The sequence below is a fragment of the Macaca fascicularis genome, chromosome 15 (assembly GCF_037993035.2).
Source record: "Macaca fascicularis isolate 582-1 chromosome 15, T2T-MFA8v1.1".
Lineage (NCBI taxonomy): Eukaryota > Metazoa > Chordata > Mammalia > Primates > Cercopithecidae > Macaca > Macaca fascicularis.
Window position 1 is genome coordinate 112,186,733 of NC_088389.1, and position 288,358 is coordinate 112,475,090.

A 288,358-nucleotide genomic window follows, 5' to 3' on the forward strand; every position below is an offset into this window, starting at 1 on the left:
CACATGCTATGAAGTTGTACACACCAATTCTGGCCAGAACTTAGTCACACGGCCACGCTTAGCTATGAAGGATGCTGGAAAATATAGTCTTTATTATAAGTTCCAAGGTTCTATTCATGAAAAGAAACTGAAGAATGAATTTTGAGGGTGGGGAGTGGGAGTAAGCTCTGCCTTGATCTTCAAATCCTGAGACAACTCCCAAAGAGAGAATTAAGGTAATACTTTCTCCTTGGACATCTTTTTGTTTGGTTTTTTGAAATTTATTGTGGAATAAATCAGTTTTGTTTCCTTTCAACTTTTCATTTAAAAAGTATAAAAATATATATTTGAAATTGAGAATCAATTTGTTAAATAATAGGAAAAAGGAAAGAAGAATCCAGGAGCAAGAAATTACATAAAGTGCAATTAAGTTGAAGTTAAAGTTCTACGTCTAGGGGAACTTTCAGTGCCTAGGGTAGACAAAGCCAATCAGAACTGAAGCAGCCTTACTATTTCTTCTCTGTTTCCTTCATTTTGCTTCTCATAACACAAGTTTCCTCAAAAGAGTGTAATGGTAAAACCCCCTGCAAAGCTAGAAAAACAGAGAAGTAACTGGTTTCCTTTTAATGGAATGTTGTTTTTTGTTCTTTTTTGTTTTTTTAGGTGTCTGACCAAAGCATAGGAAATTGCAAAGTTAAACTTTTTAAACTTTTTAAAAGGGATATTTTCTACAATAAGATAACATCTTTTAAAAACAGGCACACAAGCTGGGCAAAGTGGTGTATGTCTATAGTCCTAGCTACTCAGGAGGTTAGGATGAGGAATCACTGAGTCCAGGAGCTTGAGACCAGCCTGGGTAACACAGTGAGACCCCATATCTAAGAAAGTCATAATTTTTATTTTAATAAAATTAAGTTTAAACTTATTTAATTCATTCAAAAAATAAAAGCACATACAGATAGCTAATGCTCTAAATGTCTTGGTGGAAGGCGATTGTAAGTTTCTCTTTATAGGATTAGCTGTACACTATTAAAAAAAAAAATCAGAGCACTAAATCTGAAAGTCCACTAGAAGGCCATATGTAACTTCTCAGAAATAAGGAAAGTATTTTATTTTTGTGTAGTGCTTCCACTAATCTACAAAAAAAAAAACTTAAAACTTGCTGTTGGGCAATTATCAAAATGACAATTACTGGCGGGAATGATTGTCCTGGGTAAGGAAAGAGTGGACTAAATTACTGGCTGATTTGGGGTGCAAAGAGGAAACTTCTCCTGTTGAAGCCTCTCAGACATTCACACAATTCTTGCACACTTGTACATACACCCATAGACATACACCTGAATGTGAGTCACTACAACCCACTACATGAGCACAAAAGATTGCTGAATGATTCAGCCCTATTATCTGAAACCTCAGATTTCAGATCTATACTTAGTCCATGAAAATGGACAGCAATAAATCTTTAGTTATTTATTTATTTATTTTTTGAGATGGAGTCTCGCTCTGTCGCCCAGGCTGGAGTGCAGTGGCGCCATCTCGGCTCACTGCAAGCTCCACCTCCTGGGTTCATGGCATTCTCCTGCCCCAGCCTCCCAAGTAGCTGGGACTACAGGCACGTGCCACCACACCCGGCTGATTTTTGTATTTTTAGTAGAGATGGGGTTTCACCGTGTTGAGGTCAGTCTCAATCTCCTGACCTCGTGATCCACCCGCTTCAGCCTCCCAAAGTGCTGGGATTACAGGCGTGAGCCACCGCGCCCGGCCATGGACAGCAATACATCTATCACAATATAGTACTGGAAGAGGGAAGAAAGCAAACAAGAAAGGCTTTGCTAGAAATGGGCTGCATTTTGAAGGGTAGATATGATCAATATATTTTTAAGTGCATTTTAAGTGAATCGAGATTTCTTTAAGTTTATTCTTTGGAGCAGATCCTGCAGCGATCCTCTGCACTCCAGTCATCTTTCCTTTTCCTCTATTTTTGAGACTCCCTGGATCTGTGATAGTAAGGTAACAAAATGTAGAATTTATCCAATGGGTTTAACTTTCTGAAGGATTGGGATTATGAAAAATATTAAAGATATTTCACTAAGTCATGACTTGATATGGGTATATTTTTCAGGATTGTTTTCCATTCAATTTATAGATCCATATAAAAAGGCTTTAACCAAATAGGATTTTATTGTTCTTATGTAACAAGTCCAAGAGTAGGCCATCTTTTTTTTTTTTTTTTTTTTTTTTTTTTGAGACAGAGTTTCACTGTTGTTCCCCAGGCTGGAGTGCAATGGTGCAATCTCGGCTCACCACAACCTCCGCCTCCCAAGTTCAAGCCATTCTCCTGCCTCAGCCGCCCGAGTAGCTTGGATTACAGGCATGCGCCACCATGCCTGGCTAATTTTGTATTTTTAGTAGAGACGGGTTTCTCCATGTTGATCAGGCTGGTCTCGAACTCCTGACCTCAGGAGATCCGCCCCCTTCGGCCTCCCAAAGTGCTGGGGTTACAGGCATGAGCCACCACACTTGCCCTAAGCCATTTTATTCTACTTCTATCTTTTTCGTCTGCCTTTTTGAGCATTTTGCTATCATCCTCAGGGTCTCATGATAGTAGCTATTCCTCTGGGCATGGCGTCCACATTCCAGGCAGGAAGAAGAAAAAAGTGACAAAGAGGAAAAGTGTGTGCCAATATCAGGAAAGCAACACTTCCCTAGATATCCCTGTAGAACTCAACTTATGCCCCACTGGCCAGAAGTGAGAGAAAAGCTGCAGGGAAGGCTGGGAAATGGGCTGTATTTAGTAGACGCACTGTTACCTCAAACAAATCAAGGTCTTGATACCAATGATAAGAATGAATAGCATGAAATTTAATGCCAAAATTCTAGAATTTCAATCCATGGGGACAGTAATTTGGCTTCTCAGAGAAAGGTGTAATATCGTATTTACTTTTTGCTCTCCATGAGCTGACACACAGTATGCAGTCTTTCAAAAACTATTTATTGAGCTCCTATTATGTCCTGCGTGCTATTTTAGATGCTTACAATATCTCCAGATAAAAATTCTTGTCCCCTTAGATCTTCTATTCTAGCAAGCAGAGACAGATTATAAACTATAGTCACAATAAATAAATAAAGTCTACAGTTTGTTCAGAGTTGATAAAGTCTATGGAAATAAGTAAAAATATAGCTGAATAAGAAGAATTAGTAGTGGTGGGTGGAAGGAATGGGTTGTAATAAAAACAACACAGGAATTATGTATTAATCTGTTCTTTCATTCCTTGAACCCTTCTAATTTCTGGAGAGCACAGTGTGTTTTATCTTGGAAAAAAACATAGTTCATTATTTTTTCAACTCCCATTCTTGGAAGCGCTGAATCCACTGCTGTTATTTACACAAGAAATGTCAAGGATTGTTTCAGGCAGTTTGGTAGGCTAGACAGCGCTTCACACAGGGGGAACTGTTGGCAATTTACTTAAAGGGTCTAATTCCATAAGGAAGAGTAAAATTCAGTGGGAAAAAAGGAGCAATCAACAAAGAGAAAATGTTCTCTTGACCTTGAGCCTTTTGAGTGTCAGAAGCACGGCCTTTCTGAGGAATGTGGCTTTTCAATAGGCATAATGCTATCGGATTAACTCTTCTCTGCTTTAAATCATAAAAGTAAGAACTGTACACACACACACACACGTACACACACACGTGCCCATACACACACACGTGCAGAGTTACAGTTTAGATTTTTTTTTTTAATTCCAAAATCAACAACTCCCAAGGGATTGGGATTTGACTGATTTTATTTAAAGTCTGGGTGGGTTTCTGACCACTAAATATTTGCTTAATTATCCCAGCAATGAAGAGTGATGCTCTCATTAGCAAGGGTTAGAAGCCCATCTGTGTTCTCTGGCGGTTTTTTGTACAGGACTGTAAACCTGCAAATTGCATGTACAGTTGGGGAATCGGAAAACTGTAATTGCCGCTCTGATACTCATTATCTCATGAGTTTGGGCAAAATAATTTTTACCCCCTGGGTCTTGGCCTACCTGTGCATAAATTGTAGTTAATATTTTATGGTAAGCCAAAAAGCCTTGCCTTGGGTACTTCTCATTGGCAAAAAGCGATGCCCTAACAGATCCTGAAGCTGAAGTTATTACAGAGAACCAAAGAAATTGCCACACAATTGGAAAGCACGAGGCATCTTGTCACTTTGGAATTTGTAAACACAGAGATCACAACACGCCTGTCCATGTCCCTAAGGAAAACCAAAAGGGAATTCTTCTCCAGGAAGAAACACTGTGAGCTAAATTTCATGGGTGTTTAGGGAGATGAACTAACACAAATCATTTGATAGTTATTCCCAGCGGGAGCAAATCTAGATTTTGTGAGGTCTGAAGTATTTACATTTTTGTGAGGGAAAGGTGAGTACTCTTTAGTAAAAGGATTACTTAATAACTATGTCTTTAGAATGAGAAAAGTCACATTCTAAATTTTTAAAATATTAATAGCACAAATGGTACAAAATGCAAAAACACTTACATTTGTAACTGTCTGATACCCCTCTATATTATTTTTTCTACATTTTTGGGTCTGCATTCTTGACAACTGCTTCACAGAACAATAATTTTGAAAAAGTGTTTCCAGAAGTGGATTTACCATCAAACTTGAGCTTCAGGACCTCTCACTCCCATGGGTCCCTTGCAAGGCCCTATACCAATCTTCTATTTTCCTCAATTCTCATTTAAAAAGAAAACAAGATGGTGTTTTTATAATTGTACATGTTGCACTATCCGGTTGTATTCCTGAGAAGAAAGACCTTCCATTTACTAGGCTTCCGTGAGAAACAAATATTCTACTTAGAGATGACAATTGGATGAATTTTCCATGTTAGCTACTGACTATTCGTTTCCCTCCATCACTTACTCACTTACAATGCCGGGCTCTAAAAGACATGTTCATAGTGCAAGAAAATTCTTCCCCATATCTTCATGGCACGATACTGGGTTAATTAACACAACAGGCAATAGGAGTATTTCTAGAAGCCATTCCCACATGAGGATACCCATCCTAATTATCATTCTAAATAAACATTCACTACATACTTCCAGAAAGTGACTGTGAACCACATAAACATATCCTGTTAACCTCAAACTACCCGCATTCCCAACTCAACTTCCTCTTACTTGGATTCCCAACACTCATGGCCATTCCAATGCCATCCTATATGAGAGAAAGAGTAGTAAAAGGGAAGTTGGAATGGAAAGAGACTGTGATCTTAAACAATATGTCATACTTTTGCAAACTTTACAGAAACATATGACTTTGCAAATGAGTGGCCCTAAATGGTTTGTTTGTTTGTTTGTTTTCTTTTTTGAGACGGAGTCTCACTCTGTCGCCCAGGCTAGAGTGCAGTAGTACGACCTTGGCTCACTGCAAGCTCCACCTCCCAGGTTCAAGCCATTCTCCTGCCTCAGCCTCCCAAGTAGCTGGGACTACAGGTGCCTGCCACCATGCCCGGCTAATTTTTTGTGTTTTTAGTAGAGACGGAGTTTCACTGTGTTAGCCAGGATGGTCTCCATCTCCTGACCTTATGATCTGCCCACCTTGGCCTCCCAAAGAGCTGGGATTACAGGTGTGAGCCACCGTGCCCAGCCAGGTGGCCCTAAAATTTAACCATCATTCATTCCATGATAAACCTTCCTATGATCCTGAGTCTTTATGTCTCCACACCTGCTCCCATGATGGAGGTGATGCCTTTGAGGAAATAGACTGCTATTAAGGTGTCCAATAGGGTGAGCTTCAGGAGTAGCATTTTGGCATTTCTAGCTCCCAAGAATATTGTGATATAGCTACTGTTACAGACTTCAGAGAACACAAATTATTCATTTAGCTGTGGTTCACTCATATATCTATCAAGTTACCCCCAAAATACTCACTAAACCCTACCATCATTAAAAGACTATGCCAAGAGTTGTGGCTGATTGAAAAATAAGTAAGCCACAGTCCCTGCCCTCAAGGAACCTAGACTAGTAAAGGAGACAAAACATACATAACTCATAGTGCAAGGTAGACTGCACTGGAAGAGCAAAGGAAGTAGATGTCTAAGTTGGAGTTCAAATAACCAAACTGTGGGCTTATTCCTGTGAATAATTTTATAGCCTCTGATTCTCAGTTTCCTCATCTATAAAATCCGAGTAGTAATACTCATCTCACAAGACTCATATAAGGATTAAAGGAGATAAAATTAAGCAAAATTGACTAAACACAAGGTTTTCTGTAAATATAATTCCTAGAGGTAAAAACAGTCTTATTCTTTTGTATATCTATTTATATTCTATTGCCTAATAAACCTCTGTTAAAAGTGGAATTATGAAAAACAGGTGAATGAGATAAAAAAGTTAAAAAAAAAAAAATGATGCAAGGGCTTCCCAGAGAACATCTGCCCTTACCCAAAACTTCAAAGAATATATTGGACCTGGAAAAAAAAAAAAAAAAGAGGAAATGATTGGCTCATGAAACTAAGAAATCTAAGGGCAACTTTAGCTCTAGGTGGACAGAGTCTTGGGATGTGAACAAGATTCCCAGAACCAGTCTCTCTCCTTTGCTTGGCTCTGCTTTTCTTTGTGTTGGCTTTATTCCCAGGCAGCCTCTTCCCACACCATGGCAAAAGGTCACCTGCACCTTCAGGTGTAGTGAGCCCAAATCTGCAATCTATGGTAGAAAGAGTCTCAGATTTGGAATATGTAAATGAGCTCGCCCCTGGAGATAGCTGGAAGGGTGGCACGCAAATGGGGGAGGCATTTAGCTTAACTGTCGTCATGGGGACTGAGAATGGAAAAGGAGTAGATCCCTACAAAAAAAAGTACCTCGGCAGCTAAGCCGAAGGAGGGAAAGAACTGCTGTGGAATTCTACAAAGCACACTTCAGGTAGAGAAGAAAACAAGCAAAAGCGCAAATGTTTACTGGGCACATACACCCTGGTGTCTGGGAGAATAAGATTTGATTCTGGCCTCAAGCAGGGGAGGTAAAGCTTCTCTGAAAAATAAACAACCATAATCCAAGGTAGGAAGTTAGTAAAGCCCTAAAAGGGTCGATAAATGCCATTCATTCAGAGAAGGCTGAGATCTCTCTGAGCTGGAAGGATTGGAAACTTTTCAGAAAAGACGTAGCAACTGAATTGGATTTTGAAGGAACTGGTAGGGAAAATAGCATTCATAAATCACCTGAAAATTAAAATATCTCAAAACCAGCCCTAGCCTTGGGCTTTGAAGCTGTAGAGTTATTTAAGGGTCTGCAGAATCAAAACATCCAGTCATTTCTCACATCATCCTCATGGTCAAAGATTAAAGTGGAAACAGAGGCAGATAAGAAAGGTCACGGGGGTGGTTTGTGGCAAGAGCTACACTGCCTAGGCTAAAGTTCCCATTTTAAATGTGAAGTAATTATATCTCCTTACATTTGTTCATTTATCAATTTAACTAGATCTCCTTCTTTTATTGAGGTAAAATTCAGATAACATAAAATTAACTATTTTTAAAGGGTACAATTCAGTGGCATTTATAGTACATTAACACTGTTGTTCAATCATCACCTTTATCTAGTTCCAAAACATTGTCACCTCTCCAAAAGGAAACAGTACCACTAAGCAGTCACTCCCTGCTACTCCATCCGCAACACCCCCAGCCTCTGGCAACCACTGACCTATTTTGTATTTCTGTGGATTTACCTGTTCTGGATATTTCACATATATGGAATCACATAATGTATGATTTTTTTGTGTCTGGCTTTTTTTACTTAGTATATGTTCTTGAGGTTAACCAGAACTCTTTCGATGTTCCTTTTCATATTGTGTAATATGGAGCTATAAAGACCAACTCTATACCTAAATTCCATACCCCAGCAGCCCCCTTGTGATGGGCCTTCTACACCCAATGTCCACTGACCCTTGACAGTCCATGTTTCGAGGGGTTATTTCTTAAGAATTCCTTAGGGTTCTTCTGTAGTTATAAGGAAGTAGTTTACTTGATATATAATGACTGGTAAATTAGCTGGTTGACTGTTGAGTGCTTGTAGAATCCAAGGTAGATTCTTTGACCAAACAGAACTCTTTCCCCAAGAACAGTCAGTCAAGCATAAGAAGTAGGCAGGCAGCAGGGTAAGGGAGCCTGACTTAGGACCAGCTCAGCCTTCCATCCTACCACAGCTTCTTACCCGTTACCATGGAATTTAATATCTGGAAGGGTTCTTGGAGAACATTCATTTTTTAGATAATGAAACTGAGGCTCTAAGAAGTTTTTTTTTTTTAAATTATCCAAGATCACACAGTGAGAGCACCAGAGCCCATATAAGAGCTCAGAAATTCTCAGGCGGTATTCAGCACTCTGTGATACAATACGGTGTCCGGTAGTTTTCTCTCTAGAAATAAGAATGAAATGTAAGAAAGCAGCAGGTTGAAAGAATGCCTCTGGCCAGGTGCAGCGGTGCACTCCTCAGTCCCAGCTACTCGGGAGGCTGAGGCAGAAGGATCACTTGAGCCCAGGAATTCAAGACTGCACTCTAACCTGAGTGACAGAGTGAGACCTTGTGCCAAAAAAAAAAAAAAAGAAAGGAAGGAGGTAGGAAAGGAGGGAAAGGGAGGAAGGCAGGGAGGGAGGGAGGGAGGGAGAAAGGAAGGAAGGGAGGGAGGGAGGGAGGGAGGGAGGGAGGGAGGGAGGGAGGGAGGGAGGGAAAGAAAGAAAGAAAGAAAACAAACGTCAGACCTCTCTGGACTTTAGAAAAGCTGAGAGGAGTCCTGTTCAGCAATTTTTCAATCTGTACAAATAATAAAAGGGGTGACATCACTGCACTTCACAAGGAAAGAGAAACTGGTATATCATAACTGAGAGCAATTTTGATCTTAAATTACGAGCATATGAATGAATGGGCAATGCTTTCTATCATGCATAAATTTGGAGCTTTCATTGGAGCTATTTTTCCCTGAGTGGGGTGCCTTCTTGTCAACATGGTCTATATCTTACTGCTTTATAGAAATGATGATCTGCATCCGACCATCTCATTTCAGACTTGTTCCCAAGAGTACTGAAAGTAAATGACCCAGTAATGGGAGGGGGGTGAGGCTGGTGCCGAGGGGACAATATTTAGGATATAGCAGCACTGAGGGCATCCCACCCATTCATAGCTACTAAACTGCTCTTCTCCCTCTTCAAAAATACTGCTTGTAAATGGGAGCTCAGATCCTTCTAGGGAGAAATGCAAGCCTGTAAATACCATGTCAGGGTCTTTATTTTTTGTAACATAAAGTTAATGATGCTTAAAATATGCACAATATGTACCCCTGTGGAACACTGAATTATCTTGATGTCTGAACTTCTGGGGATGGCCTATAAAGAAAATGATTCAGAAGTGAGTAGAAATAGACAGAATTGTAGAATTGTAAAACGCAATCGGGGATTGCGGGGGAAGCCCCAGATGTATGTGCCACGGAACAGAGGGGAAGAAAAACAATGCTCAAATGCCCTCATCTTTGTTTTTTAATCTCGTCTTTAAAAGACTGACTTCCTGGATTTTTGCCTTAGAGAGTCATGAGCATTTCCTTGACATAATTTAGTTTTTCTTTTTAACTCGGGGAAAAAGGTGCTTTCAAAAACAAGCCAACTGGACAGTTTTCTCCCTGCAGAGGTACAACATTCAAACCCTCTCCAGCTAAAACAAACCAACCAACCAAAAAAAAAAGAGAAGAAGGAAAAAAAAATCGTCTAACTAATATTTAAGCTTTCAAAAGCAGGTTGGCTGCGAGCCTCTCTAGGATAATCATTTGCACCCTCCTTCAGCCACATATAATACAGTCTTTATTCAGCAAATAGCAAAGTCGTTTCCCAGAAAGTCAAAGGTCAGTTTTTGCTGTATTAATAGCTGCTCTGGGAGGGTCAGTGTTGTGCTATCCTACATTTTTTCCAGGGCCTGGAGATGCAATTTCCTACAATCTGCAGGCAATTTCCCACCAATTTTCTTGGGGAGCTAATAGGCTGTGACAGGAGATGGAGCTAGCAAGCAGCAGGCGGCTTCAGAAAAGACAAATTGCATCTCTGCCACCTAACTGGGCAATCTAGATGGACAGAGTTTATAGCTTTGTAGTGTTATCGGGCCTCATGCTAACAGCAAATCATTCACGCTGCTCGCTGAATTTCATATTCCCTTCCTTCTGAATTTCTTATTGCCACATATCACTTCGTAGCACTTTCCCTGGAAATGGCAGTAAAAAGGGGATCACATATATATTAGTGACTTCAATGTCTCTTAAATGGCTTACCAGAAATTATTAGCATTCAATAATTTCTGTTTATAGAGTTAGGGCTAAGCTGGCAATTTGTAAGTCACGGGGTGGGAATGTTGGAAGGAAGAGCCAACATGGAAGGAAGAAGGCACCATGTAACAGGTTGCAACTCTCTGGCTAGCAAATACAGACCTGTGTTTTTTGGAGACAGAGTCTCGCTCAGTCAACCAGGCTGGAGTGCAGTGGCATGGTCTCTGATCACTGCAAGCTCCTCCTCCCGGGTTCATGCCATTCTCCTGCCTCAGCCTCCCGAGTAGCTGGGACTACAGGCACCCGCCACCACGCCTGGCTAATTTTTTCTATTTTTAGTAAAGACGGGGTTTCACCGTGTTATCCAGGATGGTCTCGATCTCCTGACCTCATGATCCACCTGCCTTGGCCTCCCAAATTGCTGGGATTACAGGCATGAGCCACCGCGCCCAGTCGAGATTCTTTCTTATATCTCCTCTGACCATGTCCTTGTGTACAGTGAAATGCATTTCAAAAAAATAACAGAAACATTTGCAAAACATGCTTGCGACACTGATTTACGCTTTGCCTAGATTGTTTCTTGAAAGCTAACAGTGTAATATAACGATGGAAATGTTTTCATAGAACGAACTAGAAACATCTTTATTTTGTATTTAAATCTTCTCTCATATTACATAAATAATACATGTTCAACCTAAAAGATTTAGAAAGGATAGATAAGGGAAGGGGGGAAAGTCTGATTAAAGAAAAAATATAATCATTGTACCAACTCAGGCATTTTTTAAAAACCTAACTTATAAAAGACCTACTCTGTGCCAGGCCTGGCATGTCCTGAGGTTTACAAAGATTAATAAGACAGGATCCCTGCTGCTGGGGATCTCACAGCCTAGTGGAGAAGACCAGCATATAAACAGATAAATTGCAAGATGTTGTGGCCACAGTTACCTGGATGCTTCTTTTGAAGAAAGGAGGAACAAACTGCCTACAAAAGTAAACTAAGGTGAGAAACAGAACAACTCAGATGGAATTAAACAGTGCAAGTAAATAAACAGCAGAGATTCAGTCAGCTCAGCTATCCTCATGTGGTTCTATCTGAAGGGACGATGGAAGGGTATGGAAATGGTAACCAATGTACTCTGTGGTTATCTGCATCTAGGGACTGTCACTGGAAAAGCAGATCAACAGGAATGTTTTGGACAACCTGATCTATGCTCTAAATTGCTCTCACATTAGGATAATTGCACACTCGTGCCCTGGCATAAGGAGGCTGGAGTAGTCTCAAGGTTACAGGAGCCTACAAGAAGGGGTTAAGAGCAGAGTATGTGGCTGGGTGTAGTGGCTCACGCCTGTAATCCCAGCACTTTGGGAGGCCAAGGTGGGCGGATCACCTGAGGTTGGGAGTTTGAGACCAGCCTGACCAACATGGAGAAACCCCGTCTCTACTAAAAGTACAAAAGTAGCCAGGCACGGCGGCGCATGCCTGTAATCCCAGCTGCTCAGGAGGCTGAGGCAGGAGAATCGGTTGAACCAGGGAGGCGGAAGTTGCAGTGAGCTGAGATTGCATCATTGCACTCCAGCCTGAGATTGCATCATTGCACTCCTGACAAGAGCAAAACTCCACCTCAAAAAAAAAAAAAAAAAAAAAAAAGAGCACAGTATGTGCCAGAGAGGAATGCAGAACCCCTTGCTAATCTTGTGAACCCCATTTCTGAATAATATCTATCTTCAAAGAACTTAAAGAAGGCTGAATTTTTTTAAAGCAAGAAAGAAAATAAAAACTAAAACCGTCACTTCCTAAAGATTAGGAAGTACCTAATCTTCACAGGTTAATAAACACTGAGGCAGAAACACCTCTCATCTCTCTGAACTGGATTAGCCTCTGGAAAGAGTAGGTAGCCTCTGCTCTATTTGCTGATATTGCTGATACCTCTATAAAAGTAGTATTATGGTGCTTTATTTTTGGCTCATTATCATACCAGTATGCGTAGCGGTACACCAAAAAAGATCACCTCAAAGAGAAAAGGGAACAAGTTTTGGCATGGAAATTTTCAAACCTTGAGATTTGCAGGGTTGATTTAAGCAGATTACCCTGGCTTGCTGGTGTGGAGGATAGACAGGGGAGGTTTGCCCAAGCAATACAAAAGTAGTGAGGTCTCGGCTCCAGACCATCTCTTCCACTCGCCGATTGTGGGATCTGAAGCTTCATCATCCATACTTATTCCTACCCCGAAAAGTTATTTTGATGATCTTGAGTCTTGAAGACAGAATGTTTTTAATCTCAAACAAAGTGTCCAGAGCTAGACCCCTAATAATCCTCCAAAAACACTGATTGACTAAGTGGAATGAAGAGGCCCTGAGCTAAAGTGCTGATACTTTTTGGTATAAACCAGTCACTATCCATTTGCCCCCCACATTTGAGGAGGTTCCAACTGAATAGGTCTCAGGAAAGACTCCTGGTGGATTCTGCCACACAGCTAGGTTGAAAACCCCTGGGATAGGTATGGGGTGAGATGAATGGAACGGGACACCAAATGTATACCTCATAATGAATCTCTAAGAATGGCAATGACACACTGTAGAAAAAGCATAGGAATGAACCCTCAATTTAAAGCCCCACTTTAAATCTTACCAGCTATGGGCATTTAGCCAAGTGAACTAGTTGTGACTTTGTTTCCTTATCTGTTACAGTGTAGGTGGATTACAGGAGGTAGTGCTCATGAAGCACTATGGAAGCAGTGCTGATGAAGAGGGCAGTGCTTACTCACCTCAGCCATTATGACCAGCACTGGCAGAGCACCTTATACAGAGTACACTTACAGAAAGCCCCTCCTTCCTCTCCTTCTTCTACTCTTCCTCTTCCTCCTCCTCTTCCTATTCTGTTCATCCTCCTCCTCCTCCATCTCCCAGGTTGGCAACAGATGTTCTGCTCCCCCTGCTTAAGCCACCCCCTAATATATGAAGTGCAAAGCTTCCCCCAGGTCTCAGGTATCACACGGAATCTGCCTAAGCACGAAGGTATAGTGTTTTCTCTTTGTTCTCCCTCTTCCCTTTCTCTGGCATTGCATGCCTCTTGGGCATAACTTCCAAATGGGTGAGCCATTATAGAAGATTCTTGCTCCATGAATGGAGGCACTCAGTTCCTTCTTGTCATTTCTAGATAAAATGGTTTTCAATCAGATTCTGTACTACGCCTTATATGCTACATTCACTTCTCTTTCCATAAGTAGCAGAAAAGTGAACCCTATAGTTAATACCATTGGAAATAATACACAAAATGGCACCCTTTGGGCTTGAAAGAGTCAAGGGGCTTCTGTGAGTGTTTTACTTGTTACTTCAAGAGCAGGAATTAGGTCAGGGAGAGAATTTGGCTCATTAAATTTCCTTCAAAGATAAAGACAAGTGAAGGACTTGTCCAAGGTCACATAGCATCTCATATATTCCTCAATCTCAAAATTAAAAGAAAAACTTATGGGCACATTTTCATGACCTTCATAAACTTAGATAACAAGAAGTGCAGATTCTAAAACTTTTCTGAGGGCACATAAGAACTAGGAATGAACGGCCGGGCACGGTGGCTCCCGCCTGTAATCCCTGCACTTTGGGAGGCCCAGCACTTTTGGAGGATCGTGAGGTCAGGAGATTGAGGCTATCCTGACTAACACAGTGAAACCCCGTCTCTACTAAAAAATACAAAAAATTAGCTGGGCGTGGTGGAAGGCGCCTGTAGTCCCAGCTATTCAGGAGACTGAGGCAGGAGAATGACGTGAACCCAGGAGGCGGAGCTTGCAGTGAGCTGAGATTGCATCACTGCATTCCAGCCTGGGTGACAGAGCGAGACTCCGTCTCAAAAAAATAAAAAATAAAAACAAAAATAAATACGATAAAATAAAAGAACTAGGAATGAACATGTAGAGGTCATGATGAGACCAAAAAAAAAAAAAAAAAAGCTTTCAGATATGCTTACCCTTTGATACTAAATGCATATCAGTTACTAAATCTAAGACTATTTAGAAAGAAATGATGTTGAATAAAATTAGCAAGGTTTGCAATTTTTCATGATATGAATAAGTGAGATAGAATTAAAAATATTTCCTACTTAAATTAACACTGTCCAGTGGGAAAGAAAATTAGTTTATGCTTAGTATAAGGATACATAAAATTTTACTATAATTCAGCCCTAAGGAATTTTTTAATTACCTCAGTAATGAAAAATGTAAAATTACTATAAGCGTGTGTGCTGGGATCTTTCAACACCCACTCCTCAGCTTAAATCACTTGCCATTTTAATATCCAATTTCATAAATACAATATTTCCAAAATGTCTGGCCCTTCAGAACAAGGCAGGAGTGAATACATAATAACATCTAGCCATAACTTGCACTCAACAAGAAAAAAAAAAAAGGCAAAATTCATGGATTGTACAACTCCAACTGTGTTTAAATGCCAGCCAGTCATTTCTTCATCAGGAGCAGTGACAAAATCACAAATTCCATTGCTGCTCTGTCTTCAGAATTGGGTCCAACAAATCAAAAATAACAACCTCCACTTGTTTGTGTGGTCTGGCAAAAGATTAAGCCAAAAAAATTAAATATTTTCCCAATCAGCAAATGTTCCTGTGAATGGATTGGCCAACAACCCCAAGTGCATTTCTTTGAATTATATCATGCATGCAATCCCATTTTTTCCAGTGATCCATTAGTTAACCAGAAATACTGTACATATTTTAATGGGTTAGGAGACCTTAAGGGAATTGATGCATCTCAAATGAATGCCTCAGGGGACTCTGGTTTATTACATAGAAGATAATTCTTTCCTGAAAAGGAGCAAGCTTCATTTGAAATTAAGATTTGGAGATCATAAATGGAATCAATTGAGCCAAGAAGTCTTTTGTAATGTATGGCCCATGGGAGACAAAGTAAGCCTTTGCGGCAGGTTATTCGAGTAGTGAGAGGAAGGGCTAGAGAGTGACACATGCCTCTTCTCCTACCTGCTTCTCGTCAGAGCCTGTAAACACGATATTTTGTGAAGGAGACTTAAAGGATTTCCCTGGTCAATGTGCTGCACTAAGAAGTTCTTTCTTCAAAGGGGCAGAGAGGGAGAGACAGAGACTGAGAGAGAGAGAGAGAGAGAGAGAGAGAGAGAGAATGAATGTTGGTTGTGTTCCAGAATATCTTGATGCAGTTAACCACAAAATAAGTTATTAGCTTATTGTAAGTGCAGCCAGTTTTAAAGTAATGGAGTAATCCACTGTGGATTGCAGCAAGGAAGTGGAACAAAGGGTGTGAAATGAACAGATGGATTTGATTTTAAACAAATTAGACCCATGACAAGCGATGTAACAAGTCATTTTTTAGTTTTCCATGCTATGGGTTAACTTTGCTTTGTGACCTTTCCAGCCTGTGAGCTCATTATTCCTCTACCAGGAACTCAGACCTTTCTGGGAGAGCAGCTTTCATGCTCTGCAGTTGTAAACTACTGTCTCTTGCTTCTACTAAACTGATCAAACGAGGCACTACGGGGACTGCCACGACAGAATGCATGATTACTTAATCTTCAAACTATTTGTTCTCTTAATCTCGTACTCATTCTTGGACATGTTGATAAATACAAGAACAAATGTTCCGGAGGTGTCACACCTGTAACCCTGGGTTCTGAGAGCACTTGACAATCCCCTACTGGCATATCCATTCATGTGACTGACACCTACTCCAGGCAGACTTATGACACGGGCCATCTGTGTCCTTTTCACTCTTTCTTCAGTCCCCCACGTGCCTCCCTGTCCCAACTTCATGTGTTCAGTCACAGAAAACCACTGGAGACAGCTCTTCTGCAGGGAGGCATATCCCTCCACCGAACCTGAACTCCCTCACAGCATCCACTGCCTCAAAACGTCCTATTGTCTTCTCACTGCCCCAGTAATACCCTCTCTTCTTACTGCCAATGCCATCTAGAGCTTTGGACAGAACTGATGGGTGTATAGGAATTCATACTAAGAGGTGAATGATTGGCCCCTTGACCTGAATTACGAATCTCTTGACTCATCCCTCTGCACAGAACCACTAGGGTGAACGGTCTAAAATGATGATTCCCTGTGACGCACAGAAAATGTTGAAGTTCCCAACTTTACTCCTCCTGGATCCTCACCCTATTCAACCCATCTCCGCCCAGACATCAACCCTGCTTCTCCCTCTTCTTGTCCCAGAACCCAGACTGACACGATTACCTTTCTTCCAAACATTCTTAATCTAGAACACACTTGCTCAGTCACTACTGTTTAGCAACATCTGAGGCAAAATCTTAGTTCAAGCATTACCTCCTCTAGAAACTTCCCTGACTCACACCTACCCAGGCAAAGGTCGTGGCTTACTTTTGGTGTCAAAATCTTACCTAGTTCATGACAGCAACTCTCAGCAACATTCACTTGATTTCTGCAAATTCAGCCCTACCCAAATTGTTCCCTTCATGACCTCTAAAATGTGACTGACATGACGCTTTTGTATGAACAGAAAAACAAGGTAATTCAGTGTGTGCGTAAATGTTATGCAATGAGAGTGTGTGGTAGAGAGACGCCAACACAAAGAGGAGGCTTGCGATTTGTTCCTTTTCCCAGAATGAGGAATCCTGAAGCTGTATCCTTCAGTCTCGTCCCACAGTTAGATGCCAGGAGAAAGGCCTAAAGGGACTGAGGTGGAGGAGATGCTACGGGGATCCGGAGATTACATCAACCCTGACAGCCAGATGGACTGGCGAGGACTGCCGGCCATTCACTTCTCCCAGATGTGCCCTCCAGATCCCTCTCCTCCCTACAGAGAAGGCTTTGTCAGCCTAGCTCTGAGTTTGTGGTCATGCAGAATCCAGAAAATGTGTGGCAGGAAGAGTATGAGAGAGGCAACAGGAATGTGGAATGATAACTGCTTGCGGGATTGGTTCTCAGTCTCTCATTTCTGTGAAGAGAAGCAGCAGGGCAGAAAGAGCAAAACAAGAAGGTGAATGAGTCACAGGGAGTGAGGAGGGGGAGGGAAACTGAAAAGGTACAGGAGTCAGGTCTAAGAGATTCTTTAAGTTTAGCATGGGAGAGGCTTTGAGGCCCTTCAGGGGAGAAAAAACCGAGCAACAGAGAAAGGGTTTGTTGGGAAGTGTTGCTGTGGATTTCACAAGAACATAAAAGTTGACTTCATTCAAAATGGTGGTTGCCCTGGGGTGTGGGCATTGATTGACTGAGAAGGGGCACAAAGGAGCCCTCTGTGGTTCTGGAAATGTTCTCTATCTTGATCTGGGAGGTGTAGGCGCGCCAGATAAAATACAGGATGCCCAGTTAAATATTTGGAACACACTGATACAAAAAATTATTTGTTGTTTATCTGACATCAAATATAACTGACCATCTTGTATTTTTATTTGCTAAATCTGGCAACCTGAGGGTAGTGGTTTCATGGTATAGACCAGGGCTTCTCAACTGGGGGTGATTTTACCCCTGCAGACATTTGGCAATGTCTGAAGATATTTTTGGTTGTCACAACTGGGTGGGCATGCTGCTGGTACCCAGAGGGTGGAGGCCAGGGAGGCTGCTAAACATCCTGTATTGCACAGGACAGTCTGCCACAACAAAGAATTATCCAGCCCACACATCGATAGTGTATACCTACGTAAAAACCCAGCAAGAAGGCACTCGTTCAAAGCACACTTGCTCTTTTTACTGTGTGTATATTATAATAAATAAATTGGTGACAAAAATAATTTTAAACCAACAAAACTATTTACAGTATCAGAGACCTTAAAATGGGTTAAAAAAATTTATTAGATAATGGGATAATGAATCTAAATAACATCAGAGAAAAATGGACCTCATTTTTAACATTTGTTCATTGGAATGCACTTTAATAAATTTGCGTCCCTGAGGAGACTGAGCAATATATGCTTGATGTGGTTTGGCTGTGTGTCCCCACCCAAATCTCATCTTGAATTATACTCCCATAATTCCCACATGTTGTGGGAGGGACCCAGTGGGAGGTAATTGAATCATGGGGGCAGTTTTCCACATACTGTTCTCATGGAAGTGAGCAGGTCTCACGAGATCTGTTGGTTTTATCAGGGGTTTCCACTTTTGCATCTTCCTCATTCCTTCTTTGCCTGCTGCCATCCATGTAAGAGGGGCCTTGCTCCTCCTTGCATTCTGCCATGATTGTAAAGCTTCCCCAGCCACGTGGAACTGTGAGTCCAGCTAAACCTCTTTCTTTTATAAATTGCCCAGTCTCAGGTATGTCTTTATCAGCAGCGAGAAAACGGACTAATGCACAGCTCCAGGATTTTTTGAGTTGCATGTTTTTTCAGTACTTACATAAGACCTCCTGGTTCCCTGTGGCTCCCCAGCAAACTCATACAGATGCCATGAGATATTTTAAATTCTCAAGAGAAACACAGAGGTACTTAACAACTGCCAGACACTGTACAAACTGTACAAACTGCTAGCCTCAACTAGTTCAACTTTAACATGAGACCACAAAATTCAACAAGAAACAGAAAGTGAGGGATGGTGGTGCTTCCATAATTTGAGAAGCTGTAAAGTTCTCAACCAGTGTACACAATCTCATTAGTAAGTATGGTCATCTAAAAATTTTTTTTCTTCCAATTTATGTGTATGTATTTAAATGTTTACTAAGTAATATATACGGCACAGGTATTATAAAGTTGTTTTAACCTAACTACTTAATAAGCAGAACTGGGCCAGGCATGGTGGCTCACACCTGTAATCCTAGCACTTTGGGAGGTCGAGAGAGAAGAATCACTGAGTCCAGGAGTTTGATACCAGCCTGGCCAACATGGTGAAACCCCGTCTCTACCAAAAACACAAAAATTAGCTGGATGTGGTGCCGTGCACCTGTAGTCCCAGTTAGGAGGCTGAGGCAGGAGAATCGCTTGAACCCAAGAGGCAGAGGTTGCAGTGAGCTGAGATCACACCACTGCACTCCAGCCTGGGTGACAGAGCGAGACTCTGTCTCTCTGTCTCAAAAAAAAAAAAAAAAAAAAAAAAGCAGAACTGTAGATATTTTCTTTAGGCTTGGAGTGCCATCAAAACATCACTGGGTACCGTGAACAGAGAAAGTTTGGGAACCTCTGTCTAAGAGAACTGAATGATTGTATAAATTTAGCAGTATTTATATAATACATAGCACGCTAATTTGCAGCTTTTGAAAATAAGCGTGTTTCCTCCCCCTTGAAGAAAGGCATTGTCTTAATCATCTTTGTCTGTCCAAAGATAGAGAATGTTTGCTGAATGGCAGTTGAATGAAAGGGGGAGAATTAGCAGCCTGTTATACCCGGAAGAGCATGGTTAACATGTGATTTCAATTGACGGGGTAAGTTTTGAAAACCCACAAAAATAGAGAAGAAAGCAAGGAAATTTTTATCCCTATCTAAAAATGTGAGGAATGGAGCTTTCCCTGTGTCCTGACATGACAGAGCAGACACAATGGCCTCCTCTGTCCCTGGGAGTGGCCTGGCCTTCATGTGAACACAAAAGGCATAAGATAAAATTCCTTGGGCTGAACATTAGAGCAGTTGATGTCACCATATCTAGCTCATAATCACCAGTGGAAAACAGCCCATTCGCCTTGAGCAAGCATAGAATTTTTCAGTTGTGTTCAAAGCATTTCCATAGCCATGTTCATTTTGTCACCTGCTTCTTACTTAGTGAAATGCATGAACATCACTGGACTCCTGCGCCTGGCCCGGGTTCAAATGTCCTGGCTTTCCAAAAGGCATGCAGGCCTCTCTGCTTTTGCACAAGGCAGTAGCCCCTTGACCTTTTGCAGTTTTCCACAGTTGTGTCATATCCAGTCACTCACAGGCAAGCACAATTAGTGGTACTGCCAAGTGCCGGTGGAGAAATGCCAAGCCAGTGAGGAAGTGAATCAAAATGAATTGAAATTACCTGCAGAGAACTGATGAGGAGGACTCAGTCTGCCGCAAAAATCAATGAGTTCTAAAACAAAACAAAACAAAAGGTCTGCCTGAGAAAATCAATGAAACCCAAATGGGGTGACCATCGAGAAAAGTTCTCACATACACACAAGTCATACCTGACCTCAGTTGTGTCCAGCAAATCCAGCTCTTGCCCAGCTTGCTAAAGGGAGCGTAACCCATCTACCCTCTGCAGCAGGATTTCTCAAGCTTCCCCGTGTACATGAGTCACCTGGGGACCTTGTTAACTTGCAGAATCTGATTCAGTAGGCATGAGGTGGGGCCTGAGAGTCAACATGTCTAACAAGGTTCCAGGAGACATTTCTGCTGCTGGTGTGTGAACCACACTGAGTGGCTGGCATCTAGAGGAGTGTGGTTTCTCAAAGGGTAACCCTTGCACCAGCATCATCAGTATCATCTGGGAGCTTGTTGCAAATGCACATTCTTGGACCTCCACCCCAGTCCAACTGAATCAGAAACTTGGAATAGGGTCCAGAAATCTGAGTTTTAAGCTCTCCAGGTGTTCCGATGCGTTCTAAAGTTTGAGAACTGCAAACATTCTAGATCTACGTTTTCGTGTAGGTCCATGTCCATCTCTACAATAAAAATGTTTTATGCTAACCAAACCCTGAGGTCTCTTGCCTTCCTCTGAAATTATCATCCTGTAAATTTCTATTTTATGTTGTTAACTTTTCACACGGTCATAGTTATCTCCCAAATAGCTATTGTCTGGTCTTAGAAATGATATCGAGCTGCTTGAGAGCAGGGGCCATACTTTGTGTAGCTCTGGATTTCCGGCTTAGCACAGTGTTTGCCACATGGCATGTGTTCAACAAATACTTCTTGATAGGCTGACGGGTATTATGTGGATTCATGTTGAAGTCAAATATGAAGTGACATGCAGAAATTCATTTTCTAGTCTGAGCATCCTTTTCAACTGAATGTAAGCATATCTGTGAATATCTAATGCTGCATAACAAACCACCAAAAAACTTAATGGCTTAAAGCGAAAATACTCATGTATTATCTCTCATGGTTTGTGTGGATAAGGAATTCAGGACACATGTGGCTGGCAGTTCTGGCGTGGCTTGGGGTCTTGATGAGGTTGCAGCCAGATATTGGCAGGCTAAAGTCAAGCAAAGGCTTGAGTTCCTCTCCACTGATGGCTGCTTGAGTGACCTCACAAAATGGCAACGGGCTTCCCCAAAAGGAAGCAATCCAAGAGGCCAAGGCAGAAGGTCTGAGACTGTCACTTTGTTTAGTATTCTGTTGCTCACACAGGTTAGCCCCAGTGCAAGGTAGGAAGGGACTGCACGAGAGCATGCATAGCAGGAGGCAAGGATAACTGGAGGTCAGTTTGGAGGCTGGCTGCTGTAGTGGGTATCTTCAGGTAGCCACAGACATTGCTTTTGCTCTCAAGGGGTTTGCATTCCTGAGAAAGACAACAAACAGTAAGCAAGTCCACAAATAGGGATTTAAGACAGAAATACATGTATGAAAAAAATAAAACAAGCCGGCAACGGGGTGGGGTGGGGGTGTGACTTCAGATAATGAAGCCAGGGACTCTATGAGGTCATGATATTTGAGCTGAACGATGCGAAAGAATCTCCACGTGGCAACCAGACAGAGGGAACAGCTTGTGCAAAGGCACTGGGCAGGAGGCACAAGCTTGGCATGCTTCAGAAACAGAAAGCAGGCAAGTGCAGCTGGAGATTAGTAACGAAACAGGAGAGTGCCAGTGAGGAGAAGCCAGAATCCAGGGAGGCGGGAAGGGAGCTGGAAGGCTTTGGTGTCTCCAAAGCCAAGAAAAGAGAGCGTTTTTAGAAGGACAGAGTCATCCACTGTTCTAAATGCTGCTGAGAGGTTGAACAAGAAGAACATAAAGAATTGGCCAACGGATTTGGCAAGGAGTGCTTTGCAGACCTTGTCAAGAGCAGTTTCCATGGCGTGCTTGGGATTAAAAGCCTGATGAGTGTGTTGAATTGAAGCCGGGAAACGAAGACATGGAGGCAAGCAGTGTGGAATAATTCTGAAAAGAACTGATGTCATGAGAAAACAAATGGGGCGGTACCTGGGGATGGGGAGGGGAGGCGGACGTGGAGTTAAGAAAACTTTGTTTTGATTTGGTTTTGGTTTGGGGCTTTGGGTTTTACGTTTTGGTTTTTGGTTTTAAGGTGGGAGATGGGACAGCTACATGGGTTGAAATATGCTGAAGAGAATGAGGTAGGATGAGGAAGTCTCTGGAACACAGCAGTCACTCGATACATGGGGTTCACATCATTACCCATGTGACTAAATTGTACTTTGACCCAACTAGCTCGAGATGGCAGACGTGGCAATTTGGGAGACTTCTGTTTACTTGGGAATTGTAGTTGTTTTGTTAACTCTTCTCATTTAACCTATGAAATTGCTACTTATACCTTAGTGTCTAACTTGTAAAGTTTATGGAAGTAGTAAAGCAATCTTTTGTTTCTAAAATATACAACTTTAAATTACCATCGATTTAGACTTGTCTGCTTCCTTTCACTCTTCTGCTTATTCCTACTGAGTTTTTTTGTGGTTAAATATGATTGGGTGCAGAGACTCACCCCTGGCTGTGCTCTGCCTAGGGTGTTCCCAGTGATTTCAAGGGGTATTGAATTTTTCCTACATTTTATTGAAACTGTCAACTTTCATTTACTCTAATTAAATATATAAGTTACAAAGAAGGGCTTTTTTTTTTTTTTTTTTAACAAATATACAAAACATCCCATTGTTGCCTCGAGGCACCCTGGGGAAACCATAAGATCCCCTCAGTGATCCATAGTACTGGCAGCCTCTGTCTTCCTTGTTGTGTTTTATGAATATTTTCCTTTTCTGTAAGGGCCATGAACTGCAGAAAACTGGGAAATCTGATTTTAAAACTCGGGGTGGAAGTCACAAGTGACACAAGGCTTTCTTGCTTTTGCCTGGCTCCTCCGTCGTGGGACCCCAGCACACTCCCATCCTCTACCACCAACTCTGCTTGTCTCTCTTGGAGACTCCCTATCCTCTTTCCATTCACCAGCCTTGTATAGGACCATGTTACACTTACCTTTGAGGCTGCTGCCTGGAGAAAGGGAGGAAACAAAGAAAATCAGTGATCCACACGTATGTGCTAGTTAATGTCAATCTCCTCGGTTGCTGTGAGTTAGCACAAGCCCTACTCAGGAATCCCCACTCTAGGGGCAGATAATTAGGAACTGAGGAATCCTAAACAAGAGTCCATTCTCCAGATGCTGCAAATACTCCAAACAGCATCCTCTAAATCAGCACCAGAAGGCTCCTAAATTAGCATATGGATGTTAGATTTAGGCTTTTCATTGCGAAAATGTTTTCAAGGTGTATAGTTGGCTAAAATGATTACGCATGCACCACCGCCCTGCAGTCCAACACCTTCAAAGCAGTACCCCAGTTACAGAACTCCACGTGGTCCTGAATGGCCCCATTCACAGAGGACTCTGCTGCCTGATCCAGCTGGAAGACTTGCTGTTCCTTCCCCGCAGGGGGCTGTTCCGAACGCCCAAGAAGACAGAGAACAGGGGCTACACCAAGCCTGGAGAAAAGGTTGTATGATGCTTTTGAACCTGTTTTCTTACAAGTCTCTACATGTGAAAGAATTCTGTCTGAGACCAGCTTCCATTTTTAACCTGTTTCACTTATCTGCTGCTATTGACCACCCCCAAACCCAATGTCTTGAAGCGATAATTTAGTGTGTTTCATGATTCTGTTGGTTGGCAATCTGGGTCTTTTTTTTCTTTTCCTTCAGGGATGGAGCCTCGCCCTGTGCAGGTTGGAGTGCAATGGCATGATCTCAGCTCACTGCAGCCTCTGCCTCCCAGGTTCAAACGATTCTCCTGCCTCAGCCTCCCGAGTAGCTGGGATTATAGGCACGCACCATCACACTCAGCTAATTTTTGTAATTTTAGTAGAGATGGGGTTTCACCATGTTGGCCAAGCTGGTCTTGAACTCCTGACCTCGTGATTCGCCTGCCTTGGCCTCCCGAAGTGCTGGGACTGTCCTGAATCCCATGTCTGGCTGTTGGTGCCAGCTGTCGATGGGGGCACCTCTGTTAATGCTTCCCCAGGAGACAATGCTAAGCTTTGTTACAGCGTGATGATCTCAGGCTTCCAAGGGCATGAGAGTAGAAGCTAAATAGCCTCTAGAGGACTAGCTCAACATCACTTCTGACATATGCCATTGGTCAAAGTGGGTTACAGGCCAGCCAAGATTCAAGGGGGGCAGAGAAATAGACTCTGTCACTTGATAGGACTAGCAGCAACATCACATTGCAAAGAGGCATGGCCACAGGAAAGAATGACCCATGAAAGCCATTATTACATTGATCAATTCCCTCATCTGGTAGTGAGATGGTGGCAGAGGAGGCAAAGAATTCCTACCCACCGCTGACCATTCAACTGAAGAATCCAACAAATTAGGTTGATGTACATCCTTTGTCAGAATAGATGTAACCCCTTTTTTTACAAACCGTCTTCTTGATAATTTTGAATTTTGCTTCAGGAAAAACTTGTCAGGCCTAATGAAAACCTCACTTTTTTTGAACCTCATAATTTGGCTGATGAAGAGTTTCAAGTATTCCAAATGGGAAAAGTGTCAGCATAGGCATTTTTGATTGCCTTATGTTTGCATGATTAGTATTATTCATCCTCCAGCTCCATCGCTAGAGGGTTTCTAAGCCACCTATACAATTGGTAAGCGTTGCTTAAAATTGGGGAAGCTAATACAGAAATCTGCTTTACCTGAACATGAAATCTGCAACACATCATAATTTGCTAATAGAACACTGTCAACCCCTCTTCACTGTCCCTGCCATCCCTCGAGATACCTTGTGAACTGAATGTGACATGTGTTCTGCTGACATATGGATCAGGTAGGGGATATGTCATCAAACCCGCTATTAAATAGTAGTAAGCCTTATTTTATTATTTATTATAGATTTTATATAACTATATATTTATATTTTATAATACATATTATATATTAATTATATATATATATATATATAAAAATACCGTTTTTTCTTCCTATGCCTCCAGGGATCATGTTTCACATGTCTTTGGAGACTATAAAAGTTACCTTCATGCAATGCATAATTTATTACCTTATTTTATAATTAATCGTGTGTGTGACATCTACTATACTCAGGACCAGGACTAGGATCAGGGGAATAAGGCATTTGCCATGTGCACAAAATCTAAGGAAACGCCAGAAAACCCTGTAATCAAAATAAGTACTATTTTAATGTAATATTTTAAACATCAAAATAAATGCAAAAAAAAATCCATGATGAACACAGTATGAAAGTTTTAAGTAAAGACAGCCTCCAATGGGGCCAAGATTAGCATTAGGCGAGTGAGGCTGTGTGCAAGTTCAGAGTTGCTTCGCCTATTGGTTCCTCCCTCTCCCCTAAGCCCTGGCAACCACGGACCTTTTTACTGTCTCTGTAGTTTTTCCTTTTCCAGTATGTCTATAGCTGGAATCATGCAACATGTATCCTTTTCAGATTGGCTTCTTAGGCTAGTAAGATATAAATTTCCTCCATGTCTTTTTGTGACTTGACAGCTTGTTTCTTTTTAGTACTGAATAATATAACTTTGTCTAGATGTTCCAGTTTATCCACTATATTTGTCTGGGTCCTCCAATAGGATACACACACACACACACACACACACACACACACACACGTGTATATATGTGTGTGTATGTACATATATATGTATATATGTAGGTACAGAGGGTATGGGGAAATGGACTGATGATAAGGAATTGGCTCATGCAGTTATAGAAGCTGAGAAATCTGAAGGTCTGAGGTTGGCAAACTGAAACCCAGGAGGTCTGATGGTAGAGATCCAGTCCAAGTCCAGAAGCCTGAGAATCCAGAGAGCCCATGGTGTTAAGTTCCAGTCTGAGACCAAGTCCAAAGGCAGAAGAGACTTATGTTTCAACTCAATGATAGACAAAGCAAATTCTCTCCTAGCCTTTTTGTTCTATTCGGGCCATCAACAGTTTGGATGAAGTCCACCCACACTAGGGAGGACAATCTACTTTGCTCAGTCTACCAAATAAAATGTTCTTCACATCCAGAAGCACCTTCACAGACACAGCCAGAATAATCAAATATCTGGACACCCTATGGCCCAGTCAAGTTGACACACAAAATAAACCATCGCATCTACTCACTTACTGTAGGATATCTTGGTAGTTTCCAAGTTTGGGCAATTATAGTAAATCTGCTATAAACATCCGTGTGTAGGTTTTGGTGTGAACATAAGTTTTCAGTTCATTTGGGTAAACACCAAGGAGCGAGATTGCTGGATCCTCTGGTAAGAGTTTGTTTAGTTGTAAGAAACCAACAAACTGTCTTCCAAAGTGGCTGTATTTTGCATTCTCACCAGCAAAAAATGAGAGTTCCCATTACTCCATATCCCCATACATATTTTGAACTAATTTTCATTATTTTTAATATTGCAGTAAAATATACTGATCACTGCATTTTTTGGCACCACTTTACATTTTGAGCCTAAGGCCAATGCCTTCCTCACCTCACTCTAATCCTGGCTCTTGAGTTAGCTCCTTCAGGGCAGAAACCATTTCTTCTGATTTTTGAAAATATCTCAAGTAAAGTACTTAGTAAAGTACCTGACATATAGTAAGTACTGGAAAAATGTTAATCATAGTAATTACTATTCTGAAATAGTGCCTACCAGAGTTATTTGTACATACTAAATGTTCAATGATGTAACTGCTTTTTATATAATTGAAATATCCTTTTACCTTTTACCTATTTTATTAATAAAAGCACATTGTTGCCTATTTTGTCCAGCTCAGCAAATTTGTTATTTGGGGCCTGTCCACATCTTTATATTCACCTCTAACATTTCAAAGGTTGCATTTTTAAAAGTCAAGCCTTGTGCTTTCAGGTAGAGCAAATGCTTCCACTGAATCCTGGATGGAGAAAAGATTTTCTACTTAGGCTAGAAAAAAAAGCAGTTTTCCTTGCTTTCCTTGTTATGGAGTGCAGTGAGGATACGCATTTGCTCTGAGATTCTACTGGTGATTAAAATAACATTATAATTCAATAAAAAGTGCACCAGGCAGCCTCTCTTCCAGATGATTACATGTCACTGTGGTTGTTTTCTATTTAAAGTTCAATAAAATAAAGTATAACTCAGTACTGACTTTAGGATTTGCTCCAATGTTTTTATCAACTGTAGTTTTATGTACAGCATTTATTTCTTCTGATTTTCCTCACATTCTAGAATCATTGAAGAGCTGGTCCAAATGACTTTAACGATTTCAATTGCTGAGGCAGGAGGATCGCTTGAGTTCAAGACCACAGTGAGCTATAATTGCACCACTGCACTCCAGCCTGGGCAACACAGTAAGACCCTGTCTCAAAAAAAAAAAATTTCAATTACTAGCAAATTACATAATTGTAATTCTTAAAGTAGAAATAGCCATAAACCAGAATTCTCAATGTAAACAATAATGACAATTGAATCTTGTGAAAACAGCCTATGGAAAGGCTGGGAGAAAAATTTCCCATTTTGGCAGGATAGTCACTGATATTTTTCTGACTATGTCAAGAAGCTATCCCCAAAGTTCTCACAATTACGTAAGGCAAGCCACTTAATAACTTGCTTTTGAACAGCTGTCAGTTGCCAACATAAAGAATCATATTTACCACAACACAACAAAATTTCTGTTCAAATCAAATCAAAGGTTTATTTCCACACATTTGTGTATCTCCCCACCAAACTTAAAGAAATCACACATGCATCATGGACTTCAGTCAATCCTAACCCCGTTCCCAGTCAATTTGGGTAAAGACAGAAACAGAGGGGAAAGGAAAAGGGGAAAGTGATCGGTTTACTATTTTTTTAGCTTGTGATGATATTAGCTCACTGGTGATTTATCTTAATGTTTTCCTGCTCCCAGGAGTGGAGAGAAAGATCAGCAACAAAATCCTTTCAGTACTTTTCCTTTTTTCTTGGAAATGGAGTTTCGCTCTTGTTGCCCAGGCTGGAGTGCAATGGTGCAATCCCAGCTCACTGCAACCTCTGCCTCCCGGGTTCAAGCGATTCTCCTTCCTCAGCCTCCCGAGCAGCTGGGATTACAGACATGCACCACCACGCTCAGCTAATTTTGTATTTTTAGTAGAGACGGGGTTTCTCCATGTTGGTCAGGCTGGTCTCGAACTCCCAACCTCAGGTGATCCACCTGCCTCAGCCTACCAAAGTGCTGGGATTACAGATGTGAGCCACCACGCCCAGCCCATTCACTATTTTTCTTATGTGAGCCATTCAACCAAGCACCTCACTCTCAGAAATGTGTTCAGTTGTGGCTACCAGGAACGCTTCCTTTAGCTGCTGATGGTAAGAGGAATGTGCCTGGCAAGGACAGTACGGCCATGGTGCTGAGCTCCTCATATCTGTGTGTTGCCTTAGATTTCTCTTACCACACAGGCAGGTCTGTGCTAAAAAAAGTATAATTTATATATTCTGTACCACCATTAATAGGTAGCAATTGATATTTACTAAGTGCAAATCATCCATCGAGGTTTAAAACTTAAAGCAGAAAACTTCTAATAGATTTACTTCAAATGATTTAACTCTAATGTCAGTAGAGGAGGCCATAGTAGAGAGCATTCTGAATTGTATTCACTTTAGCAAAAGATGGCTGGAAAGGCTAAAACTCATCTAAAATTCATGTGAGTGATCTAGCATCTCTACATGGGAAAGGCCCAGGCTGGAGTGCAGTGGCTATTCACAGGAATGATCAACGCACACCACAGCCTCGAACTCCTGGTCTCAAGGGATCCTTCTGCCTCAGCCTCCTGAGTAGCTGAGACTACAGGCGTGTGCCACTGCACTCAGCTTCTTTTCCTTCGTTGAGTCCTTTCTGCTACGAATGTGTCCACGTTACTAAGAAATCATCATCCTTTGTTGAAATGCTCAATTGAATTATGGCTGTGATGAGACATTAGTATCTCACTTACCTGTGGAGGATTCTGCTCCACAGATGCGAGCAACAGCATAGAGTTTTTAATTATTTAGATGTGTACATTAGAAATTTCTAAACATTACATACTAAAAATCCATGTTGTCTAAAAGTGAAAACATCTAAAATGGATACAAGCCGGGCACAGTGGCTCACACCTGTAATCCCAACAGTTTGGGAGGCCAAGGCGGGAGGATCGCTTGAATGCAGGAGTTCAAGACCAGGCTGGGCAACATAATGAGACCCTGTCTCTAAAAAAATAGAAAATATTAGTCGGGCGTGGTGGTGTGTGCCTGCATTCTCAGCTACTCGAAAGGCCAAGATGGGAAGATTGCTTGAGCCCAGGAGCTCGAGGCTGCAGTGAGCTGTGACTGCATCACTGTACTCCAGCCTGAGTGACAGAGTGAGACCCTGTCTAAAGTAAAATAAAATAACAAAATAAAATGAAATGTATATAAATTAGTAGACAAGATGACCAAGTTTTTAGGCACTAACAGAGATTTTCAGAAAAAAAGACAACACGAATATTTATGTTCTGTAAACTGAAGGTACAGTAGGTCTGCATCTTCCAAATCTCTGAGTAGATGGTTACCATGCTGCTAAAGTACAGGTCCAGAAATGAGAAAGATAAACATGGTAGATGAGGAGTTTTGCACACTGACAAAGTGGATAGCACGAAAAGCAATAAAAAGCGCCTGGGCCATATTCCTGAATTATAATTTGTTTGATAAAATGCTAGAAGGACAGACATCTTGGCTAGGTGTATTCTATTTTATTCACTCTTCAAATAAAAGAGTCTTTCCAGCCCAGTGATATGTCATGGGATTGTACAAATTGGCATTTGCGGATATCAAAAGGATGCCTGCCACCTAGAGAGACACGGGAGTTTGCTGTCAGCTGCTGGCTGTCAGCGGCCTTTCTGATCTTGTTTCCATGGAAATTGACATTAGATCGGTGAGGGGGAGGGGAGAGTTATGGGTTGCATTTTTATTTCATTATTTCAAATAAGATGTTTGAATCCTTTACCTTCTTTGCACCCATCTGAAACCGGTTTCCCTGACAACGGCATCAGGGATGCTGCCCTCCCAAGAACTGAGAGCAAGAACTCTTACTTCGCTGGTCTCAGACGACAGCATTGAAGAGGACAATCAGCCCAGGCTGCAACTCCCTCAATCAGCAGAAGGGGGGGTCAAGAAGAAAAGGAATTGGAAGTGACCTGAAACTTTCTAAGAAGGTTAAAAGAAATACAAGGTTTCCTTTATTTCAAAAACTAGTCTTTCAAGTAAAACAAATACACAGGTAGCGAGGCCTGGCTCAGACCTTAAAAACTGCCATCATGCGGATAACTACCTAATCCAGCTGGTTCACACAGCTCCTCTCTCTGTGGCTTGGACCACTTGATTGTGTGCTGTCTAAGACATCATGTTCGCTTTTCTTAGATAGAAAAAAGAAAGGAAAATTCCAGACAAGGGCTCATCAGGTCATTTTCTTTCCCCACCAATCAATGTTCTTCACACTGAGGGATTTGCTTTCCAGGAACTACGGTTGTTTTTCAAGGATTTTCACTGCAGAGGGTATGCTAAATGCAGAATGTGGTGGCACTACAATGGCTGTCTGCTTAAAAAAATAATACTATACAAGAAACCATAAGGGAAAGAAAAGAGTGGCCATTAAAGTAAACTATTAAGAATGGTTGCACTCTACATTCCAAATGTGAAGTTATGTATCAGGGCTATTACAATGGCAGAGAGCTGTGCAGTGGATTCAGTAGAATGGCCATGTAAATTGAAAAGCAAACTAATGTCTCTTAAAGCCTGGAAACCACAGAAGGAATTTGCTCCCAAGTGGAAAACTCCAGGCAATCAACCAATGAATCACTCACGCAAAGAACAAGAGCTTTGTCTTTCTCGACTGTCTTTTATGCAGGACATGGGTCACTTCACACAACATCAGAAGAAATCTAGAAGGGCACAGGCTTTGGCATAGGCCGTACTTGGGTGTTGATGGTTTCTATAATGAAAAGGGAAACAGTTTGTTCCTTTTCTTTAATTTTGCCGTATAAAACATTCTTAGGAAAGGCTATACCAAAAATGCTTGATAAATAGAAAACTCTTGATTGAGATGCTTGTGTCAGGTAGAGGTAACAAATTTTACTTCTACGTAAGCCAACAACAGAAATGGAAAATAGGCTTATGATATAGTCACACTCAATGATGTAGCAAGCCCATTCTTGTGATTAAATGCAAGGTAATAGTTCAAGAGAATAAAAAGAAAGTCCTATATATGGAGACTTTAATACAGTATTAGTTATTAGAGTTAAAATAACCATGCAAGGCCAAGCACAGTGGCTCGCGCCTGTAATCCCAGCACTTTGGGAGGCCAAGATGGGTGGATGTCTTGAGCCCACGAGTTCAAGACCAGCTTGGCCAACATGGTAAAACCCTGTCTCTACTAAAAATACAAAAAACTTAGCCAGCCGTGATGGTGTGCACCTTATAGTCCCAGCTACCCAGGAGGCTGAGATGGGAGGATCACTTGAGCCTAGAAAGCTGAGGCTGCAATGAGCTGAGATTGTGCCACTGCACTCCAGCCTGGGTAACAGAGTGAGACCATCTCAAGGAAAAAACAAAACAAAACCATGCAAAATGGCAGTAGTCTAATAAATGGCATTGTATTATTTGATGGGGTCAATAAAAAGTACAGAAGACTATGCAGAAATAAAGGGGGAAATTTTGTGATAGCAAATGGAATGGGTGTTGTGCTTATATATGTATGCATGTATGAAGAAACAAATGTAAGGGAAATACACCAAAAATAGAAATACTAGGATGGAAGAGTTTTGTTTTTGTTTTTGTTTTGAAACAGGATCTCACTCTGTCAACCAGGCTGGAGTATGGTGGCGCAATCTTGGCTCACTGCAACTTCCAACTCCCAGGCACAAGCAATCCTCCCACCTCAGCCTCCTTAAGAGCTGGGACTACAGGTACCCACTACCACATCCAGCTAATTTTTGTAGAGATGGGGTTTCACCATGGTGCCCAGGCTGGTCTCAAACTCCTGAGTTCAAGCAATCCGCCCACCTTGGCCTCCCAAAATGCTGGGATTACAGGCATGAGCCAAAAGACTATGCAGAAATAAAGGGGCAAAAATTTGTGATAGCTAGTGAGAGCAGAACACAAAATGGTGGTGTGTTTACACATGTCTGCATGCATCTACAAATAAATGTAAGGGAAATGCACCAAAAATAGAGATTTTTTGCCTGGCAGTTTTGTTTTTTAATGCTTTGTAGCCTTTTCCTCCAACAATATATAAAATAAGGCAGTAAACTCAATGTTTGGGCCCTTCTTGCCTCACTTTTGCAAGTGGATTTGCACGTTGGCTGTTGTTTACTTCATCAGTTCGTGGCATGTAAGGTGGGTCATTACCCTGGTTACTTCTCTAACTAGACTTAGCGTAAGGAAAACAGGATAAATAGTAGCATATCCTATTCACAGCAAAGGAAATGACCACTTACATCAAGAAATTGCTGAAAACCTAACAATTAACAGGAACATACAACAGATGGAAACTGTGCAAGCCTTAATAGAGCTCACTCATTTTGAGGGAAATTAATATAAGTAAGTATAGCCTTTAAATTGCAAGAGATAAATGCCACTTACACTTTAAGGGGTATTGAAACATGCATTTTCGTTCTATGGAAAATGGTCTGAACAATCACTGTTCTAGGATAATGAGGGATACTCTCAAAACCTAGTAACTTACTAGGTAACCCATTTAATCACACCATCAGCATCTTTTTTTAGAGTTGAGAGAAGCTATCCACAGATTGGGCAAACATAAGTTGATCATATCAGGACTCACACAAATGGGCTGTAGCCCTACAATCCAGGCATGCTGCAAAGCATTACAAGTTTCTTCAAACATCACCTTTTCCGAAGGTAACATTTGAATTTGGTTTTTTCCAGGAAAAGACACCAGTTCAGAAGGTCCTGGGTATCGAGGCCTGACTTCCCAGTCACCACCCATGCCCTTAAACAAACTAAACAAGAGTTGCTGACTGTGTTAGTTACGCTTTGTACAAGCTTTTGTTAAAGTCTACCCATTTATTCACCACTCAAGGCAGTCCCAAGTAACAACTAGCTGGGGAGGTCCAGTGGCCAGTCAAACTGGGCCCAATGTAGCAACTTCTCAAGGAAATACATGACTAGCCCCCATGTTAAATTCTCAAAATGCAGTACCTTGTTTAATTCTGTTAACAGCTCTGTGAGGTATACACTTTTATTCCAATCTTGCAGCTGAAGATCCTGAGAAGGGCTGAGGAAGTCGCTCAAGGATATACAAAAAAGGTAACTACGTATCACACCTGCCATCTGTGCCTGGTCTGGAGTTGATTACAAATGCAGTGTCCTTCTTAACACACCACAGTGCCCATGGCATATTACTCAGACAACTACAGAAGATCTTTTTAAATAATACTAATGCAGGAGTAGGTTATAGATCCCCGCTCTTAACTTATTAAGGTTTATCATCATGAGGGTTTCTAAATTACCCCTTTGCAGCAAGCAAATGGTAACAATGAAAAATAATTACCATGATCCTGGAAAACTACAGATTCTTAATATTGAAAATAGAACACACAAGTATATACGATAGAAACCGATCAAGAAAACTAGGCATTCACATTGTCTAAAAGAAGCTATCAAGAGTCTATGAAAGCTTTTCTAGGAATTGTTAACAGGACAGACATCCACTGTTCTTAAGGATGGTGTTAGACAGCCTATGAACTGACTTCAGGATCCTTTAGAAAATAACGAATGGAAGCGAAAACAAAACTAGATGGGAACATGAGATATTTATTGCCTATTGTTAGGAAATACTTTCTTAGAGTAAGAACATTAATGAGGTTGACCTGAGAAAAGCAGCCATTGCCATGCTTTACTAGAGACAGTATACACAAGCCCAATATTTCTGGAAAGCAATTTGGCAGTTTATAATAACAAAGATCTGAAATATCTTATCTTTTGATGTGGTAATTCAACTTCTTAGGATTAATTCCAAGGAAAGGAGCAGAAATTAGAAGAGAAAATTATATATGAACATTTTCTTTATAAGGATTATAATATCTTAATGTTTAAAATGGCCTACATACCTAACAAATGAGAAATAGGCAAATTATAATATACCCAACACTGTAAATTTTAAGTAATAAAAAAAAAGTGAGAAGCAGGTTATAAAACCTCATGGACAAGACGGTAGAACAGAATTTAAACTTTGGAGTCTGAACATCTGAGTTAAAATGTGATGCCACAATCTGCTGTGTGATCTCAATCAAGTTAATCTCTGTGCCTTGGTTTCCTCATCTGTTAAATAAGCATGAACCCAGTAACGACCTCACTGGGCTTTTGTGAAGGTTCAGTGAGATAACACAAAGTGCTTACCTGTCCTTTGGTAAGTAGCAAACACATTATTAATCATCTGTATTATATTTGGCATGACTGGCATAAAAAAGAGTACTTCCAGCCGGGCGTGGTGGCTTACGCCTGTAATCCCAGTGCTTTGGGAGGCCAAGGTGGGTGGATCACTTGAGGTCAGGAGTTTGAGATCAGCCCGGCCAATATAGCGAAACCCCGTCTCTACTAAAAATACAAAAATTAGCTGGGTGTGGTGGCACACTCCTGTAATCCCAGCTACTGGAAAGGCTGAGGCACGAGAATCACTTGAACCTGGGAGGCGGAGATTGCAGTGAGCCTAGATCATGCCACTGCAGTCTAGCCTGGGAGACAGAGTAAGACTTTGTCACAAAAAAAAAAAAAAAAAAAAAAAAACAGCCAGGCGCAGTGGCTCGTGCCCCTAATCCCCGCACTTTGGGAGGCCGAGGCAGGCGGATCACGAGGTCAGGAGATGAACATACTGGCTAACACGGTGAAACCCCGTCTCTACTAAAAACACACACACACACAAAATTAGCCGGGCGTGGTGGCGGGCCCCTGTAGTCCCAGCGATTCGGGAGACTGAGGCAGGAGAATGGCATGAACCTGGGAGTCGGAGCTTGCAGTGAGTCGAGATCGCACCACTGCACTCCAGCCTGGGCGACAGAGCGAGACTCTCTCAAAAAAAAAAAAAACCAGAACAGTTTCTAGGTGAAACAATTACAGTGGGTTTTAATTTTCTTCTTTTCCAGATTATCAGGTGTGTGAACTTTTTGATTTTCTTAAAAGTATCAATAAAAACAAAGCGTACTGTTTTTTATTATGTATATGAGCACATTCAGTAATTACATGCAAGAACATCTGGAAGCTCTTGGCACATCGCCTGGCATACAATAGTGCTTCCACTTGTTGGAATAGCACCATTGGGTGTTCTAACCAAGGGTCAGCAATGCCAAAGTGTAATTCACAACCAAGACTGCTGAGAGCTGCCTGCCCATCATTCCTGTTGGTTTCCTTAGGGCCATGCCTCACCACATCCCCTCTATCACCATCAGCAGATTCTTCCCCAGCTTCCCTCTTTGGAATAACTCCATCTTAGTCACCAGCCCAGTGACCACCCTGCTGAAGTCAAATGGTTGACTGAATCTAATATATGTTGAAGGACAACACTCTGTAAAGTCAGCAGCTTACTGTTTTACACAGTTATGTATTCCAGTTTTCAAGGAATGATTTCTAACTCTGCATCACCACTCCAGTTAAACACCATGTACATTCTTGTGGCCTCCACATTGGGTCCTTGCGAAACGTCTTTCAAACCTTTGCAGACTCACACTGATTTATGTCTAAGCAAGAAGCAATATTTTTAAGAGCTCAGTTATTGTAGGGTTATTACAGTACTCTGCTTCAAAAGTTAGTTTTGGGCAAAGATACTAATCAAGAAAGAACTCAAAGAACAGATGTCAAGCAACTTCAAAACAGTAAGCCTTCCACTTTATTGCCATCTTCCTTTTAATCTTCAGCCTCAAACTCTCAAATACTGCGAGGGCTCCAGTCTTTAGGAAATTATTAATATGCTCTCACAGTTTATTAAATTGATGGCTCTGTTGAAAAGATTATGCCAGATCAGTAGTTCTCAAAGTGTGGTCCCCAGTCCAGCAGTCTCAGGACCACCTGGGAACTCACTTTAGAAATGCAAATTCTCAGGTTCCAACATGGCCTACTGAATCAGAAACTCTGAGACCGGGGTCCAGAAATCTGAATTTTAACTAGTGATGGTGATGCAGACAAACGTTTGACGACTTCTCCAGAAACGTGAACCTGATTAAGAACAAAATATTTAACTGTTTATTAAGTGCTGGTTTAAAATATGCAGGCAAAAAAGTTTTGGATATCTGGATAGTAAACTCCCCAGGTTAGAAAAAGACCCTTATAGGCCGGGCGCGGTGGCTCAAGCCTGTAATCCCAGCACTTTGGGAGGCCGAGACGGGCGGATCACGAGGTCAGGAGATCGAGACCATCCTGGCTAACACGGTGAAACCCCGTCTCTACTAAAAAATACAAAAAACTAGCCGGGCGCGGTGGCGGGCGCCTGTAGTCCCAGCTACTCGGGAGGCTGAGGCAGGAGAATGGCGTGAACCCGGGAGGCGGAGCTTGCAGTGAGCTGAGATCCGGCCACTGCACTCCAGCCTGGGCGGCAGAGCGAGACTCCGTCACAAAAAAAAAAAAAAGAAAAAGAAAAAGACGCTTATATGAGCTTCATCTTGCTCAGGGAAGCCTGAAAGTGTGGTGATTTGATGATGTCACTGCCACGTGAAGAGCGGACATCCTTGAGACGTAAACAATCCACACACCCGAGCAGAGAGTATGAAATGTCACCACTCAACTTCCTCGCCATGGTGACAGAGGCAGCAGTCTCTTGATGGAATTAAACAACATGCTGAAATTAAGAATCTGATACCTTTCTCTGATCTGTTGGAAAATCTGGGTAAAGTCAAAACTATTAGCAAAAGTGCAATCAAAAAAATCCCCATATGGGCTGGGCATGGTGGCTCACTCCTGAAATCCCAGCACTTTGGGAGGCCAAGGGAGGAAGATTACCTTGGTCAGGAGTTCAAGACCAGCCTGGCCAACATGGTGAAACCCCACCTCTACAAAAAATATAATAAAAATAAAACTCCCTGTGTGAATGTTCTCAGCTTTGGGGCAGCTGCTATTTAGCAGTCATATCTTAAAAGAGGTGGTCCATCAAAATCCCATCAGCCACCACAAAAATTAGAATTTATGTCAAACCCCTACCCTACCACCTCACAAATAACAGAAACTTAATAAGTGGTAATTATATTGAGGCAATATTTTGTCCTTATTATAAAATAGGTGCTAGAAACATCTAGCTATGAAAAAAGTATTACAAAACCAATCTCACTAGGATTTTGATTTTTCAAGCCAATTCCATAGAAGAGTCACATGGTAGAAACGTACATGCAAGGTATGAGTAAAGACTGTGAGTGATTTTAAAAACCAAGATTAAATACATACGATTTGTTGGTAAAGAACGAGGAAAACAAATATTTGTACAAATTAGGTTATAAATTAGTGAACACAAACATATCTATACACCTAACATTACATAGGAGTTCTACTTAAGGGAACCGTGCAAATTATAAATCTTTAAAATGAAATGAGGAGGGAATTTGGAGAACTAGGGGGGAAAACAAAAGTCACAGCCCACTCAGCCGGGCGCGGCGGCTCACACTTGTAATCCCAGCACTTTGGGAGGCCGAGGCGGGCGGATCACAAGGTCAGGAGATAGAGACCATCCTGGCTAACACCATGAAACCCTGTCTCTACTAAAAAATACAAAAAAATTAGCCAGGCGTGGCAGTGGGCACCTGTAGTCCCAGCTACTCAGGAGGCTGAGGCAGGAGAATGGAGTGAACCCGGGAGGCAGCAGTGAGCCAAGATCACACCACCGCACTCCAGCCTGGGCGACACAGCAAGACTTCGTCTCAAAAAAAAAAAAAAATTCACAGCCCACTCTACAAAATGTGAAAGAACACAGACAAGGCTCAGGGCAGAACCTGCATTTGGTCTGCCCTGTGAGGCCATGGGGACACAGCTTCCCTGACCCTTGGTTATATGAGGATAATGGTAACCACCTTCTGACATTTTTCTATGCGAAATTGCCACATAGCTCTTGGCACATGGTGACCGAAGAATCTGAATTTGTTGAAACTTACTTTGTAACCCATATTCAGGGCAGAAGGTATATAAATATTTGGCTTACTGGGTCTCAACAATCACACGATTACAATCTCCTGAGGGACAGGAGTGGTGACTCCTACGGTCACAGCGTAGGAAGAAATTGCTCTCCCACTTGTACTCGCATTTGTGAGACAGTCGCCACTCACAACCCTGTTCTCATACCTACCGCCATCCTCCAGACCCTGAAAGGTAGACACAAGTTTTACTGCTCCCATTTTCCAAGTGGGAAACACTGAATTGTCCTGGCAATTTTCCTAAGACTCTAGCCCTTCTGCAGCTGGGCTTGCACGAGTCATCTCCAGGACTCTTGCCACCAACACAGTCGGAGTCTTTTCCAAAGTCAAATAGAAGTGGTTTCATCAGATTCAAGACGATCTATGAGTTGATAAAGTTTCAGAAAAATCCCATTACAGAAAGAATGTCAGAAGTTTGGGAACTATAAAGTATGAGGGAAAATGAAGGGAGAAAATCCACTAACACAAAACAGGAGTATCTCTTTAAGCCACACACATGCATCCCCCTTTTCCACAGGCATATGGCTGCAAAGCAAGACATCGCATTTCCAGTCTCCCTTGTGGCCACCAGGTGACAAACTCCCTGCCGATGGACTGGCAAATAAAAGTGATGGAACAAATTCTAGTCATCTGCTTAAAAGCACATCCCTCTCCCTGGACTTCTGCCCTTTCCCAGCCGCTGGCTGGAAGTGGTGGCAACTAGAGAGGCCTTACAGGTGCACAGCGGCATTGTGGCCTGGGTCCCTGGGTCGCAGGTGGGAGGGAGACAAACTCTTATGGTCTTTAAGCTACTTCATTGTTGGTATTAGAGAAAATAGGAAAGTAAGGTGGGGAGGGAGAGAGAACAGAAAAGATAAACAATCCATTAACAAGTCATCTGAGTCCATCAGACAGAAACCTATTTTGTTATACTAGGAAGGGATGATAGCAACATCAGCTTCAATAATTGGGGGTTTGCCATTCACTTAATGAGAAGTGAAAATATTTAACTCAGTACATAAACTTTTTTTTTTTTTTTGGCAAAAAGCAAACAAAGTAATGTTTTTGAATATATAAAGAACAAGGTCTTGGTAACAAATGGAAAATATTAAGACAAACTGCCAACAACTCGCTGGATCATAAGAAAACAAGAACATTAAAAATTCCTTAGGTGCTATTTTTAAACAGCCAGGAACGCTGCCTTAAAATTATTAGCTATTATTTTATAAAATAATAGAAAATAATAGTATATAAAAAATGAGCCGTGTAGCTTTTCCAGGAGGAAACGTGGATGGTAACTTATTAAAAGCCCAGGGTTACAGATTTCATCTAATCAAATTAGTAAAAGCATGTCCACAAAGATAAAGACCAAAGATTAATGACAGATAATAATGGCTAGAGCTACAGGGAGGGCCTTAATGAGAAGAATGGGGAGAAGTGCTGGGTATGGTTGGCTTAACTAAATTTGTATAATAGACCAAATAAGTACTAATGAAGACAAAACCAGCTGGCTTTCCACGTTTTACAGGTGAATGAACTCTGCAGCTTTCTATGTATCATCGATCATAACACAAAACCCAAGTGAAGCTTGTGAAGAGCGAGAATACAGATTTGAAACTATTGGGGCCGGCATGTAGTTGGTCACGCCTTTAACCTAGCACTTTGGGAGACCAAGGCAGGAGGATCACTTGAGGCCAGGAGGTCGAGACCAGCCTGGGCAACAAAGTGAGACTCTGCCTCTACAAAAAATGAAAATTAAAAAAAAAAAAAAAAAAAAATTAGCCCGGCTATTGAGGAGGCTGAAGTGGGAGGATTGCTTAAGCCCAGGAGCTCAAGGCTGCAGTGAGATGTGATCATGCACTCCAACCTGGGTAACAAACAGAGTGTGAACCCAAATCTTTAAACAAAAAAAGAGAGGGAGAGAACGAAAGAAAGAAAAAGAGAAAGGGAAAGAGAAAGGGAAAAGAAAGAAAAGATTGGGCCTTCCTAGAAAAAGGAATATTTTGCCTTCCAATGAATCACCAGAAAAAAGCGGAGTTTTAATTTGTGACCTTGAATCACAACAGTATCATAACAAAAGAACAAATCTTGATGAAGTAATTTTACCTTCCTAAAGAAAACTGTCATTAGTAAACCTTCAATGACTCACAATTCCTAGTCTTGAGCTCCCAGCAACTCAGGCTTGTGAAGGATTAGGTTCTAATGCAACGGGAGCCTACCACCAAATATATTTATAAAATAAGCAGTGCAATTCAAAACTTCCTCTACAAATGTATAATCTTTGCTTACAAAACCCACATTGATGATCCCAAAGCTGTAATAAAAAACAATAAAGAAAGAAAAGGAAAACCACTTATTGGTACTAAAGCCTTTACTGTAATAAACCAAATATATTTACAATTTATACAAATGTTTAACCTTCAACAAAAATACAAAAAAACATTTCACAAGATGCAAAACCAGGAAACAAGTTCATTGGAGACACCACTGCTCTACAAACGACAGAAAGTGAGGTGAACTGCAAGGAATAGGAAAGGTAATCTCACACTTGGGCAAGGCGTGATCCCCAGATCACCCAGAAAGAAAGAATGGGCTGTCACGTGAGTCGGCCGATTCCGTTCCTCAATCCCACAACCCATGGCCCCTCTGTCTGCTTGGCCTTGGTGCTCCATTTGGTCTATGTAGACAGGTGACTTTCTGCTGATGGACTTGTCGCCTCCTCTTTGTAGACTCAAAGTAGTTTCGTGTCAAGGTTTGGAAACAGGTGTTTGTATGTTTTTTTCTCTTTTAAAGTTACAACTTTTCTATTTCTACAAATTCGAAACATTTTGGCCCAATTCAACTATCAACGTTAAACCACATCATGTTTTCAGTAGATGACTTCATAGACTGTAGCCTTCTTGTCCCCTGAGCCAGTGACTATGTACTTATCATCCACAGAGATGTCACAGCTAAGCACTGACGAGGACTCTTTGGACTGGAAGAGAAAACAATGAACACGTGTTTAATGTGGAACAACGGTACTCAGAGGCCCCGCTCCCTCTGAGGCGCCTTCACTCCTGGTTTCAAAGGCAACACTGTGGTGAAATTGTGGATCTAGGTGAGGAGCACTTACTCACCTGGAATATGCTGGCTCCATAGGGGGTCCGCCAAGCATTGAGGAGGTTATCTTTTCCAGTACTTACAAACCATTTACCTAGAATTAGCAAAGGAATATCTCGTTTTCACAAGGTTAAAATTCCTACTTATACAATTAGCAACTGGGACTGAATCAAACTAAGAACATTTTTAATGTATGAACTATCATGCCCTAAGGGACTGGTCCGTGACATGAACAGTGGTTTTAAATCTGGGCTCCTCAGTGATTTATCAGTGTGATCTTGGGTATAATCTAAGAGGTGTCAGCCTCCTTAGTCACTGGATACAGGACTAGTAGCATCATATCCAACACACGGTAACCCTCAAATATAGAATCAATGAAGAATGTCTTCTATTTTAGTCAGTCTTCCCATGATAAAATGGGACTAGACAGGATTAAACATCTAACTTAAGTAAAATGCCAGTCACATCATATAGCACGAAGAAAAATGCTCAATAAGTGATAGGCATTCATCCATCCATCCATCCATCCATCCATCCATCCATCCATCCGTCCATCCGTCCGTCCGTCCGTCCGTCCACCTCTGCATCCTGTGAACAGGTATCTGCCCATCTGCAGTGCACAAGAAGGGTCTCCACATGAACTTCTTCCGTCTTCAACCTCACTGTAGAGTGTAACTAAGTGTCTGGGTACACCTAAATATCCGCTTCTCTGACCCTGGATTCTTCATCACGGACAGCTCATGACTTCCACTGCCCCTGCCCCATTCTTCAGTAAATTCCCACCCACCCCTCTACAAAGTGGAAACTCATTGTCATCTCCCAACCCCCACTGAAACAAACCTGTGTCCAAACCTTGTATTAGGCAATCACATCATTGCCTGCTGACTTTTCTCAAATTAGCAAAACAAACTGAAACAGACATTGCTGTGCTCTGAAGGGCATATTAAAACAATGGAATTATTGCATCCAGCTGCTCAAAGAACAACACTGTTTCCAGATATGATCTCTACCATATTTTTTTAAGAAGCATTTTCCATTTGGGCCATCAACGACCGCCAGTTTCCTTTCGGCTGAACTCACCACAGTAAGCAAATTTCAGGGACAGCACGCAGCTCTCGTGCAGGTGCAACTGGTACTTGTCGGGCTTGTTCACGTGCAGCACCTCCACGTTGCTGCTCTCCATGCCCACTGCCAGCCACTCCCCTGTGGGGCAGTAGCCCAGGGAGAAGATCTGCAAGGAGCAGGACAGGTTCACTCATGATTCCGCCTGATACACTTAGGAAGGGAAGACGCAATGTGAAAGCGGGGGAAAGAGCAAGAATAGGCGGAGGTAATCATCCGAGTCCAGACTGTGGGGAGGGCCACAGGGCAAGTGATCTAACGCAGATGAACCAAGTGTCAAAACCTTTAGGAAACTGGAAACATTTGAACCCCTCTGTCCTTTGGGATAAAATTAAGAAATGATTCCTAATAATAATGGCATTCATGTGTACATTTTAAAGCAGGCCTTACCTTTTCGAGACAGTAACTGAAATACAATCATATATCACCTATCGAGGCAGATGTGTTCTGAGAAATGTGTCGTTAGGTGACTTTATTTTGTTTTTTATTTATTTTTATTTTTTTATTTTTTTATTTTTTTCGAGATGGAGTTTTGCTCTGTCGCCCAGGCCAGAGTGCAGTGGCACGATCTCAGCTCACTGCAACCCCTGCCTCCTGGGTTCAAGTGATTCTCCTGCCTCAGCCTCCTGACTAGCTGGGACTCCAGGCATGAGCCACCACGCCTGGCTAATTTTTGTATTTTTAGTAGAGACGGGGTTTCACCATATTGGCCAGGCTGGTCTCGAACTCCTGACCCCTGGATCCAACTACCTCTGCCTCCCAGAGTGCTGGGATTACAGGCATGAGCCACTGCGCCCAGTCTTTTAATTTCTTTATTTTTTGAGACGGAGTCTCGCTCTGTCACCCAGACTGGAGTGCAGTGACGAGATCTCGGCTCACTACAAGCTCTGCCTCCCACGTTCACGCCATTCTCCTGCCTCAGCCTCCTGAGTTGCTGGGACTACAGGCGCCCGCCACCACGCCCGGCTAATTTTTTGTATTTTTAGTAGAGACAGAGTTTCACCATGTTAGCCAGGATGGTCTCGATCTCCTGACCTCGTGATCCGTCCGCCTCGGCCTCCCAAAGTGTTGGGATTATAGGCGTGAGCCACTGCGCCTGGCCTCATTAGGTTACTTTATTGTGTGAACCTCACAGAGTGCACTTACACACACCTAGATGGGGGAGCCTATCACTCGTAGGCTACAAGCCTGCACAGCATGCTACTGTACTGAGTACTGTAGGCAACTGTAGCATAATGGGAAGTATTTGTACACTCAGATATATCTAAACATTGAAAAGGTACAGAAAAATATGGTATTATAATCTTAAGGGATCACTGTCACATTTGAGGTCTGTCCTTGGCCAAAAGGTTATATGGTGCATGACTGTGCTTATGGATAAAATGATATGCTGTCTGGAATTTACTTTAAAATAATCCAGTGTTTGGGGATGGGGACAAGAGTTATCACACGGCCAAATAACTTAAAGCTGAGTGATGGGCATGTGGCGTTTATTGTACAATTCTCTGTACTCTCATAACTGCTTGGACATTTGCTGTACTCATATGTATTTGAGAATTTCTCTAAGAAGTTTAAAAAAAAACAAAAAAGGCAGACCAAAAATTGTATCCTACTTATGTTAGGAAAGAGGTAAAACAGCAAGACTCTAAGAAACTCAACAAAATGTTAACCAGAATATGAAATTTAGAAGTATATATGCTTGTTTTCTGTTTCTGTCCTAGTTTTCTGAGTAGAATTATTTTTATTACAAAACAAGGTAAAAAAAAAAAAAAATTGCCAAGTCATGATCAAAGCAACAATTCTACCACCAGAAAGCATTTAAAACGGCAAACACTGTTTTTTCCAAAACAAGTCTACACTCAGACACTGGACATCAAAATACTTTTCACAATCTACAAAGCTGCCATTTATATATTATTTCAAAAGTCTGCAAATCTAGTCAGCCACGAGTTCATTTTTTAAAGGATGAGGAATAAAATGCATATCACTGAGGTATTTCTGCATTTTTTTAAGCTCTCTGGTGCAGGGGAAATAAATGAACTTTCAGAGGGGCTGTGACTTCTCTCCACTCCTAGTGACATTCTGCAGATTTCTCAAGCTCTATTTATTTGGGAATCAAAAAAATCATCTCCTACTCCTACATTAGATGGTGAGAATACGTGCCACCGATCAAACACTGCTGAAGGAAAACTATATATTCCTCACCATACAAATCCCTTAAACAAACTCATATATAAATATAACAGCGAACACCCCTTAATCTACAGGATTCTAAAAACCACTCTAGGAGTTTTGGGGAAGGTAGTAGGGAGGGTCGTGAAGGAGGAGGTGGTGGTCGTTGTTTTTAAATTAGTTATCTCAAATTCGGCCCTGATCTGTTTGTCCAGCCACTAACATCCTAGGGTAAGCGGGGAGGGTATAAGGAGGAAGACACACCCCAGCACCTCCCAGACTCTGGGGCAAGCGGAAGTCACTCAGTCACCTGGGAGGTGAAGTCGTGCTGCTGCAGCTGCCGCCCTTCGCGCAGGTCCCAGGACCTGACCGTGTTGTCCAAACCACCCGTCCAGAGCTTGGTGCCATCATTAGAAATGTCAATACAGCTGGCTCCGTCTGTGTGGCCCTGGAATTGCCTGATAAAACAAACCAGATTGAATAATGATTTCCTGCCAGAGCTCAAGGTAAACACTGTTGTGTTGTTAGTTTTGGACCCTGTGTGTGCATGTGTGTGTGTCATCCCACCAGTGTCTGCTGATGTGCAAGATCAAACTAACCTTCCCCCGAGGAGGAGGGGACACAGCACCTGCTGATTGTTTTTCCTTTTTTTTCACGATCCAAGTGCTAAAGAAATGGAATATGCCAGTGCAGGTCACTACCCAGAAGTTAAATACACTACTCTGACAAATCCATCTGCAAGGTACAATTCTTGCCAGCTCTGGAAAAGTGTTGAATTGTTAAATAGAAAATAAAAGACAAACACACAAAATCCCAATTGTATTCCTTATGGAAAGATAAAGGTCTGTTCTTTAATCGTGCAGGCCTGAATCCATGAGAGAAAGAAACGGGGACGTTACAAGCAGAGTGGACAGAAGCATTGCTGTTTCCATGAGTGGATCAACACAGCAATGCTCTACGTGCCAACAGAGCATGAGCTCATGTATTTACTCAACCTTGCTTTCTGTTAGAAAGAGCCCTGCATTAGGAAATCTGGACTCCCAGAGACAAAGGGTCACGCATACCAGCCTCCTGACCTCAGAGGCATTGGGCAGAGACAGAGGTAATTGCCATGGGCACCTCAGAAAGACTCTGCCTCCAAGCTGAGCACAAGGTTGTTCTTTAAAGCAGAACCTTGTGCTTCATTCAAAAATCGCCACCAGAAACTATCAGCTAACAGGGATCTGCTGAGCACAGATGCTGTGCAAGGCAATGAGCAGAGCGGCTGAGGGGAGGTCATTGTAAGCCCCAGCAGGGATGGCGACCATCCTGGACTCAGTTCTGCATGCTGAGAGGGAGCTGGTGGGGGAGCAGCCAGAAAAGGTGAACAAAGTCTAGACCCACCCTCGGAACCAGGCGGGATCCAGTAAAGAACTGCGTGAGAATTTCAACACCGAGAGGAAAGTTTCCACGCTGCTTCTTCCTCCGGGATCCCCACACCTTATCATTCCCATAGAGCTCCAAACTTTTAACCTGAGCTTGGATTTTAAAGAGTGCAAGGGAAGGAAAAAGCACCACTACTGTCCTAAATTCTAAGCCAAGATGTGAACCATCACTTTAAACATCTTCTCTCTGCAAGCCATTCCCAACTTCTGCACTTTAGGATCCAGGCTTGGTCCTCTCTCCTCTACTGCGGCCGTGCAGGTGGACCTCAAGTGTTTCTGCTCGCTTCCCAGACATCCCCACAGAACACCCAGGCCTGGAGCAGTCGCTGCGTCTCTTGCTGAAAGTGTTGCTTTTCTTCCCTTCAAACCGCTCTGGAAATCCAGTGATCTCTTGACCCTCTGACTTCTTTGGACCTTTCTAACTCATTAAACGCTGTTCCCCCTTGACTGAAAACACGTTCCTCTGCTGACATATGGTACCTGACGGCTGCCTCCCATCCCGCTGCCCTCCCTCCATCCATATACTTCAGCATGACTCTCAGGCACATCCTATGACTGTTCAGAATGTGCTGGGTTACGATGGATACAAAGACATGCAATAGGCTGTGCATGGCCCTGTTACAGGCGGCAGCCACTAGCCACCTGTGGGCGGTCCAGAGAAAGATTTGTAAGATGCTACCCCATCCTATCCAACAGGTATTTACTCCCCAGGAGCCGGCATGGAGCAAGGGATCACAGCACAGAGAAGACAGCAGAATGCCTGGGCCCCAGCTTGACTCCACCACATCCGACTGTGCAACCTGAAGCCAGTAACTTACCCTCTCTGAGCCTCAGGCACTTCATCTATAAAATGGGACAAATAGCAGGACAGTGTCATTAGGACTAAGTGGAGGAATATCTGAAAAGTGCTTGGAATTGATATTTTGAAAGTCCTACTTAGGGAGTTTTAAAAAAAGAAAAAACAAGTCACTTTGCTAGGATAAAAGGTTGAGAGGGCGTTCGGCTCTGGCTCCATTATTCCGTTTTGCTCACCTACACTACTCAGCAAACGGAAGAGGAAAATAACTGCCGCACTGTCGCCCACACGCAGGGACCGGGCCCAGTTCAATGACACTTAATGGATTTCTACAGCAGAGGTCTGAAGAGAGTGAGCTGTCATGATGATTTCTGGAGCCCGTGCCTTCTCTGGGCAGCACAAGAGGGGACTTACCAAACAAGCCATGGACCCCAAACTGCACCATCCGCAGGGATGGCTTCCCAGTGAAGATGAAACAAGAGTAAAACACGTGCTTCATTTTACCTTTCATGTTTCATTCGTGCTTACTTTAAAAAGACTTTGTGAGAACAGTTCTGGTGTGAGCACTGACTTCTGAAGGGGGCATTTGGTGGGGGAGCTGAGGAGAGACACAAGGGTACCAGAACTGCAGCTGCTGCTAAGGGGACAGGGCCAATGCCAGGACGCGAGGTAAAACCCTGCGGGCTCCTGAGTGGAACCACCCCTGGGCAGGTCTCCTATTTCATTATTGAGATACTTTAAAACCATTTTGTGGGTGAAATTCATGGAATCTGCTCTTCTCATGTCTCCTTGTTGATTTTCTGTTATCTTTTATCAGTTGGCTCTTGTCTGCACCAAGTTCTAGCCAAAGCCCAAAACATCTAGTAGCAAGGGCCCTTTGTGCTGCCGTGTAATTCACATTAGGCCACCCCTTGGCAAAAGCCAGAAATATTTTTTGAACAAGTTTGGAGTCTGTATGCGGGCTGACATACAGACTATAGGATATACAGACTATCTATAAGGAGATAGAACGTCTCAGTGACCCCAGGCATGGTAGCAAGACTGTAAGCCCCCCAAAGGCAGCAACACGGTTGTCTTTGTTCCCCCATCATCTAACCCCATGCCTGGCATTCAAGAGGATCTTACTGTGCAGGCTGCGGGCAGCCAGAGAGAAGCAGAGGTAATAGGCCCAGCTGCTCAAGAAGGGAACCCCTCCTTAGACGACCATCTTTGCTCACCTCACTAGTGTCTGGTTGTGCAGATCCCACACAGCGATGTTGCCGTCGCTGCAGCATGAGAAGCAGACCTTGGAATCGGGGCTGATGGCCAGGGCGTAGCAGGCGGGGGCCGAGGATGTCAGCTCCGCCTTGATGCGTGGGGTCGGAGCTGCCAGGTCCCAAATGGACAAAGTACTGGCTTCCCCTCCCACTATGAGAGTGCAGCCATCAGGTAGCAATTTACAGGAACGGATATAATTGTCTCTGTTCTGTAAAATAAACAGAATTCATTGCTACAATGAATTACCGAGCAATCATAGCACCATGTTCTCTAATGGCTGTCTTGGTTTTTTGAGTTAAAGAGTGACATTTCACGGACACTCTAACAGAGCAAGAGATCTCTAGTCAAGATTGGGGTCCAAGCACAACTGTCTCCTTCAAAACAGTAAACAAAACAAATTCACAGGAGCTTAGATAACTGTTTCTGGTGTCCTGCATCACAGAGCTGAAACTATCTAGGTATGAGGTCCAGGTGTACACACAGTTCCCCGAGAAGAAACCACTTTTCCAAGCTCGTTTATACATCTGCCTCATCACCCTGCATCATTTACTGCTTGGACACTGCAGGCCCCCGTCTATGTTTTGGTCTTCGTTATGCTGAGCACATTACTTCATTAGTCAGAGGGATTCTTGCTAATAACTTACCAAAGCTGCTTTCTCAAGTTGTCATGTGGCTGCTATTATATCTAAGCCCCTCAATGCAAAGGCCAAAGAACCTGATAAAAGTAGGCACCTTGCCATCAAAACCAACACATATGAAGGGGGTGGGGGTGGGGGGCCCTCATATGATCAACCCCTGAAAGATGCAGATATGGCTAAAGTTCGCTTAAGTGCTTTTCACGATGGACTGTCTTTCAAAGATTAAAGAAACCTTAGACACGTGACTTCAACAAAGGATATTCCCACTGCTATAGAATGTTGGGCCATATTTAAATATAAGTTTCATGAATGAAGACATTTTGAAGTTATTTGTTTTTTTAAAAAAGGCACTAATAACTACTCTAAACACAAGTCTGTGTTTCAAAAACACTGCCACTCAGCTTTCTGGAAACACTCTCTCCGGAATCCTTACAATTTTCCAGGCAGGCAGTGGTACACCGCACCATCTGCAACCGCAGAGCACAGGCAGACCCCATGCCAGGGCATGGCAGGGCAGGGCAGTTCGGAGTCTGCTTAAGGCCAGCGGTATGTGCTCTGTAAATCCTGGGGTTATGGTTTAGAGACTGGAACATGTCCCAACATGTTTTATGTCCCTGAAAAATGCAAAATGGTATTCTCAGGCTCTGAGCGGACATGGCTTAGGAACTCTGGGAACGCATTCTCACCGCTCTATTTTGTTGATGGCTGCCCCCGGTCTTTGCAGTGACAGCCTTTAACCCTTTCCTGAAGTGAAGGTCATAAAACCTAACCAGCTCTCTCAGGTCTCCCTTAAAAACACAGACCTTACCCTGTTCAGAATGGTTTTTATGCCATGTTATCAAATATTTACTATTCGGCCGTGCGCGGTGGCTCAAGCCTGTAATCCCAGCACTTTGGGAGGCCGAGACGGGCGGATCACGAGGTCAGGAGATTTAGACCATCCTGGCTAACATGGTGAAACCCCGTCTCTACTAAAAAATACAAAAAATTAGCCGGGCGAGGCGGCGGGCGCCTGTAGTCCCAGCTACTCGGGAGGCTGAGGCAGGAGAATGGCGTGAACCCGGGAGGCGGAGCTTGCAGTGAGCTGAGATCCGGCCACTGCACTCCAGCCTGGGCGACAGAGCGAGACTCCGTCTCAAAAAAAAAAAAAAAAAATTTACTATTCTATATTTATCTAAAGGCTAAAGGGAAATTAAAAACTGAGTGGATGGCAGGGACCAGAGTCCAGGCCAAGTTGTGCTTTTGTCCATTAAATGGGAAACCCCCTTTTGTAATGTACATCCATACACAAGGAGAGCCTCTGTAAACCAGTGTAAAATATTTTATAAAAAGAAATCCATCAACTCTGGGATTTAGCCAGTGCAACAGCAACAAATGAAACCTTCGCATTTAAACGGGGGGCCGAGGGGGTTAAATACCCAACACAGGAAACAGAAGGGGCTTCTATTTCCTCATAATGGGAATAAAACCCAGGCCCACACAGCTATTTCCTTATTGAATCTCCAGGGAGAAATTGCCCTTGTGCACCAGTTCCTGTCCACTCACCAGACAGTCGAGCTGGGAGACAGGACTCTTATTGCCAGGGTGGCTGATGTCCCAGACCTTGACGCAGCCCTTCCCGCCTGTGTACACGTGTCTCGTGGGGTTGCTGATGGTCACCGCGCACACCACCTCCCCGTGGTTGAGGGTGTTGATCTGGCGAGCATGCCGGGGGATTCCGGGTCCGATGAGGGCGTCGGGGGGAAAAGGGACAGGCTGCATCTGACCGTCTGCGGTAACGTGGAAGGAGTACGCACTTTTGGAAAAACGAATGGAGAGAAGACAGAAAACACATTGACAGAGGAAGCAGTCATTACCTCGGCAACATGCTACGACTACGAAAACGATGAAAAAAAGGAAAGATTCTCTTGTATATTTTCCTTTCAAAACAATACAAGTTGAAGTATTTACTGATGGTGCAAATTTAAAATAATTAATAGCAGAAATCTAGCGTGTACCAAATGACATATACATAGAACTGTATTTAAAATTTTTTTAAGGTATTTAAATCGTTCTTATCCATTCTATAAAGCATTCCCTCAAATCTCCTTATAAAACACTTAACGCGCTTCCAAATGAACATAAAATACCTCCTTCCATGTATCTTGTGTAATTTTATGATTTCTTAGTATAATTTTAAATGATTATTTTCCCTGCTAAAGATGAAGCCCTTAAGAACTAATAATAATTAAACAGAGTAGATAGTGTATTTTAATAGCAAAAACAACCCCCCCACCCCAAAAAACAGCTTTCTAAAAATACCAGTTTATGGTTTGGACTTCAACTTTCTTTTGCTTAAGGAAGAGAAAATAAGAGATTATCTTATATGGCTTTAAACAGGATTTTAGGTTTCCTACTCAACAATCTTCCTTGCCTATGTTGGTCAGGAACGCCATTATATAAGGCAGCAAAGTGCCCAGCTAAAAAAACTACTCTTCCCCACTCTCCTTTAGCCCAGCGTGCCTCTGTTCTGACCAATAAGGTCTAAGAAGAAGCTGCTGGATGGCATTGAGGAAGTTCTGAACTTGAAAGAGAGGAGAGGGATGGGGAATATGGGAACTCTTCTGTAACTTTCCACTCTATTTTGCCTGGAACCCATAACTGCTCTAAAAAAATAAATAGGGAGGGAGCATACCTGCCCTCTTCTCTTCTTCCTTCCCACTGCCTGAGCTAAGAGGGATGACTGGTGCTCCTATGGCCCAGAGGTTGATTTCAAAGACAGAAATCAATTGCTGGATAGCAAAGATGTGGAACCAACCCAAATGCCCATCAATGATAGACTGGATAAAGAAAATGTTACACATATACACCATGGAATACTATACAGCCATTAAAAAAAAAAAAAGGATGAGTTCATGTCCTTTGCAGGGACATGGATGAAACTAGAAACCATCATTCTCAGCAAACTAACATAGGAACAGAAAACCAAACACCGTATGTTCTCACTCATAAGTGGGAGTTGAACAATGAGAACACATGGACACAGGGAGGGGAATATCACACACTGGGGCCTGTCAGGAGGTGGGGGGCTAGGGGAAGGATAGCATTAGGAGAAATACCTAACGTAGGTGATGGGTTGATGGGTGCAGCAAACCACTATGGCATGTGTATACCTATGTAACAAACTTGCACATTCTGCACATGTATCCCAGAACTTAAAATGGAAGGAAGGAAGGGAGGGATGGAGGGGGGGGAGGAAGGGAAGGGAAGGGAAGGGAAGGGAAGGGAAGGGAAGGGAAGGGAGGGAGGGAGGGAGGGAGGGAGGGAAGGAAGGAAGGAAGGAAGGAAGGAAGGAAGGAAGGAAGGAAGGAAGGAAGGAAGGAAGGAAGGAAGGAAGGAAGGAAGGAAGGAAGGAAGGAATTGCTGGGGGAGACAGAACAGAAAGACAGGATGCAGAGGCCCTGGTGACACTATGGGGCTGTCATACCTGCCCTGAGCCGCTGAGAGCCAGTGTCTTTTATGTGAGAGAGTAATAAACTTCCACATTATTTAAGCTACCATTTTCTTCCCCTGTTAAATACAAACAAACCTAATCCTGATTACCCACTTCTACTTCTACACCAAAATTCAAAGCATATTTTTTCTCCAACGAATTTAATTTAAACTCCAAGAGCTAAGATCCTAGGGACATGATAAAACATAAACAAAGAAAAGACACTTTAGAGGATAGAAGAAAGAGAAGTGCTAATGTTTTCACTCTATGTCAACTGATAAAATGATGCACATTCGGCTGGACGCGGCGGCTCACGCCTGTAATCCCAGCACTTTGGGAGGCAGAGGGGGGGCGGATCACAAGGTCAGGAGTTCAAGACCAGCCTGACCAACATGGTGAAATCCCGTCTCTACTAAAAATACAAAAAATAGCTGGGCGTGGTGGCACATGCCTGTAATCCCAGCTACTTGGGAGGCTGAGGCAGGAGAATCACTTGAACCTGGGAAATGGAGGTTGCAGTGAGCCAAGATCACGCCACTGCACTCCACCCTGGGAGACAAGAGCAAGACTCTGTCTAAAAAAAAAAACAAGTATGCACATTCTACTTTGAAGACCACTATTTCCACTTTCTTAACTTGAAATCACTAGAAGCGCTAAAAGTTCAAACCATCAACAATAAGTGAAGTAGGCACTGCTTCCTCCTGCCAATAACCCTTGAAAACGTGTGCCTTTCTGAAGCCTGTCATTGGCAGCTTTGTACACAATGTAAACACCATGAGTCCTAACACAGTGCTTAAATTTTCATTTTAATACAAACTCAAATTTTGTAAAGTAACTTAGCAAGCACAAAACTGAAAACGATTATGCCAGGTCTCTACCACCCTGCACTTAAAACCCACATACATTTGTTTGAAAATAAAATGCATGCTATTATCTTCCCTCCATAAAAGCAAAACATCAAACACATGAAGACTTTTAAACTTCCCCCCCACTCAACCACAGGACACAATCTCAATCTGTTACCTGCTGGCAAATTGGTACCAGTAACTAATAGTAAAATAGCTATTTGGCCCAAATCCTTAATGTTACTCTTAATTTTAATGAATAAGCACATATAATGGGAACCATGGAGACTGTCCTGGGAAATAAATACACGTATAAAAACAATATAGCTCTAGGGGCCGGGCGCGGTGGCTCAAGCCCGTAATCCCAGCACTTTGGGAGGCCGAGACGGGCGGATCACGAGGTCAGGAGATCGAGACCATCCTGGCTAACACGGTGAAACCCCGTCTCTACTAAAAAATACAAAAAACTAGCCAGGCAAGGTGGTGGGCGCCTGTAGTCCCAGCTACTGGGGAGGCTGAGGCAGGAGAATGGCGTAAACCCTGGAGGCGGAGCTTGCAGTGAGCTGAGATCCGGTCACTGCACTCCAGCCTGGGCGACAGAGCGAGACTCCGTCTCAAAAAAAAAACAAAACAAACAAACAAACAAAAAAATATAGCTCTAAGCCCTCACATTACCAAACCACTCAATCTCATTTTTCATCCAACAGGATTATTTGGTGTCCTTAGCAATATATCGAGCCCACATCATAGTTAAACAGGAACCTATGCCGTTTATTATGGGATATTTGGATTAATAATCAAATAGCATTTTGTTGCCCTTAAAGATTGCCACAGAACTGTGAGAGTTTAAGTCTATTCATGTCCTACAAGAATTCTAGGCTTTGAAGAATGCTCAACGAACAACGTCCAGTAGCCAAGTTCTATGACTCAGAATCAGGCTCCATGCTCTGGGTCCAAAAACAACAACAAAAAAGCCAGGTGATACTGAAGAAATGACAAGTAAATTTCCATAAAATAAAACAACTGAGGTCTGGTGCTGTGGCTCGCTCTTGTAATCCCAGCACTTTGGGAGGCTGAGGCGGGCGGATCACGAGATCAGGAGATCAAGACCATCCTGGCTAACAGAGTGAAATCCCGTCTCTACTAAAAATACAAAAAAATTAGCTGAGTGTGGTGGCGGGCACCTGTAGTCCCAGCTACTCGGGAGGCTGAGGCAGGAGAATGGCGTGAACCCGGGAGGCGGAGCTTGCACTGAGCCAAGATCGCACCACGGCACTCCAGCCTGGGCAACAGAGCAAGACTCCATTTCAAAAAAAATAATAAAATAATAATTTAAAAAATAAAAATAAAAGTAAAACAATTGAGTTGCACATGATTTATAAGGATGGTGGTTAAGGTGGGGAAACTGCTTCTCAAAGATCTCGGTGCTATGAGAGAAATAACACGTAAGGATTAGTTTCTCTCTGTGTACCACAAATCAAGCTGGGCGCCTCGAGGTAAGGCCGGGTTTCCCTCAGGCACCCTTTCAGCAATCCCACATTTTTCAGCGAAAGGAAATTTTATCTTCCTTCAACCGGAAGCCTGCTTATCATAGAGTTAAATGTTCCCGATTAAATAGATGCACCGAGTAACAGACGGGAGATCTGTCTGATCTTTGGAAGACACCCACTTCTCTCCCAGGTGTCCTCTTCTTTAAAATGCACAGGAGGCCCGCGATCATCATACGGAGGCAATTTAAAATTGATTCACAATGCAGTGAGCTGCTGTCAGAAGCTGTGAACACTCATCCGTCCCAGGGGAAACCCATATGGATGTTAATACATCAGTCACAGGGGGCCCCGCAGGAAGCTGGTGCTGCCTGCTGGGCTGCGGAGCCAAATCAAATGAACACACCAGAGCAACGCAAAGGGCAGATGGGTCTTTAGGAGGGATCAACTGGAAGGAAAAAACCAGGGGAGGAAATTATTCACCTACAATAATAACAGAGCTTTTTCGATAAAAGGCCACACTGAGGGCTCATCGTGACAATGGTGAAGGGATCCCAGGAGGAAACTTAACTTTCTCTACTGGTTGAGGAACTAGAAAAGTAAAACCAATCAGAAAGAGGAATGTATAAACAGATAGTGAGTATTCATGAATATCGCTCACACCTGAATTCCGAATGCAGCCAGCTACAAAAGAACGGACATGGAAATGACTGCATTTCTAGAATTTCGAACACAGGCAAAATTTATCTGCAGTACTGAAAGTCAAGGTGGTAGTTAACCTTGGTGACTGCAAGGGGCATGGGACGGGTTTCTGGGCAATGATCCTGCTCTGTTCCTTGATCCAAGGGCTGGTTACACAGGTGGCTGCCTTTGGTGAAAAGTCGCTGAGCTAGACACATGGGATTCATGAACTTTCTGTATGTGTATGGTATTTCAATGTTTAAAGTTTAGATTCTTTTAGTTATTTAGAGGAAGTCGAGGGGAAGGCTCTTAACCAGTTAACACATTAGATTAGGTCCACAGCCAAATCAAGTGCCCAAACTTTGCTGTTAAATGAACCTCTCTCTGGGTCTCTGGCCACATCAACCGTGGTCTTGCCAATCAGCCAGCCTGCAGTCTAGAATGTGTCCGTTTCGTGATCCATAAGGCAGGAATAACAATAAAATATAGAGGTCGCAGGGGTTGCTGTAAGGATTAAAGTGGTAACAGCTGCAAAACACTTAACACCGCACTTGACCCCTGCAGTGAGTCTTCAGGAAATGACAGTATTGTTATCGAACCACCATGACTGAAAATGCCAAGTGAAGATACGTTGAATTGAGGGCTTTATCTCAACCAGTGGACAAGTATGTGGGTCAGGGAATGCGGAAAGGGAGGAAGACGCGGGGTGGGAAATCAGGAAAGCACAAGGGCAGTGACGAGGCAACGAAAAACACAAAATTCACAAATCATCCAAGGTGAGAGTGGAGGAAATGGCATTCAGCAAAGACTAGAACGAACGCCCAAAGAGTAGAGATGGACGTTTGGATAGAATTGTGGCAAACTGCAGGGCAGAAAGTCAGTCCTGGATCCCTCGCTAGGGGCCACACAGAGAAGCCCACCCGCATCTCAGAAAGCCTCAGAACTGAGCCCCAGCCCCCACCTAGCTTTCTGAATCAAGCTCCTACAGATTAGGATCGTGTCTGATTCTGAAGTCTGGTGTCAGAATCAAAAAGAATAAAGCCCACTCGACTTCACAGATTCAAAAATTGAATGAAATAAAAACCCATTAAGAGCGAGGGGCTTTTCATTTACTGGGCACACAGCAGAGGTGAAGGAACTAAAAGCAGAGAGTCCCCACTGGGCTCCTTCGCGGCCGCGGTGAACTGGAAAACAAGACTGTGTTCCAAGGGCGCAGGTTGTTTTTTCCTAGCAGACCAGGCTCCTCTTAATAAAACTACGCTGTGCTCTGTGGTCAAAGGAAAACAGGTGTTTACAGGGTTGTTGGTTTGCTGGAAATAGGAACTGCAGTGGCAGCATCAAGTAAACAATAGTGAAGAACCACAGACCCCAGAGATGACGGCTGTGGTCAAGCCCCGCTGCCTATGGATTCGGCACTCTGGATGTGACATTGTTAGCTATATTAACAAGGCTCAAAAATCCGATCGTGTCAAAAACCTTCATTCGCTCTTCAAGCTCTTTAGGGCTCATGAAGCCCTTTACAATTTAGTGTCAACAAGTCTTACTTCACGTGACCTTAAACTCCCAGCCACGTGGGACAACAGGCCAGTCCCCTAAAATATCACATGCTGTCACATCTCCAAGTTGCGCACAAACTTCCCTCCTGCTAGAACAGCACTGCCTCCCTCCCAAGTACACGCCGCTGCCTCCCTCCCTCTGACTGCCACAACCTCCCAAGTACACGCCGCTGCCTCCCTCCCTCTGACTGCCACAACCTCCCAAGTACACGCCGCTGCCTCCCTCCCTCTGACTGCCACAACCTCCCAAGTACACGCCGCTGCCTCCCTCCCTCCGACTGCCACGACCTCCCCAGCCTTGATGATTCTTTCCCAGGGTCCTAACCTTTCCTACTAACCTCTCTAAGAGTATTTCTCACACGGTGAACATTTCTGTCTTTCCCATTCCAGAGTTCTTCAGGGGTAGGCAGAGGATTTCACCGGCCGGCACTCTCCACGGATGAGAACACAAGTTGTCTACTGTTACCTAATCACTTATATATTGAGACAGGAAAAGTTGCCCTGGTAAGGAAAATCTGCTAAAACAAGGTGGGCATTCCTCTCTAAGGCCCTGGGTGATGCCAGCCAACTTTTCCAGGCAATGTCTAGCAATTATACCAAATGTCACTAAGAGATGGTAACAGTTTTCCTAAGGGGCAAAGGCAGTCCCTACAGAGCTGACTTAGACCACAAAAAAGACAATGAAAGCAATGACAATAATGAAGTGAAATCCACAGCTTTACCCTAAGTCAGCTAAATCCAGTGGACACTGGGCCCTTCCCAAGCAAGCTGTGGCAGAAGCAACCACAGGTCACATGGAACAAGCTCCATCCTGCCTCCAGGCCCTGGAAAGCAGGACCCACATGGTCAAGTGCAAGAAGTCAGGAGGCACAAGCAATTGCTCCAGTTTAATGACTAGTAACCTGTGGGCACCATGCCTAACTAACTTGAGCCTCATTTCCCCATTTTTACAAAGCGCCCTGACAAAACTTAGCCTATAAACAGGACCACTGAGGTGTGAAGTAATGAAGCCACATGGGAAAGTACTTCAAGAAAACTATGAAGCGCAATATAGTCAACCTTTGCTTGCCACATCACAGGAGGGGCTCACTATCCCTTACTGTTTAGAGATGAGGGAAGGTGGCACAGGAGACTCTAAGTAACTCGCCCATAACTACCCAGCTAGCAAGCGGTAGAGCCAACTCCAGCTCAGCCCAGCTGCAAAAGTGGAGCTGTTAATCTTTACCTTAGCTTCCACGTCAGCACTACCTGTGACGTTATCCCCTCAAGAGGGATAACGTGGGACCCACCAGGACAAAGACACTCACCCCACACGTTGTGAGCAACATGAGGCATGTCCACATTGTGAGCGTGACTGTGGGGGCTGCGGGAACCAGGCTCCTTAAGGATAGAATGGATGAGAATAATGTAATTTATGATTCCGGAGGATACTCTTAGCCTGAAAACTAATAAAGGTGGTGGCTGAGGGGAATAGTGACATGGAGCTCATAAGAAAATCAGAGTCTTATTATTCTAAGATTTTAGAAGAAAGTATAATTTACCTGCTATAGGTAAAACCTCCCTCTGTCAAATGTTTTTAAGGGTCTGCACATCTAACCCATAACATCTACAAAATTTTTCCAGTTTGGCCATTCGCGTATTCTTCCAAATAGAAAATATGCAGAACGGGTATAATTTCTACCTTACTTAGAAGACAGCATTTCTATGTTAACGGAGGGCTTTATTACCAACTAACTTGTAAGTAGCAAACTTCAAAGCATTAGGTTGGGAGACTCTTTGTTTCCTTGTTTAGATGCATACACTCGATTTTCATTTATTTTTTTAAAGGCAAATACAAAACTTCTTAAAATGGATATGTAAAAGATTACAAGCAAAGAAAACAAGAAACAGATGACCTAAGTTGATAAACAAGGAGGTATTCCAGCCAAAGTCAACATTTAAGATTCTGAGTTCTAGGACCTAACTTTCTCTATCAATTATACATTTCCAAACTTCTCAGTGTGCTGGAGCAGGAACAAGGCTCCTCAATAGGACAAAGATACAAATGGAGAAACTCTTGGATGAAAAGTAAAACAAAAAGAGGCTTAATATATCGCTATTTCAAAGCTAAACTAAAACATTCCAGCAAAGGAACTATCACTACAGACAAAAACGAGCATCATCCAAGCAAGAAATATACACACTATATTTATATCCCATAAACCAAACGTCATTTCTGACAAGGTGAAGAGGGAGAGAGAGAAGTCCAGTGAGGAATTATTGTAGCTCAACACAACTGACATCAAAAGGAAGGTCCTCCCAGCTACTCAGGAGACTGGGTCAGGAGGATCCCCTGAGCTCAGGAGTTTGAGGTCACCCTGGACATCCCCATCTCATTTTTCTTTTTAAAAAGGATGGGCCTCACCTCAACTTAATCTCAAAAAATTAAACTACATATTCCTATATTATCAGAAGGTAGAAAAACAGAAACTAAACTAATACCCACATGGCAAAAATAAGGAACAGAATGGGCATGTTATTTTTAGCATTTAATAGATCCAAAAAAAAAAAAAAAACCTACCCAAATATCACTGTGATGGTCAACTTTATATGTCAACTTGATTAAATTGACTAAGGGACACCAGAGTGGCTGATAAAACTTTATTTCTAGGTGCGTCTCTGAGGCCCAGTTCTAGAAGAAATTAGCATTTGAATAGGTAACCTGAGTAAAGAAGGTCCCCTCACCAATGCAGGTGGGCATCACTGAGGGCCTGGACAGGACAGAAAGTTAGAGGAGTAGCAAATGTGCCCTTTGCTTGAGCTGGAACATCTACCTGCTGCTGCTCTCGATCATCAGTGCTCCTGGTTCTCGAGCCTCAGCTTGGAGTAGAACTACACAGGCTTTCCCGGGCCTCCAGCTTGCAGACAATAAATCATGGGATTTCTCAGTCTACACAGTCATGTGAGTCAACCCCTCCAAATAACTCCTTCTCCATATCCATATCTATAGTTTATTCATTTTGTTTCTCTGGAGAACCCAGAGTAATACAACCCCGTCAAATAAAAAGAGGGCTGAATCAATGTTCAAGTCCACTAAATAAGCGAGCTGTGGAATCTAGACAAAAACAGAGAAACCAGAAGACCAGAAACAGAAAAAGTGGGGTGAAAGGGGGAAGCCCCTGGCCACTGAAACTTTTTCTTGGCGAAAAGCCTGGAAAGGGTCTCTAATCACTGCTGCAAATGTTTTCCTATGAGGCAATTTTACCCCAAATGTAGTTAAGATTTTTCTTTTCCCTTTAGGCTCTAAACCAAAAAGGTACTTTAAAGATTTATTTAAACACTAAACAAGTGGGTAGAAGATTTCTAAATTACATGTCTGGCATTAAAACACAGGGTGAAAGGACCCGTAACTACCCTAGACTCTTAAGCCAAACTATGATTAGCCTGAGTTATTACTGACCTCTAGGTGCTAATATATAAGGCAGGTAGAGCACAGCCCCCAGGTATTTTTAGGGAGAACAGCAGTGCTACAGTGCCAGAAAAAAAAAAAAAGTCTAACTGAACTTTGGAATTTCTCTTACCAATGATCTCCAAAGAGCTCAGGGGAATAAATGTCCTAAAACCAAAAATGAATTCAAGTTATGCTGAACTAAACAATACCAATTAAATCCAGCCTTGAGGGTGTGAAAACAAGCTCAGGGTTACCTCTTATAAACCAACACTACTTAATAATTCGAAAATGCGAACCAAGGATCTCCTTGAGAAAAGAATGAATCACAGGGTCTTACACAATCCTGGACCTGTCTCCCACCTATTCAAGGCAATGAACATTTGTTTCCTGGGTGTCTGTGCTCAAGGGACAAGACTTCGGGAGCTTCCATCCTCCTGGGGAGGAAGTAGTTAGAAACACGGTCTGTACATGATTATAAGATGTTTCATGGTGCAACTGGAGGGGGACCAGAGATGGGAAGGCATCCATGAAGGCTTCATGAAGGAGGCAGCAACTCAAGCGGGCTTTGAAGGACAGAAAATACTTCAACAGGAAGAGACCAGTGAGAAGGGAAGCTGCTCCAGGGAGCAGGGGCTGGAGTCATCAGGGAACAGAGACTCATCCCATTGGGTTAGCACAGGATATAAAGCACACAGGACATGACACCGGAAAAGCAGGCTGGGGCGATATTACCCACGGGCCTTGAATGGCATGTCGGTTTATACAGGTCGAACATCCCGTATCCAAAATGCTTCAGAACCAGAAGTGTTTCCAATCTTGGATTGTTTTCAGACTTCAGAATATTTACATAAACATAAATGAGTTATCTTGGGGATGGAACCCAATCTAAAAACAAGATTCATTTCTGTTTCATACAGACCTTATGCACATAGCCTGAAGGTGATTTTAGTTTTCCCTTGGGGATGCCAAATAAACTGTGTGTTGTGTGTTGTGTGTTGTGACTGCACCTTGTCACATGAGGTCAGGTGTGGAATTTTCCATGTGTGGCATCATGTCGGTACTCAAAAAGTTTCAGATTTTGAAGCATTTTGGATTTTGAATTTTTGAATTAAGATGCTGAATCTGTAACTTTTGAAGACCTCTGTGCAACACACGGCCCTGACAAGTGCTTTACAATAAAGAATAAACTGACAGCAATTTGGTGAGGAAGAAAGATAACCCTCATCTAGGACCTTACTGACAAAACGGGGCATGAGAAAGGTGAGAATTTTAACAAAGAATAAGACTGTTAAAAAAAAAAAGTTAAATAGGGAAGAATCTAACACTAAAATTTGGGCTCAGATGTCAGAGGGAATGGGTATGATGCTTTAACAAAAAGAAGTTAGGGGAGACTGGAATGGGTATGAGAGAGGAGGGAAGGTGACCAGGGTGGTTGGGAAACCCTACTGAGATCTTGTCATCTTAACACTGGAAACAGGAGTGTGGAATGCTAGCACTGCAAGTCATCTTGCTCTGTTCCACTCTCACTGACAACCATGTGAAGCCACAGGGCCTCTGCACATGCTGGTCTCTCCACCTAGAGGTTCAGCCCCTGCCCCTGTTGGGTTAGTGCAGCTCTGAAAACCCTTCGGCAGGGAATCCCTGCTTGACCCTCCCCAGTGGGATCAGTCCCCCATGCCCTGTCACAGGCTTTCTAGAACAGTGCTCCTCTGTGATAGCTCTGTGGTAGCCTGGGGGTCTACAATTCTGCCTCTGATTTTGTGATTATTTAACTCATGTTCCCCTTGAAGGAGTTCGGGATATGCCACAACCAAATATGCCCCTTTGGTATACTGGTTATTTTGAGCTGAAAACACTTGAGAAATGAGAGATCCAGGAGAGACTTCCCGACCGCTTTCTATACAAACACAGGCCATACAATTTCCCATGAGAAAGGTGCCCTCCCTCTACCAGAAACAGAAGAACAGCCTCATCACCAGAGTCTGGGAAGCAACACTAAAAGGGATGTGTACAAATCAACTTACCAAAACAACCTTTGTCTCCCACAAGTTTTCCGCCAATATATCTATCTCTTAGTTACCTAACCACAATTTACTGCCTCCATCCCAAAACTCTTTCTTGTCATGTCTTCACAAATTTGTCATTTCTTTGTATAAAAGTGATACAAGGCCAGGCGTGGTGGCTCATGCCTGTAATCCCAGCACTTTGGGAGGTCAAGGCAGGTGGATCACCTGAGGTTGGGAATTCAAGACCAGCTTGGCCAACATGGTGAAACCCCGCCTCTACCAAAAATACAAAAATTAGCCAGACATGGTAGTGTACGCTTGTAATTCCAGCTACTCGGGAGACTGAGGCAGGAGAATCGCTTGAACCTGGGAGGTAGAGGTTGAAGTGAGCCAAGATTGGGCCACTACACTCCAGTCTGACAAGTGATACAAGCTGCCTGCTCTGGACACTTCTTCGGGTCTTCATTTCCTTGTGAAGACTCCCATGTACACCAAAATCCTTAGTAAGACTTGCGTGCATTTCTCCTGTTAATCTATCTTATATCAGTTTGATTCTCAGGCCCAGCTGCAGACTCAGAGGGCAAAGGAGAATTTTTCCTTCCCTGCACCCCATCCAAGGCTGTGAGCTCCCAGTGGGGCCCCTTATGCCTATGCAGGAGGTCTCAATAAAATCCGTGAAAGTGTGGATGGAAAGGAAGTGACAGGGTCTGGATCTTAGTGAGCAGATGATGTGGGAACCCTAAATCACGGCCCACAAGAGAGGGCTGAAGCGCCAGACAAATTCTAGCCAGAAGAGAAGCCTCAGGGTGGTGTGGGGGTCTCTCAACACTGCAGAGCTGCCATGGGGATGACGGATTAGCAGTGTGCTGTGTGGTCTCGGGGGGTAGGAAAAAGCCAGAATTGATGGGTCAAAGTTCCAGGGAGACAGATTCAGCTCAAGGGCTAGAAGAGTTTCCACAGAGCCATGGAAAATGCATTGCTCTGGGCAGCAGCGGGTCCCCTGTCCTTGGACAAACGACACGCACGGTCAGAGGCATATAGTCACTGCACAGGTTATCTTAGCAGGCTTGAACCATGCATGAGCATTTATACTAAAGGGATGTTAAAGTCCCTCCTGCCCCAACTGAACTCTTTTGGCGGTAACAGTCAGGAGGCACTCATCCATCTGCAAGCTCTCTCTCTCATCCCTCAAGCTCTCTCTCTGTGCGCAACCCAGACTGTCCCTCCCCAGTTCCCTGGGAAACTTAATCCTTCCTGCACGTGCTTCAGCGTCAGCTTCATCCCACGGAAGTCTTTCTGACTCTAATTTTGGTCACTTATTTACATGTCTGCCTATCACCCACTGCTCTGCCTCAAGAGCACATATCACAAGTTAAACTAGGATATTTACTCTTCTTTTAATGACATCATCAAGCCCCCACGGGCAGAGAAGGCTGAGAGCAGCCTCTTTCCTGGAGCACGCCTGGCATCGCACATAAAGCCTGACAGTTCACACTCAGTCTATGAATGGCAACTGTGCCTTCTGTCTGCCTCACCCAAGCATTCTTTCCATGGGTATTTTTCAGAGAATTATTTGTATAACCTTTAACGCCTTGTTCACTCTACCCTGGACACACGAGTTTGTCCTCATTTCTCTTAAGTGCCTCAGACCAGCCCTACTCAACGTGTGGTCAGCAAACACTGGCTACTGTTTGCAGTGAGATGAGTGCAGTCATCAAGAGTGAGCACAGCAACCTGAGGACTTAGGGCTGTTGACTCTTGTAACAACAAAAAATGGACTTGGATTTTGTATCTTTTTCTTCCTATTCACTTGTATTGTAGGTTACAAATGTCTCCATCTTTGATTTACTCAGGAAAAAAACTGGTCACCATAAATGGTTTGAGCAGCACTGCCTCAGGCAATATTACCTTACTAAATAGTAAGAACAGCAAGTTCTCTCATACTAATTAATAGATAAATATGGGCAGTCATATGTAGAAAGCTGAAACTGAATCCCTTCCTTACACCTTATACAAAAATTAATTCAAGATGGATTAAAATTTGAAATGTTAGACCTAAAACCATAAAAACCCTAGAAGAAAACCTAGGCAATACCATTCAGGACACAGGCATGGGTAAGGACTTCATGACTAAAACACCAAAAGCAATGGCAACAAAAGCCAAAATAGACAAATGGGATCTAATTAAACTAAAGAGCTTCTGCACAGCAAAAGAAACTACCATCAGAGTGAACAGGCAACCTACAGAATGGGAGAAAAATTTTGCAATCTACTCATCTGACAAAGGACTAATATCCAGAACCTACAAAGAACTTAAATTTACAAGAAAAAAAAAACAACCCCATCAAAAAGTGGGCAAAGGATATGAAGAGACACTTCTAAAAAGAAGACATTTATGCAGCCAACAGACACATGAAAAAATGCTCATCATCACTGGTCATCAGAGAAATGCCAATCAAAACCATAATGAGATACCATCTCACACCAGTTAGAATGGAGATCATTAAAAAGTCAGGAAACAACAGATGCTGGAGAGTATGTGGAGAAATAGGAACGTTTTTACACTGTTGGTGGGAGTGTAAATTAGTTCAACCATTGTGCAAGAGAGTGTGGCAATTCCTCAAAGATCTAGAACTAGAAATACCATTTGACCCAACCATCCTATTACTGGGTATATACCCAAAGGATTATAAATCATGCTGCTATAAAGATACATGCACACATATGTTTATTGTAGCACTATTCACAATAGCAAAGACTTGGAACCAACCCAAATGTCCATCAGTGACAGACTGGATTAAGAAAATGTGGCACATATACACCATGGAATACTATGCAGCCATAAAAAAAGGATGAGTTCATGTTCCTTTGCAGGGACATGGATGAAGCTGGAAACCATCATTCTCAGCAAAGGACAGAAAACCAAACACCACATGTTTTCAATCATAGGTGGGAGCTGAACAATGAGAACACTTGGACACAGGGTGGGGAACATCACACACGGGGCCTGTCAGCAGGCTGGGGGCTGGGGGAGGGATAGCATTAGGAGAAATACCTACTGTAAATGATGAGTTGATGGGTGCAGCAAACCAACATGTCACATGTATACATATGTAACAAACCTGTACATTGTACACATATACCCTAGAACTTAAAGTATAATATATATGTTATATATATATAAATTATATATATATGTTATATATATAAAAATTATATATATATGTTATATATATATAAAAAATACATACACACATAGAGAGAGAAAGAGAGAAAGAGAGAGAGACACAGTAAGATTGTATATAGCCCAGACCCTGGCAACAATGGCAAAGCTCATTTTTCCTTCTGATATTAAGTCTATCTTCCTCACATAATATGGCTCAAACATGAAAGAGAATCCTAAAAAATGTATTTTAGGCCAGGCACGGTGGCTCATGGCTGTAGTCGCAGCACTTTGGGAGGCCATGGCAGGAGGATCATTTGAGCCCAGGAATTCGAAACCAGCCTAGGCAACCCAGGGAGACCTAGTGTCTCTAAAAAATAATAATAATAAAATAAAATAAATTAATAGAGAGAGAGATTTTAATTATTTTAGAGAGAGCAATGATTGCTCAGATCCAAAGGCCAATGGCCATTTTGACCAAGATGAGAAAAGTACCCTGACATAGTCTCATAACATTGGCCACTGTGTCCACTGTCCTCGTCCTTAGGCACATTGTGATTCTAGTTTGCACGGCTTTGAACACAAAGAAATGCAAGGTGCTCACAAGCCAAGGACATCAATACTTAACTCTAATAAGCACGATGCTACTTCTATCTTACAACTGATCCTGTTAACACACACACACACACACATAAGGAACAGGGTCCAATTTAACTGTGCCCACCTATCAGCCTTCCACCTTAGCATCACAGCTCACAGCTCTGCTCACCCGCCTTCCCTCACTGCATCTTCAGTTACACCCAAGGTGGGGGCTTAGCAGCTGAACACACACCCCGTACCTCTAACTCGTGAAGCTAACTTTCCCTAAGGGTCAGCTGAACTTGGCCTTATTTCCCTATTATTCCACCAAAGGTTCATCAGTTACTGGTATTACTGCTTCTCATCACAACTTTACCGGTTTGCCCTTTATCCACTCACCAATCGGTAGAACACAACAGCTACAACGCCGCTGGCAACCAGACAGGGAATGCTCACAAGTGCCCCAAGGACCTCCCAGGCTGGAAGCAGGGGGGCATTCCCAAATCCCCAAGAAAACACACCAGGTAGTAACTAGTCCATGGGTACTCAACTGGAAGAGAACTACCAGCTAAGTGAGCATTGAGCAATACTACCCCTCACTCCCTTCATTGGGCACAGATGTCATTTTAAATTCCTAACATCGCTACTTATTCCTAGTGTAGACAAAAACCTCATTTCATCGTGAATCAAATTATTGTGAAAGAGATATTAAAATACATGAAAAGTACTGCAATGGGAATCGCCTTTCCTAAAAAGCAGGTGACAGGTTAAGAAATTCAGTTTTATCTCATGCTGGTGGTTTATTTGAAACAAGGCTCTTATCAAAACCATACCAAGGATGACAGGGCAGCTGAGTGGACTGTTCAAAATAATTCATCATGCTGGGCGTGGTGGCTCATGCCTGTAATCCAAGCACTTTGGGAGGCCAAGGCAGGAGGACTGTGTGAGGCCAAGAGTTTGAGACCAGCCTGGGCAACACAGGGAGACCCTGTCACTACAAAAATAAATTTAAAAATTGGCCAGGTATGGTGACAGACACCTATAGTCTTAGCTACTCAGGAAGCCAAGGCAGGAGGATTGCTGGAGCCCAGGAGGTCGAGGTTGCAGTGAGCTGCGATTGTGCCACTGCATTCCAGCCTAGGCAACAGAGCAAGACCCTGTTTCTAAAAATAAAAAACTCACTAATGTGACATGCAAGTGACGTACTGATAAAAGCTGAAAGCAACCACGTGAAGGCAAGGGTATGACAAAAACAAACTGAAGGCCTAAGACATGTAGCACCCGTACCTTTATTGAAAAAAAAATCGGCTGGGCGCGGTGGCTCATGCCTGTAATCCCAGCACTTTGGGAGGTTGAGCCGGGTTCATCGCCTGAGGTCAGGAGTTCAAGACCAGCCTGACCAATATGATGAAATACCGTCTCTACTAAAAATACAAAAATGAGCCAGGCGTAGTGGCTTGCGCCTGTAATCCCAGCTGCTTGGGAGGCTGAGACAGGAGAACTGCTTGAACCCAGGAGGCAGAGGTTGCAGTGAGCAGAGATCACACCATTGCATTCCAGCCTGAGCAACAAGAGTGAAACTCCGTCTCAAAAAAGAAAAGAAAAGAAAAACAACTACATTTGTAAAGACCTGCCATTTTTTCTTTTCTTTTTGAGACAGAGTCTCCCTCTGTCGCCCAGGTTAGAGTGCAATGGCGTGATCTTCACTCACTGCAACCTCCGCCACCCAGGTTCAAGCGATTCTCCTGCCTCAGTCTCCCGAGCAGCTGGGATTACAGGCACATACCACCACACCCAGCTAATTTTTGTATTTTCAGTAGAGACGGGGTTTCGCTACGTTGGTCAGGCTGGTCTCGAAGCCCTGATCTCAGGTGATCCACCCACCTCAGCCTCCCAAAGTACTAGGATTACAGGCGTGGGCCACCGTGCCTGGCCTCTGCTATTTTCTATCTTAGAAGGCAGAGTTTTGCTGCAATTAAACAATTCTGCTGTTTAAAAAATTTGAGAACTTTAGGAATTCTTTGAAATCACACTTCTAATTACTAACATGATGAAAAGCAAGCAATTTTTAAAGTGACCCAGGAAGAATAGCCAACTGAGTTTTTTCAAATTCCAAAGCTTTTTGTGCACTGGACACAAAATGAACGTTAACTTTTCCTGCTTCCCCATGAAGCCACTTTGCTTTTTATAATTCTAGATCTCTCGGAGCACTCATCAAAACTCTACTTGGGAGTAAACCTGGGGTGCTGGCATGCAACACAACCTACCCTTCAAATAACTCTCGTTTCCACCAAAACAAGAAAAAGGTGGCACGGAGCTGGGTAAAGAGATGACACATTTTGAATGTCTAAGCCTGCAAGAGTTTGTGACAGCTGACTGCCCACAGCACAGCACAGCTGGGAATCTCCAGCAGCTGCCCTCTAACCAAATGGCAGAGCAGAGCAGTTTTCGGAGGGGTCAAGCGAAGAGGGCCAGTCACCTCCAGCGCTTTCCTCCCACCTCGTCCTCATCTCCAACAGTTTCTCTCTAGAAATAACTGAACTTAGGAGATCACCCCCAGGGAGAAGACAGAGGCATGACACCTACAAGTTGCCTATTTATAGAAAGTGTTAACACTCCTCAGGAAAAGATACCAGAAATCTCCTTGGAAACGCCCAAGCCTGTACTCCCTTTGGAATTCTAGTCTGCTAATACCAAAGACTGAGTAACCACCTTTAAAACAAAACCAAGGTCTTTGAGGTACTTACGGTTTCCCCCCTGGGATTCCTGCCAGGTTTGGAGGAATGGTAGGTACTCTCATGTGAGGGGGAGGATCAAACCCCACCTGGAAACAAAAATAAGGCATTGCAGACTCAGGTTATTGTAGCAGGCACTTTGTGAACATCAATACCTTTCATTAGAAACTCACAGATCCCCAAAGCAACTTCAATGGGAACAGTGACATGGCCTAGTGTTTTTCTTTTTAATTACTATGCAAGAGGTAATATAAGCACCTCTGAACGCCACAAGACCCACTTCCTTTTTGGGGGGTAGACAGGAGATATGATCTATTTGTGCACTGAGAACCACCTCCCCATGGTAAATACCTCCCTTAGACTTGCAAGCAAGTTCACAGAGCAATATGTTGTATTAGGATTTCTCAACCTCAGCACTATTGACATTTTGTGCCAAACAGTTCTTTTCTTTGTTGGGGGCCATCCTGCGCATTGCAGGATGTTGAACAGCATTCCTGGCCCCTACTGTTGATGTGCCAAGAGGAATCCACACCTGCCCCCTCCCACCCCCAGTTATGATAATCAAAAGTGTCTCCAGATATTATCAAATGTCCTCAAGGAAGAAAATCATCCCCAGTTGCGTACCACAGGTCTAATTTAATGCTTAAGCATTCATACATGGATTCCCTACTTTGTGCAGCACAAGGACAGCATCGAGTCTCTCAGCTGACCACCTTACTTTCAACACTTTTGCCCGCCACTGCACAGCCTCTCCTACAAGAGCAATATCAGGAAAAACCAATGAATCTTAACGTCAGCGCAAACTAGTGGAGGTAATGCTATGTGAAGAGGGGACAAGAGAGAAAGGTGCAGGGCATTTTCCAAACAGCCAAGAGAAATGATGGTGGGATTTTATACCCTTAATGCAATCAATGATCGCAGAGCCAATTCTACCCTTCAAATGCAGTTCTGTGTCTTCTTGGTCAAAAATTAGACCATTTGCACAGTGGCAAGAGGCAGGGCAAACAGGCCAGCCTGCCCCTGTGGTTCAGTCTGTCCAGAATTCTACCTGTTTACAGAGACCACTGCTTATACATCAATCAGGCGATTGGGTTTAAAGTGTAGCACAGGCATAGAAAGAGAGAGCAATGGCTTCCCAGACATTTTTTCCTAAGGTTTAACGAGGAAAAAAGAGTTCAAGAAAATGAATGAAAAGGCTTCTGTGAACCACTTGAATCATTTCATCGCCTTCAAATAAAAAAAATCGACTTTGGTGGGAGAAAACCAGATGTCCCCTGAACCACTGAAGGAGCTTCTAAACACTGCCTTTTTCATCCACAAAAACAGTAAAACAAAAAAACGTTTGGCTCTCACTTAATGAAGTAGCGTGCTGATGAAAGCTGACAAGAGGAAGGCGAGTGTGCGGCTGGGACACTGGGCGTCTTTGTCTCCGAGGTGTGTGGGGCTGGCTGCTCCTGCCCATGCAGCGCAGAGAGGCCTGGCCCCAAACCTGACAGCGCTAAATGGAGCATGCAGCATTCCTACCCCAACCAGAGCCCACCCGACAGCGGCCTACCATGGGGGAGCGCCCGTAGGCCACCACGGCGGCCGCGGCAGCTGCGGCGCTCATCTGGGGTGACATGTTGTGTAAACTGGCATAGGCAGCGCCTGGGCTGGTCAGCTCGCCGTTCATGCCAGCGTGGGGGACCATCCCAAAAGGAGCAGGGTATGGACCAGGAACTGCCAGGGGTGTCCTCAAGCCAGCTGCTGAAAAGAAACACAAGCCACACATCACTCAACTGACCCACTCCATCAAACCTGACCAGCAAGTCTGGCCTCGTCATTTGTTAGTGTCACTCACAGGGAGAGAGAAAGAGGGAAGGCTTCTGGGGGAGGGGGGGGAAATCACCTCCAATTTTTATACACTGGATCCCTCCTTCCCCAGAGTGGAATTCATCTCCAGGAAAGAGAAGACTCCAGGGGAGGCACAACCCACACATTTTCTTATTCGTGTAAGTAGCAGCACCGGAAGCCAGGGGAATTAAGCGTGTTACCATACCCAATTTACAGAGGGCAAACCAAGGCACAGACACCAAGTGTTTACCTGACTTAATCTCAAAAGAAGATTTTCTCGATAAAATCCAAGATTTCTCTTTCAGTCCGAACTTTCCATTCCCTGGTACCAATTCCAAATGAAAACCCAATCCTGGATTTACGTAAACCAAAGCACGGGTTTAGGAGGAAGATTCTGTTGCCTGTTTTCCTTTGGGCCCAGGCTGTTGCTTTTTTCCTTTCCCACCGGGGGATGTCAGGTTGCAAATTATGAGTTTTTTAAGGGCTGGAGTCACAGGGAAACCCTCCTAATTTCTACTGAAGGAAAGACCACTGATTCCTGAAGCCTCCCCTGGCAGAAAACCAACCAACTATAGTCTGCAAGGAGCGCGGTTGGGCCGGCCAAACCACTGTTTCAGCCAATATTAGCAAAGTCAGACGCACAATGCTAGTTAGGTAGGGAGGCTTGTGTTCAAAATAATTATCAGAAACTTTACTGAAGTCCCTAGGATTTGAATTATTTAAAAATAAAAGAAGGCTGGGCAAGGTGGCTCACGCCTGTAATCCCAGCACTTTGGGAGGCCGAGGCGGGCAGATCACCTGAGGTCAGGAGTTCGAGTCCAGCCTGGTCAACACGTTGAAACCCTGTCTCGGCCGGGCGCGGTGGCTCAAGCCTGTAATCCCAGCACTTTGGGAGGCCGAGACGGGCGGATCACGAGGTCAGGAGATCGAGACCATCCTGGCTAACACCGTGAAACCCCGTCTCTACTAAAAATACAAAAAACTAGCCGGGCGAGGTGGCGGGTGCCTGTAGTCCCAGCTACTCCGGAGGCTGAGGCAGAAGAATGGCGTAAACCCGGGAGGCGGAGCTTGCAGTGAGCTGAGATCCGGCCACTGCACTCCAGCCCGGGCTACAGAGCAAGACTCCGTCTCAAAAAAAAAGAAAAAAAAAAAAAAAGAAACCCTGTCTCTACTAAAAATACAAAAATTAGCCAGGCGTGGTGGCAGGCTAATTTTTAAGCCCAGCTCTTTGGGAGGCTGAAGCAAGAGAATCGCTTGAACCCAGGAGGCAGAGGTTGCAGTGAGCTGAGATCACCCCATTACACTCCAGCCTGGGGGAACAAGAGCGAGACTTCGTCTCAAAGAAAAAAAAAAAGAAAAGCTGAATGTAAACAGTTGGAGACTGAACAGAGTGCAGCTGCTGAAACCCAAGGACAAACATCTGTTTCTTATCATGGCTTTTTCAGAGATAGGAAGGAGGGTGGCCCTAAGTACATTTCATATTTGTAGGGCAATTGCATCACAACATTAACAGACAGCAAATCAAGCTGGGAATGGGAGAAACCAAACAAAGCACAACAAGAGGCGATGCTCTACCCGCTTGGTTAACGAGGGGGTCTATGGCTGGAGGCTTGCCGAGGCCTGGACGGAGGCCTGGAGTGGCGCTGGTGCCCGGCGTTGGCATGTCGCTCCGAGGCGTTGGTGTGCTGGATTTCAGAACAGGCGTGCTGGCTTTTTCATGCTGGTGTCATTAAACAAATTAAATGAGTATTATTTTTAATCCAAGCCATATTACACAATTTATCACAACAGCAGCTGGGACACTGGGCACCTTCTAGCTACTCCCTCAGCCAATTTTCATAAATCCACACAATGTTGACAGCATTAACTTGTGAGCGAGAAATGTTGACCTTTCCTCTTCCTGCCAGAATTAAAACTCAAGCTAGAGACACAGAACATGATCACACTTCTTCCTCCGCAGATTTTATTTTAAAAGTATTTTCCATCGGGCTGTGGACTTTGGGTCGACGCCAAGTTAGAAAGATGACCACCCAGAGAATCTTTCCCAGGCACTCAGAAACACATGCCCCGGCCGCCAAGAAAGTCCAAGGAAGACCCCTTTTTGAGTGTCCTTTTTAGGTAGCCCTGGGGTTGAGACACATGGTGAGAGAGAGTGGGGCCAATATCTCAGAGACAAAAGCCCCAGGGCGAGCCTTACCAATATGCCTAAAAAGAACAACGCTTTGGAGTTAAGTGCCACTGCCCACTTGCCTACATAACCGAAGTGGACCCATCAGTGCAGAGCAGAGACTGAACACCAGTAAGGGGCCTTTCAGAGTCCAGATGGTAACGGGGTTACAGGGCACCTTCTCTGGCTTTTCAACCTTTCATGTGCTTTACAACACAGTCCAAGAACCAATACAGTGTGGCAAAGAGCACAGGCTGAAGAGAGTCTTTCTGACCTTGGATCATGAGCCACAGCTGTGTGGCCTTAAGTTATTCATTCTCTGCAACCGGTAAAACGAGATAATGCCTACAGGGACCAGGTAAGGATTAACTGCAGGGTTGTTATGAAATGTTATTGTTAAAAGATGACGCAGTCTACCAAGTTTGATTGAATGAATGACCACCAGTGGGTTCTGATGCACCAGTTCCTGGCTTCTCCTGGGGCCTCCTTTGTGCATCACTGATCTGACGAGCTCCATAACATTGGGGCATGCTCTATGACATGCCCCGGTATGAGGGATCGGTCTACCAGGTAAATGGTCAGCCTAAGAAAAAATAAGACTTAAGAATCTCGGAAGTTTGAGGCCAGGTGTGGTGGCTCACACCTGTAATCCCAGCACTTTGGGAGGCCGAGGCAGGCAGATTGCCTGAGGTCAGGAGTTCAAGATGAGCATGGCCAACATGAAACCCTGTAACAAGCCGAGATTGCACCACCACTGCACTCCAGCCTGGGTGACAGAGTGAGACTCCATCTCAAAAAAAAAAGGAAGAAGAAGAAGAAGGCAATGAACATGGATGCGTGTACACCCTCTCTAATGCGTGGTGGTACCAGGCGTGGTGATGGGCACCTGTAATCCCAGCTACTGGGGAAGCTGAAGCAGGAGAATTGGTTGAACCTGGGAGGCGGAGGTTGCAGCGTGCCGAGATCACACCACCACACTCCAGCCCGGAAAACAGAGTGAGATTCTGTCTCGGAAAAAAAAAAAAAAAAAAAAAATCTCAGAAGTTTGAACCATTTGTCAACTGGGAAGTTTCAGAGAGCTGTGTGGCAAGGACATATCCCCCAAGTAAGAAGGCAATGAGGCTGGGAGTGGTGGCTCACCCGTGTAATCCCAGCACTTTGGGAGGCCCAAGTGGGTGGATCACCAGGTCAGGAGTTTGAAACTAGCCTGACCAAACGGCGAAACCCCATCTCTACTAAAAATACAAAAAAAAAAAAATAGCTGGGCATGGTGGCGCGTGCCTGTAATCCCAGCTACTCAGGAGGCTGAGGCAGGAGAATCGCTTGAACCCAGGAGGCAGGAGTTGCAGTGAGTCGAGATTGCACCACTGCACTCCAGCCTGGGTGACAGAGTGAGACTCTGTCTCAAAAAAGAAGCAGAAGGCGACAATGAACACGGATGCGTGTCCACCCTCCCTAATCGTGGTCAAAAAGAGATGACTGAGAGGGGAAAAAGTAAACCCTGAATGATGACAAAGAACAGAAGGATGAGTTTCACTAGTAAACTCTTCAAAATACAACCCTCAAACAGCAAAACCCCTACATTTCCAATACTTCAGGGTCCGCCAGTCCACAATGAAACATACACGGCCAAACAGGCAAGTGTCAGTTTTCTTTACCTACCAAGCTCATTTCTTTGGATTTCAAAGAAGTGGAACTTGCCGAGGAGGCCGTGGAAGCTGGGCTGCTAGAAGCATCCTTCTTTAGCAGGCGGTTTTTGTCGATTCCATTTTCCCGGGGCGAGTGGGCAGGGCTTGCTCGCGGAGAGGAAGGGTCCTCAACGAGCATAATCAAAAGTTTTCGTGATTTAGCTTGTAACAGACCGACCCTTCCCTTTCCACACTCATTCTCTAAATTTAAGGACAGTGCTGAAAGTCCTTCGGGTTGGGGGTGTACAAGGTGACCAACACCATGTTATAACGAGCAACATGGTCTCCACAAACATACCCGCAAACATGCCATAAAAAACAACCCCACAGTCATATCCCTCCTTGTGCCTCAGGCTTAAGAACTTTGCCTAGAGGGCATTGGAAGGAAAGGGGAGCCAGACATCCAACTTAGGCATTCAAAATATCTGCAGAAATATCTTTTTTTTAAAGGAAATAAAACTTTATGTCAGTTAGACCATTATTGCTCCATACATGAGCAACCATTAACTTCTTAATGCAAAAAGTTGCAAGAGGTCCCCCGCACTGAGGGGCTCTACTTCCTTCATTCACTGTTAGATTATTTTCATAACATTATTCAAATCATTCTGAAGACAAACTTTGATGAAAAGAATGGTTACCTCATTAGACACATCCACAACTAAGTTGTCATCGCTTTTGTCACCATCACTGTCCTGGAAGAAAGAAACATTAACGCCATTTACTAAAAGCTAAGAATGGGTTTGGGGCACAGTTAGATTTCTTTCTATAGTTCTTAGTAGCAGACAGACAAAAAAACTACCTGGGACAGGCCTGCAGGCTCTCTATCAGTTTGTCAGCCCTAGTATTTATTATCATCTTCCCCCTCTTCTCATCTGACCTGGGGCTATGCAAAGCTTCAGGCAGGAATTCTGTAGCAGTAGCAAACCAACTATCCAATCACAACTTGTTTACAGGTGATGGCAAGTTGCAAATACTTGGCAGGTTGTAAGTGCTCAGTAAATGGTTGCAACAGCTGAATTTCTCTTGAGGGCTGAAATCTCTAATTTAAAATATGCATACCCTTATATCAGAGTCTTTCCATATGATTTCAAGGTAAAGCATTTTCCCATGGGATTACTAGTTAATGCAAAAAAAAAAAAAAACAAAAAAAAACAAAACGAATCCAGCAAAGCTAGCCAGTGGATGGAATAAGCAAACAAAACCCAATCTTTTTCTCTTAAGTAACAAAAAATTAAAAATTAACCTTTTTTGCAATCAGCTTGAAGTATTTTTGGAAAGATAATAGATGGCAATATTTGAAAGGCACTGGCATTCTGCAGTAAGGCTCTCATTGTCCCTTCATAAAGCTACAGTATTTACTAATCAGGGGAAACTCCAAGGTAGCACTGGGTTTGGAAAATATTCGGAAAAGCTGTTCAGCCGGGCATGGCGGCTCACGCCTGTAATCCCAGCACTTTGGGAGGCCAATGCAGGCAGGCAGACCACTTGAGGCCAGGAGTTCAAGACCAGCCTGGCCAACATGGTGAAACCCTGTCTCTACTAAAAATACAAAAATTAGCCGGGCGTGGTGGCGCATGCCTGCAGTCACAGCTATTCAGGCGGCTGAGGCACAAGAATCGTTTGAACCCAGGAAGTGTAGGTTGCAGTGAGCTGAGATCATGCTGCTGCACTCTGGCCTGGCCAACAAAGCAAGACTGTCTCAAAAAAAAATAAATAAAATAAAGCCTGTTCAATTTAATGATGTGGGCCGGATGCAGTGGTTCATGCTTATAATCCCAGCACTTTGGGAGGCTGAGGCGGGTGGATCACAAGGTCAGGAGCTTGAGACCAGCCCGACCAACATGGTGAAACCCTGTCTCTACTAAAAACACAAAAATTAGCTGGGTGTAGTGGTGTGCACCTGTCATCTCAGCTACTCAGGAGGTTGAGGCAGGAGAAATCGCTTGAACCTGGGAGACGGAGGTTGCAGTGAGCCGAGACTGTGCCACTGCAGTCCAGCCTGGGTGACAAGAGCAAGACTCCATCTCAAAATAAAAAAAACAACAAAAAACAAAAAAACAATTCAATGATGCGATCACCCCCTCCATCAAGTTTGAGGCAGGCTGAAAAAGTCTACTTTCTTAGCCAAAATGTCTCATGTCCTTTAGAGCAGAGTAATACATTATACAATGTAGGTATATGGAAAAAGCAGGACATCTCAATGGGTTTGAATTCTTGGAAAGGAAGAGGTCCCGAATTTATGATCTAAACAATGCTTGTACTGATACTGTTGTCAATGAAGAATATAGAAATAATATCTGAAAAGTTATTAGTACAAACAAGTGCAAATATTATCCACATTGGCCTTCTGAAGTAGGCCCACAAATCTAGGCTGGAAAGTTTACCCTCAACTCTAAATTCAAGTCTTACATGATTTGTTTCCTAATCATACACAGAGCACTACATGTGGGAGACCCAATTTATTTTCTTCAATAGTGTGTTACAAGATACATTTTAGCCATGGTTACAGGGCACCATGCAATTCACCAGTAACAATTCAAATTACAACCAATGAGGAAGCCTGGGTAATCCTAAATAACAGTCTACTGAAATAAATATTTTCATACAATAAAGAACAAAACTAATACTAACGAAAATCTGTTTTCTCTTGGTAAAGCCCACAGCAAAGCACAAATGTTTCCAGGTATTAAGGGTGGTGGTGGTGAAAAAATATAAACTAAAAGAGTTTATCTTCTACAAAGAAAATTATAAAAATGGCTAATTTAGTACACAGACGGAACTAGCAAAAATAGCGAACAATTCCTTTATTACAATGGGACTCTGAAGTGAGTTTACTGTAATTTAAATCTTAGCTTTGTACTGGACCCTTCTGCAAAGGGTACTGCAAAGGACAGTACATGTCTGTCATCGGTGATCTAAGATCTGAGGACTTTGTCTCAGACTCTCCAACATACTCTCCACACACGGTCCCTAACCATTATCCAACCAGACAAACCTAGTACACGCAGGTTACAAAACTACCATGCCAAGCTTTATGGATTCTAGAGCACTCATTACTAAATAACTTACTATACACAACAGCCTCATGAAGGGCAATTCAGAATTCTACATCGGCAAATATCTGCATGTCATAAACCTTCCAACTTGCTTCGTAACATCAGAATTCTACCTTAGCAAATATCTGCATGTCATAAACCTTCCAACTTGCTTAGTAACACTGAATGTCACAATGAAAGTACATGCATGGGACATCGGCTCTGGGCAACAGACAAGGGGAGAATGATATGTGCTAAAAAGTGTTGGGTTAGGATGGGGAGAACCAACCGCTTTGTTTCTTAGTATGTTATTAAAGCATGGTGCAAAGTGCGAACCAAATAGAGGATCTCTGGTAAAATAATCGAATACTGGAGCTGGGTTTGGGCATCTTAGCATAGTGTCAAAGAGCAGAGATACTAGAGCTGGCTCCAGCAAATCACTGGGATGTTATAAGAGTTAAATGAAATAATCCATGTAAAAATCACAAGGTACCTGGCACTAACTCCAGGTGGTGCTCAAAAAGATGTTACCTATCGTCAGCTATAGGCTTGGGCAAGCCAGCAGCAGACACTATCGTCTATCTAGTGTTTAGAACTCCACATAGCCTGCACAGTTGACGCCTCTTCCTCCAAGGGCATCAGGGACGTAGCCCCAATTCAGCAACTCTGCTTTCATACTGTTCCTGAGAATGCATCCATCCTGAAACAGACACTCGGGGACACACAGGCAACTCCAAGTCATACATCGGCTGCAATGTTTATAACCCTGAGACCAGAGCCAATGGCCATCTGGCTCAGTTTGGTTTCCTTTTGAATGTGGTTTTAGCTGGATCTGTGACAAGAGTCCCCACTCCATCAACCAGTAGAGTGATCTCATCTACAGAGTTTAAACAAGATGCCTCTGGGATTTCTTCCATTTTCACCATGAACTTAGTTCACTAGGAACGCTCACTGTGGAAAACGTTGAGCTCTGTCTTGAGAAGTAGTATGAGCCTGTATCATCAGAACAGCATCCACAAAGCTTCTGTGACACTACAATTTTTACTCTATTTTAGCAGGAGTGGCTACTAAATTCACAGAGTCCAGGACAAAATGAAAAATGCAGAGACCTTATTCAAAAATTCAGAATGTAAAGATAGTGAGATCTGAGCACTACATCAAGAGAGGGCAGGGGCTGGGGGGACTCCTAAGAACAGCAGGGCCCTGAGCAACCACAGCGCACAAAGCCAGCCCTGCATTTTCATATTCCCTTTTGAGTAACAAAGGCAGGAAGTCCAAAGCGTAACACTGAGCCCGGCAGAAGCATAATTTACTGCCCCAAAGGGAAATAATATCCTACAATGTAAGAACCTCTCCTCTTTATGTTATTATTTTTAAGGACATGGAATTATCACTAAGATCTTAAGAGTATACTTGGATACTCACTTAGGTGAGCAGTAAGCAAACAAATGCTATTTCAAGTCCTTTAATTACTTACATAGTGGCTGGAGTCCTTATCATCCACCTTCCTTTTCTTGATGTCATTGGAAAATTCAGGCCCATTTCTGCGTTTATCTGTGCCTCTTAGACTGTCTGGGACCAGAAGGGAATTACTCTGCAAGACAAAAAAATTAATCAAAGATTTCTTCCCAAGCCTCTTTGTACACATGAAAACCCAACCTCGATGTGAGAACTATTTTTGAAAGGCGATACCTACACAGCCTTTCATTCCATTTAATTCATCTCATCTAAAGACTCTGATGGCAAACGTATCTACAGGTTTACACACTTAAAAAGGAGACCCTGACTTTGCAAATAAACCATCCAAAGCTAGGTGGATTCTTCAGGCCTCCTTGGAAATGTGCTTCTGTTCTATTTACTGTCGGAGAAATAGGAGCTTACTGTGTTGTATGTGGATGTGTTTTTATTCTTTCCCACTGCGACTTCCTGGTCAGGAATGCAAATGGCCTATGCGCAAATCTTGAGATTACTCTATTAGACATATTCTTTAACTGTAAGAGTCAATGTGTACCACTCTAAAAAGGCACAAAGGAAGCGGTGGGATTAACAGCATGGTTTCCTAAAAGGCAAATCACATTTTCCACAGCAACAATGAAGGAACTCTTTTGAATTCTTTTAATTTATTGTTGAAAATAAGACTTGGTGTTCCTCGCCAATAGCGCTGAAATTTAAGACCCAAGGGGGGAATTTCGGCCAGTGAATCTTCAATAGCAAGGCCAGCTCCCACACACAAAAGCAGGAACAAGGACTAATCTTTTCCACAAACCACACAGGATACTTTCATTCGCATATGCTGAGTAGGAACTGTTGACCCAAAGAAAACAGGCATTTTAGATATTTTGGGGTCACATGACATGATCTGACATCTCTTCAATTCCCATCTCCCCTCGGGCTAAAGCATCAGAACATGTTACAATGAGTTCTTTTAAGTGTGGGATTAGCATATGCAAGGGGGCAATTTGTTCAGTGATGTGTTACTGCCCTGAACAATGTTGAATGAGCTGTGCAAAAAACCTCCTTTCACAAAGCCCAGATAACCCCAATCTCTGAAAGATGTTTGAGAACTAAGAGGGCGGTGTCCAGGGCCAACAGACAATTATGTTACCTTTCTCTGCCACAATTTAAAACAGAACGGGCTGGGGGATGCCTTTAAGTTAGACCACATCTAATCGACAGTATACAACAGGAGCAAATACTTTATGGTACCTTTTTAAAAGCCGTGAGTTTCATTCCTAACCAGCCAGAGGTAGTCAGCCAGGTGGCCAGCCCTCAAAGCTCCCCCTGAAAACCATGGACCCCACCATGGGAGGGTTGTTCCCAGCTCAACCATATGCAGGAGGAAATCAAAACTGGGGACCAGAAGGCAATCCCAAGCCTCTTGGCCCTCCTCAGGGACCAACTCTAAAGGAGCTGGGCTCTTTTATTCATGACTGTTCAAGCTACACAAATGCCAGGAGGCTTAGATAAAAGCAGCTGGGAGGGACCAATGCAATTCAATATAGAGAAGCTCAAAGTAATATCTTTACCACAGTGTTTGGGGCTGAAAGGTGAGCCGGCTGGATCCCTGAACTAATTACCTAGATAAATGTCCGCTAAAAACTAACCCCTCCAACCCAGACCCACAGCCGACAGGGCTGCAGGAGACCTAACTCTTGCAAAGTGCTAACACGCCCTCTGAAAAGCTGGGCCGGAGCAGCAGCTGCTTGTTCACACATGGGAAACATGTTTAAATACACCTCTCTCTTCTAGTCTATTTCAGCCCCGAGGTCTCCTCCTCCAGACTCTGAGCAGCATCCAGGGCAGGGCTATGTCTTATTCAACTTTAAATCCGCCCAAGTGCCCAGCAAAATGGGGCATAGAGTCGGTGTGTGCTGACCAGTCTCTCCACAGTCTTCCAAGCGCTCCTGCTGTCATCAGCACTGCACGTCCAAGCCACAGGGCCATTCCAAGACAGCTTCTTAATGTCTTTTTTTTTTTTTTTTTTTAACGATGTCAAGTGGTACTGTGAACGTAAAAGTAAACTACACTTCTGTTAGAAACAATACAATTTCTGTTAGAAACAATAACCTTTCTATGACTGGACGTTTGAGACTGTCAAGCTTTGAGGCTTCTGTGTCTACGTGTTCAAAGTTACTACTGTAATTTCCGCTTGAGCAGCTTAAATGAAGCTTATAGTCTGAATAGGTTTTGAAAAGCTCTGAAAGTTCCTCCAAATGTGGTGGACAGGGCTAGTAATTAGCAGCACTGCTTATCTGAAATGGACCCCATTCAACAGCAGACTTCAACAAGTTACAAAACAAGATGCCTCATCATACCTTTGATGCTGTAAAATTGACTCAAAACAAGGCAGCAGAGAGTGTGGGCTGGAAAGGCACAGGAAAACCACACTCAGACCCAGGGATCCCTGGCCCATGCAGCTGCCGGACGCCCGGCCGGCTTTCTACCTAAAGGCTACCCCACCAAAAAGAGACCGCCTCCTTTTACTCTTGTTCCCGTGAACCCAGCTCTCTGTGTATAACTGCCCCTGACTTCTTCCAGCCCTGATGTTGCTTTCATTGTTGTTCTTGATATGAGCAAATAGTTCCAGCCTAATGAGATTCACTGGCAGCAACAGCAACCATTCTGGTTTTTAAACTACTGCCTGGGGGACCCTTACCTTCATGATTCCCTCACTTGTTCCCAGAAACCCAAAAGTGACTTGGTGGGTACTGCATTTTTTGAGGTATTTTTCCCTCACGCTGTGATTTCTCCTTGCACCCCCTGCTGTGTGTTGCTTCTGGCTCCAGGGTAGAACACAGTCATTTTGATGGCCATTAAGAGCCACTTTATACATATTTTGAGAATTCAGAGATTAAACCTGGGTACTGACTAAATTGTCATTTTGATCCTCCAAAATTTCGAATGCTATGTTGTCTGGGTCCTCATCTAACAAATCGAGGCAACATTTATGAGGATACCATTTGCAAAAGAATGAAACAGAGGTTGCTTTGCATTACGCTATTTAAAAATGGTTATGAGGCCGGGGCGGTGGCTCATGCCTGTAATCTCAGCAATTTGGGAGGCCAAGGCGGGCAGATTGCCTGAGGACAGGAGTTCGAGACCAGCCTGGCCAACATGGTGAAACCCCATCTGTACTAAAAAAAAAAAAATTAGCCGGGTGTGGTAGCACACACCTGTAATCCCAGCTACTTAGGAGGCTGCGGCATAAGAATCGCTTGAACCCAGTAGGTGGAGGTTGCAATGAGCAGAGATTGTGCCACTGCACTCCAGCCTGGGTGACAAAGTGAGACTCTACCTCAAAAAAATAATAAAATGAAAAATCAAAAAAAAAAAAATAGTCATGCATTCTAAACACAAAATAATTAGAAACAAACCTGAGAAGAGGCTAAAGCAACTGTCGAGACATTTTGTTCCTCCTCCTCCTCCTCCTGCTCCTTTAATCTGGAGGACTAGGATGTCCCAAGACAGAGGTAATTTGCCTGGGGCCAAGCGGCTCTGTCCACTACCTGCTGATTCCTATTACAGTCAAAGTGCCTCCTCTCTCAGAAGAGTGATTTTTAAACTCAAGTTTATATACATGGAACACTTGTACCCAAAAACTTATTTGAAATTCAGCCTGGCTCTTTAAACTACTGCACTTAACATTCTAATGTGACATAATACCTGACGCATGGTTTCTCTGACCCACCTCCTAACCAACAGAATGCTTTGCTTTAATCAGGTTAGATGGCTTCCATACCAAAAATAGAAATGTGTAATTTTTAAATGAACATTTTAAATTCTACTTTAAAATGAACTAGGAATAGTCCCAAATTCCTGCCGTGCCACTCAAAACCCAAAATTAACACTAAAAAAGGCCTCAGCAGAGAGTGACAAAGCAGCCCAGGTACACACAGGCTTCATGGGATGCCAATCACCGCGGGTAATCATCCTACAGACCTATTTGCCACTGTAGACACCTCTTCCTAAGTCTATATTTTGAAAGATTTTAATCTACCAAACAGGATTCATCAAGTAGAATTCATTTTTCAAATATTTATTTGCCAAATAAATATTTAATTGAGAATCAGCTTTTTGATCAACATGAGAACCAGTGTTACCATACTGACTGATACACTCTAATTCCAGCCAAGAAACCCAATGCTTTATTTCACCTTGCAGCTGGTAAAATTTAAATATCTGCCAGGATTTTTAAAGACTGTAAATGTTGGGCAGACTTCTATTACAAGTGTCCCAAGGACTGAGGTTTCTAGACTGCATGTAAGTTTTCCTTTATTTAAAAAAATTTTTTAAGAAATAAACAAAATCTCCTTATTTATGTCTTCTACAGAAACTCAAAATAGGAGTTATACAGCCCACGGAGGACATTACAAACCTGGGCAAATCAGTTGAAAACATACTGTTCAAAACAAACTAAAATTCTAAAACCAAATAATTTTCTGCACCTACGTGTGGCACACACTTACGGGTACAGGGTCAAGTAAAACATAAAGGGAGAAGCATATCTGAGAAGTCTAAAAGAAAAGATCCTCCTAGAATGCTCAGTATCAGATACATAAAGAGGGTTCAAAAATGGGCAGAACTGGCATAACTTTTATATAGAAAGTACATGACATGATTAGATGAGGTGCAAGAACAGAGAAACCATATACTCCACAAGAAGGGACTCTCTCTCTCTCTCTCTCTCTCTCTCTCTCTCACACGAAAATCTGGAATTCTGTGAGAATGCCAAATCTCAGAGGGCATCTTCACTGGCAACAAGCAAATTACTACTTATTAATATATGCTTCCTAAGGGTTACATCTAACTTGCACTAATAGGATGACAGAATAGAACGGCTATGACAGCAAAAGAGCTGGTCAGAAGAAATGAGGAATGGCAGATCTTCCGATATTACAGCTTGTGTGCATTCTGAGACAAATTCTGAGCACAATTTCCTAACTGTGGGAACCATGTTTTATTAAACACACACCAGGATCTTTCCCTGCGGTAGCTCCATGGCCTCAGGGTAACTAGATAATTGGCAAAGTGTTCGAATTTCCTGGATGCAAGAGGCCAACATATGCTCTTAAAATAAAGCAAAAATAAACATTCCAACACAATTATGAAACCATACCTTCATATAAGAACTTACAATGTAAGCAGATGGGTTGACTGAACCTCAGAGAGCACCCAGTGGCGTCAAAAGAACATGTTAAGACTGGAACTCTGTATTCCTTTATCCTGACCATTCAGCACAAGTGATGTGTCTATTTCATGCTCCAAACACCCATTCAAGACAAAGGTAGCAAAGACCCAGCCACTTCAAAAAGGATAAAAACCAGTCTTTATAGTCTTGTTCCAATAATCTGACTTTTCTTCAGCAATTTAACACTAACGGTTGTTCACATCTACTAACATGTTCTGAAAAGTAACCCCAGAAACTATGGGGGGGGGGGGAAGCAACTTTAATAAAACGCTGCCCTGTCAATGCTACCAAACACTAGTTACAGAGGCCTTCATGCATCCTAAGACCTCCAAGCAACTTCTCTGCCAACAAGTTCAAACCCTGAAACCACCAGCAGCAAAACTGAAAGGAAAACCCATTCATGCACACAGCAAAAGCAAGACAGGTTTCCCTAATGCAAAAATAAAGCACATTATTCAAATGGATTTCTTTAGCTGCCATGCTGATTCCCCTTGGGAACTTTCTCCTCCCCGCAGGAAAAGTGTTTGTGTCAGAGGTACAGATTGGAAACTCGTGACACCTCATTTATCCTCAGTTACACTAAGGCAGTAGGAACCTAATTTACTAGCACACTCCACACTGACAATTAACTTCTCGGTGAACATTAAAACAATTAGGTAACGACGCACCCCATCACATCTGTGTGCCTTCTCCATCTACACCTGGTATCAATTAAGCCATCACCCTGCGCCGTACTTTTTGCTACGGTCCAATTGGTCATTCACGTACTCTGCCCAAAACTTCAACTACTGCATTTTTAACCCATAAAACTAATGAGATCCCCACTTGTTAACAACATGACAAAGTTGAAAATCTGTCCACTGGCAATCACATCACATCTCACAACCCTGCCTGTGCAGCCCGTCTGAAGGGCACACATTGATGTTTCACACAGTTTAAATGCAAACTATGGGGAAGAACAAGTGCATTCCTGCACCTTGATTTTGCAACTCATCAAGTCAGGAGGACTCACAGAAAGGTAGCCATGCAGGTGACATACAGGGCCAGTTAATGTTGAGGATGGACAGGGTGCTAAAACCACGATGCCTTCGTCACCACCCTCTCATTTGTAGCTGGCCCTTCTACCCTCCTCCAGGCAAAGCAAAACAAACAAACTCTGTAGCAGACAATAAATACAATTATTTAAAATTAATTTTTAAATAACCTCATGACACTGCCATTCCCCATCTCAGGACCTAATCACAGCAAAACCAAAACCTCTATGTCAAAGCATTTTTGAAAGCATGGTTTCTAAGAGCTGCTTACCTGTTTCTGTGCCTCTTTGCTCTCTAGCCCCTGTTGAGATAATTGCTAATGCAAGAAATGGCCCTGAAACTACAAAGCCATTAGGTCAGGACTTGACTAAGTCATCTTGTATCTGACAGCACTTACATTTATACCTCCTTATCTCAAAGATAAGGACACAGAATTTGTTGTCCACCTATGTTCCAGTGAGGAAATGATAAAAATGATTATAGGGACAAAAACAATCGCAGGTTTTCTAATTACAGAGCACAAACTCAAAAAAGAGGTTTTGGAGGCAAAAATTGTTCTCTCGCTTTTTGTTTTTTTTTTTTTTTTTTTAAAGATGCTCTATTTTCACTGTAATCACAGTGAGATAAAACCTGAACATTAATCCAGTCCACCAACGCCCCGATATCTACCTGACTTATTGCATCCAGTCAACAGACGCCTCTACCTGGTACAGGCTCCTGACAATCTAGAAACCACCAGGGCTTTCAAGGGTTCACCCTACTCACAGCAGTGTTGCCAACATTCTCAGAGAGGATCTATCTTTTTTAAGCAGAGTTTTAAACTTGGCCAGAAGGGAAACCTGCCCAGGAGACTGCTTAAGAAAACTTAAGCGTTTTCCATTGTGCCCAAAAATTGAAATTTTACGTGACTCATCTCAGTTTTAGCCTTTATTTCCAGGCAATCTCTTAAAATGTCAGGTCAAGATGAATTCATAAGTATTTAGGCAAAAACAGCACCTCCAAGGCTGTGTCTACTTTTGAGAAATTTGATTATCAGGAAACTGATCAAGTTAATAAGCAGCTGAGATCAGTTTCATGGTGCTGACGTGCTGAGAACCAACAGTAACTGCCACATTGGCACGCGGATCCTTATTTCCATAACTGCCTGTGTAATATGTACTTTAAAAAGGGAGAGAAAACCAAGGCTGGGTGCAGAGGCTCACGCCTGTCATCTCAGCACTTCGGGAGGCCAAGGTGGGAGGATTACTTGAAGCCAAGAGTTTGAGACCAGCCTAGGCAACATACTGAGACTCTGAGTGTACAAAAATTAAAAGAAAAATTGTTTTAATTAAAAAAATAAATAGGAGAGAAACCCAGAAGTAACTGCATTGAAAGTCATGAATGATGCATTTACTGTTGTCTTGCTACTCTGCCAACGGCAGTGGGAGGAGGGCATTCCCTAAGCACCTTCCATGCTGTCTGCTATCCTCCCACCTGAGGCCTCCTAACCCCCTCCCTATGAGGCAACCACTACGATCACCTCTTATAGATGGGACTAGGAAGGCACAAAAGAACGAAAAAGCCTTGCCTGTGTAGCCAGAATTCCACTCAGGTCTGCCTTTGTACAAAACTCACGTTCATTCTACCACCTGGTGCCACCACGGTTCCCATGGGCCTCTGGGAGTGAAGGTGATTTTTTTTCCCCAGAAAAAGACCAACAGTATTCTTTTCCAAAGTCCCACATCTTAACTCCTCCTTGCCTTCCATAATGTTGTCATTTTGAGAAAAAGTGACGTATGGGTGGTCCTAACTAGGATTTGGTCCTGCCTCTGACAATTAACTAGTCAAGAACAGCTAGAGAAGAGTAACAAGAAAGAAAAGAAAGAAACCACCTTATGTAAAACAAGGTGATGTTTGTCGTAATTATCTCTAGGTAAGCTCTAAATACAAACTCCTGGTGATTTTAGAAGTCAATTACAGAGTGACAACATGGTCCTTCAGATTACTAACTCTCAATCTCTGTTAACTAAGTAACTATGTGACTGGATGCATCCAGCCTCCTTGATAAAGGAGGTTTTTTTATGCTGCTGTGCCATATGACCTGAAAGACAGATGAGTGGTGCTTAGACTGTTCTGAGTCAGGAACCCCTTTTTGAGAATTTGACGAGTTATAATCTCTCCCCAGAATTCTGCAAATGAACACAGACCCACCACAATCTGCACATACTTATACAGTCCATCCATGAACGCCACTGCGTAGGTCTACAAACTGTCTGCTCTGGAGTCTCCCCCAGAGTCTCCTCCCTTTTCCAAACAGTGATCACACTGGCTAAGTATTTCAGTGCCTTACATTCAACAAATGTTTAACTGTGACATAAAAGGGATCGCTGCAAAATGAGAGCAAGTATACGCAGTACCTCAAACAGTACTTGGCCACATAGTCAGGGCTCAACAAATATTTGTTAAATGACTCAAAGTATTTAAAAGCATGACCTATTATACATTTTTTTAAACCATACAACTTGTTGTCAATTCTCTCTTTCAAGCAGATAAAAATAGCATTCCCTTCAGCCAAAATTTAATGTAATTTATCTTTAAATTAATTAAAATATCTAAAGTTATGTTTTTATTACTATTGAATGCTACTAAGAAACAATGGCCTTTTTTAGGTCATTTCATATTTCTCTGCTCAAGAACTGCACTTATGTAAGAAAAAACAGATATCAAAATTTTAAAACAGCCAAAAAAAACCTTTAAACCAACGCAAAAACTCTATAAAGTTGCTAGCTTTATCATTCATCCCTTTCAGAAGTAAGAAACTTTAAGGTAGTTTCCATAAAAACTTTCACTCTTAGAACAGCCATGTGTCACTGAACAACAGGGATACTTTGTGAGAAAGGGATGTCAGGCAATTTCATCATTGTGCAAATATCAAATAGTGTGCTTACACAAACCTGGGTGGTACAGCCTACTACACACCTAAGCTACTGCTCCTAGACTACAAACCTGTACATGTTACTGTCCTGAATATTACAGGCAGCTACAACACAATGTAAGTATTTGTGTATCTAAACACACCTAAACATTGAAAAGGTACGGTGTTATGCTCTTACGGGACCACCATCATATATGCAATCCACTGTTGACGCAAGTGTTGTTATGCAGTGCACTGATTGCACTTCTGTTTTCTAGGCTTCACATTAAAACAGATTGCTTATTTAAGGCTCATTTGTTTTCCCACCATAAAATCTTTAACTAGCAAATTAATTTCTGCCACTAAAAATAAACTACCTACCAACCAGTTTTAGGCTCACAGATAAAAATTCATACACACCCACATTCCCTGTGGATCCCGTCAGTCTCTGATTTCTGCACTTGGTATAAATAATATGTTCAATATAGAAAGAATAAACAAGAAGAAAAAAAAAAAACCAACAGTAAGGAGTTAGTCTTACTTATGGCCAAGGTTCTTAGACTTTGGTCCAAGGATCCCTTAAGGGTCCCAGAGACCCTCGAAAATCTATGAGGGCAGATTTTCTTCCTAAACTTCAACTAAATACCACAAAAGAGCAAATGCAGAAGAATCCAGCTGTCCTCTTTAAAACTAAATAAATAACAGGACATTCAAGACAGTTGTAGACATACCTAACAATGCCACTCTTCCCACTATAATTTTTTTTTTGTTTCGGAAAAGTTATTTTTCACTAATAATGTTATTTGTATTAATACAATTTAAATTAAGTAGCTCTTCATCTGTTTAGGTGATTTAATTTTTTTTATTATTTCTTACCCAGTAAATATTGAAAATCAAAATATTAACCCAGTAAATATCAAAATATAACCCAGATAAAAAGTTATTCAGGGTCCTCAATAATTTTATTTCAAGGGTATCAAGATCATGAGGCCATAAGGCTTTGAAAATCACTGGCCTGTAGCAACTGCCCTTAACCTTTCACTGGATTAAAAAACAGCAGCAAACGGCAATTGGCTGACTTGATCTGCCAAGTAAAATTAGACTTTCTGATTCAAACCACTTTATTAAATAGATAAGTACTATAACATTTTAGGCACTAATAGTATGCATCATCTCATTATCCACTGCTTTTCATACTCATTTTTATACAAAGTTTGAAGAGCTATTTAATTTTACATAACTGTAGCAAAATCCCACTTATGTGGACAGTGAACAATTTAATGCCTCTCTATGGACTGAATTAAATGTTGAGGTTACAATTAGTGTAGTTTTCCCATTTTAATCATCATTGCCCAACAGTTTTCTGTAGTCATTAGGCAGGAAACACAGCATATATACTTGTTCTGAAAATATTCATTGAAATGATTAGAACTTGTCAAAAATTTGATATAAAAAAGGACACATGCCCAAAACACGTAAATCCACACTTGAACTAGAAAGTTGGTTGACTGCTAACCCTAACTTACAGACTTAAAAATAACCCACAATTGCCTGAAACTCAAGAACTGCTTCATACTTCTTGAAGGGGACAACCAAAAACCCTCCCTCCAGCCACTCCAATGAACCCATGAATTAAGCACTCGCATATATTTTTTCAGTCAAAAATACCAACAAGAGGTTATCAGACACATTCGGAAATTCAGAAAGACACAGAGGTATAACATACATCTCTACTAGCTTAAGCATACAAACCTCTGCCTATTCACAGCCCTGGCATTTCAGAGAGGCACATACCACGTGGCATCACTTCCACAATTCCGATACCAGTGAGTTACAGAACTTTTGCTGAACCTTTCTCCAGTCTTGCGTCTTTTGGTAACTGTGTCACTCCCTCCTCCTCAGTTCTCTGGGCAAGGGCTTTGCTGCGTGCCTACATACCCCGAATTACAGATACGTGTCCCATAGTGCCTTACGTATATGGTATGCACTCAATGAACACAGCCATTTAAGGTGAAACAGGAGGACCGAGGAAAACATGTTAAACTGAAGTCCCAAAGCCAGAATAAGTTCACTAGATTTAAAACATATAACAGCCTAAAGGGCATGGGCTCTCCGCAAATTTCTTCTGTGATTTCATCCAGGGTTAGGTTTTTAAATCTGATACTCTACTGAACAGACATAAAAGATGACTATCTCGCTGGGCATGGTGATTCAAGCCTGCAATCCCAGCACTTTGGGAGGCTGAGGCGGGCGGATCACCTGAGGTCGGGAGTTCCAGATCAGCCTTACCAACATGGGGAAACTCCGTCTCTACTAAAAAGACAAAATTAGCTGGGTGTGGTGGCACATGCCTGTAATCCCAGCTGAGGCGGAAAAATCGCTTGAACCCAGGAGGCGGAGGTTGCAGTGAGCTGAGATAGTGCTACTGCACTCCAGCCTGGGTGACAGAGCGATATTCCATCTCAAAAAAAAAAAAAAGGCTATCTTAGGAACCCTGGAATGGCAAAACAATAAGGCTTCCTCCATAAACCAGAGCCAGTTTACTTATCTGTACTTTGTGTGTAGAATATTTTATTTCCTACCTATAACTTTTTGTCCCCCCATCCCCTCCCAACATTTTCCGGAGAAACTTGTAGGACAAGAACTTTAAAACTAGCTACCCTTTCCTTCAACCATTCCCCACTCCTCCAAACACATCCAGATACATGAAATATACCAAGATCTGTCTCAAAGACAATTTTTAAAGTAGCTACTATTCTACACAGAACAGGGTTTAAAAAAAGAAAAGAAAAAAAAAAACCCTGAACTTTTATCCTTCCCCCAAAACTTAGACCAAAAAAGTTATCAGAATTATTTAAATGTTCAGTATCCCATTTTTTTTTTTTTTTTTTTTTTTTTTACCATATTAAACACAGTCAAAATACTGCTGTGTTCACAAAGAAGGAAAGGAGGCAAAACCTGCAGGATATCCCAGCTGAAAAGGGGCCGAATTCTCTCTATTTGCTACACAACATTTGAGGCGCACTTTAAGTACGGGTCTCCCCAGAGCTAACTGGCAGATGCATGTACGGATCACACATGCGCATGAAAAATGAGTGTGACTTAGACTGGTGAAAACACAAACTCTCTATGCACACAGCCCTGTCCGCTGAATTTCCTTCTTTTTAAGAGCTTACTGGTACGCTCAGTTCTTATGTCTAAAATAGATGTAAGATCAAGTTCACATTCCAAGGGCAATTATGCAAAGAAAACAAGATATGGAAACCTAGCAACTAAAATGCATTCGCAGAGGATAATGACTGGTTTAGGTAGAAATAGTATATTACTAACCAACTTCACAAAGGGATTGTGATCTCTTGCCTCTAAAACTGATTTAAGATATAAAAATGAATATTCTTTTAAACTACAGCCAACCCCAGACTTAGAATGCAACCATTAACACTTTTACAGTGAGGCGGAGGCATACATAGATCAAAGTATATTTCCAAGTAAGTAATCACAGCAAACAATGTTGCCTCCAAATTATGCCCCTCTCGTCTGATGCAAGGTTTATAAAAAGACAAGAGCAGAGCAAACAGTCATGTAAGAAAAAGAAATTTTAAAGGAAGAAAAAGTAGAAGAAAAAAGCCAGGTCACTGAGACAGGGAGAGTGTGCGTGTCTGTCTGTGCCCGTGTAGAGAAGTGTTGTCAGAAGGGGACAGTATGTGCATATGTGTGTGTGTGCAGCAGGCGTTTGAGTACTTACTGTGCCCGGCTCTCTGTCTGCTCCCGAGGTTACCAAGAAACGCACAGACATGCCCGTTCAGACACAGAGGCAAGAACAGAAATAAAAAAAAGGGGGGAATAATTAGAACACAAGCCCCAAACAGTTTTAAAAATGGCTTTTATTTATATAAGTCATTGCACATTCCTAATACAGTGATTTCCTGAAAATTACAGTATTTTGTAAACATAAGATTTACAGTTTAACCATACACAAAGCCTATTTTTTTATTTCTTGACAGAATAAATTACTTTTCTTCAAAAAATTAGTCAAGTGCAATTTTGCCCAATATTTAATGCATACTAGAATTAAAGCCTATGAAACTAAGTAGTAACAGATGCAATTATCAAACCTTTCATTTGAACACATTCACTTTCAAATTTAACTTCTTATTTCGCCCCATTTAACAACATTACTTTCTTTGAAAATTACCCAATTAAGCAGTTAACAGTTTTCCATAATATGGTACAGGCCACTGGCATTAACTAGGCAGTTGCCAAGATGTCAAGATGCCTGCAATCTAACGAGATCGAGACATCTACAGATGCCCACAGCAAACCCTGCAAACTTCCAGGGTGACCTGTGTTTCAGTGGAAAGCTTTGCGACAGTTCCTCTTATCTCATTGTTTGCTCTCTGTATAGGTTGGGGCTCTCTTTAGCGATGCACACAACTTTGCAGCACTGTAAGAGTATGAGGACAAAGTCCTAATCTGGCTTGCCCGGCCTCTCACCTCTGTGGTGCTCTGCATCGTGGTGCTTCTTGTCATCTTTTATTGCCAAGTGAGACTGCCCACTCAGAGCACTAGACAGCGCAAGAAGGCCGGCACTGCCCCCGAGGGGCGGGATTCCAGGAGGCTGAAGTCCCGAAGGGTGAGGCGTAAGGGGAACTGGGGGTCCGTGGCCATGAGAAAGATGCTGAGCTTGCAACTGCTGCTGCTGTTGGTGGTGGTGAGAGAGAAAAAGGAGGAGGAGGAGGTAGTGGTGACAGTGATGGCGATGGAGGCGGCATCCAGGGAAAAACAGACATGACAGGAGGGGAAGGAGGAAACAGAACAGGAGGTTCAACAAACACACAAAGGGAGCCAAGAAAGAGAGGGAGGAAAGGGGAAAAAATGCGATTAGTGCTTTCAGTTCATCAAAAGCTTTCACCTGCTCAATGACCTCTCCCACCTTCCCAAAATATAATCCTTACAACTACACTGTCACTTTCTGGTATCACTCACCCCAAGACAGGAGCTGTTTATTATTCAGCAAGGCTGGCTACATCAGTAAGTAAACAGGAGCTAGTTTTTTGTCTCTATGCGCCTCCAGGGAGGAGATCCAGCACGTCACTGAATCTAAGATGCCACAGATTTTCAGACTCATGCTGTTTTTGGAGAGTTTAAGATGGGGGTGGGGATGCATCCTACAATATAGTAGCCATACTCTCAACCTGTCACCAGGTAACTCCATTCCACCCTACGTCCTTGCATTGACTTACCACAGTAGTATGATGAGACAAACCAAAACACTATCACTAACGAACAGAATTTGGAAAGATGGGTGTCTCATGCACCACCCAGGCACTTGTGCCCCCTTATTCCATCAAGCCCTCTCAGTCCTGTGAGGAAGTATTGCAATTCCCATTTCCCAGAAGGAACAAAGTCTCAAAGGCATTCAGTAAATTGCTGAAACTCTCTCCCTAGGTGGGAGGGGACTGCAGTCAGTAGAGAAGCAACTCTTACAGCTGCTGTTTACCATAAGGCCACAGACAGGAGAAATCTCAGGGAGCCAGGCTTGTGGCCACTGGAAGAAACATTAGAGACGAAACTTTGTATATGCTTTCCTTCCTACCAAGCTCCACGCCTCAAACCCACTCTTTGTACTTGACTCATGAAAATACTCAGACCTAGAATGGGTAGGACCATGGATGAGGAAAGCACTTATGTGTGGGACTCCAGCCAGTGAGCCAAGCCCCTGTTCCCAAATGCCTTTTCCATGATTGCACTTTGCCCCCATTGTTTAACCCATTCCAGAAGTTCTAAGTCAGTTCTCATTACACAGTAGCATTGCTCTTACACATTATATTTAAAAGCACATTGTATGAAATGAAAAAGTATCCAAGAAATGGCCCCTGCACCATGAATCTGACCACATTTCAGCTGTCCAACATAAAACTTATTTTTGATGAGGCAGTAAAAACGATTAAGGCTCAATTTCTAAGGTGTAATGTTAGAAAATTCTCCAGATTCTGATTTGTGCTCACTTCCCTGGGACTCAATTACTCATTTTATTTATTATCCCCTTGCGTGCACTGAATATATTAAATCTTCATGCCAGATCTTCAGTCATTTCTACCCAGCCCACTGACTTTTAACGGAATCCCAAACACACTTCCCAACCTCAAAAGTTAGAGAAAACACCATCGTAAAGCCAGAAATCAGTGTCTGTGGAAATTTTACAATGAATTTTCCAGCACTCCAATCTTTCTAAAAATGTTTAGGGTCAGGCACGGTGGCTCACTATATTCCTATAATCCCAACACTTTGGAGGCCAAGGCAGGAAGATTACTGTAGCCCAAGAGTTTGAGACTGGACTGGGTGACATGGGGAGATTCCATCTCTATTTTAAAATAAATAAATAAAAACATCTAAGAGCCAGCCAACCATCTTTATAAACTTTCATTCTGTTCAAAGAGAGCACAGTTCTAATTAGAAGCAAAATGGGAAAGGGGGTGAGGTCAGAACAGGCAGCATTCATAGCATTCTTGGAAAGTATAAACTACTCATTCACCATTTGAGATCATAATAACAATTTCTTTATGCATAAAATCACCTTCCTGTCATTCCAAAGACACTAATTCTTGCTCTGTCACCTTTTAAGAGCTTGGCAATAGTGAGACATAAAACTGAAGAAGCTTGCAGTGGCATCACAGTCCACCAGGCATGCTCATTAGCACTTAATTAGGAACTAGACACCTGCCATAAGAAATGTGCTTGGAGAAGGATGAGGAACAGGTCTGCCCTACCAGCAATTACTATCATTACTTGGAGAGTAAGAGCTATGTCCGGCTTCTGGGGGAGAAATGCAATGATGCATACACAAGCAAGTGCAGCGGGTAATTAAGCACGGCACTAATTAAAAGAAGATGAGAGAGACTAAGCTGAGGGGAAGGAATCTAACCACAGGGTGGAGGACGCCACCCTCTCACCCTTCTCCCTGCTCCCCCTACTCCCCTAAAAATCTAGAATGCAGTCACCAGAAGATGACTTCAGAGCTGGGATTCTTACGTCAGACCAAACATACGCCGGTAATATTTAGATACTAAGAAAGTAAAGATTTCCGGCTAGGCACAGTGGCTCACCCCTGTAATCTCAATACTTTGGGAGCCCAAGGCGGGTGGATCACAAGGTCAGGAGCTCAAGACCAGCCTGGCCAAGATGCTGAAACCCTGTCTTTACTAAAAACACAAAAATTAGCCAGGCGTGGTGGCGGATGCCTGTAATTCCAGCTACTAGGGAGGCTGAGGCAGGAGAATCGCTTGAACCCAAGTGGCAGAGGTTGCAGTCAGCTGAGATCACACCACTGCACTCCAGCCTGGATGACAGAATGAGACTCCATCCCAAAAAAAAAAAAAAAAAAAAAAAAAAAAGATTTCCCCTCCCAAAATCCAAGCTAGCTTTCAGAAAGATGAACTGGGGAAGGTGGATCATGCCTGTAATCCCAGCGCTTTAGGAAGCTGAGACAGGTGGATCACTTGAGGTCAGGAGTTTTGAGACCAGCCTGACCAACATGGTGAAACCCTGTCTCTACTAAAAATATACAAATTAGCTGGGCGTGGTGGTGCATGCCTATAATCCCAGCTACCCGAAAGGCTGAGGTGGGAGAATCACTTGAACCTGGAAGGCGGAGGCTGTAGTGAGCTGAGATCATGCCACTGCACTCTAGCCTGGGTGACAAGAGTGAGACTCATTCTCCAAAAAAAAAAAAGATGAACTGGGAGCAGATTCTGATATCTTACTGTGAAGAGGTGTTGGCTTACATAATGGGGCTTTGCCACAGCTGTGAAGTAAACCTTTGTGGTTAAACCCAACAGTTTGACTAATATATAGCAACAGCAACATTCAACAGCCTAACTGGCCATGGGTAACTTCCACCTCTACCCTAATCTGACCTTCTAGGTCCCCTGAACGAACAGCTCACTGTCTATTATTAGAGGTAACTGGGTTCTTCTATCCATTGCTTGGCTACAATGAAAGCTGCTTTTTTTTTTTTTTTTTTTTTTAAGCAAAATCCTATCAAATTGAAAGGAGTACTAAGTAACAATCAAATGGATCACAACTGCTGAAGATGTCGTGATTCTAGGAAATGTGGACATTCCACTTCATATTCAACTTCTTGTTTCTGCAGGGCAGTGCTCCTAGATAATATTTAAGTGTCCATCGTCTGGCACAAGCTTAGAACGCATCTGAGGCAGTGAGGGTAGGTATCATGGTTCCCATTTCACAGATGATAACTGGCTCAAAGCCAACAGGCTTGCTACGGGGCTCAGAGCCAGAATGAGGGCTACAACCCTTTTGTTTCCTAGGACAACATTTCTCGTGTAACCCCAGCAGCTCAGTCATGTTCTCAAGAATAAGAAAGGGGGCAAAGTCGTTCTCTACTGAAGACTTCGCATTTCCCCCGCTGCTCAATTACCAGATGCTCTTGAGAACGTGCCATACTACGTACCCAGAGACAAATCCACCCTCACCAACAGGCCTAATGGCAGTGACGGGGGGAGTTTATGCTTAGACTGCATGAGTACCATCTCCTGTCCCCTCTTCTCAATACCTGTCATATATTTTCAAAAGGATGCTATCCCTTGCCCCCAGCTCTCTTCCAAAGAAGTATGTCAAGAACAATCAAGCCTAACAGTGGTGGCTCTGGCTTTTCTCAGAAGTAGATTCTTAACATTATAAATGCAAAGTATCATTTCTAAGATAAAATATTTATTTAAATGAGTAGAGGGGCCAAATCTACAAGAGTAAGGCAGCTATCTCCAAAAGGACAGCGCTCCTCGGTCCCATCTGTCTTTGGACGCCCATTTGCTCTCAACAAGGCTTACCTGAGACAGTGGTACTTACCGCCTTCAACAAAAGGAAAAAGCATGGATGCTACTTGAACATATTTTAGGAAAAAGTGATACTGATATTACTGTACAGCCAAAACCCAATAGCTCTGCCAATCAGGAGAATTTATGCACACTTTTTTTTTTTTTTTTTTTTGGACAGAGTCTTCACTGTCGCCCAGGCTGGAGTACAGTGGCGAAATCTCAGCTCCCTACAATCTCCTCCTTCTGGGCTCAAGCAATTCTCCTGCCTCAGCCACACAAGTACCTGGGATTCCAGGTACGCACCACCACGCCCAGCTAATTTTTGTATTTTTAGTAGAGATGAGGTTTCACCACATTGGCCAGGCTGATCTGGAACTCCTGACCTCAAGTGATCTGCCCACTTCGGCCCCCTAAAGTGCTGAGATTACAAGCGTGCGCCACCACACCCAGCCGATACATGCATGTTTTTTTAGGCAAAGTCTCACTCTGTCACTCAGGCTGGAGTGCAGCAGCACAATTATGGCTCACTGCAGCTCAAATGCCTGGGCTCAAGCAATCCTCCCACCTCAGCTTCCTAAGTACATACTTAGCTGGGACTACAAGTGTGCACCACTACACTTGGCTAATTTTTTTATAGAGATGGGGTCTCACCATGTTGCCCAGGCTGGTCTGGAACTCCTGTTTTCAAGCAATCCTCCCTCCTCAGCCTCCCAAAGTGCTGGGATTACAGGTGTGGGCCACTGTGCCCTGGCCACAGCTTGGCTAATTTTTTTATAGAGATGGGGTCTCACCATGTTGCCCAGGCTGGTCTAGAACTCCTGGCTTCAAGCAATCCTCCTGCCTTGGCCTTCCAAAGTGCTGGATTACAAGCGTAAGCTACCATAGCTGGCCTGCATCTGTCCTCTCTAACCAAAACCTGCCCCTATCATTTGGAAAACTGCAAGATGTTTTTTTCAACAAGACAGGAAGGATGAGGAAATTTATTCTTCTAAGCATTAGTTTATAGTAATTAGGAAATTTGTTTAAAAGTCAAAATGCTTGTAGATTTATACAACGTAGAACACACATGCAAAAGTTTGTAAAGTGATTAGAAAAAGGTTTTGTTTTGTTTTTTGTTTTTTTTTTTGAGACAGTCTCACTCTGTCGCCCAGGCTGGAGTATAGTGGTGTAATCTTGGCTCATTGCAACCTCCGCCTCCTGGGTTCAAGCTATTCTTGTGCCTCAGCCTCCGCAGTAGCTGGGATTACAGGTAAGCACCACCAAACCCAGCTAATTTTTGTATTTTTAGTAGAGATGGGGTTTTGCCATGTTGGCCAGGCTGGTCTCGAACTCCTGGCTTCGAGTGATCCACCCACCTCGGCCTCCCAAAGTGCTGGGATTACAGGCATGAACAACCAAGCCCAGCCGAGAAAAAGCATTTTTGATAATCAATGACAGTTTCTAGCAATATAGCTGGTTTTTCAGGCTATGATTCTAGACCACTGGTTCTCAAGCAGAACCAATTTTGACACCCCTCCCCTCCCTGCTTCAGGGACAGGTGGCCGTGTGTGGAGGTCACTGCGGGGAAGGGAAAAGGATGCTACTGGTGCATCTAGTGGGTGAAGACCAAGGATGCTGTGAACGTCCTACAATGCACAGGACAGCCCCCACCACAGAGAATTATCCTGCCCAAAATGTCAACAGTGCTAAGGTTCACTAACTTGAATTTAGACCTAAGCGGAGATTCTGTGCCATTAATGAGAATTCATGTTCTTGTATGCTAAGTGACTTGCCAAATTCTTGTTTAAAAAATAAAAATACTATTCAACATTCAATCACATTCACTGTCCCTTCATCGCCATCTGAGTACCCTGTCATAACACAAAAAAATGAACATCTGCTTTCTTAAGCTGATTCCACTAACGATTTCAAAAATTAAAGACAAAAAAAAAAAAAGGCCGGGCGCGGTGGCTCAAGCCTGTAATCCCAGCACTTTGGAAGGCTGAGGCGGGCGGATCACGAGGTCAGGAGATCGAGACCATCCTGGCTAACATGGTGAAACCCCGTCTCTACTAAAAATACAAAAAACTAGCCAGGCGAGGTGGTGGGCGCCTGTAGTCCCAGCTACTCGGGAGGCTGAGGCAGGAGAATGGCATAAACCTAGGAGGCGGAGCTTGCAGTGAGCCGAGATTGCGCCACTGCACTCCAGCCTGGGTGACAGAGCAAGACTCCGTCTCAAAAAAAAAAAAAAAAAAAAAAGTCCTTGTATTTTACAAAGCAATTTGAGAAAGGACTACACTGGGAAATTTTACATACTGGTGATCTGCGGCCCTAAAGGGAATGACAAATGTTCAGATTTGGGGATAAAGAGATCAATGCACTTGCTCTAACTAAAATCATTTGAATAGGCTGAGAGTGAGACAAATAAAACAAATGCCAAACCCTGAGTTAATGATACTGAAAACCCACAAGGAATAAAGCCATCTCATCCATGTCAAACAACAGCCACGCATTGAGAATTTTAATTCACATTTTACTTAGTGCAGCTTGGGTCAATTATATTACTATAATGAAACTGACTTTGCTGTTTACATTCAGAGTATTATTGTAATGGTATAGTTTCTACACACAGTCACAGCACATGGCTTATCACCATGTTGTTGTAGCCTCTAACAACTGGGAAGGACACCCAGTATGAAAACACAGGCCAATGCCCACCTTCTCCTCACCGGATCCTAAGCTCCTTACCACCAACCATGGAATCAACTTTAATTTCTGAAACTTCACCTGCTTATAACCCCAAGAAAAACTGTGTCATAAACATCACAGACTTAACCCAACCTAAACTAAAACCATGCCCCTAAATGGCACCTCTGATGCTAAGAGTGACAGTAAGTGGCATTTATAGCACTCGGTATTTAAACACTTTTTTTAAAGGGGAAAAAAACGTGAAAAGGAGTGTTTGTTGACAGTTCTCTCCAAATCACTCTTCCTTGATTTCTGCTATTTTCCTGTTCTTTAAAACACTCAAATCCTATCTTGGGAGACAGCAAAAATAAAGAAAGAAAGAAGAAGAAAACTGGTATGCTACATAAACAAGTGGGCAAGAGCCGTCTGGCAGCAGAAAACATCAAGGACACTACTGCAGGAGTTATCGCAATACCTCCCATTATGTGAATGGCCTCTCACGTAAAGAGGGGCAAGGGTGATAAACTGGGAGAAACTGCTTACAGGGCCAAGAATTCTCCAGCCACTCGAAGACAATAATAAAAACTAAAGTAACAATCCATTAAAGGCCCCATCTCAATGCAGGAGCACACAGAAAAGGATGCATGGGCAACCTAAGGAATGGGAGAAAATATTTGCAAACCATCCCTCAAATAAGAGGTTAACATCCAAAAAACTCAATAGTACGAAAATAAAAAAATAAGTATCCTAATTTAAAAATGGGCAAAGGACCTCCTAAACAGACATTTTTCAAAGAAGACATACAAATGGCCAACAGATAAACGAAAAAATGCTCAACATAATTAATCATGAAGGAAATGCAAATCAGAGCCACAATGAAATATCACCTCAGGCTGGGCGTAGTGGCTCACGCCTGTAAACCCAGCACTTTGGGAGGCCGAGGTGGGCAGATCACCTAAGGTGGGGAGTTCCAGACCAGCCCAACTAACATGGAGAAACCCAGTGTCTGTGAAAAATACAAAATTAGCTGGGCGTGGTGGCACATGCCTGCAATCCCAGCTACTCAGGAGGCTGAGGCAGGAGAATCGCTTGAACCTGGGAGGCGGAGGTTGCAGTGAGCAGAGATCACGCCATTGCACTCCAGCCTGGGCAACAAGAGCAAAGCTTCATCTCCAAAAAAAAAAAAAAAAAAAGAAAGAAATATCACCTCAAACCCATTGAGATGGCAGGTAACAGAAGACAAGATATGTGTTAGTGACGGTGTGGAGAAAAGGTAACCCTTGTACACTGTTCTTAGAATGTAAACTGGTACAGTCCTGATAGAAAACAACAGTATAGAAGTTTCTTAAAAAGTTAAAAATAGAACTACTTTCTCAAAAAGGTTAAGTATCCCTTTTCTGAAGTGCTTGGGACCAGCAATGTTTGGATTCTGGCTTTTTTTCAGATTTTTAAATATTTGCAATATTCTTACTGGCTGAGAATTAGAATTAGGGCTGCTCAATCTGTACATGATCCAGCAATCCCACTTCTGGGTATATATCTAAAGAAAATGAAATCAGGATCTATGTGCGGTGGCTTACACCTGCAATCCCAGCACTTTGGGAGGCCAAGGCGGGTGGATCATCTGAGGTCAGGAGTTCGAGACCAGCCTGGCCAACATGGTGAAACCACGTCTCTACTGAAAAAAAAAAAAAAAAAAAAAATTAGCCAGATGTGGTGGGCGCCTATAATCCCAGCTACTCAGGAGGCTGAGGCAGGAAAATTGCTTGAACCCAGGAGATGGAGGTTGCAGTGAGCCGACACAGTGCCACTGCACTCCAGCCTGGGTGACAGAGTGATTCTCCATCTAGAAAGAAAGAAAGAGAGAGAGAGAGAGAATGAAATCAGTATATCAGAGACAGAGAGAGAGAGAGAGATAGAGAGAATGAAATCAGACAGAGAGAGAGAGAGAAAGAGAATGAAATCAGTATACCATACATCTGCACACCATGACCACTGCAGCGCTATTCACGAGAGCCAAGATAATCAAACAACCCAAATGTCTGTTGATGGATGAACAGATAAAGAAAATGTGGTACATACAAACACAATGGAATACCATTCAGCCTTGAAAAAGAAGAAAATCCTACCACTTGTGACAACATGGGTAAATCTGCAGGACAGTAGGCTAAGCAAAATAGGCAGATTCAGAAAGACAAATAATGCATAATCTCCCTACTATGTGGAATCTAAGAGTACAACTCACAGAAGCAGAGAGTAGAATGGTGGCTGCCTGGAGGGGTAGGGGAAAATGAGGAGAGGTTGGTCAAAGGGTGCAAGGTTTCAGTTACCCAAGATAAAGAAGATCTGGATTTCCAAGGTACAGCACGGAGACTATAGTTAATAATACTGTATTGTATACTTGAAATTTGCTAAAATGGTACTTGGTGGGGTGTTTGTTGTTGTTGTTGTTGTTGTTGTTTTGAGACGGAGTTTCGCTCTTGTTGCCCAGGCTGGAGTGCAGTGGCGCTATCTCGGCTCACCGCAACCTCTGCCTCCTGGGTTCAAGCGATTCTCCTGCCTCAGCCTCCCGAGTAGCTGGGATTACAGGCATGTGCCACCAGGCCAGGTTAATTTTGTCTTTTTAGTAGAGACGGGGTTTCCCCATGTTGGTCAGGCTGGTCTAGAACTCCCAACCTCAGGTGATCCGCCCACCTCAGCCTCCCAAAGTGCTGGGATTATAGGCGTGAGCCACCATGCCTGGCCTGTCTTTATTCTTTCTCCATTTCAGCTAATCCACACAGGCCAACTCTTCCTGCACGACCACTGCCTTGCTCATCCCATTTCCCCGGAAGGCCATTAAGGCTATGACAAGCCATGTGATGGTAAATCCACTACAAAAACTACGCGGGTTTTGGTTGAAAAGATGCTCAACATCATTAGCCATCAGGAAAATGCAAATAAAAAACAGGAGATGCTGCTTCACACCCACTAGGATGCATAGAATAAAAAAGATGGACAGTAAATGGCAGAGATCATATAGAGAAATTGGAATTCTCATACGCTATTGTGAGAATGCAACATGATGCAGCCGCTTTGGAAAATAGTTTGGCTGTTGCTCAAAAAGTGAATAAAGTTACCACAGACCCAGTAATTCTACTCCCAGAGACAAATCCAAGAGAAAACATGCCCACACAAAAACATGTACACAAATGCTCACAGCAGCCTTATTCATAATAGACAATCAGTGGAAATCACCTAAATGTCCATCAACTTATGAATGAATAAGCAACTGTGGTATATTGATGAAATGTTAATTGTCAATAAAAAGGACTAAAATACTGGTGCATACTACAACATGGATAAACCTTGAAAACATGAAGAAGCCAGGCATACAACGCTACGTATTATATGATTCCATTCATATGAAATGTCCAGAACAGGCAAATTCATAGAGATGGATAAGCACATTGGTAGTTGCCAGAGGTTAGGGGAGGAGGCATGAAGAATAAATGGTAATGAATATGGAGTTTCTTTATAGGGTGACAAAAACGTCCTAGAAAAATTTTATAGTCGTGATGTTGTACAGCAATGTGAATATGCTAAAACCCACTTAAGTATATGCTTTTAAAACGGTGAATTTGGCCAGGTACAGTGACTCACGCCTGTAATCCCAGCACTTTGGGAGGCCGAGGCAGATGGATCACCTGAGATCAGGAGTTCAAGACCAGCCTGACCAACATGGAGAAACCCTGTCTATACTAAAAATACAAAATTAGCTGGGCATGGTGGTGCATGCCTGTAATCCCAGCTACTTGTGAGGGGAGGCTGAGGCAGAAGAATTGCTTGAACCCAGGAGGCAGAGGCTGTGGTGAGCCGAGATCCCAACATTGCACTCCAGCCTGGGAAACAAGAGAGAAACTCCGTCTCAAAAAAAAAAACAAAAAAACAAAAAAAAAACATAATAATTTAATTGTAATTTTAAAATAACTAAAAGAGTGTCATTAGATTGTAACACAAAAGATAAATGCTTGCCGGGCACAGGGGCTCACACCTATAATCCCAGCACTTTGAAAGGCCGAGGTGGGCAGATCACCTAAGGTCAGGAGTTCCAGACCAGCCTGGCCAACATGGAGAAACGCCGTCTCTACCAAAAATACAAAATTAGCCAGGCATGGTGGCACATGCCTGTAATCCCAGCTACTCGGGAGGCTGAGGCAGGAGAATCACTTGAACCCAGGAGGCAGAGGTTGCAGTGAGCCGAGATCGTGCCATTGCACTCCAGCCTGGGCAACAAGAGCAAAACTCCGTCTCAAAAAAAAAAAAAAAAAAAAAAAAGATAAATGCTTCAGGGGATAGATACCCTATTCTTTATGATGTGCTTATTAAACACTGTATGCCTGCATCAAAACATCTCCTGTACCTCATAAATATATACAGATAGTATGTACCCACAAAAATTAAAAATTTAAAAATACACAGCTGTAATTCCTATAATGGGGTACTCTATTTTCTATTCTGAAGCTTTTCTCCTCCTTCTGGAAAAAAGAAGAATATATAATGCTTTATTCCAGGGAATCAAGTAAAAATCACAGGAAACTATGTGGGTGGGTTGACAGGCGCAGCAATCACTGCACATGTTTACCTATGTAACAAACCTGCACATCCTGTGCATGTATCCCGAAACTTAAAATTAAATTAAAATTTTTTTAAAAAAAGGAAAGAAATACGTGGGGAAATTAAAAAGTAAATGCTTCAACACTTTTCTAATAACTACAAAGCGTGATGACGATAATCCGGACACTGAGGAAAAGTTCTGCATTTGTCAGGCACCTAGTTGTGCTCTCAGTAAAAACAGACAAACAAACTTAACCAAAGGAGAGATGGGCTGCGAAGACTTCTTTGCAATATTGTTCTTTCCCTGTGGAAATTTAATAAAAGCGCTAGATTGTTGTAATTTAAGTAGAGAGTACGTCACTAAATACAAGTTAGTAGAGCTAGAAGATCCATGTTTGTTGTAGCTATTTAGTCTTCTCTCGGTAGCAGGCTATGCATTATTCTCCTAGGGAGAATTTGTTTTATAAAGAAACTTACGGCTGGGTTATTGATGGCTTTCCAGGGATTAACCGCATACTCATAAGAATAAGAGGCTAACCTCATCCTCTTAAACTTCACACACTACAATCCCATAGATAGCTGACAGCTACAGCCAAAGGAGAAAAATAATCCAACATTTTACTAATCCTTAAACCAATCATCTCATGCAACAGTGGAGAGCCCTTTAGGTCTACAACTCAATCTCTTAGGGATGGACAAGCTCCTTCTACAAATGTTTTAGGAGTTTGAATTCACAGCCATCCCCTACACGAAAACATCTAGCCAGACATCACAAAATACCCTAGACTTATTTTTAATTTTATACTAAGTTGTTTTAAAATATACAGAATCAGGTATTTGCCTATGGAGGAGGAACATAGAAATCTGATCAATAAACAGATTCCCATATAAGCCCCATATGCCTTGACCAAGGTTATGTTCATGAAAAATAAGTCAGACTACATCCAAATAAGTGAGAAAGAAAAATCAGGTTGCCTAAACCCAAATTTCTTTTTTTCTTCTCTCTCTTGTACATAGGTTATATGTAAACAAACCCAAATTTCTTGATCTCCTAAAGTTCACAGGCATTACCACAGGAAACTGCTCAAATTGTCTTGCACCCAACTGTCCGCTTTGAGGCCACAAATAGAAACCTGTCATTTTGTGGAAGGGAAGGACAATCCCCACTGGTCATCCGGCCATCTCTTCTAACTCTCTTCCCTCCCAACTTTATCAGAATGATTCCTATAACCTCTCTGTGTCAACAATGGCACTGTCTGCCTTCTTCCTCATGTTAGGTAAGGAAGTCAATGATGTCTTCACATTTTTGCTCTCAATTCTGTCTCCATCTGTTCCCCAAACTTAACTTTTTTCTTGTGGTTTTGAACTTCTAAGTTTGTACATCAAAAGCTAAATGGCCGTCCTTTTTCACTATTGTGTCCCTGTCATTCATGCACAACAACTTAATGGCAGGAGCAGAGCATCTGGCTGGGTCCAATCTCAAACACCCACATCCCTGTAACCACTAAACAAGACAAAGGGGTGAACTGCTGCTTGGCACAACCACCCCCGACCAGGGCTTGACCAACTGGACCTACGGATCTGCTACAAGCACTTAGGAAAACCAGGCAGACAAAACTGCAGTTCAAGGGGTCAGGATCACATGTTCATTGAAGACTGCCAGCCAGGGTCTTATCCCCACAAAAGCAGGGAAGGTAGAGACGGTATTACCATCCACGGATGGGGGACATTGTAGAGGTTAACTGACTACATGAGGTCATAAAGCTAATAGATGGCAGCTAAGCATCCTCCCCAAGTCCATCTGATCCCAAGGCCCATGCTTTGTCCAAGGCAACACAGTGTAAATATTCTTATGTGGATTACCAAAAACACCATGAAATGGAACAACAGGTGGTTAGAAATAAAACATACAACTGTGCCATTGTTTACTATTAATATTTTTTAAAATGTAATTGACTGATTCTTTTTTAACTTTTCAGTTAAAAAAACCACCATCTTTATGGCCAGGTACGGTGGCCCATACCTGTAATCCCAACACTTTAGGAGGCTGAGGCAGGTGGATCACCTGAGTTTGGGAGTTCAAGACCAGCCTGGCCAACATGGTGAAACCCTGTCTCTACTAAAAATACAAAAATCAGCTGGGCTTGGCGGCGCATGCCTGTAATCCCAGCTACTCGGGAGGCTGAGGCAGAAGAATTGCTTGAACATGGGAGGCAGAGGTTGCAGTGAGCAGAGATCATGCCACTGCACTCCAGCCTGAGTTACAGAGTAAAACTCTGTCTCCAAAAAAAACCCCAACCATCTTTAGCTCTTCTTTCACATGCCAAAAGAAAGAAAGAAAGAAAAAAAAAGCAACTATCTTTCTTTAGGAGAAGGGGAAAAACTGATAAGAATAATGGAATCCACTGGGGTTCTGGAAACCACCCCTTTACTGTGGAATGTGGGTTACCGGGTATACATAGGTGTCAAAAATCAAGCTGTGCATTTCACTATATTACAATTAGACATCAACTGAAAAAAACAAATCTATGTGTGTACAGATATGTATCTCTCTATATTATCCCTCGATTATCTGTGATGTTAAGAGAACACTAATTATTTGAAATCCCAATCCCAACTGAAATCAATTATTCAGTACCTATCAGAGCAGGTAGAAGAGAGCTTTTAGTTGCAAACTCCCCAAATAATAAAGTGGAGAAGTGGTCTTGAAGAGTCTTTCTATCAATTCTCCCTGCATTCAGGCAGCCATTAGCCATTCCACAAATAAGATGTTACAACGTTTAATAACCAATTTTGTTTTGACCATTCTTAGTAGAAATTTTAAAAAACAAACAAAAATGTTGCTTATGGTTTAACAACGATCCTGATCTAAAAACTCAAGGTCTCAAATGAGTAAGTTCCCTTCTCACAATGCGACTTGTTTGCTAAGGCCTAAGTGAGCTATGTGTCAAACCAAATAAACCTTGTACAAATTTTGTACACCTTTGCACTATAAATTAGCCTTTTCATTGTGACAAGACTACAACACATTTAATAGCAAAAGAATTGGTAAGAAGCAAAATTCAAAAAGTAGGACCGTAGTTATTATTCTGCCAGTCACCAGATTTGCTGTCAAAGCTGTTTAAAAAAAAGGTCTACAGAAATATTTCAATAGTCTCTCCAGTATCAAATATCTAAGAAGCTTATTTTTCTTAAATACTGATACTCTATGTAAGTTGAAGGCAGGTGCTACGGTGAGAAAGAATTAAAATTCAGTATTTTCTGCCAGATAGGAGAACTACAATTTCTATGCTGGTGAGAAATGGGGACTCTGCTAATTCCCTCAACAAGCACAGACAAAATATAACCTCTCTCTGCCTCCTCAAAGAGCACCCGCAGGCCCAAGACACACCTCGAACTAACCTAGAAGGTGGATGTCCTTGAGAAGATTTACTTTTTCCAGGTTTGATAAGGAGAAGTATCTTTAGCCCTGTCAAGCAAGCAGTCAAGCTCCTTGATTGTACCTTAAAGGGAATGAGAATGTTTCGGCTCATTTGCATTTTAAAGGGTACTCTTTCATGATCTTTCACACTTGTAATAGATGTCTAAACCGTTAAATTACTATTTCTTTTCTTAGCCTGAAAGTGGATGCAGACTAAGAGCGTGGCCTCTCCCATTGTTCTTTACCCTAAGTCGGCCCCTGAACAATACTGACAGCTGCTATCAAACCAGGCTGCATTTACTCTGTGCAGCTGCTGCTTGTAGGAACAGACAGTCTCCCGGTACCTCCTCCCCTCTGGGGAGACAGGTTGACACACTGCATGTTCAATGAAGGGGTGCAAAGGTCCACTGAATTGTCAACCCAATTTTATGCTACTTCGATTTTCCAGGACGCACACAATTCCTTTCAAGCAAAAATCAAGCATATGCCACAGCATGAAACTTAAGGTGTGGGATAATTATTGATCACTACAAACTTGAAAAGAGCCTTCTGACATAAATTCATATACTAATCCAAAAATTACAATGATAAAAACCGCACATGCCAGTATGCCCAAGACACGCAATGGGCGTAAGTCTCGTTTGCATTGTGCCTGATTCACCACTTTGGTTTATTGTTGCCAAGGCACCCAGAGCTAACCTGCCTTTATAATAACCTCCACAACATTTTTCCTGGACTAAAGCCATTTGTAAAATTAGAAATTCATTTGCCCTTCGAAAAAGATCTGCTATTTTTATTCTCCGGTTCAGCTCAAACTGGGTATTACCTATGAACATCTGGTTAATACGATTTCCTCCTTCCTAAAGTGTAGGTGCGAAGGAGATTCACGAGAGCTGGGCGGTGCCTTTGAGAATGTAAACATCAGAGTTTTACCATCAAGAAATTATATGTCGAAATTTAGAGTCTATCAGAAAACAAACATGTTCCACAAAGTTTAACTGGGTACTTGAGAACTGCTTTGCATATGTTTTCCTTTAATCAAAACAGGCTTTTCCATCCTCATTCATTTGGGTGAAAAAATTCTGTGCTTGAGCTACAAGTACAATTCACTATTAGTCTTTGCTAATCAAACACAGTACATGCGAAAGTACCAGTGAATATTTGATTTGATCTCTGAAATAAAGCAATTCATTACACAAGAAAAGGGTACAGAAGGCAGCAGACAAATGCAGATGTAATTGTGTTTTTTGTTGAATGTGATTAGAGAGCCCACTAAGTAACAGTCAAAAATGTGATACTGAAGGAGGGGGAAGGCAGTGCCTGGATCTGGGGGGAAAAGGAGGGAGAATTGTTTATGCAGAGCTAAGCTGTCAAGTGTAATAAAGCAGCTTGAATAAAATTTAAGCTGAAAATCCACTGAAGCTCCCCATTTCAGGGAGGAAAAAGCTATTAAAAGGAAATGAAGGTCACCCTCCTAGTTTATTTCACCTAATTGACTGCCAATAGCTTACCACAGACAACCCAACTGCAGATCTGCAATTGAGAAACTGATGAAAGGAGAGTTTTCAAGCTGAGGCTCGTTCTTTAATCCTCCTTGGCTCTTATGTTTTTTCTCCATCTCCAGTTGGGATGTAATTTTAAGCTCTGATGGATTAACTGGTTCCATTGTCTGTGGCCGTCATTGGACTATGGCACTCTTAATCCGTACAGCAGCATGTCTAATTATCATTACAAAGTGTCTGAGGGAACTATAAAGACCAGCAGGGCATCATCTCACAAGCAATTAACATAAATTGATAAATGAGTGATTTGAATCTGCTCAAGGCACTCACATATGAATAAAATCAGAAGGGATGGTCCCTTGTTTCAGCTCCTTCTTTGGCTTAGTCTGGAAGGGGAAGAACACATGAGAACCGTCCCAGGTCCTGCAGTGGGGGGCGGGGGATGAACTCATGCAGGGGATGGAATGCACAGTTCACCAGATTCATTAATGCAGAGCAAATGACTTGTGATTGACAACCAGTGGCCAGCACGGAGCACTAACTGAACTCAACAGAGGAGAGCAGAACCCGGGTGAAAGGCCAGGGAGCACTAGGGCAGACAATTAACACTTCTTCCACAGCAAGAAAGCGCTCTTTTCATTGGTTTGTCACTTAAAAATCATGAAAGAGGCGCAAGAAAGAACAAGAGCCAACAGTTATGTAGGTTCGAATACCCCAGAAAGCAAAAGGCAAAAAGCAAGGATAACTAAATGAAACGATAATTCAGAGACCCATTTTGACCTCACTGTGATCTCACATTGTAAGAGAGAAATGAGGAAAGTATTTAAAATTCTAACCTAAAGCTTTTACTAGACTAATGAAGCAAGGGTGGTTTAGGTGTCACAGGATGAACTACATTTATTTTACCACTTAAAAGTAGATTTAAGGACGGGCAAGGGGGTGCCTGCCCTCGGACCCAGCTACTCAGGAGGCTAAGGCAGGAGGATCACTTGAGTTCCAGGCCAGACTAGACAAAATATCAAGACCCCAGTCTGTTTAAAACGAATGTTTTTAATTAATAGATTTATTTTTTGTCCCCTCCTAAAATGTTTCTTTCTCCTGTCATCTTCCTTATGCTAAGCCCTCTTCCTCCATATACCTTAGCACACCCCAAGTCTCTTCCTCCCACCCTTATCAAATAGGTCAACGTTAAGCTACACAAATATACACACACACACACACATATATATAAAGCCATCAAATTAATAAGAAATGAAAGCTGGTTATACACACTGTAGGAGGTAGACCTGGTAGGCCACGTACCCCGATGATGGCATTCAACTCTGCCATGGTCACCTGTTTGGCACGTTCGACAGCCTGGGCCACCTGTTGTTGATGCTTTGAAAACAAGGAGAAGAAAGGGCATTAGCAACAGCCAAGAACTTCATTGTATATTCTAACAACAAAAAGTCAAATGCTGTGCGCAATGCAGGCTGAAGTAGAGGGGTTTAAATGCGGAATTTCTCAACCACACATTATTTTCAGAGAACACAGGGAAAAACTGAGAATGGCAGTGCCCTTTATTTCTAAACAACACCAGTCACTACTTCTGGCTGCAAATTTTGGCTTGGAATGGTAGAAAACAAAAAAGGACATAAAGAATGATAACATAGGACCTTAAAAAATAAATAGAACAGAATTTGGAAGATCGTCCTTCTTCACAGAAGAGGTTCACCATGATAAGTTTGGCCATAAGTTTACAGCAATTTTAAAATACTCATTTTACAGCCAGGCGCAGTGGCTCATGCCTGTAATCCCAGCACTTTGGGAGGCCAAGACGGGGTGAGCCCAGGAGTTCAAGACCAGCGTGGGCAACATGGTGAAACCTCTATTTTTAAAATAAACAAATAAAATACCCATTTTAATACCTAAAACTTTAACATTAAATCTGTTGATCACTTATCTGATCAATCAACCTTGACCCCCCCCCCCCCCCGTCATTTTCAGAAACTCCTGGAATTCCTCTCACTCTTTTACAGCCTTTTGATTCTTCACCCTCCACAAGGCAAAGGAAGGACTCCAGCCTCAGTTCAGAGATGGAAACTCACCCCACACCTCCCAACTCCCAACTCCACCCACAAATAAAAACAAAGCCATACATTTACTTTGGGAGGCATGAGAATGTAACATAGAGCCCTGGATCACTAAAGTCTAACAACTACTAATACATTCAAACGGCAGACAAATCTACTGTCATATCAGACAGACAAAGGTTATACTGGAAAAGGCTGTTACAACAATAACGAGATGGTGACCATCCAGCATGGAGCAACAGATGCCAACCAGGATACCCAGTATTCCAACTCCCGGGCCAATAAGCTTTCCACCCTGTGTGAAGACGCATTCATCCCATGCACACTTAGAACACATTACAGCATTTAGTAGCTTATATCCAAAAGGAAGGTAAACTTTTCAAGGCAAAGCTAAAATACAATAGTCCTGAGTCAATTTCATAGATTACTCATATGAAGAGATTTCCCCCCTCAAAGAATGTTAAGATTAAACTTCTATGACTTTGTAACTAAACAAAATAGCTTACACATGCATATGACTCAGTAAGTTAATGTATTTTGGACTATTATCATCCGCCCCTTCAAGGACAGTATTAAGACAACTGCCTTGATACGTAAGTACAAAAGAACTACCTGCTTCCCTAGTAAAGTCTACCTTGATGGAACCATTTTTAAAAGTCAGTATGAGAACAGCTTTCTATTTAAAAGATAAAAAGGACACCTGAATTTTCAGTAGCTCTCAAGCTTATGCTACTTAAAGAAAGCAAAACTGGCCGGGCGCGGTGGCTCACGCCTGTAATCCCAGCACTTTGGGAGGCCGAGGCGGGCAGATCACGAGGTCAGGAAATCGAGACCATCCTGGCTAACACGGGGAAACCCCGTCTCTACTAAAAATACAAAAAACTAGCCGGGTGAGGTGGTGGGCGCCTGTAGTCCCAGCTACTCAGGAGGCTGAGGCAGGAGAATGGCATGAACCCGGGGGGCAGAGCTTGCAGTGAGCTGAGATCTGGCCACTGCACTCCAGCCTGGGCAACAGGGCGAGACTCCGTCTCAGAAAAAAAAAAAAAAGAAAGCAAAACTATACATTGGATAGTCATTTTGCAGTTTTCCAGAGGAAAAAAAAAATTAATTTGGAGGTTGAGCTATTGTCACCATTTCCACAGTGTGCCCTCAGATGTGCTGGATAGACTAGCAGGGGGTTTACACACTTCAGCTGTAACAGATGTTCTTCACACTTGTTCCTTGTGATAAAATTAACATCTTAAAACTAGCTAATTTGCAAACAGAGAAGCAACATAATTGCACTTTAACAGCTGAACGGTTTTACTTACTTCCTGAGACAGAAATGGGATGACTTGTGCACAAATCGTATTCAATCTCTTGGCGATTTCAGTCTATAAAGACAAAGCCATACAAATGTTTAGAATACTTCACAATCAGTTTAGAAAGGTAAAACTTCATACCTCTAATACTTTAGTCCTCCTCTCCCTCCCTTGCTCTGGAAAGGTGCATAAAAAGGTTTCCCCAGGTTATGTTACTAATACTTATCTTGAGATAAACAGTAGATATTAATCCCACTTGCAAAGTAAGCCACAACTGCACACTTTATTGGTCGCATAATAAGAGATAATGAGTAGTTTAATTTAATTGGAAAATCTAGGCGGTTTAAGGCTACATGATCATTTAATATGGTGACTATATATATATATAATTTTTTTTTTTTTTTGAGACGGAGTCTCACTCTGTCGCCCAGGCTGGAGTGCAGTAGTGTGATCTCGGCTCAATGCAAGCTCTGCCTCCTGGGTTACGCCATTCTCCTGCCTCAGCCTCCCAAGTAGCTGGGACTACAGGCGTCCACCACCACACCCGGCTAATTTTTTTTTTTTTTTTTGTATTTTTAGTAGAGACCAGGTTTCGCCATGTTAACCAGGATGGTCTTGATCTCCTGACCTCATGATCTGCCTGCCTCGGCCTCCCAACGTGCTGGGATTACAGGCGTGAGCCACTGAGCCTGGCCAAGTGTACTTTTTCAGTGACGGCACACCATGACACATTTATGTCATTATTGCAAGTTCATTCAAGCTGGTGTCAGAAGCCACGGCAGCCACAGCACTGTCAAAGCAGTCCAGCTTTCAAAGACAAGGCCTAAGGTGACAGAGCAGAAGAAAGATCTGCTGACCTCTTTCCCACTTGTCCCAGCTCATGTACAATTGAAACAGGATTTTATTGTTCACAGGCTTCCCTCAAACTTTCAACAAACCAAGAAAACATGACTAAAAACATTCCATTCTAGAGGGTGATGGTCAAGTCATGATATCCTGGGTGTTCTGAAAGTTTCGCCACAGTTCAGTGTCAAACTCAAAAGACTTCACCGACAGGGCCCAGGGGTCAGCTAAACAAAAAGGTGTCCTCAGTGTCTACAGCACAGGCTGGTTTAAAGAAGGCAGGAAAGGCCAGGTGCGGTGGCTCACGCCTGTAATCACAGCACTTTCAGAGGCCAAGGCAGGTGGATCACAAGGTCAGGAGTTCAACACCAGCCTGGCCAAGACGGTGAAACCCCATCTCTACTAAAAATACAAAAATTAGCCGGGCACGATGGCGGGCACCTGTAATCCCAGCTACTCGGGAGGCTGAGGTAGAGAACTGCTTGAACCCAGGAGGTGCAGGCTGCAGTAAGCTGAGATCACGCCACTGCACTCCAGCTTATGCGAGAGGGAGACTCCATCTCAAAAAATATAAAAGTAAAGAAGGCTGGAAAAGCCTTCGCTCCGCTCCACATCCACAGCAGTCCCTCTGCTACAAGGGACAAAAACTGGCAAGAGAGGGAACAGAGGGTACTCTACTTCTAGCCCGGGGAGGATCCACCTGCAGCACCTCCAACACCCTACAGCAATGCAAAAAGCAGTTCTGCTCTCCTCTCTTTGGGAAGAACCAGTTCTGCTTTTTTAAAAAAGAAAAAAAAAAACAAGTCATTTGTAAAGAGGCCCATCCTTGACCTTACTTATTTCATCATTTTGTCAATGTTTACTAAATGCCACCTATATTACTGAATTAAGCAATGAAAAGGATCACAAGAAAAAAATTTAAAAGCACACAGTCCATGACCTTGAGAAATAGAGAACGGAAAAAGACAAAGTAGAAACCCCAGGAACAAAGTTGAGCCTGCAGTGAGCTGAGATCGTGCCACTGTACTCCAGCCCAGGCGACACAGCAAGACCCTGTCTCAAAAAAAAAAGGAAACAAAATCCCAGGAACTTTACAATCAAGCGTATAAAAAACAGCAGCCTTGTATCTTCTAAGATGATCTGAATTAACTAAACAAAGTCTTTGGTTTTATAAGATTGGATTTAGGCTGACCCAACCCAATTCTACCTGACCACCAATGAGACAAGGTTACAGACAGACCATGCCTTGGACAAAATGTACTAGGAGGGGAAATGACTGGTAAAGAGAGGAAGCCCATGCATGACCTTGCTTTAGAGAGCGAGGCAGATATATGCAAAAAGGGTGCAGCTGTACCAGGTACAAAAACAGAACTGGGTCAGCCCCACCCAGTTCATTTGATCACAGCCACCCACTCAAGCTACCTCAAGGTCATGGCTCTCCTCGAAAGCATGGGCAAGGCTTTCCTCTCCTTTGCAACAGGGTTCTGCACTCATGTAAAGGAGTAGAGATGCCTTTAGTGGGTATCCTACATAGGTCCTTGCTCCCAACTCCCTACCTACCACATATTCCTGCAACATTCTGTACATTCCCCTTCTTGGAAATTCACACTTAAAGGTTTCCAATTTTAAAAATGATATATGCTCACTTTGAACTCATACACATGCACACAGATGTATATACAGAAATATAAAAGAAAGTCAAAATAACCCTGCGTTCATCATCCAAGGATAAGCATGGGTAACATATTGATGATTTTAGGGTACCATTATTCCAGGTTCTCACTTATGTGCACAGAAACCCACAGTGAGAGACACATTTTAATACCAAGGGGTTTCCGTTATATACCCTGCCTGTCTATAATTTGTTACTCAAACATGTGTCATGGACATCATCCCAGTCAATTTAGATTAACAAGTACCTTGAAATATTCCACCATATAAGCATAAAGATGTTTAAGTACTATTGACACCAGGGAATATTTGTTTCATTTAATTTTGCACAATTAACGACTCTGTGTCAAATAACCCTCCACACAGATCTCTAAAAGGAATCCCTAGATGTGAAACTGCTGGGTCAAAGTGTATGCATATTTTAAGTTGCAATGCATGCTGCCAAACTGCCCAGCAGAAAAGCTGTACCAGGCCGGGCGCGGTGGCTCATGCCTGTAATCCCAGCACTTTGGGAGGCTGAGACGGGTGGATCACAAGGTCAGGAGATCAAGATCATCCTGGCTAACACGGTGAAACCCTGTCTCTACTAAAAATACAAAAAAATTAGCCGGGCTTGGTGGTGGGCGCCTGTAGTCCCAGCTACTCGGGAGGCTGAGGCAGGAGAATGGTGTGAACCTAGGAGGCGGAGCTTGCAGTGAGCCGAGATTGTGCCACTGCACTCCAGTCTGGGAGTCACAGTGAGACTCTGTCTCAAAAAAAAAAAAAAAAAAAAAGCTGTACCAATTATTGCAAGTTCAGGAGGGTGCCTGCTCTCCCACCCAGTGTCAATATTGGGTTTTGTTGACCTTTCTTTAATCTTCATCCATCTAATGGATTAAAAAATGACCTCATTTTTATTTGCATTACTTGAATTCTTCCTCTAGTTAAACATCTTTTCATGTATTTATTGGTCCACTCTATGTTTCCCTTCTCCATTCTTCCATTGTTGTTTAATCATTTTTGTCTTTTGGTGGTGTTTCCTTGCATGAGACAAATATTAACCCTTTATCAGAGTTTGCTCAGCTTGCCACTTGTCTTTCAACCTTGCTTGATACGAATGTTTTGCTGTATAGAACTTTAAGTCTTTATGTTGTCAAACGAAAGCATTTTCTTCCTATGCTCCTGGCCTTTAGGTGAAGATTAGAACACACCAATATCATAAAAGCCATTCTTACTTTTCTTCTAGTGTGCTATGGCTGCATTTTTATACTTAACTATTTGATTTAGCTGGAATTTATTTTGGTTTAAGAAAAGATGCCCTCATCTTTATGATAATAACTATGTGTTACTACCTAGAATGGCGTCAAAGTAGACTTGAACATGGTCAGAGGACAGTTAAGATCGAGTCTGAATGAAATGAACTTGTAAACCTTAATATTAAAGTTATCAAAAATAAAATAAAGAAAAGAAATACATACGAAAGCAAAGGCAATGATACAGTGGTCTCTCGCTATCAGTGGGGGATTGGTTCAGAATCCTCCATGGAAACCAAAATTCAAGGATGCTTAAGTCCTTTCTATAAAATGGTATAGTATTTGCATATAAGCTATGCACATCTACCCATACACTTTATATCATCTCCAGATTACTTACCTAATACAGTGTAAATCCTAGGTAAATGGTTGTTGTATTATTTAGGAAATGACAAGAAAAAAGTCTGTACATGTTCACTACAGACGTGTTTTTTTTTTTTTTTTTTTGAGACAGAGTCTCGCTCTGTCGCCTAGGCTGGAGTGCAGTGGCACAATCTTGGCTCATTGCAACCTCCACCTCCCGGGTTCTAAGGAACTCTCCTGCCTCAGCCTCCCAAGTAGCTGGAATTACAGGCACCTGCAACCACACCCGGCTAATTTTTTGTATTTTTAGTAAAGACGGGGTTTCACCATGTTGAGCAGGCTGATTTTAAACTCCTGATCTCAAGTGATTCACCTGCCTCGGCCTCCCAAAGTGCTAGGATTTATAATCCTAGCATGAGCCACTGTGCCCGGCCGACGCAATGTTTTAAAAAAATATATATTTTCAAACGATAGTTAGTTGAATTCACAGACACGGAACCCACAGATACAAAGGGCCGACTGTACTATGTAAGTTGGGTTAGACTGGATAAGCCTGAAACAGGAGGAAGAAAAGTTAGAAATCAAAGCCCAACCTGATGAAAAACATCAAAAGCCATACCATATGTTCTGGAAATTCTACATAAATAGTCTGGAGAAGAAGCAAATAGGAGCAATAAAGGAGAGTGTTACCCGAGACTTCCCCTCCGTCTGCCAGGTCTCTAAACCCTGATCTTAAAACTATCCTGAGGAGCCAGCTTGACTTTTGAGTCAGAAAATCTAAATCCAAGTCTTGGACTGTTCTACTAACAAGCTGGTTTACCCCAGAAAATGCGCTGACGTCCTCTGAAATACCCTGGCTCCTCCACCTGCACAACCTACCTCCTGGCAGGTGAGGGTACAGAGCTTACCTGACAATGCTCTGTGAGTCCTAAAACATCACTAGCTCCCAAGAGGCTTCATGAACATCTTCCCTTCAAATAATCTGGATTGCAGTAGCATAAAAACTGGCAATAATTCTTGGTATTATCTCTTGCTTCAACAAGAGTATTCTGGTAAGATTCTTAATTTAGCACAAATTAACAAGTCTCGTAGTGACTTTATTTTAATGTATTTACTTACTTATTTTAGATGGAGTCTTGCTCTGTCACCAGGCTGGAGTGCAGTGGAGCCATCTCGGCTCACTGAAACCTCCGACTCCCTGGTTCAAGCAATTCTTCTGCCTCAGTCTCCCAAGTAGCTGGGATGACAGGCACGTGCCACCACGCCCGGCTAATTTTTCTGTTTTTAGTAGAGATGGTGTTTCACCATGTTGGTCAGGATGGTCTCGATCTCCTGACCTTGTGATCCGCCCGCCTCAGCCTCCCAAAGTGGTGAGATTACAGGCGTGAGCCACCGCACCCGGCCTCTCGTGACTCCTACCCATGCTATTACTGATCGGAGTGTGCCGGCAGATTAACCTGGGTATTTGACCATGCTGCCTTCCACCTCTTGCAAAGGCTAGACAGCTGCAGTGAAAAACTGAGGGCTAACTGTATTTCCCACCTAGAAATCATTTTCCTACCCAATGATGAAGACTTATTTGGTACCTGCTAAGTCATAATGCTTATAAACTTTCCCTGTGCCTAGATTTTTGATACTGTATAAGGTAACAACAATAAATCTGCATTCAAGAGCTATCCACAAACCAAATCTGCATGAAACCCTCCACCCAGAAATGTACGCAGCAGGATGAAGGCTCCAGCAACAAGCCTTTCTGCATGGATGGCCACCGCCTACTGAGGCAGCAGGAAGCAGGAGTCCAAATTACCTGTCTACAACAGTCTTTCATTCTCCTTACCCATGCCAGCTCTCCTCGCTGATTTGCATATGGTAATACATTTAGCCCTCAGCATCTAAAAATTGGTTTTTAGATGATGGCAATCTACTTGGCAAACTACTACGTAAGGTGTTCTATGTTAAGTCACTTAAACCACTGGGTCCCTCCCAGGTCTCTTACTTAACAGGATTACCACCACTCTGCTTCAGAGTTTCATCAAAATTGAGTGAGCTGATGAGCTGGTATGCAAGCTAAGGTATACTATTCCACAGTGCTATACAAACATGAGAGCTCTTCCCAATCCTTCAAGGCCCGCCTCAAATTCACTGAGAAGCTGCCTTTCCCCCATAACACCAATAAACACACTCTTCTCTAGGTCCTTCAAGATCCTCCACAGCACTTACTGTCATTTGGTAAACTAAACCTGTGTGCTTAAAAATCACCATGTCATACAAAGAAAGCTTCCATACAGTTTCTTAACGGCTTTCTACATAAAAGCCTTCTCAACACAACAAGATGGGAAGCATTAGGAGAACACGACTCCTACTAAATACTGTGACACATTTCTTCGCTGTACCTCCCCTACTAAAACTGATGTAAGGGTACATATTTAATATACATTCAGAGTCATGCCTCAATGAACTAAAACTTAAATCTCCATGCACCCCTAAATTCAATGGCCAAGGTGCACCCACATAAACAATTACTAAACAGTACTAGAGAAAGGCTGTTCACAAAAAAATAAAAACAAAATCATATGTTGGTAAGTATACAATTCATGTACATGTATGGTTTTATTTTTTTATTTTATTTTATGAGATGGAGTCTCTGTCGCCCAGGCTGGAGTGCAGTGGCGCCATCTCTGCTCACCGCAAGCTCCGCCTCCCGGGTTCACGCCATTCTCCTGCCTCAGCCTCCGGAGTAGCTGGGACCACATGCGTCCGCCACCAAGCCCAGCTAATTTTTTTGTATTTTTAATAGAGACAGGGTTTCACCGTGTTAGCCAGGATGGTCTTAATCTCCTGACCTCGTGATCCGCCCGTCTCGGCCTCCCAAAGCGCTGGGATTACAGGCGTGAGTCACCGCGCCCGGCCTTTTTTTTTTTTTTTTGAGACAGAGTTTCGCCCTTGTTGCCCAGGCTGGAGTGCAACGGCGCGATCTTGGCTCTCCGCACCCTCCGCCTCCCGGGTTCAAGGGATTTTCCTGCCTCAACCTCACGAGTAGCTGGGATTACAGGCGTGTGCCACCATGCCCGGTTAATTTTGTATTTTTAGTAGAGACGGGGTTTCTGCATGTTGGTCAGGCTGGTCTCAAACTCCCGACCTCAGGTGATCCGCCCGCCTCGGCCTCCCAAAGTGCTGGGATTACAGGCGTGAGCCACCATGCCCAGCTACATGTATGTTTTAACTGAGCTGAAATATGGCCAAGGACCTCAGAGACCAGCAATCAATCAAACTCTAGTGTATTCTGCAAGACTTTTAAATTCAATACATGGCCGGGCATGGTGGCTCACGCCTGTAATCCCAGTACTTTGGGAGGCCAAGGCAGGTGGATCAGGAGGTCAGGTCAAGACCATCCTGGCTAACACGGTGAAACCCCACCTCTACTAAAAATACAAAAAAAAAAAAAAAAAAAAAGGTTATCCTGGCGTGGTGGCACGCGCCTGTAGTCCCAACTAGGTTATCCTGGCGTGGTGGCACGCGCCTGTAGCCCCAACTACTCGGAAGGCTGAGACAGGAGAATTGCTTGAACCCGGGAGGCCGAGGTTGCAGTGAGCTGAGATGGCGCCACTGCACTCCAGCCTGGCAGAGTGAGATTTGGTCTCAAAAATAAATAAATAAATAAATAAATAAATAAATAAATAAATAAATAAATAAATAAATTCAAGATATGGTCTTCTAAATAGCTTAAGAGTTTAGGATTCTATAATTCCTAAAAGTCTCACCACCTTTTCCTACTTCTCACACTTTGTCTAATTGCAATGTGGAAGAGCCTACTCCTCAGCACCCGCACACTTCCCCACTACACATACAGTAGTGCAGCATAATGAGTGCTGTTTGAAGCTCAAAACAGGGCGAGGACTGCTTAAGAGTAATTGCCCATGGGCCTCAAAGCAATCCAATGGCACCTTGCCCAAAGTCAGCTTAGGGAGGGGAAACTCCACTAGCATTAAATTGCAAATTGATGGATCATAAAAAATGGTGCTTATGCTGAGGGCTGGCAAACTGATCTTCTGGTTTCTTTGAACCAAGCGGGAAGCCAAGATAAAAACACAGTGGAGTGTTGGTAAGAAGTGTCTGGCAACAGATACATGGGCAAGAACATGAAAACAAAGCACACAAAGGAAATAAACAGATAACCTCTAAATCCCTTCTGACTAGAAGTTTCTGAGTCTGTGAAATGACAACCTTAAATCCAAAAAAAAAAAAAAAAAGTACACAGAAACCTCACCGGCAACCAAACAAAAATGTAAATTTTGTTGTAAGTCAGGTAGGTCATTCAGAAACGGTTAAGGCAGTTTTTAAAAAATTAACAAAATTCAATGATGATGCATCCTCAGGGAAACTGGAACAATCCTACGTTACTGATGACATTAAATTGGTAGCGCTGTCTTGGAAAGCAACTGGGCAATGTGTTTCAAGAGCATGAAATTATTCAAACCCTTTGGTAAGGCTTCCCACAGCTAAGAATTTATCCTAAGGAAATAGTTCAAATGAAAAGCATTCCATGCATGAAGCTGTTCACTGCAGCACTAGTTTCAAAGGGAAAAGAGAAAAAGCCAGGTAAAGATGTAACAGCAATTCAACACATCACAACCATCTGCCCAGTTTTTGAGAAAGTTAACATTTGCCCTCCTAATAAATCAGTTGTCTAATACTAAGAGAACAGTTAAATACACTACACACAACCCACAGGCATGGCGAGTAGCCATTAAAGTCATATTTGTGATAATGATGCTAAAATGACCAAGACATTCACTAGATGACGCAGGAGGGGAAGAAACAAAGACACGGTGTTAGTATTAGTATGCCTGTTTTTTTTTTTTTTTTTTTTTTAAGGGCCAGGCGCTGTGGCTCACACCTGTAATCCCAACACTTTGGGGGGCCAAGGTGGGCAGATCACCTGAGGTCAGGAGTTTCAGACCATCCTGACCAACACAGTGAAACCCTGTCTCTACTAAAAATACAAAAAAATTAGCCGGGCGTGGTGGTGCATGCCTGTAATCCCAGCTACCCGAGGAGCTGAGGTGGGAGAATAGCTTGAACCCAGGAGCTGGAGGTCGCAATGAGCCGAGATAGCAACATTACACTCCAGCTTGGGCAACAAAAGTGAAACTCCGTAACAAAAAAAATAAATAAATAAATTAGGAATGTGGCCAAGCACCTTAAGTTGACATCCAAAATTAAAAGAGTAATTATGCTGAGGTGGTAGGGTTTTTAGTGACCTTTTTTTCCTCCCTCTAGTGACTTTGGAATCATTGCCCTTGACTTACTGTTTAAATGTTTGTTGTTGTTGTTGCTTTGAGTCAGGGTCTAATCCTGTTGCCCAGGCTGGAGTGCAGTGGCATGATCTCAGCTCACTGCAACCTCCGCCTCATGGGTTTAAGCAATTCTCTTGCCTCAGCTTCCCGAGTAGCTGGGACTACAGGCGTGCACCACCACATGCAGCTAATTTTTGCATTTTTAGTAGATGGGGGTTCACCATATTGGCCAGGCTGGTCTGGAACTCCTGACCTCAAATTATCCACACACCTCAGTCCCCCAAAGTGCTGGGATTACAGGCACAACAAGCCATTGCACCCGGCCAACTTACTGTTTACATTTATTACATCAGGAAGAGAGATAAGTACCGCCAGGCCCACCACGTTTGCGATCAACAGTGGCCCTGAGACACAACAATGCTGGCAAACCTGGAACCATTTGGGTACCCAGCCCTCTTAGAATCCTCAAATCACACGTGGAGAAACAGAGGTCTAAAGGAAATGATTTGTCCAAGATCATAAAACAAGATTAGAAGCCACATATTCCCTGCCTAGTTCTTTTTTTTTTTTTTTTTTTTGAGACGGAGTCTCACCTCTGTCGCCAGGCACAGAAGTTAGGAAGTGGGAAATACTCACAACAAGAAAGAGCTAATGAACTCGGCCCTGTCTGCAAAGCAATGCAGCTGCTGAAAGGCCATACAGTCCAAACAGGGCTGCAGCAGCACAAGGCCAAGTCGGCATGATCCCTCAGCCAACAAAGGGACTACAGAAAGTGCCTCTCATCTGTCAATGACAGGGTCACCGTGCCCTTGCTACCCTAGCAGAGATCTCTGCATAGAATAGACAGTTTATAAGGGACCTCAATTATGAATTGCAAACCTTAAGTAAATGAGTTGTAGCCAAACTCCACTTTAATATTCTCCTCCACAGGCAGAAAGAATGATCCATCAACCCTAACATCAGACCATCTGGCCCACCGGTAGAACAAAAGCCACAAACACATCTCTAGTTCCCGAAGATGACATCTTATTTTTATACCTAAAGAAAATTAGGAGCCAGGCATGGTGGCTCATGCCTATAATCCCACCATTTTGGGCGGGATGGATCACTTGAGGCCAGGAGTTTAAGACCAACTTGGGCAACACAGCAAGACAGTACCTCTACAAAAGAAAAAAAAAATTTAATTAGAGATGCATGCATAAAAACTGTGTGCCGAAAATGATACACACAAAACAGAGCAAATAATCTTCCAATACTCCCTTTCCCTTCATAGGAGAGGAAGAGTTCCTTTGCCAAGAGGCCTTCTTCAGGATATCTGCTACTCAAGAGTCAAGATTTCTCCCATCACAGTGCCTTGCTCACCAATAGCTCATGAAAAGGTAAATTCATCTTTAAATCTAATGTGTCTGAGTAGCTTTTGTTTAAAATGTAATTACGCCGATAAAATGACTAATCACATTTTCAGGAAATCCAAATTTTAAAAATGTGGGGAGGTCGGGCACAGTGGCTCACGCCTACAATCCCAGCACTTTTGGGGGGCCAAGGCAGGAGGATCCCTTGAGCCCAGGAGTTTGAGACCAGCCTGGGCAACATAGGGAAACTCAGTCTCTCTTTTAATTTAAAAAACAAAACAAACAAACAAAAAAAACCTTATAAAGGTTAGTGAGGCCATCAGTGGTTCCCAAACTCCAGCGTACACTAGGATGGCCTTGTGCTTGTGTCATACACACATGACTAGGCCCACCTGCACAGCTCCTGTTGTAGTCTAGGCCTGAGAATATTCATTTCTAACAAGTTCCCAGGTAATCCTGAGGCTCTTGGACTGGAGACCACACTTTGAGAAGCACTGCCATCTATTTCAACAGCATCTACTGCTCGGCACCTGCCAGGTGCTCTGATGCCCACTCTCTAATCTTCATGTGGTCACCAGGTGCCCCAGGAGAATAGGCTAAAAGGTTACAATAACTTGCCTAATGTCAGAACGAGACAGTGGAGAGGAGAGGTCAGGCCTGCCTCTCTCCAGAGCCTTGCAGCAATATGAGGGCTGCCCTCTCACACATTTTTACAAAACACTGAGGCAAGAACAGAAACCGGGGGTGTAGGAACACATTTGCCTTCTGTGGAAAACCTCATACAATATTCATTTAAGTTATTCCACCCATGGCAATGTAATCTCGCCCCTTCTTCAAGCCTGTGATTAAAACAAAACAAAGAGTACCAGACGACAGAAACCCTTTAGTGGCTCAACTAATCAGAACACAAGTCACCAATTACTAGCAGATAATAACTTTTATGTTCCATCTCCCCCTCACTTGGCAGCTCCTGCAACATTCTAAATCTGAGCTCTCTCCAACTGGGCCCAGATACTATCCTTTCACTCCCCATCTTTCACACTCGCAGCTTCTCTGAAAACAAGGAGGGGTTAAAAGAAAGGAAGGAAGGGGGAAAAAAAAAAAAAACACCATGCTGAAGGCTGCTCGGGCAGAGATAGCAACACTAATTGCTCCCATTCTCTAGCTCCTGGTGAGGCAGATTGCAGGGGCCTGCATCTCCGGAGAAAGCTCTCCTATCTTCGCAGCAGCTCTCAGCAGAGCAACTCAAGTGCCCTTAATTGTTTATGTTCTTAATGCAGAGCCTCTTGAATGCATTCATTTTTAATAGCAGGCTTGAGTGTGGGGCCCATCAAAGAATGACAAAGCAACTCTATTCATTGGTTCTCCTTCCTGCAATGATGGTCTTTTGATTTATTTGCAAATGACAAGCTTGCCAGGCCCCACTTGAGGGCTGCCGTCTTTTTTTTTTTTTTTTTTTAAGAATTCAGTTGCATTTTCCAAGATGAAGTTGAGTCTGCAATGCTGTTTGTGTAAATTTTTCCCCCTTCAGTTCCTTCTAATTAATGACTTAAATGTTTTGACCCAACTGTTGCCAAGCAGAGCATTTGGGCTTTAATTTGTCATTTTGGTAAAGATGCATCTTTGACAAAAGCATCACAGCTGTTTTAGTTCCTAAATAGCACATTTCCATTATTCAGAAACCCTTGTTATGGAGTTCAGAAAGGGCCTGTTCACAGGAAATTGTATTGACTTGTCCCAGGACGGAAAAAGGGCAGCTTTTGGTGGCCTTAAAGGAAAATGCACTCTGTGGTGGAGAAAGAAATCTTTCTCCAAACTCTGCAGAGTGAGTCACAGATCATCACCATGAAGTCATCACCTACCCTCCTGGGGAAGAAAAACAAGCCTCTTCCTGGGCCACACCCCAGCAAGCCTATACCTTTAACTCTCTTCACAGATCTCAGTCATTAGAGAGCTCATAAGAAATGAGATAATACAACAGCAGGATTAGTGGGAGGAAAAGCAGACTATATCATCATCATCATCATTGGATGAAGGTTAAAATGACAATTGTGAAACGAAAATATGCCTGTATAGCCAGGCACGGTGGGTCACGCATGTAATCCCAGCACTCTGGGAGGCCAAGGCAGGCGGATCATGAGGTCAGGAGTTTGAGACCAGCCTGACTAACATGGTGAAACCCCGTCTCTACTAAAAATACAAAAATTAGCCAGGCGTGGTGGTGCACGCCTGTAATCCCAGCTACTCAGGAGGCTGAGGCAGGAGAATCGCTTGAACCCGGGAGGCGGAGGTTGCAATGAGCCGAGATCACGCCACTGCACTCCAGCCTGGGCGACACAGCGAGACTGGTCTCAAAAAATAAATAAATAAATAAATAATAAAATAAAATAAAATATGCCTGTGTAAATAAAGACAAAAGCCTGAAGCACTGCTCACATCTGTCAGCACTTTTGAGAGCAAGGTAGGAGGCTTGCTGGAGACCAGGAGTTCAAGACCAGCCTGGGCAACATAGTAACACCTCATTTCTACATAAAAATTTAAAAAATTAGCTGGGTGTGGTGGTGTGGCCTATAGTCCTAGCTACTGGGGATGCTTAGGCAAAGGATCACTTGTTCGGAGTAATCCTTAGTTCAGAGTTTGGAGTTATGATTAAGCCACTGCACTCCAGCCTGGGCAACAGAGTGAGATAAAAATATGCAAAAATCAGGTAGGCACAGTGGCTCATACCTGTAATTCCTGCACTTTGGGAGGCCGAGGCAGGCAGATCACTTGCGGTCAGAAGGAGACCAGCCTGGCCAACATGGCTAAAAATACAAAAATTAGCTGGGTGTAGTGGTGCACACCAGAAATCCCAGCTACTCAGAAGGCTGAGGTACAAGAATGGCTTGAACCCTGAAGGCAGAAGTTGCAGTGAGCCGAGAGATCACTCCAGCCTGGGTGACAGAGAGAGACTGTCTCAAAAAAAAAAAAAAAAAAAGCAAAAATCAAGTTACCTCTGAATGTTTCCCTAACACATTGAAATCTTCAGCCAACCTGGATGGTAGAAAAGGAACTTTCTGCACAAGGTTTCCATGGGCCATGGCTACAGCTGAATGACACACATACATGAGTAACGGCTGCCCCTCTACTTCCTGAGCAACTTCTTAGGGAAAGCAGCTCTCTGCAAGGAGGTCTAGGCCCCCAATCCACATAATAGCTCCAAGTTTGATAGATGTATCAAAGCTATTCCTGGCCCCTCAAACTCAGTGCTGAAACTTCAGCTGGAAAGTCTCAGCCCCTAAGCTGTATTCCTGCTCCCCCAAGCTGAGCTGCTGGGGAGAGGTGGTCCTTTGGGAAGGAAGATAAGGTTGCTGCCTTCCCGGATGGAACCTGGAATTATGTTTTTAATCAATATCACATGCCAAAAAACCTGCAGTGCTCCACAACTTACTCTCAAAGTAGTGAGGATACTCAGACCAGGCATGGTGGCTTCACACCTGTAACCCCAGCATTTTGGGAGGCTGAGGTGGGTGGATTGCCTGAGGCCAGGAATTTGAGAACAGCCTGGCCAACATGGTGAAACCCTGTGTCTACTAAAATTACAAAAATTAGCCGGGCGTGGTGGCACATGCCTATAATCCCAGCTACATCAGGAGGCTGAGGCACAAGAATTGCTTGAACCCAGGAGGCGGAGGTCGCAATGAGCCAAGATTGTGCCACTGCACTCCAGCAGCCTGGGCGACAGAACCAAGATTGCATCTTGGAAAAAAAAAAAAGAAGGATGTGTAAAGGAAGCGGGAAGTTGTGGTGGGCAAGGGTAGGGTTTAAAATTTGGAGCCACTGAGGCAGAAAAATAACTTGTGAACAGTAAACAGTTAAGTTTTATTTTCTCAAAAGCATTATAGTCACGATTAAAATGAAATCTGAGATGCTGGCTAAATTTTTCAAAGCATAACCTTTGGAAAAGATTATTTTAAGTATTTAGAAGAGAGTAAGCAAAAGGATCCTAGATGACAGGTGCCATGGTATATGGATTCACAGAATATTGACTCAGCCATGCATGTGGAGGCAAACAGGAATAACATTTTAAATACAAATTACTTCTTTATCAAAAAAAAAAAAACCCAATCACTGCATCATTATACAATCCACAGAGGAATCTAAGAGAAAAATAATCACCATTCCTCCAAGATAACAATCAACCTACTTTCAGGATGGGAAAAAAAAGTGTCGTATGAGACAATCTATTCAGGGTTACAGGGACTGACCAAGAATATACATAATTAAAAGTATGCCAAAGAAAAAGCCCTTCATCCCCTTATGCTCAGTCATGTCAGTTTATAATTTTAAAATTATAAAGCCTTACAGTATTGTCTAAGACATACTAGGGAAGCATTAAGTAAGAAGGAGAGAGGAACTGAAGATAATGGAAGCAAGAACAATTTATAAACCAGGGGCCACCAGAAGTTACCACTCCTGTAATTCACAAGTTATTTTACAAGTGGACAAATCAATTTATGTGCTCCTGTGTGTTTTTAGAAAACATCCTAGATATTCTTCCATTAATTATGTGGGTTCCAGGACATGTCAATTCTCGTTTCCCAGAGCACCAGAAACCAAATTTAACCCACGTATTCTGTTACACTGGTCTGCACTTGTGTGGTTCCCACAGGGCTGGGCTGGCTCAATAATGCTGCGCTCCTTCTGGAAGAACAGAATAGACTTCCTGCCATTTGGACTGTGAAACACAGTAATCCACCAGGGAATAAAGGTCAATGTTGCACTTTTGGTCATTACTGAATCATTTGAGATGATCTGTGGTGAGGATGAGAGGAAAATCGAAGGCTGTGAGAACGCTGCAAATGGCTTGCCCTCAGACCAATTTTCATCTCCATCTGTCTAATAGACATGTGGATAAAAAGCCCTCCCTCCTTCTGGGCCACTCGGCTGTTTTCAAATCCGTGGCACAAGCCAGGAACCAGTTAAACAATATATTAATGAGGGGAAATAACCTTCTAAGCCACAGACTAATGCTTATTCAGGTTTTAGATCATCAGCTGAAGTTTGGAACGCAATTTTCCAGTCTGCAAGCAGTACTGCAAAGTAGAAATTTTAACTAATACAGAGAATCATCTGCAGTGTAGGGGCATGTGCCAAAATCTCCTTACTTGTACATGCAAATATATGCATGCTTACACCTCCACCCCCCCTTCACCAAAAGATATGCACACAAAGAGGAACGGCAGTTCCAAAAATTGCGTGTTGCTGCTAAATAAATCTTTTTTTTTTCCCCCAAGTGTCTAATTAAAGCTGCTTAATCATTATTAAGGCATTTCAATCCTTAGATACAAAATATTCTTGGGAACCCAGAGTCTAATCATCATTTAAGCTGTAGAATAAATAAATGTTAATATCCCCGACTTTATACCAATACTCCCCCTTTGCTGGTTTGGCTGAGCTACTTTTTAAACATAGCGTTGTGCCACATATAAGTTTAGGCCCCCACAGTATATCAATGTCAAACAACATCGTGTCAAGCTAAGATTCAATTCAGGTAAGTGCCACTGCCAAATTTTCTTGTTCCCAGACGGGCTTTAAGATTATTTTATTGCTTAAAATTTAATTTGTTCCAACTCGTGTCTCCATGACAACGTTGGCCAACCCTGCAAATCATTTGGGTAATTGGATATCTTATCTTTCTATTGCTCTCAAATCGAATGATTCTGCTAGAATTGTAACAGCCAATCAAATTTACAGTCCTCCTGAGTAATAGACTGGGAAAAGTGGCCACATTCATCTCCTCTTTACAGCCATATTAACCAGTATGCGACAAACAGTAGAATCTGGTCTTCAAACTACACTCCAAATTATAAATGGTGTCAATACCAATATTCTCACAATGCAAAGTCTACACAAAAGCCCCTTCCTTTTTTTTTTTGAGGCAGAGTATGGCTCTGTCACCCAGGCTGGAGTGCAGTGGTACAGTCTCGGCTCACTGCAACCTCCGCCTCCCGGGTTCAAGTGATTCTTCTGCCTCAGCCTCCCAAGTAGCTGGGGTAACTACAGGCGCCCACCACTATGCTCAGCTAATTTTTGCATTTTTAGTAGAGACGGGGTTTCACCATATTGGCCAGGCTGCTCTCGAACTCCTGACCCTCCTGACCTTGTGATTCGCCCACCTCAGCCTCCCAAAGTGCTGGGATTACAGGCATGAGCCACCTTTTATACTGCTTTAATTTGAGAAGCAACAATTGTTACTCATTCCTTATTAACTTTGAGCAATTTTAGCACTTTGAGAGTTCCAGAAGCTAATCACAAAAAAAAAAAAATTAAAAATAACAACAACAAAAATCATAGCTTTTCTTGGGTATTTGATCTTGTGATAAAAACGATAACCCAAACAGTGGCTGCATAAGGTCAGTGAGCACTGACATTGATCTGTCTGGGGCCCTTTTGGTAGATAAGCCATACTTAATAAATTAGTCAAGAAATAAGGATGGGCTGGGTGCGGTGGCTCATGCCGGCAATCCCAGCACTTTGGGACGCCAAGATAGATGGATCACCTGAGGTGAGGAGTTCGAGACCAGCCTGACCAACATGGCAAAACTCCATCTCTACTAAAAATCCAAAATTAGCTGGGCATGGTGGCGAGCACCTGTAATCCCAGCTACTTGGGAGGCTGAGACAAGAGAATAGCTTGATCCTGGGAGGCAATGACTGCAGTGAGCTGAGATCACACCATTGCACTCCAGCCTGGGCAACAAAGTGAGACTCTGTCTCAAAACAAAAAAGAAATAAGGATGAGTACAGATTTAACAACCAGTTCAAAACCAATGTATTCTTAGGCTGGGCATGGTGACTAATGCCTGTAATCCTAGCACTTTGGAAGGCTGAAGAGGGCAGATCACTTGAGCCCTGGAGTTCAAGACTAGCCTGGGCAACATGGCGAAACTCTGTCTCTATTTAAGAAAAATGAAAAAAAAAATCAACACTCAGAAAAATCCAGTCAGTATTTGAAACCTCCTTATGCTTCCATTTAATTCACAAATATCATAGCATCTAGGGTCGTCAATTATAAAACACAGATTTCTTACAAGATTCAAATGTCAGCAGCTCCCCTTCTAAGTTAGTGGTGTGACTTTGGCCTTTGGTCAGCTAAAAAGTACAGAAGTTGGATACATTTCAATGGTCCAATTCCAATCTCCTCAGTAGCTATGCAGAGACATTGGCTCTGAGAGAGCTCATGGCCCAGGCACTGTAAAAGAGCCAGCCCACTTACAAATGGAAAAGGTTCTGGGACCCAGGCCAACTGGCAGGCTAGGGGGTTGTCAAGAACCTAGTGCTTCCCCTACAGATCCTCAGGGTGTCAGGGCCACTTCTCAAGCTAAGCAGAAAGAGCCACGAACGCGGAGCTTCTCAGCACACCCAGATCAGAAAGCAGCCAACTTTGGAGCTTGTTTGAGAGCAGGTACTGGCACAACTTGTTTCAACTGTGCCCTGCTTTATCTCAAATACTTACAAAGACACACAAGAAGTTTCTATTGCATTGTGCTTGGGATGAAGAGTAAACAGTCTCAACTTCCAGTCTGACCAATCCCAATGGCTCTGCTTTTCTCCCTTGCAATAATTTTTTTTTTTTTTTTTTTTTTTTTGAGACAGAGTTTCACTCTTTTTGCCCAGGCTGGAGTGCGATGGAGCAATCTTAGCTCACTGCAACCTCCGCCTCCCAGGTTCAAGTGATTCTCCCGCCTCGGCCTCTCAACAATTTTTTTTCTTTTTCTTTTTTTTTTTTTTTGCTTCCCCAAATATGAGCACATAAGCAGCAGCTGTGAATGTTGACAGTCAACAAAAATCTCAAGGGCATGAAGTAGACAGAGAAAGATAGCACCACAACTACTCTACTCAAAACTTACACGCAGTACTTTACAGAGCAAAAAGAAAACTACATGCACACACTCCCCACAGGTGTACATACCCCTCATCAAAATGAAATTTTTCCTTTCTGTAACCAAGCAACAACTTGATCTTCTAATTCCATATACCCTGCTTGTTTTCAAAATGACAAATTCTCTAAGAGTTGGATTTTCCACGTTACATTAGAAAGAAAAACTCTGAAATATACCTCCTATTCCTTATTCTGCCAAAACTTGCTTTGATAGAATGAACCAAATCCTTTGTTGTTCTTCCATCCCTTTAAATGAAAAAACTCAACACAACTTTATTGTCACTGATAGTTATATTAATTACTTAAAGCTATTGTCTTTCAAGGACACATTCTGCTGTTTGGCCAAAGAAAGACATTTTACTTAGACAATAAAGACTGCCAACAAGGCCAGGCGCAGTGGCTCACGCCTGTAATCCCAGCACTTTGGGAGGCCGAGGCGGGCAGATCACTTGAGGTCAGGAGTTTGTGACCAGCCTGGCCAACATGATGAAACCCTGATTTTACTAAAAATTAAAAAATTAGCTGGGAGTGGTGGCACACACCTGTAATCCCAGCTACTTCGGAGGCAGGCAAGAGAATCGCTTGAACCTGGGAGGTGGAGGTTGCAGTGAACCAAGATTGTGCCATTGCCATTGCACTCCAGCCTGGGGGACAAGAGTGAGACTTCATCTCAAAAAAAAAAAAAGACTGCCAACAAGTTTTTTTTTTTCTCCTTTTGAGCCTCAAGATAAATGCTTATGATCTTAGAAAGAAACAAATAAAACACTGTAATGGGAAAATCAGTTCAGAGGTAGGAAGGAAGCTGGGTTTGCAAAAACAAATGGAAGTGTCGATGAAGCATGACCTAGAAGTCCAACAGCAGGGGTAGAGTTTTAAAGGGACTGCTATTTGGATCACAGCTATCCCTCAGAGTACCCCCATGCCAGGAAACTACGCAACTGCTTCTGCATATGGTAACTCACTTAATCTTGGTAACTACCCTGTGGGGCAGGTGTCATCCCCTAATCCTACTTGCCTGTTTTCTCTTTTTCAAGGTGGAATAATTAGTATCCACACAAAGGGAGACTGGGAAGGTTGACAGGGGGCTCCTGGAGGAACAATGCCTAGGGCACATGGGAGCTCCATGGATGAGGTTATGACAACTCTAATATTCTGGAAAAGCTTACTGTAATAATAAACGCAAAAAGTCGACTTCTGAAAGCCAAAGGGCTGAGAAAGACAACTATGTGAGAATGGAGTGTGCACCTGTAGCTGCAGACTGCCTGGGGACTGGATGCCCTTTCTCCATCCGGTGGTCCATCCTTTATTCTCTCCATACCAGACCAAGATGCAGATCAATGTTAAGACCCTCTTTCCTAAACCAAAAGCAACCTTTTTATTTTCACTCACTAATCCATAGACGCCTTTCAAATGGCACAAATAACGGCGGCTGCATTTTGTTCCCTAAATCAATTTTCTCCCCAGCCATCAACTAGATGTTCCCACACAGAGAAAGAACAGCCCTTCCCTTCTAATTCAAAAATCCATACTGCCATTGCCCTTGCAAACTGCTAAACAAGCAGTATCGGCAAGTCACTTGTGTTCTGTAATATATTTACTGCAAATCCCAATGGCTTGCCTCCTAATGCAGTTTTCTATTGTGTCTGTGCGTGTCAATACACTGGCCGGCCACCGTACTTATAAGGAGCTCCAACCCGCTGTTTGCTCAAGGCATCAAGAGGGCACCGAGAGGGAACAAAGGCTGTACTCCTGAGGAGCAACCTGAAGGCCACAGCCTTGGAGGGCCTGGCTCCACACACTGGGGTCCTCAATGGGGTTTTGTTTCTGGTCCTTTACACCCCTTTACCACCCAAGGCCGCTGAGGCCAACTGAAAATCTCCGTCAGGACAATTCCATACACACAAAGTTCAAAATCAGAGTCCTTCTGCAGAATTATATCTACTTTCCTACCTATCGATGCTAACGATATTTCCCCCAGCAAATACACTGCTTACATCTTAAAGGTAAAGTATAAGTCAAGTTTCATTAAAGGGGTCAGAAGGAACGAAGAGAGGAGGGGACTTGGTAAAGGGAGTCCAGCTTTTCTGTGTTAAATAAAATCTCAAGTGACAGTTGAGAAAGAAAGCACCTAAAAACCATGTAACGGTGGATCATCTAATACAACCACACCAAAAGCACAAAGGGCATGTCTAGGAGGAAAATCTTACAAAAACAGGTGAACTTGAGACCATCCTGGGCAACACAGTGAGACCTCATCTCTACTGAAATAAATAAATAAATTAATTAATTTTTTAAAAAGTACATGGAAATCCCTGCTTCATGTTATCAGTCTAAACCGAGGTCGGTAGCTAAAGAAAGGCCTGATCCTCTAGAGCAAGCCCTTCCAAGTTCACCATATTACTAATTTATTTATTGATGTTTGGGGAAGGAGGAGCCTATGGAAGCTATATGACAGGTAGATATTACAAAATTTTAATTTATAGACTCCAGGTATAATACAGGTGGGTATAATATGGGTATGCTGTGTATTTCTTTTATTCTGTAATTTGAAATTTTTCATAATAAAATGTTTGGGAGAATGGAAGATACTACGTAAAGACTTTAAGTAAATAATCAATGGTTATACTCATTATTACTAAGAAATCTGGTGACAAGTCAAGTTTAATGCCTTGAAAGAAGTTTGTAATGCAATTCGTCTACACTCTATTGGCAGCTGCAGTTCCAGCGACAGTAATGCCTGCAACATGCTCAATTCACACCAAACCTAGACCCCAGCAACATGCTAGTTTTGTTTATCTCTCTTTTTTAGTCCAAACCCAAACATATTACTATAATAAAACTCCTCCCTAAGAAGTCGCAGTGGTTATTGACTGCAGATCACTCTTCCCAAAGAAAAACTGAGCAAAATTGGTTAAATTAGGTTATTAGAACTGAACAGATTTCATTTTTAATTTTAGCATAAGCACTCACACTAGTTTTCTTCTTTTTTTTTTTTTTTGAGACGGAGTCTCGCACTGTCGCCAGGCTGGAGTACAGTTGGCGCAATCTCAGCTCACCACAACCTCCGACTCCCTGGTTCAAGTGATTTTCCTGCCTCAGCCTCCTAAGCACCTGGGATGACAGGTGCCCACCACCACGCCCAGCTAATTTTCATATTTTTAGTAGAGATGGAGTTTCACCATGTTGGCCAGGATGGTCTCGATCTCCTGACCTCGTGATCCGCCCGCCTCGGCCTCCCAAAGTGCTGGGATTACAGGCGTGAGCCACCACGCCAGGCGGACCCACACTAGTTTTCTTGATTTGAGTTTTTAATCTGAATTCCATGGACTTGCTGAAGGATCCTGAGATGCACACAAACAGCCAAAATTGTTGGGCAAAGCTATCCTGGGTATTTGTGTGTAAAAATGTGTGCAAACTTTTCTTGCGAAGTAGCTTTCACCTGATTTCCAAATGTTCAAGGTCCAAAACGGGTACAAGTACCAGTACACATAAGGAGTACCCAAAACACAATATAATCAATGCCTACTCCATATAACTCATTGGGAAGGGTAGATGGAAGTCTCTAACTCAGCTTCAAGCAGACTGCAGCCTAGTCGGAGTAAGCAAAGCAGCACGTGAAAAATCATTGTTAAAGGACACTGAGCAAAACAAGTGCTGTGACAGCCTGCCACTGGGCAGTCCCTGGCCGCCTTGAAGTAAACAGGTGGTGGTGTTTGAACTGGGACTTGAAGGAGACTGAGGAAGGCCATGTGAAGGTTGATACAAAGGCCTGGACTTTTTATAAAGAAAACAGGAAAACTCAAAACACACTTTCAGCAAGAAAAGACCTGTTTGGCAGGATAAAAGGAAATGCAGGAAGAGAAAGAGGCAGTGGCCAAGACGGGAAGGGAAAGTACTCAGGGGCAGACACAGCAGGCTGTGAGGCACAAAGAGGTCATCAGAGGGGAAAGTCAAAATTTAAAAGAACACACATGCAGGATAGGATGGATGTAATCCCAAGACCCTGAAGACAATTCGCATCTGCTATCTTTAAGATGCTCCCTTTCCAGGGCTGGAGTTCCCAGCGTGCAGCCAGGTTTGACATGTGGGCCAGCAGTCTCTGAGCAGTGGGGACATTGGGCAAGCCAATGGAATGTGCACTGAGAATAGGAACACTTCATTTTACCACTGTTTAAAATGTCCATTTATTTTAAATGTATACAATACTGTAATACAACAATGTATGTACATAACACAAATATGGCCAGGTGTGGTGGCTCACGCCTATAATCCCAACACTTTGGGAGGCTAAAGTGGGCAGATCACTTTGGAGGATCCTAGAAAGCCAGGAGTTCGAGACCAGCCTGGACAACATGGAGAAACCCGCCCCCCCGCCCCCACCAAAATATAACAATTGGCTGGGTGTGGTGGCGGGCTGCCTGTAGTCCCAGCTACTCGGGAGGCTGAGGTAGGAGAATAGCTTGAACCTGGGAGCAGAAGTTGTAGTGAGCGGAGATTGCACCACTGCACTCACAGCCTGGGAGACAGAACGAGACTCTTGTCCCCCCACCCGCCAAAAAAAAGAAAGACCTTACAAATATAAAGGAAACTACTCAGGCTGGACGTGGTGACTCACGCCTGTAATCCCAGCACTTTGGGAGGCCGAGGCGGGCGGACCATGAGGTCAGGAGATCGAGACCATCTTGGCTAACATGGTGAAACCCCGTCTCTACTAAAAACACAAAAAAATTAGCCAGCCTGGTGACAGGCGCCTATAGTCATAGCTACTGGGGAGGCTGAGGCAGGAGAATGGTGTGAACCCAGGAGGCGGAGCTTGCAGTGAGCCGACATGGCGCCACTGCACTCCAGCCTGGGCGACAGAGCGAGACTCCATCTCAAAAAAAAAAGTCAGCAACTCAGGTAAATGCACTCAAGCTTTTTACCAAGAGGTTGTACATATACCTAGACTAGTATCGTAGACTAGTAACCAACTTAGATCAGTCATGGTGCTAATACCAAACCCAGTCTCATGGTACATGTATTTCAGCAGTTTGACAAACTGCAAGATTTGGACGTGCAAGTTCAAACACACCTACATTCTCAAAGACTGATTCCACTTCATCTAATGGAAAACAAATATCCATCAGTACACTGGGAATAGATTTCAGGGATGATGAGCAAGCTATATCGACAACTCTATTCCTTCCAGTGTACAGTGGTGTACATCTAGCTCACTTACTAGTTTTCTCTCTATTTGGAAGATGAAAAAGTTAATTCAGAGGACAGAATTTTCAGAATTTGTTTTTTCCTCCCAGCTTTTTCCTTATACCAAAAGTGACTTGTATCCTACCCTTTTTCTGCTAACGTATTTTGTGGTCAAAGAATGACTAAGTAGCAAATACTACTACAACAGAAACCAAAAAAAAAAAAAAAAAATAGCTGTTTTTTATACCTACAATGAGAGCAGCTTACAGGGGAGGGGATAAATAATTGTGTTCACCATTATGATTTTTATATTGCTTCAAAGAAGGTAAATAGAATAAAATTTATTGTGTATTCTGAGATAGGGTCTTGCTTATGTCATCCAGTCTAGACTACAGAGGTGTGATCACAGCTCACTATAACCTCCCCACTCCTGGGATCAAAAGATCCTCCTGCCTCACTCAGCATTAGTACCAGCTAGTACTACAGGTCTGTACCACCAGGCCCAATTAATCTTGTTTTCAATCTTTTTCTGTAGAGAGAGGGTCTCGCTATGTTGGCCAGGCTGGTCTCTAACTCCTGGGCTCAAGTGATCCTCTTGAGCTGGGATTATAGGCATGAGCCATCGTGCCTGGCCTGCAACTTAGTAATTACTAAAAACTTAGGGGCTGGGAGCAGTGGCTCACGCCTGTTAATTCCAGCATTTGGGAGGCTGAGGCAGGTGGCTCACTTGAGACCACGAGTTCAAGACCAGCCTGGTCAACATGGCAAAACTCCGTCTATACTTAAAAAAAATACAAAAATTAGCTGGGTGTGGGGGCATGCGCCTGTAACCCCGGCTACTTGGAAGTCTGACACAGGGGAATCGCTTGAACCCACACACCTGTAATCCCGGCTACTCAGGGAGGTGGAGGTTGCAGTGAGCCGAGATCGAGTCACTGCACTCCAACCTGGACGACAGAGCAAGATCTCAAAGGGGAAAAAAAAAAATTAGGGGCTGGGACTGGTGTCTAACACCTGTAATTCCAACACTTTGGGAGGCTGAGGAAGGTGGATCACTTGAGGCCAGGAGTTTGAAACTAGCCTGGACAACATGGCGAAACCCCATCTCTACCAAAAAATAATTTTTTTTTTTTTTTTTTTTTTTTTTTGAGACGGAGTCTCACTCTGTCACCCAGGCTGGAGTGCAGTGGCCAGATCTCAGCTCACTGCAAGCTCCGCCTCCCGGGTTCACGCCATTCTCCTGCCTCAGCCTCCCGAGTAGCTGGGACTACAGGCGCCTGCCACCTCGCCCAGCTAAGTTTTTGTATTTTTAGTAGAGACGGGGTTTCACTGTGTTACCCAGGATGGTCTCGATCTCCTGACCTCGTGATCCGCCCGTCTCGGCCTCCCAAAGTGCTGGGATTACAGGCTTGAGCCACCGCGCCCGGCCCCAAAAAATAATTTTTAAAAAAATTAACCAGGTATGGTAATGTACGCCTGTAATCCCAGCTACTCCAGAGGCTGAGGCAGGAGAATCACTTGAACCCAGGAGGCAGAGGCTGCAGTGAACCGAGATCGTGCCACTGTACTCCAGTCTGGGTGACAGAGTAAGACTCTGTCTCCATTTAAAAAAAAAAAAAAAAGGAAAAAAACCTAAATGTTAAATAATGAAACATGTAATTTTGCTAAATCACAGGTTATTCAATAAAATCATGTATCAACACTTCCTGGATTTTCATTAAAAAATATTATGGTGACTGGGTAGTCAACAAACAGTAATTCAAAAAATTTTTCTTCCATGTTTTTCTTTTTTTTTTCCCTTGGGGACCCTGCTCAGGAAGAAATACAAGCAGCAATTCTGAAATCATTCCTTTGCAAACCATTTTAGAAATCATACTTGTGTTAAATCAAGTGAATGGCAATACATGAATATCTTAATTTATGTTAAAATTTCAGTGCAAATTTATCTCATTTTTCAGATCAAACCACACCTCAGGGGGGAAAAAAAAATCAGAGAACCTCTCTCCCCCTGCCCACACCTGTGCACACTAGCTCCACTTAAAACACCACACCGATTTCACAGAGCAATCCGCTGGTGAGGAGTACTTTGAAGGTACAAATGCCTAATTTTGTCAAATAAGCCCACCGACAAAAACAGCTGTCTGAAATTTACTTAAAAACCACTATACTAAAGACCCTGCAGTAAAGGTACTAGTTGTGAGAATTTCCATTTTTAAAAATCAGAGGCAACAATAAGCAACAGGGAGTAGGAAACTGAATCAATCAAAGCTTTGAGGAAAGCCAGTAAGTTTCTCAGTTTCCTCCCATTTAATCCACTTCTGGAGACCACAAAAGGTTTAATAATAAAACAGCAAAGACTCAGATCCATGGAAACTTAAAATGGTTCCATGAGCTAGTAACTGAATATATTTTTAGTTTAACTACCACTCAAGATGATTTATTTAAATATTTACTAAAGAAGCAGATTTTCTTTCTGTTTCTTAATAAACACTATTTGGGAGAACATCTTAAGCCCTCTGGCGAAGGACGCTCCTCAATTTGCACTCACGAGGTGCTGGGTTCTGCGGCTGTATGCTGGGATGGCTCCCACCATGTGAGGGAACAGACAGACTTCTGTCTAATCTAACCCTCATTACACAGAGAGGGGAACTGAAGCCAGGGAACATGTTCACGACTTGCCCAGTCCCTAATGGAAATCCCCAGTTAAATGACTTCAATGAACTACAACGGAACCAAGTCGGAGCCTACAGTTCATGGCCACTCCCCACAAGACAGGTAACCAAAGGCAGAAAGACGGGGAGGCAAGGGAGGCGCTGTGGCCCTGCAATGGCCTGACTCTACCTCCTTTCCTCATCCTACTCCCAACCCCCACTGTTGGATCCTGCTCTTACACAAAATTTGGATATTTTGTTCCTTGAAGATTTGGGGGGCATTCAGTTTGAATTTTCAAAATATTGATCATGATAACTGTTTTCTGATGGTGCCCTCTTAAAATCCATGCCCAGGGCCTCCCTTGCCTTACTCCAGTGCCAAGTCCAGGACAAAAACCAGCCGCTGCTGAAGGGTGGGGAAGCTGTTTGAGAGGTGAGAGATCAGTCCTGTTGGCTGATAAGAAACAAAGGCTTATCTTGCACCTCGGAATCTAGGCTCTAAATGCACAGAGAGCTTCATCTCTTTTAACTTATGCTTGCAAAGAACAGGCCTGGCTAATGAAGTTAGGGACCACTCCAATCTTGATGACAGCTACCCTCTTTGTATAACAAGGTTATTAACACCTGCTGGAGCTTAACTCTAAGTGTCTAGTCATTTCCCTGTGTGAGATGTTGACTTAGGGGGAAAAGAAATCTCAAAGTGAGAAACTATTAGACAAAAACACACGTGGTTTAAAAAAAAAAAAAAAAAACCACTAAGGTAAAATTTGCAAAGAGTAAAAGAATCACATCTAAGGAAATATCCCACAGTTGAGTCCCTAACAGTCCCATCTAAATACTTTTTTGAAAACCCACTAAAGAACAACGCATTATTCTAAGAGAAATTTTAAAGCACACATCAAAACTATAAAAGCAGTTTCACTCCAAAATTTACATGGCCTGAGACGTTGCTTACTGAAATATCACATGGAGCTCTTTCCCCTTCCCAAACCAGGATTGCAGAATATATCATCCTTTCTTCAAGAGCTAATCCTTTCATTTATTTCTAAATGCTTCACCATCAGACGGGCACAGTGGTTCACGCCTGTAATCTCAGTACTTTGCGAAGCCAAGGCGGGCGGATCACTTTGAGGTCAGGAGTTCGAAACCAGCCTAGCCAACATAGTGAAACCCGGTCTCTACTAAAAATACAAAAATTAGCCAGGTGTGATGGTGGACTCCTATAATCCCAACTACTCGTGAGGCTGAGGCAGGAGAATCGCTTGAACCTGGGAGGCGGAGGTTGCAGTGAGCCAAGATTGGGCTACCATACTCCAGCCTGGGCAACAGAGTAAGACTCTGTCTCAAAACAAAAACAAAAACAAACTTCACCATCCTGGAGAGCCCAATGCTCTCACTCTGCCCACTCTTCAGAACGCAGGCACAGAGTGACTGAGCAAACTCCCTCCCCATCACTGCGCCTCCACCAGGATTCCTGACTTGTTTCTTCTTCAACGTACTTTAACCCGAGGACAGTACTGCTCAGTAGGATACAACTTTTTACCTACCTATGGCCTGTAACCCTCCTCTCCCCGAAAAGACCAGTCAGCAGCACTGCTGATTTTCCTAACTTTTAGAACATACATCCAGCCCTGACATGTCTTATAAATCATGAAGTTGATCAGCACAAAGACTGAGAACTGAAGAGGCAGGCACTAGGGAGACATGGTCCACCTCATCTTGCCGATGGCAGCATGAGGGGACAGGAAGAAGCACAGACAGGCCACGTGTGGTGGCTTATGCCTATAATCCTAGCACTTTGGGAGGTCAAGGTGGGTGGATCACTTGAGGTCAGGAGTTCGAAACCAGCCTGGCCAACATGGTGAAACCCTCACTCTACTAAAAATAAAAAAATAAAAAATAAAAAAAGTTAGCCGGGCATGGTAGCGAGCACCTGTAATCCCAGCTACTTGGGAGGCTGAGGCACAAGAATCGCTTGAACCCAGGAAGCAAAAGTTGCAGTAAGCAGAGATCGCACCACTGCACTCCAGCCTGGGGGACAGAGCGAGACTCCGTCTCAAAAAAAAAAAGGAAGAAGCAGTACAGACAACCCTGGAGGAGGCAACCCAACTCAAGTTTCAATAGATGCTTGGCCTTGAGCAAGTCCCAGGCTTTGAACACATGCCCACAGCTGTGGGTAGAGCAAAACACCTGCCCAATCCACGCCGGAGGATGCCTATGGAGGTCACAGAAGACAAATCACATTGAAAACTGTTCATTACTGTGCAAATTAAAGCCACCAATGACAATTTATAGCATGGCTTCATCAGCATGCTGAAGAGATACACGAGTGGGCTAAAATAAGGCTTATGTGTGCATTTACAGTACATCTTGTTCCCAAAAATATCAAATGAGGTAATATCAAGCCATATGACAGATAAAAACATTTAAAGATCACGCCACCACACACACTAGGCATAGCTAAGCAAACCACCAGGCTCACAACAACTAGTTGTTTTTTAATGCACCCTAATACTCTGATGGTATCAGAACTGCCTCAATTTTTCAGGAGACACTGTCTACCTCTACTGTATAGCGATATCTAGAGTTTACCATCCACACAGATAAAGACAGGCAGGCAGGGATCTATAAAAGGCTCTAAGAAAAAAATATTCTTAGTGCTACCATAAAAGATTTAAGTATCTATTACCATTCCTGTTTCAGTGCCTTTTCGGTAACCCGCCACAAATGGGAGCAGAGAAAGTTAAGGGGAAGGCTTATCAGGAAGTGTTGACACAACGTAAACACGGGCTGTGGGCACCACACCAGGGAAGGAAACCACAATTATACCATTCTTGATTTGGATGCACTTTCACTTTAAAACTTCCAGACGGGAAAGTCAGCAGTGAGATTTGACAATGAAATCTCTAGAACTCACTCCTTCGACAAACCCGTTGAAAGGTGGGAAGGGAGAGCGATCGTCACACTGGAGACAAATCTTAACAGCATTAAAGCTCTCTGTACAGAAAGTTTCCCCTTCACTGCTTTTTTTTTTTTTTTCAGTAACAAAGATGTTGTCAGAAATGACAATTTTTTGTGTCCCCTGATGATGCCTCGCTAGCATTTGGTTATAAGCCATAAAGCAGGAATAATTTCAGCCTGTCAGGAGTCTCGCTAATGCCCAGTTTCCCCCTAGAGAGAATTCCTGTCAAATCTAATGAGAGCTCCAAAGGCCCTCTCTACAATATAATGAGCACTTAGGCCATGCTGGTGATCAGGCAGCAAAAAGCATCAATTTGAGCCTGGCTACACCCTGGGGGCCAGACGTCACCAGTTTTAATAAGAATTATGATTACTAGCTGCACCAAATGCCTCCTCAGAACTTATTATTAATGTGTGACATTCAGAAGGATGTTTTTCAAATGTAAGGCCACTTTAAACTGAATTATAGCACTACTTTGCACACCACTCGAGTTAAGGGTCTGTCAGCATTTCCAATATCAACTAAATTTCAGGGGGCTCAATACCCTACTATGAGGAACATGGTGTCTCTCAGCTTTTCACGTTTTTCAAATTGCTAAGCCAATTATACACAGCATATTATTAATGCATACAGGCTCACGGACGGACAGCATATACCCACAAATGCCTCACGCTGTATAGAAACTCATTAGAAAACTATTCTCACACCATGGTGCTTCTGACCCACTTCACCCCTTCTCCCTACACGATAAAGAAGAGGTCATCCCGCCACATAACCTACAGGAACCCAGAAGAATTACACACCTCTTTTAGCTCCTCCAATAAACCCAGCACCAGCATATAGCATCACACCGAGGGGGTGTTTCCTTATAAAAGAGTCAATGAGGTTATTAAATCCTTTGAGTTCACGGATTTAAGAAAAAGCTCAGTCTCCTCTTACTCTTCCATAATGTGTTATCCAAAAAAAAAGTGCCCTTCAGAGTAATTAAAAAAAAAAAATTAAACAGCCTAGGCCAAGTTTATTTGCATAATTCACTTAAATGATGATAGACGTTAGCCATAGATCTTCTAGCCCATTTACTATCAACAAGTTACAAGTGCCTGAATAAGGCACTAGCCATTGAGAAACACACAAAAACAAAGGCACAAACCCAACATAAAGTAGGCTACCAACTTTGCAAATCATAGTAAAATCTGCATTTTTAAAAGGCCCAATTACATTACTAATAAAAGGCCCTGAACATCACAATCTCTTTCCAAACACATATCTGAGAACAGATCTAATGTACACGATAACTTAACATTATGAAATCTATGATGAATTAAAAATCAAAGAGTGCAGAGTTACAAAAGCAGAATTCAACTCTGAAACACACTTGCTTAATGAAAGTCTTTGAATATAAGGAAGATCTGAAGGCTGAACTAATCAATTTCTCCACTGTGCCCCAGCCGGTCAGCCATGCTCTTTAATTTAATGAAACAAGGGTTTGAGATGAAATAGCACATATACATCAAGTAAGAATTGTATTGTTGCACTTTGAAATGTGTCCAACTGTGCAACTTCATCTGATGATAATTTTTTAAGAGGCAATCGATTTCTAAAAGACTTATTGTACCAGCGTCTTGATGAAAAAGTGAATGTCAGCATATCTCCAGAATACTTACACCCTGCCATTAATGCTTTCTTTGGCAGACAATGACTACTCAATCGAGGGTCCTTTGGGCTGAGCAATCATTTAGCTTTTCTTCTCTTATGAGGTCCTTAGTGCCTTGTTCCAGCTCAATACTCTTTTTATACACCATTATAGTAGCCATAAGTGTGAATTTTATGGGAACTTGCAAACTCATAGTCATTGCTAGAGCTTTCCAGTCACTAATCTTTTCATGCTTTTAAAACCACTAGGACTGAAGCAACTCCCAACATATGCTCTGGCCATAAAAAGATGCTTTTTTCACATCCAAACCTGCAACAACTGAGAAATTTTTCAAAAATTTGTTTGCTAATAAGCCACTAATCCTGACTGTTGCTTCGAGCAGACCCAAAGCATAAGGAATACTCCACAGATAGTCATATACTTTGTTTACTATGATTAAAGAAACTCCTGAATACCCTTCTTTCCCCCTACAGGTCCACACATCCTTGCAAAACAGCACAAAAACATTAACTATTCTAAACTTCAACAACTCTATAAGATACCCAGCCCTTTCAAGAGGATAAATCTATACAGGTGGAAAAGTCAACTCAAGTCTCAATTCCTATCTGCCATTAAACAGGCTAGTTTATATTTCCAAAACACCTCTCTTTCTCCTAGTCATTTAAACACTCGTAATTATCAGGAAGCAACTCTTGCTGCAGAATACTACCATCAATCCACAGGACAGGAAACCAAGGCAGAAAAATAGCATACAAACCCCCACTCCTAGAGCCCACTACTGAGAACAAAGCCAGTATTATAAAATCATACGAACTGATTTCTCATTTCAGCTTGAAGTTCAACTAAAGCTTACCTGTTTATGCATTTCAATGTTTAATCCATATGACATTTCGTAATACTGTAAAGAGAAAAAAGAATCAAGCATTTCATTAACTCACATTTTTTATACTCTGCTAACACGTTTGCTAATATCATACGAAAAGGGAAAAAGTCGACTCTTTGATACCTACCATCACATAGTGCCTCTGCATTTCTGTCTTTTCACTTGCCAGTTTCTCACATTCCAATTTAAGGCTATGAAAACAAAACAGGCAACTTAATGTAAACATTATGTCACTTGTTTTAACATCTGCCTCACATATTTGCACTTCAAGTAAAAACAGACCAATTTGGAAAAGCCATAAACTATCTAGGTAAACACCCAAAAGCTTTGTCCTTGCATTTAATAGGGAAAAGGAATAATGTGAACAATACGAGGTGTCCATTCAGCTACCATTCTTCTTGGTGCCTATCTGGTTAGATGACAAGAATGCAAAAAATCTGTCAGAACCTCTAACTGATTCCTCCTCATGGTCATCTGCTCCCTACCTTCCTGCATCAGTTTCTCTGGACTCCACCAAAATCCGGCCCTTGCACAATCTTCACTCTTACGCATAGACTGTGCCATCTTTGCCAACTCAAACGGTCTCTAGGTTTGAAAATCCTATCTGTTAAGTTACTCCTACAATTGCTAGTCCCTTTCAAAACCTTTGGTTTTTAAATCCCTGCCAAAATATGTCAAGTAGCTACTGCAATAAAGTGGGTTGAAGTTCTCCCTGCTGGGTAAACACGGTGTGTGCAAGTATGCCTCAAGCTGCAGAGATATTATCTACAAGTAGACAAAAGGTCAATAATCAGAAAGCCCCTGACAAAGTAAGAAAATTCACACCCAAGCCACTTCGCCTCATCTGTGTGCTTTTTCTCAAGCATGACAAAACCAAAAAATGTCAATACAGTTATTTCTGAGTTAGAATCAGGTAAAACTTCATAGGAGCAAGGGAAAGAAACTAACCTTTCTGGGAAGTTCACTATTGGCAGAGTATCTTACAAAAATGTATAAGTCCTTTGGAGGCAAGCCTCATTACTCAGAGAAACTGAGGCTGAGATGGATATAAATGTGACTCCACTCTCCCATCCTACCCAAACCAACCTGAAATGACGCCAAAGCAGGTGAGCTTTCTTCTGCACACTATTATACCCACCTCCCTCACCATCGCCAATGATGGGCAATGTTAAAAGCATCTAGCCTTCTTTAATGAACTTTGCCTCAAAAACCCAATTTTCTAGTATGGCAAACAGCGATTTCAACATGGCTTTGCTTCCCTGAACCCACACTCCAGGACTGAGACATCGATTGAACCAATGTTTCAACTCAGTCTGTTGAAAAATAAATACATGAAGCGCAAATATTGACGATTCTCATGCAACTTCTAAAGACACGAAAAAGGACTCCCTGGAACAGCAGCAAACCAGCAAAAGGGAAACAATGGGAGGAGGAGGAGACAAGAGAAGAGGCGGCCCGGGAAGAACCAGGAAAGGGGGTAACTTGAATGACAGGTCTTAACTGAGACTCCACACGCCACCGCCTGGACGCAAGAACTAAGTACAGGCGCCGCCGCCACCCGGCTGGGCGACAAGGGGCACGGGGACGCCCGCGACCACTCGCCTGGAGCGGCCAGACACGCACCTGTGATACTGCGCCTGCAGGAACTGGAATTCCTCTTTAATCCGGTCCAGGGACTCCGGGATAGTGAACTTGAAGGGCTGGCCTGCAGCCTGGTGCGGCGTCTGGGGGCGACCAGCGAGGGGGACCGAGGGACGGGAATGCGGGCGGATGAATAAAGCAGTAAGTCAGAGAAGGAAAGAACGGGTGGGACATAAACAAAAAATAAAGTTAGAAGTGGCTGAAAATGAGGCCCCAAACTCGAGTTTCCCCTTCACTTGGGGGAGGGGGAAAGTGGACCCTCCCCGGGCCCCGGCTTCTAAAGAGGCTCGGAAGCTCTTCCCAGTCTCCAGGGCGGATCGCGTTAAGTGCGCCCGGGTCACCAGGCCAAAGGGAAGGGGGCTCCCCGGCGGCCCGGTTAGACCAGGCCAGATTGTCGGTGTCGCCGCCCCTTCCCCCACGGGGGCGATAATGACCCGGAGGACCAGAAGAGAAAAACAACTCCTTTACGCTCCCCATTCCCAGAGTCGCCAGGGCCACCTCCAGACGCACCGGAACCGGGGCCGCATTGACATGTAAATAGGCGAGACGAGAAACAAAGGGGGGGCGCCCTGCCCCCCTTGGGGAAGGTTGGGGGGATATGGCTACAGGAGAGAAACCCCAGCCTTCCCCAGCGCCCCTATCCGCTCAGTATAGACGTCAAGTAGGAAGGAGCCCAAAGGGAGGGAGAAAATTCAGAGTTTCAGTCCACTCCCCACCCCAAGAGGAGAGGGCCCCAGACCTCCCCAGCCTTATGCCGCGGAGGGCGAGAGGGTCCGCCGGGCCGCCGAAGCCACCCGTCTCCCTACCGCCCGGGAGAAGCGCCTCCCCAACGCTCCTGCTCCCCCACCACCCAGCCGCGCCTCACCGGGTGCCGGCTCTGCGGGAACATCGCTCTGGCGGCGGCCGGGGCTCTGTTCCCCGGCAACTCAATTCTCCGGTCAATTTCCAACTTTAATCCCGCCGAGGAAAATTAAGCCGGGAAGCCAGGCAGAAGCGGGGAGCGCGCTGGCCACGCACGCAGGCGCGCTCGGCCGGGCGCACCGGCCACTCGGCGCCCCCAGCTGCTCCTGCTCCCGCTCCCGTCGGTGCGGGCTCCGGCCCTCAGGGCCACATTGGTGGGCGCCCCAGGCCCAGCTGCTTCGAGAACCTGCGCGGAGACGCCGGGCGCTCGGGGACTGTGCGCGGGGGCAGCGCTCCAACCCCCCGGCCTCAGCCGCCGGGGCGGGGAGGCGGGGGCGCGGTGACTCCGACCGCACTCCCCTCGGCGATCCGCGTGCGCGGCGCCAGTCCTGGGCAAACAAATCCAGACGGGCTGCTTTTCTTTGCTCTTCTCCTGGTCCGCCTCCTCTTCGGGTTTTCCCCGAGGCGGCGGCGGGCGAGATGCAGGTGGCGAGGCGGCCCCCGCTAACCCCACACAAACAAACCCGACGCTTTCGGGGCGACTCCCGCAAGACTCGGCTGCGCCTTCGGCCAGGTGCTCGCAGGCTCCCGGGACGGAAAGGGGAGCGAGGTTGAGGAAGCGGCGGAGGCTCCTGGCCGGGGAGCGAGGGATGACGAGGCGGGGAAAGTGCGGAGGGCGCGCCGGGAGGCGACTCGGCACGCCCCGTGCGACCAACACTCGGTGTTCTCCGCCGTTGCACAAACCCTCCGGGACCGACGGGGCTACTCCACCGAGAGCAGTCCAGCAACTGCCCGCTGCTCCTCGAGCCCGAGGAGCATCAGGGCGCCGCGCCTCGCGCGCACTAGCCCTGCACGGCCGGCTCGGCCGCTCTGGACCCTTCTTCCGAGCCCCTTCTTCCTCGGTCTTCTTTCTTTCCTTCCTTTACCTTCTTCTGCTTCTCCGCAAAGGGCGCTCCAGCCCGCTGCAAAGTTCTCTCACCACCCGAGGGACGACATCCACGAGATGGTGGGGAAAACAGCAGGAGTGCGCTCCGCCAATCGGCCACCCTCCCCGGCGGGCAAACTCTGCGGGCGAGTCCGGAGTAGTCACAGCGGTGGGGCTAGCGGGGGTTTTGGTCGCCGCGGGACGACGGAGGTCCGGGCTGGTGGCGCGGGTCCCGCCCGGCCGTGCGAGGGTGGGGTGGCGCAGTCGGCTGCCTCCGGGACGCGGGGCACAGAGTACCCGCCGCTGCTGCTGCTGCTGCTGCTCCTGCAGCCGCCGCTCCCACCGCCGCCGCCGCCGCCCGCGCCTCTCGCGCCGGTTACATTAACACGCGGTTTCACACTCCGGAGCTAACCAGCGCCGGCCCCGCCCAGCCCGCTCGGGCGGGGGGCGCGAGCTCCGAGCCGGCGGGGGACGTGGGCCCAGGAGGTGGGGGGGGGGGCAGGAGGCCCTCATCAGCCAATCGCGTGCGCTGCACCCAACGTGGGGCGCTGACGCGCGCCTCCCCGGAGCCTATGGCAGCGCAGCGCCGGACGGGCCGTTCTCCCTCCCCCGTCCTCTCGCTTCCTTCTCCGCGGTCTCCTCGGTCTCCCCTCCCACCCCGGCCCCTCCTCCGCCAGCCGCGTCCTCCCGGGCTTGGTGAGGAACTGTTCCTGGAGGAGCCGCGGGACGGCAAAACCATCCAATGGGAAGAGGCGATTCGCGGAGATTGGCACTGAAGATGGGAAGGTCGGTGGGAAGGAGAGCGGCGGGGCTGGGCTGTCAATCAAAGTAACGTGGGGCTGGCTAGAGAGCGCGCAGGAGCGCGCTAGCGGGAGGGACTGGCGAGCGTGCAGCCGAGGAAGCTGGGGGCTCGAGTTAGCAAAAATCCTGCCACTTGCTCACTTTTCCCTTTAATGAAAATCCTCAGATCTAAGTGAAAGTAACTCAAAGACTAGCTGCGTAGTTTCTTATTGGAGGCGGAGGGGGGGTTTTGGTAATTCGAGCAAATGTGTTTTTCAGTGCTGGACCCCCTTGTTTGATGCTACTCTGAAAGTGAGGCCACATTGAAAAATACATCTGACGTTTGTTTTTCCTTGAGCTGCCTTTTTACGGATGTACGAGAGGGAGTGGACTGTGCACTTAGTTGGAAATGCGTAAATGAGCAACGGCACGGTTGGCGTAGGTACACCAGCCGCAGAGACGACTATGATGTCCTCCCACCCCACCCACCTCCTTTGCACCCAAAGTGGTAGGATTTGGTTTTTATTGCAGGATTTCAAGCCACTTTTCAAAAAGATCGTCCTGCCCCGTTTGGCGGGAAGGATTCCCAGGGTGCTGCCAGAACAAGGCACGCGTGTCCGCAGATGAGACGCTTTGCCCGGGGCGTGAAATCCCAGGTCTTCGTCTTAAAAGTCCAGACTTCGCTGTTAGGAGAGGAGGGGAGCGGCTGAGGTTTTTAGGAGCCTCTCAGCTACAAGACCAAGAGTCTGTTTCCAATTCCTGGGAACAAAGAGAGACAATGTAATAAACCAGCACTGAGACTTGAAAAACCTGTCCCGCACACCCCACCCCCATAGTCTGGGTGGTACTCCTGAGCTGAGCTGTGTGAAGAGCTAAATGGGAAGAGTTAGGTAAATGACGTGGCTACGGTTCTTATGAAGTAGAACTTGAGTTAAAAGGGATTTTGAGATTGTAATAATCAAGACACGCTGTATAATTAATGCTGAGAGTCTTCGGTTTTTGTGTATGTCTCTAAATACACCCACAGCAGAAAACCGTCAGTATTGCTGCATTTATACTTTTGTTTGAAGAACAGTCCAATGGAGCTACTTCCACATGAGCAGTGAGTGAATAATGCTGGTTTAGCCAAACGGTGGTAACTTTTTCTATAAGGGCACATCTTGGACAAGTATTTATCTTATGTTGGAAAATAGTTAAGTTTTTGGTATTAATAACCCCCACGTTCCCATTATTTTACTTTCAAGAGACTTATGGGAAGGAGCTTATTTAAAGAGACATACATTTTATTTAAAGATGTGCTTTTACAGAGATCTTTTTCTTGAAATAGTTTTAGAAGTTGTTTTAGATAATACATTTCACTGTTGGAGTTGTTTTAAAATATGTATGGGCCGGGCGCGGTGGCTCAAGCCTGTAATCCCAGCACTTTGGGAGGCCGAGGCGGGTGGATCACGAGGTCAGAAGATCGAGACCATCCTGGCTAACATGGTGAAACCCTGTCTCTACTAAAAATACAAAAAACTAGCCGGGCGAGGTGGCGGGCGTCTGTAGTCCCAGCTACTTGGAGGCTGAGGCGGGAGAATGGCGTAAACCCGGGAGGTGGAGCTTGCAGTGAGCAGAGATCGCGCCACTGCACTCCAGCGTGGGCGACACAGCGAGACTCCGTCTCAAAAAAAAAAAATAAAATAAAATAAAATAAAAAATAAAATATGTATGATATTGATTTATCTATAATTGCATCACTCCCAAATATCAATTATAAATGAAAAATAAAAAAGCTATTTTAGCCTGTCTGTACGAAGCCATAGTAAATTCTTAAACAAGTTGGGCATTGTAGCTTTGTGGTGTTCTCATTAAGTACAGTTGGGAAGGCGGCTGTATTATTCATTTTGCTAACATGGAGAACAAAAAAGAAGAAAGCACTGCCTCACTTTCTTTGGTTAAATTTGGTGATGATGAGAGTTTTGCTCGACATACAGGACTTTTTGGAATCATAGGACCCCAGGCCTTTAGCAACCTGTTTTCCTTGAAATCATCTAATGTACGAGCCACATATTCCAGTCTGCAGCCAGTTCATCCCTTATCAGCTCCAGGACTGGATAGAAAGTGCTTGGATGCCACAAGTATGCTTGTATACATGCTGTGACAACTGGAGCAACTGATACTCCTCCGCAGCTTACCCAGGCTTTACGTGCCTGTATCTTGAATAACTGGCACACTCTCATTAAGTTTAAACAGAGCCACTAAAATATGCTTTGAGACGGGGCAAAAGTGTTGCTACTTCTCCTTTCCCCACCCGGCTGCCCTCAAAATCAGTTCTAAGGCATCTTTAAATGTTCTGTAATGTATCTACTCACAGACAATGTGTCTGCTCACCATATTCCCAGTTTGCCATGAGTAAACACTGGAAATTCTCTTTTAACTAGTCTTTCCTTGCCAATAGAGTTTGAAAACACCAGGCCTTCTGATTTCCTTATAATGTAGTATCTAGTATCTACAGATCATTATGAATTTAAAATTGGAAGGCCTTTAATTGTGCGCATAAAAATGGTTGGTTTTGGTTTTTGAAGCCTTTTCTTCCCATTTAGAGCATCGTCTGTCAGAGTGGGAGAAGGCTCTGCCCTTTTCAAGGTCATATTTTCTCCATGATTGTCATGCTGTAATAATTATACTACAAAACTCTCATCAAACTGCATTACAAATGATGGTGTTTAAACAGTCAAGTAGCTTTAATCTTATGTTTTAAATAAATAATATATGTGCAGATTGCCTACAGCCTGTTTAAAAGAAAATAGTCCTCCTTATGAAATCTATAATTTTGGTCTTCCATTTAAAGCCTGTTAACCGTAATCTTCTTTACCTTTAACATTCGTATGTCAATGATGTTTTTATGTGAAATGTATGATGCTTCCACTGGAAATTTTCTCTGAAAAACACGGTACCCTTTTTATGCTCTGCAGAGAAACACAAAGATTGTCAGCTTGTTCATTCTCTTTTGATGTATATGTGGGTATATTCCCATTCATTTGTTGCTTATTATCAAATTTTCAACTCAGCAATAGCCTAAGTAATTGCAAAAGCTAGATGTTATCTAGTACAGATACTACACAAAATAGGAAAAGTTATGGATGCTGATTGTAGCAACTAGACATCTTTTAAATCTATTACTTTTTTATTTGAAATCATAATTGTAATTTTTTTTTTTTTTTTTTGGAGACTGAGTCTCCCTCTGTCCCCCAGGCTGAAGTGCAATGGCGCCATCTCAGCTCACTGCAACCTCTGCCTCTTGGGTTCAAGATTCTCTTGCCTCAGCCTCCCCAGTAGCTGGGACTACAGGCATGTGCCACAACACCCGGCTATTTTTGTATTTTTAGTACAGACGGGGTTTTGCCATGTTGGCCAGGCTGGTCTCGAACTCCTGACCTCGTGATCTGCCCGCCTCAGCCTCCCAAAGTGCTGGGATTACAGGTGTGAGCCACCACGCCTGGCTAATAATTATAATTTTTAAAAGACCACTTTTGTTGTGTTCTCTTCATTTTAGCTGAGAATTATTGCTAATTTTCTCATTTCCTTTTTTTTTTTTTTTTTTTTTTTTGAGTCAGAGTCTCTCTCTGTCACCCAGGTTGGAGTGCAGTGGTTGTGATCTCAGCTCATTGCAACCTCCACCTCCCAGGTTCAAGCGATTCATGTGCCTCAGTCTTCTGAGCAGCTGGGATAACAGGCATGCACCACCATGCCCGGCTAATTTTTGTATTTTTAGTGGAGACAGTGTTTCACCATGTTGGCCAGTCTGGTCTCGAACTTCTAACATCAGGTGATCCGACTGCCTTGGCCTCCCAAAGTGCCAGGATTACAGGCATGAGCCACCCTGCCCCACGTTTTCTTTTTCTTTTTTTTTTTAATTGAGAGTTTTCTTAAACCTAAGAATGTAAGGTCCAGAAGAATTGTTCCCAGCATTGCTTTGTAATCTTTTTCTCCCCCACCCCTTTACCAAAGAAAAGGACAAGATGGACGTGGAGGTGGAGGGAAGAAGGCAGAGAAGGAAAAAAAAAAATCAGTAGCAGATCCATGCAGCAGTAAAACCTCAAATAAAATCACTTCCAAAGAATCTCTTGCGGTTTCACACAATATGGTAAAATTAGAGATTGCAGGAAACCAACTAAATTAAACTGGGAGCATTTGAAGAGAAATGAGCAGACTTTATGAAAATGACACATTGACTGACCAGTATGCTTTTTTATCAACAATTTCTTTGTTAAGACGAAGATCAAAGGAACCTGCATATGTTTTCATTTTGTTCTAACTAGAAAATTACATCCAGATGTTTAATAGGCATTTGGTTGGTTTTTCAGCATTGATTAGATATGTGGGTTCTGTTTGCTTACAAGTGCAGCCGGATCATTAGCTAATGCAAAGAAATGTTTGCTGTGAGTTGCTAATTAGGGCTTTTGGAAACCCTCCATGCTCAAGAACAATTTGTACAGTGGCCAGAAGAACTTGTGGGACTTGGGGAAGTTGTTCTCCCTTCTCTGTCAGAGTGGGGAGAAGCAGACAGTCCTATTCCCTAATCTCCCTTTGCCTAGGGGGATTGCGATGAGATCCCCAAGGATTGGAGTGCAAATAAATTAGGAAGAGACCACACAGGCACTCCCAAACACGGAGAGATAAATGTGCTCTTTCTGGAACCACCACTGTGCGGTCTTTTGAGGTGGGGGGAGCGAACATCTAAAACGCTGGATATTAACATGTGGAAGATGCTTGGTGCTAATGTTATCAAATACACAGCATTTTTAAGTATACTTTAGAGACAGATGGGAAAGCCCTTTATGATAAACGAGTGTACTTGAATTCATTACTGTAGTACTTATAATTAAAAATGTCTCCTTTGCAATTTCAGTACTTTCACAGGATACGAGAGACCAAGCTTGGGAACTAGAAGGCTGGGGAGAGCGAAAGGAGTGAGGGAGAGGAATTTTGGAAGCCAGGGTGAGCCTGGGAGGAAATGCAGTGTTTACTTTCACAGCCCACCCATTCGTTTACCTTGTTAAAGCCCCAGAACTTGTACAAGATTAGCTATTCACTCAGTATTCAAATAAACTGTTTGGGAATTTGAGGAACCAGGCGGATAAACTTCTTAGCCCACCAATCACGTTTTTAAAAATGCTTGACTGTGTCTGAGGCCTGCAGAAGAACACCACCTCAGCTGCGGCCGAACTTCTGTTTATTTAAGTCTATATTTCGAGAAAGATGTCAGTCTAAAATAGCATGTGTTTATAAGCAATCATAGGAGTGCAGATATAAATCCCATTGTACCACGTTCTTCTGCCTATTAATGCCCCTTCTACTCCTAAGTCTGTTTATATCTCTCCCCCGCCGCCCCCCCGCAACGGAGTCTTGCTCTGTCACCCAGGCTGGAGTGTAGTTGTGTGATCTCGGCTCACTGCAACCTCCGCCTCCCAAGTTCAAGCAATTCTTCTGCCTCAGCCTCCCGAGTAGCTGGGATTACAGGCACCCACCACCACACCCGGCTAATTTTTGTAGTTTTTGTAGAGACGAGGTTTCACCGTGTTGGCCAGGCTGATCTCGAACTCCTGACCTCGTGATCTGCCTGCCTTGGCCTCCCAAAGTGCTGGGATTACAGGCGTGAGCCACCACACCCGACCAAGTCTGTTTACAAGTAATGCACATGTACGGCACACTCCTATGTGTTAATGTTACCTGATTAATTTGGGATTTTCACACTAATAGGATATATTCATGATTAGTTTCTTTGAAGTAGTTCAAGCAGAGAGCCTTTCTGCCAGAGCTTTCCCTGTCTACAAGCGAGATGCCCCAGAAAAGCAAGAACAGTATTTTGGGGCTTGATGAAACACTGCCTGGAGTTCAGACCATAATAAAAGATCTCAGTGAAGTTTGCCCTCCCCCTCTTTTCTTTTCTTTTCTTTTCTTTTTTTTTTTTTTGTGACGGAGTCTAGCTCTATTGCCCAGGCTGGAGTGCAGTGGTGCAGTGGCGCCATCTCGGCTCACTGCAACCTCAGCCTCCTGGATTCACACCATTCTCCTGCCTCAGCCTCCCAAGTTGCTGGGATTACAGGCGCCCGCCACCACGACCGGCTAATTTTATGTATTTTTAGTAGAGATGGGGTTTCACCATGTTAGCCAGGATGGTCTCGATCTCCTGAGCTCGTGATCCGCCCACCTCAGCCTCCCAAAGTGTTGGGATTATAGGCATGAGCCACTGTGCCCAACCTCCTTTTTATTAACCCGTTCTAAAGTCTGAGAAAAGTTGGGATCATACGCTTTTTTTAATTCATTTAGTTTAGCATTTAGCTCGACTGAAGCTGAAGAGCATTTGGTAGACAAAAGAAAAAAGTAAAGGAAGCACCTTTGATGCTCCTTCCTACATATTCACATAACAAGAGCGGACCTGGGCCCCTTAACATTCTCTGCTGAGCCGCCTTTGCTGCAGGCCCAGGACTTGCTGGGAAATCAACTTTACACCGAGACATCTTTCCTTTCCTTTAAACGCTTTCACTTTGGCAGTATCATTTAAATAACTTTTCTTCCTGAAGCTAGCCATATCATTGAAGGGTTAAAACTTGAGTTCAACTAATTGATGATCTCTAGATGTTCTTCACAGCTGAGGGCAGGTGAACTCTGGGGATGGGAGGGGACTAGAGTGCAAGATATTCCAGATACCTTCACGTTTCCAGAACGGAAAGTTTAAGTCTAGATGAGCAAGTTAAATGGAATAAATACAGAATGCTGGGACATTCTACAAGACAGCTAGCCTGAGCTATTTAAAAAGTTAATGTCAAGAGAGACAGAGAGGAGAGAAGTGGGGAAGGACTATTCCTTAAAAACAAAGATATATAATGAAAATGCAATGTGTAAATCTTTATTGGCTCCTGGATTTAAAAAAAAAAAAAAAAACATGCAAGATGTCTTGGGCAACTTTAATTTGGACTGGATATTATAGATAGTATAGAATTAGGGTTGGCTTTTTTTGATGTTAGAGTATTGTGGTTATTTTGGAGGATGTTATTCTGAGAAGATAAATGGTGAAACATGCAACTTCAAATAACACCTACAACTGCAAATAAGAAGTGTATGTAGAGAGAGAAAAAGAAAGCGAATTTGGCAATGTGTTAACCATTACAGAATTTCAGGATAATGTCTATAGCTGTTCATTTTACTATTCTTTCAGTATTTCTATGTTTGAAAATTTTTCATGATGAAAAGTCTGGGAAAACAATTCTAGGTTCATTGTCTACATCTCTTTTTTTTTTTTTTTTCATGTATTATAATGGAATTCACTTCATAGTTAAAAGATTTACTTGTAATGTTTCTAGTTTAAAAAAAAAAAAAAAAAAAAGTATGAGGCAAGCCGCGGTACTCACGCCTGTAATCCCAGTACTTTGGGAGGCTGACGCTGGTGGATCACGAAGTCAGTTCAAGACCAGCCTCGCCAACATAGTGAAACCCTGTCACTACTAAAAATACAAAGAATTAGCCGGGTGTGGTGGCGGGTGCCTGTAATCCCAGCTACTCGGGAGGCTGAGGCAGGAGAATTGCTTGAACCCGGGAGGCAGAGGTTGCAGTGAACCAAGATTGTGCTACTGCACTCCAGCTTGGGTGACAGAGCGAGACTCCGTCTCAGGAAAAAAAACAAAAAACAAAAAACATATATATATATAAAAAACATATATATATCATATATATATATATATGAGAAAATGATTTTTTTCCCCGATCATGGGAGAACTGTCATACTAATAACCAAAGTATTACCAGTGTTTTTGCTCTGGATCTTTTAGTAGTTTTATTATTTATGCTATTTTATTTTTGTTTGGTTTTCTTCAGGAGTCCCAAATGTCCATTAGTTACCAATTAATATAAAATGAAAATCTTTAAATACATTAGGGCATTACATTAACAATCCTCTAAAGCATTGTTTTATGATCCATAAATCTCAAAATCACCAGAAAATCTGTTATAAAATAAAGAGGAAAACTGTTTTATGTTAAGAATAAGGCAATAGCAAATAAATTTTAATTCCTTTATTCCTTTTCTTCTTTCTTTTTTTTTTTTCTTTTTTTTGAGGCTGAGTTTCACTCTTGTTGCCCAGGCTGGAGTGCAATGGTGCAATCTTGGCTCACTACAACCTCCACCTCCTGGATTCAAGTGATTCTCCTGCCTCAGCCTCCCAAGTAGATGGGATTACAGGCATGCACCACCACACCCAGCTAGTTTTCTATTTTTAGTAGAGATGGGGTTTCACCATGTTGGTCAGGCTCGTCTTGAACTCCCAACCTCAGATGATCCACCCGTCTTGGCCTCCTAAAGTACTGGGATTACAGGCGTGAGCCACCATGCCCGGCCTTTCCTTTTTTTTTTTTTTTTTTTTTGAGATGGAGTTTTGCTCTTGTTGCCCAGGCTGGAGTGCAATGGCGCCATCTCAGCTCACTGCAACCTCCTCCTCCCAGGTTCAAGTGATTCTCCTGCCTCAGCCTCCCGAGTAGCTGGGATTACAGGCATGCAGCACCACACCGGACTACTTTTGTATTTTTAATAGAGACGGAGTTTCTCCATGTTGGTCAGACTGGTCTCGAACCCCCAACCTCAGGTGATCTGCCTGCCTCAGCCTCCCAAAGTGCTGGGATTACAGGCATGAGCCACCGCACCCAGCCCCTTTATTTCTATTATGAATAGTTGTTTTGCTAGCCTTTTCATCATTTGACCTAGCAGTGAAACTTATAAATTGTTAGATTTTTAAATTTCCTTAATATTTTGAAATGTAATGCTGATGCAGATTATTGCTGTGTACCAAGATTTAAATATTACTCATGAAAAGAAATGAAAATAGCACTAAATCTTGGACACTGAAGTTGCGCTCATGCAGAATCACAAGGGCACATATTTATGATGTGCTAATAAATAAATAGTTTTCCAGAAAAGTTGTGAAAACGACAAGGCATAATCTGAGAGGTGACAGTTGAGATATCCCGTCTATCAATTCTTTTTCCCTTTAATCATAGCTTTTTAGTATGTTGTGTTTTTCCTATCACCATTATGTTTATTGAAGGGAAAACTTTCTGTGACATTAGTAAACAGATTCTAGCAAGTGAACAGATTAAATCTTCAATTTGTGATGTAAAATTTGAGTGCCTAAAAGGAGAGGCAAATATGAAAATACTGGGAAACCAGGACTTTTCACACATGGTGATAAATCCATCCATCCAATACTTCGAGACACCATCCACATAGCTAATTATTATGTAAAACGAAACCATGAAAAGAACTGATGCTTCTCCATGACAGTAGATGCCCCAGGGGAACAGAATCCCATCCTGGTTTCCCCTATTTGCAGCCTCCACACTTCAGAGGAACTAGCAAGTTACAATTGGCACTTGAAAAAGTGTTACAAAACACTGACAAGTATTAGGGAAACGTTGATTAATGTAAACAGCCTGCCTCAAGGAATGATACCTTTCTTAAGAAAACCAGTTTTCAATTCGCATTTGTATGTGCAGGTAAATGCAGTGAGTGTTTGAAGAGAAGTGATTTTTGCCTTTGCTGGAGAGAAGAGAGGATTATCATATTTACATCTTAACTTTCTGAAAATTTGAAAAAAGAATTGACAGACTGAAAGTCAATAGGCCCAAAAAATGAAGGAAATTCTGACATATGCTACAACATGGATGAACCTTGAGGACGTTATGCTAAGTTAAATAAGCCCGTCACCAAAAAACAAATGCCAAATGCTGCCACTTACATGAGGGGCCTACAGTAGCACGTTCTTGGAGGCAACAGTGGAATGGTGGTTGCCCAAGGCTGGGAGTAGGGGGTAAAGGAGAGTTCTTATTTAATGGTTATGGAGCTTCAGCTTTGCAGGGTGAAACAGTTCTGTGGATGGATGGCAGTGATGGTTGCACAACAACATAAATGCACTCGGTGGCACCGAACTGTATGCTTGAAAATGGGTAAGATGGCCAGGTGCAGTGGCTCACACCTGTAATCCAGCAATTTGGGAGGCTGAGGCAGGTGGATCCCTTGAGACCAGGAGGTGGAGACCAGCCTGGCCAACATGGCGAAAACCCGTCTCTACAAAAAAACGCAAAAATTAGCTGGGCATGGTCCCAGCTACACGGGAAGGCTGAGATGGGAGAATCGCTCAAGCCCAGGAGGCAGAGGTTGCAGTGAGCCCAGATTGCACTGCTGCATTCCAGCCTGAATGATAAAATGAGATTCTGTCTTTAAAAAAAAAAATTAATAAGATGGTAAATTAGGCTGGGTGCAGTGGCTCCCACTTTGGGAGGCCGAGGTGGGTGGATTACAAGGTCAGGAGTTGTATACCAGCCTGGCCAACATAGTGAAACCCTGTCTCTACTAAAAATACAAATATTAGCCGGGCATGGTGGCACATGCCTGTAGTCTCAGCTACTCAGGAGAATGAGGCAGGAGAATCGCTTGAACCCAGGGGACAGAGGTTGCAGTGAGCTGATATCGCGCCATTGCTCTCCAGCCTGGGCAACAAAAGCAAAACTCCATCTCAAAAAAAAAAATTAAAAAAAAAAGTGAGATGGTAAATTTTATGTTATCTATATTTTACCACAATCTAAAAAAAAAAAAAAAAAAAAAAGTCAATGGGATTCCTTTTTCTCATGTACCAGTTTTATTTTAATTTGGATTCTCATCCTATTCATTTTCTATTTATTTATTTATTTTTGAGATGTAGCCTAGCTCTGTCACCCAGACTGTGCAGTGGCGCCATCTCGGCTCACTGCAACCTCCGCCTCCTGGGTTTAAGCAATTCTCCTGTCTCAGCCTCCTGAGTAGCTGGGATTACAGGCCCATGCCGCCACGCCCGGCTAATTTTTGTAGTTTTAGTAGAGACGGGATTTCACCATGTTTGCCAAGCTGGTCTCGAACCGCAGACAAGTGATCCACCCAACTCGGCCTCCCAAAGTGCTGGGATTACAGGCATGAGCCACCACGCCCGGCCTGCATGACATTTTTAAAAGATTTGTTTTGTTTTGTTTTGGTTTTGTAGAGATAGGGTTTCTCTAAATTACCCAGGCTGATCTGAAACTCCTGGCTTCAAGTGGTCCTCCTGCCTCAGCTTCCCAAAGTGCTAGGTTTACAGCATGAGCTATCATGCCCAGCCCCTAGCCTATAATTTTTTATTAGGCACTGACTATGTGCCAGACGCTGTTCTAAGTAGTTTACATGTTAATATGACCTAATTTACTGTACACATCATTTCTATTAGGTAGGCACTGTTATCATCCCTATTTCACTGAACAGGAATCTGGGGCCCAGTACTTTCCTAGAGTCACAAGCAGGAGAGCTGGGTGTCCCATCCTGGTGCTCTAGAGAGCTCACTAGCAGCCAGTAGCCACAGCTGACTTCTTAGCTATTCTTCCAGTGCCATTTCTTCCTCTGTTCTCACATTCCCCATGGATCTACTGATAGAAAAATGTATATATGTACTTTCCCCACAAGCTTGGTAGGATTTCTCTTGGTACTTTTGAGGTGAAGTAGATACTTTAAGAATTCATATTCCTGCAAATAGAACTAACAGCTGCCTCAGGGCTCTAGAACTGTGTCTGCCAGTGGAAAAACATGGCCACCTTCAGTTGTGTGCTTTCTGGCAACACCCAATTCATGCCCTAAATTCCAGTTCCACAAAGAAAGGAAGGCTGATTTACAACTTTGTAAATGCTACAATTAAGGGGGGGTTGGGGGGGAGAGCAGAAGATTATCTGTCATCTGTCCATGTATCTATTTATCTATCTATCTAAAGTTCTGCAATTAAAATGGTTTGGGATGATCTTGGTAATAGTAGACATGTAGTCTGAGTACTAGTGTCACATTTGGAAACATTTGGTCTGCTGAATGTCAATGGATGTGTTTCTAGCCTGCAATGCCCTCTTGAAATCAATAGCTTTAAAGATCTTTAACCATGAACTGTAGTAAGAAGTAAATTTTAGGCTGGCCGTGGTGGCTTACTCCTGTAATCCCAACACTTGGGGAGGCCGAGGCGGGCAGATCACCTGCGGTCAGGAGTTCAAGACCAGCCTGGCCAACATGGTGAAACCCTGTCTCTACAAAAAATACAAAAACTAGCCAGGCATGATGGCGGGTGCCTGTAATCCCAGATACTACGGAGGCTGAGGCAGGAAAATTGCTTGAACTGGGGAGGCGGGGGTTGCAGTGAGCCAAGATCACACCATTGCACTCCAGCCTGGGCGACAGAGCAAGACTCAGTCTCAGAAAAAAAAGAAGTACATTTTAAACATCTCAAATGAACCTTGTGCACATATACACACAAATACAGGTTGCAACACACAATTTTAAAACATTCCTTTAAATTACGCTATAGGATGTTTCAATTTGATTATTAACCCTCTAGCTTGGAAAGCTATTGTCCTCAAAACCAGGTTCTCATGGAAAATGGCAACATAGTCTGCTCAATAATGTCAGAACAGATTTTTCTTTCCTTTATCCCTTTTGCAATGAGAAGTCGTAATCCCTGCCTTTGGTGAAGTTACCCTTAAATTCCAAATCAATAGGATTCAAAGCTCTTCAGAGAATTTCTGAGTAACTCTGTAGTCGCTCCCTTCCCTGCTGGCTCTTTTCTGCCTTGAGGCCCCCACCTGCACCCCCAATCTCAGCACCCCTCTCCTGTCTGCCACATCTGATGGCATCTCTCAGCTGCCTCCGTGCCCATCTACTCACCCCAAGCCTAGAGTGGTCCAAAAAAAGAGAACCAGGCTCGGAGACAGAGGGTCCTGAAAAGGAATTCCTCCCTACCCCTTACTAGATTGACCTTGGGCAAACAACTGCTGCTCTCTGGGCCTCAGTTTCCTCACTTATAAAATAAGGATAATAACACAGTCTCTCAAGTGGTTTCTTGGACTGAAAGAGGAGAAGTGAGATATGGTAGTAAAGTAATTAACACAGTGTTTAACTTTGTGAACATTATTCCCTTTCCTTTTTTTGCCTGAGGCATGTTGAAGGCCCTGTCTGAGGTCAGCAGGTGCTGGGAAAATAACACCCTTACTAGAGATGCATCCTGGACAATCACAGGGCAGCATGGACTCCAAAAATAATGTTCTGTGAAACTTTAGTCCAATCACGGCCCAAAACTCCAGGGTCCAAGAAGGACATCATCATGGTATTTCTCGGGGGCAGGATAAATGGATCTCAGGGAAAGGCAGGAGCCAATGACCTTGAATACCCTCCCACCCCCTATCCATTCATAGACTGTTTCATACTCATGAAAAAACAGCACTAGAGGCTGGGCACGGTAGCTCATGCCTATAATCCCAGTACTTTGAGAGGCCGAGGTGGGTGGATCACTTGAGGTGAGGAGTTGGAGACCAGCCTGGCCAACAGGTGAAACCCTGCCTCTACTAAAAATACAAAAATTAGCTGAATGTGGTGGCGCATGCCTATAGTCCCAGCTACTTAGGAGGCTGAGGCCAGAGAACTGCTTGAACCCATGAGGTGGAGGTTGCAGTGAGCCAAGATCGCGCCACTGTACTCCAGCCAGGGCGACAAAGCCAAGACCTTGTCTCAAAAGAGAAAAGAAAAAAAAGAAATAAACTAGAAATGCAAACTTTCAAACTTTGGGTGAGAGGGCAAGGAAAACAAAGAATGAACAGTATACATCAGCTATTTTTGGTGACTACTGCCCTGAGTTGCCCATTTACATAATATAATAAGAACGAAATGGTGCTAATCTGAGAGGTTAATGGAATCAGATCTCACATATGCTCTCCTTGAATGTCATGCCATCTCACCCAATGAATATTAAGTTGTATGTTAGAAAGAGTTTGAGAAACACATATAGAAATTAGGAAGTGAATTAGATATCAGCTGGATTCTTTTTAGGAATATGATCTGGTCTAGTATTCGTTTTGAACTGGGAACTTTCCATTTTTCCTCCTGGAGATTTTCCTTTCACATCATCAATTTTATTAGTGATGGTTGAGGTCTCTCAAATCTGTGAATAAGGTTTAGTGAGAATTGATGAGCCCTGGTTAAATAAGAATTCTAATGGCTATGGGTTGCCTCTATGTGGTAGAAGTCAAACTCAATTATCTTTTCTTTTTTTTTTCTCTTTTTTTTTTTTTTTTTTTTTTTGAGATGAAGTCTATCTCTGTCACCTTGGCTGGAGTGCAGTGGCGGGATCTCAGCTCACTCCAGCCTCCGCCTCCCAATTCAAGCCATTCTCTTGCCTCAGCCCCTCAAGTACTTGTGATTACAGGCACGCACCACCACGCCCGGCTAATTTTTATATTTTTAGTAGAGATGGGTTTTCACCATGTTGGCCAGGCTGGTCTTGAACTCCTGGCCTCAAGTGATCCACCTGCCTCAGCCTCCCAAAGTGCTGGGATTATAGGTGTGAGCCACCACGCCTGGCCTAATCCAATTATCTTTTAATTCAACAATTCTCTGGGAGACTCCCTAGAACCTCTTCTATGTGTCTTTTTTCATTTGAAATCTTTCCTTTCAAATCAGGCCTACTTTAGAAAGACCAAAAAAAAAAAAAAAAAAAAAAAAAAAAAAAAAATCAAAATACAAAACCTTCATTTGTGAAAAATGAAAGAAAAGGAGAAGGGATTTTTCTCTCTAGATTTAGCTTTTTTCAGTAAGGAAATATTGGACCATCAGGTAATCAATCTTGGCTACACAGTTCAAGCAAAAAACAAAACAAACAAAGCCATCGTTTGCTTAGCATTGCTGTATCCCTAGACAAATTCTACCAGCTTTTACATTGCTATTCCTCTCCTTCCCCATTGCAGCCGTTTAAGAAAAGTTCTACTTGGGAAGATAGAACAAAGCCTATCTTTATGCTCTAAGCAGTGCCTAGCTCTCAGAGTTGGAGGAGGGAAGAGAAAGGAATAATGAACAAGGGGGAGGAGAAGGTGGTATTTAGTTTCTTCTTAAATTTCACTTACTAAGAATTCCCTCAGTGTCAAATGGGGAGGCATCTTTAGGATTTACAGTTTGTTAAATGTTATCCAATGTTTTCAGATACATTCTTTGGAATACATTCCTCTATTTTCAATATGCATATTCACATACTAATACATTAGCAGACATTAGAAACAGCATGGACTGGAAGGTCCATGATTATACCAGGCTAGAACTAGGAAACTTTATTTATTTATTTATTTTATTTATTTTTATTTTTATTTTTATTTTTATTTGAGACGGAGTCTCGCTCTGTCACCAGGCTGGAGTGCAGTGGCGTGATCTCAGCTCCACTGCAACCTCCACCTCCTGGGTTTAAGCAATTCTCCTGCCTGAGCCTCCTGAGTAGCTGGGATTACAGGCATGCACCACCATGCCCAGCCAATTTTTGTATTTTTAGTAGAGATGTCATTTCACCATGTTGGCCAGGATGGTCTCTATCTCTTGACCTTGTGATCTTCCCGCCTTGGCCTCCCAAAGTGCTGGGATTACAGACATGAACCACCACACCCAGCCTACTTTTTAAATACATATACAAGGTCTTGCTCTGTCACCCAGACTGGAGTGCAGTGGCACAGTCATAGCTCACTGCAGCCTCGACCTCCTGGGTTCAAGCGATCCTCCCACTTCAGCCTCCCAAGTAGCAGGACCACAGGTGTGTACCACCAGGCCTGACTAATTTTTGTATTTTTTTTTTTTTTTTTTTTTTTTTAGACAGAGTCTCACTCTGTAGCACAGGCCTGAGTGCAGTGGTACCATCTTGGCTCACTGCAACCTCCACCTCCCGGGTTCAAGCAATTCTCTTGCCTCAGCCTCCTGAGTAGCTGGGACTACAGGCATGTGCCACCACGCCTGGCTAATTTTTGTATTTTTAGTAGAGACGGGGTTTCACTATGTTGGCCAGGCTGGTCTTGAACTCCTGACCTTGTGATCTGCCCGCCTCAGCCTCCCAAAGTGCTGGGATCACAAGCGTGAGCCACCGCGCCCGGCTTAATTTTTGTATTTTTTGTAGAGACGGGGTTTCATCATGTTGCCAAGGCTGGTCTCAAACACCTGAGCTCAAGCAATCCACCTGCCTTGGCCTCTCAAAATGCTGAGATTACAGATGTAAGCCACCGTACCCGGCCTAATTTTTAAACTTTTTGGAGAGATGAAGTCTCACCATATTGCTCATGTTGGTCTTGAACTTCTGGGCTCAAGTGATCCTCGTCTTCAGCTTCCCAAAGTGGTGAGATTACCGATATGAGCCACTGCACCAGCCCTAGGAAGCTCTTTCATAAGGAGGGAATATTCTCTTCCCCATCATCCTTTTGGGTTGAAGATAGCAGCCAGGATGGTATTAGGGAAAGTTAGGAAGGTAGTGATGGTGGTGGTGGTGGCAGGTGGAAGGGATTAATGTTGAGAGTTGTTATTTGCGTTGCAAAAAGAGCCTGATGTTTTCCTTTTGTGAATACTATTATACTCATTTCTTGAAAAATATTCCGAAAGGATACTGCCTAGTTCTACAATCTCAACAGATAATTAATAAGAATCCCAAGTTGGAATTAGTTTCACTGAGTGTAGCTCAGAGGTCTGTATAGAAAAAAACAGTTCTTTCACAGGTAAAAGGAACGCTAGGGATGCAGCCTCTTAAGTTGGCTTTGGGACCCAGAAAAGTGCACATAGTTTGCAGTTGGCCAGTGGCTAGATGGCTTCCAGCAAGCCTTTAAAATAAATAGAATAAATAGGCCATACCATCCTGAATGTGCCCGATCTCATCATAAAATAAATAGAATTTCTTTGGTGAAGCATTTTCTCCCCAAAAGCTATGACAACTCTTTTAGGGGCTAATGACCTTCTCATCAAAGTCCAGCTGTACACCTCTCATGGTCCTCCTAGAATTCAAACTCCTGGGCTCTTGGTCCTTAGTTGGTGTACATTGTCTCATCCCTTACTTATCAAGATTTAGCTGCCCCATATCCACTTTCAAGGATGGGTGTGTGTGCGTTAATGGAAGTTAAAGTTTTCAAGCATAATCTGTTCCAGGTAACAAGTTATCAGCCAGTATTTATTTAGATCTACCAAAAATTACAGTTCTCTTCTAGGTATTGAGGACATAAGGAACTATTTACATAAATGTTACTTCTTATCTCAAAACATACAGGATAGCCAGAAATTCAAAACTCATACTTTAAATGATGAGTAATAGTAAAAGACTATCACAGAATATATGCTACGGGTCAAATAAGGGTTAGCTTCAGAGAGACCTGGATGAAGTGGTGGGGCCATGTGACTTGAAATGGTGTCATGAGTGTCACTGAGTCTTGACGCGGCGCTGTGCTCCTGGAAGAGCACAACCAGATGAAGACTAATTTACCTGGTGGAAAATGGCTGTCCTATCTATGCAGTCTAAAATAGAAACCACGGATACATCATCACGAAACATAATCTGGCTGCTGTGCTAGGCCTAACCAACTGTTTCTGAACTTTTCCAATAATACTTGTTTTCTACGTATTAATTCTTTCCAAACACGTATTAGCACTAAAGGTATAAAAACTTATGGCATGAAAATTTAAATTTAAAATTTCTATTTGTTATCCTAATTTGGGCCCGGTGAGGTCGCTCATACTTGTAATCCCAACATTTTGAGAGGCCGAGGCTGGAGGATCACTTGAGACCAGGAGTTCAAGACCAGCCTGGGCAATAATAGAGTGAGACATTCATCTCTACAAAAAGAAAAAGAAAAAAAAAAAAATTAGCTGAGAGTTTGGTGGCACACGCCTATATTTCTAGCTACTTGGGAGGCTAACACAGGAAGACGGCTTGAGCCCAGGAGTTCGAGGTTGCAGACAAAGTGAGACCCTGTCTCTAAAATTAAAGTATAAATAAATAAATAGAATACAAAGAGGTCAATCAGAAGATATTAGGATCTCTATGACGCAGGAGTACTAGAAAAGCCTAGGAAGGAAACTCTGTGTCTCTTGAGCTCACAGACAGTAGAAGCAACAGAGTATTAGCACATTTTAGATAAGTACAAGATTTGTCAAGTCAAACAATATATGGTCTGGTTCTTACCTAACATCTTTTTCTTCACTTCTAGTCCTTAAAGATGTTGAAACAGGCTCGGTGCGGTAGCTCACGCCGGTAACCCCAGCACTTTAGGAGGCCAAGGTGGGTAGACCACAAGGTGGGGAGGTCAAGACCAGCTTGGCCAAGGTGGTGAAACCCTGTTTCTAATAAAACAAAAATTAGCTGGGTGTGGTGGCGGCCACCTGTAATCCCAGCTAATCAGGAGGCTGAGGCAGAGAATTGTTTGAACCCTGGAGGTGGAGGTTGCGGTGAGCCAAGATCGTGCCACTGCACTCCAGCCTGGGCAACAGAGCTAGACTTCTTCTCAAAAAAAAAAAAAAAGATATTGAAACAGCTTGAAGCAAGACCTGTTCTTTCTAGGGCTCTCAGTCTCTTTGGAGTTAGTTTCGGTGGGCTTTACCACCAAAAGGGAGAGGTAAACATGGCTGGAGGGTATGCCTGGCAGTAGATTTGGGAGAGGGAATTTCTTCTCCTGCACATCTAAAATGGTTCTAGGAGAGCCCGCTTTGCCGTCATACTTCTGTCCCCTTTGTACCTTCCTCTTGACTACTCCCTCACCACCCTGCATTCCCCTCCGTATACTAACCTGGGCCACATTTATCAGCGTGTGTCATTACTGTTCATTGAAGTTCAGAAACCACATTCCATTTTATTCTTTCTTACCTCCTGCCACCCCAAAGGATCAGGCTAGCCTTCCTTGTACATTCTGATGCTGCTTAGACTCAGGAAAGAAACAGAAGTGGAATGCCCTGCTCAGGAGTTCCGGCCTTGGCCATGTCTTCCCCTAAAAATCAACCAGAGTTGGCCGGGTGCAGTGGCTCATGCCTGTAATCCCAGCAGTTAGGGAGGCCGAGGTGGGCGTATCACTAGGTCAGAAGTTCGAGACCAGCCTGGCCAACATGGTGAAACCCTGTTTCTACTAAAAATACAAAAATTAGCCAGGCGTGGTGGTGGGTACCTGTAATCTCAGTTACTCAGGAGGCTGAGGCAGGAGAATCACTTGAAACCGGAAGGCAGAGGTTGCAGTGAGCCTAGATCAGGCCACTGCACTCTAGCCTGGGTGACAGTGTGAGACTCCATCTCAACACACACACACACACACACACACACACAAAATTAACCAGAGCTGCACTAATTTGGGGATGAGGTAGAAGTCGAGCTGTTTATGCACTTACCCAGCTAGTTCTTTTTTTTTTTTTTTTTTTTGAGACGGAGTCTTGCTCTGTCACCCAAGCTAGAGTGCAGTGGCGCAATCCTGGCTCACTGCAAGCTCCGCCTCCCAGGTTCACGCCATTCTCCTGCCCCAGCCTCCTGAGTAGCTGGGACCACAGGCGCCCGCCACCTCGCCCGGCTCATTTTTTGTATTTTTAGTAGAGACAGGGTTTCACCGTGGTCTCGATCTCCTGACCTTGTGAGTCGCCCGCCTCGGCCTCCCAAAGTGCTGGGATTACAGGCGTGAGCCACCGCGCCCGGCCTCCAGCTAGTTCTTTATTCCCTCTCTGGCTCTAGTTCAGAATGTGTCTCTTCAGCAAAGATCCCCAGAGGACCAGAGAGGGGAATGACAGGAGCTGTGCGTCAGAACTGTTCTCTGAAGCTCTCACATTTGAGGACACTGTCAGCCAATGCTACTGCTTTAATATTAGCGACTGACACTAACAGGCGAAGGAGAGGCAAAGGAATACAGTCCTAACAGAGCCCAGCAGTGGACTGGCTGTACCTTTGTCAATATTGAATTAAGAGCCATAAAATATATCACCTTTCCTAATTTAGTAATCCCACTGTTGGAACTGCATTCTGAGAAAACAGTTCAAATTAAGACAAGAGAATTCGAATGATACCTAGTGCCAATATCTTAGTATCTGAATGTCATTACCCATGAGAATGTACCCAGAGCTCCCTGAAGACATGGCTGATTCAGATCTGGGGCAAGGAAACGTCGTGGTGTGTGTCAGAAAGAAAAATGATACTTAGAGGAGGAAGAGTTTTGAGTAGAGAGGTGTTGAATTCTGTTTTGGACTGAGCTGTAGGTACCTGGGAGATGTACAGCTGGAGATGATCCGTGGGTACTATACAGATGTGGATGTGGATGTATACCTATGTATCGAATCAGATAATCAATGTTGAAAATTTTCTTGTGCCACCTTGCAGAAGAATTCTCTCTGATGCTTGGTGAAAATGCAGATTTATGGGTCCCACCTCAGAGGATGAGGCAATTGCATTTTACTTTATTTTATTTTATTTTTTGAGACAGAGTCTCACACTCTCCTCCAGGTTGGAGTGCAGTGGCGCGATCTCTGCTCACTACAAGCTCCGTCTCCTGGGTTCACACCATTCTCCCACCTCAGCCTCCCGAGTAGCTGGGACTACAGGCATGCACCACCACACCCAGTTAATTTTTCTATTTTTCATAGACACAGGATTTTGCTGTGTTGCCCAAGCTGGTCTCAAACTCCTGGGCTCAAGTGATCCTCCTGTCTCAGCCTCCCAGAGTGTTGGTTTTACAGGTGTAAGCCACCACACCTGGCCCTATTTATTTATTTTTAATGTTTAAAATTTTTAATTTTTAAAATTTGAGATGGGGTCTTGCTATGTTGCCCAGCTGGTCTCGAACTCCTGGGTTCCAGCGATTCGCCAGCCTTGGCCTCCCAAAGTGCTGGATTACAGGCTTGAGCCACCATACCCAGCCAATACAGAATTTTGTAAGCTTAAAAGCAAAGGAAGAAAACAACGCATTTCCGGATTTGACTACATGAATGTTAAATACTTTGGCATGTCAAAAACACCATGAAAAAAATTAAAATGAAAAATTAGAGGGAAATCCTACAGCATATATGAGCAAGTAAAGTAGTATCATTAATACATGAAGTTTTTATAATCCATGCAAAAAACTACCGCTATTTCAGTAAAAAAAAAATGTGCAAACACATGAATACGCAATTCCCAAAGAAAAAACAATTTTCTCTCTCTCTATATAGAACATGAATATGAAATACTTATTAAAACAAAAATGGAATGTCATTTTTAGCTCCTCAAATTGGCAAATACTTGTACGAAAAAGTATGGTTCAGGGAATCAAGGAAATAAGCAAAATCATTCACTGTTAGTCGAAGTGAATTTCATATCACTTTTCTTTCATTGTTGAGACAGGTTCTCACTCCCAGGCTGGAGTGTACTCCCAGGCTGGAGTGTACTCCCAGGCTGGGATCTTGGCTCACTGCAGCCTGTGCCTCCCTGGGCCCAGGTGATTCTCCCAACTCAGCCTCCATAGCTAAGACTACAGGTGTGCACTACCACACCGAGCTAATTTTTTGTATTTTTAGTGGAGGTGGGGTTTCCCCATGTTGCCCAGCTGGTCTCGAACTCCTGGGTTCCAGCGATTCGCCAGCCTTGGCCTCCCAAAGTGCTGGGATTACAGGCATGAGTCACAGTACCTGGCCTAGTATCACTGTTCTGAAAGGCATGTGTAAGTAATACCAAAAATTTTAAAACATTCCTACCCTTTGAAAGCAATTCTGCTTCTGGGAGCTTATGTTTTACATTTATGTAAAAAAAAAAAATTGTTCCAGGCCGGTTGTGGTGGCACGCACCTCTAATCCCAGCTACTGGGGAGGCTGAGGCACAAGAATCACTTGAACCTGGGAGGCAGTGGTTGCAATGAGCCTAGATGGTGCCACTGCGCTCCAGCCTGGGTGAAAGAGCAAGACTCTGTCTCAAAATATACATATATATAAAGGCTCGCTGGCCTTTGGCGACCTTGCACTTATACCGGTGCCAAGAAGTATGTGGAAGTGCGAACCACTGAGAGTTTCGCTGTTCTACGTTTTGACAGAGTTTTATATCTTCTCATCTGTAGATGTGCACTTTAATACAGACAGCTACATGATGAGCAGGTAATACTGACTCAAGGCTCCAGCGGCTCTGTTAGTTGAAATAGTACACATCTGTACCCTCTACTTCAGTTGTTCAAATGTCCTTATAAAAATAGTTATGAAAAAGTGGCTGTTCTCACAGGTACACAGGCAATCTTAAACATCAATGAGTTGGCTATTTTCCCCTTAGCCTGAGAATGGCAGCCAGTCACACTTTGGAAGTTAGGCCAGCAAATCTGGGAATGCTAATAGATTCAGAAACCTGGAGTGCTTTTATTCCCTTCACAGACTCATCTAGCAAAATGGATTGCTTTGCAATTGTGAAGAGGGAAAGAAAAAGAATAAGGAAGAAAAAAAGAATGTGTTGGCTTTGTGAGCCCTGGTTTGAGTATAGGATTTTTTTTTTTTTTGGATGAAAAGTGGGATCTTAATGGACGCTCACAGTTGGCTCAGGCAGCCTCTCAAAGCTCCCCCTTGTCAAACAGCACCCTAGATAGAAGGACCCATTGTTTTCTAACACTAAAGTTACCACGCTTCCCTTTATCCTTTCTTTTGTACTTTTTAGCGTTTGCTTAATCAGAATCTTTTAATCCCTAATGTGGTGACTCGGTGTAATTTATCTCATTAAGCCTCTCCTCTTTTCTCCTGTTTACATGACTAATATTATTGTGTTTTATAGAGCTTATACCAACAAGCCACTCCTTTGTCCCATTGTTTCAGCTCCAGGCCAAAAACCAACAATGAAGTTTTATCTTTCCAATCTTGGAGCTCACCTACTTGTCATTCAGATTGTATAGATTGCATGAAGAGCATGTTCCTTTGAAAACAAAGCAAGGATTCATTTTTATGACCTAAAAACAAACAATTACCTTTCTCAAAGGTCCTGGTCATCTCTTTTTATGAGTATAGACTGGCAAAGACTCACCTTAGAAGAGGAAAGAAGTATATACTTCCTTGTGGGCTGAAAGCCCAAAGTCCCCTAGCAATAATGCCCTGCTCCCTAACTTATATTTCTTTCCTGGAGCATAGAATATCGAGAAGCAGAGAATCTGAGCAGTGGAGGGCATCTGGCGAGGTTATCTCGTCCGAACCCCTGCCCTTCAGCAAGACCACACCCAAGCCAGACAGAGGAGAATCGATCTTGTTTTTCAACGCTTACAAAGCAGAGCCTTCTTTGAAAGTCCCATATTTGAAATATCGTGTCAGAAAATTTCTTTTCTAAAAACCCAGCCTAGTAAAAGCTTTTCGTGTCATTTTCTCAGTTACTCTTTTTCTTTTCTAGGCTGAAAACAACCAGTTACCATCCTCAGGGAATCAACAATTTAATGAGCAATAACTTCTGGTGAGGCCGTGGTTCTCAAACATTCGCCTGCCTCAGTGTCACCTGGAGGGCTTATGAAAGCACACATCGCTGCACACCCCCGGTTTCTGATCTCAGAGGTCCAATGAGGGCTCTAGAATTTGCATTTCTAGAGAGTTCCCAGGTGATGCTGATGCTGTTGGACTGGGGACCCCACTTTGAGAAGTGCTGCTATCAGGCCTAGTGCTAGGAAATCTGAAGGATAGAAATATGCAGATGCCTAAGAGCTGGGAATAAGTGGAGTTAACAAGTCAGCGGGTTAACCTCCATATGAAAGTGCCAAACGCCCATCGCATAAGCCCTTTGCTAGCTCAGGGTACAGTGTGGGAGGCCGACATGAACTGTAGTTTAGGATGTTAGCCATTCACACCAAGAACCGTGTGGGCATTGAAGGGGAGCACAGCTTCCTGCAGAACTGGAAGCATCAGGAACCATTCCTGGGTGGATTTGGTTTTGTTTTTGTTTTTTTGTTTTGTTTTTGTTTTGATTTCAGTTTTGCTCTTGTCACCGAGACTGGAGTGCAGTGGCATGATCTTGGCTCACTGCAACCTCCACCTCCTGGGTTCAAGCAATTCTCCTGCCTCAGCCTCCCAAATAGCTGGGATTGCAGCACATGCCACCCACCTCTGCCTCCCGAAGTGCTGAGATTACAGCTGTAAGACACTGAGCCCGGCCTCCTAGGTGGATTCTTTTATTTATTTATTTATTTTGCTTTTGGAGATTCCTCTTTGAAGGTTTTTTGTTTTGTTTTGTTTTATTATATTATACTTTAAGTTCTGGGATACATGTTCAAAATGTACAGGTTTGTTACATAGGTATACATGTGCCGTGGTGGTTTGCTGCACCCATCAACCCGTCATCTACATGATGTATTTCTCCTAATGCTATCCCTCCCCTAGCCCCCCAACCCTCTGACAGGCCCCAGTGTGTGATGCTCCCCTCCCTGTGTCCATGTGTTATCATTGTTCAGCTCCCACTTAGGAGTGAGAACATGTGGTGTTTGGTTTTCTGTTCCAGTGTTAGTTTGCTGATAATGATGGTTTCCAGCTTCATCCATGTCCCTGCAAATTACATGAACTCATCCTTTTTTGTGACTGCATAGTATTCCATGGTGTCTATGTGCTACATTTTCGTGGATTCTTCAAGAAGAGAAGGTTTCCAGACAAAGGGGAAGGGCAAGGCATGTGCTCTTCCAGCAGCGGAACAGCGTGGAACTGAGGAGGGGACGTGGAGTGTTCACAGAGCAGCAAGCCATGCAAGTGTCCCCAAGGGGAGCGTGCAAGTAAGGCAGTGAGGACAGAGTGCAGAGGCAGGCAGGGCAAGATCCAGAGGGCCTGGCAATGCAGGGGGAGGAGTCTGGGCGATAATTCTGAAGGTTCCTTTGACATCAAGGACAGAGGAAGCTTTGCTAAGACTCATATAAGGGGTCATCAGAGAAAAAAGGAGAAGTAGGAGCACAGCTCTCCCCAGACCTGTAGGTCCTCCACAGTAGGACTTATCTGCCAGGTTCACTCTGGTTTCCCGCTGGTATCAGGGCTCTGCTAGCCTCCTAGCCTAGGTGCAGGACTCGGCTTTCTCTTTCCTTTTAATTTTGTTGAATGATTTGGGAATTTCACAGAGGAAAATTTGTAAAGACACTGGGCAAACAGAACCAAAATGAACACGAAGGGAATACGGAAGTTGGGTCTAGAGATAAGGCTTCTAGCTTCACCTTTTGCGGGCTACATGACCTTGAGCGTGTTACTTAACTCCCTGTGCAGCAGTCTCTGTATTTAAATAGGGACCTTATCCCCTAACAAGATCCACAAGACCTTACAGGGCTTAGCACTCCCTGCTGTTTTCAGTCTGAGCTCACACTCACTGACTTTTTCTGCCCCAACTATATAAACCTTTTAATTAATTAATTAATTAATTTATTTATATTTTGAGACAGAATCTCACTCTGTCACCCAGCCTGGAGTGCAGTGGCAAGATCTCAGCTCACTGCAACCTCTGCCTCCTGAGTTCAAGTAATTATCTGGCTCAGCCTTGCAAGTAGCTGGAATTACAGGCACCCGCCACCGCGCTCAGCTAATTTTTGTATTTTTAGTAGAGATGGGGTTTCACCATCTTTGCCAGGCTGGTCTTGAACTCCTGACCTTGTGATCCACCCGCCCTCGGCCTCCCAAAATGTTGGGATTACAGGCATGAGCCACCGCACCAGGCTTATAAACCTCTTTTTTTTTTTTTTTTTTTTTTGAGACGGAGTTTCGCTCCTGTTGCCCAGGCTGGAGTGCAATGGCACGACCTCGGCTCACCGCAACCTCCGCCTCCCAGGTTCAAGCGATTCTCCTGCTTCAGCCTCCCTAGTAGCTGGGATTGCAGGTATGTGCCACCACGCCCAGCTAATTTTGTATTTTTAGTAGAGACAGGGTTTCTCCACGTTGGTCTCAAACTCCCAACCTCAGGTAATCTGCCTGCCTCGGCCTCCCAAAGTGCTGGGATTATAGGCGTGAGCCACCTCGCGCTAGCCCTATAAACCTCTTTTAACTTGGGTTTACTATGCTTCTTTCTGGCCCAGGCCTTTGCACAAGCTGTTTCCTTTGTCTGCAATAGTCTTACTCTCACCTCACTAATTAACTGCTACATTAGATCTAAGACCTGCTCCCTCAGGGAAACCTCTGATCTCCCTGAATAGGTTAAATCTCTCTGATTATAGTGTTTTTTAGTATCAGGAACTTCTACCTGATGTCACTTAATGATTGCTTTTTGTGTAATTATTTACTTAATGTTTGTCTCCTACTAGAACAGGGGTCAGCAAACTGTAGCCGGCTTTGGCCTGAAGCCTATTTTCATAAAAAAGTTTTATTGGCACGCAGCCACACCTACTTTTTTACATATTGTGTGTGGTTGCTTTTGCACTGCAGTGGCAGAGTTGAGTAGTTGCAGCAGAGGCCTTATGGCCCACAAAACCTAAAATACTTACAATCTGGTCCTTTACGGAAAAAAAATTTGTCAATCCCTGTATAATCTCCATGAAAGCAGGCACAAGGTCTATTTTTGCTTACTTGCTTATCCTCAGCATCTAGCATAGTGTCTGCCACATAAAAGATGCACAATATTTATTTTAAAAAAATGAATGCAAGATTTTTTAAATGACTATTTTGCCAGAGTGTTGAAAGAGTTAAATAAGAGACAGTATTATTTTTTAAAAACCAGCAACATATGCCTAGAACACAATAGGTGTTTAATAAAAAAAAGTTAGCAGTTTTTTGTTGTTGTTGTTGTTATTCTTAGCCTTTCCTTAGTCAGTGCTTTTTTTTTTTTTTTTTGAGACAGAGTCTTGCTCTGTCACCTAGGCTGGAGTGCAGTGCCACGATCTCAGCTCACTGCACCTCTGCCTCCTGGGTTCAAGCAATTCTCGTGTCTCAGCCTCCCTCCCTAGTAGCTGGGATTACAGGCACATGCCACCATGCCTGGCTAATTTTTGTATTTCTAGTAGAGATGGGGTTTTGCCATGTTGGCCAGGCTGGTCTCGAACTCCCGACCTCAGGTGATCCACCCGCCTTGTCCTCTCAAAGTGCTGGGATTACAGGCATGAGCCACCGCGCCCGACTGTCAGTGCTTTTTAGTCCTCTCTGTGGTACTAGACCTAAACTGTCCTGTGACCCTGGTGCACTCCTGTCCTCCATATCTTGTCCTCTGGCCTTGGTCTCCTGCAGGAGAAAGGCATTTCCATTTCTGTCTCCAGGACTCCTTCCTTGGACCCAGATTGTTAGCAATGTCTTCTCCACCTTTCCTAGAGATTTCCTTTTATGATGTGCAGTCTATTTGAAGCGTATTATTTGCAAGGCTTGTCATAGTGTTTGCGTGATACCCCTTTAACCTGTCCTTGGGGCTTTGCTTCACCAGGGTCATCTAAATGATGGCAGTTCCATCTTTCTTTATGGCCACCTCCTGCAGGGACAGCAGACAGCAGCTTGTGGTTGGTCAGGAGATGCTGGAAGACTGGAGGAGAGCTCCTGATGGGGCAGCGATGAGCAGAGGCTTGTGGACTGGACCTGTGTGGTTTCATAGGTAAGAGAAGCGGGCAAAGGAGGGCAGGCTCAAAGCCCGACCTAGAAGCTGTTTAATCTGGAGTTGGCCCAGCTGGATGTAGAATCCAAAAGAAGGGAAGGTTTGGTAAAACTAGGGTCAGCGAACTGTCACCTGCAGGCCAAATCCAGCCTGCCTCCCATTTTTATATGACTTTTACGCTAAGCATGGTTTTTACCTTTTTATATGATTGGAGAAAAGAAGCAAAAGAAGAATAGTATTTTGTGACACATAAAAATTTTAGGAAATTCAAATGTCAGTGTCCATCAATAAAGCTTTATTGGAACACAGTCCTGCCCATTCACTTATGACTATGGCTACTTTCATGTTACAACAGCAGAGTTGAGCAGTTGGCTACAGAGACCATATGGCCCATAAAGCCTGAAATATTTACTGTCTGGCTCTTTACAGAAAAAATTTACCAACCCCCAAGTTATACTATTAGCCTGAGCTTTGACCCAAGCCCATCAGAACACCTTCCCTGTTCAGTGTTGCGTGACCTCTGCAAACCCCACCAGGTCCCACCCTAGCAGCAGGAGGGAGAGAACAGGTTAATTAGATGGGTTAATTTGAAGAACTGTTCTTTCAAGAGGTGAGAAGGGATGAGATGAGAGAGTGCAATGCAGTTAAGACCATAGGCTGTGATTCAAATGTGGGACAGCAGTGGGACTTTGAGCTAGTGTCTTAACCTCTCTGAGCAGCAGTTTCCATATAATAAAATGTGAATAATTATATGGTCAAAAATATAGTGTCGTTGTGAGGAGCAAATGAGCTACTGCATGCAACAATGTCTGGCATATGGTAGACACTCAATGCATATTCACTACTATTAATTGCTATGATTAGATGGAGTACAGCAGTGGAAGAGTTGGCCTGGGAGAGGAAGAAGCTGTCTTTCCTGGAGCAGCATGTGGAGTAGAGTAAAAACAATAGGCATTCGAGATAAACAGACCTGGGATCCATTCCCTTTGTTAGTGATGCTGTGTGACTTCAGTGAAGTTGATTAACTTCTGAGCCTCAGTTTTCCCCTCTCTACAGAACTCAGATGTCAACGGGTGGGGGTGGGGGGCCTTCCTGCTCTTGAATTTAGGAAATGTACTTCCTTTACAGGTCTGCCTGTCACCATCTCAGGTGACACACACGTGGCTTTGTTTCACCCTATGCCAGAAAGCACATTCAACAATTTTCTTTCAGCATTTCATGAGCTTAGTAAATTTACTTGAGATTTTAAGAGAGATGCTTTTGAGGGTAGGGGCATATTGTGCCACCCAAAGCCTTTCTCTAAAGCTCCTGCTCTTTTCTTGCCTCTGCCCCTCCCCTCTTCTTTCTGAGTGAGGAGCCCACTGTCCCCTCACCCTGCCCATTCCACACACCTTTCCTCATCTCTCTCCCCTCCCTCCACACTGTCCAAAGAGGCTGATAAAGGCATTTTCCCATGAAGATGATTCTCTCCTCAAGACAAATTCTTTTTTTTTTTTTTTTTTTTTTTGAGACAGAGTCTTGCTCTGCTTGCTCTGTCTCCAGGCTGGAGTGTGGACTGCAATTTCTACCTCCTGGCCTCAAGCTATTCTCATGGCTCAGCCTCTTGAGAAGCTGGGATTACAGGCGTGCACCACCACACCCGGCTAATTTTTTGTATTTTTAATAGAGACAGGGTTCCGCCATGTTGGCCAGGCTGGTCTCAAACTCTTGACCTCAAGTCATCCACCCTCCTTGGCCTCCCAAAGTGCTGGGATTACAGCCCCGAGCCACCACGCCTCGCCCCCAGGAGAAATTCTCATACCAGTTGCTAAAAGAATATTCCTCCATCCCCTAACAAGCAAAACAGGGATAATTATGCCTACCTCACAGGGTGTTTGTGGGAATTAAATGAGGTAATGTTTCTGCAAGCTGCTGGCACGCAGCAGGCAGTCAATAAATGTTAGCTCCCTCCTCCTTTGATTCTTCCTTTGTGACGTGAAGGAACAAAGAGAGATGTTGGGAGATATTTTGAGGTGGGGAGGAGGGTAGATAAAGCAGCCAGGAAGGTCATCTCCTTGACCATCACCCTCCGGTAAAGTGGAAGAGATTATTTGCCAAGAGCAACTGGAAGAGGTGGAGGGGCTCAGGGCGGAAGCTAGACAAGCCTGGTTTATCTTGGAGACCATCCAAAAGGGTTTAGTTACTAGAACAGCAGTTCCTCTACATAAATCCTTCAGGTTCTTGAAAAATGTTATTAAATCACTTCTGCATCATAAATAATCCTAATTTTATTACTCTGGCCTCTCAGGCCAAGGTGTGAGTCCTGCAAGGTCCCTCTCCTGCTGAGCTGCAGGCCCAGGCACACAGCTGAACGGGGCAGGAGCCCAGGCTCGGCTGAATAGGCTCCAGTGGCCTGGATCGTCTGCTGGCTTTCTCTGATGTTTTCCAAGCTGTTTCATTTTTTTTTTTTCTTTAAAAAAACTTTCTTAAAAAAATGTGGAATGCTTCACAGATTTGCATGTCATCCTTATGCAAGGGGCAGGTTAATATCCTCTGTATTGTTCCAGTTTTAGTATACGTGCTGCCAAAGTGAGCACTCCAAATTCTTCTTAGTAATCTTCCTTGACGTGTAGGACTCCAAATGGGAGGTTTATTAGCAAGGTCCTGCGTGCAGAGGCATGGGAATTTGGGAATTCTGTTACTTGTCTATTTAGATATGTCTCTTGTCCTGTTTGTTTGTGTTAGTTAGCTTTTCTTTTTTTAAAAAACCACGGATTTTTTTTTTTTTTTTTTTTTCCCCGAGACAGAGTCTCACCCTGTCGCCCAGCTGGAGTGCAATGGCGCAATCTTGGCCCACTGTAACCTCCTCCTCCTGGGTTCAAACAATTCTCCTGCCTCAGCCTCCTGAGTAGCTGGCATTACAGGTGCCCGCCACTACGCCTGGCTAATTTTTTTTTTTTTTTTTTTTTTTGGATTTTTAGTAGAGACAGGGTTTCACCGTATTGACCAGGCTGGTCTTCAACTCCTGACCTCATGATCTGCCCACCTTAGCCTCCCAAAGTGCTGGGATTACAGGTGTGAGCCACCGTGCCCAGCTAAACCACAGAATTTTTTTGAAAAAACTCCTTCCAAAAGAGTGGATGGATGGCTTTCGTCCATTCTGCTGTGGGCCAAGGATGTTTCTCCCCCATGTAAAAACAAATGGTTGTGATTATTCAATACCAAATTGTATCCTATACTTAAGAAGTCCCTGCTATTCTCCCCAGATGTCCTCATCTATATCTATATATCTTTTCTTTTCTTTCTTTCTTTCTTTTTTTTTTTTTTGAGAGGGAGTTTCGCTCTTGCTGCCCAGACTGGAGTGCAATCTGGGCAGCAAGAGCGATCTCAGCTCACTGCAACCTCCTTCTCCTGGATTCAAGTGATTCTCCTGCCTCAGCCTCCCAAGTAGCTGGGATTACAGGCTCATGCTACCACAGCCAGCTAATTTTGTATTTTTAGTAGAGACAGGGTTTCTCCATGTTGGTCAGACTGGTCTTGAACTCCTGACCTCGGGTGATCCACCTGCCTCATCCTCCCAAAGTGCTGGGATTACAGGCGTGAGCCACCGCACGCACATCCGGCCGTGTATCTTTTCATTTATCTTTTTTTTGTTTTATTTTGTTTTTGTTTTTGTTTTTTTTTGAGACGGAGTCTCGCTCTGTCGCCCAGGCTGGAGTGTAGTGGCCGGATCTCAGCTCACTGCAAGCTCCGCCTTATGCCATTCTCCTGCCTCAGCCTCCTGAGTAGCTGGGACTGCAGGCGCCCGCCACCTCGCCCGGCTAGTTTTTTGTATTTTTTAGTAGAGACGGGGTGTCACCGTGTTGGCCAGGATGGTCTCGATCTCCTGACCTCGTGATCCGCCTGTCTCGGCCTCCCAAAGTGCTGGGATTACAGGCATGAGCCACCACACCCGCATCCGGCCCTGTATCTTTTCATTTATCTTTTTTTTTTTTTTTTAAATGTTAGAGATGGGGTGTTGGCTGTATTGCCCAGGCTGGAGTGCAGTGGCTATACACAGACTCAATCATATCACTCTACAGCCTCAAACTCCTGGGCTCAAGCAATACTCCTGCCTTAGCCTCCTGAGGACTGCAGTTACTTGCTATTGCGCTGGGCTCTGTAATTTTTTAACCCAGAGATTTCACGTAGCTTTTCTTCCCAGAGCAAAGTAAGTTGAAAAGTAGCAACACCAGTCGGGCATGGTGGCTCACGCCTATAATCCCAACACTTTGGGAGGCCGAGGTGGGCGGATCATGAGGTCAGGAGTTTGAGAACAGCTTGGCCAACATGGACAAACCCCGTCTCTACTAAAGATACAAAAAATTAGCCGGGCATGGTGGTGCGCACCTGTAATCCCACTCTGAGACAGGAGAATTGCTTGAACCCAGGAGGCGGAGGTTGCAGTGAGCCAAGATCACGCCACTGCACTCCAACCTGGGCGACAAGGCGGGAGTGCGTCTCAAATAATAATAATAATAATTTATTTATTTATTTATTTATTTTTTCAAAAGTAACAACACCTGTCTCTATTATGTGGCATTCTGGGCTTTAAAACACCCAAATAACTAGAGGTTAGGAAACATGGGTTCAATTCCTAGTTCCTCTCAGTCCACTGTGTGTCTTCTGAAGGATTCTTTCTTTAAATGTTTTGGTTTTATGACTTAATGTTTTTCCCAAATATAAAAACTGTGTGTGTTCCTGTGTAAAACATGGAAGGCACCAAAAAATATAAAGAAAATGTAAACAAAAACCATACTTAAGTTCCACCCTCAGAAACTCCACTGTGAACATCTTGATACATTTCTCTAGGGTTTTGTTTTCTCTGCAAATGTGCTTACATAGTTACCAAATGTGATCCAATTGTAAACAGTTTTGAAGCCTGCTTTTCTACTTACGTTTATTTAATGAGCATTTCCTAGTCATTAAAAATTCTTCAAAAGCCTATTTCTGCACCATAACATATTTAATCATTCTCAGATTGTTCTACACTTAGGCCAGTTTTTCACTCCGTAAATAATACTGCAGTGATGCCCTTTGTACCTTGGATTTGCATATCTGAAAATTCCCTTAGAAGGTACTCCTAGAGGTAGGATTTCTAGTAAAATAGCATCCTGGACCTCACTTTAGTCATCACTGTTAAGTCAGCCCACAGTGTTTCATCTTGAGTCTGATAAAGTATGTAGTAACTAAAATAGAAAAAGGACTTGGTAATTTTTGCCTATATGGTGGTTTCATGGCATGCAGCTGGAGGACAAAATAATACAATGATGTTCATCGTAATTATGATTTGGAGCTAAAGGAGATAATAATAACAGCTAACATTTATTGGGTGGTTTATATGTGCTAAGCCCTGTTTTAACTGTTTTTCACATACTAACTCCTTTAATTTCATCACAACTCTAGAAGGCAGGTACTATTGTTATCCCCATTTTACAGATGGGGAAGCTGAGGCACAGAGAGACTAAATTACTTATGCAAGGTAAATGGCTGAGCCAGGACTCAAAGCCAAGCACTTTGGGTGCCAGCCCATGCTATTCACCATGCTGAATTCTGCCCAGAAACAATCAAGTGGGGAAGGATCCTTACCTCCCACATGCCGGGATACATGGCACAGGGCTGCTTAACCTGGGGGGAGACAGTCCCTCCCTGCGCACTGCGGAGTTCCTGCCTCCTCTACTCCTGCTCTTCCTTTTTTTTTTTTTTTTTGAGATGGAGTTTCGCTCTTGTTGCCCAGGCTGGAGTGCAATGGTGCGATCTCGGCTCACCGCAACCTCCTTCTCCTCAGTTCAAGTGATTCTCCTGCCTCAGCCTCCCGAGTGATTCTCCTGACTCAGCCTCCCGAGTAGCTGGGATTACAGGCATGCACCACCACGCCCAGCTAATTTTGTATTTTTTTTTTAGTAGAGACAGGGTTTCTCCATCTTGGTCAGGCTGGTCTTGAAACTCCTGACCTCAGGTGATCTGCCCGTCTCGGCCTCCCAAAGTGCTGGGATTACAGGTGTGAGCCACTGCACCCAGTCTCTTCTTCTTCTTTTACCAGCTTCTTCTTCTTTTGTCCATGTCCTGCCGGGTATGGACAGGACAGAAGCCCAGCTGCAGAGCACCCAATTCTCTATCTGGAAGGGAAGAGGAATGCATATCAGGCTGTTCTCCGTTAGCTGCTTATTCAGGAAGGAAGGATGGAGGGAGAAAATGAATGCAAAAACACTGCTTTAGGACTTCGGTGTTGTGTTTTCTTTTCAGTTTTGTTTTCCACAGTTGTGAGAACATTAGCCTTGCCTATTTAGCAGTAGTATTTCCTTCGCATTTTTCACAAGTTCCTTTTCAAGACGTTCTCAGCTCATCCATTGATGCAGTGCTAGATGTGAACAGTAAAAATAGGAGTTATTAAGGACAACGGTGACAGTGAATTCTGAAGGAGGTGACTGTCGTTTTCGATACTGTCCATAGCAGATTACCCTGGTTACAAATGACCTCCAAACAGTTGTTCAGCTTGGACGCTCCATGCCCCATTGTATATAGAGAGAGTTTGGGGCTTAAGTTCTAATTAATGGCCATTTTCTCTTGTCCCACCTCCTAATGTTGACTTAAAACAATACCAGTGTCACACAAGACTACACAGGTTGTTTCTGTTTAGGTCAAGTAGACTGGCACCCTGGTGAAACACAACACAATATTCACAACAAAAAATAAACACAGCCTTCATCCTGCTTCCTCTTTTTTACCTTGCCAGGTTCCTCTGATGAGAACCCCACCAGAGACAATTTGCCTGTGTTCACACACTGGCTCAAGACTGAAATTTGTAGAACTTCTAATAGCACCAGAAGTGAACTTGGGGAGAAATGAGCCACAGAACCTTTGGGAAATGCTACCAGCATAGAATCTTCCCAGGGGTTTAGGTCTCTGCAGTAGGGGACTCTGTACAGCCCGAAACATGCTTTAAGCATCCACTCTGCCCAGATTTGAGCATGGTGCCTGGCCCACAGAGATGCCCAATCAATGTAAACTGAATTGAAGTGAGTTCTGTTGAGTTGGAGTGGATGGGATAGTAAAAGGTAGAAAAAGGGATGCTCTCTTCTTTGATTTTTCAGATAGTCTAATAACAACAACAATAATAATAATATCTATGAAGTTTTTACTATGGGACAGACCTGTTTTCAAGCACTTTATAAGCATTATTTTTAAAATTTATACAACATTCCCATGAAGTAGTTATTTTTAATATTTCCATTTTAGATAAGAAAGCTGAAGTTAAATCACTTTCCCAAGGTCATAATACTAGCATGCAGGCTAGGCAGGGTGGCTCACATCTGTAATTCCAGCACTTTGGGAGGTGAAGGCAGGAGGATTGCTTTAACCTAGGAGTTCAAGACCAGCCTGACCAACATAGTGAAACCTTGTCTCTACTAAAAATACAAAAATTAGCTGGGCATGGTGGCAGTCTCCTGTAATCCCAGCTACTCGGGGGGCTGAGGCAGAATTGCTTGAACCCAGTGAGAGGTGAAGCCAGCTGGACTTCCTGGGTCAAGTGGGGACTTGGAGAACTTTTCTGTCTAGCAAGAGGATTGTAAAATGCACCAATCGGCGCTCTGTAGCTAGCAAGAGGATTGTAAAATGCACCAATCACCACTCTGTAAAATGCACCAATCAGCAGGATCCCAAAAGTAGCCAATCACAGGGAGGATTGAAAAAAGGGCATTCTGATAGGACAGAAACAGAACATGGGAGGAGACAAATAAGGGAAAAAAGCTGGCCACCCCAGCCAGCAGCAGCAACCCACTGGGGTGGTCTTCCATGCTGTGGAAGCTTTGTCCTTTTGCTCTTCACAATTAACCTTGCAACCGCTCACTCTCTGGGTCTGCGCCATCTTTAAGAGCTGTAACATTCACCCCAAAGGTCTGTGGCTCAGTTCTTGAATTCAGTGAGACCACGAACCCACCGGCCGGAACCAATTCCAGACACACCAGGAGGCGGAGGTTGCAGTGAGCCAGGATCACACCATTGCACTCCAGCCTGGGCTACAGAGCGAGACTCCATCTCAAAAAAAAAAAAGTTTGAGACCCTGTCTCAAAAACAAAACAAAGGTCAGGCACGGTGGCTCACACCTGTAATCCCAGCACTTTGGGAGGCTAAGGTGGGCAGATCACCTGAGGTCGGGAGTTCGATACCAGCCTGACCAACATGGAGAAACCCTGTCTCTACTGAAAATACAAAATTAGCTGGGCGTGATCGCGCCTGCCTGTAATCCCGCTACTTGGGAGGCTGAGGGAGGAGAATCATTTGAACCTGGGAGGCAGAGGTTGCAGTGAACCGAGATTGCCCTATTGCACTCCAGCCTGGGCAACAAGAGCAAAACTCCGTCTCAACAAAAAAAAAAAAAAAAAAAAAAAAAAAAAACCTAGCATGCAGTAGAATTGGAGCCCGAACAGTCTGACTCTAAAGCCATTCACTATTCCACTGTCACTCAAATGGAGTATTTTAGGGGCCTGAGTTTTCTGAGAGGTTAGTATATCTATACAGTATCCTGAAGAAATGTTACGATGGAGTTTACACCCTAACAAACATGTATGTATTTATAGAAGATGTTATTTGTACTGTTAAATCATATGTATATATACCATATATTTTATCTATATTTCTACAAACTGATCAGCAACATATGATAGTGACGCTGGTTTGAGCGATCTTTTATAATTAGTGAAGTATATTTAAACATGTATTGAAGGATAATATACCTACAGAAAAATGTACATATCATATGTGTATAGCTTCATGAGTTTTCACAAACTGGAATACACTCATTCATCCACCTCCCAGAAAAAGAAACAAAACATTCTCAGCACTCCAGAGATCCGGTCCAGTCTCTCCCTCCCCTGGGGGCAACCTCTATCCTGATTTCTGACACCACAGATTACTTAGCAATGGGAAATTCTAAAATCTTTTTCTTTTTTTCAGAGACTTGCTATGTTTCCCAGGCTGATCTTGAACTCTTGGCCTCAAGCCAGCCTCCTGCCTTGGCCTCCCAAAATGCTCGGATTACAGGCATAAGCCACCGTGCCCTGCCAGAAAATTTTTAGTGTGGGAAAATTGTCAAAGTTCATCAAGAAGCCTCAGTTTCGGCCGGGTGCGGTGGCTCACGCCTGTAATCCCAGCACTTCGGGAGGCTGAGGGGGGCAGATCACTTGATGCCAGGAGTTTGAGACCAGCCTGGCCAACATGGTGAAACGCCAACTCTACTAAAAATACAAAAATTAGCTGGGCATGGTGGCGCGCGTCTGTAATCCCAAGTACTCGGGAGGCTGAGGCAGGAGAATCGCTTGAACCCGGGAGACAGAGGTTGCAGTGAGCCGAGATTGTGCCACTGCACACCAGCCTGGGCGACAGAGACTCTGTCTAAGGAAGGGGAGGGGAGGGGAGGGGAGGGGAGGGGAGGGGAGGGGAGGAAAGGGAGGAAAGGGAGGAAAGGGAGGAAAGGAAGGAAGGCAACTTCACATTATAAGATAAACCTCAAACAATAAATATAAGAAAAACAAGCGTTGAGTTCCGTTCCTTGAGGTTACATCTTTCGGATCCACTGCCTTCTTGTGGAGTTCCAGAAGTGCCCTTTCAAATAACTGTGAGAATGGGCTGGGAATGAGGAGGGGGTTGGCATACACTTGTCTAAGCATATTTGTAAATAAAGCAAAAAGCAATTTAAAGGGGAGTCTGTGGTAGGGTTTTGTTTTGTTTTTTGAGACGGAGTTTCACTCTTGTTGCCCAGGCTGGAGTGCAAAGGCGCAATCTCAGCTCACAACCTCTGCCTCCCGGGTTCAAGTGATTCTCCTGCCTCAGCTTCCCGAGTAGATGGGATTACAGGCATGCGCCACCATACCCGGCTAATTTTGTATCTTTAGTAGAGATGGGGTTTCTCCATATTGGTCAGGCTGATCACCGACCTCAGGTGATCTGCCCGCCTCGGCCTCCCAAAGTGCTGGGATTACAGGTGTGAGCCACCGTGCCTGGCTGTGGTAGGTTTTTACACATGAATAAGACTATCCAAAATGCCTTCTAATATTCAAGCATTGGATGTATTGCTATGTTTGCAAGCCTCTGAGCCCCCTTCTAAGAATTTTCACAGGGAGCTGGGCAGCGGGAGTGGCAGCCATGTTGGTACAATGTGGCCTTGCCCCCAGTGTCATCTGATTGGACCAGAAAGAGACATCTGACTCAGGCTGGCCAATTAGATCCTCTCTCCCAAGAATTTTTCACTGGAGAGAAAGGATGCAAGTTAGTATAGGCTGGTCTCTTAAACTAAGAGCATCCCAACTGAAGAGCTTTGGCTTTGCGGCAGTCAAGAAGAAACACACAACACCAGACTGCAGAGAGAAGGAAGGAAGTAGACATGCTGAGAGGCAGAGAGGAGGGCCGCAAAATAAGAGACAGGAGAAGACCATGGAGGCACAGAGAGGAGGACACTGGAGCTAAGTAGCTGACTTGATTTTTGCTGCTCTTCTGGTTTAGGTTCTCGTCAAGCCATCATGAGATCCAGCTGTGCGTCTTATTTTTGGGCTCCTCAGATGATTCTAGACCTTCATCCTATAATCTTCTTCAACATTCTGCGGATGCTAGCTAGAAGGGCATCTGTTACTTGCTGTTTCAGAAACAAGGGCTGCAAAATTCAGTGGCTTAAAACAAGAGCAACACTTACTTTTCTTACAGATCTGTAATCTGAACAAGGCTTAGCATGGACAGCTCATTTCCATTCCAACTTGGTTTCAGCTGACAGCTTGAAGGCTGACACTCGCACATGCCTGATTCTTGGGTTGCAAAGACTCAAGCAGTTGTGGCTGGAAGAGTTGTGGCTGTATAGGAACCTCTCTGTTTCTCTGTGGTCTCTTTATCATGGTAGCTTCAGGATAGATGGACTTTCCCATGGAGGCTAAGGGCTCCGAATGCACAGGTCCCAAGGAGAGAGCCAAGTGGAAGCCACATTGCCTTTTAGTACCCAGCCTCTGAAGCCATGCAATGTCATTTGATCTCATTCTATTTGTGGAAGCAGTTACAAAAATCCACCTTAGTTGAGGGACCCCATCTCTCAGTGAAGGAATGTCAGCATCACATTTTTTTTTTTTTTTTTTTTTTTCATGAGACGGAGTTTCGCTCTTGTTGCCCAGGCTGGAGTGCAGTGGTGCGATCTCAGCTCACTGCAACCTCCGCCTCCCGGGTTCAAGCGATTCTCCTGCCTCAGGCCTCCCAAGTAGCTGGGATTATAGGTTCCTGCTACCATGCCCTGCTCATTTTTTGTATTTTTAGTAGAGACGGGGTTTCACCGTGTTAGCCAGGATGGTCTCTATCTCCTGACCTCATGAGACCCGCCTCGGCCTCCCAAAGTGCTGGGATTATAGGCGTGAGCCACCGCGCCCTGCCAGGTGCTACACACTTTTAAACAACTAGATCTCATGATAACTCACTATCACAAGAAAAGCCCCCAGGGGATGGTGCTAAAGCATTCATGAGAAACTGCTCCCATAATCCAATCACCTCCTACCAGGTCCCACCTCCAACACTGGGGATTACAGTTTGACATGAAATTTGGGCAGGGACACAGATTCAAACCTTATCAAAGCATACCATTTCTTGTTTGTATAAGAAACAAGAAATGAGGTTTCCCTCCAACTGGAGCCTTCTCAATCTCCTCATAAATAATCCAGCTTTTCAGGGTTCAAAATACTCCAGAGCTATAAAGTAGGGACTGCTGAAAGATGTATTAACTCCTCCAGGCCTCCAAGGTGCTATTTAAAATGTTATTGCTTCATATCCCGTAATAGATGCTGAAACCTTATTGATGGCCTTTCTCCTGATTGTTTGTATGTGGAGGTTGAAGGTTTGGAAATAAAGAGTTGGTGAACTAGAACAGGACACTGAATTAACTCTTTCAGCAAGGCTTAAAATAAAGGAGTTTAGTCATATAAACTCTAAAGCCTAAAAGATACTGAAGCTTCCAGAATGAATCAGTAGCTAAGGCAGTGTTATTAGATGCAATAATTACTGGAGGGGTGAAAACCTTGTTGATGCTGACTGAGAACAGGTACATTTAATACTTCTTTTATAGCAACATTTCCAGTACTGTACTAATACGAATATTAACCTAGTGTCTGTGTATTAAAATATGCACATTCTGGTTATATAGAAGAAACTTCAAACTGCCATCTTTTTTTTATTAATAAAAGGTTAATCAGGTTTATGTTAACATCTTCAATTCATAGATTGGTCTGTTTGCAATAGGGAAAGAAATGAGACCATCAGTGGCTAGTTTAAAAAATTCTACCTATAATAATAAACAAATGTGCATGAATATAGAGGCAACCTGAATAGTAGGTATATTTTGGATCTGGTGTAACTAGATACATGGGAAGAAAGCCCTGATTTGTAGCATTTGCCAAGCTATATGGTGCAAATATTTCTACCGTGGCTGACTTCTAGCTACCCACATGGCATCACAGAATGCAAAGTTGGGAGGAGGTACACCCAGTTGGTTCTGTGAGATGTATGAGCCAGTCCTACATCATTGTTTATAATTCTTGGAAAGCCAGTTGGGTGGTAGGTACTTGGATAAGCCGCCTTATAATACTATAGGAAACAAGGGCAAATTTTATTGGCAAGGTCCATGGCAGAGTCATGTAATGTGCATTGAATCTCCGTTTACTCCCTGACAATTCTCATTGGCCAATGGAATGGGAGCAGAGATGAAAACATTTAAAAGTTGGGTTGCAACCCCTCAGCCCTCTCTTCCCTTACTACTGCTATCAAAGAGGTCGCATTCCCAATGGTGCAGATACAAGATGGTGGAACCCATGTCAACCTGGTTCCATGAATGTCTGTGTGGAGCCCAGTGCCCATTCACCTACATTGGGTATGTATGATGCTTCAGATTGCTACTGCTGCCTAACAAGCCATCCCATACAAAATGGTTTAAAACAACAATTTGTTGTTACTTCTCCAATTTTGTGAGTTGGCTGGGCTCACCTGGGGAGTTCTTACTCACTTAGAGTCTGTCCTGTGGTTGTGGTCAGATGGTGACTGGGTCTGGGGTGCTTAGGAAGCTTGACTGGGATTGAACTAAAGATGCTTCTTTGCTTATGTCTGGCACTTTGGTGCTCCTCTGCATAGAGGTTCATTCTCTAGACATTTTATATCGTGAATGGCTCCAAATGCAATATCAGGAAGTGCCAGGATTTCTAAGGCACTGGGGAGAGCCACAGTGTCACTTCTGCCACACTTATTTCTGCACACTTCCTTGTTTAAAGTGAGTCATGGGATCATGCAGAGTCAGAGTAGGAGGTAACTTTCCAAGGGTGTGATTACCAGGAGGGAAGAGTCATTGGGAGCCCTTTTTGGAGACTAGCTACCACGTACCATGAGTAAGAAATAAACCTTTGTCATGTTAAACCACTTAGATTTCAGGGTTAATTTGTTCCCTTGGTAAAAACCTAGCCTAATCTGACTAATCCAAAAACTGGTACTGTATTAGTGATGTTAAGCTAGAAAAAACAAACCCCCAAATATCTGTGGCTTAACACATAGTCCTCTGGGGATCTGATGACTCTCTAGGACTGCGGCCTTCTAATGGTGACTCAGGGGTCCACGCTGCTTGTCTTTTGTTGGTTCACCGTCCAGAACATGTGACTTCTACCTACCTGGGGCAGAGGAAAGAAATCCTGGGAGACTCATAGCTCTTCAGTACCTGTGGACCAGAACTAGTCATGTGCCACCTCACTCCAGCTACAAGCAGGCTGAAAAATTGCGGGCAGCATGTGGGCATTTGGTGATTAGTAAATGTCTTAATCATAATATTATGTGGGATTCTTGGCCTCTTTTTTTCCTCCCTTCCCCTTATCTCATCCTCTGTAAGAAATTTAAAAGAAAGAAAGAGAGAGACAGAGAGAAGGAAGGAGGGAAAATAGGAGGGAGGGAGGAAGAAAGGAAGGAATGAAAGAGGCAGGAAGGGTGAAAAAATGGAAGGAAGAATACCAGAAGGAATTTGCTCTATAGGATGTAAAATGCAACCACTAAAACTACCAACAAAACAACACTATCAGCAGATACTGCTAAATAAAAACTATTAACAAAGAACTGTAATAGCAGAGGCTTTCACTGTGTTTTTAACCTGTTTCATTTTTCTTTTTAATCAGCGATGATAAGGAAACTAAACTGGATTAAGTGCTATCATCTTGGAGGTGCAAAGGCAAACAAGGAGAAAGAAGTGATTGAAGAGCACTTCAGAAAGCCTGGTACATTCAAATCAGCAGGGCTTGATTACTCGCATCCCAGGACACTTAAGGAATTGGCAAATATAATTGCAAGACCACCAGCCTTTATTTTAGAAAATGAAGGTTGGACAGAAGAAGGTCCTGACAAGTAGAATCAGCAGATGGAGTACCTGTTTTTTAAAACAGGGAAAAAGACAGCTGTAGTAATTATAGACTATTCAGCTTATCTTGGATACCTGGGAAGATACAAGAGCAAATCATCAAACAATCAATTTGCAACCACCTAGAAGAGCACAAGGTACTGGGTCGTAATCAACATGATTTTGTGAAGTGCAAATTATGCCACACCAATTTAATTTTATCTATGGTAGAGTGATGAGCCTGGCAGAAGAGGGCAAAGAAATATCTACAACCGGACTTCAATAAGGTTTTCTATTTTTATTTAAAATATTCCATTTCCTGGCATTTTCAGCATCAACCTTCTGAGAGGATGCTATCTGAACAGCAGTTGGGTAGGTATGACGCTGGGTAAAACACTCAAAATGGTAAAAACAAGGATTCTACTCCAGGCTGACATAGTTAGTAGTAGTAGTTATTATTATTTTAATCAATTGATGTAGACAAAAGTGACAGTAGCGTGGTGAAGATGGCATTCTCCATCACTGATGAGACATATGACAGAAAATAGGCGATGTAAAAACCCATTTAAGAGGTCCAACAGCTAAGTAATATGAGATCCAGAAGTGGAGAACAGACAAAATGGCATAAGGGACATTACTAGAGAAATTATATAAGAAAATTTGCGAGAAAAGGACACATTTTTACATTAGAATAACCCTCTAAGTGCCAACAGTGATAAATGGGGAAGATAACCCACTTGGACATAATTTTGTAAAATTTTTAGAACTCTAAGAATAAACAAAAGTTTTTGAAAGCTTCCAGAAGGAAGAATTAGGCCAGCTATAGAGGAATGAAAATTGAACAGCCAAATTCTCATTAACATCTCTGGCTGCTGGAAGATAATCGAGTAGTCCTTTTAGTTCTGGGGGAAATTAAATTTGAAACTAATTTACATATCCAGCCTACCTATCAATCAACTGTGAGGGTAGAATGTAGGTGTTTCATACCCTCCTTTGTAAAGGGCTTGTAAAGGACTCCTTTTTAAAGTTATTTGAGCATGTATTCCAGCAGGATGACGAAGTTATCCAAGAAAGATTAAGGCAAGGGATCTTTCTAACACAAGAAAGGAAAGTAGTGTGTGATTTAAAAAAAAATTATCCATTTTGAAGTAGGAGGACAAAGAGTTCCAAAGAGAAGGACTCTGGGGCAAAAGTATTGCATGCAGTCCATAGTGTTACTAGGAGAACAACAACAAAAGTTTTAGTATAGGCCTGGCGTGGTGGCTCACGCCTGTAATCCCAGCACTTTGGGAGGCTGAGACGGGCAGATCACGAGGTCAGGAGATCGAGACCATCCTGGCTAACATGGTGAAACCCCGTCTCTACTAAAAGTACAAAAAATTAACCGGGTGCTGTGGCAGGCACCTGTAGTCCCAGCTACACGGGAGGCTGAGGCAGGAGAATGGCGTGAACCCAGGAGGCGGAGCTTGCAGTGAGCCGAGATCGCCCCACTGCACTCCAGCCTGGGGGACAGAGAGAGAGTCTGTCTCAAAAAAAAAAAAAAGTTTTAGTATAAGATAAACTATATATTTAGTCAATAAAAAGATAGGAAATTAATAATTCCAGAAAAACCAAAAGCTAATTGAGTATGTTATGGCCCAATTTAGAAGAATAATGTATAATTTTCAGTAATTTAGGGAGTGTGAGAAAAAGACTAGTACATGGTGCTAAGACATTTTTCATTGAATATATGAAGGGTATGATAAACATATGAAGGGTATGATAAATATATGAAGGATTTGACACTGCCCTCATAGAGAGGAAAATTGCATTCCTACTATGCTACCTAGTTCAGCAGTGCACAATATTGATGTAGTCTTACTAATGTAATTACTTTTTGTTGTCGTTGTTGTCTTAACTACAGTCACCATCCTGTACATTAGATCTCTAGAATGTATTCATCTTCTAAGTTAAAGTTCATCCTTTACACTCAACTTAAGGACAAAGTAAGGAAGATCTTGGTTATGTTGCAAAAAAAGGCAAGCATTATTCTTCATAATATAAAAGTATAGGTAACAAAAGGTGGGAAATGGAAAGTTAAGGAAATATGAAGAGAAGGATAGTATCATAGATACCTGCAACTTCTATAATCTGAAGTCAGGATACTGACTCAAGTTTTTGGAATGAAAAATTGAGGGGTAACATACTATTTAAAGTTAAAGGGTAACCACAACAAAACTTAAAAATAATGACATAACTACCTAACACTGAAGGAATTGGAAGGAAGAAGAAAACATAAATGAGCTAGGTTCTTATCTTTTATACCTGCAGGCCATTAGATAACCAAGAAATTGGAAAGAAGAGTGATTTTTCCAAACACTTCATATATTCAAAGCATGCATAAGTCATGAGTAGTTTTTTTGTAGGCAGGTCTGTATGGTCATGGGGGTATAATCTCATAGCACAGGTGCAGACAATCTCTGTAGCATAGGGACACATTGTGTTAGGAATGATCTTGCAGCCATAGCAGTTTTTCCATTTCATTATCCATACCCAGTTATAAGATTGTATTTGCAAACTTAAAGTTGTATTTGCTTTAATACTCTCTCAAATTTTCCCGGAATTATCTTTGATATTTCACAGAGTACTGTCTCCAAAATTTAATAGCTTGGTACATGGCCATGTGGCTTTATCTAGTGTTTTATTGTCTCTGACTTCTGTTCCAAAAGAATATATTTTCAAGATTGGGTTATTGTTCTCACTGAATTAAATGCTCACTGGAACTTGCTCCTTAGATGACCTTGTTATAGAATAAAAACTATTTAAAAATTATAACTCTAAAAATTAAAATAATAGGCCAGGGGTGGTGGCTCATGCCTGTAATCCCAGTACTTTGAGAAGTTGAGGTAGGAAGATCACTAGAGCCCAGGAGCTTGACACCAGCCTGGGCAACAAAGTAAGACCTCCTTTCTACAAAATATTATTATATTTTTTTAATTTGATGAACTTTTTTTTTGAGACAAGTTTCGCTCTTGTTGCCCAGGCTGGAGCACAATGGCGCGATCTCGGCTCACTGCAACCTCCGCCTCCCAGGTTCAAGCGATTCTCCTGCCTCAGCCTCCTGAGTAGCTGCCATTACAGGCATGCGCCACCATGCCTGGCTAATTTTTGTATTTTTAGTAGAAACGGGGTTTCACCATGTCTGTCAGGATAGTCTTGAACTCCTGACATGGTGATCCACCTGCCTCGGTCTCCCAAAGTGCTGGGATTACAGGCGTGAGCCACCCCACCGGGCCTATTTATTTATTTTTTGAGATAGAGTCTCGCTCCTGTCACCCAGGCTGGAGTGCAGTGGTGCGATCTCGGCTCACTGCAACCTCTGCCTCCCAGGTTCAAGCATTTCTCCTGACTCAGCCTCCCAAGTAGCTAGAACTACAGGTGCCCACCACCACGCCTGGTTAATTTTTGTATTTTTAGTAGAAACAAGGTTTCACCATGTTGTCCAGGCTGGTCTTGAATTCCTGACCTCAGGTGATCCACCGGCCTCGGCCTCCCAAAGTGTTAGGATTACAGGCATGAGCCACTGCACCCAGCCTAAAAAATTACTCTTGACTGGAGTTAAATAATTTCAAATTTTGCACAAAACTGGGACTTTCTTATTTTTAAAACTTTATTTATTTATTTATTTATTGAGATAGAGTCTTGCTATGTCACCCAGGCTGGAGTGCAGTGGCATGATCTCGGCTCATTACAAACTCTGTCTCCTGGGTTCAAGCAATTCTCCTGCCACAGCCTCCCAAGTAACTGGGACTACAGGTATGTGCCACCACACCTGGCTAGTTTTTGTATTTTTAGTAAAGACGGGATTTCACCACGTTAGCCAGGCTGGTCTTGAAATACTGACCTCAGGTGATCTGCCCACCTCCACCTCCCAAAGTGCTGGGATTATAAGCATGAGCCACTGCGTCTGGCCAATTTTTTTTTTTTTTTTTGGACGGAGTCTCGCTCTGTTGCCAGGCTGGAGTGCAGTGGCATGATCTCAGCTCACTGCAACCTCTACCTCCCAGGTTCAAGAGATTCTCCTGCCTCAGCCTCCCAAGTAGCTGGGACTACAGGCACGCACCACTACGTCTGGCTAGTTTTTGTATTTTTAGTAGAGACGGGGTTTCACCATGTTGACGGGGTTTCACCATGTTGGCCAGGATGGTCTTGATCTCTTGACCTCGTGATCCGCCCGCCTTGGCCTCCCAAAGTGCTGGCATTACAGGTGTGTGCCACCGCAGCCGGCCCATGTTTTTAATTAAAAAAAAATTTTTTTCAGAGATGGGGTCTCACCATGTTGCCCAGGCTGGTCTTAAACACCTGGGCTCAAGTGACCCTCCCACCTCAGCCTCCCAAAGTATTAGGATTACAGGTGTAAGTCACTGTGCCTGCCAAAGCTGGGACTTTCTTAATAGGCCGGTTATACTATTTCAAATATTCATTATTCTTTGTTTGTTTTTGAGACAGGGTCTTGCTCTTTTGCCCAGGCTGAGTGCAAGTGGTACGATCAGGGCTCACTGCAGCCTTGACCTCCCAGGCTCAAGTGATCCTCCCACCTCAGCCTTCCAAGTAGCTGGGACTACAAGCACACACCACCACGCCTAGCTAATTTTGTTTGTTTGTTTGTTTGTTTTTTGTAGAGACAGTGTCCCTCTGTGTTGCCCAGGCTGGTCTCGAACTCCTGCAGTCAAGCTATGCTCCCACCTCAGCCTCCCAAAATGCTGGGATTACAGGCGTGAGTCATATCACTCTTGAGAGCCTTGTTACTCCAACTTATGTAAAATATGAGCATATCATAAAAGGGCAGTATTTATTTTAAAACTTTTGGGTGAGAGAGCCTCTTTACAACTAGAAAACTAAAAGCAGAAATATTTAACAGAGCCTGGGCGCAGTGGCTCATGCCTGTAATCTCAGCACTTTGGGAGGTCGAGGAGGGCAGATCACCTGAGGTTGAGAGTTCAAGACCAGCCTGGCCAACATGGTGAAGCCCTGTCTCTACTAAAAATACAAAAACTAGCCAGGTGTGGTCGTGGGCACCTGTAGTCCCAGCTACTTGGGAGGCTTAGGCAGGAGCATCACTTGAACCCAGGAGGCAGAGGTTGCAGTGAGCCGAGATGCACCACTACACTCCAGCCTGGGCGACGGAGCAAGACTCCATCCAAAGAAAAAAAAAAAAAAAAAAAAACAAGAAATGTTTAACAGAAAGTCTCACACAAACCCACAGCTAACATCATACTGTATGGGGAAAACTTGAAACGTTTTCCTCTAAGATCTGGATCAAAACAAGGATGTCCACTTTCATCACTTTTATTCAACATAGTCCTAGAACTGCTAGCCAAAGTAATTAGGAAAGAGAAAGAAATAAAAGACATCCAAATTGGAAAGGAGGAAGTCAAAGTGTCCCTGTTTGCAGTTGACATGATATTATGTGTAGAAAACCCTAATGACTCCACCAAAAAAACGGTTAGAACCGATAAACCAATTTAGTAAAGTTGCAGGATGCAAAATTAACATACGAAAATCAGTAGTGTTTTTTTATACCAATAATGAACTATCCAAAAAAGAAATCAAGAAAATCTCATTTATAATAACTAATATATATAAATATATATAATCTAGGAATACATTTAACCAAGGAGGTAAAATATCTCTACAATGGAAACTATAAAACACTGATGAAAGAAATTGAAGAGAATACAAATAAATGGAAAGATATTCTGTGTTCATGGACTGAAATAATTAATATTCTTAAAATGTACATACTACTCAAAATGATCTACAGATTCAGTGCAATCCCTGTCAAACTTTAAATGACATTCTTCACAAAAATAGAAAAAAATTAATTCTAAAATTTGTATGGAACCACAAAAGTTCCCAAATAGCCAAAGCATTCTTAAACAAAAAGAACAAAACTGGAGACATCACACTACCTGAGTTCAAAATATACTATACAAAGCTATGATAACCAAAATAGCATGGTATTGGCATAAAAATAGACACATAAGCTATAGACACACTATAAAAATGGCACTGAATAGGGAACACAGAAAGAAATCCACACACAGCCAGCTGATTTTCTGTGATGGTACTAAGAACATACATTGGAAAAAGGGCAGTATCTTCAATAAATGATGTGGGGAGAACTGAATGTCCATATGCAGAAGAATGAAACTAGACACCTACCTCTCACCATATACAAAAATCAACTCAAAATGGACTAAAGACTTAAATGTAAGATCTGAAACTATAAAACTACTGGAGAAAAAAAACATAAGGGAAATACTTCATGACATCGATCTGGGGAAAGATTTTTTGGATGAGAACTCAAAAGCACAGTCAGGCGCGGAGGCTCATGCCTGTAATCCCAGCACTCTGGGAGGCCAAGGCGGTGGATCACCTGAGGTCAGGAGTTCAAGACCAGCCTGGCCAACATGGCGAAACCCCATCTCTACTAAAAATACAAAATATTAGCCAGGCATGGTGGTGAGTGTCTGTAATCCCAGCTACTCGGGAGTCTGAGGCACAAGAATCGCTTGGATCCAGGAGGCAGAAGTTGCAGTTAGCCGAGATTGCACCATTGCACTCCAGCCTGGGCGACAGAGTGAGACTCAGAAAAAAAAAAAAAAAAAAAAAAGAAAGCACAAGCAACAAAAGTAAAAATGGACAAGTGGAATTACATCAAACCAAAAACCTTCTGCAGGGCAAAGGAAACAATCAACAGAGTGAAAAGACAACCCACAGAATGGGAGAAAATATTTACAAACTGCATCTGAGAAGGAGTTAATATCCAAAATAGATAAGGAATTTAACTCAATAGCAAAAAATAAATAATCCAATTTAAAAATGGGCAAAAGACCTTAATAGATGCTTTTCAAAAGAAGACACACAAATGGCCAATAGGAAAAGTGTAGGCCAGGCGTGGTGGCTCACGCCTGTAATCCCTGCACTTCAGTAGGCCAAGGCAGGCGGATCATGAGGTCAAGATACTAAAACAATCCTGGCCAACATGGTGAAACCCCATCTCTACTAAAAATACAAAAAGTTAGCCGGGTGTGGTGGCGGGCACCTGTAGTCCCAGCTACTCAGGAGGCTGAGGCAGGAGAATGGCCTGAACCCGGGAGGCGGAGCTTGCAGTGAGCGGAGATCGCACTACTTACACTTTAGCCTGGGCTCCATCTGGAAAAAAAAAAAAAAAAAATTAGCCGGGAGTGGTGGTGGGTGCCTGTAGTCCCTGCTACTCGGGAGGCTGAGGCAGGAGAATTGCTTGAACCCGGGAGGCAGAGGTTGCAGTCAGCCAAGATCACACCACTGCACTCCAGCCTGGTGACAGAACAAGACTCTGTCTCAAAAAAAAAAAAAAAAGAAGAAGGAAAGAAAGAGAGAGAGAGAGAGAGAGAAAGGAAAGAAGACTTCAAGGAAAATATTTGTTCTTGAGGAGCTAAGAAGATAACTAGATAAACATATGCAACTCTGTTTCTCTGTCTCTTGCATACCCTTCTATGTAAGGGAACAACAGTTCTTTTCAACATCCTTTAATGTATGCCACCTCTTGAACACACAATACCTAAGAAAATCTGTTCAGTTTTAAAATTCATGACAATGAGTGGTTTCTTAATTATGCAGGGAGAAACATTTTGAGGCTGTCTTTGTATCTTGTTTTGGTGGTGATCATTTTTTTTCATTCCCATGACTGCAGGAATATTGATCTCAGCGTTACTTTGACCATTAATGAATTATGATGGCAATAAGCAAAGATGCGCACCTCTAGCCTCCAGGGAGCTTAATCTTCTGCTACAACGTTTGCATTTGTAAGTCAGCACCTGTGTAATCTATATTCTATTTGTTATTCTCCTTTAATTACATATTGGTAGTGGTCCATTTGCAGGCTGGGAGCAACCAACTGGAGCATCAAAAAGATTATTAAAATATTGACTTTAAATTAAAAGGCCAAAAAGAAGCAAGACAGGGTTTGTTTCTACCCATTCCGTTATGATGGTTCAGGAACAATTATTTCCTTTCATCTCAAGTTTCAAGAATTGTGCAAGGAACTCCCAAATGCCCTTTACATTCATTCATTATATCTTGCCCCACTTGCTGTGTTTCTTTGTATTATCTATGTAATCCATAGTTCAAATGTAAATTCAGATTTTCTCAATTGTTTTTTTTGTTTTTTTTTTTTTTTTTGAGACGGAGTCTCGCTGTGTCACCCAGGGTGGAGTGCAGTGGCCGGATCTCAGCTCACTGCAAGCTCTGCCTCCCGGGTTTTTACGCCATTCTCCTGCCTCAGCCTCCCGAGTAGCCAGGACTACAGGCGCCCGCCACCTCGCCCGGCTAGTTTTTTGTATTTTTTAGTAGAGACGGGGTTTCACCGTGTTAGCCAGGATGGTCTCGAACTCCTGACCTCGTGATCCGCCCGTCTCGGCCTCCCAAAGTGCTGGGATTACAGGCTTGAGCCACCGCGCCCGGCCCTCAATTGTTAAAATGATGTCCCAATAATTAATTATAAACGAATTTTTTCCCCAGATTAGGATCCAGTGTAGGATCATGCCTTGTACTGAGTTCCCATGTCTCCTTTGTTCCTTTAATATGGAGAAATTTCTCTGCCTTTCTTAGTTTTCTTAATTTGATTTTTTTTTTTTTTCCTTTTGAGATGGAGTCTTGCTCTGTCGCTCAGGCTGGAGTGCAGTGGCGCAGTCTCGGCTCACTGCAACCTCCATCTCCTGAGTTCAAGCGATTCTCCTGCATCAGCTTCATGAAGAGCTGGGATTACAGGCATGCACCACCACACCCGGCTAATTTTTTGTATTTTTAGTAGAGATGGGGTTTCACCATCATAGTCAGGCTGGTCTTGAACTCCTGACTTCAGGTGATCCACCTGCCTTGCCCTCCCAAAGTGCTGGGATTACAGGCATGAGCCAAGATCATGCCATTGCACTCCAGCCTGGGCAACAAGAGCGAAACTCTGTCTCAAGAGAAAAAAAAAAAAAAAAATTGACCTGGATATTTTTTGCCTGGTCATGTATAGCTCTTTTTGGAATAAGAAAAGTCTTGCTATTTTATAAAAAATGAACTGTCTTTGGTTTGGTAGTGTGGCATAGAATATCTTAGAGGGGTAAGTTATTCATCATTCAGTTCTGGATATTTTCTAATTTCTTTTGTGATTTAGTCTTTATACCACAAAATATTTAAAACTGGGTCACTTAATTTGTGAATTTTTTTTTTTTTTTTTTTTTTTTTTTTTGAGATGGAGTTTTGCTCTTGTTGCCCAGGCTGGAGTGCAATGGTGTGATCTCAGCTCACTGCAACCTCCATCTCCCAGCTTCAAGCAATTCTCCTGTCTCAGCCTCCCAAGTAGCTGAAATTACAGGCTCATGCCACCACGCCCGGCTAATTTTGTATTTTTAATAGAGATGGGGTTTCATCATATTGGTCAGACTGGTCTCGAACTCCTGACCTTAGGTGATCTGCCCACCTCAGCCTCCCAAAGTGCTGGGATTACAGGCATGAGCCACCATGCCAGACCAACTTGTGAATTTTCTAGTTACCTTTTTCCTAATGGTATCTATATTTCTTTTTTTCTTTCTTTCTTTCTTTTTTTTTAGAGACAGGGTGTCTCTCTGCTGCTCAGGCTGGAGCGCAGTGGTGCGATCACAGCTCACTGCAGCCTCGACTTCCTGGGCTCCAGTGACCCTCTCGCCTGAAACCGTACTCCCCCTCAAGCAGCTGAGACTACAGGTATGTACCACCACACCCAGCTAATTTTTATTTTTTGTGGAGACGGGATCTTGCTTTGTTGCCCAGGCTGGTCTTGAATTCCTGGCCTCACACAACCCTCCCACCTCTGCCTCCCAATGCACTGGGAGCCACTGTGCCCAGCCCTGTATTTCTATTACAAGTGATGTTTTAGCATCATTCTGTGAAGCCCAGGGAACAGATTCTGTATGATTTCAGTCATGTGAAAGTTGTTCAGACTTGCTTTGTTGTCCAGCATACATGAGTTTTATAAATGTTCCAAATACACTTGAAAAGGAAATGTTTTCTGTGGTTGTTGGTGGGAGTGTTCCTCTTGTCAATTGTGTCAAGTTTATTAACCTTGTTCAAGCCTTCTGTATTGTTCATGATTTGCTTATTTTTTGCTTGTTTTGAGTGTTTGCTTATTCTATCATTTATTGAGAGAGGGGTGATAAAATCTCTCACTGAAAGTATGACTTCATTTCTTTCTTCAGTTTTTGCTGTATACATTTTGAGGCTAGGTTATTAGGGTGAATACAAATTTAGAATTCTTATATCTTCTGGTAAACTTAACCTTTATCTCATAATAAAGTTTTTCTATTTATCTCTAGCAATACTTTCTGCTTTAACCACTAATTTAATATTAATATAGCTACACCTTCTTTCTTCTGGTTAATACTTGCATCGATTTTGTTTGTTTGTTTGTTTTTGTTTTGTTTTTTTGAGACGGAGTCTCGCTCTGTCACCCAAGCTGGAGCGCAGTGGCGCCATCTCCGCTCACCACAACCTCCGCCCCCTGGGTTCCAGCGATTCTCCTGCCTCAACCTCCCCAGTAGCTGGAGCAGCTGGGATTACAGGCACTTGCCACCATGCCTGGCTAATTTTTGTATTTTTAGTAGAGACGGGGTTTCACCATGTTGGCCAGGCTGATCTTGAACTCCTAACCTCAGGTGATCCGCCTGCCTCGGCCTCCCAAAGTGCTGGGATTACAGGCATGAGGCACTGCGCCCGGCCCATCCTTATTTAACCCTTTGCCTTTTCCTAACCAATTACTTTCAATCATTTTGAACATTTTATATGGCTTTCCTTAATTTTTTAATATTTCCTTTACATATATTTTTGTTGATTTTAAAAAATTAAATTATAGACATTGTGACTATTCGAACCAATATATCTCAAAAAATAATTCCCTAATATCATCTAACACCGAGCGCACACTCAGCTAACTCCAGTTGTTTATAACGTGACTTTTAGAACTGTGTGTGTTGGCTGGGGGCGGTGGCTCCCGCCTGTAATCCCAGCACTTTGGGAGGCCGAGGTGGGCGGATCATGAGGTCAGGAGTTCAAGATCAGCCTGGCCAATATGGTGAAACTCCATCTCTACTAAAAATACAAAAATTAGCCAGGCATGGTGGTGCACGCCTGTAGTCCCAGCTATTCCGGAGGCTAAGGCGGAGAACTGCTTGAACCCGGGAAGTGGAGGTTGCAGTGAGCCAAGATCATACCACTACACTCCACCCTGGGCGACAGAGTGAGACTCCATCTCAAAAAAAGAAAGAAAGAAAGAAAAAAGAACTGTGTGTCATTGCATTTAACTGTATGGCTCTTAGTCTTTTAAAATATAAAATAAGCTAACTTAATTGATAAATTGTTATATCAGGAGTGACCATAGGAAATGAAACAGATATTTTAAAAATCACTTTTAAAAATATATAAGGAATATATTCAGTACATCCCCTTTAAAAGAAAAATCAGAAAGATACAGAAAGTGGAAATAAGAAAAGAAATTTTTTACGGCTTTTACCAATTGTGAGCATGACTACCCTACTGATGTATTTATCTGTCTAGCTCCTTATCTGTCAATACTTTTACATGGTAAGACCATTCTGTATGTAATTCTGCATTTATGTAGGCAGTTTTATATCTTGCTTTGTATCTTCAAAATTAATATGATTGTAATTTTTTTTTAAGAGACAGCATCTCACTTTGTTGCCCAAGCTAGGCTGGAGTGCTGTGACATGATCATAGTTCACTATAGCCTCGAACTCCTAGATTTAAGTGATTCTCCTGCTTCAGCCTTCCAAGTAGTTGGAACTATAGGTGCATACCACTGCACCCAGCTCATGAAAAAAAAAAAAAAAATTTATAGAATGGGATCATACCACTGCACCCAGCTCATGAAAAAAAAATTTTTTTATAGCATGGGATCACTTGCATTGTTGCCCAGGCTGGTCTCAAACTCCTGGCCTCAAGCTATCCTCCCACCTCAGCCTCCCAAAGCACTGGGATTACAGGCGTGAACATTTAGAGTTTTTTCCAATTGTAATAGTTAATAAAAATGAACATATTTTTGAAGAAATTTTAGTCTGCTTCACATTATAGCCTAATCCTAGACTCTGAAAAGTAGAATTTCTCCTTCCTTCCTCCCTTCCTTCCCCCCTTCCCCCCTTCCTCCCTTCCTTTCTCCCTTCCTTCCTTCCTTCCTTCCTTCCTTCCTTCCTTCCTTCCTTTTTCTTTCTTTTTGAGACAAAGTTTTGCTTTTGTTGCCCAGGCTGGAGTGCAATGGTGCAATCTTGGCTCACTGCCACCTCCGCCTCCCAGGTTCAAGCAATTTTCCTGCTTCAGCCTCCTGAGTAGCTGGGATTACAGGTGCCCGCCACCACGCCCAGCTGATTTTTGTATTTTTAGTAGAGATGGGGTTTCACCATGTTGGCCAGGCTGGTCTCCGACTCCTGACCTCAGGTGATCCACCAGCCTCGGTCTCCCAAAGTGCTGGGATTACAGACGTGATCCACTGTGCCCAGCAATGAAATTTCTTAAAGCAAAGGCTTAACCTCTTTTAAGGCTTTCCGGAAAATTGTTCCAAACTTTTAAAATTCCAGTGAGCTAAAGTTTACTACATTGAGATTGATGTCCTCGTCATAGCAGACACAGCCTGCGAGGCTTCACGGATACTTGTTTTGGACACCTGTCGTGGAAGCTGAAGATGTCAGATACTTTCCCAGGATCTCTTGAAGCAGGGGCACTGCCCTGCGACCTGGGATAGACCAGTCTAACTGGCTCCCTCCAGACTGCGGCAGAGGCTGTTTATACAAAGAAGCCCAGTAGAGAATCCCTTTGGGGGATGCCTGTAGTGGCAGGAGCTGAGGGGTGCTGCATCTGATGCACAGAGCTGAGGTGGTGGCCATGAGGTCCAGCACTCAGCACTTGTGGCAGTGGTGTCCTCACCAGTAAGGGCTTGGGCATGATTTTGGCTCTGGCTGTGGCTGATTCTAGTTTTTCTTCTTCTTGCCCATTTACTGAGCCTGGTTGTCTAGCCTTTCCTGATCTTCTTTCAAGTCCCAGTATCCTTCAATAAATTACTTTTCTATTAAAACTAGTCGGTTTGATTCTATTGCTTGCAAAGAAGAATGTGATGAATCTTCTATACAGGGATTCTTCTTCTGTGTAGCAAGGCCCATTTCAAATAGCAGGAGAACTGGCGTGCTGAGGGAGTGCCAGGGCGATCCAGAGAGCTCAGTGTGGTCACGTGTCAGGGCCGGGAGTTGGAAGAGCCCAGGTCAGTGAACTGGGACAATATTGGAATCTGAAGGTAAAAATAGCTTCTTAAGAAGTTAACATCAGCCAGGCGCAGTGGCTCATGCCTGTAATCCCAGCACTTTGGGAGGCCGAAGCCAGTGGATAACAAGGTCAGGAGATCGAGACCATTCTGGCTAACACGGTAAAACCCCATCTCTACTAAAAATACAAAAAATTAGCCAGGCATGATGGCATGCGCCTGTGGTCTCAGCTACTTGGGAGGCTGAGGCAAGAGAATCACTTGATCCCAAGAGGCAGAGGTTGCAGTGAGCTGAGATTGGACCACTGCACTCTAGCCTGGGCGACAGAGCAAGACTCCATCTCAAAAAAAAAAGAAGAAGAAGTTAACATCTATGGCCAGCCACGCCTCCACAACTTTGGGAGGCTGAGGCAGGTGGATCACTTGAGGCCAGGAGTTTGAGACCAGCCTAGCCAACATGGTAAAACCCTATCTCTACTAAGAAGGCAAAATTATCTGGGCATGGTAGTGCATGCCTGTAGAACCAGCTACTTGGGAGGCTGAGGTAGGAGAATCGCTTGGACCCAGGAGGTAGAGGATGCAGTCAGCTGAGGTTGTACCACAGCACTCCAACCTGGACAATAGAATGAGAGTCTATCTCAAAAAAAAAAAAAAAAAGTTTGATTCTTGGGCATGCAGTCTGTATGGTAACAGAGTGATTTGGGGGCTGATTCAGGAGTCCAGCTCTTGTAAATGTGTTACTAGAAACCAGGTCTGGTAAGGTGCCTAAACATTAAGCGTCTGAATGGACAAGAAGCCAGGCAGCCTAGGTTGGAGACGGGTGTTGGGTCTGAGACTATACATGGGGCGGGGGGCAGTGGTAGATGGAGCTGTGCAGACGTGGAGTGGAAGCTAACAACCACCAGGGAAGGCCATGGCAACCACTTAGGAATTTCTTTTTGGCCATTTCTTCAGAACCAGTTTCCAAGTAATATGACAAAAGCAGCCTCATAATGTAAGAGGTAAACTCTGTTTCTGACCAAAAACAGTATTACTCAGTTTGATATCTTTCCCGTAGGGATGGGCTTTGATAAATTTAGGTCATTTCAAAAATCCAGAAAACCAAGTGTGTAACCACTAGGGACATTTAAAAGAACATCGCCAGCTTTAAAGGCGATCTTTAGAATAGCTATTTATTTAGGCTTTATGTGTTTCCAAAGTTAACCAGTGTTTCACATCAGCTATCTTCTCTAACCCTCTCAACAACCTGAAAGGTAGGTATTAGTAACCCCATTTCATGGATGAAAGAACAGGCTGAGAAGTTAATTATCAGATTAGATTGTAAATGAGTGGTAAAGCAAGAATTCAAACCCAGATCTGCTTCACTTTTCTGTAGGCAGTGTTTAAGAAGGATCCAGAAATACTTCAAGCGATGCCAGTGGTAGTGTTGCCTCCTCAGAAGACTGCTTTCAGGGGAACAGTATACATCTGCCCTGTAAATTCTGGATGGTAAATGTGACAAAACTCTCTCCTTGACCCAGCTCTAGTGAGACTGCTCTAAGCCCTCTTCTCAACATGGCTCAAGCGTGGGCTTCAGTGTACATTTGGTTGGGCCTGCATTGCTCAGTTTTAGCAAGAGTCCGGTTAAGTTAAAGAGAATCTCACACCTTTGATATCAGATTCTTCCATATCTGATCAAATTCCTCATCCCCTATCTTCAATATCTGATCATTCTGCCCTGTCTGCACCAAGAATCTCCCCTCACCCTTGGTGTCTCCTTTTAGTAATTTTCCATCCACGAGTCTCTCCCCACTCTTCAAGCCTACTCTTTGCTGTAACTCCCTACCCCTCCTTGTCTTATTTGCAGCTGAACTCTGTTCTATACTGAGGTCTCTTTTTCCTGATTGCAATAGTTCCTGAATAAAATCTGTTTTTACTGCTTATACACTGGCTAGCTCTGGTTTTCTTTACCAGAAGTCACAGTTAACACATGTGAAAACCCATTTGCAAAACAAATCCACAGGACTCAGTCCATGTGCTGTGAAGTCTTTGATCAAGGACTTAAAAACAATGAAAAGTAATAAACAGATCTGAATACAATTCAGGTAATAAAACACTTTCATTGGTTTTCATACTCAGCAAAAGTATTTTTACTGATTAAAAGATAAACAATCCTCACTCTACTAACTCAATGACACATTGAAACATTAGCCTAACTTGTGCACCTTTCAGCGAAGCTACTCTCTTTGCGTAGGCACAGCTCTTTCAGTCAAGGTACAGGAGAGCAAACCCACGCATGAATTCCTTTCATCTCAGGGCATTTCTTTCTGTGGTGTCTTTGTGAAGGAATGCACACTCACAACAGCCGAAAATCTAACTCTCTAGATTTCATTTAGCTAACATTAGGCCAGTCTTTGGACTGAAGGTAATGCCTACATATAGGAGGAAGGGAGAGGAATCTCTGAATTGCAACCCTTTTAGACTTCCTCCATGATGAAGCAGAGAGGGGAGGACTATTGTTTGGGAGATGTGTGTGGGAGGTGAAGATTTCAGATTTTCTTTAAAATAATAGTTGGCTGCACAGGCAGCAGCAAAGCCGACCTGTACATTGCGGGATTGTCTCTGTGTTAAGAGGTCTGGCCAAGCTGGGGGGCCTCAGCAGGGGATTGCTCAGTTGATCAAGTCTTAATTTGTCTTTTCCACTCTGGGTGGTGCTGTCTGTCCCTTTCATCTCCCAATCACCGACATAGGGGGAGATGTTGAGGGCAGTGCTGTGTTATCTTAAGGTTTCCTTCAAGAAAGCAAAACCAAACAAACAAGCAAACATGTTTTGCTTCCCAACTGTGCACCCCTTGGGGAGATTCAAAGGCTCTTCTGAACCAGACAGGTGCTGATGTCTCTGCTGCCATTTGGATGTGGGTTTGGCGAGGGTGGCAGGAGTGAAGGGAAAGCAGAGGGATCTCGATTGCCATTTCTTCCTGTTGCAGTTGCTTCAGACGGTTCAGCTTCCAGCCAGACAGTTCCTAATGGACCTGCACAGCATGCAAAAAAACCCTTCTTTGTAAAAATAACTCCTTTGATTTCTCCCAGCCTTGGGCCCTGTTTAGTTAGGGGCAATGACCAGGAGGCAAGTCGTTCCGGGCCTTGCTGGTAGAGTAAGGGGGAGATCGCCCATGGCTTCCCCAGCTGCACTGCCTGTGGAGCAAAGGGTTCAGAAGCAGAGAATTTTTAAAAATATAATAATAATAAAAAGAATGAAAGAAAGAAGCCCTCTTTGAAAATCCTTACTGTTTCCCACTGTCTCCTACAGCGATTGCCCTTTCATTAGTGTGGAAATCCAACAATGTGGAAATCGAGTTTTGGTTTTTTTTTTTTTTTTGCTTTGATATCAGCCTAACCCTTGAGGCTAAACTTGTGGTAAGCCACCTGTCCACGTTAGCTAAAATAAAGTTGTAGCTGGAATCACCACCTAGTCCTTTAGCTGTTGTACATTTTCATGTTTATCCTTTGAGGCCTGAGACAATAACCACATATTGCTTTATTATTCAGGATCCCCTGGGTTGCTGGCAACCGAAACCCGAACTGAATTTGTTTAAGAATAAGGGAGGAATATATTGGGAGAATATTGGGATATTTTAAGTAACTGAAGGAGGGGTCAAGAGGTCAATCTATGAGAAAGACAAGGAACCAGGCAGAAATTTAACAATAAAATGAAATAAAACCGGAACCGGGGCACTGGAACCAGGCAGAAATTTAACAATAAAATGAAATAAAACCGGAACCGGGACTCCCAAGTGCCCCCTGGATTCCTTCTCTCTCTGTCTGCAGCTCTATCCCTCCTGGTATCCAGGGCTTTCTCTCTCATCGTAGATCTGAGTCTCACATACTGTGGGTTAAAACACCAAAGAGGGGCTGATTTTGTTTCTTTTTTTCTTTTCTCTTTTTTTTTGAGATGGAGTCTTGCTCTGTCGCCCAGGCTGGAGTGCAGTGGCGCCATCTCGGCTCACTGCAAGCTCCGCCTCCCGGGTTCACGCCATTCTCCTGCCTCAGTCTCCCGAGTAGCTGGGACTACAGGCGCCCACCACCGCGCCCCGCTAGTTTTTTGTATTTTTAGTAGACACGGGGTTTCACCGTGTTAGCCAGGACGGTCTCGATCTCCTGACCTTGTGATCCACCCGCCTCGGCTTCCCAAAGCCCTGGGATTACAGGCGTGAGCCACCGCGCCCGGCCCTGATTTTGTTTCTTAATTCTAGATAGAAAAGTCTTGGGGAAGGCTCTGACTGTGTGGGCCCCAGCCGGGTCCAGGCAACTCTAGTTTGGCGGAGGCGGGGTCATATAAGAACATGGCCACACTCCCCCCATCCCGTGAACCACTTGTTTATAGGGCGGAAAGGAGCTATTCCAGAAAGGGGGCTTCTTTCTTGGAAGGATGGGTTCTAATCAAAGCAAGCAGCAGCCATTTACTAAACATACATAACATACTTGCATATTGACCTGAGAAATGTTTCTTAGGGATTTTGGCCATCTTGGTAATAATCAGAGTCTTGGTAAAAGTCAGAAATCAAAACCCTAATCAGATGCATCTACATGGCAAAAACTATAAGATTCTTTTGGTTTGTTTTTAACTCAAAACTCCAAAGAGGACAGAATATACTGAGAATGACTGGACCCATGCTCTAAAGCAAACTAAATACATAGCGGTTACACTCGTATTTATATGTACCATAGTGCACGGGACTTCAGTGAGTTCTTATATTCACCTCTAGTTTCTCCTCCCTACGGAAGCAGTGACCACAGCAGACTGAAGCAGCTAAGGGGGTTTTCTAGACTTACTTGGATTGAATTCTCTTTTGCATGCTCACTGTTGTTTTTTTCTTGCTTGATTTGGTCTGAGCTGAGATGTCCACTCTTTAGGGGAGGACTGTTATTTTGGAGACTTGCCTCCGTCCAGCTAGCTCACTGGACGGGCTGTGCTCACTGTGGCCTCCTGACCTGGATGAGTCGGTCAGCACGCTGTCAAGGGGTCCCGTCTCTTTCTGCATGGGTGGCTGTCTTTGCAAGAGCTGTGATGGTGGGTAAAATGTTCAAAGCCCCATAGGCAGGATGAAACGCACCATTGTCTATTTACTTAACTCAGTGGTGTCTGACGTAAGACCACAGAACACACCTTCTTTCCATGACCCATCTTGCCTGACCCTACCTGCTGGCACTATGTTGCCAGCAACCTGGATATTACTGTTAATTAGTTCATGCCTAACATGCAGTGGCTTATACTTGGTATTACTGACTGTCTAAGAATAGGCACAGCCTGGAATTGAGAAGTGAAAACTGCAAAATGGCTGGGTGGAAAAAATGATGGGACAGAGAGCAGGCCTTTTGGTGTTTTCCCTGTAGTTATCTTTTACAGGTTAAATAAGATTAATATTCATGGTGAACCAAGAGCAATTAGCTACTTTGCATGTGTTACTGCTTCTTAGCCTATTCTAAACTCTGTTTTATGTATTTATTTTAAAGGACTTTGCCTTGATTAGGGCCAATCGTGTAAGACCTTGTACTTTGCATATTTGCAATCATGTTTGCATGTTTGCATTTCTAAAGTTTTGAATTTCAAATTAGGCAACGAGTTTCAGCAAATATACTTCAGGTACACATGACCATAATCAGGACATGAGACTATACTACAATAAAATCCCCAAATGGCCTCTAGGGATAAAATATTTTATGTTTTCTATTTATAATAAAAATTTGGGGTGAGGGTTGGCTTTATTTTAAAAACAGAATAATTCAGAATATAATTTAAATGCAAAATTGCAAACTAGTATTTTTTCTAATTATATTCAAAATCTGAACCCCCTGACAGGGGCAAGGGAAGGTTGGAATATTCTTATCCATAATGATGATGGAATAACAGGCCTTTCCCCTTTTCTTTCCTCTTCTTCCCTGGGACAGCAGTGCCCGCTGTCGTGCACCTATCACTTACGCTCATACTGTTTTCCAGGATACTTGGCCAAGGCATCTTCCAACATGTTCTAAGGTGGTTTCAGAAATAATTTTTATCAGATCATAGCTAATCTTTCTAACAGATCTATGAGGTAAACATCCCAGGCCCATTCGCTATAAATGTTAGTGCTCCGATTTTTATCCAGATTTTTTTGACTTTTAATCAAGGACCTTTTTCACTTCATTTATATTTCTCAAATTGAGAGCTGAAGATCCTTGAAAGTCTTCAGTCATATTCTCAAGGGGCCTTGAGTTCTCTATGAGAATTCAATTTTGTATTTTCATTTTGATGCTAATAATCAGGGACGATCAACATATTTTGGTTCATTTGGCTGATCAACTTAACAGAGAGCTTCCACATACTTTCGGGGCCTGCATTTTTATCTGTGTTTAAGATTTTCTTGGTGACAGGGAATGACAGTTTCTTTGTCAGAAAAATCATTGTAAATGATTAAAAACAAGACAAAATACACAGACATGTGAATGTTGTGTTCTCACCAAGTGAAGGCCCAATGACCTCATCACAGGATGTACAAAGGAAGGTTCTGCGTAACGTAAATAGAGACAAGCAGTGGAAGCATTGAGTCACTGCGAAGCATGAGGCCAGCGGGCTGAACTCAGGAGAGCCTGGGCAGGGAGCACCACTTTCACGCTGTTGAGGAGAGTGAGCATTCTGTATTTGTTCCATTAAATTAAAAGTATTCATTTGAATTGTATGGCTTTCCTACATTTGTTGACCTATAAGTTTGTTTTGGTTTTATTGTGGCATGATGTCTATACGCAAACATTCTTTATATCTAGTTTTAAGTTTACATATATTATAACGTTTTAATAAAAATCACTTAGGATGACATCAGAGGTCCATGAGAATGTCTTTCCCCTAAAGACAGTCACACATTATTCCATCAGCACTCCATCATAGGCTAAGTTTCCAAAGAAGTTTTAGGAAAGAGGAAAGTATATTTGAGGTTTTTGTTTGTTTGTTTGTTTGTTTGGTTTGGTTTGATTTTTTACAGAGTTTCACTCTTGTTGCCCAGGCTGGAGTGCAATGGCGCAATCTTGGCTCACTGCAGCCTCCGCCTACTGGGTTCAAGTGATTCTTCTGCCCCAGCCTCCCAAGTAGGTGAATTTGGCCAGGTGCAGTGACTCATGCCTGTAATCCCAGCACTTTAGGAGGCCGAGGCAGATGGATCACCTGAGATCAGGAGTTCAAGACCAGCCTGACCAATGGGCGTGGTGGTGGGCACCTATAGTCCCAGCTACTCAGGAGGCTGAGGCAGGAGAATGGCATGAACCTGGGAGGCAGAGTTTGCAGTGAGCCAAGATGGCACCACTGCACTCCAGCCTGGGCGACAGAGTGAGACTCAGTCTCAACAACAGCAGCTGGGCACGGTGGCTCATGCCTATAATCCCAGCACTTTGGGAGGCCGAGGTGGGTGGATCACCTGAGGTCAAGAGTTCAAGACCAGCCTGGCCAACACAGCAAAACCCTGTCTCTACTAAAAATACAAAAATTAGTCGGGTATGGTGGCACATGCCTGTAATCCTAGTTACTTGGGAGGCTGAGGCAGGAGAATTGCTTGAACCCAGGAGGCAGAGGTTGCAGTAAGCTGAGATCATGCCATTGCACTCCAGCCTGGGCAATAAGAGTGAAACTCTGTCTCAAAACAACAACAACAACAACAGCAAAAGTCTATGAAAATGTGCCATTCAAGGCCAGGTATTGTGGTTCATGCCTATAATTCCAGCACTTTGGGAGGCCAACGCAGGCGGATTGCTTGAGCCTGGGAGTTCAAGACCAGCATGGCCAACATAGTGAAACATCGTCTCTACTGAAAATACAAAAGTTAGCTGAGTATGGTGGTGAGTGTCTGTGGTTCTAACTACTGGGGAGGCTGAGGCATGAGAATCGCTTGAACCCAGGAGGCAGAGATTGCAATGACCCAAGATTGTGCTACCGCACTCCAGCCTGGGCAACAGAGCTAGACCCTGTCACACACAGGCATGCACGCCTGCGCGCGTGCACACACACACACACACACACACACACACACACACGCCATTCAAACAGCAAAATCTGAAAGATTTTAACCAATTTATTTATTTTTTTGAAACTTTGTTTCACTCTTTCACCCAGCCCGGAGTGAAGTGACACAATCTCGGCTCACTGCAACCTCTGGCACCTGGGTTCAGGCTATTCTCCTGCCTCAGCCTCCTGAATAGCTGGGATTATAGGCACCCACCACCACGCCTGACTAACTTTTGTGTTTTTAATAGAGACGGGTTTCGCCATGTTGGCCAGGCTGGTCTCACACTCCTGACGTCACGTGATCCACCTGCCTTGGCTTCCCAAAGTGCTGGGATTATAGGCCTGAGCCACCACACCTGGCCTTTTTTTTTTTTTTTTTTTTTTTTTACCAACTTTTAAAATGTACCTTTAACTGACATTTTTTTTTCAGACCTGCATTCTTGTGATGATAAAAGGGGCCAGAACCAACTGTGCATTCTTTTAGAACCTCTTCTCCAGCTACCCGGGTGGCCAAAGGTGGAGAAAAGGGGACAGGAAGAGTCAGGGCATATGGGCCCTGAGAATCTTTTGGTTTCTGGCTCCACTTCTCTTTGGTAGGGTCTGCTGAGGCTTTGCTAGGCCGAGAGAGATACAAGCAAGGGGTTGGGGCTATGGAGACTGGAATGGAATATAAATAAAAATCAATAATCATATGCCTAAAAGTGTTCCCTTCATGACCTTTCAGCCTTTGTCAAATCATTTTGGGGTTTTTGTTTGTTTGTTTGTTTTATATCTTTTATATTTTGTAGAGATGGGGTCTCCCTATGTTGCCCAGGCTGGTCTCAAACTCCTGGGCTTAAATGACCCTCCCACCTTGGCCTCCCAAAGTGCTGGGATTATAGGTGTGAGCCACGGTTCCTGACTGGTCAAGGCATTTTGTATTGAAGATTTCCCTCTTAGACATAGACTGAATAATACCTAACACTTACACATGTAAAAGGATGGACTTGGGCATTTAATGCTCCTTACATGGCCAGTGATATGGAAGTCTAAAGAATTGTCTACTCCAGCTGAGTGCAGCGGCTCATGCCTGTAATCCCAGCACTTTGGGAGGCTGAGGTGGGCAGATCACCCAAGGTCAGGAGTTCAAGACCAGCCTGGCCAACATGGTGAAACCCCGTGTCTACTAAAAATACAAAAAAATTAGCCGGGCATAGTGGCAGGTGCCTGTAATCCCAGTTACTTGGGAGGCTGAGGCAGGAGAATCACTTGAACCCAGGAGCCAGAAGTTGCAGTGAGCCAAGACTGTGCCATTGCACTCCAACCTGGGCAACAAGAACGAATCTCCGTCTCAAAAAAAGAGAAAAAAAAAAAAGAGAATTGTCTACTCCATTTAGTGATTAGTAATATTTCAGTGGAAAAGACCTCAACTAAGGATAATTGTTTGGATAAAAATATTTCAATTCCCATAGCAAAAAAAAAAAAAAAATTCAATTCCACATTATATTGCTTCCCCATTTAAATGAAAGTACGGAAATCCATTAATTCTGTAGCACATGCCCGAGAGCAGATAATAGTCCAAAGGGTGCCTTCTAAGGAAGAGTTGTTGGTTCTTTCATTCTTCGCATTATTGAGAAAACTGAAAAATGTTAGTCTGTAAGATGATTTTTTTTCCATTAGAAGAGAACGGAAGTAAATATCAGAAATGAGTAATATTTGTAGTCTCCAGAAAGGGGATGGCTTAGAAACTGGGATGAAGCAAGACTTACTCTTCATATCTGTACCTTTTGAATTTTGTAACAAGTAAATGCATTACTTACATAACAACGCATCTGTCAATAGAACAACAACGAAAGGTGCACCTTATGTCTCCTGACACTGACAAGAGGTCCTATCTCTATGGTCTTTGCTCTTCAACCAGCTGATCCCTTCAACCAGGTGATCCCTTCAACCAGCTGATCCCTTCAACCAGGTGATCCCTTCAACCAGCTGATCCCTTCAACCAGGTGAACACTACAAATCCCATTAATAGGGCTCTACAAAAAAACACAAAAATGAGCCAGGCATGGTGGCACATGCCTGTAATCCCAGCTACTTGGGAGGCTGAGCTGGGAAGACTGCTTGAACCTAGGAGGCAGAGGTTGCAGTGAGCTGAGATGGCACCACTGAACTCCAGCCTAGGTGACAGAGTGAATCCCTGTCACAAAAACAAACAAACAAACAAGCAAAAAACTAGTTTCACCTGTTTCTTTCTATTTGCATAATGTGACTACTAGAAAGCTTAAAATTATACAAGTGGCTCACAGTATATTTCTCTTGGACAGCACTGTCTGGAATTTACTGTGAGCCCAATGTGTCCAAGGACCTAAAGCTACTAGAGTGTAGTTAGAATGTGAAGGGCAAAGGGGTTGTGGCAAGGACAGGCCTGGATATAGGAAGTGATCGCAGCAGGCATGATTGCCCTTGGAGGTCATTTCAAGGGTTCAGACCTTCCTAAGAGCATAGGAAACTACTGGGGAGATTTCCTCAGGGCAGTGATAAGAACAGACCTGCATTTTAAAAAACACTTGGCTTTTGTAGGAAATTCATAGTAATGACTGCTGCAATCACCTATAGCTGTTCTGTGCACTTAGACGAAAATCCAAATTCCTCATCTCAGCCTACAAGGCTGTTTGCATTGGACTCCAGCGTCCTGCTGCCACCTCATCAAATGCCATGACCTCCTATTGTCTCTCTAAAACAGGGCAGAATCTTTTCCATCTCAGGACCTTCTAACTTGTAAATTCCCTTTGCCTGGAATGCTTTTCCTTGGTTCATCTCAGAACTGGCTCTTTGTAATCAGAGGTATTTTTTTTCCAGCTTCTGTGTCACCTCCTCAGAGAAGCCTTCTCTCACCCCCCTTCCTAAAATATCCTCCTCCAGTTAATTATTTCCTTCATTGCACTTATCACTGTCTGAAATTATCTTAGGATTTATTCGTTTGCTTGTTTATTGCCTGTGTTTGCATATTAGGATATAAACTTCTGGAGAGCAAAGGCCTTGCTAGTCTAAATTGCTCTTTTATATGACGATGGGTGCTTTGAGGATGGAAGGGGTACAAGGAAACCTGTAGACCAAGTGCAGCAGAAGGCCCAGGATAGAACTCTAAGGAGGGTAAGTGTGCAGGAGGTGAATGACGGAGGGAGAGCAGGCGCTAGAGACTGAAGGACCATCCGGGCAGAAAGAGCTGCGTCCTGCCACGGAGGGCCATGGAAGAAAGGGTTTCAGGAAGGAGCTCTTGGTCAATAGCAGAAAGTGATGCCTAGAGGATAAGTATAGTGTCCACTGTCTACAGCGAGTTGGGGGCATTGGTAGCCTTGGGAGAAGTGTGTTCTGTGGAGTGATGGGGTGGAAGGCAGATGGCAGTGGAGCACAAGGAGGAGGTGGTGAAATAGAGGGGGTAGATGTACACACCTCCACTCCTCCATGACATGTGACAGTGGGAGATCCAGGGATGGGGCTGGAGTTGGATATGGGGCCTTTGGAGGATTTTTTTTTTTTTTTAATCAAATGGGAGACAGTTGAGCTGTTGGGCTGAAGCTGGAAAAGTTAAAGGAAACGGAGAGATAGGAGATGATATGCAACCTCTGCTTCCTGGGTTCAAGTGATTCTCCTGCCTCAGCCTCCTGAGTAGCTGGGATTACAGGCGCATGCCATCACGCCCAGCTAATGTTTGTATTTTTAGCACAGACAGGGTTTCACCATGTTGGCCAGGCTGGTCTTGAACTCCTGACCTCAAGTGATCCACCCACCTGGGCCTCCCAAAGTACTAGGATTACAGGTGTGAGCCACTGCACCCGGCCAGGATATTTACTCAACACTTGTGATTGGCAGACAAGGAACATGGTCCCATCTCCAGGAGGCTGCAGTGTGGTTAGAGTGGCAAGACATGGCAACAAAGGAGAATAACTCAGTGTGTGATAAGCCTACAGGAAATGAGTGCTGTAGTATTTCAGAGGAGAGCAAGATTAACTCCTGATGCTGTGATCAAGGAAGTTTTCATGAGAAGTGGCATTTGATTTGGGACTTGAAAGCAGAGGAGCATTTTACTAGCTGGAAATCTAAGTGATAAAAGAAAATAAAGGAGAAGGAGAGTGCATTTCATGTAAAGGGACTGGCATGAACAAATAAAGGAAATAATGTATTTTAATCAGTTTATCCTTTTGGCAAAGAAACAGAGACAATTTTTTTTTTTTTTTTTTTTTTTTTTTGGTCTATACCCTAATAAAACACAGCAATTTAGAGTAAGAAAGAGACTTTAGAGATTGTCTTATCAAATGTCCTTGTTTTCCTAGGTATGAAAACTGAGGTGCAGAAAGAAATTACTATTGAAAGTCACAAACTGGTAAGTGAGAGAGTTGGGCTCTGGCTCACAAGTGTAGCTTCCACAATGACATAATTGTACAGGTTTTAAGCATAGAATATATTTAGTAAAACTACATCAAATTTTGTTGATTTATATCAGAAGTGCAAGGGAGTGAAGACTAGATGAATTTTTAGATTTTTTTTAAAAAAGAAATATAGTTGTAATCCCAGTACTTTGGGAGGCTGAGGCAGGAGGATCACTTGAGCCCAGGAGTTCAAGACTAGCCTGGGCAAAAAGTGAGACTTCCTGTTTACAAACAAGCAAAAAATTAGCCAGGTGTGGTGGTGCACCTGTCGTCCCAGCTGCTTGGAAGGCTGAGGTGGGCAGAGCCCACTTAAGCCCATGTGGTTGAAGCTGCAGTGAGCCATATTCATGCCACTTCAGTCTCAATAACCAAGCGAGAACTTGTGTCAAAAAAGAAATACAGTTATGTAGTCATAGTGATTACAATTCCAGCAAAGTTTTGCTACACAGACGTGTCATTGCAACCTACATGAATGGAGAGACAAGAATGATTTGTTATTGAGAGATTAACGGATGACTTCCTGCTATTCACCAGACTTATCCTGGTCTCCTATGTCTTGGCCAAATTAAACCCCAATTGGCCAAAAGTGAAATTGAAAAAAAATCCATGTTAACTCAAAGTATAAATTCACAAAAGAGTGGGAGAAAGATGATGAGAAGGTATTAGTTTCCTATGGCTGCTATAACAAGTTAGCACTTTGGGGGCTTCAAACAACACAGATTTATTATTTTATGGTTCTGAAGACCAGAAGTCCAACACAGGTCTCACTGGACTGAATCAAGTTTTGGCACAGTTGCATTCCTTTCTGGAGGCTGTAGAGGAGAATCTGTTTTCTGCCTTTTCTGACTTCTAAAGACTGCCCACTTTCCTTGGCTTGTGGCCAGTGACATTGCACCTCCCTCAGGGAACTTGATCACCCCCTGACCACAGCTGAAAAAGGTTCTCTGCTCTTAAGACTCATGCAATTAGACCGGGCGCAGTGGCTCACGTCTGTAATCCCAGCACTTTGGGGAACCGAGGCAGGCAGATCACTTGAGGCCAGGAGCTCAAGACCAGTCTGGCCAACATGGCAAAACCCCGTCTCTACTTTAAAAACTACAAAAATTAACCAGGCAGGCCCCTATAATCCCAGCTATTCGGGAGGCTGAGGCATGAGAATCGCTTGAGTCAGGAGGCGGAGGTTGCAGTGAGCTGAGATCATGCCACTGCACTCCAGCCTGGGCAACAGAGCAAGACTCCCGTCTGAAAAACAAAAAAAGACTCATGTAATTATGTAATTGGATTCAGTAATTGGGTAATTCAGGCTGCTCACCTTATATGAAAGTCCTTAGCCTTAAAATCTCATCCATAAGGTCCCTTTGTCACAGAAAGAACAATTTCACATGCTGGCATTAGGATATGGACATATTTGGGGATCCATTATTATTTTGCTTAATACAAAGAAGGAGGAGGAAAAGACATACTGTGAATTATTAGAGAGATGACTTATAAATAATTAGAAAAGAAAATAAGCATTGAGAGCCAGTGTAAATTCATTAAATCATAGCAGATATTTTCTTATGTAACAGAGTTACTAGGCAAATAGATTTGGGGGATGCCAGAGACAAATTGATCCTCCAGTTTTTCTCTTAGGATGTGCTTGTGGAAAGATAATAGCATTTGTGTAAGGTGTCAGTGCAGCAGGTCTATTCACAACTCATTAAACAACTGCTGAAAACTGGGAACAGGCATAAACCTGATGAAGGTCTCCTAGTGTGTCATGGGGCTGTCTGTCCTTGGTCTCTCTATTTGCAGCGTTATCAGTAACCAGGATGAAGACTTAAAGGTCGGGTGTATCCGATCTGCAGGTGACACAACAGTATTCAAATCTAAAGAAAATCTCAATACACTGGGAAGAGAAGATGAACACACATGAACTGTTACAATAACAAACGTGAAGTCTGAAATGTCAGGGAGAAAATCAGTTGAATAAAGGAAGGATGGGACTGAATTTGATGTCAGTTTCTGTGGAAAATTAAAAACAAGGCTGGGTGCGGTGGCTCACACCTGTAATCCCAGCACTTTGGGAGGCCGAAGTGGGCGGATCACCTGAGATCAGCAGTTCAAGACCAGCCTGGCCAACACACTGAAACACCGTCTCTACTAAAAAATACAAAAAAATTACCCGAGCATGGTGATGGGCACCTGTAGTCTCAGCTACTTGGGAGGCTGAGGCAGGAGAATCACTTGAACTCAGGAGGCAGAGGTTCCAGTGAGCCAAGATCGCACCATTGCACTCCAGCCTGGGCGACAAAGAGAGACACTGTTTCAAAAGAAAAGCAATTGCTGTGTCTGTGAAAATAAAAATGATATTAAGGGTACCAATTAGCAATTTTTTTTTCTTTTTGAGATGAAGTGCAGTGGCGCTATCTCTACTCACTTCAACCTTTGCCTTCCGGGTTCAAGAGATTCTCGTGCTTCAGTCTCCCTAGTAGCTAGGACTATAGGCATGCACCCCTACGCCTGGCTAATTTTTGTAGTTTTAGTAGAGATGGAGTTTCACCATGCTGGCCAGGCTGGTCTTGAACTCCTGACCTCAAGTGATCTGCCCACCTCAGCCTCCCAAGGTGCTGGATGTGAGCCAATGCGCCCAGCCCAATGGCAATTTTTTGAGCATCTACTATGTACCAAGTACTGTTCTAAGGGGCTTTACATGTCATATATTTTCACCCTTACCAAAAAATCTATAAGGAAATAATGATTATCTCTGTTTCACAGATGAAGTTAGGGTTCAGAGATGTGAAGCAACTTGTCCAAGATTACAAAATCATCTATCTATATGAACTTGGGTCTGACTCCAAAGACCATGCTCATATAGCAGAATGACAGAAGTGTTTTCAAAGGCCAAGGAATTGTGGTTGCATTAGAAAAAGTCAGTATCCAGCCGGGTGCAGTGGCTTACACCTGTAATCCCAGCACTTTGGGAGGCCAAGGTGGGCAGATCACCTGAGGTCAGGAGTTCAAGACCAGCCTGGCCAGCATGGTGAAACCCCATCTCTACTAAAAATACAAGATTAGCCAGGTATGGTGGTGTGTGCCTGTAATCCCAGCTACTCGGCAGGCTGAGGCAGGAGAATCACTTGAACCCAGGAGGCAGAGGTTGCAGTGAGCCGAGATCACACCATTGCATTCCAGCCTGGGCAACAAGAGTGAAACTCCGTCTAAGAGGGGAAAAAAAAAAAAAAAAGTCAGTAACCAGGTCATTCTAGAAAATAGAAATAGAAATGTGATACATTTTCTATTATCTCCTCACTTTAAGAGGGGCTTTGACAAACTTGAATGTGTTTAGAGGAGTGTGACCAGGGTTCTGAGCGTTTTAGATGCTAAATCATATGAGGAGTAATTGAGTGAACTTCGTATGTTTTGCCAAAAAATCTTGAGGTCAGGGTGGACAGCACAAAAACTTAATACTCCCTAAAAATATGTGAAGACAGAACCAAATTTTCTCTTCTGGAAGTAGTGCAGAGGCAATTTCAATTCAAGAGAACTTGATCATAATGATTTATGTCATGAAGTCACCATTCAAGGACAGGCTTAGTGTGAGTTTCTTGGAAGTAGCAACAAAAGTGCTTTCATCTTTGGAGTTAAATAAGTGGTGCTTGGCAAGAACAGGTGCTCAATTTGTGTCTGTTGAATGCATGAACAAGTGACTTTGTGGGGGACATCATACAAGATGTTAGCAAATGGAGAAGCAAGTTAGAAGAGGCGAACTTTAGAGTTATTTCGAAGTTCGGGATTTTTCTTTGATTTTAGATTGTTGACTTGAGATAAGTAGGGGAAACAAGCTCTACGTCTGCTGCCTTTTTTTTTTTTTTTTTTTTTTTTTTTTTTGCCTCATTGGTAAGTCAAAGCAAAATTCTAACGCCGTGATTGACACTGAGTTCTAATGACCTGAATATCAACATCAAAAGTATTTCATATTTGCATTACGAATAGGTCTCTTTCTAAACACGTTGACATTTTAATTGTTCCTTAAAAAATTTTTTGTTGGCTGGGCATGGTGGCTCACGCCTGTAATCCCAGCACTTTGGGAGGTTGAGGCGGGCGGATCACCAGGTCAGGAGATCGAGACCATCCTGGCTAACACAGTGAAACCCTGTCTCTACTAAAAATACAAAAAATTAGCCAGGCGTGGTGGCGGGCGCCTATAGTCCCAGCTACTCAGGAGGCTGAGGCAGGAGAATAGCATGAACCCAGGAGGTGGAGCTTGCAGTGAGCCAAGATCGCACCACTGCACTCTAGCCTGGGCAACAGAGCAAGACTCCGTCTCAAAAAACAAAAAAGAATTTTTTTTTAGAGACAGGGTCTCACTTTGTCACCCAGGCTAAAGTGCACTGGTACCATCAGAGCTCACTGCAGCCTCAAACTCCTGACCGCAATTGATCCTCCGGAATCACGAGATTACAGGCACAAGCTATTGTGCCCAGCTGACATTTTAATTGTTCTTGAGTTGCCCCCACTATTTTTTTTTCTACATTCTTGCAGGGTTGATAGGCTAAATCATAGAAAAACAAATTAAATTTGTAATCTAGCCAATTTCCGTAAACAAGCTGGCAGTATAAGGGTCCTGAGGGGTTGTAGCTACGACAACAGCTGCCTAGAATGAAGTAGAATCTGTTTAGAGGGCTCATGTAGGAAGGGAGTCAGACATTGTGGAGCAGTAAAGATGACCAGGAGGATACAGACAAGGAAGGGGATATCACAGAACTGGCCCAGAGTCAGCGTGACCTACATTTTACAATCTGAAGAACTCCAATAAAGGCCACTGTCCAGCTTGAATGTATTCAAAATAATGTTGAGGCCATATACATGTATGTCAAAATCCTATCTTTAATACAACCGAATATGTTAATATTACTTCTTTGTGGTTCCAATGGAGCAGACAGCTGAATTTCTCTTAATATTTTTGCATATCTTTTGTGCTATATTGATGCTCAGCTGTTGGACTCCATTAGTTGGATCCCATTAAGTTAGCAAGATTGCTATCCTTTTAGATCCCCACACACCAGTATTTTATACTCAGTTATTTGGAACCCCTGCTATTATTAACTCTTACAAAGTTTATTATAATATGAGACCATGTCACCACAGGCACTTAGAAGTGACTTATATGTAGAGTTATTTAGCCCTTTGGAATATGCCTCGTTGGAATTTAATCCTTAAGAATTTCCAAGTTGTTTGCCATTACATTCATTCTAGCTATCAACCACTTCCTCCTTCGTCCTGGTGCCTGAAATTTCCACTTTTAGGGTTATTCTTTAGTTTTCAGATAACTCTGTTTACTTGGGAAGAGTAATCTACTAAGGCACCGTGATAGAGTTCGTTTATCAGATTAGTTTCCTTCTCTTTCCTAGCATCCTTTGTTTATCTCTCAGGGTCTCTTTAGGAAAATGATGGCATTTTCAAGCTGAATAATTGGGGAGATTTTATTTATTTATTTATTTATTTATTTATTTATTTATTTATTTATTATGTTTTGAGACGGAGTTTCACTCTTGTTGCCCAGGCTGAAGTGCAGTGGCACGATCTCGGCTCACCGCAACCTCTGCCTTCTGGGTTCAAGTGATTCTTCTGCCTCAGCCTCTGGAGTAGCTGGGATTATAGGCATGTGCCACCACGCCTGGCTAATTTTGTATTTTTAGTAGAGACGGGGTTTCTCCATGTTGGTCAGGCTGGTCTCTAGCTCCCAACCTCAGGTGATCTGCCCGCCTCGGCCTCCCTAAGAGCTGGGATTACAGGCGTGAGCCACCGTGCCTGGCCGTAATTGGGGAGATTTTAATAAAAGAGTTATTTAAAAAGTGTGTATGGCTTAGGAAAAGTAAGAAGGACTAGGACAGTACCCCTGGCTAGTATCAGCGAGGCTTCCTTACCACACCTGGCCCTGATAGGTAGGAAGGGCCATTGCTGGAACTTGGAGAGGTAGTTGGTAAAGGGATGAAGCAGAGAGTGAGCTGGAGAATAAATACCTGGATGTCATTCTCTTCTCTCCTTCTCTCTACTGGTAGTCTTTCTCATGAGCTAAACCAAAGCAAAACCAGAGGGCAAGGAAGCCCATTGGCGTAGTCCATATAGGTCAGTCTCCTGGGGTGGGATGGACAGTGGATCTGGAGGGGGCAAAAAGAAGAAATCTAGCCCAACCTGTAACAAAGTTGATGTTCCCAGGGCACTGTGCTTGACCTCTTCCTTACACCAACTATTCCCCCATGCCATTTCTTCCTTTTTTTTTTTAATTTTGAGATGGAGTTTTGCTCTTGTTGCCTAGGCTGGAGTGCAATGGCGCGATCTCGGCTCACACCATCCTCCTCCTCCCAGGTTCAAGCGATTCTCCTGCCTCAGCCTCCTGAGTAGCTGGGATTACAGGCATGTGCCACCATGCTTAGTTAATTTTGTATTTTTAGTAGAGAAAGGGTTTCTCCATGTTGGTCAGGCTGGTCTCAAGCTCCTGACCTCAGGTGATCCGCCCGCCTCAGCCTCCCAAAGTGCTGGGATTACAGGTGGGAGCCACCGCGCTCGCCCTCACTATGCCATTTCTTTCTTTCTTTTCTTTCTTTCTTTCTTTTTCTTTCCTTCCTTCCTTCCCTCCCTCCCTCCCTCCCTCTCTCTCTCTCTCTCTCTTTCCTCTTTCTTTCTTTCTTTCTTTCTTTCTTTCTTTCTTTCTTTCTTTCTTTCTCTTTCTCTTTCTCTTTCTCTTTCTTTCTCTTTCTTTCTCTTTCTTTCTCTTTCTTTCTCTTTCTTTCTTTCTTTCTTTCTTTCTTTCTTTCTTTCTTTCTTTCTTTCTTTCTTTCTTTCTTTCTTTCTTTCTTTCTTTCTTTCTTTCTTTCTTTCTTTCTTTCTTTCTTTCTTTCTTTCTTTCTTTCTTTCTTTCTTTCTTTCTTTCTTTCTTTCTTTCTTTCTTTCTTTCTTTCTTTCTTTCTTTCTTTCTTTCTTTCACAGTCTTGCTCTGTCACCCAGGCTGGAGTGCAGTGGTGCAATCTCAGCTCACTGCAAGCTCAGCCTCCTGGATTCACACCATTCTCCAGCCTCCCAAGTAGCTGGGACTACAGGCATCCGCCACCATGCCCAGCTCATCATACCATTTCATTTATGGTTTTTACTACTCCCCCCACTCCATATGCCAAAGTCAAAATAAATCCACCTGGTCTTTCCATATGCACTTCATCCTCAACGTGCCCTGAGCAAACTCATTAAAACTCATCGTCGCTATGCCCTTTATCCAACCTGCTTCTCCTCTCATATTGTATCCTAGTTAAGATATCACTATCCTGGTGCCCAAATCAGAAATCCAAACATTATTTCATACCATAACCTTTTCCTTAGCCCCAATATCCAATCATCAATTCTGCTGATTTTATCTGTAAGCTATTTCTCCATATAGCTACTTTTTTGCCACTCCCACTTTTCTGGTTTAGGTCATCACTGCCTCTTATAACATGTCTCTTGGCCTCTAGTGAGTTCCCTCTTGAAACAGTTAGTCACATTGCTATCAGAGGGAACATTTAGAAATAAAATATATTTCATTCATTCATTTATTTGGAAATGATGTTGTGCTAAGCATTGGACATTTGGGAATGAATAGATATGTTCTCTGCATTCAGTTGTATCTTGTGGTAGAGAGACAGAAGTACAGATTGATAGGTGCAATGACAGAATTATAAACAAGGCATTTAGCTTATAATAGGGGTAAAGGTGGTAGAGAAAGCAACACATACGTTAATCCCTGAACGACTAACAGGGGTTAACCAGGTGAAGAGAAGGAGAGTAGAGACAGCCAGGGAAAGAAATTTCAGACTATGTGGGCAAGCTGGTACAAGTTCTGGAGTGAAAGAGGGCATAAAGAGCTGGAGGAATTGAAAGTAATATATTGTGTGTGAAGCAGAAAGTGTGAAATCAGTATCAGATGATGAATTTTGTTGAGAACTTTGGACTTTATCTCAAAGATTATGGAGACCCCTGGAGGACTTTAGGTTGAAGCTTGATATGATCATATGTGTGCTTTGGAGGGATTGTTCTTGCAGTTATTTGGTGAATAGACTTGAAAGGGGATAAGACTAGAGGCAAATGAGCCAACTGTAAAGAGCTCTGACTGAACTAAAGAAGTGGCACTGGCTATGGAGTGATGAGAAATATATTAAAGTGAGATTATTTATAGGACACATTAAAAAAGACTGAATTTGGAGTGTAAAGGAGTGGAAGGAACCAAGACTGATGCTTAGGACCCTAGCTTGAGCAATTGGGTGGACAGTGCTAGTATTCACTAAGGTTGGAAATTTGGAAAGATGAAGTGTAGGAGAGTCAGGTGATGAACTTGATTTTGGACATGTTGAATTTGTGATTCCTATGGGCCATTTACGTGGAGATGAGTTGGGTGCTTATGTCTAGATTTTCAACTATGATAGAAGATGAAACTTCTCAAGGAATGCCTATTGAATGAAAATAGACTCCAGGAAGGACCAACATATAAAGCTTATTGGAGGAAAGAAAGAATAAGTGTTTAGTAAACTAGGAGGAAAAATTTTCAGTTCACTTTATCTACTGAATCAAGGCCAAGTTCTTAAGTTAAAACTTTCTCTTCAACTTCATCTCAGGCCCATTCCCAACTTAACATTTTAAGCTCTGTTAGTACCAAACTGCTGCTGATCCTCCATGTATATGGCATCTGTTTCTTGGATGTCTATTTACTGCTTGCTTTCAGTGTTTGCTTTGCCTGAAATACCTGTTCCTCCTCCTCCTCCTCCTCCTCCTCCTTCTCTGTTCTCCTCTTCCTTCTCCTCCTCCTTCTCTCTTCTCCTCTTTCTTCCTCCTCCTCCTCTTCCTCCTCCTCCTCTTCCTCCTCCTCCTTCTTCCTCTCCTTTCTACTTTCCTTTCTTCTCTCTTCTTTCTTTTTGTAGCGACAAGGTCTCACTATGTTGCCTAGGCTGGTCTTGAACTCCTGGCCTGAAGTGATCCTCTCACCTTGGACTGCCAAAGTGCTGGGATTTGGCAGCACTGAGCCAAATCCCACGTGTGAGCCACTGAGCCTGGCCTGTTCTTCCTTCTTTATATGCTTAAAAACCTTCAAAATTATCTCAAGATTATTCACTCCAGGAAGAACTTGAGCCTCATTGATTGAATTGGTGTACTTCTCCTCCCTTCCTATCGCTTTTTCTTTATGTGTCTATCCTAGCACTTCTCACACAGTATTGAATTCATCTGTCCACCTGGCTCATCATACAAATTGTTCCCTGAGTTCAAGGATCATGCTGCATGCTGGATTCCCCAGGAAGCTGCTTCTGAGATGGAGTTTAGTGACCAAAATATGTATGTGGGCCTTTGGGTCATCACCTGTGGAAAGGAAGACAAGGAAACAGGAATGGACCTAAGGTGAAGTGAAGCTCTGATGCAAACCTGACAACTGTCTCACCTGACACCGTGAAGAGCTCTGGAGCTGGAATGGCCTTTCGTTGTTCTGAATTGGTGTGAGGTAGCTAGGTCTTTACACCCCTGCCACCACCCATTATTGGGTATGGGCCAACCAGGAAGGGGCGTGACCATGAGTGATGCAGCTCTGCAGCTGAAGCAGTACCTGAAGAGGCTGACAGCTGAGGGCCATCTGCTGACAGCGCTCCCTGCAGCTGGGCAGCACATCCTTTCTCAAAAGGGGATCAAGGCAGTTGCATCTCCATGTCCACCATGGACTATATATTTTTTCTTTGCATTCCTAGGGCCTCCCATGGTATATGGCACATAGTAGGCAAAACTGGAGGTCTGTGGGGCAAATTCAGCTGGTAGATGAGTATTGTGTTTTCACCCACAAAGGGATTTCTAAAAATTAGTTGTCAACATTTAAAAATAAAAAGATTTCACATTGAAATGATCATATTTTCTAGCTTTTCTTGAAAAATCAAAACATCTGGCCAACACTAGATCTTTTTCTGAGATGGAAACTGTAGACTGGAGCTGAGCCAAGATTGTCCTCAGACAGGCTTGCGAGCTCAAGGTCTCCAGACACGCACCTTCCCCACTCCTTGAGGCATGGAACCCTGCCTGCTGCATGCATTTACGTTACCTGTTACCTGTAGTCCTTTGAGTTTGCCACCCCTATTAGTTATTAAAGAAATGTTTATTGAACTGAGCAAACATTAACATCACTGCATTACACTTCTCAAGGGATATTCATGTACATTCACTTATTTAATCCTTAAAACAACCCTGAAAACTAGGTGGTCTGATCACCCCCATTTTACAGATGAGGACACTGAATCCCAGAGTGGCTGTGATTGCCCAAGGTCTCTAGCTGGGAAAGTGGTAGGATTATGACTTGAAATAAAATAAAATGTTTTGATTTAAATCCTGTAATCTTCCCACTGTGACACCTGGGGGCCCTGGGATGTTACTGCTGGAGGACAATTGGGTAGACCTAGGTTTTAACTAATCTTGGCTAGGTGGGAAGAAAAAATCTTCTTAACAAACTAAAAATACTCAGCAAGAAAGAAATTGAAATATTTCTAAGTTGGCAGCAATGACTGGAAAGGAGACTATTCTTTAAGGACCTTCTTTTTTTCCAGATGGTTTCAAAGGAATAAAAAACAATTAGAGCTGCAAGGGAGAGTGGGAGACAAGACAAGGTTGGTGATCAAAGGGGAGAACTGTGTAGGAAAATAGCAACATGGCAGCATTTCACACATAGCCACACACACTGAAAATGTGTCAACAGTGCCAGGTCATTGGTAACTGCCAAGAATAAGACTGAAATAGATTGTTAAATGAGACACAGTATTGCCGAGGCTGAGTTGTTTGCCTTCCTCAAAAGGACAAAATTCTGAGAGGTGTAATGAAAGAAAATTTAACCAATTTACTAGAAATATGATGACTCCAGTGCCAGATATGGATTATACTTTTTTCATTACACTAAACTTGAATAGTTAAAAGACTTTGAAAATAACATTTTTCTTCTCTACATAATTTTATCTCTTTCCTTTTCTTTTCTTTTCCCTCCTTCCCTCCCTCCCTCTCTCTCTTTCTTTCTTTCTTTCTTTCTTTCTTTCTTTCTTTCTTTCTTTCTTTCTTTCTCTTTCTTTCTTTCTTTCTTTTTCTTCTTCTTTCTTTCTTTTTTCTTTTTGAGACAGGGTCTCGTTCTGTTGCCCAGGCTGGAATGCAGCAGCACAGTCACAGCTCACTGCAGCCTCTATCTCCTGGGCTCAAGCAATCCTCCCGACTCAGCCTCCGAAGTAGTTGGGACTACAGGTGCATGTTACCATGCCTGGCTAATTTTTTTATTATTTTATTTTGTGGAGATGGGGTCTCACTCTGTTACCCAGGCTGGTCTCCAGCTCCTGTGCTTAAGCATTCCTCCTGCCTCGGCCTTTCAAAGCGCTTGGATTGCAGGTGTGCTTAATCCACCTAATTTTAAATAAAGGATTTTGTTTTTTAAAAAGACATTTCCTTTTTATTAGAAATAAAGTTCTTGGCTTCATTCCTAAAAAAAAAATTTTTTTACAGATATATAATTGTACCTATTTATGGGGTACCGGTGATATTTTGATATATGCATTCAATGTGTAATGATCAAATTGGGATAATTGGGATAGCTCTTACCTCAAATAGATATCATTTCTTTGTGTTGGGAACATTCCAAATGTTCCAGCTATTTTGAAATATATAATACATTATTGATAACTATAGTCACCCTGCTGTGCTATTGAATACTAGAATGTATTCTCTCTATATAACTATTTCTGTACACATTTACCAACTTCTCTTCATCCCATCCTTACACCTCTAAAAAACATGCTTTTTTTTTGGACAGGGTCTCACTATGTTGCCCAGGCTGGAGTGCAGTGGCACGATCTTGGCTTACTGCAGCCTCTACCTCGTGGGCTCAACCAATCCTTCCACCTAAGCCTCTTGAGTAGCTGGGACTTCAGGTGTGCACCACACCCGGCTAAGTTTTTGTAGAGACAAAGTTTCACCATGTTGCCCAGGCTGGTCTCAAACTTCTGGGCTCAAGTGATCCGCTCTCCTTGGCCTCCCAAAGTGCTGGAATTACAGCTGTGTAATCCACTGTGCCTGGACTAAGAAACATTTTAAAGTTTAATTCGTATGATCACAGAATACTTATTTCAGATGGGAGAGATTTCAAGTATATGGATATAAAGATGGAGAATATAAAATTGTATAATCATAATTTCCATCATGTTGTGTAAATCATATAATGAAGTCTCAGAGGTGACTTTACTACTTTGTAATTTGAATTCACATATAGATTTTTTAAAACTAGAGCTTGGAAACAGTTCTTGAAAACATGATTAATATGAGTTTTTGGTGGAGGATAGCACAACTATTAAGTGGAAAATTACTAATAGCAATTTCCTTAGGTTTCATTAGTTGATGTAAATATAATATAGTTAGATAATCTTTTACCACAGTGTAACTCTATCTATCTACCTGCCTACCTGCCTATTTATTTGCCTGCCTATATTTTAGGGATACATACTCTTATGGACTGAATTGTGTTCCCCGCCAGATTCATACATTGAGGCCCAAACCCCCAAAGTAACTGTATTGGAGATAAGGCCTATATGGAGGTGATTAAGGCTAAATGAGGTCATAAGGTGAATCCCTAATCTCACAGGACTGGGGTCCTTATAAAAACAGGGAGAGCTACCAGAGTGCTCTCTTTCTGTCTTCCTCAATGCCCACAGAGGAAAGGCCATGAGAGAACATAGCAGGAAGGCAGCTGTCTAAAAGCCAGAAGGAGAGGCCTTAACCCAAACCACCCTCCTGGCATCTTGATCTTCGGCTTCTAGCCTCCAGAGCTGTTGTTTCAGCTACCCACTATGTGGTATTTTGTGATGGCGACCTGAGCAGACATATATAGCAGAGGTGGGAAGACATGCATCGGGGTGATAAATACCACGTTAAGATAGGGCCTAACTCTAGGGCCAAGAGTGGGAATGAAACAGAAGACAGGTAAGCATGGGGACCCAAAACACTGCAGAGTTTTAAAGCTAAACATGATCCAGTTCCTACTAAAATTCTTCTTTTTTTTGGTAGGGGGGGTGCAGACAGGATCTCACTCTGTTGCCCAGGCTGGGGTACAGTGGTGCAATCTCGGCTCACTGCAACCTCTACCTCCCAGTTTTGAGCGATTCTCCTTCCTCAGCCTCCTGAGTAGCTGGGATTACAGGCGTGTGCCACCACACCTGGCTATTTTTTGTATTTTTGTAGATATGGGGTTTTGCCATGTTGGCCAGGCTGGTCTCAAACTCCTGACCTTAAGCAATCCAACCGCCTCAGCCTTCCAAAGTGCTGGGGTTACAGGCATGAGCCACCACATCTGGCCTTAAAATTCTTCTTTAATCAAAACAACCAAAGTATACTTCGGCTCCTATATGAGAAATAGTATGAGGCCAGGTGCAGTGGCTTACACCTGTTATCCCAGCACTTTGAGAGGCTTAGGTAGGTGGATCACAAGGTCAGGAGTTCGAGACCAGCCTGGTCAATGTGATAAAACCCCGTTTCTACTAAAAATACAAAAATTAGCCGGGCATGGTGGCAGGCGCCTGTAGTCCCAGTTACTTGGGAAGCTGAGGCAGAAGAATCGGTTGAACCCAGGAGGCAGAGGTTGCAGTGAGCCGAGATCATGCCACTGCATTCCAGCCTGTGCGACAGAGCAAGACTCCATCTCAAAACAACAACAAAACAAAACAAAACAAAACCAACCCCCCCCCCCCAAATGGAAATAGTATGAACAGGGACCCAGTGCAAGGAGAAAGCCAGTAAGGAGATGGTCACCTTAGTGCAGGTGAGATATTATGGTAGCCTGGACTAGGGTGCCAAGAATTCAGAGGTGAAAAGTAAACACATTCAAGATATATTTTGCAGGTAGAGTTGGGATGCTGATGGATTGGACGTGGAGTGTGAGGATAAGAGAAGAATAAAGGATGACATTAAAGTTTGGGGCCTGCACAATTGGTTGAATGGTATTTTGAAAGCAGAAAACTATGATAGAAAGAGTTCTGGTTTGCTCTGAAGTTTAAAATGCCTATGAGGCCACTCGGTTGATATACTAAGTTTGTAGTTTGATATACAAGTTCAGACACCAGTGGAGGGGTCAGAGACAGAAATACAACATATACCAATGAATCAACGATGACATTCATTATAAAACACAGCCTGGGGGCAGGCGCGGTGGCTCACGCCTGTAATCCCAACACCTTGGGAGACTGAGGCGGGCGGATCACGAGGTCAGGAGATCAAGACCATCCTGGCTAACACAGTGAAACCCCGTCTCTACCAAAAATACAAAAAAATTAACTGGGCATGGTGGCGGGTGCCTGTAGTCCCAGCTACTCGGGAGGCTGAGGCCTGAGAATGGCGTGAACCCGGGAGGCGAGAGGCGGAGCTTGCAGTGAGCAGGGATTGCATCATTGCACTCCAGCCTGGGCACAAAAACCAAAACAAACAAAAACAACAAACAAACAAACAAAAACCCAGCCTGGGCAACATGGAGAAATTCCATCTCCACAAAAAATGCAAAAATTAGTTGGGCGTGGTGGCACATGCCTGGAGTCCCAGCTACTTGGGAGGCTGAGTCAGGAGGATTGCTTGAGCCTGCGAGGTGGAGGTTATAGTAAGCCAAAATCATGCCACTGCACTCCAGATTGGATGACAGAGTGAGACACTGTCAATAAATAAATAAATAAATAAATAAATAAATAAAATCCTAAATATCTCTGCACCTAACAACAGAGTTCCAAAATATATTATAAATTCAGAGGAGTAATAGACAAATCCATTTAATATAGAGAACTTGAAACATCTCTTTAACTAATTAACAGAAAATGTGGACAGAAAACCAACAAATATACAGAACACCTGAGCAACCAGTTCCCATTTATAATAACACCTCACACAACAGCAAAATACACTCTTTTCAATTGCACCTTGAGTATTCACCAAGATATACTATAAATGTATGTTTTCTGTTCATAACAGAATTAAACTAGAAACTAATAATAAAGATACCTGGAAAACCATCAAATATTTGCAAATAAAAATATACTAAATAATTTATGTGTCAAAGAAGACACCTACTATGAAGTTATACAATATTTTTAACTGAGCCAGGCATGGTTGCTTGCACCTGTGATCCCAGCTACTTGAGAGGCTGAGGCAGGAAGATCACTTGAGGCCAGGAGTTTGAGACCAATCTGGGCAGCATAGTGAGACCCCATCTACAAAAACCAAAAAATTAGCTGGATGTGGTGGCATGTGCCTGTGTTCCCAGCTACTTGGGAGGCTGAGGCAGGAGGATTGCTTGAGCCCAGGAGTTGAAGGCTGCAGTGAGCTATGATTGCACCACTGCACTCCAGCCTGGGTGACATAGTGAAGTCCCATCTCTAAAAAAAAAGAAGGTCTCAAGTCAGTAATCTGTTTTCACCTAAAAAAACTAAGAAAGGCCACTGTACTCTCACATAATAGCAATAAACAACAGGAAACAAAAATCAAAATTAGTACCATTTACAATACCTAAAAAATGGAAAGAAAAAAATATTTGGATATAAACTTACCAGGATCTGTATGTGGAAAACTACAAAACAGTGATGAAATAAAGAAATATTATTTTCGCTGGGCATGGTGGCTCATGCCTGTAATCCCTGCATTTTGGGAGGCTGAGGCAGGCGGATCACTTGAGGTCAGGAGTTCAAGACCAACCTGGGCAACCTGGTGAAACCCTATCTCTACTAAAATACAAAAATTAGCCGGGCGTGGTGGTGTGTGCCTGTAGTCCCAGCTACTCTGGAGGCTGAGGCAGGAGAATTGCTTGAGCCTGGGAAGCAGAAGTTGCAGTGAGCCGAGATCACACCACTGCACTCCAGCCTGGGTGACAGAGCTAGACTCCGTCTCCAAAAAAAAAAAAAAAAAGGAAGAAAGGAAAAGAAATATTATTTTCATAATTGAAAAATTCAATATAGTTAAGATGTCAGTTCCCTCCAGTTTGATGTATAGATTTGATGCTGTTCCAACCAAAATCCCAGCAGGGGTTTTGTATCTATTGACAAACTGATTTTAAAATTTATATGGATAGCTGGACGTGGTGGTTCACGCCTATAATTCTAGCACTTTGGTTGCCAAGGTGGGCAGATCACTTGAGGCCAGGAGTTTGAGACCAGCCTGGCCAACATGGTGAAACCCTGTGTCTTCTAAAAATATAAAAAATTAGCCAAGCATGGTGGTGCTTGCCTGAAATCTCAGCTATTCAGGAGGCTGAGGCAGGAGAATCTCTTGAACCTAGGAGGCGGAGGTTGCAGTGAGCCGAGATTGAGCCATTACACTCCAGCCCGGGCAATATACTCAGACCCTGTCTCAAAAAAAAAAAAAAAAAAGTATAATGGAAAGGCAAAAATGTGGAATATCCAATACAATTTTGAAAATGAGCAAAGTTGAGGGACTCATACTACCTGATCTCAGGCCTTGGAATAAAGCTACAGTCATCAAGACAATGAAATACGGGTGAGCAGACAGACACACAGTTCAATAAAATGGAGTAGAGACTTCATATAGATTCACAAAAATATGATTTGGAAAAAGTACAAAGCCAATTCAATAGAGAATGAATACTGTCTTCAAAAACTGGTGTTTGAACAATTGGGCATCCATGTGCAAAAAAAAGAAAGAAAATAATGAACCTTGACCTATACTTCACAGTTTAGACAAAATTACCCCACAATGGATAATAGACTTCAATGTAAAACGTAAAGGTTTTGAAAAAAATCTAGGAAAAAAATCTTAATGGCCTTGAGTTGGCAAAGATTTTCTACATGTGCTACCATAAGCAAGATTTATATGAGAAAAATGGATAAATTAGACTACCATAATTAAAATTTTTGACTTTGTCCAAGTTGCTGTTAAGAGGATAAAAAGACAAGTCACAGGGTGGGAAAAAATATCCACACATCATATATTTGACAAAGGGTTTGAACTTAAAACATATAAAGAACTCTCAAAACTCAACTATAAGCCAAAAAAAAAAAAAAGCCAATTGGGCGCAGTGGCTCACGCCCGTAATCCCAGCACTTTGGGAGGCCGAGGCGGGTGGATCACCTGAGGTCAGGAGTTCAAGACCAGGGTGGTCAACATGGTGAAACCCCATATTTACTAAAAATACAAAAATTAGCCGGGATTGTGGCACACGCCTATAGTCCCAGCTACTCGGGAGGCTGAGGCACAAGAGTTGCTTGAACCTGGGAGGTTGAGGTTGCAATGGGCAGAGATCACTCCACTGCACTCCAGCCTAGGTAAGAGCAAGACTGTCCAAAAAAAAAAAAAAAGGGGGAAAGGAAGGGAGAAAACGAGAGAGAGAGAGAGAGAGAGAAAGAAAGAAAGGAGGGAGGGAGGGATGAAGGAAGGAAAGAAAGAGAGAAAAGAAAGAAAGAAAGAAAGAAAGAAAGAAAGAAAGAAAGAAAGAAAGAAAGAAAGAAAGAAAGAAAGAAAGAAAGAAAGAAAGAAAGAAAGAAAGAAAAGAAAGAAAAGAAAAAGAAAGAGAAAGAAGGAAAGAAAGAAAAAGAAAGAAGAAAGAAAGAAAAAGAAAGAAGAAAGAAAGAAAAAGAAAGAAGAAAGAAAGAAAAAGAAAGAAAGAAAGAAAGAAAGAAAGAAAGAAAGAAAGAAAGAAAGAAAGAAAGAAAGAAAGAAAGAAGAGACAGGCAAATTTCAACAATTACTTTACCAAAGGAAACACATAGATGCTATATTAGTTCATTTTCACACTGCTATAAGGATGCTACCTGAGACTGGGTAATTTGTGAAGAAAAGAGGCTTAATTGACTCACTGTTCCACATGGCTGGGGAGGCCTCAGGAAATTTACAATCATGGTGAAAGGTGAAGGGGAAGCAAGGCATGTCTTACACGGTGGCAGGAGAGAGGCAAACAAAGAACTGCCAAACATTTTTAAAACCATCAGCTCTCGTGACAACTCCCTCACTATCATGAGAACAGTGCGGAGGAAACCACCCCCATGATCCAATCACCTCCCATCAGGTCTCTCTCCTGACATGTGGGATTACAATTCGAGATGAGATTTGGGTGGGGACACAGAGCCAAACCATATCAGATGGCAAGTAAGTGCATCGAAAAATTCTCAACATCATTAGGCAGTTGCTGTTAGGAAAAGGCAAATTATAATCACAGTGAGATATACTCTACATGTATTAGAATAACTAAAATAAAAAACAGACAACTGACAATACCAAGTCTTGATGAAGTTGCATAACAACTGGAATTCTCTTATTGCTATGGGAATGCAAAATGGTACAGCCATTCTGAAAAAGTTTTACAGTTTCTTATAAAATTAAACATATATTTACCATATGATTCAGCCATACCACTCTTGGCTGTTTATCCTAGAGAATTATAAGCTTATGTTCACACAAAAAGTTGTACAAGAATGTTTATAGCAGCTTTATTTGTATTTGCCCCAAAGTGAAGTGAAACAACCCAAATGTTCTTTTTTTTTTTAAGATGGAGTTTCACTCTTATTGCCCAAGCTGGAGTGCAATGGCGCAATCTCCCCTTACCACAACTTCCACCTCCCCGGTTCAAGCGATTCTCCTGCTTCAGCTTCCCGAGTAGCTGGGATTACAGGAATGCGCCACCACAACTGGCTAATTTTGTATTTTCAGTAGAGACTGGGTTTCTCCATGTTGGCAGGCTTGTCTCGAACTCCCGACCTCAGGTGATCCACCAGCCTCAGCCTCCCAAAATCCTACTGGGATTACAGGCATGAGTCACCATGCCCGGCCCAAATGTTCTCTAATGAGCAAATGGATAGCCAAACTTTGGTACCTTCATGCAGTAGAATATTACTCAGCGATAGAAAGAACAAACTTTGATACATGCAACAACATGGATGAATTTCAAAGTCATTATGCTAAGTGAAAAAAGCCAAATTCCAGAGTTTGCATACCGTGTGATTCCATTTATATGTCATTCTGTATAAGCTGAAGATACGGAGTTGGAGAACAGACCAGTTGTTTTCCGTGGTCGGTTGTGTGCGTGTGTGTGGACGTGGAGGGGTGTTTGACTAAAAACAGTCTGAGGAAGTTTGGGGAAGTAATGGAACTCTTTTGTGCCTTGATTATGGTTTTGGTTATATGTCTTGTCAACCTGAAATAATCAAAAGGATCAGAATCCAGTTTTTAAAAGTTTATTCGAGAGAAAAGCTGGGAATGGTCCTCCAGGAGATATGGACATCAGAGAAGTGGGGGTCAGTGCTCCATAATTAAAACTTAACATCGGCCAGGCACAATGGCTCACGCCTGTAATCCCAGCACTTTGGGAGGCCGAGGCTGGTGGATCATGAGGTCAGGAGTTCGAGACCAGCCTGACCAACATGGTGAAACCCCATCTCTACTAAAAATACAAAAATTAGCCAGGCATGGTGGCAGGCACCTGTAATCCCAGCTACTTGGGAGGCTGAGACAGGAGAATCGCTTGAACCTGGGAGGCGAAGGTTGCAATGAGCTGGGATCGCACCACTGCACTCTAACCTGGGCGACAGAGCAAGACTCCATCGCAAAAACAAAAAATTATGTTAATAAATAAAACTTAACGTCTTTCACATATAGGCCAAAAGCAAAGAAATTTAGTAGGATTACAATTTTTTTATATAAGGCTGGTTTATGAGTGACAACAATTTAGTTACAGTTTTTTTTTAATATGGCTTTTTTTCTTTCCTATTGAAAAGCACATATTTAACATTCCATCCTAGACAACGTGACAGTCACGAAGTCTTTATGTAAGAAAGGAAAGAAGAAAATTAGTCTATAATAAAGATCAACAGTGAAGAGAAATGAGGTATCCCCTGGTGCACTTAAGTCATTCACAACATTTTACAAAACAATGTATGTAAGGAAAAAGGCTCATCTATAATCAAAGAAACAAAGGTTACAGCTGCCCAAGTTATAGCTGTCTGTTTACATGACTCTGGTCCCATAAACACATTCCCTTTAGGTTCAAAATATTACCAGCTTAGATTTTTGAATTACTTATTTTCACAGTCCCTATGCGTTTGTCAGAACTCTTAGAACTATATATCAAAAAAGTAAATTTTATTGTATCTAAATTAAAAATAGAGTTGTAAATAGTAAAAAGATGGCTTTAGGTTGAAAATCACACAAATGCAGTAAGCTTGGAGGAGAGGATCTAATCCCTGTGCCGCTTGACCTAGTGGAAACTACAATTCTTTTAGAAAAGAATGTAGATACCTAATCAAGTGCATGGTGTTGGCAGGACTATATAGTAGGGGAACATGAAAGGGTCTGGGCTGGAGAAAGCAATGAATAGTTAGAGAGGACAGTTAAGGAAGATTCAAATGTGTGAAAGGGATACGAGTGGCCTGCTTGAGTTCTTGAGTTCTTCTTGAATTGCCCAAATTGGGTTTACTTGTATTGGTGATATGTGGCTAGTTCTCTTGGTCAAGAATAGAGTAAGTGGAGGCCAGGTGTGGTGGCTCATGCCTGTAATTCCAGCACTTTGGGAGGCCAAGATGGGCAGATCACGAGGTCAGAAGATTGAGACCATCCTGGCTAACGTGGTGAAACCTCGTCTCTACTAAAAATACAAAAAATTAACCGGGCGTGGTGGCGCACGCCTGTAGTCCCAGCTACTTAGGAGGCTGAGGCAGGAGAATCGTTTGAGTCCAGGAGGCAGAGGTTGCAGTGAGCCGAGATTGCATCACTGCACTCCAGTCTGGCAACAGAGTGAGACCCTGTCTCAAAAAAAAAAAAAAAAAAAAAAAAAAAAAAAAAAAAAAAATTAGCTGGGCGTGGTGGCAGGAGCCTGTAGTCCCAGCTACTTGGGAGGCTGACACAGGAGAATAGTGTGAACCCAGGAGGTGGAGCTTGCAGTGAGCTGAGATAGCACCACTTCCCTCCAGCCTGGGTGACAGTACAACACTCCATCTCAAAAAAACAAACAAAAACAACAATAACAACAACAACAAAACAAATAATAGACTAAGTGGAATAAAAGTTTCTCTGAAGTTCTAACGTTGCATAACGACACCCTTGTCCCCTCTTCCTTGTTCATGAGTAACGGAGGATGGGTCCATCAGGCAAGAGTCTCTGGTATTTTTTTTTTTTTTTTTTTTTTGAGATGGAGTTTCGCTCTTGTTGCCCAGGCTGGAGTGCAATGCCATAATCTCAGCTCACCGCAACCTTCACCTCCCAGGTTCAAGCGATTCTCCTGCCTCAGACTCCCGAGTAGCTGGGATTACAGGAATGAGCCACCATGCCCAGCTAATTTTGTATTTTTAGTAGAGACGAGGTTTCTCCATGTTGGTCAGGCTGGTCTCAAACTCCCGACCTCAGGTCATCCACTGGCCTCAGCCTCCCAAAGAGTTGGGGTTACAGGCGTGAGCCATTGTGCCCTGTGAGTCTCTGGTATTTTGTTTTGTTTTGTTTTGTTTTTGAGACAGAGTCTAGCTCTGTCACACAGGCTGGAGTACAGTGGTGCGATCTCTGCTGGCTGCAAGCTCTGCCTCCCAGGTGCATGCCATTCTCCTGCCTCAGTCTCCCAAGTAGCTGGGACTACAGGTGCCTGCCACCACGCCTGGCTAATTTTTTTTTTGCATTTTTAGTAGAGACGGGGTTTAACCGTGTTAGCCAGGATGGTCTCGATCTCCTGACCTCGTGATCTACTTGCCTCAGCATCCCAAAGTGCTGGGATTACAGTCTTGAGCCACCGCATCCAGTCCAAGTCTCTGGTATTTTTATACCAAGATCTCTTTTGGACTTTTAGCCACTTTTAATACTGTGCACCCCATTGGAACGTTTGCAAATTAATACACTTATTCATTAGGGGCACATTAAACTATAGCAAACAAATAAACAAAAAACCCCAAACCCAGTTATCCACTTTTTCAGTTAAAATTAGTTAGAACCAAAAGTATATGTTAAATTTTAAAAACACACCCCAAATTATGAATGCAAGTATTAAAAGATAAATGAAATAAAAATCAAGCAACCTTACTAGGCTCTCATATAGGCCCTCCTTCATAAATATACAACTTACGGCTTTTGATCACAAATCCTTTAAGGAAGGAATACTGGTTTTCCAAAATCCTATGGAGGGAGAAATGAAGCTAAAAATGAGTGTTCTCAAAAAATAACAAATACGGCCAGGCACGGTGGCTCACGCCTGTAATCCCAGCACTTTGGGAGGCCAAGGCAGGCAGATCATGAGGTCAGGAGATCAAGACAATCCTGGCTAACACGTTGAAACCCCATCTGTACTAAAAAATACAAAAAATTGGCTGGGCATGGTGGTGAGTGCCTGTAGTCCCCACTACTTGGGAGGCTGAGGCAGGAGAATAGTGTGAACCCAGGAGGCGGAGCTTGCAGTGAGCCGAGATCACCCCACTGCACTCCAGCCTGGGCGACAGAGTGATTCTCCACCTCAAAAAAAGAAAAAATGAAATCATCAAGTGAAATTCATGTATTTATAAAGAATATTTATTGATTTCCCACCTAATACTATTAGTTCAGTTTCCAGTTTTTCTTCCTGACAGGAAAAGCAGCTATTCTGGGTTGTCGATGCAATTCCTTTGCAGTGCAGTGCTTAGTAATTGGCAAAGTTGGTGGTAAGATGGACATTCTTTTGTGAAAGTTAAGGAACCTGATGTTGACACACACATTTTATCTTTTTTTAAAAAAGAAGATCTCACTCTATTGCCCAGGCTGGAGTATAGTACTGTGATACACTCCAGCCTGGCCAATAGAGCTTTGAGGTTATAGCTTGCTGTAACCTCAAACTCCTGCACTCAAGCAATCCTGCTGCCTCAGCCTCCTGAGTAGCTGGGACTACAGGCATGTGTTATCATGACTAACTAATTTTTTTAAATTGTTTTATAAAGACCAAGTCTTGCTTTGTTGCCCACGCTGGTCTTGAACTCCTGGCTTCTAATGATCCTTCTACCTTGGGCTCTCAAAGCATTGGGATTACAGACATGAGCCACTGCACCTGGTCATGTTTTTAACTAGAGGGTGGAATGTGTAAACAGCATTGAGTATGACCCAGCTTTTTCTAATGCAGTACTTTCATGTTTGTTTTTATATACAGGTGCATTTATAGGTGGTCCAACCTTCCCCATTCACCTCATGGAGTAAGGGTGGCTGATATCTGCTGTGTGCTCCACCCCTCTGCTTTCATGCCTTTACTCCCCACTGCCAGAATTCTTTTAAATGTAGTGCTGCAGGCAGCCAACAGCAACCACTCAGTGTATTAGTTTTCCAGGGCTGCCATAACGAAATACCATAGACTGGGAGGCTTAAACAACAGAGATTTATTTTTCGCAGCTCTGGAGGCTGGAAGTCCAAGCGCAAGATGTTGGCAGTTTTGATTTCTCCTAAGGCCTCTCCTTGGCTTTTAGATGGCTGCTTTCTGGCTCTGTCTTCACACAGCCATTTCTCTGGGCTCACATATCCCTGGTGTCTCTCTTCCTCTTCTTACAAGGGACACCAGTTAGATTGGATTAGGGCCCACCCTAATTGCCTCTTTTACTTAAATCATCTTTTTAAAAGACCTTTTTTTCAAATACAGTCACATTCTCGGGTATGAGGGGTTAGAGCTTTATCATACGAGTTTTGGAGTGTCACAATTCAGTCCCTAGCACTCAGATACAATCTATTTGCTATCTCTGCCATAAGCGAAGATACCCTACTTAAAAGGAAATAGCCTGAAAATGTTTGTCAACCTCCTGACTAAAGTTCATTGCTTTGAGCATGAGAGTTCATTGCATAATCTCATCTTCAGGCAGCCTCCTAAGCTTTTAGGGCAGTGCAGGGGGAGGTATCCAGTGTAAGCAACACTCCCCTAAAGGATACAGCAGGATAGTCTAGAAAGAGGTTCTCACTGGAATTGGTGTCCAGGCATTGCTGCCACCTGAGACAACCAAGGCCAACAGCCAAGTGGGGACTGCCCCTAAACACTGAGTCAGCGTCAGTGCACTTGGGAGGGTTCTTCTACCTCCTTAGCCTGGAGGAAAGCCAGGACTGTAAAACCTAAAGAATTTAAGCCACAATGATTCTATGTTACTGGAAAATATTGCAGTTACATTTGCACACACATGCTCATAGATTAGAAAGGTATTTCGCAACAATCTTCTAACATTGTCACTGGAGAGCAACAGTAATTCCTTATCACTTAAGACCAATACTCACAGGTTGAAAGCTAGGAACACTCCCAATATTCTATATGTAAGAGTCAAGGAAATTTCACTGAGAAAAGTGAGGAAGGGACATGCAAGGGTTACAGATGGGCATTCAGCAAACAAACTTACATGTTTCTCAGGATTGGTGCATTCTCTGGGATTATGCAACAGATACTGGCTGAAAACACTGTTCCTGGACCAGAGCAGTGATTATGCTCTGGCTACTTACTCTTACTTTTTTCTAGGTAATACATAATATTCTTTTTTTCCTTTTTGGTGGGTGGGGGTATGACAGGGTCTTGATATGTTGCCCAGGCTGGTTTCAAACTCCTAGGCTCAAGTGACCCTTCCACTTTAGCCTCCCAAGTAGCTGGGATTAGAAACACATACCATCATGCCCAGCTTATTCTTTAATTTGAGATGCACATTTTAGCATGTCTGCCGTTGGACTTCAGTCTCGCAATAAATATAAAACGTAATGTGTTCTTTCTCTTCCTTCTCTTCATCCTCTTTTCCCTTCTTTTTTTTCTCCTCCTGGAAAACCCTTATTAAAGAGCAGCTGCATTTTACAGTTGGCATCTTGGAATTGAGGTAATGCACTTCCAATTTGTTTGAAGTCTAGGTTGAATAAGTCTTTAATAGTGTCTCCGTTTAGTTTTCCCCATTTGGTGGCAGAGTAGACATTAATAATTTGCCCTCCAAAACTGGAAGGCACCTCCATGGGTCTGTGCACTGACGTCCTCTTCTATCTCAGATCTTAGTGGGACTCCTACCAGAGCTGTGTCCTGATAAAGCCCTGGGAGGGCTAAGCCTGACCAAAGCCACGTGACGCTCAGGCAAGTGCCACCTTCCAGAAATGAACACAATGTCTTTGATGGCAAGGCGATGGCAAGGCGATGTAATCTCTCTTTGCTCCAAGTCTATGCAAATTTAGGCTTCATTTCAGAGAAACCTCTGTTTTGCAAAGTAAGGTACTGTTGTGTGTGTGTGTGTGTGTGTGTGTGTGTGTAATCTCCAACACAAAAAGTAAAAGCCACCATCTTATGGTAAGTTAGAATAAAAGAACCATTAGCTCTTAAATCACTGGAATACATTAAAGACTAATTACATCAAGAATAGTCTAGAAGTTAGTCTTCTGGAACAATCTGCTTCATAGATTAGCATGAGAGCTCATTTGCATATATGCTATAGACACATTTAAAAGAGAGAGTGTGTGTATGTGTATATATAGCATATATGGCATATATAGCATTTTCAAGAGAGTAAACATCATGCTAATTCCTGTGGCAAAAGACAATTTCAGTGTTTTTGCAACATTTGACAATCGTTTCATCTTTGTAATACCATCTAAATTAGCATTTTTAAAAATCCCATATATTACTTAACAGAAAAGGCCTGAGTGGTATCAAAAGAGACTGGAGGCAAATTAAGTTTCCTTTTGTCCAACTTTGTGTCACTTCCTGCCTCCATAAATAGGGAAAGCAAAATATCTGTGCTTCTTATTCATGTACATCTGCCAAACCAATTAACACCTCCTGAATGTTATCTTAATTGCATTTATTAACATAACATTAACATAGCAGGGAGATAACATTCAGGAGGTATTAATTGGTTTGGCAGGCACTCTTGAATGGGGAGCACTGAGAAAGGCCCTTCTCAGTATCTTACTTTTCATTTTTTTAAATTTTTGTGGTGAAGAGGAAATGAGATTATGCTGAAAGAGAGAAAATATATCTTAACCAAAATGGTCGCGACATTCCTTGATTCTGCCTCTTTGTCAGCTTACCCAGTTGCTCTCTCTGCAACAGAGTCTCTGTGAGTCTGGTTAAGATGGCTTAAGTTACGCTTCTTGGGGAGGCACCAGACTACAGTGGTGAATATTTACAGCATTTCAACGGCCTTACAAATAATGCAAATACGTTCCGCTGATGAGAATTTAATAGGGCTCCTGCCCTTATAGAATCATAGAACTATAGAATGTTATAACTAGATTCATCCATTCATTAACTCATTCATTAGGCATTATTGAGCTTCTAGTTTAGTCCAGGGACTGTAAACTGCTGGTGGAAAGAGATAAACAGGATTCAACACCTGGCTCAAGAAGTCCAGCTGGCACAGGAATTGGACATGAGGACAATAATTGCATGTGTTTGGCATTGGTAGATGCCTGCTACATATTGATTGAGTGGATGAATTAATGAAATGTGATTATTTTGTTTCTATCCGATGGTGGTATAGAGGGTGGTGAGTGTGGGTTGTAGGGATATGTGTATAAGAAGACAAAAACTGAAGACAAAGAGATGATTGTGAAAACATTTGAAATCATCAGGGGCAGAACTAAGACAGAAACCTTAGGCATGAAGTACAGGGGGTAGATGAAGAAGTCCACATGGGGCCGGGCGCGGTGGCTCACGCCTCTAATCCCAGCACTTTGGGAGGCTGAGGCAGGCGGATCACGAGATCAGGAGATCAAGACCATCCTGGCTAACACGGTGAAACCCTGTCTCTACTAAAAACACACACAAAAAATTAGCCGGCCTGGTGACGGGCCCTGTAGTCCCAGCTACTAGGGAGGCTGAGGCAGGAGAATGGCGTGAGCCCGGGAGACGGAGCTTGTAGTGAGCGGAGATCGCTCCACTGCGCTCCAGCCTGGGTGACAGAGCAAGACTCCGTCCCCCAAAAAAAAAAAAAAAAAAAAGGTCCACATGGTAAAAACAGCTACTAACATTTGTTGAGGATTTTCTTTGGGCCAGGTAGTGTTCTTAGCATTTTATACGAATTTAATTTTCTCAGCCACCATATAGGGCGGACCTGTTATTACACCCATTTTAAAGATAAGGCAATTGAGCCAGGTGCCGTAGCTCACGCCTATAATCCCAGCACTTTGAGAGGCCAAGGGGGGCAGATCACATAAGGTCGGGAGTTCGAGACCAACCTGACCAACATGGTGAAACCCCATCTCTACTAAAAATACAAAAAATTAGCTGGGCGCAGTGACGGGCGCCTGTGATCCCAACTACTCGGGAGGCTGAGGCAAGAGAATAGCTTGAACCCGGGAGGCAGAGGTTGCAGTGAGCCGAGATCACGCCATTGCACTCCAACCTGGGCAATATAGCAAAACTCCGTCTCAAAAACAAACAAACAAAAACAAAAAACAAAGATGAGGCAATTGAATATGGTAGTCTGAATACTGCTGCCCTCATCCCCCAGGCTTCCACACCCTAATACCAGAACCTGTGAATATATTGCATTATATAGCAGAAGGAACTTCACAGATGTGATTAAGAATTCTGACTGGGTGCAGTGGCTCATGCCTGTAATCCCAGCACTTTGGGAGGTGGGCAGATCACAAGGTCAGGAGATCGAGACCGTCCTGGCCAACATGGTGAAACCCCGTCTCTACTAAAAATACAAACATTAGCCAGGCGTGGTGGCGGGTGCCTGTAGTCCCAGCTACTCGGGAGACTGAGGCAGGAGAATGGTGTCAACCCGGGAGGCGGAGCTTGCAGTAAGCCGAGATGGCGCCACTGTACTCCAGCCTGGATGACAGAGCGAGACCCCCTCTCATAAAAATAAAAAAGAAGGCCGGGCGCGGTGGCTCAAGCCTGTAATCCCAGCACTTTGGGAGGCCGAGACGGGTGGATCACGAGGTCAGGAGATCGAGACCATCCTGGTGAACACAGTGAAACCCCGTCTCTACTAAAACTACAAAAAACTAGCCGGGCGAGGTGGCGGGCGCCTGTAGTCCCCGCTACTCGGGAGGCTGAGGCAGGAGAATGGCGTGAACCTGGGAGGCAGAGCTTGCAGTGAGCTGAGATCAGGCCACTGCACTCCAGCCTGGGCGACAGAGTGAGACTCCGTCTCAAAAAAAAAAAAATAAAAATAAAAAAATAAAAATAAAAAAGAATTCTGAGACAAGGATATTATCCTGGATTATTCCTGTGTGCCTGATGTAATCATAGGGCCTCTATATGAGGCGGCAGGAGGATCGGTGTGAGAGCGAGACTATATAAGGACAAAAGCAGAGATCAGAGAGGAGAGAAGATGCCACACAGCTGGCTTTGAAGATGAAGGGGCCTTGAGCCCAGGAATGAGGTGGCTTCTAGAGGGGCTTTCCCTGGACACTTTGTGTAATGAGACTCATCCCAGTTACCCTGTTCACTTTCTCTCCCTTCGTTTCTTTTCTTTTCTTGTCTTGTCTTCTTTCTTTTCTTTTCTCTTTTCTTTTCTTTCTTCCTTCCTTCCTTTCTTCTTTCTTTCTTTTTTTTTTTTTTTTCAGAGTTTCCCTCAGTTGCCCAGGCTGGAGTGCAGTGATGCAATTTTAGCTCACTGCAACCTCCGCCGCCCGGACTCAACCGTTCTGGTGCCTCAGCCTCCCAAGTAGCTGGGATTACAGGCACACGCCACCATGCCTGGCTAATTTTTGTATTTTTAGTAGAGATGGGGTTTCACCATGTTGGCCAGGCTGGTCTCGAACGCCTGACCTCAGGTGATTCCCCCAACCTTCTCCTCCCAAAGTTCTGGGAGTACAGGCATTAACCACCACACCCAGCCTCACTTCCTTTAGAGTGCTTATCTCTATGTGAAACTACTTTGTTTAATTGTATGATGATGATGTTGATTATTATGTTTTAAAGTTTCCCTCGTTAGATTATAATTTCGAAGAAGGCTATTTCTGTATTGTCTGCCTTTGACCCAGTGCCTGACATAAAAAAATGTGCTCAATAAATGTTTACTAAAAGAATACAGGAAGGGAAGAAGTTCTCAAACTTGCTCAGGGTGGCATATTTCCTGGCTGTCAGGGTGTCCTCTGAGGATGTTGAAATATCGAAATACAGACTTATGCGGTGGCTCACGCCTCTAATCCTATCACTTTGTGAGGCTGGGGCAGGCGGACTGCCTGAGCTCAGGAGTGCGAAACCAGCCTGGACAACACGGTGAAACCCCATCTCTACTAGAAATACACAAAAATCAGCCAGGCGTGGCGGCATGTGCCTGTAGTCCCAGCTACTTGGGAGGCTGAGGCAGGAGAATTGCTTGAAACCAGGAGATGGAGGTTGCAGTGAGCTGAGATCACACCACTGCACTCCAGCCTTTGTGACAGAGTGAGACTCCATCTCCAAAAAAAAAAGGAAAGAAATACAGACCTATAATTACCCTGTGGCATGGATTTGTGGCATGGAGGTGCACTGCTCTGATTCCCCTTCATTGAGGAATGTATTGGCTCAGCTGCTGGAAGCGTGGTCCGCAGACAGTCTTTAGTTATCAGGGATTATCTCAACTGCAGAAAACTGCCTTGCCCAAGTACACCATTCTTGGGATGGCCCACACACAGTGGGTGGTTGAGATGGGTATAGAGGCCTGGCCATTTCAGTCTAGCATGGGACAACTCTGACAGACTGTTTTTAGCTCCAGAGCTCCTTGTGGGGTTGTCCAAGGCTGTCATTGGCCCACACTGCCTTTGACCTCTGCCTCACCCAGTACTGCTTCCACTGCCTTTCCACAGATGTTGATCCCAAGGACTCTCCTTAATAAATATCCTGTACATTAAACTCTGTCTTAGAGTCTGCTTCCTACAGACCCCAATCTTGAACACTCACTAAGCATAGAATTTTATCTTGAGCTAGATAATTGTAAACAAGCAGAAACAGAATACAAAACTTAAGAAACATGCATGGAAGAGTTTAAGATTAAGGAAATCCTATCCATTAATTATTATAATTTCACTGATGTGGAAAAAGACAGCTATCATTAAAGACATCGCGGGGCATGGTGGCTCATGCCTGTAATCCCAGCACTTTGGGAGGCCGAAGCAGGTGGATTACCTGAGGTCAGGAGTTTGAGACCAGCCTGACCAACATGGAGAAAACCTGTCTCTACTAAAAATACAAAATTAGCTGGATGTGGTGGCACATGCCTGTAATCCCAGCTACTTGGGAGGATGAGGCAGGAGAATCGTCTGAACCAGGGAGGCAGAGGTTGTGGTGAGCTGAGATTGTGGCATTGCACTCCAGCCTGGGCAACAAGAGTGAAACTCTGTCTAAAAAAAGAAAAAAAGACTCATCAGTGGAAGCCTTTAACACACTGATGTCCCCCCAGCAACATGGCTTGACAGCTGGCAATTTTGATTTTCAGGAGACTGTTCTCCGCCAGAATTTAACATGTCATCTTTCCCTCTAATCTGATCTCCTTGCTGGGCTTTCTGTGCCCATGAATGACACCAACATCATTTCAGCTGATCAGGCCCAACCCTGGGAGTTGTCCTTCAGACCTCCCACCTCCCTCTCCTGTGTTCCCTAGTCACAACACACTGTCTCCTAAGTATCTCCTGAACTTGTCTCTCTGATCCATGACCATCATTATTCTTAATTCAAGCCACCCATTCTTCCTCTCTTGGCTTAATGAACAACTCTCTTGTTCTCTTGTTTTGTCTCTTTCCAATTTGTTTTTTTCTGTGCTGGGATGGTCATTGCCCAGCTGAAAATTCTTTGAGTACCTATTCATTCACACTAGTGAAGTATAACTCCCTAACAAGACATCCAAAGCCCTCTCTAATCAGTTTTTCCCTATTTCTAGATATACCTCTGATATGTCCTTGTTAACCTTGCCCCCTCTCCACTGCCTCCTTTGTTTTGGTTCTGATAAAATTCTCCAAAATATCCATGCTTGTGCAGAGTCCCGTTATGGCCTGTATTCTCGCTGGGGCTCCAGTCTTCAATTTTGCCATCATCCCTTCTTCCTAGTCTTAGCCATACTGAATAACATGCAGTTCCTCAATATGCCTTGTCTTTGTTTGCCTTTGGGCCTTTGCACATGTTGTTACCTCTGTCTGTACCATTTTCCCCTTCTCTGCCCACCCACTTCCCCAGCCTTCTTCACCATGTTGATTTCTTACTACTGTCACCCTTCTTTGATTCCATGAGGATAGACTTGGTGCCCCTGCTCCTATGTGCTCTTATAGCACTCTGTGCTTGGTTCTTTTGATAACAGTTGTACTATGTGTAACTGCCTGTAAACCTGGCTGTCTCAAATACTAGATGAAACTCATTTATTTATTTATTTATTTATTTATTTATTTATTTTTGAGACAGTGTCTCGCTCTGTTGCCCAGGCTGGAGTGCAATGATGCGATCTCGGCTCACTGCAACCTCTGCCTCCCAGGTTCAAGTGATTCTCCTACCTCAGCTTCCCAAGTAGCTGGGATTACAGGTGCCTGCCATCGCACCAGACTAATTTTTGTGTTTTTAATAGAGACAGGGTTTCACCATGCTGGCCAGGCTGGTCTCGATCTCCCGGCCTCAGGCAATCTGCCCGCCTTGGCCTCCCAAAGCACTGGGATTACAGACATGAGCCACCGCACCTGGAAAACTCCTTATTCATAGCAGTGCCCCAGCATTAACACAGTGCCTAGCACAGAGAAGGTACTTGGGAAACATTTGTTGATGAATGAATAAATGAATGTGTAACAAGTCTCGTGAAAACCCTAATACATAGGCAGAGTAGACATTTTGTGGCCACGTTTTAGAAATATGGGAATTGAGGTTGACTTAGCCAAGCATATATTGCATTTGGGTCTTCTGATTGCAAATCTAGTTCTACTTACGATAAATATCTCCATTTTTCATTCATTCCACATTATAGTATCCCACAGTTACCTGAAAGTTTGCTCTGTGTCAGGCTTTTTTATAGGTACTCCATGGTCTTTCTTATAGTGCTTACATTCTTGAAGGAAAGATTGACAATAAACAAAGGCTGACAAGTAACAAAATAATTTTGGGTAGAGGTAGGTTCTATAAAAGAAGTATGGATAAGGTGATGTGACAGAGTGGACGAATATGGGTGAAGGTGGTTCTTCAGAAATGGGGTCCATTGGAGGAAGTAGCAGTTGAGCTGAGATCTGAATGAAGAGAAGGAACCACCCATGAGACAAGCCAAGGAAGAACCTTCCTAGCAAAGGGAAGAGCATGTGCAAAGCCCGGAAATAGAGAACTCAGTGTGCTCAAGGATCAGAAAGAAGGCCAGAATGTTCAGATCACGTAAGCTAATAGATCTGTTCCCCATTATTTGGAGAAAGTGAAGGAAAATGTGGTCAGAGATAGCACTGGTCTAGATCATCTTCCTGGCTGGTAGATCCTAGCCAGGAATTTTTTTTTTTTTTTCTTTTCCAAAATGAAATGAGAAGCCAGTGAAGGATTTAAAGCAGGGACTGACAGTTACTTAATCCAGAATATGATAGAGTCAGAGTCCTAATGATATAGGAGAACTTGATGATTAGAGTTTCAGAAAATAAAATCCCATGGAATTGGGAAAATGGAGTCTAGTGTGATAAAAGCGCTGGAAGCAGTGTGGACCTGGTGACCATTTTCCCTTGAGAATTATAGGTACTTTTAAAAGCCACAATTATGGTTTTGACCAATACCTTCGTGCAAATAAATTCCAAGTCTGAATTTCCAGCCTATTTCCAATTTCCTGCTGGACAGATCTTCCACAATGTCCTGAAATTCATGTCTAAAGGCAGATCTATTTGCTTGCCCACCTACTCTAAGGTTCAGTCGTATGCTCTACCTTTATTAGTGATTTACTCAAGTTACAGGCATCCTAAATGACAATCCAATTACAGAAGCCCAGATGATCACCATGTCCTGCTTCTTCTACCACCTAAATATTTCTCAGATTTCTTCATTATCTCTGCTCTCTTCAGGTTATCATCAGCTATTACCAGGACTTTTGTAGCAATCTTCTACCTTATCACCAGCTTTCTTTACTCCAACCCCTACTACCAGAACTAATCTTATTTTTTATTAAAAATGCTAGCCTTTTAATGTTTTATCTCCACTGCAAAAGTAGTAACTTCATTATTGTTAAATAGCCAAAATTCTGTCACCCAATGAAAACCCAATGTGCATTCTCCTAGATCTTTCTTCTATGATTATACAGATATACACAACTTTGTTCTATTTTTATTTTAGCAAAAATTGGATTTAAATATAATTCTGTTTGGTAATCTGCATTTTTATTTAATAGAGCATGGGTATTTTTCTAAATGAGTAAACATGCTACATCAATTTTGGTGGCTTGAAATTATTTCATTATATGAGTGTACTGTAAGTTATGTATATGATTTTCTTTTGATAGATGATATGGTTTGGCTGTGTCTCCACCCAAATCTCACCTTGAATTGTAGCTCCCATAATTCCCATGTGCTGTGGGAGGGACCTGGTGGGAGATAATGGAATTATGGGGGCGGTTTCCCCCATACTGTTTTTGTGATAGTGAATAATTCTCACGAGATCTAATGATTTTATAAAGGGTTTCTCCTTTCTCTTGGTTCTCATTCTCTCTTTTGCCTGTCACCATGTATCTTTCGCCTTCCGCCATGATTGTGAGGACGCCTCAGCCACATGGAACTGTGAATCCATTAAACCTCTTTTTCTTTATAAATTATCCAGTCTTGGGTATGTCTTTATCAGCTGCGTGAACACGGACTAATACAATAGCCATTCAGGTTATTTTGCTTTTATGAATGATGTGTTCAATATTTTTCTAGATTTACCTACATATATCTCCGTCTTTCTGTTTCTTAGGAAAAATTTACTTAAAATGCAATTTTTTGGCACATAAATACAACTTTAGTAAGAAAATATTTCATATCTGTTTACTAATCTCTCAATGTAAAATGGAATTCTTGATCACATACAACTTCTTTTAATATTTTTGTAGTTTTGTGATTTATAATTAAGTTTTAAATTTTTTATTTAGAAAACTTTGGCATGAGGTATGAATTCATGGTCTGAACTTCGTTTTTCCTAACATGTTTGACCAGCTTTCTCAATGTTATTTGTAGTTAAATGCAATCTTTTTCCAATGATTTTGAAGTGCCGACTCTGTCATACACTAAATTCTTATATATATCTTGGGCTTCTTTCTGGGCTTTCTATTCTAGTCTATCAGCCTGGCTGCAAATTTAAACAAAAATGCCTTGTTGTTTTAAATGTAGTAGCTTTATTTGGTAGGCCAAGTCCTCCTGTTTTGCTCCTCCCCTTTAATTTATCTATTTATTTATTTATCTTCTGGCAGAGGATTTCCAATGTTTCTTTCCCCACATTTTATTTTCAAATATAATTTATATCATTTTATTTTTTTTAAAAGAAAACAAACATACTGAGATTTTTATGTTGATTGTAATAAATTTATACATTATTTTGGATGAGTTCGGCATCAGCAGAACTATCTTTTTTTTTTTTTTTTTTTTTTGAGACGGAGTTTCGCTCTTGTTGCCCAGGCTGGAGTGCAATGGCACGATCTCGGCTCACTGAAACCTCCGCCCCCGGGTTCAAGTGATTCTCCTGCCTCAGCCTCGCAAGTAGTTGGGCTTACAGGCACCACCACCACACCCGGCTAATTTTTTGTATTTTTTAGTAGAGACGGGGTTTCACCATGTTGGCCAGGCTGGTCTCAAACTCCTGACCTCAGGTGATCCACCCACCTCGGTCTCCCAAAGTGCTGGGATTACAGGCGTGAGCCACTGCACCCGGCCCAGAACTATCTTTCTAAAATAAACCAAGTTCATTTATATTCTGCTTAAAAACCTGTTGAACTCCTACTAAAGGAAAACTGTCTCTTGGCATGGCATTTAACTAAACCTTACATATTTTGACCTCTGCATACCTTTTTTTTTTGTCCTTCAAAGACTTAGAAAATAAGGTGAATTCTTTAGATTACAATACTTCAAATAATACGGACTCATTATTATTATTATTAGAATTTCAAATTTGGGGAAGGGGGTTGGGTGGTAGAGAATGCATTGGCAGATTGAAGATGTGATTTGGAAATCTGTACTTACCTCATTTGCAGCTGGAGCTGGAGCCAAGGGCCCTAGGCTTGATTGCATTTTGGCCTATAAATACACCCAGTGGAAGAACATCAGTGCTAACCTACAAGCATTCCAAGAATATGTGCATGATCAAGGCTATCTTTCTTTTAAGTCTTGGGAAAACTGTGACTTTCTAAAAGTCTGGCTCCTGCCTCTTGACATTGAAGAAGAAAATTCCACTAACTGCAAAATAAACAATTTGGCTGCTTTGTGTTTAGTTTGCAGCATAATCTCCAAACCCTGGCCCCAGTAAGTTTCTGTTGGCTCTTTTATTCCTCCTCACCCTTCCTTGTTCTCCGCGTGTTTCCCTCTTCTCCGCCATGTACAAATCTGGTGGTGGAGATCTGGGTCAGTGATAGTGAATGCTTAAGAAGGAAATGAGAGGGAACAGGGAGAAACGTCAAGAAAATGAAACTTGGCAATGTTAAAACGTGCTGAGAAAATTAACTTTTTTAAATTAAAAATTTATTTAAAATTTTAAAAAATTATTTTAAATTAATTCATTCTCTAACTGTTCTTTGAGACATTGATAACATGTAAAAATTCAAACACAAACATTATTGTAGAATGCGGACTATGATTTTTTCAGACAGCCAGCTAGGATCCCAATACTCACGCGGTACTGTTTATATATACCATATTAGCTGAAAAAATCTCATAAACATTCAGTCACAGTATTTAAGAATTGGATTTTTTGGTTATCTCGCTAACACTGAGGTGTAAAAATGACCCCTTCATTGACTCTAACATTGGGAGAAGAGAAATTGGCATGGGTCTTCCAACTCCAGAGTTTTCATTTTGGTCAATGGCTTCAGGTTTCCTTCCAAACAGTCTCATTGGTGAGATGCTAAAGCGTATGCAGTAGATTAGCTTGCGGTTTTGTTTTGTTTTTTGTTTTTTTTTTTACCATTATTTCTTGACCTCTCCTTTACTGAAGTTGATATTAAGCAATAAAGTATTGAAAAAATGAACAGAACAAAAATAGGACTTGAAGGTAGGTACAATTTATAGATGGGATTATCACCACTGAATGATTTTTTTTTTTTTTTCCTTTTGAGTTGAAGGTTCGCTCTTGTTGCCCAGGCTGGAGTGCAATGGCACGGACTTGGCTCACTGCAACCTCTGCCTCCCGGGTTCAAGCAATTCTCCTGCCTCAGCCTCCGGATTACAGGTGTGTGCCACCACGGCCAGCTAATTTTTGTATTTTTAGTAGAGACGGGGTTTCACCATGTTAGCCAGGCTGGTCTAGAACTCCTGGCCTCGTGTGATCTGTCTGCCTCGGCCTTCCAAAGTGCTGGGATTATAGGCAAGAGCCACCGCGCTCGACCACCATTGAATGATTAAAAAGCTTGGCATCATAGTCCATATAAGTTGAAATTGAATTGCCATAAGGCAAAATTATGCCAAAAAGTTTCTAGACCTTTATTTCCAATGTATGTTGTTTTCAGGATGTCATTTGTGTGTTTGTGCAAAGACAATATCCCTACTTTATGACTATTTTTAAAATGAAGCTGCAAAACTGTCACTATTAACTGCTAGAGGAATTGACAAATTTTTGAGAATCATTTTTCAAAAGTCCAGAATAGCTATTTCAAACTAGTAAAAACGTGGTCATAATGTAACAATAATTAAACGTAAAAACAACAAGGGAAATGCAGAAGACATGTATGTACACTTTTCATCCTAAGAAATGTTACAGGCCGGGCGCGGTGGCTCACGCCTATAATCCCAGCACTTTGGGAGGCCGAGGTGGGTGGGTCACCTGAGGTCAAGAGGTTGAGACCAGCTGTAATCCCAGCTGCTCCAGAGGCTGAGGCTGGAGAATTGCTTGAACCTGGGGGTGGAGGTTGTAGTGAGCTGAGATCGTGCTACTGTACTCCAGCCTGGGTGACAGAGCAAGATGCTTTCGAAAGAAGAAAGAAAGAGAGAGAGAGAGAGAGAGAGAAAGAAAGAAAGAGAGAGGAAGGGAAAGAAAGAAAAAGGAAGGAAGGAAGGAAGGAAGGAAGGAAGGAAGGAAGGAAGGAAGGAAGGAAGGAAGGAAAGAGGAGAGGAGAGGAGGGGAGGAGAGGGAAGGGAAGGGGGAGGGAGGGGGAGATTGAGAGAAAGAAAGAAAAAAGAAAGAAAGAGAGGGAGGGAGGGCAGAGAGAGAGAGAAGGAAAGAAAAGAAAGAAAAAAGAAAGAAAGAAAGAAGGAAAGAAAGAAAGAAAGAAAGAAAGAAAGAAAGAAAGAAAGAAAGAAAGAAAGAAAGAAAAGAAAGAAAAGAAAAGAAAGAAAGAAAGGTTACAAATGCACCATCAGCCTGGTTTCTCCTTTTGAGTGCAGAAGCTTAGTCATCTAAGCAGGAATTTTCTTAAAAAATCAACCAAGCTACTCAACTCTCCCAAGATCTGATCATGAATTATAGAGCTGAGATTCAAGGACACTAATTGCCCATGCAGCCCTGCAGGGAGTTGAACTAAGCTCGGTTGGAGGTCACAGCAGGGCAGCAGAGGACAGAGGTAATGAGATGTCTGGGCAGTAGGGCATTGGATCATTGGCTGCTCATCTGAGGAAGCCTGGTGTACGGATGAGGACCAGAATCTGAAAAATAATGAGGCAGATATGACTCATTGGTTCAACTTGAAGCAGAATAGTGAAAGACAAGGAAGGGGACCAAAAAATAACTCAAGATGGTAGGAGACGTCGAGATGAAAAGCAATCTTTACAGGGGCATTGTCTTACCGGGGCTAAGAGTTAGAAATGAGCCTTGATCTGCTATTTGTCCACTTACTTGAAGGGAATTTCTGAGGCCTTACATAGTAGTACCAGTGCATGCACACACACATTAATGAGTTACATCCTTTGCATAGGGAAGAAGCAAAGTTATCAAACATTCTAGAACTTACATTCAAATACAGAGACAGACTTCTGGAGTTTTTTTCTATTAATAAAAGAACACTTCAAATATACAAAGAAGTAGAGAGGGAAAACATACTGAACCTCATGTTACCACTGCCCAGCTTCAACGATTGTCAACATTTACCTTTTCTTCCTTAAATACAGCTGTGCTTGGGAAGATTTTTTTCTTTTTTTTTTGAGAATATGGTCTCGCTATATTGCCCAAGCAGGTCTCAAACTCCTGGGCTCAAGCTATCCTCCTACCTCTGCCTCCCCCAGAGCTGGGATTTCAGGTGTGAGCCACTGCGCCCAGCGATTTTTTCTTTTTTTGATGAAGACAGTTGGCATAAGGAGAAGAGACCTGGAAGGTAAAGCTAGTTTGAAGAGGGGGAAGCAGAAACCAACATTGTCAGCATGGCTTCCTAAATCCCTCCGGTGTGACATTATTATAGCATTACCTGCATTACTTGGTAAATGAAAGGCATTAACTCCGTGAATAATCAGGTAATCAAAAACTAGTTACTGCTTTGACTTTTTATTGTAGGTTCTTCAGCCACTTACATTTAAAATTTTTTAATATATTATTATTTTAAACACACATCATTATTTTAATTATATCCAATTAAATATACCTGCATCTCCTCAGCATGCATCATTATGTACTTTACTAAAAAGCACTTTGAATCAAATTGCATACCAACGTTCTTTATTATAATTTATGTGCACATGTCTGCAGCAGATTTATACATTTTAGAGATTAATTATCAAGAATTTTATTTAGAGTTTTAATAAATGTGAAAGTTAACTTGAATTTCAATGTACTCTGGTATTTAGAATTCTATAATCTTATTCTATTGTCCTGTAAGGCACCATTTTGTTTTTCTTTCTGAGAAGAATATGCTGCAGGTACATGACTAGCAGAAGTTATTATGGTTACCAAAACCATTTGTGCCCAGATTCTTAAGTTATTCATCTCTTTTGTGTCTGCTGAAATTCACAGTCTTTTTAGATTCTGCCAAATAGTGGCCCAAAAGGTTTCCCAAGACTCAGTCCCAATCACATGAAAATAATATTACTAGGTTAAGAAATATAAAAGATATAGCCCTTAGTGATTGCTTCTCATTCTAGTTGAAGGATTTTAGCTCCTTTTACCCACGGATCTGTAACTTTTTATATCTGCTCTTGCGTCACTCAGAAGGCCTAAGAAATTTGCTCTACACATGTCTGACACATGAGAGAGTGGCACGAAGATCTTTAAAATAAAATTTGTCATATAGTATTTGTACTTTAGCCAGCTTTCTGCCATCAGCTGCCACCCCATCCCACTGGCTGTTTGCAACAAATGGATCCACTAAATAAACTCCCAAAGGAAAGACCTAATCTCTTGCAGTGCTGGAGGCAACCAGTTGGTTCAGTTTGACGCGAATGTCTTGATTGGTTCCCATACCCTAGATCCTAAATCCTTGGATTGAATCTATGACTTGAATACTTGCCTCTTCCACAACCCATATCCTCTGGTTTTGGCATATTTCCTTACTTCCTCCAGTATTTAAACAAAAGCATTTCTGTATAGCTTCTGGATTAACTCATCTGTCAGACCCTGGCATCTCTTGTTTTCTCCAAGGTGGACTGGCTGTTATCAGAGAAGCTCTGTGCAGTCCCCTACTCTGCCTTTAAATGGAGTTTAGGAGTTCAGAATTGGGTTACTTTATGACCTGGGGTAAATCAGTTAGATCCTCTTAGTCTCAGTTTCACCATTTATACATGTCTTAGGTGGTTCAGGATGCTATAACAAAATACTATAAACTGGGTGGCAGAAATTTACTTCTCACAGTTCTGGAGGCTGGGAAGTCCTAGATCAAAGCACTGATAGATTTGTTGTCTGATGATGGTCTGTTTTCTGGCTCATAGATAGTGCCTTCTCACTGTTATGACATGGCAGAAGGGGCCAGGGAACTCTCTGGGGGGTCCCTTTCATAATGTCACTAATCTCACCGTCCATCCTCATGACCTTAATCACCTCCCAAAGGCCTTACCCTCAAATACCATCACATTGGGGATCTCATTTCAACATACGAATTTTGGGGGGACCTACACATTTAGTCTATAGTATTACAACCAGGAGATTTGGGACTAGGTCATCTCTAATAGTTCTTTCATTGTTAACATTCTGTTTTGTTTATGATTTTTGCCTAATTCTTAAATATTACACAATTAATATATGATTACATTCTCATTGTAAAAGGTGTTTTTCTTTTTGTTTTTAAGTCAGAGTCTCACTCTGTTGCCCAGGCTGGAGGGCAATGGCATGATCTCAGGTCACTGCAACCTCTGCCTCCTGGATTCAAGCAATTCTCCTGCCTCAGCCTCCTGAGTAGCTGGGATTACAGGCACCCGCCACCACACCCGGCTAATTTTTGTATTTTTAGTAGAGACAGGGTTTCACCATATTGACCAGGCTGGTTTCGAACTCCTGACCTCATGATCCACCCGCCTCGGACTCCCAAAGTGTTGGGATTACAGGCGTGAGCCACCACCTGGCTGTAAAAATTTTAAATAGCACACCAGTATACAAGTGTACAGAAAATGGCTGTACCCTTCAGCTTCTCTGTCTTTCCCACCCCTCCTTCCACAGCCAAAGATAACTACTTACATGAACATTCCTTGATTAATTTGTGTAATAAAATTTTGTCATGCAAACTTGCTTCTTTGTGACCTTTCAGCTGCTATGATTTGTGCATTTTATTCTGGATGCTGTTAGTCATTTAAGAGGCTGGGCTTGTGAGGAATGGTGTGGATGATCTCAAAAGCAAAAGCCTTCAGCAGAAGATCTGAAACATGAACAATGAATTATTCTCCTTGGTTTGAATAAGAGTCTGTGAAGTTAGTTCTTTACCTTTTGAATGACAAGAAAATTGGAGAGGAAGGAGGTGGTAGTGAGAAGAGTGAGGGAGAAAAAGAATGTTCTCTGTCATTTTATAGATTTCAGTGTGTAAAACTGGTCTTTCAGAGACTTTCTTTCTTCACTATAGCTTATGAAGCTTATGTGGTTAATATTTTTTTTGAGATTTTGTTTTGTGACTTCAGTGAGTAATTTGTCCATTGACTAGAGCAATTGAGGACATAGATTTTGGTTAAATTCTATATAGATAGACACAATATTTCTTTAGAAAAATGTTCTCTCTTAAGACGATAAAATATGACAATTTCTACTGCCAAATTATTGTATTAACAGCAGGGTACTTAAGAGCAAAATTTAAAGAAATACAAATGCATTTTTAGGATCTGGTTCCTTTGTTACTAGCATTACCTATTATCAATAGCTAACTATTTGAACAACACTACTATTGTAGAGAACAATTGTTTTTTTTTAAATTTTTTTTGAGATGGAGTCTCACTCTGTTGCCCAGGCTGGAGTGCAATGGCGCGATCTTGGCTCACTGCAACCTCTGCCTCCCAGGTTCAAACAATTCTCCTGCCTCAGCCTCCCAAGTAGCTGGGACAACAGGCGCCTGCCACCACGCCTGGATAATTTTTGTATTTTTAGTAGAGACGGGTTTTGCCACTTCAGCCAGGCTGATCTAGAACTCCTGACCTCAGGTGATCCACCCACTTTGGCCTCCCAAAGCGCTGGGATTACAGGCGTGAGCCCTTCCAGAGTGAACATAGTTCCCAGGCTTTGAGAACATGATTAGCAGGCACATGAAGCTCCTGCAGTTTCCTTCCTACTGCTAATCTCTTCACTGTTAATAGGTGGTACTTAGAACTCATTTTACATTTATAAGGGTGAATTCCATTTTCAGTTTCGGTTTCTTCCTTTCTTTGCCCCATGTAAAATTAGAAGAATGGTGAAAAGGCTGGCAGGGTGGCTCATGCCTGTAATCCCAGCACTTTGGGAGGCTGAGGTGGGCAGATCACGAGGTCAGGAGTTTGAGACCATCCTGGCCAACATGGTAAAACCCTGTCTCTACTAAAATTATAAAAATTAGCTGGATGTGGTGGCAGGTGCCTGTAATCCGAGCTACTTGGGAGGCTGAGGCAGGAGAATTGCTTGAACCCGGGAGGTGGAGGTTGCCGTGTGGCGAGATCACATCACTGAATTACAGCCTAGGTGACAGACCAAGACTCTGTCTCGGAAAAAAAAAAAAAAAAAAAAAAAGAAGAAGAAGAAGGGGGTGGGGGAAAAGGCAATTCTCTTATGTATTAAACACCAACCTCAATAATATTAGGTTGGTGCAAAACTAGGGGTGGTTTACTTTCAATGGCAAAAACTGCGATTACTTTTGCACCAATATCAATATATTTTGCAAGGAGAAAAATTGAGCACATTTTCTTCTCACTGTTTTTGAAACCAGTGACTAGGTGCAGAAAGCTAGAATACTAACAATTATACATTCCTTACAGCAACTAATTTTGTACTTCAAATTCTATACCCAACCAAACTTGTGTTCCAGTGGGAGGACAAAATGTGCTTTGGGATATGACCACAGACCTTCTTCAAAAGTAATCTTCAAAACGCATTGCTGTAAAACAACAAGAAAAATAAATTTTATAAGTTTTATATACTTTATAAGTTTTATATACTATGTTTTTTTGTTTGTTTGTTTAGTTTTTTTTCCCCTGAGACTGAACTCTTGCTCTGTCATTCAGGCTGGAGTGCAGAGACCCGATCTTGGCTCACTACAACCTCTGCCTCCCAGGTTCAAGGGATTCCCATGCATCAGCCTCTCAAGTAAGCTGGGATTATAGGCGTGCGCCACAATGTCCAGCTAATTTTTGTATTTTAGTAGAGATGGAGTTTCACCATGTTGGCCAGGCTGGTCTCGAACTCCTGAACTCAGGTGATCTGCCTGCTTCGGCCTCCCAAAGTGCTAAGATTACAGGTGTGAACCACGACACCCAGACACATGTATTTTATGAATAAAGCAATGCGAGAGATGTGGGTCGAAAAAAGTTAAAAACATAGGTGAGTCTAAAGAACTACTGATGCATAATATAGAAATAATTGTTAACATGGAACTAGAATTTCAACCTGTAAGTAGAAGATATGGGAGTACAGAGATTAGAGAACAGGAAACAGAAGTGGAGTCAGAATTAAAATCTTTAAAATTCATGCCTTAATCAAGATGACAATGGAGGTTCTGATTATTTCTAGACATTGATAAGATATAGATATTTAAATGTGAGTATTAAAATGTAAAGGCAATTCTTAAGAAGAATAGAAAAGGATACAGTTTTTAAAAAAAATTTAGAAAAGAAGAAAAAACAGAACAACAACTAGATTAATCAAACAAAAGACAGAGAATAAAAAGAGACAGAATGCAAAATGATGATAAATAAAAACATACAAATAAATGGTGGAAGGCTGGCCACAGTGGCTCACGCCTGTAATCCCAGCACTTTGCAAGGCCAAGGTGGGCGGATCACCTGGGGTCAGGAGTTCAAGACCAACCTGACCAACATGGAGAAACCCCGTCTCTACTAAAAACACAAAATTAACCAGGCGTGGTGACACTCCCCTGTAATCCCAGCTACTCAGGAGGCTGAGGCAGGAGAATCTCTTGAACCCGGGAGGCGGAGGTTGCGGTGAGCCGATCGTGCCGTTGCACTCCAGCCTGGGCAACAGGAGCGAAACTCTGCCTCAAAAATAAATAAATAAATGGTGAGAAATAAGTCGAACATATAAGTACTTGCATTAAATGTCAATGGTTTATATCCTTCCTGTAAGCATCAGACTTTCAGACTGGCTAAAGAAAAAAAATCCAAATTTATACTGTTAAAATATGTGACATTCCAAAGCAAAATAATACAAAAGATTTGACAGAACAGCAATAGTCATGAAATTGTGTGCAGGACAAAGTTATAAAATACAATCCCAAAAAACAAAACAAAAAAACCCCACAAAAACGGAAATGCAAAGAGAAGTTTGTAAACTCACAGTTATAGTGGGAAAACTTCTTTTATTCTTTTTTGATCAGAGTTTCACTCTTGTTGCCCAGGCTGGAGTGCAATGGCGCAATCTTGGCTCACTGCAACCTCCGCCTACTGGGTTCGAGCAATTCTCCTGCCTCAGCCTCCCGAGTAGCTGGGATTACAGGCATGTGCCACCACGTCCAGCTAATTTTGTAGTTTTAGCAGAGATGTGGTTTCTCCATGTTGGTCAGGCTGGTCTTGAACTCCTGACCTCAGGTGATCCACCCACCTTGGCCTCCCAAAGTGCTGGGATTACAGGTGTGAGCCACCGTGCCTGGTCTATAGTGGGAAAACTTAATACAACTTTCTCAGAAACTAATAAATCTAGGAGTCAGAATTTTTTTTTTTTTTTTTTTGAGGCAAAGTCTCGCTCTGTTGCCCAGGCTGGAGTGCAGTGGCGCAGTCTTGGTTCACTGCACGTTCTCCCTCCTGGGTTCATGCCATTCTCCTGCGACAGCCTCTCAAGTAGCTGGGACTACAGACACCCGCCACAACGCCCAGCTAATTTTTTGTGTTTTTAGTAGAGAAGGGGTTTCACTGTGTTAGTCAGGATGGTCTCGATCTCCTGACCTTGTGATCTGCCTGCCTCAGCCTCCCAAAGTACTGGGATTACAGGCGTGAGCCACCGCACCCGGCCAGGAGTCAGAATTCTAAAACACATTTAATAGTCCTGATACAAAGCATGAAATATATATTTTATGTATTTATGAAATTCAAATTCACATTCTTTTCTTTTTTTTTTTTTTTTGAGGCAGAATCTCTCTCTGTTGTCCTGGCTGGAGCACAGTAGTGCGATCTTGGCTCACTGCAAGCTCTGCCTCCAGGGTTCATGCCATACTCCTGCCTCAGCCTCCCAAGTAGATGGGACTACAGGCGCTTGCCACCACGCCTGGCTAATTTTTTTTTGTATTTTTTAGTAGAGATGGGGTTTCAATATGTTATCCAGGATGGTCTCGATCTCCTGACCTCGTGATCCACCTGCCTCGGCCTCCCAAAGTGCTAGGATTACAGGTGTGAGCCACCATGCCCAGCCCATTATTTTTAATCTATGGCACATTTACAAAATTTGATCATGTGTTAGTTCACTAGGAAAATCTCTATAAAACCCAAATAGCAGAAATCATAGTCCATATCTCTGAACAAAATACAGTAAAATTAAATAGTAACAACAAAAAAAGAATTCTCCAGCCCTAATTAATCCATTTAGAAAAAAATACATACTATTGGGCTGGGCGTGGTGGTTCATACCTGTAATCCCAGCACTTCGGGAGGCCAAGGCAGGCGGATCACCTGAGGTCACGAGTTCAAGACCAGCCTGGCCAACATGGCAAAACTCCATCTCTACTAAAAATACAAAAAATTAGCCGGGTGTGGTGGTTTGCGCCTGTTGTCCCAGCTACTTGGGAGGCTGAGGCAGGAAAATAGCTTGAACCTGGGAGGCGGAGGTTGCAGTGAGCCAAGATCGTGCCACTGCATTCCAGCCTGGGCAATGGAGTGAGATTCTGCCTCAAAAACAAAAAACAAAAAACAAAAACCCCCATACTATTCTAAAGAATTTTTAGATTAAAGAGGAAAGAAACTGGCCAGGCACAGAGTCTCACGTCTGTAATCCCAGCACTTTGGGAGTCTGAGGCGGGCCAATCACAAGGTCAGGAGATTAAGACCATCCTGGCCAACATGGTGAAACCCCGTCTCTACTAAAAATACAAAAATTAGCCAGGTGTGGTGGCGTACGCCTGTAATCCCAGCTACTCGGGAGGCTGAGGCAGGAGAATAGCTTGAACCAGGGAGCCGGAGGTTGCAGTGAGCCGAGATCACACCACCATCCTCCAGCAAGGCGACAGAGCAAGACTCTGTCTCAAAAAGAAAAAAAAAGAGGAAAGAAACCATTAACCATTAATAAATAAATAAAAATTGGAAACTTTACCAATCAACACTTGATTGTGACTAAAGCAGCACTTCAAGTAAATTTTACACTCTCAGTTCATTTATTAGAATCTAATAAAGGTTTTTTGTTTTTTGTTTTTTTTTAAACTAATAAGAGAAGAAGCAGTAAAACAAGCCCAAAGAAAGCACAAGAATGGAGATAACTGAATTAAGGATAGAGAAACAGAAAAAAACACAACAGTGAACTTTATCTACGAAACCCAAAGCTACTTTTCCAAAGTGGTGTATGAAGTAGGCAAAACCTTTGGTTAGACTGATCAAGAGAAAGTTGGGCTGGTGGCTCATGCACAAAATCCTAGCACCTGGGAGGCCAAACCAGGTGGATGGTGTGAGCCCGGGGGTTCAAGACCAGCCTGGGCAACATGGTGAAACCCTGTTCTGTACAAAAAAAAAAAGATTTAGCCAGGCGAGGTGGCACGTACCTCTGGTTCCAGCTACTCCAGAGGCTGAGGTGGGAGGATCACTTGAACTCGGGAAGCTGAGGCTGCAGTGAACTATGTTTGTGCCACTGTACTCCGGTCTGGATGACAGAGTGAGACCCTGTCTCAAAACCAAACCAAAACAAAAAACTAAAAATATGCAAATACACTTTGGAAATAGAGGACTTAACTACAGATTCGGAGGAAGTTAAAAAAATTATTTAAATACAGGGTCTTTCACCTTAAAATAACAAAATCAAAATTTATTTGAAAAGGGTAATTTTTCTAGGAAAATATAAATTACAAATAATATTTCAAGAGGTGGTAGAAAATCTAAAGAGAAAAATAAGCATAGAAGAAGAAATTTACACAGTAATAGTAATAATAATAAAAACTACTCTGAAAAGATACAAGGCCTGGACAGTTTCATGGGCTTTAAAAATCTTCAAACTTTAAGAACTAGTTAATCCCTGCTGCAAATAAATAGATGGAAATCACCCCTACTCAGCTATCATTCTATCAACTATCATTCAGTCCAACTTTTTCTTGATCAGTCTCACCAAAGGTTTTGCCTACTTCATACACCACTTCAGAAAAGTAGCTTTGGGTTTCATAGATAAAGTTCATTGTTTTTTGTTTTTTCTGTTTCTGGTATCACTTCATTGATACCAGAAGTGACAACGACTTCACATACACACAAAATGGCCACTAAAGGCCAATCTACCTTGTAAGTATAAATACAGAACTCCAAGGAAAATATTATCAAATTGAATTCATTATTACCAACTAGTATTAAATGCAGGAATGCAATGATGATTGGACACTAGGAAATCTGTTCATGTATTTTACTATATTATAAAGTTAAAGGGCCGGGCACGGTGACTTACGCCTGTAATCCTAGCACTTTGGGAGGCTGAGGTAGGCGGATCACGAGGTCAGGAGTTGGAGGCCAGCCTGGCCAACATGGTGAAACCCCATCTCTACTAAAAATACAAAAATTATCTGGGCGTGGTGGCAGGTGCCTGTAATCCCAGATACTCAGGAGGCTGAGGCAGGAGAATCGCTTGAACCCAGGAGGCAGAGCTTGCAGTGAGCCAAGATTATGCCAATAGCTATACTCCAGCCTGGGTGACAGAGCGAGACTCCACCTCAAAAAAAAAAAAAAAAAAAAGAGAGAAAAATCATTTGTTCATCCTGATAGTATTAAAAGCAGTTGATATATATCAACACCCATTTGTGATTTAAAGTAATCATAATAAAATAACTTCTAACATAGAGAAGAAAACTTTATTAACTCGGTAAAATGTGAAAGAGTTATTGATCTGAAGAGAAACCAAAGTTGTTGTTTGTTTTTTTTCTGAGACAGGATCTTGCTCTGTCACCACCTCCTGGATTCAATAAATCCTCCTGCCTTAGACTCCCAAATAACTGGGATTACAGGTGTGCGCCACCACACCTGGCTAATTTTTGTATTTCTAGTAGAGATGGATGTTTTGCTATGTTGGCCAGGGTGGTCTTGAACTCTGGACCTCAAGTCATCCGCCCACCTTGGCCTCCCAACGTGCTGGGATTACAGGCATGAACCACAGCGTCTGGCCAATACATAGTCCTTTTTTTCTTGTTTTTGTTTTTTGAGACAGAATTTCACTCTTTCACTCAGGCTGGAGATGGAAGTGCAGCGGCACAGTCTTGGCTCACTGCAACCTTCGCCTTCCGGTTTCAAGCGATTCTCTAGCCTTGGCCACCCGAGTAGTTGGGGTTACAGGTGCCCGCCATCACACCCCGCTAATTTTTTTTTTTTTTCAGTAGAGACGGGATTTCACCATGTTGGCCAGGCTGGTCTCAAACTCCTGACCTTGTGATCCGCCTGCAACGGCCTCCTAAAGTGCTGGGATTATAGGCACGAGCCACTACGCCCAGCCTATAAATAGTCTTAATAGCAGTACCTATTAAAATTAAAGCTGGATATTTCTTTCAACTCAGAATTACTTTCAACAGAGTAATACACACATGAATGTTTATGGCATTGTTGCCCATGATGGCCCCAAACTGGAAATAACCTCAGAGTCCTGAGGTTAGAAGAATTCATAATAATTTATGGAGCATCTACACACATAATATTAGAGGAAAAAATAAAGGGGCAAAACCATGTGTAAAGGTTTTTTGTGTTCTTCTTCTTGTTGTTGTTTTGTTTTTGTTTTTTAGACAGAGTTTCACTCTTGTTGTCTAGGTTGGAGTGCAATGGCACAATCTCAGCTCACTGCAACCTCCGCTTCCTGAGTTCAAGCGATTCTCTTGCCTCAGCCTCCCAACTAACAGGGATTACAGTTGCCTGCCATTACGCCCAGCTAATTTTTGTATTTTTAGTAGAGACGGGTTTCACCATGTTGGTCAGGCTGGTCTTGAACTCCTGACATCAGGTGATCTACCTGCCTCGGCCTCCCAAAGTGCTGGGATTACAGGAGTGAGCCACTGCGCCTGGCCTAAAGTTTGACCTCATCTATATTATATGTTAAACAAAACTAAACTACATATTACATGCCAAACTGTAAATCGATTATCCTGTGGATTTGGGAAAAAAGGATTGTTACGGAGGGAAGATGTACTTTCATTGCTGATGTTAATATAAACTTGTGAATAATTTGAAATGCATTCTTTGTTGTATTTTGAAAAGCCTCTATCTCCTTTCATATTTCTAATTATAAAGGGGAAAAGTCATGATTCCACCAGTTTATAATGGATATATTTTGTAGATGACGTTCCACTACAAAAGAGAAACACTGTATTTTTATTATGTGTTATGCTAATTATTTTTTCACTCAGTAATATTTATTGGTGCTCAATTTGTGCATTAAACACTCTATGGCTGAGAGTGGGCATGTTCTCATTCCAGCATTGCTTTGGTTGATTTGCCTGAAGGCCTGCATGCCTCATGACAAAGCCTAGGAAGAGGCGTAGAGCATCTTCCTCCAGTACTTTTGTGCATCTCCCTAGTGTACTGAACAGAAATTCCTTGGTGATGGTGGCTAGGCCAGTGCTATTTTTTGTGTGTGGCAGAGGAAAAAGTCACTGGGACCAAGAACTTCTCTGAATTTCACATGTAAGGGATCACATTTGGAATATTTGCCCTTCCGTGTTTACAAGATCTGTTTTTCACAGAAGAAAGTCAAATTATCTGAAATAACTTTCCCTGCAACTAGCTGTGTTGGTGGCTATTCGTGCTTTATATTCTTCCCTGGAATAGTAACGAATGTAAACTGACCAGTGTACAAACCTATTTCTCTCTCTCTTAAAAGATAGGTATTTTACATGCCCATTTTATATTTTCAGTTATATGCTTTTCTGCCCATAGTCCTTTTTTTTTTCTTTCTTTTTTTTTTTTTTTGAGAGAGATTCTCCCTCTGTCACACAGGCTGGAGTGCAGTGGCACTATCTCGGCTTACTGCAGCCTCTGCCTCCCGGGTTCAAACAATTCTCCTGCTTCAGCCTCCTGAGTAGTTCGGACAACAGGTGTGTACCACCATGCCCAGCTAATTTTTGTGTTTTTAGTAGAGATGGGTTTCGCCATGTTGGCCAGGCTGCTCTAGAGCTCATGGCCTCATGTGATCCATCTGCCTTGGCTTCCCAAAGTGTTGGGACTATAGGAGTGAACCCACGCGCCTGGCTGCTGCCCAGTCTTAAACCAAATAGGAATTTAACTTCAGATCCTGACAATTTGAATACATGCAACTTCTAATAAAACACCTCTCTGCTGTTCTTTCCCTCTGCATCCTTGAGTTCGAGCAGAGAAGTGACACAGAAAATGGGATGCACTGGGAGTCAGAAGACTGAGGTTTGAGGCCTGCCTTCCGGAACCTTTTGCAAGTCTCTTCTAGGCTTCACTTTGTGTCAGCTGTCAAATGGAGAGGATGGGGAAAATTGGGGAGGTGGGTGTAGGTGATAAAGAAGAAAGGGTTTTGAAAGGCATAAAACATCAGATCAGCATGAGACTTCATACAAGCCCCTTTCTCTTCTTGTGCACACACAGTCACACACACACACACACACACACACACACACACACACAGCCACAGCTGCATGCACGCTCTTTGGGTTTCTTTTTATCTTTCACCTGTGTTCCCTTTAAAAGTAGGCATTTGAATCCCTCCAAGCACAGCCAGCTCTGTCATTTGTCACATGCACCCATTGATCTCCCTGGTACCTGAGGCCTTGAATTGACTTAGTTCTCCCTTTTAGGCAGTACCTGTTTTCTCCCAGAAGAGCATTTAGCTTAGTGTTAAAAGCACAGTGTGTTCCCTCTTTGTTAACTTAACCTCTGTGTTGTTTTTTCAAAATCAGATTTGAAAGAACAGGGACCCTAGAAAGCCTGTGATATGTAAATATTTAGCCAGGCAGATAGGGATAGTAAGCATTTTCTCTCTTAACACAAAACATGATTTTATTTGCTAAAGCAGTAATCTTGTTTGATAATCCATCAGTTTATTATCAGCTATGTGGTGAGACATAATGCTACAGGGAGATAATCAAGAACCTTGCCTGACACTACAGGGTTGATTACAGTGCCTAGAGAAGAGAGAGGCTGCTGGAGAGGATTATGTTAAACATAGCCTTTCTATTTACAGTTGATTTCCTCCGAGCGCTTTAACCATTCTGCTCCCAGCCTAAGTAAGTAGGTCATCTGAAAACCTTCAGGGAAGAGTCTTTGCAGGTGTGAAAGAATGAGGCATGTCTCTTGACCAACCCCCATTAAGACATTGTTTCATGCTCAATGCATTTCTGAATCGAAAAAAGAGATATAGTGGTGCTTCATTGAAAACACCAAAACCAAAGAATAACAGGAAACCAAAGAACCAAAAGCACCAAGTGGTGCTTCATTAAACAAACCAAAACCAAAGAACAACAGGAAAGTCCAGGCTGAAAACAGAACAGGAAATCCTTCTACCCGGCAGGTAACACTGGGACTCCAGCTCTAAGTATTAGGTCCAAGAAGCTGCATTAGTAAAATGAAATTTGAATATGACATTGATTGATAGCATTCTCTAAGGCTGTAATCAATCTGTGGTTTCTGAACCAATGGCAACACACATGTAGGGCATCCTCAGAGCTTCTCCTGGTCAGGGCAGTTGGAATGCACGATCCCAGAGGCAGAATTCACATGTATTGTAACGAGAGTGGTGCCATTGGATTACTGCAAGAAGGTGGCACTACTTCCATTCCTTAGTGGGGGGTAGAAGACCATTTTTTTGCAACTCTTTTTTTTTTTCTTTTGAGATGGAGTCTCGCTCTGTCACCAGGTTGGAGTGCAGTGGCCCAATCTCAGCTCACTGCAACCTCTGCCCCCCGGGTTCAAGCTATTCTCCTGCCTCAGCCTCTGGAGTAGCTGGGACTACAGGCATGCACCACCACGCCCAGCTAATATTTGTATTTTCAGTAGAGACGGGGTTTCACCATGTTGGCCAGGATGGTCTCTATCTCTCGACCTTGTGATCTGCCCACCTCGGTCTCCCAAAGTGCTGGGATTACAGGCGTGAGCCACTGCACCCAGCCTTTTTTGCAACTCTTATCCATGTCTACCCCATTCTTCTCTTTCTTGAAATTTATCTCCTCAGAATTACCCACTATGCAAAATGTGCCCACCACCCACTGCTAATTCAGCCTTCAAGTCACAGGCCTGTGGTTACCTGACTGATTTCTGGCCACTGAAAATAGAGGCTGCAGTACTCTGCAATTAAAGTGCCTTCAGGTACGTTATCTCACTGGTTCTGCATGACCTTGGGCAAGTTTCTTATCTTAGTATGCCTGCCCTCAGTGGTAAAATAAGGATAACAATATTATCTACTTCATACGGTGATTGGGAAGATAATAATAATACAAGTATACTAATTCTAATAGTTAGAACAGCATCTGGCACGTAGCAAAGATGTAGTAAGTCTTAGTCATTATTATTATTGTTGTTTCCTTCCATTCTTCCCTCATCAAATATTAATCATCTTCTCTCTGATGAGCATTAGGCTAAGCCTCAGGGCTGAGTCAGAGATGTCCGTGTTCCCAGGAACTCACTGTCTGTGAAGGCATAGGCCATCAGCTAACTACAGGAGATGTCATGGTGTCATATAATCCCACATGATAAGTTTGATGCCCATGGTTAGCTGGGAAGGCCTCATGGAGGAGACCAGGCATTGGAGTTGAACACTGGAGATCAAGAAGTGTTTACCAGGCCAAAAGTCAAGGGATGTGCACATCGGCAGAGTAATCAGTATGCATGAAATGAGGGGAATGCGAAGTTGTATTATTTTTCTCTGGTTGCCTATAACAAAAGACCACAGATGGGATTGCTTAGAAAACAGAAGCGTGGCCAGGTGCGGTAGCTCACGCCTGTAATCCCAGCACTTCGGGAGGCTGAGGTGGGCGGATCACCAGGTCGGGAGATCAAGACCATCCTGGCTAATATGGTGAAACCCCGTCTCTACTAAACATGCAAAAAATTAGCCAGGCGTGGTGGTGGGCACCTGTAGTCCCAGCTACTCAGGAGGCTGAGGCAGGAGAATGGTGTAACCCAGGAGGCAGAGCTTGCATTGAGCCGAGATCGCATCACTGAACTCCAGCCTGGGCGACAGAGCAACACCCCGTCTCAAAAAAAAAAAAAAAGAAAACAGAAACGTAAGGCCGGGAGTGGTGGCTCACGCCTGTAATTCCAGCACTTTGGGAGACCAAGGTGGGCGGATCACTTGAGGTCAGGAGTTCGAGACCAGCCTGGCCAACATAGTGAAACCCCCTCTCTACTAAAAATACAAAGAAGTTAGCCAGTGACGGTGTGCCCCTGTATTCCCAGCTACTTGGGAGGCCCAGGCAAAAGAGTCGCTTGAATCCAAGACGTGGAGGTTGCAGTGAGCTGAGGTTGTGCTACTGCACTCCAGCCTGGGCGACACAGCAAGACTCTGTCCCCCCCCCAAAAAAAAAAAAATTAAAAAAGAAAAAAAAGAGCCTGGGTTCGGTCGCTCACGCCTGTAATCCTAGCACTTTGGGAGGCCGAGGAGGGCAGATTGCCTGAGCTCAGGAATTCGAGACCAGCCTGGGCAACACGGTGAAACTCCATCTCTACTAAAATACAAAAAAAGAAGGTCAGGCATGGTGGCTCACGTCTGTAATCCCAGCACTTTGGGAGGCTGAGGTGGGCGGATCACAAGGTCGGGAGATCGAGACCATCCTGGCTAACATAGTGAAACCCCATCTCTACTAAAAATGGCGGGCGTCTGTAGTCCCAGCTACTCGGGAGGCTATGGCAGGAGAATGGCGCGAACCCCGGAGGCAGAGGTCACAGTGAGCCAAGATCATGCCACCGCACTCCAGCCTGGCGCCAGAGTGTGACTCCGTCTCTACAAAATAAATAAATAAATAAATAAAATGAAAAAAAAAAAAAAAAAGAAAACAGAAATGTATTTCCTCACAGTTCTGGAAGCTGGAAGTCAGAGAACAAGGTGTTGGCAGGATTGGTTTTCTGAGGCTCTGTCCTGGGCTTCTAGATGGCCACCTTCTCGCTGTGTCCTCACGTGCTCTTGCCTCACATCCCTGGTGTCTTAATCTCTTCTTGTAAGGACAGCAGTCGGATTGAATTAGGCCCACCTATGTGATCTCATTTTACCTCAGCGGACTCTTTAAAGGGACTTTCTCCAAATACATTCTGAGGTACTGGGGGTGGAGGATTTTGGCATACGTTTTTGTGGGATACAGTTCAGCCCATAACAGAAGCATCTGTGAAGGAGGGCCAGGGTCAGGTCGTGTGCATGCGTGTTCTGGGATGAAGCCAGAACGCCGGCATTCTGCATCTTGAAAGGCCTGGCCTCTCATCAGGCTGAGGAGGATATTGGGGAATGGACACCACCACCATATGTAGGCTCTGCTGGCCCCACAGGCTGCCGCGTGAGGGGCAGACTACAAGGAGCCACCCTGTGGCCACCTGTCTGATGAGATACGGATTTGAATTCGAGTTCTCTTCCACCACACCCCAGGGTCTCCATAGCAGTTTAGGGGAGGCAAGGATTCCCCAGTAGCAAGAGTGTCCATAAGAACACGGACGTGTATGGTTGTAGGGGGCAGGTGGGTGGGGCAATGGAGGCAGCAACAGCTCATCGTTTGCCTGCGGGAGCAGCCCCTGTTGCCGTGTGAAGTCAGTGGACGGCTTTCCAGGCGGAAGGACTGCAGCTCAAGCAAGTGAAGAAGCACCAGATGACCGGATGAAGCCAGCTCTGGTGTTTTCTTTTTGCCCAGAAGCCCCCTCAAATGTTCCTAACATAATCACATCTCTTACTACTGTATTGTGTAAATGAGAGAACAGCCTCCCTTTCGTTCTCCTGCCAGGTAGAAGCACACAGCAGCTCCTGGCTGTTGACAGTCAGAGAATGAGATAATTACCCTTCTCCATTTTTAGATTCCTGCTCAAACTCAAGCATTTTGGTGCAAAAAGAGACCACGCGTTGGGAGGAACAGCCTTGTTTGGTGTGGCTCCCATTCGGTTCGGAGGCCTGAGACAGAGGCGCCCTGCTCTGCTTTTACTCGTTTCTGATAAGGCTCCTTGAGCAGGTCACTTCCTCTACCACTTGGGCTTCTCCTTTGCACAATGGGGATAATCATGTAAAAATGACCAGGATAGTGGTGAGGATTCACCAAGAGCCCTTTGCAGTCATTGAAGCGCTATGCAAATGTTAGTCCTGGGGATTAAAAAAAAAAAAAAAAAAAAAAAAAAAAAAAAAGATTCACCTTACTAGAAAGAGACAAGGTGTTCGCATTTTGTAATTTTGGTGACTTGCCGCCTCACTAGAAAAAAACGAGCATTTTTGATTCTCAGCACGGCTCTGTCGTTGCATGTGAGGCATTCGGAAAACCCTGCTTGTCGGGTACAGCTCTGTAAAGTGGGAAGTGGTTTCTCTCGCCTTCAACTCTTCTTCTCAGAGAAGCTGTAAGGATTAATTGGGTGGTGTCCGTGCTGTCTGCCAGGAAGATAGAAAGTGTGAAGTATCATCTGGATGGGTTTGGTAAGCACTAGATTCCCTCTCCTCTGCTTATGACAAACAGAGTGACAGCCCAGCGCTGTGTTTACACAAGTTAACATGTATGTTCCTTGACATAAGGAAGTGCTCTAATCATGAAATACAGCTTGCATGTCATTTGGTTTTGAGATGTTATTGAGTACTACTAATCTTGACATATTTTGGTTGGCACCACATTCTTGGTATAGTGGGTTAGCGGTTGAATAGTTTGCAGACTTTGTGAAATAAAATCCTCATTTAATGGTTTAGTTTGGCTGCATTTCGAAAATATACAAAAACATAACGTGCTTTTATTTTATAGGGAATTTTTTTTCAACTTGTGGCTTTGGGGTTTTTTTTTGTTTTTTTTTTTGTTTTTTTTTTTTGTTTTTCCTTTTCCTCACTGCCCTTTCTTGTCTCTCTTCCCTGTCTCTTTGTCTCTGTCTCTCTTTTTAATGTTCCAGTTGCAGCAGCCTAGGAGGAAAGCAGCAGAGAAAGATGAGCCTGTGACCCGACTGAGCTGCAGGCAGAAGAATGTTCTTTGTACTGCTCCAGGTCAAGAATGTGTTTACACCCTGGCCTAATGGTCTGCACTTTTGCATCTGAGTGCAGGACTTCAGGACCACTGAAGGCCACCACGCGGTGGAATGAAGCTCTTTAGCAGAAGCACCTGGATTAAACGTGCAACCAGACCAGTCCACACCAGCCCCCCAAGTCACTGAACTCAATGACATCATGCCCAGGCAGGGAAAGTCAACAGGCCTCTGGCCCGGGTCCCCTCCACTCCTCTCATTTCTTCTGCCTCTCGCTGTTCTTAACCCAGGGACAATATTTAGAAAGCAGAGCGGGTTCAGGCAGCCCTCTCAATTACTTTGGCTGGAACCTTCCTGAGTACATTTTGCTATCTCTTTGTGATGTAAACAGGGGCATTCACAGTTGGCAGGGGATGCTCTTTCTGTTTTAATTACACACGGCATAATTATAGTCCCAGGGTCTGGAAACAGCACAAAGTTCTTTGGAAAACTTCATAGGGATTTTTCTGTTATGACATAGTTTATCAGGAGAAAAAAAAGTAAGGCAAAAGACATTTCCAAAGAGGAACTAATAACACTATTTATGCTAGCGTTCCATTCCATAATAAGTAGATCACAAAATCGGAGTAGACATTTTTTTCTGGAGGCGGGGGTGGAGTTTCAAAATTTTGGACTCATGGACAGTGGTGGCAAAATCTAGATAAATACTAATGCATGGATGTGGGTGGAGAAGGATATACGTGTAAATTTTTTTTACTTAGGAAAGCAATAAGAAGGCATCCAGCTGTATCTGAGGGAATTTGCACGTACCCTGGACCCTGAGGATATGGAAAAAGATCCTACCATAGTCATAGTCATCTGGCCTAAACCTGAGTCATAAAATTCTCTCTGCCCCCAGATGTGCAGTATGAGGGCACTTTGTTACTCTGCTGATGTAGTGAGAAATCGCAGAACTGCCACGGTAATGGAGAGTACAGTGACAGAGATGAGGAGACACGGCTGTTTCTCTGTTATGAAACATGTTTTTATAGGTAATTCTGATGTACAGTAGGTATTAAATAGAGCAACGAAAAGATGTTTTATTTTAGATTAGTGCTAGAGTGATATTTTCCCCATGGCACTAATAATCCAGCTGCTTTCTAAAGCCTATTTCCTCTCCCAGTTTCTCATAGACTCCCAGCACTGTTTTGGCAGAAGGGTAAGCCATTGCTTTGAAATTTCTGCCTTTGAAAAGGAGAAGATCAACTTTATATATTATGCATTTTATATTTAGACAAGAGGGACATGGTGCATTTTTTTTTTTTCTGTTGGGGAAGAAGATATTAAATAAGTTCTGTTTTTGCAATGTAGAGATAGGAATATATATAGGGGGTAAAAATATTTCAAGAATGGCTTTTTGTAATTTTTTTTTTTTTAAGACAGAGTCTTGCTCGGTTACCCCAGCTGGAGTGTAGTGGCACGATCTCGGCTCACAGCAACCTCCACCTCCCAGGTTTAAGCGATCCTCCTGCCTCAGCTCCCCAGTAGCTGGGATTACAGGCATGTGCCACCATGCCCAGCTAATGTTTGTATTTTTAGTAGAGACAGGGTTTTGCCATGTTGGCCAGGCTGGTCTCGAACTCCTGACCTCAGGTGATCCACCTGCCTCGGCCTCCCAAAGTGTTAAGATTACAGGCGTAAGCCACTGCGCCCAGCCTTGAGTGATCATTTAAGACACCCCTGTATGCATGCATGCTGCTTGGAAATCCAGGGGACACACCATGTCAGCCTAGCCTCTCTGCTGTCTGTATCACGCAGGACTCACAAACCTAGTTTAATTGTATGCTTCTTACATATTTCAAGGCGGACACAGGAACAACAATAAGAGGCCTGTTGTTGAAACCACATCGTTTTCATCACAGTGAGAAAAAAAATAAGGTCATTGCAGGTTTGGAGCATGGTTAGGTTTGAGCCTGCCCACAGTATTTTATTCATGTTAAAATATAAAGAGATGAGAAACGTATTGAACGAGAGGACAGAAGCTAATTTATTTCTGGGCCTTCCCACTGTACGATATCCTCCCACCCACTTTTAGCTGGAGGGTGAGTCCTCTCCGCCAACCCCTCTCCCCCTCCAGCTTTGGGTTTTTTTTTTTTTTCAATTTGTTAAGATGCTGAAATCTGCTTTGTGTGATTTATGAAGGAACTTGAAGCGATTAGTTTCACAGTGCATGAAAATTCCTCAGGTTCGGGGGGATGGCCAATCTGTTACACTGTTTGCCGTGGACTGGATGGGAACTTGAGCAGCTCGGAGCCATAAGGAGATTGTGTTGAGTTATTAAACACTTGTGGTAAAGCTGCTTATTGTTAATTCCCCGATGTCCTGCTGAAGCGATAGGATAAAATCAGATCGGATTAGATCAAAGAGCCTGGGAGCCAGCCTTTGGAGCAGATTCATTTAATCAATAAAGAGACCTCCTGAGAGACAGGGAGAGAATGGGCAGCGCTGGTGGCTCCGGGATTAAGACCGGGTTCGGGGAGTTGTGGGAAAGAAACAACATTTTATACATAGATATTTCCTCCTTTTTTTTTAGAGGTGTAATTCTCTTCTCAAATATTTTAGCCACACTCACCAAAGGGTATAAACATTTCTTTAAGATTTCATGACTCCAATCCTCCATTGCTACAAAAATGCCCTATAAGTCAGGAAGTTAGAAAAAAAAAAAAAACTTCTGTTCCATAAAAGGTATTTCAACAAAAGCAATTTAGGCTTAAGTGATTTCCCAAGAAACATTAATCCCTTATGAGTCAATCTGCAAAATTTCCTATTGTCCTTTTGTGAGGAGAAATAATAAAGAACCACCAAAAGGCCAAAGTCTAGCTCCACCCAGCTCTTTGTATTCTCCTCACTGCCCACCTCCCAGCCCCCAACAGTAATTATAAAGCATTGTATATTAAGAGGTATGATGTGGTTTCCTTCATCCATGATTAACACTTACACCAATGCATATTCATTCATCTCTTAGCCCTACCAAACCCTGCTAAAATGAGGACTTGCCAATAAGGAAGTGACACCCATTAGAAAGTTAACCACGGAAAATGAGAGAAAAAATGAAGGATAGAGCAAATTAAGGATGCGAGTCCCTCAATGGTTATTGGCCTTAATGGTGTTATAAAAATGATGTCGGCTTTTACCAGGAATAATTTATATTCTGAATTAAATAAGGATATGTATCTATAAATCCATTCTATAAAACTTAATTTTCCATCTAGATATGCTGATTACTTCGGGCTCGGCATACCTTTACCGGTTGTTAATTACTGCGGGATGGTTTAACACTATTTTCCAAATCAGCATGCATGCATAAAATGACTGCAATCCAATTTGACACATTATTAGTGATGATTATTGTCATAGATAAATTAGATTGAACAGAAAATAACCTTCATCCTTAGCATGTTTTAGCTCTCAGAATTAATGTGATTTGGTGAACACATATAAATAAAAATCTGATGAGTCCCTGCTGACTGCAGGGCCTGTTGGTGCTGAAGTGTATCAATTTCATGCAGATGATGAATTCCTTAAGCATTCAATGATAATCATGCTTGATTTGACAAGACTTTCTCATGCTATTTTAGGGCCTTAATTTTCTGTGAAGTTCTGTCAAGTGCTCATCAAGCACCCACTTATCTCCGTATCTTAACCTGGCAGCCAATCACAAGGTTGCCTAACAGTACAGCTACGGAGTGCCAGCCCATTAATATTCAGATCACGTGACTGTCCAAGGAGAGAAACCAATCAATGGCTGATTAACATTCAGGTCACATGACTCCGGAGGAGAGTAAATGAGTTACACAGTAAGACATCAAACAAATTTTCATCTTGAAAGAGTGATTGCTTTTTCTGCTGCTGTGATGTTTGTCAAATTCGCTCTAGCCTTGTCCAATTAAGCTCCATGAGCTGAATTAATAATGAAGAGATGTAAGAACTGAGCCAGCGTGAGCGCTGCGATCTGTGCCACGAAATAAGAACTGCTAAAAAAAAAAAAAAAAAAAAAAAAAAAAATTCCTCCAATGATTGAAAAATCACATCTGGATAACTGGAATAATTGCTTTTGCAATCTTGATGCTGTTTTGTAATCTCAAGTGCAAAGTGTGAACTGGAGTATGCTGGGACATGGCACTGAGCTGGCGTTGTACTTCAAAGATGAATGTGGTATTGAGTTTAGAATGATTTTAAAGGTATTACACAAATACATGTTAATTGGATTATTGTTTGTGACCATGGTAATGAATTTCATTTGCACACTCAATTATGCTCTGGGGCTTTCTGGAGGTATGACCTTTCAAGATTTTTTAAACTGGCCGAGCGCGATGGCTCACGCCTGTAATCCCAGCACTTTGGGAGGCCGAGGTGGGCGGATCACAAGGTCAGGAGATCGAGACCATCCTGGCTAACACGGTGAAACCCCGTCTCTACTAAAAATACAAAAAATTAGCCGAGCGTGGTGGTGGGCGCCTATAGTCCCAGCTACTCAGGAGGCTGAGGCAGGAGAATGGCGTGAACCAGGGAGGTGGAGCTTGCAGTGAGCCGAGATCACACCACTGCATTCCAGCCTGGGCGACAGACTCCATCTCAAAAAAAAAAAAAAAAAAAAAAAAAAAAGGTTTTTTAAACTGTCAGAAGAGGGGAAGGAAATTATTCTCTATTCTTGTATCCTGGGTGAAGAAAAGACTGAACTAAGTCCTCAGAGAGAATTTGAGTGTTGGTGTGGGTGTGTGGGTGTGTGCTTCTCATTTTAACATTCAGAGGTTGATAAGTTAAATTCACTGAATTATTTCAAAATGCACATGTGAACCCAATGAAAATTTTCAGAAAAAGGCAGATGCTCTCTTGCTGTTGATAGCCAGTGACAGCTTTCTCGTTGTTTCAGGGAAAGTTCTATTCAATCACAAAGTCAATTGCATTTCAGCACAGATGCGCTACTAAATTCAGGTGACATGTTTAGAACAGAGACCCTATGACTAATAAAGCTTTCATTCCTTCCCTGAAGGGAGTGAGACTTGACTAATGGTTTATTGGAATTATCAAAGAGTGTCAAATCCCACTTAATAAGTTCCAGCATGAAATTAGCTAAATTCCCAAAGGCCTTTCTAAAACAATATAGTCAAATAAAAGGTGTTGGGCGTGCTGGAAAGAGTGTTAAAACCAGTTACTTGGAAGCGATGAGAAATAAATCTAACTGTAGGCAGGAGGCAATGTTTATGTATACAGTTAATAACCTTCTTAATGGGACTTCTTGGCTTGGTGATTCCCGGATGGGGAGGAAAGTGAGATGTGGAGCACAGGGTAGGCAAAGGGCCATAAGTCAATTCCCAGCACTGTTAGTCAAGGATGGAAATTGCAAAGAGAGAAGCAATGAATTTAAAAGCCCCAGCAAGCCGAGAGAGTGGAGGGAGAAGATGAACTGTGCATTTGGGGGAGGAGGGAATGACGGTGGAAGGGGAATGGTTGCGAGTCCACAGTGGACCGTCATAAAGTAATTAAAGCCGATTTAGTCGAGAGAACAAGGAGCTCCATCATTTTTTCAGCGCTGTCTTCTTAGAATGAGTGAGGCCTAAAGGAGAGCATAGTATAGAAGTGGTTTTATTCAAAAAAGCTAAAGTTGAGACCCCAGCCACTAAGACTCAAATGGAATTTCAGATTCTTGTGAAAACGCAGTCCTGAGTTGGTATGAGAAGACCTGAGGTGCCCAAGGTAATGTAAGTTGAATGAACGTGCTTTTCCTCCATATTTTACCTCTGACTCCCTTTGCAGTGAAGTGGCAGCCTGGAGCTCTACTTACATGCAGCTCACACGCCATGGAGCCCCTTCCTACAAGCACCCCCACTTCCTGGCACTTGAGAGGCACGGAATGGAAGGTGGCTCCACGTTGTCCTCATCAGTCGGCTTTAGAAGGCCCTGAATAAAAGAGTATTCCACTTTCTGCATAACTTTACATAATTAATAGTTTTCCATGCAAACTATTGTTTGCCGTAATTGTTGTTTCAACAGCTGTTTTCATTAAATTGTAAAGCCTGCTGTGTCTAATCCTTTGAGCCTCACTATTGATAACAAGAACAGCTCTGAAGCTTGCTCTGGAGGAGGGTTCCCTGCCAAGCTGCAAAACCGTCATGAAGTTACTTGAAAAATAAGGCCTACAGTGGGACTGGTTGTGTAGCTAATCCATTAGGCTTTTCAAAAGAGCCATGCTCTGTCCCCTTATGGCTAAATTGACCCAACAACCAATCAATGCCTTTATTTGCTGAGTGGCTGCTCCCGAAGGGTCTTACAGCTGGGTCCAAGTCGTAATCAAAGCCTCCATCAGTACTGGGGCCCTGATGACATAAATGGCCCAACTTTCAACGCAGCTGGCCCGAGTCCAGTCACACCATTTTGAAGATACAAAGAGGCTGTGTTGCGCGGTGGAATTCATTTTCTTGTTTACTTCCTCCCGAAACAAGAGCATCATCAGCGCGCTCAGTGCATCGGATCAGACCACGGAGTTGTTGACAGAAGCTTGGCGAGGCCTGCCAGCTTTCCACATGAAACGCTGGCTTTCTTCTCATACACCCCCTACCGTTTGTGTCTCTGCCAATTGTGGCACGTCAGAGCGGCCATTGAGATAATGACCGTGAAGTCTCATGATACACTTTGATGAAGTGTAACATTTTTTAAAGGATTTTTGTCTGTGCCAAAATGATCGAGGCAGCTGACTAAAAATCACCCCATCAAAATCAGGACTGATGAACAGCAGGCGGAGGCAGGAGTCTCCCCAGAGAAGACGGGGGGATTTCGCAGCCAAAGTGTCGTTCTTTCCATGTCTGTGTGCACCACAGATCCCTTTATAAAAAAGTTGTCTTTGTTTCAAATGAATATATGTCAGTTGCTGATGCTTCAGCCTCCAACATTTTTTAATTCTTCTTTTTTTTTTTCCTATCAAACCCCAGAAGATGCAGGGACTGATTCCTTTCTGACAGGTCCTTACTAATGACTTAGAACATAATGTTATTGTTAATAACTCCATCTGGGTTGGGAAAAGTATTCCAGAGCTCATCAGTGCAATAGCAGAGGTTTTCAGTCGGAAGCTGACTCTAGATTCGTGTCCACGTAACTTTTCATTTCTCTAGTTTAGCAGGAATTGAGAGTAGGATACACGAAGTGGTTCTCAGCCAGGAAAAAAACAAAATTAAGCTGGTAAAACATAGACAAAGATTCTGAGCTTCCTTGGGAGAAAAATCATGTGTTTCATTTACTGCCCGGTCCATCACGACTACCATTTATTGAACACCTGCTGAGTGCGGTGAGTGACAGGTGATAGTACCAGGTGATTTGGATATTCACATAGTGTGCCTGACCTGCAGGACAACTCCATTTCACAAGTGAGGAAACCAAGGCCCAAATGAGGAGCCTGAGTTGGGGCAATGTTAAGTGACTTGGCCAAGCCCAAACCAAAGAGCTGGGAAGTGGGAAGGCAGGTCTGACCCGTGCACTTCCTTACAAGATGTGATCCCTTTCTATCTGTGGTTTGCTGTTTCCATTGTGCACCTGATATGGCTTATTAAATGGTGCTCAGTGGGAGAAAACAATTTGTGGTTGAACTGGTAAAGGCAATGAATCAAATGAATTTACAGTCTGCCACTCTGACCTCTTAGCTTTCTCGAAGGAAGACATTAGCTATGTGGCATCCTTTCATAGGAGTTAACAAAGGTAGGCTCAGAAACCAGGTGTGAGTATGAAAGCAGCAGCAGTGAGGTTTCGGCTACCCTCTCTCCATCTGTAGTTTACCTTCTTACTCAAGGTTAAAGCTTGGGACAGTTCTTACCCTTGGGAGGAAACGGGAGCTGTGAACTCTAGGACTTCGCTGAATGTCATAATTAAAGAGATACCTGTACTTAAGTAAGTTTATGCAGAAACCACAAGTGGAAACCACAAGGGGGTTACGGGTCAGTTGCCTTTAGAATCTTTGCTTCTATATAAGAATATGCATGCACATATATATTCTTGGCTACAGGACTATGTGTCAGAGTGGGGCAGAGGGTGGTAAATTAGGGGAAGAGTGAAGGTAAAGGAAGTCGGGGTAGCTAGCTTAATCATGATAAAAAACACTTGTATTTGCATGTGCAAATAAGATTCCCTTGGGCTTCTTTTAAATGCCTTCATACTGTTTCCTAAGTACAGTCAAATAAAAGGTGACAGAAACTCAGACAACAGAACAAAAGAACCAAGCTAATTTTGTGCACACATTGCAAGCAGTAAACTGCAGAGCTTCACTACCCTCTTTCTAAAGAAAGCATATTTCAGGAGTCAAGATGGGTTCATCCCCAGTTTGCATTTAGATTTTGTTTTACTAATTATTTGGGTTTTAAAAAGGAATGGTGTCCCAAATCCAAGTTTTGCAGACAAGGTTAGGCAGCCAAATTTATATACCTGAGACACTGTGAAAGAAAAAGGACAACAGTCTCTGTGGAGTTGGCGGACGTGTGACTAAGGCTTCTCATCACATAGAAGCCAGGAAGGAGCTACATAGATCCATTTGCACAGGGAAACTTGTCTAATGGACTCAGAGATTTTCTGAGAGTTCTTTCAGCCTCGCTTCTATGCCAAAGTATGGGCATATGCATTTTATAACGGGAGAGTATTCTATTGGGAGAATCCATCACAAACTACCTCATTTCAAACAGAAAGCACTAAGACTCCAAAGGCAAAGAAGCTCTTTCTTTCTTGCAGGAGCTCCTGAGTGAGGGACCCACACAAACCCATTTAACTTTAAAGAAAACTTCTACGATCTGTTTCAGCCTGTTTTCTTACCCTCACTTTGCTCATTTGTAGAATGATGGGTTTATATTCTCTAAATGCCCCCCAGCACCAAACGTTTCTAAATTTTAAACATTCATTAAGTATAGACTGATGCCTTTCATTTCCACTGTTTCTAAGAGGATCAGGAAACTAACTGAATCAGTCAAAATTGACAAATAAAAAGATCTATTTGCTACTTTCCCAATATGCTGTACTTCTGAACCTTTGCTCAAGTCTGTGTTTCTCAGAGTGCAGTCCCTGGACCCAGCCATCAGCATCACCTGAAATGCAAATTCTCAGGCTTCGCCCCAGACTTACTGAATTCTTCTCCCTCTCAGCCCGGCCACCACGTGAACAAGCCCAGTCGTCCTGCTAGAGAGGTTCTGGGGTGAGGCTGCGAGGAGAGGCGCCTTGATTTGAAGCCTTAAGAATGACCCTGAGCTAGAACCACTCAGTTAAGCTGCGTCTCCATTCCTGAGCCACAGAAACTGTGAGATGATAAATCTTTATTGCTCTAAGTTGCTAAATTTGGGGGTAATTTGTTATGCGCCAATAGATAACTAAATACACAGGGCTTGCATGTTTTTGTATTCTCTAAAGCTCATAATGGGATGCTTTGCTCATAATAGGAGTTTATTATATGATTGCTGGAATTGAAGGAATTTTGCCTTGAGAAATTTTCAGGAGTCATTTCTCGGTTTAAAAGGGATGTATTCACTGTAGGTTCCAGGGAAAAGATGACTGAATAAGTTACAGGAAAACGACAAAAAGGGTGGGGGTTGGAGGAACACAGAATGAAAGGAAGAAGGGAAAACATGGTAAGTTTGAGGGAAACTGTCTATTAGGCTTCTCCACTCTGAGTTTTCCTGCAGTTTCTCCAACTTATAAAATAAGGGAGTTTTTTTTTTTTTTTTTTTTTTTTTTTTTTTAAGAGACAGAGTCTCGCTTTATCACCCAGGCTGGAGTGCCGTGGTGTGATCCTAACTTACTGCAGCCTGGAACTTTTGGGTTCAAGCAATCTTCCCACCTCAGCCTTCTGCCTCAGCCTCCCGAATAGCTGGAACTACAGTGCCACCAAGCCCATAATTTTTGTAGAGACAGGGGTCTTGCTTTGTTGCCCAGGCTGGTCTGAAAATCCTGGCCTCAAGCAATCCTCATGTCTTGGCCTCCCAAAATGTTGGGATTACAGGTGTGAGCCACCACACCTGGCAAGAGACTTTTTATGTTACCACTTTAAGAGGAATCAGGCCCAACTACCCAAATAAATATCTTCGGTGCAATAGAGGAAGTCCAAAAGTTCCAAACTGCCAGCCAGAGTCCACCATTTGAAGATAAAGGGTGACACTCAAGAGGCTGAGCCTGGATTTAGCTGAGACAAGTATCTGAATGACCATCCCTCACTTCTAGTCTTTCCTGCCACTACATTCATACCTTTGTTTTAAATTTGGACCAATAAAAATTGTGTATATTCAGCCAGGCGTGGTGGCTCATGCCTGTAATCCCAGCACTTTGGGAGGCCGAGGTGGGCGAATCACTTGAGGTCAGGAGTTCGAAACCAGCCTGGCCCACATGGTGAAACCCCGTCTCTACTAAAAATACAAAACAGCCGGGCATGGTGGTGTGTGCTTGTAATCCCAACTACTTGGGAGGCTGAGGCAGGAGAACTACTTGAACCCAGGAGGTGGAGGTTGCAGTGAGCCGAGATTGCACCACTGCATTCCAGCCTGGGCGCCAGAGCAAGACTCTGTCTAAAAAAAAAAAAAAAAAGAAAAAAAAGTTGGGTATGTTTATACAATTTGTGTAATGGCGTACAACATCATGTTTTGAAATATGTATGCACTGTGAAGTCATGCATCTCTTTTTCTCAACATCCTAACAGTCACATTTTCTCCTCGTCAGTTCCATAAATTGTCATGAATAATCTGGAAGGTAAAACAACATCCTCTGGATTTTTGAGTAGCTGGAAGTTGGCCTGCCTTATTTGATGCATGTGCCCCTCTTGCCTAGCTCAGTGTCACCTCAAGTTTCTTTCTTTCTTTCCTTCCTTCCTTCCTTTGTCTCCTTCCTTCCTTCCTTCCTTCTTCCCTTCCTTCCTTCTTTTCTTTTCTTTTCTTTTTTAATTTTGAGACAGTGTCTCGCTCTGTCACCCAGGCTGGAGTGCAGTGATGTGATCTCAGCTCACTGCAACCTCTGTCTCCCGGGTTCAAGTGATTCTCCTGCCTCAGCCTCCAGAGTAGCTGAGATTACAGGCACCTGCCGTCATGCCTGGCTACTTTTTTGTATTTTTGTAGAAACAGGGTTTCACCATGTTGCCCAGCCTGGTCTTGAACTCCTGACCTCAGGCGATCCACCCACATCGGTCTCCCAAAGTGCTGGGATTACAGGCAGGAACCACCGTGCCCAGCCTCTCCTCAAGTTTCTTTCCCTTTCTTGTCTAAAGAAGGGCTGAACATGCCTGGGAGGAAAGAGGGGTGTTGAAGACAGGTGAGCAGCCTATCTGCTGGTATAGCCACAGCAGCTTGTCCACACAGTGTTTGGCATGGTACTTATTCTACCCTTCAGGACAATGATTTCTTGGTACTTCTGAATGCTGCTGCAGGCTCCTGCAACCACACACACACACACACACACACACACACACACACACGCACTGTGTATGTATGTGTAATGCACTCCTGTGAAAAACTCCAATCTCAGACAGAATGCAGCCAGCTGAAACCAGCAGTGGAACATCCTTCTCCGGATACCTCAGGACATAAATGGAGACTGACTTTCTGGGAGATTGCTTGGCTGGGTGGAGAATGAAGACTTTAATTTCAAACCATCTTGTTTGCAGTTTCCTTGAGAAAAAAATCTTGGTTTGGATGACACTCAGTATGATATGATTTATTTGGTGTAAGTGCAAGAATTTTTGTCTTCATTTTAATTTTCTCATTTCCTGAACATAGGGCCTTTTTTTGAGATTTTTTTTTTCTTTCCACTGTTGTTGTCATATTTGGTTTCATTTTTAAGAGCAAAAAATTATTTAGGAGAAAGGCTCAATTAAGTTTTATAGGGATATTAGTTTAGTGATTACTTGTGTTACTTAACTAAAGAAAACCCAAATAAAACTATAGAGCTATGATTTCAAGGCACAGCACTTCAGAATAAGCATCAGACAAAATTGTTTCTTGTTGTGATCTGGGGAGTGGCCTACGAAAGTTGTTTTGAGTTTAGAGGAATTTTGAAGTTGTTGTTTTATGCAAATTATGATCTTTCTGAAGAGATCCTCCAGGCTCCACATTCTGTAATTTCTTTTCTTTTTTTCTTTTCTTTTCTTTTTTTTTTTTTTTTTGAGATGGAGTTTCACTCTTGTCACCCAGGCTGGAGTGCAGTGGTGCAATCTCTGCTCACTCCAACCTCCACCTCCTGGGTTCAAGCAATTCTCATGGCTCAGCCTCCCTGGGATTACAGGCATGTGCCACCACGCCCAGCTGATTTTTTTGTATTTTTACTAGAGACAGGGTTTCACCATGTTGGCCAGGCTGGTCTCAAACTCCTGACCTCAGGTGATCCGCCCGCCTTGGCCCCCAAAGTGCCGGGATTACAGGCGTGAGCCGCTGTGCTTGGCCATATCTGTAATTTCTTACTTGTCCCTTTCTCCACATGCCTGCCTCACCCTTCCCAGGAAATGTTCTTTTCTGAGGTGTGTTGGGTAGAAATGGCCGTCTCCTCTCCCTGAGTCTGGGGCTGTCCCCAACGAGAGGGGCATGACTTTTCTGACTCTGAGATGATGAATGCTCCAGGGCTACCAGTGCACAAAGTTCAGCTGAGTGAGTGAGTTGATGAAATGGATGATCACGCGTGGCCGGTTTCTCTCTTTGATTCTCAGTGGATCTGAGTCATGCTGTATCTCCATGGATGTGAGTTAGGATCAATGACTATTGCTCTGCAAACCTCTCTCCTTCCTTATGGGCTTATCAAAGACTACATTTTGAGGGAAGGAATAAAAACTTATGTTGACCTCTGGTCCAAGTAGTGATTGCTCAGCATATGGGCCAGATATGAGAAACAGTATCTTGATGCCTCTCCCACTCTGGCACCCATGTCTCCACTGGCTGAGCAATCCAAGCCCGGACCTTATCCCATACCCTAGTGAGTGCTGCTGCTCCGTGGGCTCATTCTAGCTCCCCAGATGGCTTGTTGTAACCTAATCTTGTCCTGCAGTTTCCAAACTTCTCTATGACCCAACCTTGATCCATTTGGTCTTGGAAATGCTGGGATGGGTTGTGCTCTTCCCCATCCCAGACGTCTACTTTTTTTTTTTTTTTTTTTTTAGACGGAGTCTTGCTCTATTGCTCAGGTTGGAGTGCAGCAGTGGTGCGATCTCGGCTCATTGCAACCTCCGCCTCCCAGGTTCAAGCAATTCTCCTGTCTCAGCCTCCGGAGTAGCTGAGGTGCACGCCACCCATACCTGGCTAATTTTTGTATTTTTAGTAGAGATGGGGTTTCACCATATTGGTCAGGCTGGTCTCGAACTCCTGACCTCACGTGATCCACCCGCCTCAGCCTCCCAAAGTGCTGGGATTACAGGCATGAGCCACCATGCTGGCCCCATCCCAGACTTCTTCCAGCTGTGGAAGATGCTGAGCCCAGGCACGGGCCAAACAACGGCAGAGCTCAGCGACAGCACTGAAGGAGCACTCCATCCTCCTCCCTCTGTTTATACTTTTGTCAACATGGACGATGTTTGCCAGGGTAGAAAAGCCACACATTCTTGGTATAATTGATGGGGCACTGTCAAGCCAACAGTATAAGTGGTTTATTTTGAAGGAGGTTATTACTGGCCACAAAACTTCAAGTCAGCTGTTTGCTGGGAACCCTCGTGAAGGAAGCCCCTGTTTTGGTGTCCACCCTCAAAAGCATCTCACAGGGGGCTTACTGTACTTTTGCACCCAGCCACATTTAATCCATTTATAAGACCCCTTTGTCTGAGATGCCTTACCAGAGGAAATTAATGTAGGACATTGCAGACAGCTTTTAAGAATGTCTTTTCTATAGCACTGTGTAGTTCTGAGAGCAAAGTGGGTTATTTCCCCCCACATTGTTATGACTTGACATCTCCGATGTGGAATGTTTCCAGCCAGTTATGATAAGAAAGGGCTGGACTTTTCACTCTTGTGGAAACCACAGCAGAAGAAAGCCATTATATGATCTATTCACTTACTCTCCTGTAAATATAAATGCATTTAAGAAATGGGTCCTCATTGGGGGAGGTGAGGTGGCAGCACTTAAAAGTCAGGCAATGAAAAATGGAAAGTTTGCCCGGATGCGGTGGCTCACGCCTGTAATCTCAGCACTTTGGGAGGCCGAGGCGGGCGGCTCACCTGAGGTCAGGAGTTTGAGACCAGCCTGACTAACATGGAGAAACTCTGTCTCTACTGAACATACAAAATTAGCTGGGTGTAGTGGTGCATGCCTGTAATTCCAGCTACTCAGGAGACTGAGGCAGAAGAATCACTTGAACCTGGGAGATGGAGGTTGCAGTGAGCCGAGATAGCCCACTATACTCCAGCCTGGGCAACAAGAGTGAAACTCAGTCTCAAAAAAGAAAAAAAAAAGAAAAAGAAAAATGGAAAGTTCAAGATCACAATGGTTACCATGTGGACAGCAGAAGATAAACATGTGCCTCACAAGGAGGAAGATCTATTTAACCTATCCCCATGTGAAAGGTCCTTAGTCTTTTGGTTTTTGCTGTTTTCATTTCACAGCAGGTCAGCGAGCGTGTCCTTACTGCTTGGCCCCAGTTCAAATCCTGGTGTTAGTGCTTTGGCTTTGAAGTCAGATGACCTGGGGTCAAGTCTGTGCCTTGCCGCTGGGTGACTGCGTGGCCTTGGGCAAGCTATTTGCTCAACTTTCTGTTTCTGCATCTATACAAAGTGAATAAGACTGAAACCTTCCCTTCATAAGGCTGCTGAAGGCCAGGCATGGTAGCTCACGCCTATAATCCGAGCACTTTAGGGGATCGAGGTGGAAGGATCGCTTGAGTCCAGGAGTTTGAGTTCAGCCTGGCAAACACAGCCAGACCCCATTTCTACAAAAAAGTTAAAAATTAGCTGGGTGTGGTGGCATGTGCCTGTAGTCCCAGCTACTCGGGAGGCTGAAGTGGGAGGATCTCTATGTCCAGGAGTTTGAGGCCATAGTGAACCATGATCCACTGCACTCCAGCCTGCATGACAGAGTGAGATCCTGTCTCAAAAACAAGAAAAAAAAGGCTCTTCTAGAGGACTAAGTGAGGTAAAGGAAACGTGTAACTGGGATATAATGGGCATGCAGCCCTGGGAAGCTCTTGCCACCAGAGCACCAAGCACGCACCTCTTAAAACAGAAATATTTGGGCTGGGCGTGGTGGCTCATGCCTTGTAATCCCAGCACTTTGGGAGGCCAAGGCAGATGGATAACCTGAGGTTGGGAGTTCGAGACCATGCTGACCAACGTGGAGAAACCCCGTCTCTACTAAAAATACAAAATTAGCTGGGCATGGTGGCACATGCCTGTAATCCCAGCTACTCAGGAGGCTGAGGCTGGGAATTGCTTGAACCCAGGAGGTGGAGGTTGCCGTGAGCCAAGATCGTGCCATCATAGTCCAGCCTGCGCAACAAAAGCGAAACTCCGTCTCAAAAAAAAAAAAAAAAAAAAAAAAAACCCTGAAATATTCAAATGCTCAAATGATAAGGGCCAGGGTTTTTTGTTTTTGCTTGTTTGTTTCTTTGCCAAAGTCACCTACATTTTATCATTTACATTTATAGGCAAATTATTTAGAAAATAAAGAGAATACATTTGGAAGACGAGAAGCGGTATCTCATTAAAGCATAGGTGGCCAGCATAGTAAATGGAGATCATAGAGGCAATGCTTGTTGCTCACCAAGCAGAAAGACGTAAGATCTGGGTATCAGACAAAATCTGCACTCCGAGAGCTGTTCTCTGTAGTCAGCCAGAGACAGCTCAGGGTCCCCCTCAATCTGTAGGTGCAAGAGTGCTTTCCCCACCACCATTGATCTTCTTTCCCTTGTTCTGATTTTGTGATCATTAGTCAACTTCTGATTAAGGTAACTCATCTTTCCCAATACTTTTGCCTGAAACCTCCTTCAGCCACTGTCCTTTACCCCAATCAACTCGTATTCATCCTTTAAGATGTGCTCTTTGCTGGGCACGGTGGCTCACACCGGTAATCCCAGCACTTTGGGAAGCTGAAGCACGAGGATCGCTTGAGTCCAGGAGTCCGAGACTAGCCTGGACA

General features: G+C 43.1%; 1 protein-coding gene, 1 long non-coding RNA gene and 1 other non-coding gene across 17 annotated transcripts; 1 reads left to right on the forward strand and 2 right to left on the reverse strand.

The window, feature by feature from the left end:
• Positions 1 to 40,804: 40,804 nt before the first annotated feature.
• On the reverse strand, positions 40,805 to 148,515 carry TLE1 (TLE family member 1, transcriptional corepressor). Of its 15 annotated transcripts, none has more exons than XM_045373068.3 (20): positions 147,173 to 148,515; positions 146,290 to 146,390; positions 144,794 to 144,857; positions 144,637 to 144,681; positions 112,660 to 112,722; positions 110,580 to 110,654; positions 92,749 to 92,950; positions 92,000 to 92,016; positions 79,117 to 79,233; positions 75,243 to 75,296; positions 74,579 to 74,731; positions 72,325 to 72,469; positions 70,472 to 70,659; positions 68,929 to 69,005; positions 50,508 to 50,757; positions 48,285 to 48,532; positions 45,158 to 45,305; positions 42,634 to 42,784; positions 41,571 to 41,647; positions 40,805 to 41,428 (listed from the first exon to the last, which is right to left on the reverse strand). In XM_045373068.3, exons 1-20 carry the CDS (start codon positions 147,194 to 147,196, stop codon positions 41,321 to 41,323), a joined length of 2,307 nt encoding a protein of 768 aa, XP_045229003.1. In that variant the 5' UTR covers positions 147,197 to 148,515; the 3' UTR covers positions 40,805 to 41,320. The 15 variants fall into 15 exon arrangements, with proteins under 15 accessions (XP_045229003.1, XP_045228998.1, XP_005582057.1 ...); XM_045373063.3 differs by having other exon boundaries at positions 70,472 to 70,662; XM_005582000.5 differs by having other exon boundaries at positions 92,749 to 92,953.
• Positions 148,516 to 148,804: 289 nt separating this feature from the next.
• Positions 148,805 to 226,271, forward strand: LOC141408678 (uncharacterized). The gene is made up of 7 exons (XR_012424826.1): positions 148,805 to 148,918; positions 176,136 to 176,249; positions 190,442 to 191,031; positions 198,377 to 198,488; positions 200,283 to 200,415; positions 216,293 to 216,342; positions 225,591 to 226,271. It is a non-coding gene; the product is annotated as an uncharacterized lncRNA (long non-coding RNA).
• On the reverse strand, positions 178,719 to 178,825 carry LOC123569332 (U6 spliceosomal RNA). Its single transcript, XR_006692960.2, has one exon. It is a non-coding gene; the product is annotated as a U6 spliceosomal RNA (small nuclear RNA).
• Positions 226,272 to 288,358: the final 62,087 nt, after the last annotated feature.

What these genes read in the sequence shown, in the direction of transcription:
- TLE1 (XM_015437319.4), bottom strand. Translation starts at nt 147,196, where the DNA reads ATGTTCCCGCAGAGCCGGCACCCG. An exon ending in ATAAGGACTCCAGCCACTAT is followed by an intron (nt 75,297 to 79,116) that starts GTAAGTAATTAA and finishes TCTTTCTTCCAG; the next exon opens with GACAGTGATGGTGACAAAAG. An exon ending in TTGTGGATGTGTCTAATGAG is followed by an intron (nt 74,732 to 75,242) that starts GTAACCATTCTT and finishes ATGCTCGTTGAG; the next exon opens with GACCCTTCCTCTCCGCGAGC.